At 47.4% G+C, this 240,000-nt stretch overlaps 6 protein-coding genes across 25 annotated transcripts in view; 2 read left to right on the forward strand and 4 right to left on the reverse strand.

Moving 5' to 3' along the window:
- Positions 1 to 10,575: 10,575 nt before the first annotated feature.
- znf16l (zinc finger protein 16 like) lies at positions 10,576 to 13,190 on the reverse strand. Its single transcript, XM_062449735.1, has 3 exons — positions 12,352 to 13,190; positions 12,054 to 12,263; positions 10,576 to 11,831 (listed from the first exon to the last, which is right to left on the reverse strand). The coding sequence occupies exons 1-3, from the start codon at positions 13,097 to 13,099 to the stop codon at positions 11,164 to 11,166; spliced, it is 1,626 nt and encodes a 541-aa protein (XP_062305719.1). The 5' UTR covers positions 13,100 to 13,190; the 3' UTR covers positions 10,576 to 11,163.
- A 71,865-nt stretch (positions 13,191 to 85,055) lies between these two features.
- Positions 85,056 to 147,950, forward strand: ank2b (ankyrin 2b, neuronal). The gene is made up of 50 exons (XM_062449336.1): positions 85,056 to 85,223; positions 91,084 to 91,185; positions 97,258 to 97,356; positions 99,153 to 99,251; positions 99,453 to 99,551; positions 99,704 to 99,889; positions 101,690 to 101,713; positions 103,340 to 103,438; positions 104,460 to 104,558; positions 105,869 to 105,967; positions 106,136 to 106,333; positions 106,467 to 106,565; positions 106,792 to 106,890; positions 107,118 to 107,216; positions 107,903 to 108,100; positions 109,302 to 109,400; positions 109,955 to 110,053; positions 110,293 to 110,490; positions 111,229 to 111,327; positions 111,472 to 111,570; positions 111,800 to 111,898; positions 112,201 to 112,299; positions 112,519 to 112,591; positions 114,707 to 114,848; positions 115,282 to 115,369; positions 115,567 to 115,670; positions 116,119 to 116,154; positions 117,050 to 117,274; positions 118,064 to 118,162; positions 118,673 to 118,827; positions 119,013 to 119,224; positions 119,444 to 119,648; positions 119,771 to 119,867; positions 119,994 to 120,222; positions 120,552 to 120,677; positions 120,974 to 121,096; positions 121,729 to 121,761; positions 122,151 to 122,172; positions 124,248 to 129,029; positions 129,557 to 129,634; positions 129,847 to 129,978; positions 130,092 to 130,241; positions 130,350 to 130,587; positions 130,799 to 130,862; positions 143,348 to 143,437; positions 143,792 to 143,875; positions 144,452 to 144,616; positions 144,763 to 144,954; positions 145,106 to 145,197; positions 145,996 to 147,950. Exons 1-50 carry the CDS (start codon positions 85,071 to 85,073, stop codon positions 146,198 to 146,200), a joined length of 10,785 nt encoding a protein of 3,594 aa, XP_062305320.1. The 5' UTR covers positions 85,056 to 85,070; the 3' UTR covers positions 146,201 to 147,950.
- A 607-nt stretch (positions 147,951 to 148,557) lies between these two features.
- Positions 148,558 to 198,676, reverse strand: camk2d1 (calcium/calmodulin-dependent protein kinase (CaM kinase) II delta 1). Of its 19 annotated transcripts, none has more exons than XM_062449874.1 (21): positions 198,319 to 198,676; positions 197,154 to 197,248; positions 175,443 to 175,502; positions 173,432 to 173,486; positions 171,291 to 171,356; positions 169,531 to 169,603; positions 166,548 to 166,650; positions 165,802 to 165,885; positions 164,664 to 164,758; positions 164,352 to 164,474; positions 164,162 to 164,245; positions 163,819 to 163,861; positions 162,367 to 162,404; positions 161,644 to 161,676; positions 160,790 to 160,843; positions 159,303 to 159,347; positions 158,137 to 158,185; positions 150,986 to 151,061; positions 150,765 to 150,859; positions 150,410 to 150,659; positions 148,558 to 150,180 (listed from the first exon to the last, which is right to left on the reverse strand). In XM_062449874.1, the coding sequence occupies exons 1-20, from the start codon at positions 198,378 to 198,380 to the stop codon at positions 150,424 to 150,426; spliced, it is 1,569 nt and encodes a 522-aa protein (XP_062305858.1). In that variant the 5' UTR covers positions 198,381 to 198,676; the 3' UTR covers positions 148,558 to 150,180; positions 150,410 to 150,423. The 19 variants fall into 19 exon arrangements, with proteins under 19 accessions (XP_062305858.1, XP_062305855.1, XP_062305856.1 ...); XM_062449871.1 differs by having other exon boundaries at positions 162,367 to 162,407; XM_062449872.1 differs by lacking the exon at positions 169,531 to 169,603 and adding an exon at positions 170,495 to 170,567 and having other exon boundaries at positions 198,319 to 198,675.
- A 6,907-nt stretch (positions 198,677 to 205,583) lies between these two features.
- On the reverse strand, positions 205,584 to 219,523 carry arsj (arylsulfatase family, member J). Its single transcript, XM_062449737.1, has 2 exons — positions 218,407 to 219,523; positions 205,584 to 207,589 (listed from the first exon to the last, which is right to left on the reverse strand). Exons 1-2 carry the CDS (start codon positions 218,730 to 218,732, stop codon positions 206,197 to 206,199), a joined length of 1,719 nt encoding a protein of 572 aa, XP_062305721.1. The 5' UTR covers positions 218,733 to 219,523; the 3' UTR covers positions 205,584 to 206,196.
- A 10,792-nt stretch (positions 219,524 to 230,315) lies between these two features.
- On the forward strand, positions 230,316 to 234,249 carry mad2l1 (MAD2 mitotic arrest deficient-like 1 (yeast)). Of its 2 annotated transcripts, XM_062449656.1 has the most exons (6): positions 230,316 to 230,505; positions 230,832 to 230,978; positions 231,216 to 231,336; positions 231,540 to 231,643; positions 233,462 to 233,650; positions 233,681 to 234,249. In XM_062449656.1, the coding sequence occupies exons 1-5, from the start codon at positions 230,442 to 230,444 to the stop codon at positions 233,632 to 233,634; spliced, it is 609 nt and encodes a 202-aa protein (XP_062305640.1). In that variant the 5' UTR covers positions 230,316 to 230,441; the 3' UTR covers positions 233,635 to 233,650; positions 233,681 to 234,249. The 2 variants fall into 2 exon arrangements, with proteins under 2 accessions (XP_062305640.1, XP_062305639.1); XM_062449655.1 differs by having other exon boundaries at positions 230,317 to 230,505; positions 233,462 to 234,249.
- A 2,388-nt stretch (positions 234,250 to 236,637) lies between these two features.
- pde5ab (phosphodiesterase 5A, cGMP-specific, b) overlaps positions 236,638 to 240,000 on the reverse strand; it is a 20,827-nt gene continuing 17,464 nt past the window's right edge. The window contains exons 12-16 of the mRNA XM_062449988.1: positions 239,775 to 239,852; positions 239,198 to 239,261; positions 237,381 to 237,455; positions 237,001 to 237,084; positions 236,638 to 236,819 (exon numbers count right to left, since the gene is read on the reverse strand). Of these exons, the coding sequence (XP_062305972.1) occupies positions 236,706 to 236,819; positions 237,001 to 237,084; positions 237,381 to 237,455; positions 239,198 to 239,261; positions 239,775 to 239,852 (415 nt within the window). The 3' untranslated portion in view covers positions 236,638 to 236,705. The remainder of the gene's footprint in view (positions 236,820 to 237,000; positions 237,085 to 237,380; positions 237,456 to 239,197; positions 239,262 to 239,774; positions 239,853 to 240,000) is intronic.

The raw sequence follows: 240,000 nt of genomic DNA on the forward strand, positions 1-240,000 counted from the left end.
CCAACCAGCATGAAACAAACTCCACACTCCACACCACCCAATTAGAGAGCAGGCAGCGCCGAGTGTGATTGCCCAGGGTGAGTGGTTGCTCAGCAGGCCGAGTGGGTCCGTGTGTTCACAACCCTCGCCGCCCCGCCGCCTCGTGTGATGGTGCTCGTCTCGGCGTGCACCTCATCGTGACATGAGGCTCCGGTCTCCATCCTCCATTCTGCGGGAGCTCATCAAGATTAATCAGCCACGCTCTGGGGTTTCCAATGAAGGGATTTAAGAGCATTTAAGGAGCTTTTTGAGGTTGATGTATATCGAGGTGGAAGGGAACCAAATCAAGCTCTGAGCTCTCTCTGTACGTCTTCTGTCGTTTTTTTCTCTTTCAATGGATTTTCTTTCTCTCTTTCTAGACAGGAAATGTGTTTAGGAGGGAGAGATACTCAGACCCTCTCCTCGTTTTGATTACCTCTTTAGAGCGTACGGATGAGTCACTAAATGAGGCTTCTGAAATAGCAGGCTTGACAGTGGTAGCAGACTGGGGGCCTGTAGGTATGTGTGCGTTTGCAACCGGTCTCCTTGCAACAACACGTTGGAACTGTGAGGGTGTGATGTCAGTGGGATGAAAATGTCTCGTTTAACTTGACATTCCTTTATACGTCTCCAATAGCGAAACGTTTCCCCTGTGCCGTGAAACACTGCGGAACATACAGATTATTCAGATATATTCTAATATATTCATCCGTCTCTAGTCTTTGTGCTGGATATCCCTTCATGTCTGTTGATTACTGTGTCGTAGGAGCTGGGGCACAACATGAGGAGCAACATTGACAACAAAGAAAGCTTGATAGGGGTTTCCTCTTTGAATCTAAACCTCATTTATTTTCAAATTCAGTGGCAGAGCCCTTCTTGCCAGGGATGCTGTCAAGGGCTCCCTTGGGTTAGAAATACTCACACTTGGAGGGGAGTTGTTGGGAGACATACACCATCTCATGGAGAGAGAGAGAAAGAGAGAGAGAGAGAGAGAGAGAGAGAGGTGAAAAGGAGAGGGGAGTAAAGAAATAACCTCCATATCAAATACCCTTCTGCAGACTTTTTCCGTCTAGGCCCTGTTCATGGTTCTGTGTTGTACCCTCATACATCTCCTCTCCAGGCTCCATATCTCACTCTCTCCCCCCTCTATTCTCCCCTCAATCTCTCCCCTATCTCGCCTCGCTCTCTCTCCCGTCTCTCCCCCCTTTCTCTTCTCTTTTCTATGTCTCCGCTCTCTCCTCTATCTCTCCTCCATCTCTCCTCCCTCTCTCCTCCCTCTCTCCTCCATCTCTCCTCCCTCTCTCCTCCCTCTCTCCTCTATTTCTCCCCTGTCTCTCCTCCCTCTCTCCTCCCACTCTCCTGACTTTGTCTGACTCACCAGACCCACCGTATTTCAAGTGAAATTCAAAACATGGTACTACTAGCAATAAGTCTTATTATTAGAATCCATTAAGACACCGTGAAACACTGCACCCCCATTGTTACAACAAGAGGAGACAATTGGGGGAAAGAAGAAAAAGTAGTCCAGAAAGAAAAGCTTTCATCTCTGACACAATTAGCCTTCCGTCATCTTAACGGCAATGTGTAATTTCCTGGGATGTTTAACAAGTCACTCTCATTAATGCAAATGGGTTAGTGTTTTGGCAGCCTACCTAGCTATGCATCAAGGGGGAATGGTAAGGAGACACACACGTGTCATGAAAGGATTCTAGGCTAAGTGGACACCTGCTCATCCCTGTTCAACCATATTCAACCATGTGTGTGCCGCACATGCGCTTGTGTTGCTTACCCATTGGTTGTTGTTGGTGTGTTGCTTTGAATTTGCATGCTGCTTCCATACAGTCTATGCAATCTCAGGGTCTCTTTGTGTGCAAATCATGAATACGGTGCTCAAGCTGTAGGCATTTCTTCAAAACTAATTTAAGTGTTACTACATGACGAATATGTTTCCTCTGACGCCCTGGGTACGAACCTAAGCAGTCATAAAGCTGAGGTGTTTCATTTTCTGTGTACATGTGTGTACGTGTGAATGTGTGTGTGTGTTTGCATATGCATTCATATGTGCAGTATACTCAGGAGCATAATGCTCCTGCCAGTAGGAATGTGCTGTAAAGTTTCGAGTTTGTTCTGAGGGTACAACGTGTTCTGTAACTGGTGCCGTGTGTGACTTTCAGTATGTTAAAAAACACATGCAGACAGTAATAGCTGCCATTGAATTCCCAACTTCATTATGGTAGATAATTTATACTTGACAGGTCTACTGGAACTTTCTAATCATGCCTATTTACCACACATCTCCTCAAAAGGACCCACCGAACCACTGATTTCTAGGAGTACTACTTCACAACTTTGAAGTGTACTTTGCAAGGTAGCATCTGGCATCTTTTTTTGCCCTAAACAAGAAACAGGTGAGATTATTTCATAAAATATTCGGAGGTTAGAAACGTCCAAGTGTTGTGTGCCTTCGCAGTAATGAGTTTGGCACTCAGTGGTGTTCCTCATGTACTCCAGCTGGAGAATGCCAGCCTATCCACCCTCTTGTTCTTGAAGTCATGTCTTGACAGCGTCAGACAGACACTATAGGACACTGACCATCTGTCACTAGATTGTTGAGTCATCGACACAAACACCCCCAGGGGGCCAGGAAGTTAAGGAATCTGCAATACGAAAGAACGTGTGCTGAGCCAGGGTCGTTGCATATAGAAGACATGAAGGACTTAACCTCTCTTGGTCACATTGACGCAGTCCAAATCTTTGCAGCATAGATGGCATAGTGCTCTATAAGCACGTGCTGTATTGAATGATTTAATGACTTGATTGGTTTTGAATTTCAATGAACGTTCAAACACCTGTGGGTGTTATCCATCAGACGGCTGGGTGACCACAGAGCAGACTCAGACTGGAGCCCTGTGTGTGTAGGGAAGAAAAACAATATGGTTATGGACACCTAATTGGGATATTCTTCAAATGAGGCATGTCAACAAAGAACTAGAGAGGGAGAGGGAGAGGGAGAGGGAGAGGGAGAGGGAGAGGGAAAAGTGAGTGTTCAGCCTGTATCGACCGACCTCAGCTCATCTTTCTCCATGTCTGATTCAAACAGAGAGACAAAGAGCTCCTGGTTGTGCAGTACGTCTCCGTTTCCTCCGACTACATTTCATCTACGTAACATTTCAATCCTGCTCTGATCTAGCCAGACTTTTTTCAGTCAATGTTCCCAAACAGAAACCCAATCAAAGTATTTGATCGCCCTCCCTTCTCGGAAATACGAGGCAACAGGCGTGTGCGTGTCAGTATAGCCGGGTCCCATCGCTTCAAACGTTGCTCTAGAGTCCTGAGGTGAATGAGAAGAAAACAAGTTAAACACGATTCACAAAGAATTATACCAAGCCCATACTAGTGATGCTGCTGTTGCCACAGCAACAGTTGCCGTAGAAAAGAGAAATGTGTGGCAGGTGAGTGGAGTATGAGAGCAGTGATTTGTTCCTATTCCCTTCTACCCATTCAGGTGACCTTTCTGCCTTCACATCTGCTTACCATGTTCTTATAGCACATTTTCAGTAGTTCGAGTGCAGGGGTATGGGTAGAGAATACGTAGTTTGACATCCCTCTGGATGTCAGGGTGTTGAGCAGCACAATATGGAACAGAGTGAGATGCAGACAAAAAATACCACCAGGGCAAAGGAAAAACAATAGATTCAATATTCATGACCATTCTATGGGTTCACCTTTCATTCAGCTGTTTGTTAAATGTCACATATTGTTTAAATTGATATGCTACTCTAATCCTGGTCAAACACCAGTATACTTTAGCCTACCTTTCAATAACACACTTGATGCCTTTTTTCGTTCTTTATACTCGGTTGCATTTCTTTAAACGGCTCCCTTTGCAGCATCCATGCTGCTGTGTATATTTGCAGTGGGGACAGTCACCCCAAAGTCAATGAACAAAGCTGATGTGTATCTGCATAGGACATCCTGCAGGCACGCACAGGAGATATTTACATATGTAAGATGAGGAGTGTGTCACATGACCTCAGTGGTATGTTCTCTGACCCGTACGGTGGATTGGACCCTGTGCTCCTCCCTGCTTAGCATATGCTGGCTTCCAGCAATATCGTGCACATATTCAACACTAAAATACGTTATCGGTTCCAGGTATTCCCCTTTAGCCTAGACTCCAATACCCAGAAGCCAAGGACGGATTGGGGGTTCCTGTAAAAATGATCCCTGGTTATAGATTCTAGTCTACAATCACATATCTATTTAAAAGATCAAGATGTGGTGAGATTCAAGAAAAGGCTCAAGACGCACTTGTTCCGGGAGTACAACGGTACTTAGGAATGATTTGCTGGAGCTGATGTTAGTTTCCTCCAGGATCACAATGACTCTTATTGAGAGACTTGTTGCTCTTGTTGGTTAGTTGTAACTGATTTTAAATTCTTGTACTTGCTGTGAAATCTATTATTGTTGCTTGCTTTCTACAGGTACACTCTTACACTTTTGAGGTTCATGTTTTTTAGTTCTTTAATTGTAAATTGTTTAAAACTACATGCTCTTATGGTTCTTGCCTTTGGCACTTATTTGTTTTTTTTTACACAATGTATGCTTCATGATTTGGCTACCCGCAATGTTTGGGGCTATCTCGTTGTTATGATCAGTGACCTATGCACTTTTGTAAAGCTCTCTCTTGGAAGTCGCTTCGGATGAAAGCGTCTGCTAAATGAATAAATGTAAATGTAAAATGGTAAAGAAAAGCTCTAGGCCCTCCTCCAGAGAGAGAGAGAGAGAGGACTGTGTCCAATGTTGCACAGCAACACAATGCAACCACTCTATAGCAACAACCAAGGTATCGTATATATCACTATTAAAAACAAAAACTACATTTGAATGGGGGGGTTATGGTTTGTGAAAATCCTCACAAGAAAAGGAAATTCAAACAACCACCAAAACCTTAAACTCTACTGATGCACTTACCAGCTCACAGATTTTGGCACCTAACTGCAGCTATGACGGTCTACTGTACTTCAATTGGTTCAAACACTGGTGGCAAGCTAGCTAGCCTGGAGCCATATCCCTTTTTAACAAATCATTACAATTCCATTGATTGTTCAAGGGGAAGACTAGCATGGTTAGGAGATTAAGATTATGACAGGCATTTTAGGATTTTACTCAAGTTCAATTAGTACTAGGTACTATCTCGCACCCCTCCATTGAGTCACATCTAAAACTCTGTCACCCAGTGGACATTAGTTAGAACGTCCAGCATCTTCTGCCTCTAACTTCTCAGCCACGGTGCCCAGCAGCCATCTGCCACCGTGCATGTGCCCTGCTGTCAGGTGAGGGGGGCGTTTAATTAGAGAGGTTGGCATTTCCTTGTGAACCCCCGCCGCCAACCTTGGCACTGGCAAACTTTCATCATTGTGCATAATTCAGATGGTAAGATTTTGGCCACACGGAGGGTTTTTCACTCTAAATGTCGCTTTAAGGAGGAACAATGGAAACAGACCCACAAGCCTTTGTGATGGAGGCAGACAGGAGGCCACGTGGGAAATGATAATGGGATGGCAGGAACAGTCAAGGTGTTAAATAGATCCTGAAGATGAATCAGGGAGGGGGGGAGGGCTTTCAAAAGGTCAAGGAGAAGCTGAAATGTCTCCTTATTATGTGACTGCTGTAGTGTGCTGTTCGAAACCGCAGAGGGGAATATAAGGGTGGTCGAAAGAAACAAGTTACTTGGGAATTGAAGCTAAATTGACTTCTCTGTGTGAAAACATAAAAATCATAACACGATATTATTATTATTAGGAGTCCAATGAGTAAAACCTAGCCTGAAGCAGACGCACTTTCTCTTTGCGAGACTAATTAAGTTCTTGATGAGGGTTTGATCATGAATACGGTTAAAGGTTAGCCGTTATAAAAACAGATGCTGGCATTGGAGGTATGTCTTTGTGCCTGAAAATTATCTTTAGAAACTCTTAGACCTTCAATTCAACTTGCTGTTGCCTTGTTCTCATGAAGGGTAGGCTAGGTGAATGCTTTGGCAGGTGGCTTGTCCTATTAAAGTATAGCAATGTACTGTAAGTAGTCCCTCGAAAAAACCTTTATTGTGTTCTTGTTCTTGCTGTAAAAAAAAGTGCTGTAGGTGTGTCCATCTCTGTCTGTGTTTGGAGGAACCAGCACATGCATAATGTGATTGATGATTGTGAGTGGGTCATCAGTGAATGACTGTCTGACACTTCCAGACAGACTTTACTAAAAGACAGATGGAGAGACAGAGAGGGACTGAGATGAGAGAGGGTACCCAAAAGAGGGTAAGACGAGAGAGAGAGAGAGAGAGAGAGAGAGAGAGAGAGAGAGAGAGAGAGAGAGAGAGAGAGAGAGAGAGAGAGAGAGAGAGAGAGAGACAAAGAGAGACAAAGAGAGACAAAGAGAGAGAAAGAGAGAGAAAGAGAGAGACAAAGAGAGAGAGAGACAAAGAGAGAGAGAGAGACAAAGAGAGAGAGAGAGACAAAGAGAGAGAGAGAGACAAAGAGAGAGAGAGAGACAAAGAGAGAGAGAGAGACAAAGAGAGAGAGAGAGACAAAGAGAGAGAGAGAGACAAAGAGAGAGACAGAGAGAGGCAGTGTTCGACAGAAGGTCAGCGCCTCCTACAGGCCGAGTGTGGGAGACTTGCCAGAGAAACCTGGAAGAGAGACCCTAGAAAGCACACACACACTGAACAGCTGAGGCCAAACAAATAAAACAGAAAAGTCAAGCTAGTATTACATTCTTTATTTTCAATTTCACAGTGATTGTGTTTTCTGTTAGTACAAATAATCTGACTATCATTGTGTTCTTAGAAACAGAATAGACTACCAACGATTGTGCCACTGTGCCAAGGACAGCAATATGTTTTGTCCTCGAATATCTGCAATGCTCAAAGTTATATATTGTTGGTATTACTTTGGCTGTAGTGATTATGTATCAAACAGAAACCATTTATCTTCCCAGAAGGGGAGAGGAATAACACTGCAGTAAAATCCAGCCACCAGATAGTGGCTTTACAATAGCAGAGAAAGAACTGTTTTCCTCAATGAGATTGCTGTTAGGGTGGCAGGGTGTGTCACAATACCCTCCTTCCTCAACAGTACTCTAGCATGAAGTAGTGGGCATGCTGTCAACATACCAACCCCCCTGCCACCCCTCCTCTTTGTGTTGTCCCCCACCTATGCATCACTGCTCAGTTTATAGCGGCTATACAGGGACACCCTCAAGCTGGTACAGGATGTGCCTGCATATCATGGATACACAGCTAACCTTGCGAGGCAACTTTGTTAAATCACGACCACACGATCACGACCACACGAGAATCCATCTTGCTCCAGCTTGTTTGAATATACCACTACTGCTCACCTCCTTTTTACATTCCGCCATCATTTACTTCAAACATCTTGAATGGATATTTCAACTTGTAGAAGAGTGCACTTGGACCTGTAGGGTTCACTAATGGTCAAAACAACCTAAAATTGCATGTGTTAGTACTCAGAAAATGCCCCAAATTGGTCCTCTATGTTCTAGCTGGATAATCATCAGACATTTGGAGAGTGTGATGGTGCTATATATGGCTGTGGAGCATAGCACTGGTAGGGACAAGACACACACACACACAGACATGCACACACACACACACACACACACACACAGACAAGACACGACACACACACTCCCTCACTCTCTTTTTCAGAGACAATTTGAGACAACAAGTGATGGTCGGAAATCAATGCTTGAGGCGACAATTACCCTGCAGGGTTTTGGTTCAGCCTTAATACAAGGCAACGCTGGCTGGATAAGGACCATGAGAATAGATCGGTCTGTCCTTCGGACACATTTCTCCAAATGCAGTCTTCATTCTTCTGGCAGGGTTGGCTGAACGTAGGTTGATGTTCTCCCAGGCTCCGCATGCTCCTCTGTTTGTGACACAACCTCACACACGACTGTGACACACCATCAAATCAGTTTTCTTTGAATTTGTCTGTGTCCTTCAGACGTCACGAGTGTATGATAGAATGTCGTGATCAGTAATAAAAGAGAGAATGTTTTTTGTCTGTTTATTTTCTGAGAGAAAAGGTTAGATAGGGATACATTTTATTTATTTATTACATTTATTTGACAGAGACAATGCAGTTAAACATAGCTACAGAGCAAAGTTTGCAGGTGATGTAATGCACATAGAGTTTATAGCAAGTGCTAATTTTCAACTCATGTCCCTGGATGGGCCTTTCTACAAAAACACATAATAAAAACAATATACAATTTAAAAAATACTAAATAAATAAAAATACACAGTGCAATTTTACATATTCAGAACACACTCATTCTAAAAACTAATTCGAAAAGTACACAATGCAATTGTACTGATTGAAAACTCACTCATTCACGCTCAGACATTTACAAATGTGTACAGTTTTGGTTTGTTTTCAGCCATGCCTTAAGCTTAGAGGTGAACATTTTAAACTCAGAAATGTTCTTAATCTCTGTGGGCAGTGAGTTCCACAGTTTACAAGCCCTGTAAGAAAAGGCTGATGTGCCAAAAGATGTTCTGCGCTGTGGGATTTTACAGATTTCACATCTGTTGATGCGCACAAACAGATCGCTAAATAACTCCCTACCGATGACACACACACACACACACACACACACACACACACACACACTGAATTATCTTTGGTTTGATTTGTGCATAATTCCAGGTACTGTAATTAATAATCCTTGTCCAACACATGGTAATCAGAGATGTATTGTTCTATTTGATTTGAACAACAATTTTGAAATCCAGTTTGATGTGCTTTTTTTCCAGAACTTTATTGCAGATATTAGTTCAGTTGAGAAAGCATGTGTTGAGGCAGCTTTTTTGTGTTCTAAGTTTGAAATGTATTTGAAATGTATGTACACAGGATTGAACTTTTTAAAGAATTGCATGATCAGGATTTGAGTTTTAGCAAATATCTGCACTTACTTACATAGCTATATCTGGACAAAATGTCAGCCTTCTGGACACTAGCCATTCATTTGATACTATATCTGGACAAAATGTCAGCCTTCTGGACACTAGCCATTCATTTGATACTATATCTGGACAAAATGTCAGCCTTCTGGACACGGCCATTCATTTGATACTATATCTGGAAAAAATGTCAGCCTTCTGGACACGGCCATTCATTTGATACTATATCTGGACAAAATGTCAGCCTTCTGGACACGGCCATTCATTTGATACTATATCTGGACAAAATGTCGGCATTCTGGACACGGCCATTCATTTGATACTATATCTGGACAAAATGTCGGCATTCTGGACATGGCCATTCATTTGATACTATATCTGGAAACAATGTCAGCTTTCTGGACATTGGCCCTTCTTGTGATATTACAGCTCTGGAAATAATTCAGAGAACACTGTTCCTTTTTCTTTCCTTTCCAAAAACATTGAGAAGGAACATTTTGAGTGAGGAACAGAAGGGTTCAATTTAAGAGGCCACTGCAAGTTGAACCCTCCTGTTCCTCACTCAAAATGTTCTTTCTCAACGTTTTTGAAAAGGAAAGAAAAGGGTACAGTGTTTTCTGGATTACAACACAAAAAGAGCCAGAACCATTGTGTTAGATAAGATCATGCTGCACCTCGCCAGCGCATCGGATTCCTGGCATCATGTGTGTAAAAGTTGTATTTTGATCGATATTGTGAGATTGTTCATGTTCACGTTACTAGTCACTCAGTGGACTCACGCAAACACACTCAGTGTGCTAGTGTCGGATCAGAAACCCTGGTGTTAGTAGTTCATTTCTCGTAGAATTTGGCAGGTGGAAATGTGCTTTTATGGTCTCACCCTCTAACATGTCAATTTTACAATAGGCTGAGGGTTTTTTCAAACCTGTCTTATGTTTGTTCTATATAATTGTCACTTCTCTCACCTCGTTCGAGTCATCATTTTGCTTGTCTATCCACTTGTTTTTGCCCAAGGAATAGAATCCTTGGAAATGTGTGCACACACACACCTAGACAGTAGAGTATATGAATATTTATTAGAATGCAGATTGTCAATTATTAGCATTTCAGTCGTATATTCTTTGTTTACCATACACATTTCCAATATCATGGTGCTTCTTTTAACAGTCATTTACAGTACTGGGGACACTTTTTGGCTACACAATTGATGAAAAAAGATACACAATATTTCATATTCATCATTTTTATCAGAGTGTATTATTTAACTTTCAGTGTTAATCAGACCCTCAACACCGGCCTGGATATGAGATTGGATACATTTATATATCCAGGAACACATAGGATCACAATTTGCTAACATGATGTCACCATCATGCAGCTAGATGTACAAAAAAGTGTAGGGTATAAGATCAGAAATAGTCGCCGGTTGAAGATGACATTAGAATAGTTATAAATGATAAATGCAAGCACATCTGCTCTGCAGCACAGAGGTATGGTATGATGTTTCAAGGAAGTCTGCCGTGCCACTATAGCAGTTTGTACCATGCAGTAACAAAGGACATCCACAGGAGGGCGTTAGTAATAATGTGTTTATTTACGCTTTTATCCAAAGCCACGCACAGAGTCGGGTATGGACCTGCGTCCTCTTTGATCTTGCAGTCAAATGCTCTAACCACTGAGCCAAATATATCCATGCTTACTGTTTTCAATTGCTAGGTCAATTTCCATAAAGAAAGCACCGTGGCTAACTTTGCCCACCCAAATTCCTCCTTCCCTATCTTTAATATAAATCAAAGACCCTAAAGTGACTAGCATTGGGGCAAAATCAGTCATCCAGCTGTTGCTTGCACCTATCCAATCATGTTTAGTTAGTGGCTACTGCAATGTGGGAAGGATGTGTTTGTAGGGGATGAAGGAAGGCCCTGCATACAGCTCAGCTTGCACTTTGACCCCCGTTCCATTTAGTCAACCATTTAGTCCAAAAGAAAGTCTTTTTGCCGCAGTCTTTGTACATCTGGACATCCTCACACCTCTGTGGTGGCCGGAGTAGGCTGAAAACCCCGACGCTTCACTGTGAGGTTTAGTATTTTCGTTTTCAGTTTATAATGCGCGTCCGAGAGACAGGGAGTGTGTACATGTGTGCGTCCGTGTGTGTGTGTGCGTCACTGTGTGGGAGTGCAGCGGTGGCTCTTGTAGGTCCCCAGGTGGCGGAAGCTGCGGCCGCACTGCTGGCAGCAGTAGGGCGTGGCCCCACTGTGGATCCTCTGGTGGGTGTAGAGGTTGCCCAGCTCCTTGAAGCGCCGGCCGCACTGCGGGCAGGCGTACGGGCTTTCCCCCGTGTGCACCCGCTGGTGCCTCTTCAGCCCCGAGAGGACCGGGAAGCCCTTGCCACACTGGGGGCAGGGGAAGGGGCTCTGGGCCCCGCTGTGCCCCAGGCGGTGGCTCTTAAGGCGGGCGGCGTGCCGGAACCTCTCCCCACACTCTGGGCAGATGAAGGGCTTCTCCCCGGTGTGGATGCGCTGGTGCTGTCGAAGGTTCCCCAGGTAGTTGAAATGTCGCCCACAGTCCCCACACTGGTAGCCCCCGTCCACCTTCTTCTCCCTGGGAGCCCCGTCTCGACTCGGGGCCCCGGACTCGTGCCCGCTCCCCCCCCTCCTGGAGTCACTGCTGCCCTCCCCGAGGCTGGGGGCCGGGCCGAGGGCGGACTGCAGGGGCTGGGGGGCGGTGCCGTCGGTGTGGATCAATTTGAGGTGTTCCTCCAGGAACAAGGCATCGGGGCAGAAGGTTCCACACAGAGGACACAGGTACGTGTGAGCGGGGAACTGCTGACCTGAGAACACCGGACCAAGACAGAGTAAGAGGTGGCTATTAAAACACACAGAAAGAGACATTTAGAAATCAGATCCAGTCATAAATCTAAATGAACAATATATGAAACATAGCGAAACATTGCGAAAACCCAGAACTCAGCGACGGGATTGTCCATGGTTAAAGCACCAGTGATCAAATGGCCCGGTGAGAGCGGGTGGTCAAGATCTCCTTGCTCTCCTACCTGGCTCGAGGCGATTCCCCGGGTCCTCCATGGGGCTGTCTCCTCCAGGGGAGCCCTGGGGGTCCAGGGGGAACGCTGGGGTCTGGTCGTGGGACAGGGGGCCCTGGGAATGGTCCTGGTCGGGCATGTCCCCCTCTCCTTTGGAGTCGTCCGTCTCCTCCTCCACCTCGTCTGCCGTTGTAGCACTTTCACACTTTGGTTCCCTCAAACCTGTGGAAAGGGTCGGATAACACAATGATACACTGCGGTGGACACACGCACGTGCACACATACACTAGGTAAAAACGCAGAGTTCTACCTTTCAAGTCTGACGGGTAGTCCACGCCGGCCATCCATTCATAGTCGTAGATCCGTTTGCTACTGGACGGTAACATGCCGAATATGTCATCGGTAGCTGAGTCCGATTCCCCATCTCCAGGCCCGGGCCCCGGAACAGGCAGTCCGCTCTCAGACCACAGGTTGAGTGTGTGCGCCTCTGAGTCATGGCGAGTGTCGCTGCCTGAGGGGGGATTGCTTGGATCGCTATCCACTTCAGCACCACCCCTCGAATTCTTGTCTTTCATCAAATAGTCACAGATGGCGTTGATGTTTTCTTTCTTTACGCCAGGAATGGCAGGTTTGGCTTTCTTGGGGTCGCCGCTATTGTGTTTACTGCCTGAATTATGGTCAGATTTTCGGAATACTGATGAAGGCTCGCCGGTCATGGAACCAGGGAATGGGTCCCTACCGTCCCTTTGTACCGTCTCCAACCTCGCTTTTAGAATTTCTATTTCGTCCGTCTTCTCTCGGAGTTCCATTTTCAGGACTCTTATCCTGACGGTGACCATTTTTCGGATCTCGGACAACGCCGTCTCAAGCACAACGGTGATGTTTCTGCCGAGGTGCTCGGTGATGTCGCTAACCGAGCAAAGCAACTCCTCGTCGGGCTCGAAATCCAAGAAATCATCGTCGGCTCGAACGGCTGGCCCCGGAGTATCCATATAGGCGTTCTGAGGGTTGGGTGAAAGGCTTGTCTCAATGAAACTATGGTTTCTTTTGCGGCTCATATCTTTGAAAGGCTTTTGAGCTACAAAGCTAGCTAGCTAGTTACCTAGCTGCTAGCAGGTAGGCTGCTACTGTTAACAGAGATGCTGAAAGATATCCAGAAATGCACCAAAGAGTTCCGCTCAGTTCCGTAGACAGAAACAAGTGATTCGAGAGGTAGCGCCATCTACCCTGCCCTCCACGAACTGGTACCTGACCATTTAGTGTCTGAAACTGCCCACAGAGGTCAGTATTCACTAACAAACCGACAAAGAAGCGTCAGGTGTTGTTTCCTAAAAATGCCTTTTTATATTTTAGGTGAATCCTGTATGAATGCCAAATATTTAGTTATATCATAACTTCTTACGACATGAAAATTATATATATATGGTTGTATAAGGTAATTCTATATATGTTGTGCAAGGTCATTCGAAACCATGCCCCCTCACTCCAAATACACACAAACACACACACACACACACACACACTCTCAAACTCACACACACACTTCTTCCACTGACTACATGCCAAACTGAAATAGCCACTCCTCAGCCAATGGTGAGACAAGGTGTTCTAATGCAGATAGTTGACTAAATATGTTTCCTAACCTTTTAAGAAAAATTCTAGACCGATAATGTATAGCAGGATACAGCTCAAAATATGTATTGAAATAAAGTGCCTTGTGACAGTGCATATTGACATATGATATCTTCGTCGAAATGCGTTTCATCAACATGGCTGTTTATAATTTCCAACTGCTGTTTCGTGATCAAGTTACACTATTAAAAGCTTTGCGTCTGGTTTATCTATTATGCAAAACGATGTTGGCCTCCTGTGGGGCACATGTAAAGAGAGAGCCCCTGTTAACAGCACATCCTAGTACATGGGATGCTGCATCGAAACATGTTAGTGTTATTTTCTCTGAAACTCCTTCAGTGAAAACTAAGCTCTAGAATGGTCGCAACAGAACAGAGTTCGGGTGAGTGCAACATGGTACCTGAGTGGTCAAAATGAGCCAGGGCAAATCTATCTTCTGTTTGAAACTTTGACTGGGGCTGAAATGAGAGGCTCTGTGTAATTAATAGGTGTACTAGTGAGACATGGCATTGATCCTAGCCTATAAGGGATTGCTCTGCATTTAAACCCAACTACTCCATTGATCACAGAAGGCTCTTGAGGGGACGTATCCCCAAAGGTGTCAAGGGTGCAGCTGTGCTGGTACTGTCGGTGTTGCTGAGAGTGTTGAATACGCTAATTTCATCACTTTTCTTTAGCTAACAAGGTATAGAGCCTTATGAGTCACATCCTGCTTCTAAGTCTGAATATTTTACCGTGACAATCTCAGGATAGAGCTAACCTTGATCACAGGAACCAGCTGAGGGACGATCAAACATCCAACACGTCAAATTGCGTCACGACTTGGATATTAACTTAGCACATCAGACGGAAATTGATTGTTAGATTCTATCATTGTCACTGTCAGCACTTACATCTTTACTTATGAAGGTTTTAGAGAAAGTGGTAGGATGGGTTGTTAGACAGCAGATCCAGGGTTCTCTCGATCCTCTGCAGTTTGCTTATAGAGCTGGTAGGGGTGTTGTGGATGCCTCTTTGATCTTGAGGGCCCACTAACTCATGTCAGACTTCTGTTCATTGATTTTTCTTCTACTTTTAACACTATTCAACCACACTTGCTAGTAGAGAAACTTCTTTCTGACTTCAATCTTGATATGAATATTATTGGATGGATCTTAGACTTTATGACAAAAAGATCACAGTGTGTGAGAGTTAATGGCGTCATTTCAGACAAACTCCATTCATCCACTGGCTCACCACAAGGTTGTGTACTCTCTTCTTTATATTCTCTACACAAATAGTTGCCAGAGTAAGTTTGAGAATAGACACATCATAAAGTTTGCAGATGACACAGTCATAGTCAGCTTGCTGAAGGGAGGGGATATGGATCATGGGCTGGTTGTCAATGACTTTGTGTCATGGTGTAAGGAGTTTCACATTGAACTGAATTTGTCAAAGACCAAGGATATGATTATGGACTTCAGGAGGTCGGTGCCCATTCCTCGATTCACAACTATTGAGGGGATTGAGATTGATTTGGTTGAGAATGATAAATATCTGGGTACTGTGTTTGATAACAGGCTGTGCTTTCAGACCAACACAGATGCCATTTCTAAAAAGGTACAGCAGCGTCTCTATTTGCTGAGAAAAATTAACTCTTTTAAGGCGTGCACCAAAATGATGACGCTGTTTTATAGAACTTTTATTGAGTCAGTGCTGACATTTTGTGTGGTGGTATGGTCTGGGAACAGGGCTGGACTGGCCATCTGGCATAACGGGCATTTGCCCGCTGGGCCGACGCACTTTTGGGCTGAATCGCCAATATTATTATTTTTTTGGTTGGGCCGGCCCATAAAGAACTGACAGCGGCCAATTGGTAAATTTTTTGGGGTCAGGCCGGACCATAGAGAACTGACAGCGGCCCATTGGTTAATTTTCTTTATTGGCACTGGCCTGACCCAATCAAATCCAGGAACCCCATTCCACTGATTCATAATATCGCCTCCCGCAGGCCCCTGAGACACGAGCTGTTGGCTAATGCCTATGCTGGTTTAACATCGTTAAAGTTTAGCATCGCTAAAATGGAGAAACGACCAATCACGGTAGGTGTGGGCCGCCAGGGCCAAAAATGCCAGGGCCGATTTTTTGTCCCAGTCCAGCCCTGTCTGGGAATCTGAATCTGGCTAATAAGAACAGACTTGATCGGCTTGTCAGAGTGGCCAGTAAAGTCATTGGGGTAAACCAAGTCCAGCTCTCTGAGCTTTATGTTAGGCAGGCCGCAAGGAAGACCCACTCCATATTGGCTTGTACTGCCCATCCCCTGTAGGGGGAGTTTGAGCTCTTGCCTTCAGGAAGAAGGTATAGAGCTCCCACCCACAGAACAAAAAAGGTTTGGGGACTCTTTTGTTTGTTTTGCTATTGGGAGGCTAAATATGCATAAATGAATGGCATGAAGTATTCATGGACAGAACTTATTCTGGGTTTTCAACATGAAGTGATCCTTGTACTGTATTGTACTGTATTGTGTGTTGTCTTTGTGTGGTGTCAGGTATGCTGTTTATGTAGTATTTTATGATGGATTGAATGTTCTTTGGTACCTGTCTACAAGCAAATTTCCCTTAGTGGGATCAATACAATTGACTTGACTTGGGAGTATCACATTGATTGGCTGATGTAAATTGTGTAAGAGCTGTGAACAATTAGATATGTTCCATGAATCTTGAGAAAAAAAGAGATACAGAGAAAGAGACAAAAAAAATGAATGGAAAATTAATAAAGAGGGAGGAAGCAGGGATTTGACTTGTGATATGATTTTGATTTGTGGTGTCCAACACAGGAAGTAAAGCCCCCGACGTCCTCTCTCAATGTCGGGGGCCACAACGGTGGAGACAGGAAGGTGACCCTACTCTGTGAGTGACAGGTCTGCCTGTTCCTGTCACAGTCTGACTGGGGGAACATTTTTCCATACGTACTGCCACCCTCTATCACAGGAGGCAATTAGACACACTCACATTCTGACGCCAACGCTGTCCTACCCCCACTGTCCTCACACACAATTGGTGGAACAGGAGGACGTCACATGACTATTATTGGCACGGATACAACAACCTATACTACAGTCATGCCTCAGCCTGTATAGTCGTTGGCATACATTTAGTCATTTAGCATACGCTCTTATCCAGAGCGACTTACAGTAAGTACAGGGACTCACTCGTGCAAAAGCATTTTCAGCTTTCAATAATCTGCGATGCTGTGAAATGTAAACAAAACCTGTGAGGATAGCAGCAGTATGTTCTTTAAACCATGTTGACATTTTAGGCCAATAAATCCACAAGCTGAAGCAATAAACAACCATAAAACAGATGCTTATAAATCTGATTAACAACTGCTGCCCAGGTTCCTGAAGTTACAGGATGATACAGTATCATAGCATGAAATACAACCAAAGATGAACGAACATAGCGGACAATGACATACATTGGGAATGTCCATTACACACATCCCTGTATATCATGTGCTGCAGGAGCATGCTGTGCAGCGATAAACACTGAAAGACAGTGTGCGACACATTGGACGGTTGAACATTTGTGTCGAAAGGTGTTACAATTTAAAGATACATTATAGGAGTCGTGTTACATGCTGCCACACAGTTATGTTGCGTGTTATGTTCTTACCCTGTTTTATACAGGGTAAGAACCTAGCGTTGGCTAGCGTGGGCTAGCGTGGGCTAGCGTTGGCGCTGATTCATCCAAGGGTTGGGGACAGTGGCTTCGACTAAGTGACTGTGTTCTCACGCCCTCAGGGCACTGCAGAGGAGCGAAGAAGAAATCAGATGGTTGTCAGTTCAGCTCAGCTATAGAAACACTTGCTGAAAACTGTCTTTTATCAAACGAGAAGCTCCCATGGTGTGTAGGTTCACTCTGTGACTTGTCGAGAGATTGACTCAGCTCCCATAACCTCAGAGACTTGACAGAGTGGGATAAAGTGTGCAGAATGATGGATAGAAATGGCATCCTGTCAACGTTATTTTTCACAGATTCAATGACAGACGTACAGACCACACCAACCGCAACAAGCCATCTTGCTTTTTGACTGTTGGAGCTAGTTCCATCCTGAAACTGTGAGGAACCTGCTTCCTGTGGGGCCATCGCTTGGTAACCGTGTTGTGCTGGAAAATATGGAAGTGATGCATTGTGGATGGGAGATCTTCCCGCCCTATTGGAGGACGCTTTATCTCCCATTTCCATGTGTGTTTTTGTGCCACTATTTGTGTGTGTGTGTGTGTGTGTGTTCGCGACTATATTTAGAGGTGTGTGTCAGTGTTTCTGTTGATTCAGACTTCCAGGCTTTGCAGGGGCTGTGGGTGGTTACTGTAGGTCCAATCCAAGTCTGGGCTCAACAGATTAGGGATGATACATCCTGTGTGCCATTTGCACAGTATGTCTGGCTAATAGCATCCAAAGCATCTGATTCTATCTCTCTGTGGTGAACTAGTGATGCCTTACCACATGGGAAATTGAGGATTTGTTGTTGAAAGTATTCTCCTTCTTCTTGATAAGACCAAACAACCACTCAGACACCAATGCATTTTTCTTTCTTGGTGCTCATTCACCAGTGAGGCAGAGTTCAAAGGTCACTCAGTTCAAAGGTCACTCTGCGACCTTTATCTGCCTAACTGATCTGTCAGCTGTGACCCATTCCCCTTAATTTACTCCAATTCTCCTCTGATGTGAGGACATTGTCCTTTTACCTGCAGCAGTGCGTGACTGGATCAGACCCAGACATCTAGTTTACTGTCCAAACCAGACAGTGCTGGGGCGTCCTATGTACTACATGGGCTGAGGCCTTACAGCAGGGCCCCGGGTTCAATTCCGGCCGAGTCCATTTCCTGCTTGTCATCCCCTCTCTCTCTCCCTGTATTTCCTGTCTCCAACTGTCACTATCAAACTAAATAAAGCAGGAAATTACAAACAAAAAAAGAACCAGACAGTGCTTGTGGGCTTGCACTCCAGAGGTCACAGGTGAGTTTGCCCTCAAGCACCAGGCTGCAGGAGCACCCAGCGCTTCTGAAGGCATGTGCCCACTCGAGCATGCCTGGATGAGCCTTGGCACCTGACTGGAACTCTGACACACACACACACCTTTTCGTCCGTTTCTATCCAGGGGACTCGCCAACATGCACACATGCAGAGGTGTAGCACGCACACACACACACACTCAGAAGTCTTCTCTTCGCCCTTAGGACCATTAGGTTCTATTGGTGTGTTGGACGTTGAGGGGGCACCTCACAGTGATGCCCACTGACAGGTGAACAGACTCATTCCAACCCAATGTAAAAATAGCATCTCCCTGACCCATCAAGCTAACTCACACACACAGCAGCAAGGTCTGTATAGACCACATCAGCAGATACAGTCTACAGGTCTTTAAAGGACCCACAGCAGATAAGTAGTCTTATAGACCCATTGAAGGACAGGCACTTGAATGAATCTCCCTTCACAGAAACACGTCCCCACCACATCACTCTACAGACTCAGGTGGTTTTTCACCATCTTATAGTTCAGGTCCAGGTTGAATGTTTATCAGTCTGACCCTATGGGGCTAGGGTTCGTTCAACATCTCCCCCTTGGGGAGGAAGCACTGTGATTGGACGAGACAACAACCCTTTCTCTATAATCAAGGGGATTTGATCTTAGCCCAGGCATGACTCAACAAGAAACCAGCTCGAGTTATCTTTGGACATAAGCGCTGTGTTGTCATGACGACCCCCGGCGCTTCCTAACCTGCTATGGTCCCAGCTCGGAGATTCGATCACGTTCAAGAGCTACTAAATTTGATTGTGCTGCAGCGCAGTGATGATCACATCGGTATGGAGGAAACATCAGCCCCACCCCTGTTAGATCAACAGGGAGGACCCCAGCAGCATTAGGATTAGGTGGCAGAATGACAAATCTGTGTCGAGCCTTTGCTCAACATTTTGGTCTCTGGACATTTGGAGCTCTGCTGGTTGGTGAGAGGTGCAGAGTTGCATAAATTAATTCGAAAGACACAGGGACAATGCTGGTGTGTGTGTGTGTGTGTAGAATGCATTGTGCGAATGATACCAGTCTTACACTCTCTCTCTCTCTCTCTCTCTCACTCTCGTGCTCTCTCTCTCTCACTCTCACTCTCGCGCTCTCTCTCTCTCACACACACCCCCCCCCCACACACACACACACACAGTCTTAATTATAGTGTATTGGAGAGGAAGGGGTCATCTCCTCCTGACCATGTTGTGGTGAGGGGACTATCCCACCCCAGGGTACCACCCCTCCCCCTGTGTGAGCAGAAGGCCTGTCAATGTCCCCATCCTTAACCAGTCTCCAGCCAATCAGCATTCAGCAGCTGGGGCCACCAGCCCCACCCCCATCCCCACCACACTCCCTCAGTGTCCCCTGTGACAAATTGTGGGTGGTGGGCTAGTATTATTCTTGGAACCCTACCCCCACCAACCATATAGTCTCAATGATATGTATGGCGTGATAATAATAGCATAGTGTGAACATTGTTGACTTAGATCAGGTATTGCGGAGGGGTCTTGTTCTAGCTCTTTCTAGAGTCCCTATACTGTTGAGAAATAATACAATATTCATTTACAGTTTGATGAGAATAAAGATGTTTTGCACAATTCATATTTGCACTTTTACAATACTGTTAAGAGTGGGCAAGGGAAGTATGTCACCGATGGGTTTTTTCTCTATCTTGAAAGCGGGTACACCACACCATCCCACCTAGAGCGGCAAGCGCGTCAGTCACTGATCAAACAGTGCTTCGCTGAGTCCCATAGCTATTGGGCTGCAAACGCAGTTAAAGAAAAGAGAGAGAGAGAGAGAGAAGGGGTATAGAGAATTTGAGAAAGCGAGAGAAAGAGAAGGAGAGGTTTTCAGGAACAGATCCTCTGAGAAAATATCAGAGACGTGTGAGAGACGACCGTGGCTGCAGCTGCGCGCGCCCCAAACTACATACACGCACCACCACACTCTGAGAGAACGTCATACGATTCGACAGGACACACAGTCCATGCTGCAAACGAGAACCGGACGTATGGAGGACAGAACCTAGATTGTGTGGCCGGACAGAAAGTCAGTGTTCGGAAAACGTGGAAACGTTGACAGCCTTGCAGCAACGGTCTCCGACGTTTCACGGGGACTGAATGTTAAGGAGGACCAGAGAAAGTGAACGCGGGAGTGTTGGTGAATGAGTGAATTGGAACATGGCTTCTCCAATCACTCCAGCATCGATGGAGGGAGGGACACCTTCACCCACGGGGAACGAAGAGACCACCACAACACGTCAGGTTGGTTAGGCAACATACAACACTGTTGACCAGCGGCTCAGTTGCTTTAGCCTAATGCTGCCCTAATTTTGTCCGCGGAATTGATGTTAGAGCTCATAGATACTCTGTCCCGCCGAAAGGTCCGAGAGAGGATAGTGGCGAAGGCGTTTCCCTGGTTACCAAATCCCCAAGGTGCCCCGCTCAAACACGCACAAAAACAAACTTGTCCTGCAGAAAACTGTTAGTAATTTCAATGTCAGTGCCTATCATAGAATGGTGCAGTCATGTATGTTATTATCGCGAACTGTAAACACGTGCACGCTTCGAAGCTGAATCTTTCAAAATAAGTCAAGCATTGTCATTGAGGATTCATTCCAAAGACTTATTTTGGCATTACCCTAATTAAAGCCTGCAGAGAAACAGATTGAAATGGTTTCGTTGCGACATTTGTATAAACTGTTTACGTTTGCATGACATTGATTAATTTGTTTACGGGTCTAAAATCCGTGTCTGCATAACAGGTGCATCATCATATCGATATCACTTTCAAGGATTGCTGGAAGCAGGTTGCCGTGACGTCGTGTGTAGCTATGTTACAACCATGCTGTGATCATAATGCAGTTAGGTCAAATTGCGGGACACATTTTCTCCTTGTGTGTAAATTCAGAGATCCTGTTTTCAGTATTAGGCTCAACGGACATTGTAGGGCACACCTCTATCTGTCTTTGCTGGTTACGATTTTAAAAATTCCACTGGAAATGTCTGTATTTCCGAAGGGGGCTATGGGTTACACACATCTCACATCTCTGTGAGATGTGAGATTATGTATGAACAGACCGCATGCCCATGGCATTCCATTTTATAAAACAACTTCATAGGTTCTGAAGGCTAGATAGCCTATTAACGGATGCAAGTTGTAGACTAAAGCCGTCATGAAATATTTATGTTTGAGGGGGTGGAGAGCTTTGCAGAAGACATCTGTTTTCTTTTGACAATGTTTGCTATTAAGGATACAACATTTTAAAAGTGCAGTGATGGAAAACGATAACTGTCAATTTGGCCTTTTAAGACCTCTCAGTTAGAGTATCAATCATTATTTTCATATTTTATAACAAAGAAAGAAATGTTAGACTTCCCAAAAACTTTACCTGACAACCAGAGTATTGCTTGGAGGTTGTCATTTCTTTTGTAAGGTGTGGATTTTGGAATGTTGATTAAGCTTTTTAGGAGTTTGTATGGAGCACCGGGCCTCAAGTCATACCCCAATAGTAGCCTAATGCATGTGCCTGGTAAGTCTTATCTCCAGAAAGGATGAGTGTTCGTGTACAGGACTAGTAGACTTTGACTCGAGGCCTGCGGAGCAGTATGCAGCAGAACGACTGCACACACATGGGCAGTGTCACCCAGGGGCGGGCACAGTTGTCCGGCACCATGGCAGCAGATTGTCTGGCTGAGCAGTGAGCAGCAAGAATATGGCAGAGCACAGGAGCATGCATGCATGACATACACACACATCCATGACCATGAATGTACTGGCTTACAGGATGTCACATACTGACCAACACATATTCGAACTCCTCAGTTATAGGAATCCCATGGATCTCTTTAGAAGCATCATCTAATGTTCCTAAACGTCCATTCTAGACCAATATCCTTTGATTAAAGGACCCATTAAAGAGCGGTGAATACTGAATCTTGCTTAGTGTTTCTGTGGCAGAGTGATTGTGAAGAGACCGGTCACATGACTGACAGGGATGGTGCAGGGGTGAGGAAAAGGCTGTTTGTCACCAGACCTGTCCCCGTCGAGGACATCTGCCACTCCTTCCGGCTTGGTTAAGGTTGGATTGTGACAAAATGTGTAAGTGTGAGAGAGAGAAATTAGAAAAATGTTTATCTTCGTTTGGTCAATCAGATCGATTACAAAGGAGTTTGCAATGGTGAGGTTGCCATAGTACCGGATGTGTTTACCATTTGTTCTATGATAATAGAAGATGACATACAAAGGGCTAAATGATTGATAGAGAGGACCAAGGAGAAAGGGAGAAAAGGAAGGGAAAAGCAGAGGGGAAGTGATTGATGTGAATGGAAGGGCAAGAGCCGGGAAAGAGAGAATGACCACGATAGAGAGAGGCAGTGTGTGTGTGAAAGAGAGAGGCAGTGTGTCTGTGTGTGTGAGAGTGAAGCAGGGTGTGTGAAAGAGAGAGAGAGAGAGAGGGGCAGCGAATGCGAGAGAGAGCTCTACGGCCAGCCACTGCTCCGTTCAGAGCCCGCTGTATCTTGACAACGTGACTCATCTCAGTGACATCTCAGTGACTGTGTCATGTCACAGTCATGCTTTTACTGGAAACCGTATCCCATGCGCTCTTCCCCAATACAACTTCTGGGGACACTAGAGTACAAACCCCTGCATGTTCTCTACCCTATTCTCGTTTTTCTATCTGGCATCGCCCTTTAATCAGCAACACAAACAGCATAATACCTAAATAATGTGTCCGGTTTCACATCCTCCAGATATTGACTGTGTCATAAACACGACGAGCTCCACCAGTCGGCCTGGACAGGAGACACCTCTGGTGTGTCACGTTTAGATCGTTGTCATTTAGATCCTAAACTTGATGATGAAACGGTGTGAGGGCCAGAGGTGTATGTGTGTGGTGGGGTGACAAGGGACTGTGTGTGTGTGTGCTTGATAAAGGGATCTCATGTACGCTGTTCCTTAACCCTCTGTGGAGCCGTTTTGCCAAGTCATGCCTTCCTCTGTGTATGTCTGTGTGAGAGGAGGGAGAGCGAATAATTGTTTGTCAGCGTGTGTGCGAGAGAGCTGTGTGTTGTCTGTGGAGGGCCACCAACAAGGTTGCGGTGTGTGTATATGTGTTTGGGGTTTGTTTTTGTAATGATTTAACCATGTGCGGCCTTGTTTAGGACTCCTTTGAAGTCTTCATCGGTGTTTTCGTCTCCTTGGCTAATGCAGCGTATCCACCACTACATGAAACAGATCCGGTTGTGATTTGAGCCTTATTTCGGGGGAACAGAAGACAGGAGTTCAGATTTGGGTGAAAGCACTTTGCTTAGGGGTGCAGGCTCCTTGTACTGCAGCAACAAACCTGCAGTCGGTCTGTTTCTTATGTATGAGGAGGACATGACTAAGCACTTTTGAGAGTAGCCATGCTACCGCTTCTGTGCTCCAGACCATGGAAGGTCCCCTCGCTGTGGCCCATCAGGCCTGGTGGAAAAGTACTTCGTCATCCAGCCATCTCGACCAGACACTGCTGTGTGACGAGATGAAGAGATGAGCTTTGTTTGCCAGGTGTCAATAACACTCTCTGTCTTTCAGTTTCTCTCTTGTCTCTCTCTCTCTCTCTCTCTCTCTCTCTCTCTCTCTCTCTCTCTCTCTCTCTCTCTCTCTCTCTCTCTCTCTCTCTCTCTCTCTCTCTCTCTCTCCCTCGCTCTCTGATTGTTGCTCTTTGTCTCCATGTATCGTGAAAACGCCGATCCTCTTTATTTTGGACAAGCAGGCTGTGAGGCAGGGGGAAAAATTGACTGGTAGGCAAGATCAACATTAGTGACAGTTAGAATTAGCCGAGGGAGACGGAGAAGGGGGAAGGGGAAGAAGGAACGAGAGAATGACTCGAGAAGGAGAGAAACTAAAAGGCCTTGACGGACCAGAATAACGAATGCAACGAGCGTTCAGCTCAGGTCAGCCCTCGTAGACCTGTGTGGGATGAAAGGTGATGATGACGAGGACCCTGAGAGGTGAACGTGAGGTCGGGAGTGGGTCCTGCATGCTGTCTGCTGCCTCCCAAGCAGCTCTCCCACATCCAGCCTGACTACAGGACCTGACAGAGGAGGTCTATTACAGGAGCTAACAGCACATTTCTACTGGTGTGGGATCAAATACACCCTTCAGTCCACCCTCGAGGCTTTGTGTTCCAAACATGACTCACATTCGTAGCATGCCTTCATTCTGCCTCCTGTTGGGCTGCCGGTTAGAGTATGTGTGTGTGTGTGTGTGTGTGTGTGTGTGTGGGGGGGGGGGGGGCAGTGTCTGAGAACTAAGGGGCAGATAAAGTGCAGTTCAGTGTAACTGCATGCCAACAAAGATTGATAGCATCAAGTGGGAATCTGAGGCCCCTGTAACCTGCGTGTGTTTACAGTGCGTGTAGCTGTGTGTGTGTGTGTGTGTGCGTGCCACCCTCAAGGGCCCCTAAGGGACAAAGACAGTGATTGTGTTCATCAATGAGAGGTGGGCCACAGGCCTTGTCCCTTCCCCAATAAAACACAATCAGGCTTTTGATTGGACAGCTCCTTTTAGTCTTTTCAGGTTTTTTTTTCTCCGCCTGGCCTCCGGAAGACATTCCTTCTGGGCTTCTTGGACGGGCAGACAGCTTGAGTTGGCCACCAGTGACTAGTCGTGTCCTTCATGGAGAGATTGAGGAGGAAGGCTGAAGAAGATTTTGGAAGGGTTTTGCTGTGTCTCTCAAGCGCAGTCTCCCTAAGCCCCTCTAAACACAACCAAACGTCCTAACCCAGACTATGCCTGAAATGAAAATGTGCAAGTGTAGATCAATATTTTCACTGTTTTGTATCTATCTGGAATCGCTGTCCTCATAGATTTATGTTGTACGTGAAAATACCTTAACATTTTCTACAGGAGTTTTTAGGGTAATCACAATTTTCAGGTTTGAAATCTTCAGGCTTAAAGATGAAAGTCTCTTAAAGGCTCCATGCGGTGCTGTACCCTCTGTAGTACAGACCCAGTCCTTGAACAACATGCATCTATTTAAAGACGGCAGCTAAATTTATCTCCCTCTTATCAAATGGCTTGCAGCAATCTGAGGTGTCAAGAGGATGTGGTCATCCATCTCTGCTTCCTGTACAGATCTCCAGGACAACCAGGGGGGAAGTGCTCATCCATCTCTGCTTCCTGGATCTCCAGGAGAACCAGGCAGTGAGACAGATCTTGTTCAAGGCCTGAGGTCTCGGATGCTGTCTGTATGGGTCATTTATTAGGTCAGGTGACCTCCCCAGGAACTGCGCTCTATGAGTGGACCTCCGTCAGTTTGGCACACTGTTGACATGCTGCTGAATTCAGCCTCCCGTAGAACCTTGTGGTGGAATTCTGGGAATCAATCGCACAACCTCTAGCCCAGTCTGAACATTGAATTTCAGTTGCTGTCGAGGGGCCTATGTCTTTACAACCTAAAGCTCTGCACACTGACTCTTACTGCATTACCTGTCCTGTTGTCTTCGCCGCAAAAGATCCTTTAAGTCGTAAAATGAGCAGAAGAGAGTAGAAAAGCAAGGCCCACATGCAGTATACCCCAAAGCGCTTGGTGACCCTGAGCTTAACGGAATCCCATAGTGCAGTGTATTCAATACATTATTCCAAACCGACAGCCTTTATCTTTCGGGGGAGGAGTGTCAATACTCATTACTCGATACTCTCATAGGCTTAGATCCAATAACTCTCTGCTAATGAGCTATCGAAGACGCTATTGGCTGGAACATGGGAGGGTTTTCAAGGGGGTTGGTTGTGAAACTATGGGTTGATGTTTAAGGTCAGGCCTGGTTGGCAGGTGGACTGTACCACCAGCTTCTAAAACGGTGAGGGTTGTTATCATAACAGACTGTCGTTCGGTAAGTGGGCTTGATTATGACTGTGTGGGGAGCAACAAGGTGTGTGTGTGTATTTGTGTGTCTGTTTGTGTGTGTGTGTTCACTTGGCATCAATCAAAGGTCAGTCACTCAGCTCGCTGTTGTCCCTGGCACGGTGAGAGAGAGTCCTGTAGCGCTGAGTAGGTGCTGTGTTCACCTCACACAAGAGGTTCTGCGTGTACTCAGGCAGCCATCTTCAACTTCCTCATGGCACAGGGACATTAGACTTGTCTCCTCATGTACACACACACACACACACACACACACACACACACACACACACTCTCTCTCTCTCTCTCTCTCTCTCTCTCTCTCTCTCTCTCTCTCTCTCTCTCTCTATCTCTCTCTCTCTCTCTCTCTCTCTCTCTCTCTCTCTCTCTCTCTCTCTCTCTCTATCTACAACCTCTTAACAAAGGGAATATCATTCCAAGGGTACAGATTCCAATGGGTGCACAGGGGATAACTTGGCAGAATTATTGGGCAAGTCAGTGCATTTTCCTATGAATACTTAAAATGTCTCAGAGGATTTTGGGGGAAAAAATTGGTTCTATTGTTTCAGTTGCTATATAATTGAATGGAAGATGGGTGGGGGTGGCTGGGGGGCAATGGGCTGTGGTTAACTTAGGGTGGCCCCAAAATAGACCTTGGTATTTCTAGAAACTTCCAGAAAAGAGAGAGTGCACTGTTTCCCAGTTCTGGCAAGGAGCACTCCCTCTTTTGTGTTTGGTAGTTCATTAATCTGGCTGTTCTGCATCTCAATACCAAGCTAAGTCCTTTGCTTTGGGCGTCAATGTCTTCTGTGGAATAATGCAGGCCTATGGGAAGATTTGTTCGATCTCGAAGACTTTGAAGTTTGGAGTTTTGCATTTCAACCATTGCAATATTAGTGGTCAGTCTGTGGGAGTGTAGCCCAGGGGCCAGCCCTGGGTGACCAGTGGGTGGGTGGATGACCAGCCCTGTGTGACCAGTGGGTGAGTAGATGATGTACAGATCCTGGGCTTGCTCATTGGGTCCAGACACCCGCCTCTTATGACCCACCCACCCCTCACAATGTCTAGAGCCCACAGTGTCTAGAGCCCACAGTGTCCAGAGCCCACAGTGTCCAGAGCCCACAGTGTCTAGAGCCCACAGTGTCCAGAGCCCACAGTGTCCAGAGCCCACAGTGTCCAGAGCCCACAGTGTCCAGAGCCCACAGTGTCCAGAGCCCATAAGCCGATGAAGGGGGAATTCCAATGAAGGGGGGATTCAGAATTGTTCTCGCTAGCGCTAATCCAAAACTAAATTGGAATTTGCTGGCTGAGTTGGTCAAATGTTGTGGGGATGGGAGGGGGTTTTCAGGGGCAGGGGTAGGGAATGGGCTGCATACTGGGAGGAACAGGGATTCTGTAATACTGGATGGCTGACAAAGATGGAGTCAGCTGATGTCCTGCTGTTTTGGTGTGTTCACCACACCACTTGTATTACTCTCATCTGGTGGTGTAATCCTAACCCAGAGGGGTTGAATGGATGTGTGGTGACAGGTTACATGCTTAAGGAGAAATGTCAACCTGTGCATGCACTGAAGATTTAGAGTGCGAGCTGCTAATTGAATGTGTGTGAGGACTAACATGCCTCTCAGACCGTTCTATGCACAATTATGCCACTAATAAAATTGTCTAATGAGCATAGCACTATAAATACACACACTCCCAGACATTCCTCTCTCTCTCACAGTAACCTCTGCTCTCTCTACAATCATCTCTCTCTCTCTCTCTCTCTCTCTCTCTCTCTCTCTCTCTCTCTCTCTCTCTCTCTCTCTCTCTCTCTCTCTCTCTCTCTCTCTCTCTCTCTCTCTCTCACACTGTAACCCCTTCTCTCTCTACTATCATTTCTCACAGTAACCCCTGCTCTTTCTGCAATCATCTCTCTCTCACTGTAACCCCTGCTCTCTCTTCCTTCATCTCACTCTCACTATATCTCTGTGTATGTGTTGCTGTTCCTTCTCAATAAAACAAGCCCCTCTCCTTTCAGCGTGTCCGAACTCCCTCTCTCTTGACATCACAGACGATGCAGCTGGTTTGTTTCAGTGGGACTGATGTCATTCTTTGGATGTCAGTCCGAAGCTCATTAGCTCTGGACGCACTGGACTACAAGGTCCTTGGGCGACGGGCGTGTGTGTGTGTGGATTCTGTTTCTGGTGGCATGTGGATCATAAAAGAATAAGTTACCAGTGCTGTGTCATTGGAAGACAACAAAACATAAATAGTTTTCTCTGCTGGTATTTTAGAAGCGTGTCTGTTTCTTTTCTTCCTCATTACTGTATTGCCTCTATATTTTGCCAGTCTCTCTGCTGCTTTGCCGCCTACAGTTCCCTTGCGTCCTCAAGTCTGATTTGATCTTAGAGAACACTCTGTGTGCTGGCTAACTCAACGCTGTAACGGCAGGGGACTCTGATCCATTCATCTGCCTCTCTGGGCACCGGCGTGTGTGTGTGTGTGTGTGTGGGCACGTCTGCGCAAACTGTTGCCAAATATGTGTGTTCCCGCAGTTCTGTATCGCCTCTACCTCTCTAGAATCAGACGTGTCGTAGGCGCGTTTGGTTCGACACACAGCTCAACCTGCCAGGGTGTCTACTATCTACATGACCAAGCCTAATTGTGTTTGTGCACCCCAGTCTGTCTCTATCTCTGTGCCCTCTGCTGTCCTTCATTCTTCCTTATCTTTCACTGCCCTCTTCTTCTCTGGGTGTTTTGATTCACCTAGAGGCCCTGTCTTCATCTGTTTAAACCTGATGACATCAGAAATAAAAGACCGTTTGGAAGAAAGAAGGGGAAGAATGTTATTCTGCATCACATTCTTTTTTTTTTTTTACTTCTGAGAAATTCGGAAATGAGAACCATGTGTCTGTCGCTTCTTCTCTCTCTCTCTCTCTCTCTCTCTCTCTCTCTCTCTCTCTCTCTCTCTCTCTCTCTCTCTCTCTCTTCTCTTTTTCTCTCGCTCGCTCTCTCTCTAACACTGTGGTCACATTAAATCAGCCTGTCTTGATGGGCAGAATCGCAGTTTGGGTAAAACTCCAAAACACTTCAAACCTTTTGGCCATGGCACAAATCAAACAATAACCCTAACCCTAACTTCAATCTACAATACCAAAGTCTATAAATTAAAGTCAAGATTTGACATGAATATTGTTATGTAATAATTCTTCCTTCGTGCCCAGGTTAGCTTGTTAGCCCTTTTAGTGTTACATCACTGATGTCAGTGACAGCTGACAAGATGTTAGCTGCATTAGCTGACCAGCAGGTGGAGGCTGGAATGCCTCCTGCATGGGGTCTGATGTTGGATTAAGGCAGAGTTAGAGAATCACTGAACAGAAGCTCTGAATACAAATGAGGTGAAATGACCCCGTCTGATAACGGTGCAGGACAAACCTCAGGGTGCCCTCTCTGCCCTTCTTCCTGTCCCTCTCTGCCCTTCCTCCTGTCCCTCTCTGCCCTTCCTCCTGTCCCTCTCTGCCCTTCTTCCTGTCCCTCTCTGCCCTTCTTCCTTTCCCTCTCTGCCCTTCTTCCTGTCCCTCTCTGCCCTTCTTCCTGTCCCTTTCTGCCCTTCTTCCTGTCCCTCTCTGCCCTTCTTCCTGTCCCTCTCGGCCCTTCTTCCTGTCCCTCTCTGCCCTTCTTCCTGTCCCTCTCTGCCCTTCCTCCTGTCCCTCTCTGCCCTTCTTCCTGTCCCTCTCTGCCCTTCCTCCTGTCCCTCTCTGCCCTTCTTCCTGTCCCTCTCTGCCCTTCCTCCTGTCCCTCTCTGCCCTTCTTCCTGTCCCTCTCTGCCCTTCTTCCTGTCCCTCTCTGCCCTTCTTCCTGTCCCTCTCTGCCCTTCTTCCTGTCCCTGTCTCTCTGTCCTATCTCTGTTCCTGTCTCTCTGTCCTATCTCTGTTCCTGTCTCAGTCTGTCTCTCTCTCTCACTTTGTCCCTGTCTCTCTGTTGCTGCCCTGTTGGTCTCTGTCTTACCCCTTTCTCTCCCTCTCGCTGTCTTTATCTCTTTCTCGCTGTCTTTATTTCTTTCTCTCTCTCTTTCTTGCTCTCTCTCTGTCTCTAATTGTCACACAAACACAAGCACGCGCACACACACAGATAAGCTCACATTTGAGCTGGCATCCATGCCAAAACGTAGACTTGCAGGATCCAGGGCAAAGAGGGGGAGGGGTTTTCTGCTTTAACCCCCCCCACCACCACCACCAGATTACACATTCATCTCCATGTAATCCTCTCAGTCAGAATCTGAATCAGCACACAAAACACAGACAAGAGAGGTGGGATCCTCGGCCCCTCCCCCTCAGCTATCCTACATGGCCAGGTGATTGGGTGGAGCTGGGCTAAAGGGGGCGTGGTCTTATGACAGGATTCTGACATAGAGGAAGGAAGAACCTAGTTCTGGATATTGACACTAAAGAACTTTCATTGGAAAATCTATTAGATGTGTCTTTGTGCTTTATTTGTGTTCTATCCATCAACAAGATTAGATTTTTTTCATCTTCTCACTATGAAGGCAGAATCAAATTGAGCAGACCACTCTGATACAATGTTACTCCTCTGAAAGAAGGAATATTGCTTATATATTAACAATCATGAATAATTGAACAGGGTTCTTCTCGAGTGCGATAACAAACTTAAATTCAGTTTCAACCTCAAATGAGTTGCAGAAGTTTATCAATCATTCAGTTGTTGCCATGAGATAGATGGTTAATGTATCAAATAGAAATCTGGGCCAAGACGTGTATGTGTGTATGTGTGTGAGCGTGTATGTATTTATGAGTGTGTGGGTTTGTATATATCTATACGTACGTGTGTGTGTGTGTGTCACATGCTTCCCCAGTAGGTTGACCTTGACATTGTTATGTAATAAATAACAAGAGGACAACAGGAGGAAGGAGGTGCAGAAGGCCTTTCTGAAATACAGATAATACAGCGAGAGGGAGAGGGAGAGGGAGAGGGAGGGGGAGGGGGAGGGGGAGGGGGAGGGTGTTCAGCTTCATCATCTTTCTGTCGTATCCAGGAGAAAGTACAGTGGCATACTATGTGAGGCACATGACACAAGGCTGTTTGTCTAGAGGTCGATAGATTTGTATGTGGCTTCTGCTTGTCAGGTAGTGTACATGTGTACACTGTTTGTGTATGTGTGTGTACATGTGTGACATCCCAGGTTCTCAAAGTGTATGTGTGCACGTGTGTGGAAAAGGAGGGAGCAATGTAGAGAAGGGTGAAGAGGTAATGTAGAGGTTTTGTGAAAATATAATTTCTAAATTCTTACAGCTATCCAGTCATTTGACCAATCAACCAGTCAGTCAGCCAGACAACCAGCCAGCCAGCATCCACTACCTCCAACCCACCAAACTAAATAGGTTGCTATTATCTCTTCACCCAGACCAGGGCATCTGGAGGGGAGCCAAGGTGCTGGATCTGGGACCATTACTTCCCGTCATGGCTGGGCTAGCCATGAAACAACAACACAGACCTGTGGATTCAGGACATGCTCTGTACACCGCTGCACACACACCGCACATACGTAAACACACATATAACACACACCTGTGGACATGCTATGTACACACAAACATTCCCACATGTTCTCAAGCACCCCCCCCCCCCCCCCCTTTGTACGCACGCACACCACACACACACACCACCGCACACGTAAACACACAGATAACCAGAGTTTGTGCTTGTGAATGCAAGCTCAATCCCTGTCAGTATACATATATGCACTATAGACTGGAAGAATGTATATTGTCTGTCAACATTAGCATACACACATTAACATATTGTCACAAACATTAGCATATATCTGGTGTGTGTGTGTGTATGCTAATGTTTGTGACAATATGTTAATTAACATGCTAATGTTTGTGCATGTATGCTTGTGTGTGTGTTGCCCGAAACTACCTCTTCAGACACGCCGATGTTGTGAATCCCCTGTCTGTCCGATCAGTGTGAAAGAGGAGCTCCATGTCAAAAGGCTGCTCGCTTTTAAAGCCCGGCCATTTTAGCTGTCTGTCACCATCTCCTGAACATAAAGGCAGCGGAGCAGGGCAAGGGCAAGGAGGTCAGACTGCTTGTCAAACAACCTGAAGATGGGCAACCTGAAAAACAGAGCGAGACTGGGGGAGAGAGATGGGGAGAAAGAGACAAATAAAGAGAGAGACTTCTGCATGACATTGTTGTTGACAGGACAAACCTACGTAACCAGAGCCCAGACACCAGCACTGTGAGGATAGCAGAGTCCGAGTTCCTGCCGTCCTATTTTCATCCTCAATTCCGGGGTATGAAATCCACATTTTCCATGTCTCGTAAATGGAAATAGTGACATTGCTTTTCGTGCCTGCTGGGTGCTACTGTGTAAAACTTAGAAGCAGACCGAATGCGGAAGCACAAGTCGTTAGGGATCAATCATTTGGAATTGAAGAACTTTGATAGTTGCTGATGTTGTCGGTGACTGCACTTCCAGATGAATGAATGTGATGCACTTCCTGATGAATGTGTCTGAAGGTTCAGCAGTAAGTACTGTGAGCATAGACTCAGCCGGAGGCACACAGAGGGAGAGAATGAGAGGAGGAGAGAAGGAAAAAGAGAGAAATATCGCCAGGAATGTACGGAAACACTACATTCCGTAGTGTTGCTGCCAAAACACTTGAAATTGTGCTCAAATATCTCCATGCCTGCCAAGTATTATGCATGACATATTTTCTTATCAGGAAATAGAAACTGTAACCAAATCAAACTATAAATATGGAACTCATGAGAGAAATATTTGGACTGAGCTAGCAAATATAATTTGCGCCTGCAGTTATAAAAGACAGAGTCTATGTAATAGGGGAACAGGGAGGAAAAGCAAAGCATAAAAGAACCAAAAAACATTTGTAGCAGTTAGTGTGGTTTGAATTATGCTAGCATTACCATGGTGTGTGCCTATGGGAGAGCTAGCAGTGCTAGCGCTGTGTAACTGCCACCTCAGGCCTGTCATTCTGCAGGGATGAAACATGACGTTAGCCATGGAACGGTGAAACCACGTGAAACAATTTTATCCTTCTGAAGGCAGCAATATTTCTTCTCCAGTTTGAAGGAGACATGAAATACGACTGAATATGATTCTGGCTTGACCTCTCTTCCTTCCCTGTCCAACAGAGTCCACTTCATTCTCATTTGGCCACTCTACGTTATTTAACCCCCCCCCCCACCCCCCACCTCTGTTCTCTAACCAGCTTAGTCTCAGAGGGATGGGATCTCTGTCATTGGGACACTGATCTGATGGCTTCTGACCCCGCCTCCCTCTTGACGTTGTTCAGCTCCACTCAGGCCTGTCGTTTTAGGGAGCAGGTTTGGAGGACAACCCATTATCAGTATGAAAGCGTACGCATCCACAAGCGTTCTGCCCAAAGTCTTAACACTAACGTGGATGCATTCACATAAAGATCCAGTACATACTGTATCTGTTTGTCTGTATTCATCTGCCAGACTACAAGAGTTGTCTGAACTACATGACATTCAGCTCATTAGACAATTCAGAAGCTTTTCACCCGGTCAGGCAGACAGGAGCTGTCTTCCCTGTATTTGCCTGATGAAAAAACGGCCTCTAAAAACACATTGTGTTTAAAGTGTAGTTCTCTGTTTGGCTGTCTCCCACACAGCAGTGTTAGTGATGGGGTTTAGCATGCTACACAGACAGAGAGAGAGAACAGACAAGGCAGACATCTCAGATCTCCCTCAAACTCTGTTTCTCTTTCTCTCTCTTAGTCTTTCCTCCTTAACTTAGAGAATTCTCTTGACAGGCCAGTTGGGTTATAGTTAACGATGTTCTTATATATCCATTATGCGGAAATGCTTGTTGACTCTTCCCTAATAGTCAGACACTGACATGCAGACTCTCATAAACACACACATGCAAACACACTCACGCATACACACATCCACAAACAGACACACATGCAAACACACACCACACACAAACTCTTCCCTCTGTCTGTGAGTTGTGCTCTGCCTGAGTTAGTGTTTGGGAGACATGGGCGGTCCTGCGAGGACGCTGTCCTAGTTCTGGGGACACCACACACTCCTCTGTGTGTGTGTGGGTGTGTGACACTGTACGGCGGTGTATTTGTGCGCGCTCCACGGGTGGGCATTCACGGGAACTTCACGCCCCAGGAATTCGGAGGGAGAGGGATCGCGGCCGTCCACTTCTTTTAGTCCTCCTGTCTTTTCCGTCCCGTCGTTTCATTTCCCTTCAGCTCTCCCCCTTCCTGCTCCCTCTCTGTTTTCATGTGAGCTTGTTTACTGTCTCACCCCCGTCTTCCCTTCCCATGTTCACGATCCCTCAGTGTCCCTCCTCTTTCTGCCTTTACTGAAAACAGGCTCTTTCACTCTTTTATCTGTCGGTTTCCCGCCCCTTTCTCCCCTCTCTACCCGCGCCAAGACTGTAACTATTCATGCAGACCAGAGACTGTCTTAACCCCTGAACAGGAGAAAACACATCATTCTGTCCTGCCGCGTGGCTCCATCCATCCACACAAGGAGACAGGACAAGGAGCTGCTTCTCCTGTAGAGTCAGTCGGGGAGTCCGTCAGGTGTGGAGAGAGGAAATGGAGTGTTTCTGTAATTGCAGAGAGTAAATTTAGTTTCTCTAATTCCAGAGAGAGATAGAGAGTGCATTGAGTGTTTCTCTAATTGTCGAGAGTAAATAGATTTTTTCTCTAATTCCAGAGAGAGTACATTGAGTGTTTCTGTAATTGTAGAGAGTAAATTCAGTGTTTCTCTCGTTATAGAAAATGGAGTGTTTCTCTTATTGTAGAGAGTTAATGGGAGTTAGAAAGAGTAAATGGAGGGTTTCTCTTATTGTAGAGAGTTAATGGGAGTTAGAAAGAGTAAATGGAGGGTTTCTCTTAAAGGGGACTCTCTGGGAGTCGCTCATGTGAATCTGTGGTGGGGATGAAAAGACAAACTTGTTAAGTGATTAATGTTGAGGGGGTAGATGTTTTGGAAGGTGTGTGTGTGTACTTGTGAGTCTACAGATTAGACCCACAGACCACAGAGTGTGAGTCACTGTAGTGTATGTGGACAGACCGGCTCATTTAGATGCTGTGTGTGTTTCTATTGGTTCCATAAACGTATGCACCAACGCACGCACGCACACACACAAACACACTTCCCTAGGGCATGCCAGTGATAACTGAATGAGGATCATGTGTTATTGATTAGATTAATGGATGTAAAGAACATTCTTATTGATCTTCACATTGGCTGACATTTCGCTTTCTGTGACTTGATAATTGATAGTCATGATGTCAGTGTTACTATTTGGATATATATGAAGTTTCATATTTTTTTTACTAATTAGCTAGGGGAAAATGTAGACCAAATGTTTACATGTTCAGTGATTTTAAATATTCAGATAAACCAGAAGTAGTTTATTCCAGTTCAGCAGCTATGATATGTCTGTGTTTGTCTACGGACACGTTCAAACAGCTGCCCAGCATTTGAAACAAAAGCATTTGTTGGTGGTCTAGTATTAGTATTTCTCTCAGGGAGGTGAGGGAGAGGACCGTGCATCTCTACTCTCTCTCCCTCTCCCTCTTTCCTCCCTCCCCCCTCTCTCTTCTCTCTCTCTCCTTCTCTCTCTCTCCTTCTCTCTCTCCTTCTCTCTCTCTCTCCTTCTCTCTCTGTCTGTTTCCTTTGACAGCAGGGCTAGCCTCCTTCTTCCCACAATTTATTTCTGATAGCCCACCAGGGAAGAAGAGGAGAGGTGGAGAAGAGGAGAGGTGTGGAGGAGGTGGAGAGGAGGTGGAGGAGGGGAGGAGGAGAGGGGATGTAGTGGAGGAGGGGAGGAGGAGAGGAGGAGAGGGGATGTAGTGGAGGAGGGGAGGAGGAGAGGAGGTGGAGTGTAGGAGGAGGAGAGGTTCTTGGAAGCTTCAAACCCTCCCAGTGACAGTGACAGACTGAGAGTTTGGGTGACTCAAAGGTCTGGCACACACATGGACACACACACTCACACATGTACACACACACGTGCACTCACACATGCACACAAATCTCTGTCTCTTGTAGACCCCCCCCCCCCCCCCCCACTGGGTTTGGCTGTAGACAGGAGCAGGCTGAGCAGTGTGGGGTGAGGCCCTGCAGAGTGCTGGCGTGGGACAGGGTGACAGCCCTGACGCTCCGGCCACAAAGACGCTTCTTGTCTCCGTTTTCCCATCATGCCTTGCGGCGGGAGCCTAGGGGCGAGCGAGGGGCGGTGTCATTCATCTCACCAGACTACTGAGCCCCAAACTGTCCACCGATCACTGCAATCCTCTCTCAAGTCCAGGCACATATTATGGTCACTGCACTAGACACACACACACACACACAGTTATAGCATTGTGTGTGTGTAAAAGACCCTCTCCCTCTATCTCCGTCGCTGCCTCTGTGTCTCTGCTCCTGCTTCCATTGTGTGATGATGGTAGAGATTTACAGTCCTGGGAGGAACCCTGGCAGGGGAGGACATGCTTTACAACCTTGCCTCTGGCTGCACTGCTTTATGTTACACGCACACACATACACAGAGAACACCGTTCTCACACACACATATACACAAACAGACACACACAAACACACACAGGCCAGACGACTTGGGACGTAACCCGCCGATGTGTCGTAATACACCTATGCAAAATCTCACCTTCGATTATATGTCCTGTGTCATGCGAACTTTAAACATGATTATGAACGTACATGTGTGTGTGGAGTGTGTGTGTGTGGAGTGTGTGTGTGTGTGTGGAGTGTGTGTGTGTGTGTGTGTGGAGTGTGTGCGTTACCTCCGGACGTGGCCGCAGCACTGCAGAATCTCAGTGTCGTTGGCTGTGGCTCCGCTCTAGCAGTGACCTGCGCCTGCTACATTGATCACACGGCCCACAAGCACACCGTGTCATCAGTCTATATCAGGCCCTTCTAATGGCTGTTCTTTCTGTCTCTCTCTTCCAGGTAAGATTCAGAGAGGGGGCCGTGGGGACCATCATGCCACAGAAGGTATTGTTGATATGGTGTCTGGTCGAAGAAGCCCATACTGTCGCTGAGAAACTGTAGGTCTAGTCTGTGGTTGTCCATGGGGTGTTCCCACGTCGTCGAATGGGGAATAGAGAGTTGGTTTTCTGTCTTGGGAGAGTGCTTTGTTTTTCTGGTCTCAGTGTTGGTCTGTGGGCAACTGTGAAGCCCTTTGTGACACTGGTTGTAGAGATATATAAAAGTGCTATTAAAATACAAGATTTGATTTGATCAGAGGTTTATACTGTAACTGTGAGGCAGAACATTTACAAATATGTTCTGCATGCCTGTACATAATTATGGAAACACACACACACACACACACACACACACACACACACACACACACACACAGACAGACACCAATGAGGTTACCCCTTGTGGTTTGATTATCAGAGCATGGCAGGCTAGTGTTCTACTGTTTTTGTTGAAAAGAAATATACGACTGAAAAAAATCTGTCTGACAGCGGTGCCAAATTGACGATACAATTTCAGAGTAACCGGATTTCCACCGTTTTTTTTTGCTTTGTTGAGAATACCGCTTTGTCTGAATACTGTAGTCAATTCAATTAGTCTGTCTTGAAGGTTTCCATTAGTGCTGTGGTCTGCTGTATAAGCCCTCAGACCTGACAAGTTCCAGCCCATTGACTTAAGCAGTAAACATAAAAAAATATGTTTCTTTTAGTTTCTTTATAATTAGTCAAACAAATTCGCTAAGTGCACTAACAAAACATATGTATCTTATAACATTCTCTTAATCTAATTTAATAGTCGCTTGTGACAGCAGTGATCATGGATGTCTTCTTACAACACTGGCTGGACACTGCTGGAAGTTTCCGAAGAATGGAAAACAAAGAAAAGTCCTCAATGTAGACCATATGTTCAAATGGCCACCTTATTGTTTTCCGACCCTCTCATGGACTGTACTGTAAAGACATAACCTAACTGACACAACTGCACATCTGCTATTCTTACATTCAATAGGAGCTCTGTGGTAACAAGGCAACAAGTGATATCCTGTTTCATGTCCACAATGTTAAAGATTTCATTTGATATAGAGTGACAAGTAACAGTACATCCTGTAATATCCTGGTCATTTTATTCAATGCTTTCATCATTAAATATGCGTAGAAATGTGCTTTATATAACCTGGTCTTTTACATTGATGACCTTGACACATCATTTATAACCTTATATTTCTACCCTGTATTTAAGTCTTTCCAAACATCCTTAAAGTCGATGTGAATGATTGGCTGTATTTTGTGTAGTTAGAGTAAGCTGAGAATAATTCTCATTATAATTCCAATTATTACACTCACATCACCATTCACACAATAATTTCATTGACTTAAATTAAATATAATATATATTAAACTGGCAGTCCTACTGTCACAAATGACAGTTTATTAAGCAGAAGCATTTTTCTCCTTGACTCCCAGAAGGCCATGTCCTCTCTATGTCCCCAGCTGCTATGAAGGTTCACCTGCAGTGTCATGATCAATACTGTTCACGACTGCAGGGTGACAAGCTAGAGAGAGCTTCCCCATGTCCAGCCTGTCATAGTCCAGGCGGCGCTGAGGCAGGCACATTCTGGCAGTTATGTGGCTGTGGCCGCTGTTTTCATCAAGTCCAGAAAGCCTGCTCCAGGATCTTCTCCTCTCAGGGCCGTTAGGCTGAGTTACGAGGCTGGTGTCCACCTCTGTCACCCCCCCCCCCCCTCCCCTATCAGGACGCTCGATGGGTCCCCGACTCTGATTGAGGATCAGGTGATTCAGCGCTCCTGGGTAAGCGGGGTGAATGTTCTAGAACGATACAGGAGCGGATCTGGAGGAGAGGGAGATGGATGGAGGACAAGACTGCTGACTTTGAGTGTGGATGTTTATCTGTTGGTGTGTGTGTGGTTGGGGGTTTGATGTATAGTTCGGATTGCGTGTGTTGTCTCAGAAACTGTTCTGATTATCATACAGGTTACCGGATGTAGTTTTTAGATGTGATACTGACATCTAGAGGTGATGCCTTAGTATTGCATGACAGCCTTCCTTCCCTTGTGTTATCTTCGGGTCATTCTGACCCATCAGTCATTGTGACCCACCGTCGTATTGCGACAACTTTACCGCATACCAAAACAAAGTGAATCATTTTTTTTTAACCGTTGGGCTGTCTCAGACCCCCCACATTGCGATGGTTAAAAGAAAATTATTTTTATTTGTTTTTGTATTGGTTAAAATTGGGTAAACACAACGATGGTTCGTTATGAACCTTTGGGTCATGTGACCCGAAGGCAGCACAAGGGTTACGTGGACAGTGCAGGGCATTGATTGCCCGAGAGAAATCAGGCTATCCAGTGAAGTCATATGGGAATCAGATGACCTTACAGAGGGTCTGTAAGGTGTAAAGCTGTTACAAGAAAAACTCCTTGCTGTGTATATTCTTACTGTCCATAAATTAGTTTGACAGTTTGTCGGCTAAGGTTCCGTATCAAGTTGTGAATCACTTTCATTCTGAAATTGATGTCTCTAACCAAACTGAAAATGAACTCTGGTTATGTATTTTGTTCGTAAGAAAGAGCATAGAAGTTACCCTTGACTTACTTAATTAATCAGTTACAAAGTTCATTCTCTGAGATAGCTTGAAGTAAACACCAGAGGATGTCATAAATGATTTATGATGTCTGGTCTGCTTAATGTCCATTAATGCATTATGGACAGCAGGGAGCGAGAGAGAGAGGGAGCGAGCGAGAGAGAGAACGGGAAGGAGGAAAAGGGAAAGAGAGGGAGAGAGGAAGAAAGAGAGGGAGAGCGTGCATGCGTGTGTATTTATGCACGGCAATAAACTTTAAAGGGCACTCTAATTCACATTTAGAAACAAATCCAAGTCCAACATCATGATTGGACGATCACTTCTGATTTTGTATTGACTAGTACATTGACCTTTAGCATTCTAAAGCCCGTTAATACGTTGATGATGAACTATAAAAGATGAACATCTGAATGAGACACTTAGTGCTGCAGATCAAGCACCTGCTATTGCCTCACTATTAAAATGGCTTCATCATCGCTTTCCTCTCCCCTCCCTTCCTTACATTTACATTTTATCCGTTCAGCAGAGGCTTTTATCCAAAGTGGTGTGCGTTACTCCCTCCCTCCCTTGTGTGTTCCCTCTCTCTGTTGTGTTTTAATAACACTGCGAGTAAACTGAACTCGCAAGGTCACGACCACACGAGAATCTATCTTTGCCGAGCTCCAAGTTACAAGTTTTCACCTGTCATGTGCCTGCCCTTTTCAAAGGACGACTTCCCAGATGAGTCAGGTTAGTGTTTCAGTGGGGCTTGGGTGAAATACCTTCCAGCCTGGCTTGGACAGCCTGTGGGTCAGAGATCAGTGTGATTCCACCCTGCTGTAAATACCTAACCTACCAGCCTGGCTTGTTCATCCTGTGGGTCAGAGGTGTAAATACGGTGCCCACCCCCATTCTCTACAGGGCACAGTGGAACTTGTGAACCAGCGCTGGGTCCGACACAGCCCGGCATGTGCTATGCCTACCCCTCTACTGTGCCGGCTAATGCCAGCCTGGGCTGTCCTTCCTTACACAGCTCACATTACCAGTCGCTGTGAAGGATGGAACATTTCTCTCTCTCTCTCCTATTTATATACCTTTTATTTACCTTTTTATGAACCTTCACTGGAGGTTGAGAGAAAGAGAACGTGGGCTGTGAGGTTACTGGGGAGACAGAGGGAGAGAGGGAGGGAGAGAGGGACCACCAGACAGCTGATTCAAAGCTCTTCTTTGATAAGATTAGTGTGTCACATTAACTGTGTCATGTGAAGGCTGGCTAAGAATAATACCATCACACTGGTGTTAGGCTCTGTCTCTATGGAAAACATGAATGATTCCAGAGGTATGACTTTGCGATAACATTTCCTCTAAGTAGTGTAATATGATTCAGGTCTCGACAGATTCAAAGCGTTGATCGATTTAGTATATCTGTTGGAATAACATTGGTTTCTCTATTTAATAACTGTAGCTGGTTTTCATTAGAAGAGTAAAGCAGTCTAAATATTTACAGAGTACTGTGTAGCTTCAAGAAATGTGTTCAGTGAACTGACCTCAAGAGGGCGCCATGTACTCACCATTGACCCTGCAAGACAATAAAAAATTGACATAATTCTGCAGTTCATGAATTGTTAAATACATTGATATTTCTGTTAGGTTTTCATCATTCAGTGTAAAGAAGTGAATAATATAATGCTTTAACGTGTTCAATTGTAGTTAATGTATAATATCATTTCCTATCCAAGCAATTACCTCTATAGGTGTCTGATTTTACTTCTATAGGATGTTTCTCCATAGGGAAGCCAAATGGATCTTGTGGACAGGTGTAGGCTGGGCTATAACACATGAGTGTTTGGTTATAGGATCAAATATCCCCATCTGAAAACAACATCCAATTAATTTCTGCCATCGATTTCTGGTGTGCAGCTGGACCTGGACCCCCAACCCCCCTTCCATCCCTCCCTCCCTCCCTCCCTCCCTTCCCTCCCTCCCCTTTCTCTCTCTCTTTCTCTTTTTCACTCCCGGTCCCTCTCTCTGTCTCTCTCTGTCAGTGTCTCTTGCTGTTGACACCTTCGAACGGCATGACCCCCCAGGGTCCAGGTCACCAGGTCAGGTCAGACCCCTCATGGTCCCCTGCAGAGAGATCAGTTTTGTAAAACACAATTGTTCCCTGTGAAATTAGGTGTAAGATGTAAACATTGTATTTGAGCATTTTTGAACCCAAGTTTTGTATGTACCAAAAAGTGCTAGAAGGAGAGAGAGCGAGAGAGAAAGAAAGAGGATCGTCCATATTCTGTTTTGCTGTAGATGGCTGGTTCAGATTTCATAATGTGATAACCCAACTCCACTTAATTCTCAACTCGATCCAGTTTGCTTGGTTGAATAATATGATATGGTGTGATATCTCAAGGGGAGGGGATAAAAAGAGGCGCTTTCCTACTGCTGTCTATCCTTTAGCTTCCTCTCCCGTAGAAACTAGGCCATCTTTACTGTTGCATGTTTCCAAGTATTGACTTTTCATGTTTGTACTGGTGGAGTGGTTGTATGGGGGGAACTCGGGGTATGAACTCAGATCTAGAGAGAGACTGAAATACTGAGTGTTCCTGATACAATATTTTAATCCAGTCAGTTTTATGTGAAAGCCCATGCAATTTGCAGTAATACATGATGTAATCTTTCACAGTATTAGTACAATATAGCCTTCAGCTTGTAACGGTTCATTACGATGTCCTCATTAGACTGTTCATATCCGTTGCTGTCTTGCACAAGGCTCAACCATGTCTGGGAGCTCGGACATCTTGCCCCACCCAAGCCTTTGTCCCCCGTACACTTCAGAACGTTGGTATTTCCCACCCAACCCCTTGCCTTGTTGCCCTGACAACAGACACCTGGGCCAGCGTTTCCTTGGAGACGATTGCATGACTGATGAGGCAATCCCGCCGTTTTGCCGGGCTTGAGGCGTGCGCCTCGCCCAGCTGGACAAGGCACTACCGCCTCGGAATTTCAAATAGGATAATGCTAATAACAACCGAAACAGCTTCGGTAGCAGCGACACACTCCGCGGTGTTTCATTACTCTGCACCGCTGGAGGCTTTCGCTCGTTTTCTTCGGCGTGTGATTCGGTAAAGGGGACTTAACGCACGTAATGGTCTGGCTCTTGTCATCTTGTCAGAGCGGTGACGTCCATAAAATTCCATCGTCCAGCGTGACCATGCCTCGGGAAACTCAAATGAAAGTTTAAAGCTGATTTTGTTAGTGTATAAAATGCGTTAAATGTGCCTTTGCATTAGAGACCCCCAATTCATCCAATTTATCCATACGGCCCATATTAACGAAGGTAATGGGACCAGGCCCGTAACGGAAACACATGAGGCCCCCCCGCAGAATAAGCCTGAGAGGCCCCCGGATAATGTAATACAAATACCGACGGGACGAACAGGACCCCGATGCGATCAACTGAACTTTTTGGAACATTCTGAAGAGCCGTATAATAAATGCAAGATATCAAAACTCAAGCTTGTCTTGTGAGGGAAATGTATTCAATAAGAAAAAAACGCTCAAACAGCATGTTACAACAACATAACAAATAGGCCGCCTACATATAGTTGATACTTTCTACAGGTTTGCAGGTGAGCATACACATGTGCGCGTCTTTTAGCAAATCTGTGTGCAAAGTCTTTTACCACACTCTTTACATCTAAACTGCGCGCACGTTCATTTTCTATGCTAAGGATGGCCAGACCTGACAGCCTCTCTTGTGTCATGGAGCATCTGAGATATGTTTTGATCAGTTTCAGATTGGAAAATGACCTTTCAGCGCTTGCGACAGTCACGGCTATTGTCAGAAATAATTTGATGATGGTGTGAATCTTGTAGAAAGCAATGACTGTACGTTTTACACGATCATAATATGTATATAACTGAAATAGGTACAATGACTTATTGTAACTTTGATTATGTTTTTTGTATGTTTAAATAGTCATACGCAATCGCTGCAACTGCACGATACTACTGTCGCATACGTTATCATGTTTGCTAATAATGTCAGTTATGTAATATATTTTATAATTAAGCACTTTTTCTACTTTCTCTTTTTTTTGTAGTTTCACTCCATTTCAATGTTTTCAGCTTGATAGGAAGTCAATAAAGGAGCAAGGCTAATTTTCCTGGCTCTTGGAAAGGAGGCTCGCTGTTAACGCTAGGAAGCACAACACAGAGCAGTACAGCTGTCAAAGTATAACGATAGCTATACGTTATGATAGCTATAGTAATGTTAGCTATAGCAAACAGTACAATACCTGTCTCTTCTGGCAGATGAGTGCATCCTTCACCGGCTGGTCGAAAAAGACTTGTAATTTTGGGAAGTTTGGCATTTAATTCAGAAATGTTCTGTTTTGAATGCCGCTTTTGGGCACCGCTTTTAAATGTGCGTTTATTTTTCCTACTACGCTACAGTTAGCTACCTATTTGCAGCGGGCTCGCCGGTCTGTGTGACCATCTGACCTACTTCGTCATGTCACTTACCTAGCTAACAAAGAAAGCACAATTAAATATACTTTTCTTTATTTTTATATCAACTCTGGAAACACAGACAAGACAATAAGACATCCCATGTAATTCAAATTGGATAAAAAATTTAAAAAAACGAGGGGCCTGCCACGCGAGCCCCCCCCCCCCCCCCCCCCCCGCGGTGCGGGGGCTGCGGGGGTAATCTTTACGGGCCTGAATGGGACTTTTTCAACCAGGGCTCTTGACAGCTTCATGGAGCTGCACAGAATTACATCTGTCTAACAGAACTACATCTAACAGAACTAGGCCTACATCTGTCTAACAGAACTTCATCTATCTCCTTGCAGTAGTTAAATATTGATCTCCATGCTCCATTGTCTGGTGGACACCACATCCTGTCCCCAGGGCAAACAGAGGAGGTAATTAGCTCTTCAAAAATAGCCACGCTAATTACAGAACTTATCAGTGAAGCAGTGAATAGTGGAAAAAGCCATTTGAAATTGACATCAGTGCTTTATTCTGTCATTGTTAGGGATTCTGGATCTCTCCTTGTCTGTCTTATAGAGCAGAACAAATATAGAAAACCGAACTTGTGCAGTTAAGGGGATAATCACATCCATACACCACACAGCTGAGGTGTGATTGATTTTATTCACCAGAAGGGAAATCACACACATGCGTCTTGCTCTCTCCACCAAATCAGACACTCTTCAGCCTCGCATCTCACATTCCTCTATTGGGTGTGATGTGATAAAGACCGCCACCCGCTCATCCTCCTCTCCTCCTCCTCTTCTCCCTCACCCCTGGCCCACTTTCAGAATATTCTCCCCACTTATTTGATCTCGACTGCCTGAAATTCAAGAGTGGACTGCCACCAAAGCCGATTGGTTGCCATGGTTATCCACTTAGATGGCATTACTATAGCAACGCCATTTCGCTGGGCCCAAAAGTTGCCCAGAGGGAGGCCACATAGTGACACACACATGCACACGCACACACACACTTACAGCTAAGCGCAACAAAAACATTTTCAAAATATGTTATAAACTCAAACTACTCAAAAGTAGGCCTGTTTTGAAGTTGATTCAATTATTTCAAGTTCAAATTAGCGGGGATTGTACTGAATATGTTTCAAAATGTCATCAAATATCAACCAACAACCAGGACATGACAGGATCCGTTACCATGGTGACAGTGTGAATGTCCACTGATAGAAGGTTGATACACGTATCAATATCAGTGCCACCATCGTGTTTCGTGCTAAACCAGACCAATCAATACTGTTCTTCAACCAGCACCACGTCATCTATCAGCTGATATCATACTTCCCAGTCGGCAATGCAACAGCCTGCAGTTCAGGGCAACATCCTATAGATCTGTTTGTAGTTGCAATCAATTCCTCATCAGTTTTTAGCTGGGCTCTCACCAGAACATTCAGGGCTATCGATAGCTTTATTAGTTTGTGTGGGACAGGGCTGGCCGGACAGCTCTGGGATGAAACATAGGGTTAGGCTGTCAACATGACAGGCTTCCAGTTAGAGAGAGACAGATAGAGGAGGGAGAGAGAGAGAGATGGAGCGTGGAGGTCTGAAAGTAACAGGAAAAGTCAAATCGTCTGTCCAGAACTCTGCATACAGAATGGAGAGGGAGACAGCCTCGCTTAAGGCTAGAATGCCTATCTGTCTCTAAGTGGGTTTCAGTTTAAACGTATCCAGAGCTTACCCCCTCTTTCTCTGGCCTCGGTTCTCTTCCTCCCCCTTTCTCTCCCCAATCTCTTTCTCTCTCCCCCACCCCTATCCCTCTATCACTTTTCGTCTTCCTCCTATATACACCACTCTATCTTCTCACCTCCCTCCAGTCTGTCTCTCCACCTCCCCTGCCCCCCCTCCCTGCCCCCCCCTCCCTGCCCCCCCCTCCCTGCTCCCCCCTCCATGCTCCCCCCCCACCACCACCACCAAATATTAAATATTCAGGGCCCTCCGCCGGTTGTCCAGATGCCCCCAGACCTGCCAGGCAGGCGGCAGGGTACGTGGGCCTCCCCAGGCGGGGGCGGGGGGGGGGGCAGCTGTGCCAGGCTGGAGGGAGCGAGGCGGTTTCCATGATGCCAGCTTTGCTGCAGGTCCTCACACTGACAGGCGTGTGGGCCACAGGCGGGCGTGCGGACAGCCTTAAATTAGCCGGCTTTTCTGTCAGGGAGCTAAGAGGGCGGACTCGCTCAAGGAGCTAGCTGGACTATTCCTGGGCCCCGGTTTGATTTAAAGGAAGGACTGATATATATCAGTGTTTTCCCACTAATTTGTCATGTAGAGACCTGACTCTCTCTGCTCTCTCTCTCTCGTTCTCTCCCTCTTGTCACATAGTGGTTATTAAAGTGTGACAGACAAGTCAACAAAGGGACACATTGAGTAAGAATGCACACGCAGTGAGCTTGCCGACTAATCAATGTCACAGCAAATGGGATGAAGGGCGCAGCTTTTTTTCTTGATTGTGTGGACTGAGTCAACAAAGGCTTCCCTCAAAGTAATTTGTGAGGAGTTTGAAATATTTGGCACTTTGATAGGACTGACGGCCATTGTTGCTGGGGGAAAGACGTTTAGTGACTCTGAGGAATGTGGGGGGTTCCTTTTGTCTGAGGTTTTCTCTGTGTGTGTGTGTGTGTGTGTGTGTGTGTCTCTGTGTGTGTGTGCGTGTGTCTCTGTGTGTGTGTGTCTCTGTGTGTGTGTGTGTGTGTGTTGGAGGGGCAAAAAGCCCCCTTTAAGACTCAGAGAGCCAGTGTCCCACAGGAGGTCGTGTCAGGTCAGGTCTGTCTGGGAGGTTAGTGGGGGGTAGTTAATGTGTGTGTGTGTCTCCTCGGCCAGACAGTCAACGTTATCCTTCAGGTCAGAGAGGGAGGCAGCCACACCGAACAAGAGGAGTCTCTGCATAGCAACGCTCTTCACTGTCTCGGTCAGATCCTGCCTGGTTAGTCACGGCTGAACCTGAGCGGAGGAAAAGGTTCTTCTCCTCCCACACACGCAGACAGAGAGCTCCAACAAGACTGAGCGGACCCCATCCACTCCTCCCTCCTCCTCCTTCCGCTGCTCTTTAAGGCTGGTGGGCATTCAGTCATTCAGGGCTCGAGTGCCTCTCTCTCTCTCTCTCTCTCTCTCTCTCTCTCTCTCTCTCTCTCTCTCTCTATCTCTCTCTCTCTCTCTCTCTCTCTCTCTGAGAAGGAAGTGTTCCGGGTGGTAACTGGTTTCTCTCTATCTCACTGTTTTTCTCTTTCTCTCTCCCCTCCCTTCCCTCCACCCTCTCTCTCCACCTGAGCTGGAGTGACCCAAGGCTCCCCAGGGGTTAGGAGGATGTGAGTGAGACACTCATCTTCTGTATGGGTCAGTGACAGTCGTGAGTAAGAGCATGCTGAGGGGCTGTGTCTATGGGGGAGGCTGTCAGATGCTCTAGTACTACTGTGTGTGTGTGTCTACAGTGTGTGTGTGTGTGTGTGTGTGGGCAGTGTGCTTTGTTTCCTGCACCTGTTTGATGTGCATGAATGGAAGGGTGGAGTGTGGTTCCTCATCAAAAGCACCCTGTCCCAGTATGTCACCGGGAAGAACAGTGTCTCCCCTGTCACAGCTCTCCCGCTGGCTCTGACAGGGAGCAGTCAAGGTAAACGATCCAACTCCATCCACCTCTAAACTAGACTGGAGGGAAGGCAGGAGGGGTGGCGTTGACTCCCACCGGAGGGGTGGAGAGAGGGAATGAGGCTGACATGACTTCAGTGTGTGTCTTCATGCCAAGCCATACCAAGACCCTGATCTCCCAGCGGTGTGTGTACACCCTCTGCCCCCCTCTCCGCGTTGTTGTGTTGTGGTCTGTGTGTAAGAGAGAGAGAGAGAGAGAGAGAGAGAGAGAGAGAGAGAGAGAGAGAGAGAGAGAGAGAGACGGAAAGAGTGAGGGAGAGGGAGATTGAGTGAGTGTTGTCTTTCCGGTCTGTTTATGCTGTGAGAAGGCTGGTGAGAACATGTTTGTTAGTGCTTAACAGCTGCCAGACTGGCCAACAAATTTGCTGACAATTGCTCATTAAGGATTTGTTGCGCTGCTTGCACAGAAATATTGCTGCTGTAAAATGTTTGTGATTCATTAAAACTTTTTGGTATAAGAAACCCATCAAGGGTGAGTAGCTAAGAACTCAGCTACTGTACATTTCTGCAAAAACGACAAATTGTCGGCCAGATATTATTCAGATCAGACAGATAAGAGAGGGGGAGAAACAGAGAGAAAGAAAGAAAGAGAGAGAGAGAGAGAGAGAGAGAGAGGGAGAGAGAGAGGGAGAGAAAGAGAGAGAGCATGTCATTGATACCGCCGGGTAGTCTGTGATCCTTCTTTGGCCATTAATCTATAAAGAGCCTTTCGTGTGTACACACACACACACACACACACACACACACACACACACACACACACACACACACACACACACACACACACACACACACACACACACCCACACACACAGAGCACTAAATAGATGCCACTGAAGGGCTTGCTCCATAGCTCTCCCTCTCTTTTGAACGGCCTGCCTCTCATGTCATGTGAATTAGCCTACTTCCACGTTACAGATACAAACCCATGAGACATGACAGCAGGGATTGCACTTCATCAGTAGGCCTGTTAGTTTGGAGTTATAACATTCGTTTTAATCTAAGCTTGACCCCTAATCCTATGAAATTGACAAAAGAACATTTGGTGTCAGATGTTGAATACTGAACAGATGGATCTTGACTAACAAGCTGTGTGATGAACATGGAGTGTGGTGTCTGGCTTCTCTGATGGATCCTGACTGGTCTCTGCTCTCGTCTACTCTGGTCTGCGGGGGGGTTGGAGGGGTACGGCAGCCACACGGCCTGAGCGTGATGTCCTCCTCCTCCCTCCCTCCCTTCATCCTCCCCTCCTCCATCTGGGTCTTCCCTCATCCCTCGCTCCTCACAGCTGGCAGGTGTCAACACACAGGTGTGCCCTCTGGTAAAGAGCCAAAGAGGTGGAAATACAGATAAGGACACACACACACACACATACACATGCCTCTACACACACACACGCGCATTCATATAGACATACATACACACACACACTCAACTTTTGTGAATTCTTATTTGTCCATGAAGAGATGTATTTATTATGAGAAATATAATATACGAGTGCATTATATGTATTGTCTGTAATTGTATAATGACTGAGCAATGTTCCTGTGTTCCCTCTGGCAGTCCCCATAGAACCATAGTCTGGCACACGACCAAACTCCCCTTCATCACCACAGCCTTGAGTAATGACCAGCATCTGTGTGTGTGTGTGTGACCCCTCACATGGCCTCTCCAGGCGCTGTCACCCAGGGCTACACCAGGTGACAGGGGTGGTGTGTGTGTGTGGGGGGGGGTGGGGTGGGGTGTGTGACGGAGCCAGGAACACAGTCACCAGACCAGTCTAGATTTAGGCTGGAATCTGATTGTGGTATGATGAAGTGAGGAAGTGTTGAAGTGGAACAACACGGAGGGGGGAGGGAGGGAGGGAGAGAGAGAGAGAGAGTCAGAGAGAGTCAGAGAGAGTCAGAGAAAGAGGGAGTTGGAGAGGTGAGACACAGTAGAGAGATGAGGTCGAACGATCAAAGGACACAGTGAGAGTTGTGACTGGGAGGAACACCTCTGTTCCTCCCTTAGTCCTGTCAGTCTTCACAACCCGGATCTCCATCCTGTCTCATGAATGAGCGAGGGAGGGAGGGGTGAGCTGGAAGGATGGATGGATGACAGAGAAGAAAGGGGTTTTATATCTATTAATGGGATGCTCTTTCAACACAGCACACTACCAGCCTTATAGCCAGGGGCCATCATTAAAGACTGTCGGATTCTGTCTTTTCAAAGGACCTAGTCTGTTTAATTGGGGCAGGCTGGAGTACATATGAAAGAGCTGTTTGATATTAGAAAACAAATACTTAATTTAGAGAATTTAGCCCTCTGTGACATGCTTGCGTGTAAAAAGGGCTATACAAATACATTTAGATTTGATTTGATGAAAACTGATTTATTTATATAATTAAAATAAAATAAAATAATGCAATGATGTTGTTGTCATTGAGTGGAAGGTAATCAGCTAGCTTCTTTTGATTGGTTCTAACTAATTACACTGTTGTTAAGGAACGGGAACCACACGAACAGTTGTGTTCACACGCACACATACCACACACACACACACACACACACACACACACGGGTGGTAACGAGTGACTAGTAGGAGAAATCGTCTTCTCCAGCGAGCGCTTCCAGATAAACACTGGTAGCAGCTGCTGCCATGGCAACACCATTGTGCTTCCCCCCCCCCCTCCCTCCCTGCCCCCCTCCAACCCTCCCTCAACCTACCACTCCCCCTTCCCTCGTAGCTCTCCCCTCAGTCACTGTGGACTAACTGTGGAGAGAGGCTGGCTGCTGGGGTGGGTTCAAGCTCAAGAGGGCTTCACTGGAGAACAAATAAAGAAGACGAAAAAGAACAAGGCAAAGTGAGTGAGGGTCTGTTGGAGTTTTGAAGGATGAACGAGGACAGCCAGTCCCAGTACAGGATGGAGCCCAGCGACCGTCTCAACGGGCTGGGCCAGAGGAGGAGAAGACCCAAAAAGGTAAATAAACCCACATGCTTCTCCCACTCTGACCTGCTAGCCTGCGAGTGTTCAGCTCTGGAGCTCCACAGAGACTGGGGAGCACAGGGGGCAGGGCTGGGTCCGTTCATCTGGCTTCGGTGCTGTGTTTTTGGGGCAGCAGTTGCCTCGCTCCTCTCCCTCTCCTCCCTGGAGGCTGGGGCAGTTGGCTGGTGGAATTGCAGCTTGCTGTTGTGTTTGTGCGGCGCACTCTCTGAGCCTGCTGGCTGCAGACACAAATTGATGGAAGGTGTGTGTGTGTGTGTGTTTGTTAGGAGGTTGTTTTGGCCTTTGGAAATACAGTCATTAAGTGCTTTGATGGATTGGTGCTGAAGTGTTCGTTGTTGTGTTTTCTTGCTCCTTCCATCTTTATCTCCATCTGTCTCTCTCCATCTTTCCATCTATCTCTCTGTCTCTCTCTTTATCACTCCATCTTTCTCTCTCCATCTCTCTCTCTCTATCTCTCTCCATTTCTCTCTCTCTCTCTCTCTCTCTCTCTCTCTCTCTCTCTCTCTCTCTCTCTCTCTCTCTCTCTCTCTCCATCTCTCTCTCCATCTCTCTCTCCATCTCTCTCTCTCTTCTTCTGGGTAGGAACAGTTTGTGGTCTTCTCATATGAGAGCTCTCTGCCCATTCCACCTCTTTTGGTTTTGATGGATCACTTCTCTAATGCTTTCTTTCTCTCAGTCTCACCCATCCTCTCTTTCTCCATCTCTTTCTCTCTCTCTCTCTCTTTCTCTCTCTGTGTCTCACACACACTCTGTCTCTCTTTCACTTGCCCCTCTTTGTCCCCCCCTCCTTCCAGCGAGTGTCTCTCTCTCTGTCTCTCCCTGTATGTCTCTCCCTCTCTGACTCTCTCCCTCTTGTAGAGCGGCATTGGTTCTGTTGTTGTTGCACACCTCTGTTACAATGGGAGGTGGCTACTGTGGCTCAGGGTGGGTCCCCACTGTGCTCTGCTCTTTGTGTGTGTGCGCCTCTCAGCGTATGCAAGACCACGCAGGAGCGTGGTGGGTAATATTTTTGTCGAGCGAGTGTTTTTTGCAAACCCCAACACGCCCATTGTTTTCAGATGAGACTAAGTCATTATGACGGTAGGAATTGTTACCGCCTCCACCGTGAAAAAAACAACACGTTTTCCGGAGGAAGAAAAGACACACACTTCCTGGAAGAAGAGTAGAAACACTCTTTGTGGAGGAAGATGACTCCAACAGAGATCTCTATTATCCCGTCTTCCCTTTGGCTATGTCACTGGGAGAGCCACTGTATAATACTTAAGTGTTGTGTATTTATCATAGATAACGTATCTCTCTCTCTCTCTCTCTCTCTCTCTCTCTCTCTCTGACATGGCACAGGCTTTACAGCTAGAGGCTGGACGAGGGACATTATTGGACCGTAATCTCTATTTAAAAGCCAGTGCAGGAAATATGCCAAATCAGCAGAAGAATTGGGCGGAGTATTTGGATGTTTCATCCTCAGGATGTCATGGATATGAATCTCTATATCAGAGGGAGTTGTGAGAGAGAGAGAGACAGAGAGAGAGAGAGAGAGAGAGAGAGAGAGAGAGAGAGAGAGAGAGAGAGAGAGAGAGAGAGAGAGAGAGAGAGAGAGAGAGAGAGAGAGAGAGAGAGAGAGAGAGAGAGAGAGAGAGAGAGAGAGAGAGAGCACTCCTGCATGAATGCTGAATGTACAACACTGGATTCTAATGTAACTCAGGCAGTTGGGGATTAAGGATCAATGTTTGAATTATTGATACCAGCCCTCCATCCCCTGCTTTACCTCTTTCCATCCCCTCCCCCTGCCTCTCTCCCTCCCTCCTCCCTCCCTCTCTCTCTCCCTCCCTGTCTGTGGTACCTTTGTGTGCCACTGTTAGAGTGGCTGGTCTATCAGGGTGCTTATCTTTGCTGTCTCAGTCCACTAAGCGCTGGGCAATCGACACAAAACGAAGAGATCTCCGCTAAAACCCAATCCAGCGCTGGCCTGCCGTGCCTGTCGTCAACACACACACACACACACACAAGCGCGTGTGCACACACACAGGCTCACACCTGTGTGTGCACAGACACAACAGCGAGTCCAGGCACTAAAAATCTTCACAGCTGTGTCTGGGCAGCATGACTTGTTCTTGGCTCTCGTAAGGAAATCTCTACAGAACACTCCCGTCTCAACCTTTCATCCTTGCGATTAAAACTTCCACCGACTGATTGATTTGAGCCTTTAAAATGCTCGCTCGCTACTGTAGAGGAAGTGAGCGCCGTACAGTAGCCTGCTGGTATCTCTGCCCTTTCAAGGGCAGGGGTGGCTTTGCTGATGAAGAGCCAGGTTTAGTTTTCTCATGAGGGCAGGGACAGCTCAGTCTGTTGTCGGTCGTGGGCCAAGGACGACTCGAGTGTGGCAGGATAAGGCTATCACAAAGACTCAGGGATTTTTATTTCTGTTACAGACGCACTCACCCGCACGACCCTCTGAGTTTTGCCGTATCATGGTGAGCAGGGCCGGTCCTTCCTCTTGGCGACATAGGCAGTCGCCTAGGGCGGCATGAAGAGGGTCGCGGCATTTTCCGAAGTGCATCCATTAATTAACCGTCCCGCACTGCCAGCAAAGGGCACCAACCGCGCCACGTCATATGTCCGTGTTGTGGTTGGGGGGGGGCATCACCGGGGGGGGGGCACCCCCATTTGCTCTCCAGAGGGGGGGGGTGCTCGTGATAAATCTTGCCTAGGGCGCCAAATGTGCTAGGACCGGTACTGATGGTGAACTCTCATGTGCTTTGGAGAGAAGAGTGGGTTATTTAATGAGTCGTGGGATTGACTCGTGAAGGCAACGGACGATGTACCTTACCTAGAATCCACATCAAAGAGTCATACATGGTTATAATTAGACAATATGACAGACGGTTACTAATTAGCTACCTGATGAAAGCTAATTTCCTCTATGGTCTGTTGGATCTGTCACGCCACCCACGTCTCAGGTGCAAATCTCCGCAAGGCTATCTAGTGTAGCCTTGGGGCCACGCCCTCAATCACAGCAGCTGGAAGGTGTCAGGGACTAGCTAAAGACACCGCATTAGCCTACAAATTGCAAAAGAATATGTTCAAATGTGTGTATTACATTGCTTACGAAGGCAAAACAATGAGTCAACGCGTCTGAGATGGAGTCTCACATCTGACACGTCTCACAAACACAAACAGTCGTCCGTGTTAACGAACAGATACTGTTTATCCAACGTAGGGTATCAGCATCCCGAGAGCACCCCTCAGCTCTGAAGCTAACCCACGTGAGCGGCAGAAAAGGCCTCGGAGCTAATAATAAACGATCCGGGCCCTTGCGCGCTGCGAGGAGTGAGATATCACAGCGCCGGCGGGGGCCCCGTAGCAACGGGGACGGTCGATCCTAATTGGAGGAGGTCCATCGACCGCCTTCGCAGAATTAGTGGGGCGATGGCCCGGGTGTCCGCTTCAATTTGCGCCAGGATAACACTCTTGAGCGATCAGGGAGCGAGAGCAGAACTAAGTGTCCAGGTGTTGCTGCTCGGTGCTGACTCCAGACAAAGGAGCTATCTGGAGGGAGGGGTCTGTTCAGGCTGTTTGAGCGTCGTGGATTGGAGCCCTACCGGCGCCACTGAAAATCGCAAAGGCCCCCTGTGTGATTTAGCTGACATGGCTAGCTTAGCTCACATTTTTGTCAGGTTCTTTGAGAAGTTCCGGTTGGTTTCAGAACGACTCTGATGAGGTGGTGACACACAGGTCACACCAGTGTCACGATGTCTGGGGAGACTGAGGTGTGCTTCTAGTGGTGTGTGTGTGTGTGTGTCTGAGGGTGTGTGTGTGAAGCCTGGGGCTTCTCTTGGACGACAAACAAAAACACAGATGGGTGATGCCGGCGACAGCTAGACGTTTCCATGGCAACAAGAAAGCAACCATAATGCAAAACAAGGGTCAATTCCATCAAGACAGATGACACTGCCACAAATGTAGTGCCATTACTCACCATGCTGTAGATATGGGATTTATTCTCTTACTCAAGATGATTTAAAACACTCCAAACCCATCATGTACCCAGGCAGATTCTATACAGCTTATGCAGGTGTTTAAAAACCAACACTTTGACCACCTTTGTAGAGAACAACATTAAACCACACCAAAACTATTATCTGGTGAAGGCAGCGATGTATGTTACAGTAATACCTAGTCCCAGCTAGCCAGGGCGTGGTCGGGCAGTCCTAATTCCCCCAGCATCCTGATCTTCCCCGGGGGAGACTGGAGAGAGAGAGAGGACGAAGGTGAGAGAGAGGGATTAGAGGGAGACTGATGAATAAAGTGATATTGACTGAACCGAATATTTGTGTTTTCCTTTGTGTGCCTAATGCCTGATATATGCACGGGCGTGGATGTGTGTGTGTGTGTGTGCATGTGTGTGTGTGGAGTACTTTATTTGTCTTCCAAAAATAATCCAGTCCAATAAATGAGAAGCCAGGCGAGGTAAAGGGTTCAGTGGAGGCTGTGTGGTGCCCCGCCCTGCCCCCCCCCTCTTCCTCCCTCCATCCCCCCATGGTCCCAAGAGGGGGAAAGAGAGACTGAACCAGCCCAGAGCAACGAATCAAAGATGAAGAGTAGACGGGGGGGGGGGGGGGGGGGGGGGGGGGGTTCTGTTTACACTCTGTCTGAGTCTCAGTATGTGTGCACACACACACACACACGTGTGTTTGCATGCACATCTGTGTGTATGTGTCTTGCCATGCCTGCATCTATGTGTGTGTGCTTAAGGTAAAAACAACCATCAATCTGTCCAGCTCCTACGAGTACCCCTAATTGACCGAGACCCCCCCCCACATCAGCAGGCCATCGGGGAGAATGAGGAATGACAGCCCTCCCTGTGCAGCAAGCAGGCGGCTCGCTCTTCCACAGTGATGATGCAGCGACACCTTGATAAGGGCTAGGGGGATGTTACTGCACGAGGCGTTAATGAGGCTGTGAGTACAGCATGATGACGAAACACCCGGACCTGGGTTTGACCCTGACTTAAAACCCTTGATCAGCCCCTGCATGATTGAGGGGTTTTATACTGTTGACAGGCAGTGGCGTCATAGCTCAGCGAGCCAAAGGGCAGAGGAGAGCGCTTGGCCCCTGATGCTGACGCCTGTCTTCATCCTGATTACCCCGCTGACGGACGGCGACCAGGGCGTTCGTTATCGATGAGCTGGCGCCTATCTATTAGTAATGCCTGGGGATCGTGGAGTGGTGCGCTGATCGGCCCTCTGCGCTGGCAGGTGTTCTGCTCTGCTAGCATTTGGCAGTAAGGATGGAGATGTACAGCAGGCCCAGGAGATGATGATGACGCTCGTTCGTCTTCTGGTCTGTAAACACAGGCTCAGAAAAAAACACAGGCTCACAACAAGAGTGTGTGTGTGTGGTGGGGGGGGGAATACATTTGTCCGTATTTCAAAGTGTTGTACATCACCCTGAATGTGTGGGCGCATGTGTGAATATGCATGTCCTCGTGTGCGTGCGTGATGTTCCTTGGTGGTCTCCGGGGGTTCCTCAGCGGCGGTGTTCCCTCTGCCCTCTGACCCCCTGGTCCTCGTATGTCCTCCCACTGACAGGTTCACTGGTGACTTCCAGATCTTTCTCTCTCCAGCTCTATTTTCATCGTCTTTCTCAGTTTTTACACCTTCTCCTTCCTTTTCATGCACGCACTCACACTCACAAACGCACACACATTCACGCGCACACACACAAACCTCCCTCTTATTTCCTTCTCCGTTTATTTCCCTCCTTCTCTCTCCCTCCTCTGTTTTGCTCTCAGTCTCCAGTTGTTCCGTCTTGTTACCATGGCTCCTGTGGCCCATAATATCCCCCTCACTCGCATTCCTGATTGTTCTGTGAGTAGTGAATGGCTTTTCGTCTGGGAGGAAATGAAAAAGATCTCTCTCCTCCAGCGTGCAGAGACTGAGGGCTATCGGAGAAAGCAATCAGAGCTACAAAGCAGGCGCGACTCCAATGTAATTGAATATTTCCCTCCTGCTCCCTCTCTCAGTTCTCTGAGCTTGAGTCGAATTAGATTTGCGAAAATCACCAGAAACATTCCTCATCAGAACAACACCGTTCATGAACCTCCTATGAGTCGGCCTGAACCATAGGATCAGTGTCGAACCGAACAGCGTCACACTGTTGAAGGTTCCGCCGAGACGAGGTGCGGGAGGCTTTATGGAGGTGCTCGGTGTCACGTGCTGTCGCCAAGGAGCCGTCCTCGCGATGCGACAGAGGATCTTGGTTCAGTGTGGCCTTGGGGGGGCTGCTCTTCGGCTTCACGGAGTTGGGCTTGGTTTCTTTTCGGTCTCGAACAGTAATCCTAACCCTCAAGTGGTACATCTCTGCCTGCCTCCCCCCCCCCCCCCAAGTCCTGCTTGGTAATTGATGCCTTTGCGGGTCTCGGAAAAAAACGTCATGAACACTGTGGAGAAGACCATGAATCTTCCCAGCCCGTTTCCTCCCAGTGGAACAGATGCGTGTGTATACAGACCCACTGAAAATCTTTGTCGGCTTCCGCCATGAAAATAATGGTTCTTAGATTGTGTGTAGGTGTGCGTTCAATTTTCTTTGCTCCTAACCTTTCTGGACGCACAATCATTGCTCAGCAACCAGCAGACAGTGACAGATTGATTTTCTAGCTGTCTGGGTTTCTGGTAGCCTGGACTCTGCCCCCTCTGCACAGCCTCTGAAGCAGTGGATTGTGGGTAGCACAGTGGGGTAGAGCACAGGGACCTGGTAATGAGAGGGAAAAGGTTACCAAGTTACATCTGTGAGTGTGTCTGTGTGTGTGTGTGTGTGTGTGTATGTATGTGTGTGTTTGCTTGCCTATGGGGAGGGCTTGCATTTCAAAGAGCTGAGTGCCATATTTGGCCTTGTTCCAAATTAATAATGAAGCACCAAACCTCCACCTGAAAGCTTTTCAAAGACACAGATGAGCACAACACTGTGTTGTGTGTGTGCATCATCTTGTCCTTGTGGTCCCATTTACTGAATCCTTCCTGAACAGATCTCATGAAGAACATCCCACAACCACCTCCCTAGACCCTGCTACGTGTCGTCCAATGAAATCCCAAGGCCACTGTTTTGGATCGATAACTCTTCGCTTATTCGGTTGGAGGTCCACAGTTGGACCTGAGCTTTAGATATCTCCTTTGGCAGTAGATCTTCCTGTTCCTCTCCTCACATCCCATATATCCTTCCCTCTGTCCTCTTTTACGACGCCAAGGGAAGAATTACTGGAGCTGTTCCCTAGGGCTGGGAATGATGGAATTCCTTGCTTGGATTCTAGACATGCGTCAGGAATGATGAGGCCATGTAGAGAGGTGACAACAGGTTGACTCGAGGCTTTTCGGATTCGCAATCATTCCGCTTGTGCCGTGAACTGGAACGTTGACGTCCAGTTGAGACTTGTATCAACTGCGAGAACATTCCGACGTCGCCAGTTGTGTTTAGGTTGGAGGCAGAACAAGGGAGGGACTTTAGAGAAAGGGTGGCTGGAGGGCCGGAGGATGGGTGTCTGGGCTCAGGGAGTTGAGGGGGGATCGCTTTTTGTTCAGTGGGGTGTGAAGGAGGGAGGAGGAGAGGATAGGGAGGATGTTGATGTTGTTGACGTTTGTAACAGCCTCCTTCTCAGTTGTCGGGACAGAGGCCGTTTGAGTTTGACAGGATAGAACACCGTTAGGGACTCTGTCAGCCCAAGCCTAAGTAGAGCTTCTCTGAGCAGGACTTCCCTTTTGACACCCTACTTTGTTTGGATTCCTTTTCTTCCGAGCACTTCATTTCAAGTGTTTTTGCTGTTTCGTTTTTTTTTTTGCTCACTCAGTCATTCAGGGCTCGAGTGCCTTTCTCAAGTGCCTTTCTCTCTCTCTCTCTCTCTCTCTCTCTCTCTCTCTCTCTCTCTCTCTCTCTCTCTCTCTCTCTCTCTCTCTCTCTCTCTCTCTCTCTCTCTCTCACTCTCTCATTATAACCCCTGGTGACTGCCAGATAGTGTACAGATGGCCCTTGGTGACATTTCTCTCGTCCCCTTCTCCTCCTGTTCGCTCTATGGACTACCCAGTTGGGCCTGAACACATGGTGTGCATCACAGCCCTCAGCTGAGGCGAGGAGATGTCGGCCTGCCTCCTGCCATGGAGACACGGATGGGTGACTGGAAGCCGTGGAGAACCGCTCTCGTGTGAAACGGGGGACGGATTTCACAACTTTCATGAGGATTTCGCGAGACTCTCTAGCGAACAGGGAGAGGGTTTGACATCCTGATGGTACACCGAACGCACAGCGGCAGATACCCAGAATTCTCTCTGCTCTCCCACATGGTGAACTGCAAACAAACCATCTGCTCACCCTGGGGTAGGGTTGCCTGCCAATGGTCAGCCAATCAGAGAGAACCTAATTTCTCAACATTGGCTGTCAGAGTTTGGGTTCCAGGTTTAGATTGGACTGGCAGTCCGTGTAACCGGGTAAGTCTGACACCATCTGATTGGATCTCCTGTTGAGGAAATGGACGGTGACATTTACAGTGGGCAGCCCAATTACAGTGCTCCCATCCGTTCTTGCACCAATCACGGTGTTGCTCTTTTAGAGATACCGGGGCTCAGGTGTAGATTCTCTCTCTCTGTCTCTCTCTCACACGTCAGGTAACAAACAGCTCTCCCTGAGTCTGCTGCTCTGATCCAGGGCAGGTGCTCCAGCCTGTTAGCACGGCCATGGCAACATGGAGGTCAGAAGGTCTGGAACCAGCCGAGCAGCTTTCATATCTGACCGGGCCTCCAGAGAACAGCTTGACTCAGTGACCTCCTGATTGAAGAGTGACCTTTACCTGCAGGCAGGAGGCTCATGCAGCTTTGAGGGACAGGCCCGCTTCAGTCAGAGAGCACCGCTGTCAACAGAAGTTCTTTCTTTTCTGTAATCTATTGTCATCTAAAGATTACGAGTCGAATCCTTTGGTGCGCGTGGAACGTGTTTTGCTGTTGGATGAACCAAGCACAGTGGTTCTCTGTAGTGCTGGGGCCTGTTTTCCCTCAGCACCTGAGCTCTCTCTGTGTCTGACAGGCTTTGCACAAAGGCTCGCATCTCCGGGATTGTGCACACACACACACACACACACACACACACACACGCGTACCCATACATAGACTCACCCACGCTCACATACACAGGGAAGCGAAGATCTTTATAGGAGAACATCAAGCCCCTCTGGTCCTCTTCTTTGTCTTCATCCCCATGACAGCTCCAGACGCACTCCTCTCTCCAGCCTCACCCTTTCTATCTCTCCCTCCCTCCCCACGTCCATCCATCCATCCATCCCCTCCATCACACCCTGCAACCCTCCTCTGCTAGATCTCCCTCTGTTGCATTCAGTCAGCGCAAGAAAGGAAAACATTTACTTCATCTTTACATCTCCTTCTCCCTCCCTCCCTCCCTCTCTCCCCCCCCCCCCCATCTCTCCGTCTAGATAACAGGCGTGAAGCCTTAATAACACCACGCCCACCCCGGGCTCCCTAATCCTGTTACCTAGCCTACGGACGCCATTCTCCTGCTCCCCAGACACACACACATACAGCCACACGCCCCTCCAGACGCCACCAGAACTACCTTTTGTCGACCTAATCCGATTGGTGTGCTCCCCGCCCCGCCCCGCCTCGCCACGGGCCCCTCCGAGCTCGCCCCTGAACCCTCGCTCTCTCACAAGACGTCTCAGAAGGCGTCCCCGCTAGACTCTCGTGTTTTTTTCTCTCTTCAATGTGTTCTCTTTGGTTTCTGCTCTTTTCTTCTCCGGTCATGCAGGATTAGGGCTCGCTGGCTGGAGCGTCACCGTGGGCGACACGATAAGGCCACGTCGCCACAGATGTTGCCGTCTCTGTTCGGTTCCTTATCGTTTTTTTCTCGCACGCTCTTGTCAGTCTTCAGCTCGGCTTAGCTGGGGGTGTTGTGCTTGGTGTGCCGGCCAAATAAAAGTCCTCGGTGAATCAACTCTGTCTTGGTAATTGTTCACGCTAGCGTGGGCCGAGACAAGGCCTCCACTGTGAGGTGCTGCAGATTTGACGTGTTCCCCCGGGGTAAACAATAATAATCAAGCGGAGCAACATTAGAAAAGGCTTGTTTCGCTATGCCGTGGACTTACATTTGGAAAAAATCCATGATTTATGATACCTCAAGACAGCCGCCGCAGTAATCATACCAGTGCTCTGTTACCCTAAAGCGGTAAATCATGCTGTGATATTTTATTATCATTTGGAATACAGTATAATGACCCTCGCAGGCAATTAGTCATGTTGCCCAATGCTTTCAGAGGATTACAGTAGCGAGTCTCCATAGTCCATCCCTGCTGTAAGCATGGTTCTTCCCAGATAGCTGTGTGATGCGGGGTGGCGGAGATATCCCTGGGGAATAGCAGGAACATCATTCTGCTCGCACAGTTCAGCCAGATCCCAGGAGGAGGGCAGTCATGTGACCAGACACACAGGCAGGCCATTTCCCTGTGGTGTGTCCCCCTGTGTCATGCGGCAGGGCGGTAGGGTGGTGATTGGTGCCTCTCAGTCTGAGTGGATCAGTGAGGTGTGCGTGCGTGTGGGGGTGTGTGTGTGTGTGCATGCCTGTGCGTGTGCAAATGTGTGTGTGTGCGTGTGAATGGTTGACGAGGAACTGACTGGGCCTGGTTGTCATTTCATGGTTAAAGGTCTTGTCAGAACTGTGGCTGAACAGAGCCTCTTATTGAGGGGTAGATTCCGAGGAGTGCAAAGGAAGAACATGTCCATTCACAAAGAGATAAAGATCCCCTTGTCATGTCAGAATCCTACTCTTCCTCTTATAATTTAATTCCCTCTCTCTCTCTCTCTCTCTCTCTCTCTCTCTCTCTCTCTCTCTCTCTCTCTCTCTCTCTCTCTCTCTCTCTCTCTCTCTCTCTCTCTCTCTCTCTCTCTCTCTCTCTCTCTCTCTCTCTCTCTCCATGTGTCTCCCTATTTTTTCTCCTCTCTCTCTCTCTCTTCATCTCTCTCTGGCCCCAAGCTTCAAACTCTCTACTTGGTCAGATTGAGCGACCGTCCACCTATGGGTTTGTTAATGATGCGCTTGGTGGTCCGGTGGTGGTCCGGTGTCCCTCCCCTCCCCTGCCTGCTGAGCGTGTGTTTACGTTAGAGGGGCTGTCAGCGTGGAGGTCACACTGATGGGATCTTCAGGGAGCCCGTCGGCCGCACTAATCAAGGATCTTCTGTGCGTTGGTGCACTGCCCCCGTAAGGCCATAAACAACCTCCTGGCCGTGTTCGAGGATTGGCTCAGGAGCAATCTCCGCCCCTCACCCCCCCCCCCCCCCCCGCACCATTCTCTATCACCCCTGACCCCTGCCTCATCAAGACGCAGGAGACATCGCCCTGGCGACGCCCCCACCCCCCACCTACAGAGTCCTTCACCTGCTGTCCCCCCATTGGTTGACAGCCCCATTGATTTGTTTGTACCCCTATCAGAGCCAAGGGGCAAGGGAAGGGGGGTCCCACGGAGTGTGTTTCGTTTGTACGTGTGTGTGTGTGTGGGGTGCTTAATTTCAACCCCCAAATGAAAATATGGTAATCAAATCTCTGTGTAATGAGCTGTTACACAGCCTTCACTCTCCTTCCCCCACCCTAACCCCAAAAGCCACTGCCTCGGGGCAAGGTGCATAATATAGCCCCCCCCACACACACACACGCACACACATACACACCACCACCTCACACACATACACACCACCACATCTCACACATACACACACCTCCCAACACCCCCCCCCAACCCACACACCACCTTACCAACCCCCATTGACTCTATCCATAATTCATCCTCCCTTCAGAGGAGGATGAGTGCGAGAAGTGTGTGTGTGTGTGTTCGTCACAAGCTCTACTGTTAGTGTGCGACAAGCAGCAGGAGCTGGTGTGTGAGGGGAAGGGGCTGGTAGGCAAATGTCAGTCCCTGCGTAGCTAGCCACCATGGCTTGCGTTCCCCCTGTAAATCTTGATGGCGTTAGCGTCGCCGTGCCTCCCAGCCGGGGGGCTGCTGATAGCGTTCACATGCTTAACCTTTTCACAGAGAGATGGCAGCTTAGAGGCCTCTGATAACGCCCATGTAAACGCTTCGTCTCCGCCCGCGGAGCGTACCACGTATTCCCACTTCTCCCTCTTTCAGTTTTCTAGCTTGTTCATCCTTCTGTTCCTCTGTTTCTACTGGCCTTCTTCTTTCTGTCTCTCTCTCGCTTCTGTCCTCCTCCTTCCTTTCCCTCGTTCGCTGAGCATCCGTGGTGTCTGGGAGATGTCATTTCTGTCTAGGCACATGTGGCAAACCCAAGTTTTCCTCCCTGAAGTGACAACCTGTCACTCAGAGGGGCTTGGTGTTAAGGTGATGCTGGAGGTGGGCGGCCCTGTGACTAAAAACAAGTGCGTCAGGACAAATATTTCTGACAGCTGCTATGATTAAAGGAGCTATGGGCCAGAGAAGTTTGATGTTTTCAAATTAAGGGTATCATTGATTTGACACATGTCCAAAGATGGTGTGAGGCAGGTTCATGAATGACTAAAAAACAGTTTGAGTTTAAAAACTAGGATCTGGATGAGACAGGTCAGTTCGATGACATTGACAAGTTAGATAGTTTACTAAAAGACATTAAGTGGTCACCAAACTGAAAGAAGCCACCTTTTGTCAAGCTGGTAATGAGCTTTTCTGGTTGTCCTCGAAATGACCCTCTGTCACCCTGTCACCCTGTCACCCTGTCACCATGTTACCATGTCACCCTGTCACCCTGTCACCATGTCACCCTGTCACCCTGTCAACCTGTCACCCTGTCACTCTGTCACCCTGTCACCCTGTCACCCTGTCACCATGTCACCCTGTCACCCTGTCACCATGTCACCCTGTCACCATGTCACCATGTCACCCTGTCACCCTGTCACCCTGTCACCATGTCACCCTGTCACCCTGTCACCCTGTCACCCTGTCACCCTGTCACCATGTCACCCTGTCACCATGTCACCCTGTCACCCTGTTACCATGTCACCCTGTCACCCTGTCACTGTCCTTTCGAGTCACTTTGACCTTTCAATTAGAGCGGGGTCACTCTTACGTTTGTCTCACTCAAAGGCCATCGGGCTCCCACAAATAACAGCATCGTCCATCTGTCTGTGTCTGTCTCTGTGTGTCTGTCTGTTCCCCTCTCTCTCTCTTCTTCCCCTCTCCATTCATAAGTCCCCCAAACCAGACCCCCTGTCTCCAGAACCCAGCTCTGACCTCTGAGTCTGGCCTCTCTCTGGCCTCTCCGGGCTCTGAAAGGTCACTGGCAGCAGCAGCCGTCGTGGGGGAAACACCCTGAGATCCTGCAGGTCGTCGGCCCCTGTCAGAGGCCGTCCGGTAATCCACTTAGGGAGAGTTGTTGTGCATGTCTGTGGAAAGACCACGTCTCTGGACAGTTAGACCAGCCATGTGAAGGGAAGAGGGCGTTTTGTGGCATGCACCGTAGGAACGGTTGATAGATAGATGAATAGACAGATAGATAAAGAGAGAGAGGGAGCGGGAGTGGGGGGTGTGGATGGATAGAGTGAGGGGGGGAGGGGTATGGGGTGTGGGGTGTGGATAAAGAGAGAGGGGGGTGTGGATAGAGAGAGGGGGATATGGATAGAGAGAGAGAGAGAGGGAGGGGGTGGAGAGAGAGGGAGTGGGGGATACGGATAGAGAGAGAGCAATAGAGAGAGGGAATGGGTGTGGTATGGATACAGAGATGTAGGGGGTGGATAGAGAGAGAGGGAATGGGGGGATATGGATAGAGAGAGAGAGAGAGAGAGAGAGGGAGATGTAAATTGATATGTGAACCGTTCAGCAGTGCTCAGCTCAATCCTCCCCCGGCGACCAGACCTGCTGACTGGGCTTGCTCCAGTAGGCTCTGCTGCTCTAGAGGCACTTCATAAAGGAGGGTCGAGGTGTGTGTGTGGTTGTGTGTGGTTGTGCATGCATGTTTGTCTGTATGTGTGCACCCGTGTGCGTGCGTGTGTGTTAAAGTGTGTTCACGACAAAACAAGGGCATCCCTCCCCTGTCTGTCGTCCCAGTGAGGAACCATAACATAATCCAGCCTCCAGTGCTGCTAATCCCTCCCAGCCATCCCCTGACCCCCCAGCCCCGCAGGTCAAACATGGGGTCACTGTCCAATCTCCCAGGGGAACAAACCTCGGGACCCAACCCTGACGTACCCTCCCAGTAAGGCTGCGGTCTAGAGGGCAACAGGTAGGACATTGAGAGTGCTCGTGTACTGGTGTGGTGTGAACACACGACCAACACGCCAAGCAGGGAGCGCTGGGGTTGCGTAACAGGCCACCAGGTCCAGAGTTGCTGGTATTGACCCAGAGCCCGGTCCTAGAGCCATACATCCCATAATAGAAGTCCTGTCTCGTGGCGCAGGTCTGGTTTGTGTGGGCTTGTCTGGGACGGATAGCGCCTCCTACAGTAAGCGGTGTGAGTCTGCAGAGATTCACGGATCTTCGCGGATGGATTGTTGAGGCTCTCTCAAACATGGCTTGAGATATAAAACAAAGACCCGAAAGGTCATGACGTTAAGTGATGGAGGACTTAGAGTAGCTTTAGATGACGACAGCGTGGTGCAGATGTGTGTTCCTGTGCGGGTGTGCAGGATGCAGCTGTTATGTCTTTTCTATGTTTCAATCTCAGCATGCGATGATTTTCCTGGACAATGATGATGCAATGCTACATGGAACCCCCCCCCCAATCCATAGGCTTTGTCGTTTTTTGATTACAAGGTTGGCTCAAGAATAATCTGTCCTTCGAAATGAAAAAACACGAATTCAAAAAATACCTCCCTTTCATCTCGCTTGTTATTAATCGGTATAGTAGGTGGCTTGACCCTGCCAGTGAACGAAAAGTGTAATCAGTACAGTTTGTGTGTGTGTGTGTGTGATAGGTGTCTGTTTTGGACACCTCTAATGGTGGAAATGGTGACGAAGCAGCACCTGCTGTGTGTGTGTGTGTGTGTGCGTATGTGTGTGTGTGCGTTTTGTCTTTCGTCACTCCTTGGTACGCGACAGGTCTGATTCTAGGTCAGCAGAGAGGACTCCTCCATTTATGTCCACATAATCCTCCTGAGGACACACAAACACACACCATCCCCAGAGTGTGTGTGTGTCTCTGTAGGTCTAAGCACGGTTGCCCACTAATCCACTCACAGTAGTCAGCCATACCACCCTGCACTAGCGCCTCCCCTCCACACACACACACACACACCCCCACGCTCGGACCCACCCTTCTCACCACTGACACACTCGCTCTCTGGATATTCCCCGGGGTCTGGACCTCCCAGACGGAACACCCATGAGCGCCGGCATGGTGGTGGGAGCTACAGGCCAGGTAAGGCTACGCTACGCTACGCTACGCTAGGAGAACTTTAGCCCTAACTTTATCTCTCCCCAGGACCCTGACCACCTCCCCCCCTGTGTATAGGTTGTCTCCTGTTAATGCTAAGCTAACACCGGTACAGTGTGGAGCTCATCTCAGTGTCTCAGTATGTCATCGCAGTGGCCCCACTCGTTAGCGTAGCAGGCGTCACTCGGACAGGGATGTTTTGGCTAGTTTGTGGCAGGAGTGACTCAAGGGGTGTCTCTCTCTCTTTCTCTTTGGCTCTCTTTATGTTGCTCTCTCTCACTCTCTCTCTCACTCTCTCTCTCTCACTCTCTCTGGTCGTCTCCCTCTCATTTAGTCGACCGACGCCCTTAGTTATTAAACTGCTACCCAGAGTGTGCTTGCGAGTGGCGGCCTTCCTCTCTGTCTCCTCAAGGGGACACTGTTACTTTGTCAGCGGCTTAACTTAATCCCCCTCATAATGAAGACCCCCTGCCTCCTCTTCTCACTGTGGATTATAATCAATGGAGGCATTATCCTGAGAAAAAAAAAGCTAAAATCTGTTAACCTATTCTTTGTCAGGGAACAATACAAGGACGTGCTAAAGCCCTTGCTAGCAGATCAACTGCTAAGCGGTATTCTGTGGCATTTTTGACCTTTTTGTATGAGTTTGTTGTGTTGGTTTTCTACATTTTGGAACAGTGGCGACACATGACCAACACATGAATAACTCAGCTCTGAAGCCGCATGAGTCTGAGTGATTATTCTAAGTGGCTACTGTAAACATTTGGTCAGTTCCTTTAAAGGGGGTGTGACAGAATGTCTGTTGGTGTTGAGAATGCCCCATCTAGAGGTTCAGGTGTTTAACTGCATTCTCATCTGTTTGTCGTGCTTGACAATGAGGGGAAAGGCTTTCATCCATCTAGTACTTGTAGACAATGTAACTGCTGGTGCGAGCAGGATTTATAATGTGTGTGTGTACCAGTAGAAATGTGAAGATGAGTGATTAGTGTCTCTGATAGGAAGGGGGTGGATTGCTGGGGCAGCTCATTGGGGTGAAGGACCGATGTATCAACCCTCTCTCTCCCGTCTCTCTCTCTCTTTCTTCTTCTACATCGCTCTCGATCTCTCTCGATCTCTCAGGTTTGTAATGCTATGCTCACTTAAGTGTACGGTGTGTGTGTGTGCTCATTAGACCTGTGAGAGGCCAGGTTGTTCTAATGAACCCCAGGGGGCGGCACCTATCACACGCAAAGTGGAAAGCACCCCAACCCCTCCACACACACACACACCTCCCCCTCCACACACACACACACCTCCCCCTCCACACACACACACACCTCCCCCTCCACACACACACACCTCCCCCTCCACACACACACACACCTCCCCCTCCACACACACACACCTCCCCCTCCACACACACACTCCCAGACAAGTCTTCTTCCTTTCTCCCACCGCTGTTACCATCGACAACGCCCCAGCCTTGTTGCTAAGCAATGCGTTACCAGGGAAATGGAGACCTTGAAGCAGCACTCCATGCAAGACTGGGGTTAAGCCATCCATGTGTGGAGTGTGTGTGTGTGTGTTTGTGTGTGCATGCGTGTGTGAGTGTGTGTTTGTGTGTGCATGCGTGTGTGCGCGTGTGTGTGCGTGCATGTGTGCATCTTTCTGTGTTTCCTTTTGTGCCTGTGTTGTTAAACGCTGATCTGGTTTTGGAAACAAAGCGGCTGTTCCAGTCAGTGGTTCAGCTGTGTGTTTGAGCATGACAGGCACTCGTCCAGGATTGGGCCTCTTCAATATCAATATCAGATCCACAAGTCGTCCTATCACCTTCAGAATCATACAATTCTTGTTTTGAAACAATTTTCTTAGTAAGTATTCTAAATACTGTACCAAATTGGAGGTACTCTCATGACTTATTGATTATTATTTATTATCTGTCAGCATCTCTCCTTGTCCCATGAGGACATTTACACAGCATGTAAACGTTTCTGGGCCAATTAGATGTATTGTCAAGAACGGCCGTGAAAGCTGTTACACCTCAATCAAGAGCTGTCGTTTGTTTCTTATCGTGTGTCAGGGTGTGGCCATGCATTCAAGACCCTGCACTCTGAGGCACACACACTCACTCTCTCAATCACACACACACACACACTCACTCTCTCAATCACACACACACACACACACACACGCCTTGCCCAACCCCCACCAGAGAGGTGACAGTAATAGATGGTGTCTAGGGACCGGGACCTATGCGAGGTACCCCTCTTCCATTTACATACATTACAATACAGAACATGTTACACATAATACAGAACATGTTACACACAATACAGAACATGTTACACACAATACAGAACATGTTACATACAATACAGAACATGTTACATACAATACAGAACATGTTACATACAATACAGAACATTTGACATAGAATACACAACATACGAATGACATACAATGCACAACATCATATTACATACAATACGTATCACTGTAACTGCACCAAAACATTCCCCCGACAGCAGCCTCTCGTTGCGTCCTGTAGACGGGATCACGAAGGAGGATGCTAACACGTTAGCGTGCCAGCTGTGACGGATGAGTTGTTCACGGTGGGGTTGAAGGGGTGTTGTTGTGGCGGTGATGAGGGCGTGGTCCCTGTACGGCCTGGTGCCTCTCTGTCTGCTCTGCAGAGGGACAGGGGCACCGGGGGATGAGGACGAGGGGGAACACACCTGGGCCTGCCTTTTGTTCTGGCTCCAGCATCTTCCTGGGCTGTGTGTGTGATGTGTATTTATGTTTTGAATTGGTATTTTAGAACAAATTATTTGTTTTTTTACCCCCCCCCTACCGCTACCATGCCCCACTTCCATGACCTCCCCGCACTGCCAACTCCACAAACTGGTCTATTCAGTAGGGGTGTGTGTAGGGGTGTGTGTAGGGGTGTGTGTGAGGTGAAGTCCTTGTGTGTGGGGTTCTGCCAGATGGCACGCATGACTAATCCCCCCTCCCCACCCACACACGCTACCCTCATTACTTCCGAGACCCTGTTGTCATCCACTCCAGAAAATAAACCACTTAATTACAAACCGAAAAGCTCTGGACATGAGCAACAAGGGATGTCTCACAATGTGAGAGGCTATACTGTCATTTACCAAAGATGAAGCAACAACTATTCAAATAACTAACCCCCTAACCCCCACCCCCTCCCCCCAAAAAAGAAATCAGACACATTGACAGGAAAGAGAACATGGTTTTGCTGAGTAGCTAACCCTGGATAACCTTACCCCAGGTTTGGGATGCTTATAGGATAGAGGAGGAGACAGAAGGGAGGGGGAGGGCTCTGAAAAACCTGTCTTCACTGTGTTCTTCAAAGGAGGGTTCTCTCTCTCTGTGTGTGTGTGTGTACACTCTTAATTCGGAGAGGAGATAAACCTTTTAGTGCTGATGAAAGAAACAGGGATCAGGCTGATTTCAACAAAATTAAGATATTGCGATTGTGTGCGTGTGTGTTTCTGTCTGTCTCTGTGTGCATTGTGTGCATGTTTGCGTGTGTGTGTGTGTGGGCGTGTCTCATCTCCATAGCAGGTCAAAAACGTCTTGGATAGTCACCTGTAATGTGTGACCATAGCTTCACCTACAACCCTAACCCCTAATCCTCTTCCTTCATCACACACATGTTGACATAGTTACCCTGGGTCAGGGGTCAGTAAGGGACATCTACACTCACACTTACACACTTACATTTACATTTAGTCATTTAGCAGACGCTCTTATCCAGAGCGACTTACAGTAACCAAAAAGACTGGTTGTGTGGGTGTGTGTGTGTGTTTCTGCATATGACAGTACAGTGTTGACGTATAGATTCAGCAGATCTTTGAAGCCAGCCTGGGGGTCTGCTAATCACTTAGATGCCCCCCCACCCTGATAGATTACTGGCTACTCTCTGTTTCTGTCTCTCTCTCTCTCTCTCTCTCTCTCTCTCTCTCTCTCTCTCTCTCTCTCTCTCTCTCTGTCTCTCTCTCCCTTCTAGACAGGATTTGGGGATTAGAAACCCATGGGAAGATTTACCAAGAGAATCCTCCTTGCTGCTGCTAGGTAAGGCCAGAGGGCCAAGCAGTGACATACAAAACGCACACACACACACACAGCTACACACCTGCTAACACACACAGATGGAGCGGAAGGCGTGGCCTATTGTATACGCACACAGTAAGCACCAGTCTGTACGTACAGGGTACATGGAGTCAGGTGGCTGAGCGGTTAGGGAAGCGGGCTAGTAATCAGAAGGTTGCCAGTTCGATTCCCGGCCGTGCCAAATGACGTTGTGTCCTTGGGCAAGGCACTTCACCCTACTTGTCTCGGGGGAATGTCCCTGTACTTACTGTAAGTCGCTCTGGATAAGAGCGTCTGCTAAATGACTAAATGTAAATGTAAATGTACATGGCGAACACGCACTCAGCAAAAACAGACACAGGAAACACACAAACATATATCGATCTACTGTAGATAATGTGCACGCAAATAGCATCGGAGCCACAGTGCCTCTTCATCTGAAATTGCTCACAGTACAGTACACAATATGAGCTTGTGTGTGTGTGTGTTTTATTGGGTTGAGCCTCATTGACCGAGCAGACCTTCTGTAAATGGCCTTTTTATGGCCCCTGCTTGCTCATACCTCCTCCCTCTGGACCAGAAGATGAACGGCTTGGCTCGTTCAGAGGCTGGTTGGCCTGTTCAATAGGTCAATAGCAGTAGAGCATCCACACCCCTCACACACACACTGGGTCGTGGCTCTCTGAAAGCTGTTGTGTGTGTGTGTGTGTGTCTGTGTGTACGTGTCAGTAACACACACGCTCACACAAACGCACACATTTGCATGGGTGTAGATGCATTTGAATACACAGAGCATTGATGAGTGCACACACAACACTTGAAGGATCGCCTCTGAACGATCATATACGAAACATCTCGGAAGCGGTGTGGGGCAGCTGACCATGATTGAGTCTGCCCTTTTAAATGCTAATCTCCAGCTTCAACATAAAGAACCCCCCCCCCCCCCCCCCCCCCCAAGGGGGAAAACCCTGAGTCGGAACAAGTGATTTTCCAACACACCCCGACCCCCCCCCCCCCCCCGACCCCTTCTTCATCTTGAGTCATGGCTTTCTCAGCATCCAGTTACACCCTCCATACATCATGAGTGTTCATTACACCTGAGGACACGGTAAGGCTTGCAGTGTCTATGCTGCTATCACACTCTCAAAGCTGCCTGACTCTGCTGGTCCACCTGCTGTGAAGGAAATAGGTGCGCTATCAAAGTGACCAGTAGGGGGAGGCATCGGATCACAGTGTGACCAGAAGAAGCTCTGGAGCCCTAAAAGAGAGATCGGTTGTGTGGCTCCACAGTGGTGCTGCTATGGCGTAACCAAGGGAGAGAAGCTACTGTACTTGACAGTGTCAGCATTCAGGAACGCTAAATGTTGTGGAACGTTCAGCTAAAACATGAACAAGTCAATGGAGTGGCGTCTGTTGAATAGATTAGTCAGCTCTTCACAAGGCATTTCAGCCTTTATAGCTACAAAGGTTTCAACTCTGTGAATTTTCCCCAAGGCTGTGTATATCAGCTTCATAAGGAATTACATACATATACTGGTTCTTCTGAAGCATGGACTGGATGAGTGGAGGGAATTTGACTGGCCCCTCTTTTTGTGCTCTGTGTTCTGAGCCTGCACCATCATAAAAAATATATATATATATAAATAATGATGTTTCAGCACCATGGACAGAGCTAGGCATTCCAACCCTTACTGTATTGAACTGCAGACTGTTCAATAGAAGGTGCCTAGCATGGGTCGGAATACATATCGCTGTCCATGGTGCTGAATTTGTTCTCGCACGGTTACGTGAGAAGGGTTTCTCAGTGTCTCCTGTCTGTCCCCCTCCCATCTCTCTCTCTCTCTCTCTCTCTCTGTCTCTCTCTCTCTCTCTCTCTCTCTCTCTCTCTCTCTCTCTCTCTCTCTCTCTGTCTCTCTCTCTGTCTGTCTCTCTCTCTCTCTCTCTCTCTCTCTCTCTCTATCCATCTCTGTCTCTCTCTCAGTCGGTCAGAGGGTGTGTGTGGAGCGTCAGATCTGAAGCCAGGGTGAGGTGTGGCCATCTGGGGCACACTGGCAGACCCACACACATAACATCACAAAGAAACCCACTCCCACTGCCTCTCTCTCAAACGCACACACACACACACACAAGTTCTGCACTGATGCTCCCCCACTGTCAACACACAGAGACACACACACACACACATACATATTGTTGTGGTTGCACATGAATAGAATGGCCCATCGTCTTGATATTCAACGTGCAATACAAATACACACATCTATTCAGCAAATACTGCATTACATTAACCACTATCATCCAGCACCAGGCTAAAATGCTGGTTTCATGTTTGATTATGGAGGGAGCCACTTCTCAGTCCTTTTCATTCTATGCTGTAAATTGCTGCTTCCTTTTATCTTTGTATTAGCCCCAAGCCACAGAAATGTGTGTGTTGGTATGACAGTGGGAGAAGACTGTGCTTTACGACCTGCGTGTGTGCCCAAGCTGTGAATTCTGCAGCTCGTAGTCGCCAAGGCAGTGGACTGAACCATTTTCTGGGAGCACAGGGGAGCACAAAAGGAAACAATACTGTTGATACATGAAGGACCCCTTCTAGTTCAGAATGGTTTCTCCCTTTTTCCACCCAAAGGACAGGAGCGACTGTCCTCGGAGCCCTCTCCTCCTTCCCCTCTCCTCCATAGCGTGTTGAGTGGGGTAGCCTTGTATTTGAGATGACTGACAGGCACATCCCAAATCTGAAGCTTTCCCCTGCACTGCACAGCTACGGAGGAAGGGGGCGGAGCTTTCTCTGGCTCCCACAAACGCTCTCTATCTCTCTCTAATGCTCTCTCAGCTTACCTCTGGTGGCGTGCATCAGACCCGCCCCCCTTGTCTCCCTCTCTTTCTCTCTCACCTCTCTCTCTCTCTCTCTCTCTCTCTCTCTCTCTCTCTCTCTCTCTCTCTCTCTCTCTCTCTCTCTCTCTATCACTCCCTCTGCCCCCACATACACACACGCTCACACACAGGCTCAGCTGCAGTCTTCCAGGGAGTGCAGAGCTACGGCTGAAGCAGACCCTCTTTTGGTGGAGGTGGTGGTAGAGGAATACCGCTTCTCTCTCTCTCTATCGCTCGTTCCGCCCATCCTGCTCCTCCGCCTTCCGCGCAGAGCGAGTCGTGAGAGCGGCCAGCCAGCGTCTAGTCTGCCCTTGGCGGAAAAGTCACCCCGTAGAGGAGGGACACCTAGCTCCCGTTAACCCTTTCGCCGGCTTCGACGTCTTTCCAGGGGGGGTGCCGGGTAGAAGACGCAGGGGGTTTGTGCGGGGGGGGGCGCTAGGTCTTCCGGGAGGTGAGGAGGGACACGACGAACCGGGGCAGCCATGGCGCACGCGGCCTCCCACATCAAGAAGGCCCGCTTGGAGATGGAGCCGGCGCCCGACCTGAAGGCGCTGGAGAAAGCCCGGGAGAGGAGGCGGCGCTCTCGGGAACGGGCCGAGCGCAAACGCAAGGTAACCCCTCCGCCCCCCCGGGGGAGAGGACGAGCGCGCTAGGCATCCTCTTCATCATCATCATCATCGCCAGCATCAGCACCCGTCATGACATTTCACTCCCAGACATCCATGCCACCGAGCCCTCGGGGCTTCGTCGAACGCGGTCGTACGGCTCCTCGGCGACGACGTCTTCCCCCGTGGAGGCGAGGACGTGGCGGTACACGCTCTCATCTGCCTTCCGGGTGCATCTACAGCACCCCTGGCTGCCTGTGCCCGCTTTACCAACTGTTTCTTACCACGCGGTCGCAGCCCATAGTGGGAAGAACCCCATACTCTCCCCCTTCCATCCACTCCTCACTCTCCCACGCTGACCACCCATCATGACCTCCACTTTGGTCTGGGTCTAGGTTCTAGGTCTGGGTCTAGGTCTGGGTATACGATCTAGGTCTTGTGTCTCACTGCCATGACGCCTTCCAAAGTACATGTCATCTTTGCATCTCGTTGCTCTCTCACTTTTCCTGGTCAACTGCTGACCACATGCTGACCACATATGACTGCCCTCATACATCATCTACTTCCTGTTACTTTAGGTTCCAACGCATTACTCAAGTCCATTCAAGGTTCTGAGGGCTGTATGTCCACCACGCTGTCGGTCATCACTCTTATCATCTTGTTCCCTGTCATCCATCACACCCCAGTCACCGTGACCCAGCCTGGTACCTTACCCCAGGGATACTACCCACCTTGCATCCATGCCCATAACGGATGCCTAAGATCAGGCATTGTTCCCTGGCTCCCTTCCATCTCCCATGGTGCATTGCCCGGCTATGCAGTCTCTTCTCAGGCTGAACCATGGTAGTGACGGTGTTGTGGGTTACTATCTGCGTTCCTGTGTTCACAGTCCTGCGTGCAGTGTTGGGTTGTGTATAGGAGGGTTCTGTATCTGTGTCTGAGAGCTGTGCTCATAAAAACATGGTCTTGTGCATTATCTGACATACAGAATCAGAGTGAACTATATATAATATTTTATTATAATAGATTTTATATTAAGGGCTGTATGTGAGCTTTCAATGTTTCACTGTATGTGATCGTTCAAGTGATAGGTAGAGCATAGATAAATTAACGTAAAATGTGTTATGTTTTCAATATATTAATAAGAATCACATATTGACTTGAGCATACCACCCTAGTCCTTTTTAGTAAAGAAATGTCTGTAATGTGTATTCATTCGTATGAGGCATCATGTTTGGCACCGTCATGTACAGTATATAATTGGAGATGAACAAACTGAACCTCTACATTGTTTTGTGTGGGCAGGTTTTCCATCTGTGCTTTTTACCGAGAGAATAACAGTGACATGCATATAATACATTGAAAGACATATTTTGTCTTTGAATTGTTTTTGAATTTGAATTGTTTTGTTAGGAGAGGCTGCAACCATTGTGTTGAAATGTTTACATGTTTTGCAACTGGAGGATGGTGACCATCGATTTGTTGAGATGTGTTGCTGTTGCCCCATCTCCCCCACATGGATATTACCGTATTGACTTCCTAGATGAGATTATCATATGGGATTATTAGTGTGTTTTAGGACCAGCGGCCTAAGCAAACCCGTGTCCTAAAAATGATTCACAAATTCAGTTTGGTTAATGTCCCCTCTAGCATGGTTCATTGCCATCATGTTATAGGCTAGCCTGACAAACCACGACAACAACTAAAAAGCAATTAGCCTCACTTAGCCAGTGTATGTGGAAGTATGGGCCGATATGGAAGTTGATTTGGGAGCACATCTCATCCATTTCGCCGACGTAATAAAGTAGAACCGAGTCCGTTTTAATAGCGGTATTAGCGATGTTTAAGGTACATACAGTAGCATAGACGTCCACTACCGCCTCAGATACAGTGCGCTTCCCGCAGTAGACCTCTCCGACCGCCTGGCCACTCCTTTTTTTTCAGAACGCATTTTAGGTGTTCCATTTCATGTTCTTTGGTAAATTGACCGTTTAACTGCTGCAAAGCGTTTGCGCTCTATTTCGGCTCAGAGAAACTAAACTGCAATAACGTGATGTATTTGTGTCCTACAGTCTTCTACCGCACTTGTCGGCTAAGACCCCAATCACTAGAGTTGATGGAATTATGTTTGCTGCATCACTGTCGAATCACATTGTGTTATGTAGCCCCCTAAATGATGGTGTACCATATTGCACTGTACCTCAGTAACAAGTGTAGGCAAAATAAAAGGTGTCTTCTTTCTGTAATAAAAGTGCAAATTCTCTCTCTTTCTCTTTCACTGTCTTTCTGTCCCTCTCACACACACCTTTCTCACTCCTTCTCTGCACTCTCTTTCTCTCACTGTCCATTGCACTAACCGTTCTCTCTCCCCATAGACGAATGTTCAGTAGGAAAGGTATGCATCACCAGTCTCTAGGCAAACGGGTCCTTCCTCCAGTATGTTAAAGGGACCTCCCAGCCCAGTGTTCAGGGGTACAGACTGGACTGATAATGTCCATGTGTGGGTGACATCACACCGGGTCAGAAATATGTGGACTGTCCCTCCATTACCAAAACCTGACTCACCAAGGACTATGTGTGCATACATCTCAGGGCTTTGACCTGTGTGTGCGTGTGTGTGTGCGTGGAAGAGGGCTGTTGCGTGCGCGCGCGTGCGTTTCATCTGTACTAAGTCAGGTGCCACCGACAGTGACCCGTGTCCCCCGGCCGCCTCTTTGTCCCTTTCTGATGACCTAACAGTGACAGGGTGATTGCCAGTGCAGAGAGGGGTTGACCCAGTGGAGGAAAACATCCTGTATACCATCTGTGTGTTTTGGCCCAGAGGCCATGGACTCAGTCCTATGGTTAGCGTCCCATACAGTGTGACGTGGGAGAGAAAGAGCAGACCTTCACTGATGTTTACGCGTGAAGCCATGAGCAGAAGATCTTCCTGCGCTCGCTTGGCTGATCCGTCTGATCGTTTTTTGGATATCTGATTGGCTGCTCAGCGGTTTTTGTGTCCGGTATGATTTCAAGTAAAGGGTCACCTCGTTAGTTTGTGTGTATGATGCAGTGTATGTCTCTTTGTGCCAAACTCACTCGCTTCAACATCCTTCTCTATGTGTCACCTCTCAGTTTTTGGACTATTAAATGTTATGTGGTGGACTAAATCGAAAAGATTGAGTGATTTTAGTGTGTCATTTATTGTGTTGCTCCTGCGGACATGAGCTCGCAGAAACAGTACTGGATACTCAGTATTTAATCAGTCCAGTACCGGTGACTCAGTATTTCATGTGTTCAGTCCTTATTAGTGAGTGCTGCACAAACGACCTGACGCAGGCAGACTCAGGTGTATCAGTCATACACAGGAAACGTCACCACCATTCTCTCGGTCTCTCTCTAGCTGTCAATATTTCTTGAATCTTTATGTATCTCTCTCCGTACCCCTCTGCCACTTTCTCCCTCTGCATCTGCAGTACAGGATGCCACCCAAGCGTGAAATGTGAGAGCGCACCATCTCCTGTTCCCTGTGTCTCTCTCCTGTTTGGCCCGTCCTCACTCCCTGTCGCGTTCTCCTGTAGAACAGGAGTCCGTGCAGCTGAGGCTGGTGGAGCTGAGGTGCAGGGTGGAACCAGGAGGAGCCGGCACCCTACGGGTGACTTGTTTCCCAGGGACAAGGTCGTGTCCTGGGGAGAAGGGCCAGACAGACTGTGCCCCGGTTGTGGAGAATGGGAGATGTCCTTGGTGAATGCTCGGTGGATGAATAATTGATTGTTTCTTTTTGTCTCGTGCGTGTGCTTGTGTGTCTGTGTGTAACTGCAGAAAATAGATGTTTTCCCAAGGACAAGTATATAGGGACCTCTCTTATACACGCACATATACACCCCATTAGCTGATTAATGTTTACGCACTAGACGGTTACCTTGACTACAATGAGACTTCACTGTTTGAAAGTTGGACATCAGTCTGGACCCAGTTAGCTGTCTGTTTCTTAGAATACTTTAGATACCACTAAGAACCAGGCGGGATATGAAGGTACCAAGAGTCACTGAGTACAATCAATGACATTATTAGTAATGGTTCCCAATTAAGGTTCAGCCAAGTGCCCTTCAGTACCCACACGATCAGCCGGTTTCTGTGTGTGTGTGTGTGTGTGTGTGTGTGTGTGTGTGTGTGTGTGCGTGTCTTTGTATGCTTGTGTGCGTGTGTCTCTGTAGGCGTGTTCAGATGCTCACAGTAGTATATTTAGGGGTGAGGGTGAAATCCTCTATGCTTTTAGGTTTCTTACCTGTAAAAATGTAAATGGATAGAAAGCACAGCTTTTGTGTTGCGTCTCTATAATGTGAAATAACAACATACAGCAGAACTCTGTGTGTAGGTGTGTTGGAGGTTGGAGGTTAGGGACAACGGAGGCGTATGTACGACACATACAGGCCACCTGTTTGAAACTGCAGTAACTCGTCAACTTTCTACTGAATCCTCTGTCCCGTCGGGCCTCACAAACACACACATGAACACAAACACAAAAACACACACACACAAACACACACAGACTCCCTAGATACTGCAGTGTGTTTTCGTTTGACAGAAATATGAAATAGCTTTCCCTCTTTCCATTTTGGTCAGAGTTACTCCAACATGTACATCTGCCATCTCTGTGGCATTACATTATTTAACGGATTTTTTGGCCTACACACACACGCGCGCTCCTATCCATTTTCATATTTAATCTGGAACTGCAGCTGGGCGCTTGTCTAACGTAATTTGTGTTGAAATGTTTATGTAAGGGAATGGGAAAAATAATTCTGCTCTTTGTCTATTCTCTGTCAGGACCCTCCGGATTAGTCACCAGTTTGTTATTATTATAAATGTATATTGTCCCTGCTTTCATTTTAAAGTATTATTCAGTAATAAAAGGACAAACATCTGCATCGTATATACTGCGCTGGACCTGAAATACACCAGATATAGCTTGGCTTTAATGGAAAATGTTATACATCCAAAACCTGTTACTTTTGGAGAAATATGTTGATATTTTTGACTCATCTCCACAACTCGGAATGTTCTTGAGGATGACATAATCCCAGAGGAGGGCAGACACGCTGAGGTTATGCCCCTGTACGTAAAAGTGTAGTAATCTGACAGTCTCCCCTCAGCAGATCTGAGGGAGGTATTAACAGAGCGCAGAACTCTGCTTTTTCCAGAATGTTCTACCCTATCCCCTGTTTGGACGCTAAACTGGGATTGGAAAAATCCAGGATTACAGCTCTAATCTCGTCGCCATGGCACTATGGGAGACTGCGGCTCAAAACCAGACCAGTACGAATCAAATTGCCATGGTTACCCCAGTGGAGTGGCTTAGAATATGTAACATACCACAGTTTTGCCTTTTACTGTATGGCGTCTAGTTCAGAGTAGGATACAGATCTAAGATTGGAATCTGTGTGTGTCTATGTCTCTGTGTGTGTGTAAAGTACCGCTATTAATTATGCATCGTTACACATGATGCAGCTCAATTATTAAGTGTGAAGACGTCGTGGAGACTTCCTCCTCATGTTTTGTTACAATCGTTTTTGCAGTTACAATAAACTCTAAAATAAATAAATGATAAACTATAAAATAAATGCGCCTAAAATAAAAGATGCTCATCATCTTAATTATATGTTGGACAGGCGCTTGAGCAACAATCTAAACAGACAATATCATGGCTTTAGCAAATCTATCTTCAAATATGGTTACCAGGCTAGATTATGTCTATCTTTCTTCTGTTTCCCTCTGTGACATTGCTTGTAAAAAGGGCTATACAAATACATTTTGATCTGATTTGATTTGATTTCTTCCTTCAAAGCAGTTTATTTTTCATGTTGATTGTCGAGTGAGACAGAGAAAGAGAGAGAGAGAGAGCGTGCGTATAGAGAATGCTGTGCACCAAGGGGAGTGAGGGATAGATATGAGGATGGTGAGAGGTTCTAGAAAGATTCATGAGCGGGGGGTTAATTTGGTATCTGTCAGTGGGCTGGGGTACCGAGACAGAACCCTGGGTAGAGGGAACACGCTCACAAAACGTGTGATATTACTGCTACTACCGGCTACTAACTGATGTGTGTGTCATCAGTCTATATTTTCTCATTAAAGTACTTCATTCAGGGAGCAGTGAGGACCTACAGTATTGACATTTCCAGAATTGTACATGCAGGCTATTGACCGGTTCTTTGAAAAAACAACATTCTGGATGCTTCTCCACATTCATGTCGGTGTTTGGCCAGCTGTTTCAAACAGGTTCATTACATCTCCATGTCCATCTCCTCTCTACTCCTCTTCATTTCTCTTCCATCCTCTCCTTTGGTAAGGTATAGATACACCCGAGGTCCATTGCTAGCATTGAAAAGATTATAGTCACACCAATTAAATGGATCCAGAGAAGCCTGTTATATTTAATTTAGCCCTCTGGGTCTGGGCCAGGGCCACTGGGTCTACCTTCAGATGTGACTGGTTTGCAACTTGCGAGGAGTTGCGTTCATTCCGAATTCAGAGTTTAACCCTCGTGCTGCCTTCGGGTCACATGACCCAAAGGTTCATAACGAACCATCGTTGTGTTTACCCAATTTTACCCAATACAAAAACAAATAAAAATAATTTTAGTTTAACCTTCTCAATGTGGGGGGTCTGAGACAGCCCAGCGGTTAAAAGAAAATGCTTCACTTTGTTTTTGTATGCGGTAAAGTTGTCGCAATACGACGGTGGGTCACAATGACTGATGGGTCAGAACGACCCGAAGATAACACAAGGGTTAAACCAGGAAATTGTTCATGTTTAATGTTAGACAATGTGAATCCAACAGGCTGAAGAGGTATACTGTAGGACTATGGCTAAGTTTTACATTTGTGGACAACACTTGAGGAAGCCCTCACACTCTCTGTCTCTCTTTCTGTCTTTTCTATTCTATTTCTTAATCGTACTCTTCCTGGGAGAGGAGACAGGCTTTGTAGACCAGATTATAACTAGACAGCTGTCTGTGTGTGTGTGTGTCAGGCTATTTGTGCCATTTTTAAAACATCAGTGCCAACTAAAAGCAAAATGGCTAAACAGGCCATAGCCCAGCACCAATCTCCATAATCTCCAGGGATCAGTGAGAACACACGGATAGTGTTGTTTAAGGACTTTTTATGGGATGTAGGCGGTATGGCATAGCAGGATCTGCTAGCAACATTAGCATCCCAGCCTGCCCTGGCCCGTTGTTGTGACCATGGTCCAACATCTGGTGGTGTGTGATCAGGATGGGATGCATCCCAGAGGGTTTGCGTTTGACGGCGGTCTGGTGAATGGCGTGAGGTGGTGGTGGGGGGGGGGGGGGGGGGTTAGGGGGTCACTCAACCAAATTGACACTAAATCCTCAACATCTGGCCCTCAGGGCGAGCCCTCCAACCCAGTCGAACTGGAAAGCGATCTGGCTGCCGTGGTAACAGTAGGACGTTCAGCCCCTTGATGGTCTTCTAACGAGAAGGTCAAGATGAGTCGTGTGTGGTGGTAATCCCGGTAGCGGCCCTTCAGCTGTTGTGATTGGACCAAACTAAACATGCGTGCATTGTGCCCCTTTAATCATTACGGGGCTCCGCCCGACGCCACAACCGACGACCCCATCGGCCGTGTTGCCACGGCAACCTCCGACTTCTATTATTCATTCGATTTTCATCGCCTTCGCAATTCCGTCCTACGGAGCTCTTACAGATGGTGGTATGTGAGTCCGGGTGGAGCAGAACATGTCAAGCGGAGTGTCTGAGAGAGGCCATGTGGAAATAACAAACACACACATGTTAAATATTACATCACAACTCTGCCGGCTCTACCCTGCTGTTGGTCTTCCGGTTCATCTGCTTTGAAATCCTCAGAGGTCAGATGCGTCCATTAAGGACTAATTAGGTTTATACTTCCCCCCCCCACCCCACCGCCACCACCACACCCCTACCAGAAGGTTAGAGGCTTCTGGGAACTCTGTTTGGGACAGTCCCACCTCAAGTCACCCAACCCCTCGCTGTTCAAACTCTGCTAAAACAGATGTCATTTGCAGATGGCCTTTGGGAGTCAACACATTACCTGCACCCTTTACATAGTTGACATGTGAAGACTGAAAATTGAGAAAATTCTAGAACAAACCATCCGGTCATTTCACCTTGTACAAAAGCCCAGACATAATGTTCCCCCACAGAATAGGAACCCAGACCCAGAAACACGCTCCACAGCAGGCCTCTTTGTAAGTGCCATCGACCACCCCCTGCATCCACACCATATGGCTCCCCACAGACCCCTCCCCCAGGATTATGGACGGCTAGTGAGAGGGGGGATACTTAGCAACTGGGTCAGGGAGAAGGAGGTGGTTGTGCTTGGGGGGGGTTGTTTCCTGTTTGTGTGTCGTGATGGGCTTAAGGAGGGAGTCCGCTCCCACCCCACCTCCTCTCCCCTACTTTACCCCCCCCCCCCCCACACACACACATCCCGGCCCTTCCTTATCAACAGGTTAACATGGGCTCCCATTGGACGTCCTGATTGGATGTGACTGGGCTGGCAGGCGAGGCAGACATGGGGGAACTCTGATCGGAGCGTCTTGATTGGAGGAGACGTGTGATTGGAGGAGACGTGTGATTGGAGGAGACGGGAGTGAATGACGAGAGTGAATTACCTGTTGGAGAAGGTTAACCAGCGGGCTGTCGTTCGATTACTTGCCATATCCAATGGTAGATCTGCCAGTGTCTGACCTAACAGCAGCTAGTGCAGCTACTGTGTGTGTGCGTGTGGTTGTGTGTGCGCGCAAATGAATGTCCAATGCATGTGTGTGATAGTTGTGTGTTTTAGTCTGTGTGCGTGTGTGTTTAATGGGGCTCTTAAAGGGGTCTAATCCTAAATATGTATTTGTTTAGAAGATCCTAAATGTTTTAGTAGAAGGTAGGGCCACATCCCCTTCAACCAGCAGCAAAGTACACAGCAACGTCTTTTACAACTGCGTCTGACAGTACCATCAAATGAACACTGAGACTGCACACTTGTTTCTGTCACTCTCACGACTTCACAAACTGCATGAGTCTGAAAGTGTGTCAGTCTAGCTAAACTTGTGTGTAGCCCAAAGACAAAGGAGGCTTAAGCAGAAAGTTGTGATTGACCAACAGAGCCAGGTGGTGCTAGAGTGGATCTAGAGAACAGGAAGGAGAGATGATTTATTCTAATATTTTATTGTCCACACATTTTCACAATGTCCCTCCAGACAGTCATTTTACTTCCATAGTAGCTTTGCTCCCTCCTCACACTAGCTCACACATTTGACAGAATATTCTAGAGATGTTTGGGTAGTATCTGGGACAGAGGAAGCATTGTTGTGGTATAGGCTTTCACCATGACTGGTTAATGTCCAGTTGTCTAAATGGCCACGCAGAGAATGGGTACATTTACCTCAGTTGTGGCATAATCAGAGATTACTAATACACATGCACACACACACACACACACTCACAGAATTAATTCATCTAATTTTCCAGACATAAGCATTAAGCATGTGACACACACCCATGACTTCACACAGATGTCTTTGTTCTTCTGTCAGAAAGGGGGTGGGGATGGGGGGGGCGGGTTACTGATTGAATTGCATATCGTTAACCCTGAGACTTTGAAATCAATCCATTAAAAAAAAGGTCGGCCTGGTTTTCATCTGCTGCCCTGGTGCAGCGGATCAATACTGAGGACTGCAGGCTAGGCTGTGACTCAGAGAAGACCACAGTGGAGCTCACAATGAGGCTGTTTCATCCATCACCCGATGCCATCAGGTCTAATAATAGCTTTTTCTTATTTATCTCCAATAATGTGTCCTATTTGGGAAATCTAGCACTCAAAAAACGTATGTATGCTACTCTGTTACACTAGAAAACACATCCTTGTACATGTATTTGTTCAATTGCAACATATTAGCATTTGTTTGGGCTGCGTTGTGGCTTAGCTAACTCGCTAACTGAAGAAGGAATGATATTGTTTTATGATGCTGTTCCTTTACGTCTAATCTAGCCTTGACATCTAGTATTTCTTTTGCTACATTATTCTGAAGCTAGTTCATATGAATGAAACTAGCCATGTAGCACTCCAGGTGGAAGAGTTGGCGTGGGTTAACCTGATGTAACCCCTCCACAGACTCCACCCATCCAGCTGAACCAGGAGACTATAACAAGTCACCCTCAGGCCCTTCAGTCAGGGGCCATGAAGACTGATGACGCCCTAAAGTGGCCAGGGGTAACCCTGCCTTTCTGCTTTCTGATAGCGCATTCCAGAGTACACACAGAGACATACTCCTCTGTTTGGGCATGCCCCCCTCCCTCCATACAGACCCCCCCCCTACCCCCCCGGCTCCCATGCATAGCTGGGCTAGTGGGTGTAAAAATAGCAGGAGGGGTGGACTGGAGCTTGAATTAGCAATGAGAGTTATCAGTTAGTGGCGGTGGCTAGTGGATGGAGGACGGCTGACTGGCGAGGCTGACAGACAGAGAGGGTTTGCTGGACTGACGGTTGGCATTTTAGCCCCCACCCTTGCATGGCTACCACCAGTTGCGGAGGTGTTGAATGAGAAAGCGGAGGGGGGGGGGGGGTGGTTCGGACCAGTTTGGATCTAAGACCTCGGGACTCAAAGTATCTGTCCGCTCACATTTGATGACACCGCGGCCGGCGGATTCGCGAGCGGGCTGTCGCCATGGGCAACGCGGCGATGTGTAAAGTGTGCGGGTCGGAGAAGGGGTTGACAGCTAGCGGGAGCCAGTGGAACCTGGAGCAGGCTCCCACTGACTACTACTGCCAGCAGCACCTTCCTGAGCGCCCCGCGGCCGACAGACCCCCAACTCCTCCGGTAAGAGCCGTAACACAGCGCTCAGAGGGCCGCCCAAACACCTGAGGCTTTCCTGAGCACCGATAGAGAGCTTCCCTAGGGCCCTGAAGGGTCTAGAACAGGCAGGACTTAGACCAGGGAACAGTCAGAGTCTCAAGTTTGTCTTCTGTGTTGAGAGATCTGACTGAATAGACGTTCTTGAAGCCGTTTGTTTGTGACATCTCGGCACTCACCCGGAGGAAAGATTTCCTTCCACGCAGGTGAAAGTCATGAGTGTGCTTTTGTAGATAGGAATATCTTCTCTTGTCGTTCGTGTGCAATAGAGACGACTGATGTTCTCGACGGTGTGAGCGGTTCCCCGAGGTGACGCGTCCTCTCTCGAACACGGGCTGACATTTTCGTTCCTGAACGCCTCGCGCCACGGCAAATTGACCCATCAATGTTCATTTCAAATGTTGCGTGATGTCTTTAGCTGGGCGGCTGCTCTCCGCACTCTCTTTAAGAGACGGACCAGAGATGGTGCGTATCACTGGGAAGGTCAGCCATGATGGCGCTATCATCTGCTTTAATCCCGGATCATTTCTTCAAGATGGGCCGGTGTGACAGCTGTAGCCAAACAGCCAGTACCTCCCTGAGTGAAATTGGCGGCTTTGTTTATCCAGCTAGACCGTGTTGGAAATACAAAGAGTGTAAGCTATTGTAAATGGTAATGGGAGACACAAGCTGAAACTGCCTTGGAGAAAAAGGAAATGGTTGTTCCCAAAACTGTCTTAACCCCTGGTGGAAAGTTGCTAAACTTTTTTGATGAGCTCAAAGACTTCCGGACATCAAAGAAGTTTCCGGCTACAGTGAAGAGAGGGACTGAGGGCGATGCCATCTGAGTTCAGACAGCTGTGTTATGCCTCTCGGGTCTCTAGGGATGGAGAAGAGGGAGGGCTGCTGAGAGGGAGGGAGAGGGGGAGGGCACAGGTGTGACTCGAGATGAGGCCTGTAATTGGCAAGCCAGCCTGTGAGGACTGAGGTGACTCAGGTGACCCTTGCAACCCACCCTAGCGACCCTTCAGCCAAGTCCCTGCCCAGCTGGGGATCATTACCTGGGTGACAGCGAAGGATGGAGGTGGGAGAGAGGGAGAGACAGAAGAAACGGAGAGAGGGACAGGGTGAGAGAGGGGGAGGTGACAGAGGGAGGTGAGAGAAAGCTGAGTATGATGGAATGAAGCTGTGAGTGTGCCAGAGAGAGATATGGGAGAGGGGATATTGACCACCTCTGAAATGCTTCCTGACTCTGATACATACATTCTAGCTGAGGGTGAGAGGCACCATTGTGGCCTGTGTAGAATGAATGATTAAGGGGAAAGCAGTGGGAGAGAGGGGGGAAAAAGGAAGCAAAACTCGACATCAAAGCAATCAAATTTGCAATCAAGAGTCTATTACCCAGCACACTGTGCTCTCGCACGTAAATCCAATCACCATCTTGAGTTATTGTCAGTACTGAACAACATCCATTGACTAAGATTGAATCTCCCATTGATTTGTAGCTCACAGCAATGTCCCTCCTGTGCACAGTCACTGCAGTGTGCTAGCAGGCCGCTCTTGCGCGGTTCTCAGGCCCTGTACCCTATCATGCACGAGTGTCTGCGTAACAACCTGTCTGTGTGTTCCTGTCACTTCACCCTTCTCCTTCTGTTTTGGCTGTCCTCTGCATGCAAGCAAGAGGAACTGGAGTGGTTGAGAAGTGTGTATGTGAGTGTGTGTGTGAGAGAGGGAGGACATGTGTGGGGCGGTACGCGAGTGAAGGTGCAGCACCACAGCAATGGTGTGTCGGTGGTCGTCGTGCCTGTCTCTGTGTGTGTGTGTGGGTGTGCACCTCACACAGGATGGAGCGTGTATAGTCAAAACGCTCCCGTGATAGCCAGCCTTTCCAACAGCTGATGATCCCTGTCTGGATGACCCCCGCCCCAGCGCTCCTGTTTTTAGATGTGGACCAACTCCACAGTTTGACCCCTGACCTCCCCCCCTCCCAACGCACTCACTTCTCACTTCAGCTAAGTGGAGAGAGGAATCTCTTGTAGAGACTGCGATGTGCCAGCACAAAGTGTTCTCTTATCTCTGTCTCTCTCTCTCTGGGGCCTAGCTAGCTAGAGTCTACAGAGAACATACAGATCATGGCTGACGTTCTGAGGGCCGTGTCTCAGTATCCAGAGGTTGAGATGCCTTCCTTTCCATAGTAAGTCTGCAATGGATATGGCATCCATGGTCTGTAATTCTAACCTTGCCTCAATCTCTTCAGCCTTCATTCCTAAGAACCACCAACCTGGCCCCTTCTCCGTCTATGAATGTAGAGCTGGTTCTAAATTTAGCATCGGTGGTGGACCTGGGCCTCTGGCTGGCCAACGGTATGGTAATTGGTCCGCAGGGAGAGCTGTGATTGGCCAGGAGGTCTGTTTCCTGTGTTCTCACTGGCTCCGGTCCATATATGTCTGCCTGAAGAGGAGGACCGTGACGTAGATGAGAAGGATGGAAGGGGACTCCCCTGGATGCAGAAATAATGAATTACAGAGAGGAGAACCTCCTGAATATATAATGAGGAAATCGTTCCAGTTATGTCACCTCAAGCTTCATGTATTTGAAACCATTAGCATCACAATGATTCATCGAGTGCTATCGTTTCCTTGGTGTATATGTACGTCCTGGTTTATTGAGGGTTATCGCACGTCAAGCGGACCTCTGTGCGTTGACCTGCCTTGAAAAACAAGAAAAAATACCTCTGCACATGTCTTAACGTGTGGCATCGACTGATGATTTTCTGCACGGCAATTAATGCTGGACTGAAGGCTCTGTGTGTTGCTAACGAGAAGCGGTTGCATTGATTCCAGATCGGGCAAGTGACAGAGCAATCATCACAGTTGATTTGTGCCTCCATATTCACTGGCAATGCATACCAGTCTAGCTTCTAGGGAGATCCAATGTCGAACATGCATCCCGACAAACACACACACACCTCGCACACACACGGTTGGTGCCAGTGGAGGAAATGTTAAGGTTGACTGTGTCCTCAGAGGCGGGCTGCTACGAGATGGTTGCTGGGTACTGCAGGCTACCTTGTAAACACTACTGATATGACAGGCTTTGCTGGCCAGGGCTAAGAATAGAACGTGTTGTTCCGTGTGAGTAGGACGGCAAATCTGTGTAGAAGGGCACAGTTGCCTTCCTCGTATAGGTGTCAGATGGTGTGTTTGTGTGTGTGTGTATCTGTGTGTGTGTGTTGAGGCGTCTGGCCTTTAGGAGCCTCGGAGCGTGTGATAGGTGGTTGGAAGACTCTCCAGGAGCATGTGACATCTGTGTTTTCCGAGGGCGTTGTCTCCATCAGCCTGGCCGTGGTGACTCCCGGAACACTTAGGGTGCAGTGAGACACATGCACACACATGCACATGCTCAGGTGCAACCGGATGACGTCATTGTTGACCTTGTTCTAAGCCCACAGCTATGGTTGATCCTTGTTTGTACGGCAACACACACTATGTAGCAATGCTATTGGTTAATCTCCAGTGAATTATTGTTGAGTCAGTTTAGCTCCCAGTCGTTTATTTATCCATATGTTTTATGTCCCCCATTTGATCTATATTAAGATCAATTACAGAGAGAGAGAGTTCGGAATAAGGACTTTTCTGTTGATCGTGTTCTGTTGCCAAATGGATTGACTGGCAGACCCTGTTGCCATGACTACCCAGAGAGGTAGGTCAGCGTGTCTCCGTGGTAACTGGGAGGGGCGAGGATGTTTACATCAGTGCATTTGGTGGGCAGTTATGGGTTACTTTACATTATTGATGAACATTCCCTCGTACAAAGTACACCACTGAAGTGAGAGAATCGCTCTGAATATGAATGTTGCATGTCATCTTTGGTCTGTAGCAGAAATTCTGTTGGCAGGTTCGCTTGCAGTGATACACACGTCTACTTGGTTACAAGTAGTTAGTTACGGCTTGATGTCATTATTTATTTATTTTAAATCTTGTTCCCCCACTTACCTGACCAGTGAAAGGTGCAGTTCATTCAGTGTGCCGAGTCGTGATTATTGTGGTGTCACGATTATGCTGATGAATGAGCATGATAAAGGAAATCATACAGATTTCTTTGGTATTGTTCACCCCTGCTTTCATCTCAATCTTACCACATATCCTGCTCAGCTCAACTCCTCACAGCTGTGAGTAGGAGTGGGCTCAGTCAATGTTCTAAAAAAGCCTTTTTCCTCCTAACCCTTTCTCCTGAAGAACTACACCGTGTAAACACCTCCACATTGATAAAACAAGAAAACAAACCATCAATTCAGTGCTTATGAAACAATTTCTGTAGGAAGAACAATCTGCCATTTTCTTTTCGCCTGAATGTAAAATGCTTTGAGTTAAAAGACTTTCTTGTTTGAGGCCTATTGGCCTAAGTATCACTATGGCAACCCACAGACTGCAGAATGATTTAAGAAGGACTTGCATAATGATGATACTGGGCGGCTGTTAGAGGAATCCGGCAATTTTGATCGGACTTTCTTTTATAATGATTCTATTGTGTGCTGTGGCTAGCTGTGTACAATGCTAAGTATGTGGGCTAGCACTGTCATCCATTCTATGCACACGTGCAGTATGACCTCACCCCCAACAACCACAACCACATGATCCCAGAAGTCTCGACACAGGCTTTACTCAGCAAAAAAGGCAGTATGATTTATGGAAACATGAAAGCTAGCAGCATATAGTTATGCTATAATATATGCTACAATAATGTGTGCACATTTACTTGGAGATGGACGTATAAACCGATGTGATGTGACACTGTCTGACAGTGACGTCATTTGGGTTCTGCGAGGTTACTGGACGTTGGATGGTGCTGCAGATGGATGTCTCTGGTCTGAAGGATGCAGCGCAGTGCTCTGCAGTGTCCACACCGAGCACATGCCAAACCAAATACAGAAGCCAATCGGACCACTTTCTGTTCATTTAACATACGAGTTGAATAAGACACATGTTGTCATTATTTCTTGACAGGCTTTAGTTGAAAAAGAGAATACCACATACATATAAATCATGCAATTCTCCATTACAGTTTCCATCTACACATTCCCTTTATCAGTATTCATAGCAAGGCAGCATACCTTGCGTTTTCCTAATGCAGTATACGGTAGGCCAGAGACATCATTCTGAAGTAGAAGGAACTGCTCTATTCTATCCACAGCCTGCGCTGACGGCTGTCACTATCACAGCTAAGAAGCTGCAGTCGACTCCATTGTCTGGGAGCTAGCAAGCAAAGATGCTAATTCAATCAATCAAAAGTACTGCATTCTTCTGGCAGGTAGCGCTAGCTAGGGGGTGAAGAGGTAGAGGAGAGAGGGTGGAGTAGCTGACTCATTCCACCTCCCTACTGCCTTGGTGTACTTCCAGTTCTGACTGTCCCTGCATCTGCACGAAGAGGACATGACCTATGCTGCATTCTCCTAGTTAGGATAATGCTCTGCGCTGATAAACTCATAAAACATTGATGGTTCGCTTGATGACTGAGGCACACAAGGTGGAATTATCTACCTTGCTCGCACCTAGGCTCTCTAGGGAACCATAACAAGCTTGTTTGCCGTCTCTGCGCTTTTAGAGGGTGTTGGTGAGGCAGGCTGGATGTTAGCTGGCCAGGCGTGTGCCAGCAGAGATAACATTGTTAGCTGTATAATTACCGCAGCTATTTTTATGCCTCTGAAAAGTCACGGAAAGTGACTCAACATACATCCAAAATCCTTTTTAATAATCTGCTGGCATGAAATCGATACGAACGAAGTCTTCCAACGTGGTTGCTGCCTGACCTTTATCTAATGTATTTCTTCTTCTCTGTTTTCTTCTAGTCGGACAGCAACACCAGCTTCCTGCGGGCAGCCAGGGCAGGGAACATCGACAAGGTTCTGGAATATCTGAAAGGAGGAGTGGACATCGGCACCTGCAATCAGGTAAGAAACACACACACATACTTATTCGTTCTGTTCGAAGGGACATCACACATCAGTGCCTGGATTTTTTCACTTCCTGTTGGTCCTCTGTGGCTTTCATTGGATTCCCCAAGCTCCAGGCTACAATAACTCAAGGTCACTATCCCTCCACCCACGCAACATGCCAGGTCTCTCGTACCCCCTCACTTCCCTCAAACACCTCAGTTAGCTCCTGGGAACCCCTCGTTGATCCTCAGTCCAGATGTCAGTCAAAGTCACAAGGTGACCTTCAGTCTCTCAGCTTCCGGCCCTATTCGTTAATTCAACCTGCTTTCACCAAAGTGACATGTTTGGGACATGGGACATACGTATGTAGGTGAAGCCACCTGTGGTTGGGGTTCCAAACTAGATTTTTACCGACATATTACAGTATCCATCAGTCCTCTACAAAAAAACCTCCAAACATTTTGAGAAAGATTGAGGTAGTCTCCCCTAGTTGCCTTCCTCCTTCCTCCTACGACTGAATCCTCCTCCTCTCCGAGGAAACTGTCGGTCTGTGAGTTAAGAGTCTCCATCACTCAGTGTTCATTACCCAGAATACATTTAGAGAAGCCGGTGGTTTTACATAACACTGCTGACAATAGCTCTCACAGGGCACCAAAGTGACAGGGTGCTGCCTTCCATAAAGATCATCAGGCACAATCATATTATACAACTTTTGTATTTCCGAGCAAGGCCTAGCCTAAGACGAGCTCTTCTTCTTCCTCTGTGGTCTTACCTGTGAGTTTGCCAGTTCGGATGCTGCAAGGATAAATATTGATGCTGGTCCAACAGATCGATAGCTCGAGAAAATCACCCTTACTGGAGCTGATGGTGAATCCCTTTTCCATCAGGGCCAATAGAAGAAACCCCATATTAAGGTAGTGTAGTCAAGAACGAGTTCAAAGATGCGGAGAAGTGTGTGTGTGTTTTTGAAATGGAGGTTGTGATTTGAGGCCACCATTTTGAAAGCCAGTGCCCTGATATCCCACATATAAAAGCAGGCCAGTGCTGACTCAGGTACTTGGTTCCCTGGGTCACCTGTATGCCTACACATTAATTAGTGGGACCTGTGGCAGGGCCAGGGGAGAAGGAGAGAAGGATCAGTGAACAGTCATTAGTGATTCCCTCTTCTTGGTCTCCTCTCTCTCTCTCTCTCTCTCTCTCTCTCTCTCTCTCTCTCTCTCTCTCTCTCTCTCTCTCTCTCTCTCTCTCTCTCTCTCTCTCTCTCTAGATCTGTGGTCCAACAAGAATCACCCGGTTCTCCTCTCTCCTTGTCTTCTCCATTCCTTCATTCGAGACTTTGTGACTTGTTTACACTGCATGGTGAGAGTCCAAGTCTTTATTTAGTAGCTGGCTATTATCTTGTGCTCAGAAGCCATTAACGTTCCCCACTACATGAAGGGCAAGGGGGAGTGTGTGTGTGTGTGAGGGGGATCAGTGAAAGCAGATATAGTGTGAAATGACCCGTCCAGCAGATGGTGTGTGGTCAACCTGATAAGCAACAACAACAGTCACATGAACTTCAGTGGTGTGTGAGGGCTGTGAGGCATCTTTCCTACACACACACAAATACACAAAACTCTCTCTCACACACACACACACACACTACTCACCAGCCACAAGGTCTGCCACACAATATGCCCTCTGGCAGAGTATCACCTTAGAACCTTTTCCAGAATTATCCAACGTTAAACTTGCAGTTGATGCTCGTTTGTTTATCCATGTCATCTCTCCCTCCCTCTCTATCTCCCCCCCTTCCTCTCTATCTCCCTCTGTCCCTCCATATCCCCCCCTCCCTCTCTATCTCCCCCCCTTCCTCTCTATCTCCCTCTGTCCCTCCCTATCTCCCCCTCCCTCTCTATCTCCCCCCCTTCATCTCCCCCTCCCTCTCTCCCTCGCTCCCTCTCTATCTCCGTCCCTGCCTTCCTCTCTATCTCCCTCCTTCCCTCCCTCTCTCTACCTCCCTCCTTCCCTCTCTACTGCCCTCCCTCTCTCTCCTTCTCATCTATATCTCTATGCTTCTCTCCCATTCAATCTGCATCTCCTCCCTTCATACTGAGTGGAATCCATCTGCTTTGATCTGGTTCACAGGCTCTGCTTCGTGTCTTTGTCATAAATGTTAGGTATTTTAGTGCCTTATTTTGCCTTGCCGATTGTACAGTACTTTGACTAACACTGGTTGTTTTTAAATAGAAATACATTTGGCAGAGTTGTATCTCAGGCTTTTGTCTTTGGCAGTCTGAAGCTGACTACAAGCTACGCCCTTACATTCATTGTCTCCTATCTGTTCTCTCAGAGACCATTCATGATATGATATCTGCAACCATACTCCAGTGCTGTATCACTGCTGTCCTGGTACCTCTCTCCTTTCATGTCCGGTCCCCTCCTCCTTTCATTCCTCCACCCCTCCATCCATATGGTCAGTCCTGCTGCACCTTCCAGAAATTGTCATGGTAAAACCCTGACCTTCACACACTGACAGACACCTAGATGGATGGGAGACTCTGGGTCTAGGTATGCAGGGTGTAGTGCGTGGAGGATTGCAGGTGTGTGTCTGCAGAGGAGATATATTCACTAACAGTTGGAATTAATGAATACTTTTAGTTAATCTGCTAATAGGGTGTAAGCATGCTATTAGCTCTGATATTGATAGACTGCTTGATTTCTGTTATGGATCACAGACAAGATATCTATTTCAGTTGTCTTAGCAACCGACCATTTTAGTGCTGCTATGCACAGAAATAGCTTTGCCGTAAATAACTTCTGTAAAGAAATACTGTTTCTGAGCCTGTGTCTTGTGGGAGCCACGTAAAGCAATGTGTGTCTGTTTTTCAGAATTATTCTTATATTCTTTCAGAGTAATACTATAGATGGGTCTTTATCAAACTGCACCAAAATAGGTGAGTCCTTGTAAAGGAGACACTGTTGCCGAAAGCATGGTCTCCAGCTGCTGAAGGTACTGTGTACATCATGTCTAGTGTTGTCATGTAGGCCTGAGTCCATCTGTTACGGCCTCCGTGTGACCATGAGATGCCTGTGTGACCGACCGACGGAACACACAGCACACACTTAAAGTAGTCAGGACAACCAAGGTTTCTCTCCATCGTGCCGACCTGTGACACGGGTAGTCTGTCACTGTCTGGACTAGGGGAAGGGGGGGGGGGGGGGGGGGGTCTGGGGCTCATACAGTAGATAGTCTCTCCTGTGTCACAAACCCATATAAGCCATTCTTCATAGTCTCCAGCCCAGACGCATGTTGCCTTAACATGTCTCGTGGCGATTGAAGAGGTCACCTCCACGATGCCACCGTGGGGTCCTCACTCTCAACTGGCATCCATCTACCGCTGCGACGTGAACACGGCAGGTCCTTAAACACCGGGACAGATTACACCAAGACCTGAACACCCACAGGTGGGGCACTGTGACCTCGTTGTTCAAGATGGATGGCTCGTCGTCCAGTGCTCTGGCACTACATTGATGGGTTGGGACAGGAGCCATCGTTGTGGGAAAAACTTTCTTACACTCGGAATGTGCAAGTGGGGAGTCCTTCTCTAATTTCATGGCACATGTTCACACATTGACATACAGCACTAATAGCACACCCGTATTCCTTTGTGAACCATAAATGTCAAAATGCCTAAGTATTACTGTGCTTCAGGCAGCATGTACAGTTTTGACCCCAATATGATTCCATAGTCCTTATTTGCACTTTCTTCTCAACGGGGCAGCCCTCCTAAACGAGTCTCTCCAGTGAACTTTCCAGCTAGCTTCCCCAGACAGCAGACGTCTAATATCTCTGAAAGGACTAATCACACTAGCCGTTATTACATTCACACCCTCCATTAGCATTCCTAATATGCATCTTGATGGGTTTCTACTCACTGTAATGGCTGGGCTGCCCCACAGTGATGTCTGCAGGCTAGGAAGTCGATTAATGGCTCCTTACATCTACAGGGTGTGAGAAAGATGAGGGCGGAGAACAACGTGATAAATTGAATGTTCTGTGATTCAAAGTTTTCATAAGCGATGGCGTCTGGGTAGTTGATCTAATAGTTATGATTTAGACCTGTGAAGGGGCGGGGGTGTGTGTGTGTGTCTGACTGTGGGGAGTGGGGGGGTGGCGGGCCATGCCTGTTAAAATACAGATCTTTCCTTGGATCTAACTGCCGAAAATATGGTGAGAACTATGTACTTCTGATCCTTGATTTTGTTCTGTACTTCAGACTGCTATGCAGACTAAATGCATGTCACTTTGTTTAACAGCATCCAGGAAACAAATGTAAAAGTTCAAGGCAGCCTTTAGGCATGGAGACAAGCAGGTGTGCACCTTCTGCATCTAATGCACCATATCCTCTCTCTTCAAAGGAGTGCAGAGTTTGGTGTTTTGCAAAACAGATGCCTCCGTTTGTTCCAGCTTGTTTTAATGCGACAGAACCCTGTAGGGCATTCTTAACCAAATGTAGCGCGCCATTCCTCTCTACAAAAGAAATGCAGGATGTGACAATGTTTCCGTGACATAACGAATGGCAATAACATTCTCTTTGGGGTTCTCTGTATGATAGGCAGGCTGAATGGACCGAACAGGCACAGAGGAAATCATCTATCGACTCACTAGTCCCATTTTTCAAACGTAGACAAGCGCTGCCCTCCAGTGAAAGATATATTAAATCACTGCTGGGTCAATGGAGATCTCCCCCGGGCTACAGAGGGGTGGGGGGGAGTGTAACACTGTTGACTCTAACTCTAAATCACCACTCCATTCCAGTATCTACCTCGTGAGTAGAGAGGTATGAAGAGAACGTGGTTTTCAGTGGGCCTGGTTTTTGGACTTACAGTAGGCCTATGTAGTTGTTGGGTGTATTGGTGTTTACCTAAGGACTTACGTGGGACTCACCTAAAGACTTCTCCTTATGTGAATTCCCTACACTGATTGTAGAATCTTACCGTGTATTGTGGTTTGTTTTTGTCTCTCGCCCTTCGCTTTACATTGGTCCTTCATACCGAACCCCTTCCCCACAGTCCTACACTGTCCCCTTCATTTTCAACAGGCTGTCACGCTTGTCCACTCTGTCAATCAACTCATGAAACCCCTCCCCTATTCTTCCTGCCAGCCCACCAGCATGTGACTTGTTAAGAGCCAGATATAGATATTAACAGAGCCATTAGAGTGATTTAACATCTCCTCAGAGGATCACACATGGAAGAGATTACACTAACAACTTGAACTCATAAACGTAAAATGGTTTAATGACATTTGCACAGAAAACTAAAAGATTATCTCACCACAAAGTTGAAAGTAGTTTTCCATCCTAAACATCGATGTTTGAAGCATGATGTGCAAGTGGGATTGATAATACATTGCAACACCTTGTTTGGTAACCTTCCCCATCCCCCCCTTCCTGTCTTGTTGTGGTATTTTGGAATTAACTGGCAAACGTCTGGATTCCTTAATCCCTGAGGAAATCCCTCTAGAGTGATATTACAATGTAATCTTCATTTCTGTCCTACAGCAAATACCATATATTTATCGCTACAGTACGTAGAGACTAAGCAGAAATCTTCTTATTACAGAAGGTTAGGGTTGGCACTTGAGAGAGGTCATTGAGTTCTGAGGGAAAATTCAAGCAAAATCGAGAATAATTTCCTATTGCTTTCAACAGTGGTTTGAACTAGGGTATTGAAGAAGTAACAAACAATCACACTATTGCACCAAACACGTACGCAAGCACACTCACAGCCACTTTATTAATATCACTTGTCCATGCCTGGCCCAGCTCCATATCAGCATGACATGGCACAATCCTGACTTTCAGACCTGGCTTTCATATTTTGGTTTGTCCCTCCTTCGTGTGTGTGAAAGAGTAACAGCCAAAACAGAAAAACGGAGCACGACAGTATGAGTTATGGACACGGAGGTACCGAGCTACGATCCCTTTTTTTCCAGCCCCGTCCGTTTATTTTCCAAGTCCTCCATTTTGTGGACGAACAGTCGGGAGTTTTGAGTTGTGAAGCTGACCTTTGCCTTTTTGTCCCTCTTCTCTTCCTGTCCAGAATGGGCTCAACGCTTTGCACCTGGCTGCTAAGGAGGGCCATGTGGAGCTGGTTCAGGAGTTGCTGGAGAGAGGCTCCGCCGTAGACTCAGCTACCAAGGTGGGTAACAGTAACGTGAACGTATCTATGTTCCCAGGGTCAGCGGTTCCCCAGTTCCATAGCACACATTAACCCCATATTATCTTTGGGCCAGTTGTTATTTTAAATTACATTTTATGACAAGGCTTCAAAATATATACCCAAACACATAGTAACCTGGGAACCATATGAACCTGGCCTAGCCTAGCATGACATGCTGTAACTTAGCATGTTAACATCCCCTTGGCTCCTAGGCTGACTGGGGGTGAAATGTTGCTCAAGGACTATGCTTAAGAGATCAGTGGTAGACTTTGTTGACCAAACATTTGACAGTAGACACAAACTCAGCCACTAGCCTCAAGCTGCTATTATGCTAACATGACTAACAGTAATGTCTTACTTACATTTACATTTATTCATTTAACCTAGCAGACGCTTTTATCCAAAGCGACTTCCAAGAGAGAGCTTTACAAAAGTGCATAGGTCACTGATCATAACGAGATAGCCCCAAACATTGCGGGTAGCCAAAACATGAAGCATACATTGTGACAAAAAAAAAAAAAGTGCCAAAGGCAAGAACCATAAGAGCATGTAGTTAAACAAGTTACAATTAAACAACATGAACCTCAAAAGTGCAAGAGTGTACCTGTAGAAAGCAAGCAACAATCATATATTTCACAGTGAGAACAATAATTTTAAATCAGTTACAACTAACCAACAAGAGCAACAAGTCTCTCAATACTTATTTAATCATTGGTCTGTAAATACTTCCAATTCATCAGCATAGTCGCTTCTGATATCATGTTTTTATGTTTTTTTTTTATGGACTGGTGTCACATGCAGGGTGAACAGGGTTAGAGGCCTAACATAGCTTCTATCTACAACTCTTGACCTATTGAAGCCTGGCCGTTAACCTTTCCTTAGTGAGTCTGCACTGCTACTATCATATCCTTGGGCAGACTGCCAGGTTACTACCCCACAACCACTGTAACCCTATGCCTGATGCTAGCTACATGTCACTGGGCTGTTCACTTGGACCTCATGGAGCACTTCAGGACATGCTGGAAGGGAAAGTGATTAAGAGTCGTTTCAGAGAGAGGGTCTGTTTCATTTCATAAACAGCATGTTTAGGGTTTGTGTGTCTCTTTGAAGTCTGAGTAAGCACTGGATGGATGGATGATGTTTAGCTAGTGTGTTAATGGCTAAAATGGGGCCTTTGTGTCCATTCATTCCTTTCTAGGAAATGCCCTTTAATTATGGGTATTTTATGAGTATATCAAAGCTGGGATGATAGAGTTGATAGAGATTGTTTGAATTTTTAAATGCAACATGAGACCTTCTGAAACCTATCTGAAAGGCTAGCACCCCATAAAACCAGTACACAAAAGCAAGAGTCACTTAACATAATGGGTTCATCCTCATGCTCTAATTAAAAGTATTCTGGCAGTGGATCCAATCTCCCTGGGGTATTAGCGATAACTTTCCATTATCTGTGAGTCAAGGCGTCATTAGGAGTGCCAGTCTGGAAGGACCCCTCATTTTTAGACAGTGATCTCCTCTTCCAGAGCCATGGCTGTCTGGAGATATGCCTGTTTGGGGTGTAGCTTCTCAAATGGTGAATGCTAAACGGCGTTAATGAGGAGGTCGTAGAGGGAGGATGAATACAGCAGGGGCGTAGAAGGTAATGAATGCCACAGCTCCGACGAGGCGCTGGGTTTTGGTAATGAGAAGTCTCACAGTAAGAACTCCCTTCTTACTGTGTGCGTTTTGTGTAGCATGTGGCCGTAACAGCGTGTGTGTGTTCCCAACCCCTCCAGAAAGGAAACACAGCCCTTCACATCGCCTCTCTGGCGGGGCAGGGTGAGGTGGTGAAGATCCTGGTCAAGCGAGGGGCTGACATCAACTCCCAGTCTCAGGTACGACCCAACACCCTTGCTTCACGTCCTACCTTTTATGTCTGTGCTGCCCTTCAAACCGGACTGGATGAAGTAGCACACTCTGCTGTATTGTTAGCCTCGTGCTCACACGGTGGCTGTCAAACCACACGGGGCTGGACGGCACGTGTGGAGGTGTTAGCGCTAGCTGACCCGGCCGTTGTGGTTCTCTGTTCTCGGCAGAATGGCTTCACGCCGCTGTACATGGCGGCCCAGGAGAACCACATGGACGTGGTCCGCTACCTGCTGGAGAACGGAGCCAACCAGAGCACTGCCACGGAGGTAGGGACCACGTGTGTGTGTGTGTGTGTGTGAACGAGTGTGTGTGTATATAAAAGAGACTGTGTGTGTGAATGACAGTGTACACTTGCACGCTAGTGCTAATGTTCATCCCCTGCTATCATATACCCCCCCCCCCCTCTTCCCCCGTCCAGGACGGCTTCACCCCCCTGGCCATCGCCCTCCAGCAGGGCCACAACCAGGTGGTGTCCATCCTGCTGGAGCATGACACCAAGGGCAAGGTCCGCCTGCCGGCGCTGCACATCGCCGCGCGCAAGGACGACACCAAGTCTGCCGCGCTGCTGCTGCAGAACGACCACAACGCCGACGTGCAGTCCAAGGTACGGGTCCCCCGCCTCCGCCCGGAGGCCAGAGCTCTCCCCGCGTCTGTGGCCCTGGTGGCCTGCATGCCGTATCCGCTGTGGTGGCCTGGTGTGTCGTCAGTCGCTAGAGCCTCGCTGCTATACGACCCCCCCCAGGAAATACAATACCGTGTGCTGTACTTTGGGATGATTGTTTACGAAACGCATATCACTCGGCGTACCGTGTTTTGAGGTGTTGAGAATGTGGGAAGTGAGTCGATTTGAGTGGGAAGCACAGTAAGGATAAATCGATGTGGGTGTATAGCACTGTCTCGTGGAGCCACTGTTGCCTGTGACTTAATGTTACCCTTGTTGTGCTCTGTTGTAGATGTGTGTCTGTGTCTCTCTTTCTCTCTGTCTCTCTGTCTGTCACTCCCTTTCAGTGTCTGTGTGACTGCCACCTGTCTCCTGGCCTGTCCACTAACTGGGTCTCTCGTTCTGTCTCTTTGTGTTATCTGCCCCTCCCGCACGCCCCCCTGTTGCTCTCTGTCTCCCCCTGGTGTTTAAGCGTAGTTCCAGTGTCCAGTGCATGGAGGGTGCTGTTGTCAGGTTGGATGGGGGGTTGATATGGAGGGTCTGCATGTACCCTGGGGGTCCTGGTTCCGCTGTGGCGTCCTGGCGCTCTGGCTCCTTCTCTCCGCGCCCCCCGCCTCCCTGGGGGGCTTTAGACAGGGGGAGGCTGGAGGTGGCCTCCCTGGACGCTCTCCTCCAGGGCTGGGTAGCCGGGCCACGGGGAGGGAGGGAGCCAGGGGTCCGAGGACGGCGCTGGGTGGGGTGGGCTGGGGGGTGGGCTGGGGTTGGCGGGTGGGCAGCGGTGCAGTTGTTGGGGGCGTGGCTAGAGTGAGAGACGTTATAGGAACCCCAGAACACACTCCCAGTGGAGAACCCTCTGTCCAAAACAGGCTCACCTGTATGCAGCCTACTGTCCTGTTCTGTAGGACACCACAGCCAGTCCACCTGCACTGTCGGTGTTGAGATGACGCTTGTTGTGTCCATACAATGTGCCTGTGTTATATAATGGGGTATACTTTATGGTGCCTATGTTATATAATAGGGTATACTGTAAAGTGCCAATGTTATACACTAGGTTCTACTGTATGGTGCCTATGTTGTATAATAGGGGATACTGTAAGCAAGTGTAAGCTGGCATAAAATGCTGTTTCTGGTTAAGATGTTTCAATGCAGCGCTCCTCACCATGACTCATACAGACCCTCCCAGTGGACGGTGGTCAGAGTCTTCAACACACACACACTCTCACACACACACACACACACACACACACACCCACGCACTCTGGCGTCACTTGAGCACCCCGGCACGCGTGTTCTTCCCAGATACCTCGGCTCTGCAGTCCTCTGACGATGACCTGAACTAGTCTGGACATGAAAACCATCCTTTCCGGCTACCAGTGACCCATACAGAGTAGTACACGCTCTACTGTAGTCCACAGGGTATGAAAACAGAGAGAGGCAGCTGTGAAAATGGCCCTGCGTGTCCCTCCTTCCTCCTGCCACACCCGTGTGTCAGTCACAGTAAACCTCCTAGGACATAAGTACTGTGTACAGGTGCACTTTCGACTGTGTAGAGTACCGTATTATCACGCTACACACACAGGATCCAGAGAAGTAGGAAAAAGCCCCTGTGTTAAGGAGAACGGTACCACTCTAGCCACGCCGCCAACAGGGGGTAGATCTGTCGGCACAGACGCCGTGAGCTCTGTGCTGCTGTGTGTTCTGAAGTAACTGAGTTGTTTCCCTTCCGCGTCCCTGCTGCTTCAGATGATGGTCAATAGGACTACCGAGGTATATGCTCCCCCCCAGTCCTCACCACACCTTCACACCCCTCTGCTCTCATCCCTCTCCTCATCCGTCCTCCTCCGCTCAGTCTTCCCTCCACCCGCACTGCATCCTGGGAATCCTCACTTTTCTTTGCCAGTGTCTTTTTTTCCCCTTCTCTTTTTTTCTTCTTCTTTTCTTCATTGTTTTTTTTTTCCGTCTGACGCTGTTCCTCCTTTAAGCATGCGCGGCTGACTGGAATGGCCCAGGCGTCGTTCTTTAGTTCATCTTACACTCTGCCAACTGTCTTTGCCACTCCTGATTTCAGCATTGTTTCGTTTTTTTTTTCCGTTTGGGCTGTGAATGGGCTGTATTCTTCTCCTTCCAGGACTTTGATTGGTATCCTAAGCTCACAAGTGTGTTTCCAATTTTTATTTTTAAATGTTTACTATTATTATTTTTTCACCATTACATTTCTGATCTGACCCATACTGAATTATTTACTGTACATGTAAAATTTACAATAATAACATGATAGGATGTTTGTCTGTGTAGACACAGATTCCAACATGAATGTTTATCTGTCTTTATACATACAGGGATCAAAATGTTTAATGCAAACTGGTGTTGTTCTGTGCTCTGTGCTGCATGCTGTAGGTTAAACATTTTAAGAGCTGGAAATTCTTAGCTTGCACCTTGCAGCAAAGAATGTTTTAGTAACATGCAATACAAGCATGCTTTGGACTGCGGACACCAATTTAATAGAATGAAATGACAGATAAAAATATCTGGCTGCTTTGCTGACAGTTTGCTTTGTTGAAAGGAAAATACTTAGCATGTCGCCTCCAGCCTGCTTTGAGTTGCTCCATTACTCTTGAGCTTTGAATGTGTATTTATCATCGTGTAGCCACTGTACCTCACACTTTTGTAAAATAATGTTTTCGCATTAAATCGGACCATGACTTTCAGAACGGAAAGGTAAGGCAAGAATTTCACGTACTCCCAAACTGATCTGCAAATCTCTCTGATTTCTCATACTTCCTAGCACTATAACTGACGTACAGTCGACAGTGCACTTTGATGTTGATAAACAATGTAGTACAGTGATATATACATTATTTATGATTTTTGATGACTTTTCTTGGGTGTCATGTACATTTATTGTATAGTTAACTAATAGCTTATCTATTTTTCGTAAATATTTTCTACATTAATATTAAATAATCTGTGTGTACTGTACGTCTTCATTTTTATATTTTGGTTTTTATATTTTTGTAAATACAGTATGTTTCTTATTGGGGCAGTGGGTTAATCTTGCATGGGGTGTATCTGTTTGTGTGTGTTTAAGTATCAGTGTCTGTCAAGGTAATGTTTTTTTCTGGAATTGAACTTCAAACTTTATTTTTCCTGTGATCATTCTTGGTTTGAGTTCTTGAGTTTTGGAAATGTTTTCTGTTTTGTCTTTCCTCTTTGTTGACCTGTGTTGGGATGCTTAATGCGACTGCTGCATGCTGGGATTGTGCAGGAAAGGTCAAAGATGAAGGGGCATGGTTGGAGTTGGGGTTTGACCTCTCTGTCTCCTTTTCTCTGTCTCCTTCTCTCTATCTCTCCTTCTCTCTATCTCTCCTGCCTGCTCTCCCTCTCCCCCAACAGAGTGGCTTCACACCGCTGCATATCGCTGCCCACTATGGGAACGTGAACGTGGCCACTCTTCTGCTGAACCGGGGGGCAGCGGTGGACTTCACAGCCAGGGTAGGAATCCCTAACCCCAGCCCACCCCCACAGTCCTGACCAGCACTGCTGCTGTGTGGTTGTCAGCCATGACTCACCGACCAGCCTTAGGTCCCAGCGGAAAGGACCGCACGTTCACTCTAAACGTGAACATTGGCACACGTGAACCTACAGTACACTTGACAGACACACACCTACTCACGACCTTTTAGTCGTCAGCGCTTTAGCTGCTCTCTCAAACAATGTAGCTTCTTGACTCAGTTTCCCCCCCCCCCCCTCCTCAGCTCTTTCTCTCCAGCTCTCCTGTGTAGGTGGGCTCCCCACCCACTCCAGTGGAGAGCCTCACACACTGAGAGAGAGGGGAGGGAGGAGGGGGGGGGGGTGGAGGGAAGGAAGGGAGGGGGCCTCTGCTCGAACTTTGTCTTTCAGCACTTTTCCTTTCACTCGTAGAGACAGGATTTCCAAGGAAGAGGGACAATGGTTTGGCTCCAACTGAAAGACTCGTTGAAGGTCATAAACTCAAGTCGCTCTCCTCAGGCTCTTAAGGCTGTGTACAAGCACGACTCTGGTATCCACCGACTCAGCAGTGCCAGCACAGCTAGAAACCTTTCCCCTGTATTCGCAGAAACGGAAAAGATGGATTTTTTCTTCTTCGATGTTCGACTCTCTTTCTCAGACTCTGTGTTTGTTTATTACACAGTCATCATCTCTCGTGTTTCCCATGGTGCCTCAGGACCAGGCTGAGACACACGGGCTCAGCCGGTTTAGCTTCCAGGATTTCACACGCACCAGGACGTCGGCCGGGTGCCAGGATGACACTGCAGAAACCAACACTTAGAAAGATCTAGAGCGCTGTGTCAGCACGGATGTATTATGATGAGGCAATAATGTGTTCCGCCCCAACACACCCTGACAGAAACGCACACTGTAGGTTAGAATGTTCCGTGTGTACTGTGAGGAGAATGTGCTAAGCTTGTCTTGTGGTTCTGCTCCTTGGGAGGAGAACGTACTGAGCTTGTTCTGTGTGTGGTTCCTCCTCCAGAACGGCATCACACCCCTGCATGTGGCCTCCAAGCGGGGCAACGCCAACATGGTGCGCCTCCTTCTTGACAGGGGCTCCCAGATCGACGCTAAAACCAGAGTGAGTCCCCCGCTCCCTCCCTCCCACACGCGCACACAAACACCTTTCTTCCACACACATGCAAACCCACACACACCCCACACACACACTCTGTGGTGATATGCTAGACATGTGTGTGGAATGACTGTGATTTCACAGTGTTCCTGTCAGTAGAGAGCATCAAACTTAGCCTTGAGCCTGGTTTTTCTTCTGACATTTCATCTGAAGCAAGTATTGATTGTGTGTGTGTGTTTCCATGCCCTTGTTAGTTAAGGGGGCCTTGGTAAGTGTGTAAGTGTCAGAGAGTGTATAACTCATCCTGTTAGTGCGAGGACCCAGCCGTGGGTTTGTGAGTCTGCAGAAAAACCTTGTGTAAAAGCTTTGTTTGGATGCACTGCCTGGTAGCGTCTGTGTCCTTGATGGTTTCTCTTTCAATCAACTTCTGCATTCTTTCACCTCCCCCTCTCTCCTCATCCCCCCTCTCTCCTCATCCCCCCTCTCTCCTCATCCCCTCTCTCTCCTCACCCCCTCTCTCTCCTCATCCTCTCTCTCCTCATCCTCTCTCTCCTCACCCCCTCTCTCTCCTCACCCCCTCTCTCTCCTCATCCCCTCTCTCTCCTCACCCCCTCTCTCTCCTCACCCCCTCTCTCTCCTCACCCCCTCTCTCTCCTCTCTACCTACTCCCCCACCCACTCACCTCTATCTACTCCTCGCCATCTCTACCTAACCCACCCTCTACCTACCCTCCTAACCCACCGACCCTCTCCTCTCCATCTCTCCTCTCATCTCCTACATCTTCTTCAAATCATGATCCATACCACTTAACCGCACTAAATGACACTTCTCATAGTTAGACACACTTCCTGTCTGGTCTTGAGTAAAGTGTCTGAGCTCCACACGAGCCCTCTAGATCCGTGCGGTATCTTATAACAGCAGGTTGGTTTTAGTTTGTGCCAAGGGTGGCATTGGGGACAGTAGTCATCCCTGTCCTAAGGCTGAGGTCCTGGTCAGGACAGCAGAGGCGCATCACCCCAGCTGCTGTTCCCTGGCACATCTGATGAATGATAATCCCCGGCCTGCTGCATGTAAACAACAACGAGGACAGCAAAGATCTGCCCAAACAGCAGGCTGTAGCTGGCTTGTCTGACTTTTTTTTTTTTTGAATGGTGAGGATTTGTTTGAATGCTTGTTTGAATGCTTGTTTGTGCGTGCACATGCATACTATGTGTGCCCAGATGTGAACAGTGTAGGTGAGGTGGATTTTGACACACCAAGCGTATATTTACCCCTCTGATGGTGACTGTGTGTGTGCATGTGCACTTGTTTTGCAGGACGGCCTCACACCCCTGCACTGTGCAGCCCGGAGTGGACATGACCCTGCGGTGGAGCTACTGCTGGAGAGAGGAGCTCCCATGCTGGCCAGGACCAAGGTAGATATACATACCAACACACACACACACACACACTTTTTCACATTCAGTCAGAACTTCTGCACGCACAGCAATTGCATACACATGCACAAAGACTTCCTTTCCAGCTAAACCCCTCTGTCACTCTCTCACTCCTCTCTCTCTCTCTGTCTCTCTCTCTCTCTGTAGAACGGTCTGTCTCCTCTCCACATGGCAGCGCAGGGCGACCACGTGGAGTGCGTCAAACACCTCCTGCAGCACCAGGCGCCTGTTGATGATGTCACGCTGGACTACCTGACGGCACTGCACGTGGCGGCCCACTGTGGACACTACCGGGTCACCAAGCTGCTGCTGGACAAGAGGGCCAACCCCAACGCCAGGGCGCTGGTACAGAACACACACACACACAGATCTATCACCACCATTCATGCACAGCATGTCAACATCAACATGTCCCTGTTGGTGTGTCGGATTCCTGCTGTTTGATTAAATGTCCTGTGTGTGTGTGTGTGTCCTGCAGAACGGCTTCACCCCTCTGCACATAGCGTGTAAGAAGAACAGAGTGAAGGTGATGGAGCTGCTGGTCAAGTATGGGGCTTCTATCCAGGCCATCACAGAGGTAGGCCCCTCCACACTGGAACACGTTTACACACCTTGTGTGATCTGTAGAACACACTGAATGGGACAGTCCTGACGAGTTGTTTGAACAAAAAAGAGCAGACATTTTCAAATGATGCAGACGTTTATTTATTCTCCGATGTCACTAATACCTCTTTTCTCCCTTTTCCTCCCCCCCCCCCTTTCTCTCCTTCCCTTACTTTTTCTCTCTGCCTGCCTCCCTCCAGTCTGGCCTGACTCCCATCCATGTAGCAGCCTTCATGGGTCACCTCAACATCGTCCTGCTGCTGCTGCAGAACGGAGCCTCACCCGACGTCAGCAACATAGTGAGTGGAGACGACCACAGACACCGTCTGTGTGTGTGTGTGTGTGTGTGTGTGTGTGTGTCTGTGTTAATGCTGACTCTTTGTTTTATTTGTGTGCGGGTGTCTGATATCAAGTTTGAAACGATGATATTGAGTGAGTCCGGAGTACACCGCTGATAACGCCAACATGACTGTTTTAGAGTCTGACTCTTGCATCTCTGTGTGTGTGTGTGTGTGTGTGTGTTCAGCGTGGGGAGACAGCACTCCACATGGCGGCCAGGGCTGGGCAGGTGGAGGTGGTCAGATGTCTGCTGAGGAATGGAGCCATGGTAGATGCAAGAGCCAGGGTAAGAAACACCCCACCTACCAGAACAGAAACACCCCACCTACCAGACCAGTTATAGAAACACCTCACCTACCAGAACAGAAACACCCCACCTACCAGAACTGAAACACCCCACCTACCAGGTGAGTCAGGTGGCTGAGCGGTGAGGGAATCGGGCTAGTAATCCGAAGGTTGCCAGTTCGATTCCCGGTCATGCCAACTGATGCTGTGTCCTTGGGCAAGACACTTCACCCTACTTGCCTCGGGGGAATGTCCCTGTACTTACTGTAAGTCGCTCTGGATAAGAGCGTCTGCTAAATGACTAAATGTAAATGTCTAAATGTACCAGAACAGAAACACCCCACCTACCAGAACTGAAACACCCCACCTACCAGAACAGAAACATCCCGCCTACCAGAACTGAAACACCCCACCTACCAGAACTGAAACACCCCACCTACCAGAACAGAAACACCACACCTACCAGAACTGAAACACCACACCTACCAGAACAGAAACACCCCACCTACCAGAACAGAAACACCCCACCTACCAGAACTGAAACACCCCACCTACCAGAATAAAAACAAGTTTTCATGCAAGGCTTCTTATCCCCGCACTCATGGAATGCCTACAAACCCCATTCTAATCCGTAACTTGACATAGTCCAATAGAATGGTGTTGATGTGTTGACCTTCACCCCTCCAGGAGGACCAGACTCCCCTCCACATCGCGTCGCGCCTGGGCAAGACGGAGATCGTCCAGCTGCTGCTCCAGCACATGGCCCACCCTGACGCCTCCACCACCAACGGCTACACCCCCCTGCACATCTCCGCCCGGGAGGGCCAGCTGGAGACGGCCTCGGTGCTGCTGGAGGCCGGGGCCTCACACTCGCTGGCCACCAAGGTCTGTAGGAGGAGGAGACGTGCACACACACACACACTCTAGATACTCACACATGATACAGGACAATACCTACAAACGCATGCCATTACACACACAGGACAATATCTCATTTGATGGATGATTGCTAAACCTGTACAGCACACACCTGGCTTCTGGTACTAAAATGAGCAGCAAGGTGGTACTGAGTCTTGGGATGCATTACCTACCTTGGAAATGAGTTGAGGAGTGTGATGACACTTCAGGATTTACATTTATCATTTATGGATTCTCAGTCAGCACAATAAATCAGTCCTGATGTATTCCTGTGCTCAGGGTACTAACACAAAGCAGAGTTTATGGTGCAGTAAAATTGCAAAGGATAGAGCTCTGCCTCCCTCTCTCTTTGTCCTTCTCTCTCTCCTCTCCTCCTCTTTCTCTCGGGGGGCTGGGTGTGGTATCAGCTGTGTGGGGAAACACATCAGGGAGACAATGGTGCCGAGAGAGACATCATGTTTGACAACCTGCCTGTCAGACAACCCCCCACCCCCCATCCTCGACCGTCTATGTATCGTTAATCAAATAGAGATTTAAATCCATAAGATGAGCATCTATTGTCATTTTATTCTGTTCTGTAGTAGCTCTTATTGTTAGCCGCTCTGTTATAGATATCCTCCAGAACATTCCGTGCCTCTGCTGGGAGGTGTATCAGAAATAATTGTCCCTTTTTTTACAAACAATGGGTTCCCTCCCTTTCTGGGGCTGGGTCAATAACACACTAGTCATGTGACCGGGAACAGACCACTTGTACCAATCAGAGTGGCTTGTTTTTCTACCAATCAGAGCGGCTACTTTCTCTTCAGAAGAGCATGACTCAGGAGCTCCCCCTAGTGGTGCTGGGGACGACGTCAGCTTACATCACCCAATGAGGGAGACATTGTGCAGGTGGACCCAGAATGGGTTTGGGGTGTTACAGCAGGTTGCATCATCTTTGTTGGTGCACAGTGACATTGCCCCAGTGTTGATTGTCTTGCTGGTAGTTTTTTTCATGTTTCTGCAATATCTGCAAGGCTGAAATTGCAATGTTTTTATCTGCGACTAGCAGCTCTATCGCTGTTTATATGTGTTCATCTGGGTGTGTGTGTGTGGGGGCATTTAAGGAGTGTAAAATGCAGCGTTCCTTTGTCTTTCAAGTGATGCAGTGCATCTGTGTCTCTCCACACAGAAAGGGTTCACTCCCCTACATGTGGCGTCCAAGTACGGAAGCCTGGATGTGGCCAAACTTCTGCTCCAGCGTCACGCTCCTCCAGACTCTGCTGGCAAGGTAAGCCTCATCTCCCAAGACCGGTTTCAGGTTTGAATTACAACTACGCATGGAAGTAGGATTACCTCTACTCACTTTGTTTTATTCCAAAAATATGTTGATGAAACTAATTCATAATTCAACTTTTACTGGGGTATTCAGTATATTTAAATAGTCTTGGTATTTTTGTATTGAGGCTATGTTGACTGCAAGAATGCCGGTAAGCATAGTTTAATTCAAGTAAGCTGTCTGCTTGATTTTTATTAACTTAACTTTTTGTTCCTTTATTTTAGGAAAGACAGATAAGCAGAAATATTATTTTCTTCAAATCTGCTCTTTTCCTTTTTAATAAGGACCCTCCCAAAGAACCTCCATGCAACCCTAGCCCTCGCTCTTTAATATAAAATAACATAAACAACATCAAATATCGCTTAATTCAAATTAACAAGCAGTTCTACCCTCCATAACCCTTCTGATCAACCCTGTGTGTGTGTGTGTGTGTTGACCACTCCTAACGGCTGCTTGCTGAGTTAACCGCTGGTTTAATCCACCTGCACTCACCCTCATCCTTCCAGAACGGTCTCACCCCCCTCCACGTGGCCGCGCACTATGACAACCAGACGGTGGCGCTCCTGCTCATGGACAAAGGGGCCTCCCCCCACGCCACGGCCAAGGTGAGACCCTCCACGCGGTCTCCCCTGGAGCTGGGAGGAGAGACGGGGGGGCAGCCCGGCGTGGAAAAGTGGTGGTTCTCTGTCTGCGTGTGTGGACTGTGTGTATACGTTTGTCTGAGTGTGTGTGTGTGTTTCAATCGTGTGTGTGTGTGTGTGTGTTAGTGCACGCTTGATGGCGTGTGCGTGTACAGAATGCGTGTGCCTTACACCTGTGTGTGTCCCCCCCCCCCCTCCCCCAGAACGGCTACACCCCGCTCCACATCGCCGCCAAGAAGAACCAGATGGACATCGCCACGGTGCTGCTGCAGTACGGCGCCGAGACCAACACCCTGACCAAGCAGGGGGTGACGCCCCTCCACCTGGCCTCCCAAGAGGGCCACGCAGGCGTGGCCGCCCTGCTGCTGGAGAAGGGCGCCCACGTCAACACGCCCACCAAGGTGCTTTAGACACGCGGCCATCTTTGGGATTCTGCGTTTTCTCCAGGTTATTCATTTCGCAGGCGAATGAGGCATGTAGAGACGGTACGGCGGAAATTCAAGGATCATAAGTTCACAACCAGTTAGTACTGGCACACCAAGTCAACGTTTTCATGTTAGATGGGAATAGTATTTGACTACACAAACTGTATACTGTACTAAGGTTTTCTAATATTGTATCCCCCATTTGAGGACTCTTGTTTAAGCAGAGGCCTTCTGTAAGAGCTGTGTATGTTTGGAGAGTTTATAAAGTCAGTTCATCAGTCGTGAGCTGAACTACATTAAGGGGGTATGTTGTGGCTTAGGGAGTAGATAACTAGATTTGAGGCAGATGAGGAAACATCCGGGCTATTTTGGGAGCAGTATGGAGGCTCTTCTGGTCTGTAGGTGAACTCATTCCAGTGGGGACCAAAGCTGTCTGGCCTTGTGTGCCACAGTAAAGCCCTGTCACACACACACACACAGAATCTCCTGGCTAATGAGGTCTCTCTCTGGTCCCTGTCTCATACGCACATGAACACACACTTTTAAAGCAGGCTGGCAGTCACCAGTCAAAGAACAGTGCGGCCTTTAGAATGCTGCCAGTCTGCTGCAGGAGGAGTCTGACCAGGGAGACCAGACACACAGCAGGGAGAGACAGGCAGTGTCTGCTGTTGTGTGTGTGTGTGGTTCAGCCCTCCTCTCGTCTCCCTCTCCCAGAGCGGTCTCACCTCCCTCCACCTGGCCGCCCAGGATGACAGGGTGGCCGCGGCCGAGATCCTCGCCAAGAACGGCGCCGACCTGGACCACCAGACCAAGGTGAGGACGACGCCGCGGTGACTGGCTGCTCCACTCGGGACGTGTCGCCCGTCCACGTATCGTTCCGTGGATATTTTCTTCTCGTCCGCAACGCGCGTTCTGTTCATGGCTGACTGTGATGACCTCCCCCCTCCCCTCCTACAGTTGGGCTACAGTCCGCTGATTGTGGCGTGTCACTACGGCAATGCCAAGATGGTGAACTTCCTGCTGCAGAACGGCGCCAGCGTCAACGCCAAAACCAAGGTAGGCCTTCTGTTCTGGAGCAGCACTGTCCACTTCCTGGAGGACCAACAAGTTCCAATAATCTAGTCTGCTCCTTCAGGCACAATACAGAGCACGATTATGAAATGTCTCTAGATGAGCTCAATGTCAGATTTCTATACTTGTGTACGGTATATCGATGTGCTGAATCTCTTGCCTCAGCGTGTGTTCAGGTCGGGTCAGTACGAGTGGTGTGTTTCTGTCTCCCCAGAATGGATACACTCCACTGCACCAGGCTGCCCAGCAAGGGAACACACACATCATCAACGTGCTGCTGCAGCATGGAGCCAAGCCCAACGCCATCACTGTGGTGGGCACCGCCATCTGTCCACACACACACACACACACACATACACACACACACACACACACACACACAGGGAAACAAGACACACGGAAACAAGACACACGCTCACACACACACACGCGGAGATAGGACACACACTCACAGACACACACGCCCTTCCTGCTGACACACACACATATGACAAGAACATACTGTGCCCTAGGTCTTGTGCATACATTAATTCTGTCTCTCTCTCTATCACTCTCTGTCTGTGTCTCTCTGTCTGCTTGTCTCTCTCTCTCGTGTGTGTGTGTTTTGTCCTCCAGAATGGTAACACTGCTCTGGCCATCGCCCGTCGCCTGGGTTACATCTCCGTGGTGGACACCCTGAGGGTCGTCACTGAGGAAATCATTACCACGACGACGGTGAGTTGCACTCGTGGTTCCTGTGACCACGCCGCATAGTCCTGCTCAGTCCAAACCCCAATGACTGTCCTGCCATCAGCTGCAACATGACAGAACTTAGCTTCGCCCTTTGAGGGTATTAATACTAACCGTGTGACACAGTAAGGAGGCTGTGTTTGAGCCTTCTCACGGGTAGACTGGGTGTTTTAAATCCATGGTGTTTTCCTTGATGGCGTCTAGACGGTGACTGAGAAACACAAGCTGAACGTCCCTGAGACCATGACTGAGGTGCTGGACGTCTCAGACGAGGAAGGTGAGTCTGACACACGAGCTTCTCACGCACACACACACACACACACACTCTGGCATGCAAGTTCACATGCACACAAACAGACACACACACACTTGCACTCTAAATGGAACAGACCTTTCACTGGCATCCCAACCATATTAGCCACATGGCCTAAACACGCTAGCCCAGCTATCTCAGTCCAGTTACGCTACATGATTTACTGGCTTGACATACTGTATTAGCACCTAAGTTAGCCTTAGCCCTGGTGCTAAGCTGGTACAGTAGCTGCCCAATAGGGTTTTCCTCTACACTACTCGCTAGTAGTAGAAGTGGCTAGTGACCTGACTGTGCTATGTACCCCTCAGTGTTGAAACAGAATGAGGATGATGTTCTGTCGGATGACTCCATGGATATGGAAGGTACACCATGGTAGTGTGTGTGCTGTGTGTGGAGGTTGCTGTGGATACTATAATATGGTGTGTCACAGGAGGGTTGCTCTGGTAAATCGCATGGTGTTAGGTAGCATAGTTAAATAACATTCTGTCACATTCTAATGTTAACCTGAATTACTGATAAGACCTGGATTCCAGCACAGCATGGTGTTGGATTGTTGGACTATACCTATTTAGTCCCATTTTTATATAAAGGGTAATGTTGGATGTAACACCTATAGCTTACAGTAGAGTACTTTTACTGGCCTATATTCATACAGACAACCACTGTCCTTAGTTATGTTATAAATACACATCAGTATTTCTGTCATGATTTCACCCAGATAACTTCTCCTGGGAACCTTCTATGAAAATTATTTCTTAGTACTTTGGTTTCTCCAACACAAACCCAGCGATAAGTTCTGTGCATGAGCTTCACTCAGCCCCCTGGAGGGTCCAAACTTTTCAAGCTAACAACACAAACAAGACTGACTTCAAAGATAAGTTCTAATCCCCAGAAGGAAGGGACTGTGCGAGCGTACAGATGAGCTGGGCCTGGAGTACTGTTGATATCTGAGGACCCTGTAGTGCAGCTAAGTTAAGCTCCTTGGAAAACTCCTGCTGTTTCAGGGTTCTGTCTTATTTATCTGGTCCCCCCCCCCCCCCCCCGACAGATACTGGATTCAGTGAGTCAAGCCACACTTATCTCCAGTATTTCAGTAGGCCCTGAAATAGTTACAAAAAAAACTTTCTTTAAAAGCTGTTTTTATTTTGTCATCAAGGTTCGGTTTTTGGGAAACTTCCGGGACAATTGTTCCAACCCGAGGCTCTTGTAAACATACTGAGGAAGCTGGGTTTTTGCTTTGACAGTTCACCTTAATCACCGTCCACGATGGCCCATAACTTACCTTGGTTCAGACACCAAACCGAACACAGCAGCTAAAAATAGGCTAATAATAACAAGGTTTAATGTTGTAACAATGTATCCTTGTTTGAACTCTTCCCTCCCCAGGAAGCCAGTATGCTCTTGACACCAGCCCATGCTACAGTATGTCTCACTGTTTTATTCCGCTGGGCCAGCCAGCCTCGCTTGAGTTCACAATGCAGCTTTCCCACCAGTCTTCCACTGATCCGACATGGATTCAACCGGTCGCAACTGGTTCCTCTACACACCTTAAATCAATCCAGCCCTATCAGAAATCAGTTATTTCCCAGAGGAAGACAGAAAGGAAGGTTGCATTTGGAAGCAGGTGTCATGCTCTAGACGGGCTTCTTACGCTGACTCCGCCCCCTGCTGATCGGTAGTGGTAACAGCGGCAGTAGAGCGTTGTCTGAAGGACACGAGCTTGCTGGGAATCGGCTGCCTGCTCACTGTAGAGGGTACCTGTGTCCAAGGCTTCCTATAACATAGTGCTTCATGACAAGAATATGCTTTTATCTGCTGATGTGTTTGTGAGAGGGAGTTGCGTGTGTGAGCAAGAGAGAGAGACACCGATTGTGTGAGATGAGAGAAATCTGCTCTCTCGCCTGTGTATGCGCGTAGTGTGTGTGTGTGTGTGTGTGCGCTCCCTGCGTGTGAGTCGAGGACAGCTGTCAGGTATGCATAGAGTAGCGCCGGCCGCATAACATCTCCACTGAGGCCCGAACATGTTGCCCCTCCAAGCTCTCCAACACCACCCCCTCTCTCCCTGTGTGCGTGGCCCAGGTGACGACACCATGACTGGGGATGGAGGGGAGTACCTGAGGGCGGAGGACCTGAGGGAGCTGGGGGACGACTCCCTGCCCGGGCAGTACCTGGACGGCATGAACTACCTCCGCTACAGCCTGGAGGGGGGGCGCAGCGACAGGTAAACACACACACACACGGACATGCGCACACACACATACACGTGTATACACACTCAAACATACTGTATGTACACACACAGACATGCTGTACAAACAGATACACATAGACACACACACACACACACACTCGCACACAAACGTACTACGTGCATTCACACCCAAAGAGGCTGTATACATATACATGCATACACACATGCATGCATGCATACCCACAGCAGGAACAGGATGATCTCGGCTTGACTAACTCTCTTCTCTCCTTCTCACCATGCTCGCATAGTAGAATACAAAGGTACGTATCAGAAATTGCGTGTACTGTTGCAAACAGTATTTGCAACAGTCGTGGCCGCCCCCAAATCCCCCAAAGCGGGATACTTTGTAGCCAAGCTTTCAGTTACCATGGCCACGGTCTCACCCTTTTCCCCCGCCTCTCAGTTCCGACAGGTCGTTCACGCCCAGTCACCACGGTTACTTCTCCCCCAAACACGGCGGGGGGATGGAGGAACTGCTGAGCAGCCAGCAGGTAAGGCGGAGCTGCCGACTCAGCAGAGACACACTTCACCTCACTACCCCAGCTACACAGGAAGCTGGGAGCCACAGGGGCATGTCCACAATACCAGACGGGGTCCATCTAGAAATGCTGTGGATTTCGACGCTGCAGAAGAAGAATTTGGCGGCGGCGGCCCCTAACGAGTGTTCTGTCTTGTTGTCGTCGGGCAGGTTTCGTCCCTGGCCAGGGACAACGAGAGGGACTCATACCGCCTGAGCTGGGGCACGGAGAACCTGGACAACGTGGCCCTGTCCTCCAGCCCTGTCCACTCTGGGTAGGCTGCAGCAACCAGCACACACACACACACACGGGACACACTCAGGCACGCGCACAATCACGCCCTCTCTCTTAGATCATCTCTTGTAGTTTCTGTTACATATTGAGGGTTGTCTTTAGGGACACGGAATAGAGGCTTTGTCCATAGAACCTTTACGTCTTGGAAGTGGGAGCTTGCCATGTCCAAGGGTGGGAAGGGTTGGGGGTGTCGATTCTTTCTCTGTGTCCCAAGTCGCTGTTTCTGGGCCACAGTTTCTTTTTATGTTGTCTGCTCTAGTGATATAGCTCTGGAAATGTTTGTCCCTTGTTGTACCCGTACCTCTTCGTCTCTCTCTCTGTCTCTCTCTCTATCTCTGTCTTTCTTTCTCTCTCCCTCTCCCGCCCTCTTTCTGTGTGTCTCTCTTCCTCCATCCCTCTCTCTCATGGGGTGTGTGTTCTGCTTTCAGCCGCTCCTCTCCGTGCCATGACCATGGAGACAGCAGGTGACCTTCTGCACCCTGGTTCACTCCTCCTCCTCTGACACTGTGTTCTCCCGTCAGAGGCGTGTGTGTGTGTGTGTGTGTGTGTGTGTGTTACAGTCTCATACCTTCTCTGCCTCTCTGCCATCAGTCAGGGTTGTTGCTTTGCCAAGCTGGGCTTGATTCCATCTCATCTCTGTCCAGGAAGTGAGATGCTTATCTATCTCAAGAACTGACAGAGAATGACTCGTTCAGATCGTGAACTGGAATCCTGATGAGTCTCTGAAAGGAAGTTAACATGATATTCAGAGCTTGTGTAGGCCCATGGCAGGAACACCTAGAGATATCAAGAGACGCAGAAGGTTGAAGATATAGTCACACGTTTGGTCATTTAAAAGGTCTTGTGAGATTGTCACCATTAACATATTTTTGTGTTCTATCATAATTTCCTTTTTCCTTTGGCCAAGTTGACTCAAGTCACAGCCTAAAGGTTTAGAAAAGGCACTCTTCTCGTCCTCATCATCATTGGTGGCTCATGGCGGCCATTTTAAGTGGAGTTTCACAGTTTGCCCCGAAGTAATGTTGTGTTTCTTAACCGTGTTGACATTGTGCTGGTCCCGTCTAGTATGTGTGTCAGAGTCACGTGTTAATGGGTCGTTTGCTAAACCATAACATCCTGGTTTCACCGTGTGGCCACGCCATCGTGCTCATTCAGTAAGTGGTGTTGGAATCCCCCCCGTCTCATTCACCGTCCGTTGAAAAGCGTGTGGCTTTGCATGAGGGTGTGAAACTGTCAACCGTCAGAGGGATTTGTTGAGGCGATACGTTATTGGCTTCTCGACCAACGTTGTTCTATCTGTCCCCATCCCCTCCTCCTCTTCTTCACCTTCCTCTCCCTCCTCCTCTTCCTCCGCCCCAGCTTCCTGGTCAGCTTCATGGTGGACGCCAGGGGCGGAGCCATGCGGGGCTGCCGCCACAACGGCCTGCGCATCATCATCCCTCCCCGGAAGTGCTCGGCGCCCACGCGGGTCACCTGCCGCCTGGTGAAGAGGCACCGCCTGGCCTCCCTGCCCCCCATGGTGGAGGGGGAGGGGCTGGCCAGCCGCGTGGTGGAGGGGGGGCCGTCTGGAGCCCAGTTCCTTGGGTGAGAGAGAGAGGGAGGGAGGGAGGGACTGGGAGAGGGAGGGAGGATTAGGAGTGCGTAAGGATAAATATGTTGTGATGGTGAATAAGAGATGTTGTGTGTTGGATTGAAGTTGAGAGAGAGTGAGACAGAATTCAAAAGAGAGATACAGAGCAGGACTGACTGGAACACACTAGTTCATCTCTACTGTGTGTGTGTGTGTGAGAAGCTGGTATTGTCATTTTGCCGCCCCCAGTTTCTCAGATTAATTTCACCCTGCCTCCAGCCTTACTAAACCTGTCTCTGCTCTCGACCCCTCAGAGCCAGGGCTGTTACCTCTGCACGCTTGGTTTTCTTTTAACAGCCGGGCCGCATTCTAACTCTTACCTAACCCCTGTGCCAACCAGCCCTCACAAACAAGCAGTCTTTTCTAACAGACAAATATCCACAAACATAAACCTCACTCCTCATCTGCTTTGCCACGTACCAAGGCACCCACGCCTCTGTCCTGTTAGTATTCTACCCTCTGGTGGTAACTGCAATGACTGCTAGGCCCCCTCTCATGTATAATGCCTCCACTTAACCACCAAGGACAAAGAGCAGGAGCTTATCACCCAAAAATGTGTGTCAAACCACCGATGTCTCTCCGTGTAAACCAGTCACTCCGGCCTACAGGAAGCCAGCCGCCCCGTAGTGTGTGAACCAGACAGGGGCCTCATTTGACCACTAACCCCCCCAACCCCCCCCCCCCCTCCCTCCCCTCCACAACCCCTGTGTGTGCTCTCTCTCCCTGCTGCCGCGGCCGGACAGTAAGCTCCACCTCCCCACGGCCCCGCCCCCTCTTAACGAGGGCGAGAGCTTGGTTAGCCGCATCCTCCAGCTCGGCCCGCCAGGGACTAGATTCCTCGGGTAGGGGACCAACATCAACAACAACAACAACAACAACCACAGCAGTATACGAAACACTCCATTGGATGCTGGTCCCATGCTCCTCCTTCCATTCCACCTCGTAGAACGTTGTGTTTGTGTCTTGTGTGCTGAGCGTTTTGTTTGCTAGCGTCTCGTGCCCCGCTTAGTAAAGGACCTAATCGTAGTCGACTGTGCTCGTGTTTGTATGATCTTTCGCTTTCGTTTTCCCTTTTTTCTTTGGCTCGCGTGGTTGGCTGTTTAGTGCCATGTGTTTTCCTCGTGATCCTGCTTGTTCATTTCTGATCCTACCCCCGAAAGGATGTCTCTTTTAGTTTAGCATGATTACCACGCGTGGTTGTAACTCTTACTGCACACACACTGTCTGGTGATTGTGTTTGTGAGCCATTAGTACCTCATCTAGCTCGATGTTCAATAAGACGAACACTTGATGGTCACGCACGCACATCCACACACACACACGCTAACGGTGGCCCCTTCTCCGGGTGGCAGGCCTGTGATCGTGGAGATCCCCCACTTTGCGGCGCTGCGCGGGCGAGAGCGGGAGCTGGTGATCCTGAGGAGCGAGACGGGGGAGAGCTGGAAGGAGCACCACTGTGAGCACACCCAGGAGGAGCTCAACCAGATCCTCAACGGCATGGACGAAGGTGAGGGGCTGTGAGATCATCAAGCCGAGACGGGGCACACCTGGCGTCGTCGGATGCCGGGGAAATAAGCTTTTGCAAAGTGGGGTTTGGTGACAAACTGGTAAATCCCTACCAGCCTGAAGCCAGTAACAGGTCAGGCTGTCTGATCCTCCTGCCCTCTGACCCCCCCCCCCCCCCCCCCACAGAACTGGACCCTCCAGAGGAGCTGGAGAGGAAGAGGATCTGCCGCATCATCACCCGCGACTTCCCACAGTACTTTGCGGTGGTGTCTCGCGTCAAGCAGGACAGCATCCTGATTGGTCCAGAGGGAGGCATCCTGAGCAGCACGGTGGTGCCGCAGGTCCAGGCTGTGTTCCCTGAGGGAGCGCTCACCAAGAGGATCAGGGTGGGCCTGCAGGTAAACACACACACACTGCCTCTCTCTCTCTCACACGCGCGCACACACACAATCTCTCTCACCCTCAAACACACATACTGTACAGACAAAAACACATTTAAATGACATTTTAATTCATTAAAGGCACTGATAACACTAAAAAAACGAGTCCAACGTGATTGAAGCATCCATGCCTCACCCCTTCTCCCCCCCCCCCCCCCCCCCCCCTCCGGTTCCCAGGCTCAACCAATGAGCATGGACGTGGTGAGGAAGCACCTGGGCAGCAAGGCCACGTTCAGCCCCATCGTCACCCTGGAGCCTCGCCGGAGGAAGTTCCACAAGCCCATCACCATGACCATCCCCGTCCCCCAGAGCGGCAGCGAGCCCCCCAGCAACGGCTTCCTGGGGGACACGGCCACGCTGAGGCTGCTCTGCAGCATCACAGGTCAGAGGGCGCGAACGCCGACGTGCGCCATGTCTGCGGCCGGGCAAAGGCATCTGGACACACTCTCTCACACATGGACGCCATCATCTGAAGCTGCTGTGTGTGTGTGTGTTTCCTTCAAGGTGGAACAACGCCAGCCCAATGGGAAGATATTACGGGAACCACACCCCTGACCTTCATCAACGACTGCGTCTCCTTCACAACCAATGTGTCAGCCAGGTAACCTAACGACTGTACAGGATTTCTGTATTTTCTTTTACTTTTGGGACTTTAAGTGACTCAGGCTGTGCTAGTGAGGATGTTGGAAGCTCTTCCAGGAAGCCTTACCTGCCGGCTCTTCCCCAGGTTCTGGCTGATCGACTGCAGACAGGTGCAGGAGTCGGTCAGCTTCTCCACGCAGGTGTACCGGGAGATCATCTGCGTGCCCTACATGGCCAAGTTTGTGATCTTCGCCAAGACGCACGACCCCATCGAGGCGCGCCTGCGCTGCTTCTGCATGACGGACGACAAGATGGACAAGACCCTGGAGCAGCAGGAGAACTTCACTGAGGTGGCGCGCAGCAGAGATGTGGAGGTGAGGGGGGGGGGGGGCAGGAGAGGAGGAGGAGAAGGGAGCAGGAGGGAGGAGAAGGGAGAGAAGGTGAACTTGGCCTGAGGTGTGATGGGGGGGCAGTATTTGGTTGTGTAGAGGATATAAGATAAGAGATGGAGGGTTTAGGAGGTTTGGAGAAGGTAGGGTCAACAAGGTACAGTAGGACTACAAATACATGGAACAAATAGTTAAATGTTTTCACTCAGACAGGCTCTCTTGATATATTGATCAATGATGCACTCAATGTATGGTAAATCATTGTCTGGTGTCTGCTTGATTCGTCCTCACACCAAAAGTTTTTGTCTCTTCAGGTGTTGGAAGGAAAACCCATCTATGCAGACTGTTTTGGCAACCTGGTCCCTCTCACCAAAAGTGGCCAGCACCATCTTTTCAGCTTTTTTGCATTCAAAGAGAATCGACTGGCTCTCTTTATCAAAGTGAGCAGCACTACTTATTACTGAATATCTATTAATTCCCTCAACTAGTCCACTTCTGATCCTAAGGGTTGATGCTCCCAAACTAGAAGAGTTATAAGAAGAAGAATGTATTCATTCAAAAGTGTTTGAATGAATAATCGTTCATTGTTAATGGTTGACAGTTGATTTCCTGTCTGATGATTGGTTAATAGTTGAGAGTTGATTCCCTACCTGATGATTGGTTGAGAGTTGATTCCCTACCTGATGATTGGTTGAGAGTTGATTCCTTGCCTGATGATTGGTCAATGCTGCCTCAGATCCGAGACAACACTCAGGAGCCGTGCGGCCGCCTGTCCTTCATGAAGGAGCCGCGCTCCTACAGGAGCCTGGCTCAGAACGCCATCTGTAACCTCAACATCACACTGCCATCCTACTCCAAGGTAGACATGCACACCATCACACATTCACATAACCGCACTTGCACACATTAACACAATCACACACACAAACCCACACGCACACTGCATACTGTACTAAAAATATCACAGCTGATTTATCATTAGAAGCTATTTGAAATTAACCAGGCTTGTGTGTCCATGAGTACAAATTCCTAAGCACTAGCCTGATATTTGCCCGCAAATGAAAATGCAAGTAGACATGCTGAACTTTTATTAACGGTAAGCTACAAATGTATAGATTCGTATCTGATACTAGACACAGATACAACCAGTTGTGTCTAATCTCACATCCACGTTCCATGTTTTTAACTTAAATGATGTGTTGTTGGACGCTGGATGTTGCCTAACACTGTAACACACATCCCCAACCTTTATGAGACCGATAAGGTTGACCATGACATGCGTACCTGCCTAAGTGCACACTTTGCTGCAGACTTAGCAGACCCATTGCTCTGCTAACCTTGCTTTGCCTGCTCTTGTTTTCTCTCCCTCCACTCTCCGTCCATCTCTGTCTCTCTCTCTCTCTCTCTCTCTCTCTCTCTCTCTCTCTCTCTCTCTCTCTCTCTCTCTCTGTGTCTCTGTCTCGGCGTCTTGCTGCTTCTTGCTTCCCAAAGGATTCAGATTCCGACCTGGAGCCAGATGAAGAGGTAACACTGTGCCTCTGCTTCTCCAAACTAACTAGAACCTCTGCCGCCACGAGCTGCTCAATGTTGTCCCGTATACTTCCTGTGTATGTGTATATAGCCTACTTCCTGTGTATATATACTTCCAGTGGTAAGCTAAGAGGCCGAGTTTGGTGTGCAGTGGTTTCTTTATGGAAGGATGTTATATAGTTGCAGATGTGCTTGTCAAGTGTAGTGAAGTTAACATCTCTGGGTGTTTAGAACTGACTACAGAGATGGGGTACACGTAACTTTTTTTTTTTGCGGATTACATTCTGTTCACTGCCCCGTTCACAGGGAGGGAATAGTGTGTGCATGCTTAATCAATAAAAATGTTCTTAGGGTGATTGACTTTCTGTATTCTCCACTTGCAGATCAGCAAGACACTCGAGAAATGTAAGTCATTTATCTTAATACCTTAACTGTTTGAATTGACTAAAACCTTCTATAAAGATTTGCTACGTTAACTTTTTTTTAACCTAAATGTAATTGTCAATATGAACCTAATATACAGTAACATTGCTTTGATACTGAATACTTTATAGACATGCTGTTTATACGGATTATAGTCACATGTTGTTATGATAGTCTAAAACAGCAGTGAATGTGAATACCCAGAATGATACATGCCCAGCTTCACCCTCACTAGCCAAGCTATAGGCCTCACGCTGCTTTTCAAAGTCCTTTAAGTTCCACATGTTTGTCTTTGTCACAAAAACAAAACAAAAAAACTGTCACCCAAGTCACAACGCTTTTCTTTTCAAGACATAACCCATCACTTCTTTTTTTTTTTTGGTTCTTCAGACAGCACCATATCTTCGTGTTAACGATTTCATCTCCGGATGCGTATTTAATTTTTTAAAATCTTTTTTTATGTTTTGGTTAATCGACACTTGGAGAAAGAGCTCAAACAGACATACTCTACATGTATGCACATAATCAAATCCCATTTACACAGTGGTGAGATGTTTATGTGACAAGGTAGAGGTCCTCCCTGTATTGTTGACCTGTAGAGACTTGACGGCAACTGTAGATGACCTACCTACTAAGACCCTCCCGTCCTTCCTTCTGTCCTTCCTTGCTTTTGTCGTTTTTGATAGTTTCCCTTCGTCTCCTGGCATTGGAAGTATATTTGACGTGTACCCCAGGATATGTTAATACATTGTATATCTGGTGCCACTCTGTCACTTACAGAATGTTAGCCTGACGTTAGCCTAAATAAGGTTCGGTGTGCATAACTTCAAAACATCGTTCATACATGAATTCACTCTGTAGATTTGAAAAAGGCTTCATGTGTGTTTTTGTTTTAGAACCTAGCTAATAATGTATACTTAACTTTGGTGGCATACAATTGGCATACATTACATTAGTTTTCTTGCAATGTGAGAGGTCATTTGTTTACGATACAGCTCAGTGCATTCAGTGACCGGAAGTTACAATCTTAAAAGTTAAGATTTTAGTCCATGAGCTTTTTAATAATTCTATTTTCTCCACTCACATTTTACTAAAGGCTGCATGTCAATAATCCCCTTTGCTTTGCATGGAAATAACTTGTCTTACTTGGGTGTGTATGCGGGTGTTTGTGTGTGTGTTTATGTATTTGTATATGTTAGCAATTATTTTGGCTTGATGGTTTGCTTACATTTATCTAGAAGGTATTTTCACTAAACTATGAGTTTGATTTGATATACTGTTGCTACTTATGAATTTGATTTCCTCTTGAGTTTATTTAGTTCATCCAGTGAATTTAGTTCAGTAACAGGATACGTGGAAAAACCAGATACCTTCTTTAATAATTAAACTGAATTGAGAAACTTTATTTTATTAGGTTCTTTCTTTGTATTATTTGGTATTGAGTTTGGTATTGTATTAATTAATAGCAATAAACTAGAACAAAAAATTGTTAAGCTAATTTACATAGAAAACCATTATGTATTTTGTTTGCTATGATTGGTTTCCCTTGAAGACAGAGCAGCTTTCTGACCTGTTTTTTAAAATCCCTTTTTCCTTCTTTCTCTCTGTAGACATGTTACATCTTGACCAATCTTGAGATGTCTTGCCTATGTTCCTGTCTCTATTGTTTGTGTCCCTGTCTACATGTCCTTTGTTTATGTCTGTGGGTGCCCGGTGTGGCTTGTTGTTTGTCTGGTAGTTCTCCAAAGTTATTTTAGATGTTGTTTATGCTTTTGTATTGCGAGCGTGGGAGTGTGCTGTCTGTTTATAAGCAAGTTATTTCCTGCTCATTCCCTTCCCATTGGTATGGTTTAGTTGGCTTTTGGTTTGCTGCAGCATTTGCCCCTGAGACCCCACGATCCTTTGATGAGACCCTTCTGTAGTTCCCCTTCTGTGACCCCTGATTCCTTACACTTGATACTGTTCCTGTCCTGACCACATTCTCCAATGTCTGTCTCCTTTCATTTAATTCTTTTTTATTTTTTTATTCCTTAATTGTCACTTTTCCAAAATGGAAGATGACGAAGACACTGAAACAATGACGGAGTCATTTATCCTGAAAACAAAGTTGATTCGAGACTCCTCGGCTCTTGCCAGCCCAGACCTCCTCTCCGAAGTGTCGGAGATGAAACAAGACCTGATCAAAATGACTGCCATTTTGACAACAGACTCTGCAGACAAATCCAGTTCCATAAACAGGAGCAGTCTAGACAAAGGGGCTGAGGAGGTGCCTGGAGAGCCACTGGAAATCATGGAGAAGGTCAGAGAAGACCTTGCCAAAGTCAGCGAGATTCTTAGAAGCGGAACATATGAGGGTGAGGTGGCAGAGGAGGCAGCGAGAGCGTGTAGAAGGGCTGAAGAATGGGTCCTTCTTTCGGACTGTGAGATAGAGGAGGCTAAAAAGATGTCTGCTTTGGAGAGCCAGGAACCTTTGCTACGTGAAACCAGAGTCAAAAGAGGGGCTCCTCGACCAAAAGCCATCAAGGACATATCTGGCATGGCCTCACACATGACTGGCGAACTCAAAGAGTACCTCCTGGATATACCTGATGGCTCCAGTGCTAAAGCTGAGGTCAAGGTCGTCGAAGATAAATCCACCGAGGTCATCCTGCGCAGAGGTGGTAAAAGAGCCATTCCGACTAAAGTCCAGGACTCCAAACCCCCAGCTTCAAAGCCACAGGAGAGCAAAGGCTCCCCTGCGAAAGCACAGGACAGCAAAATCCCTGCTGCCAAAACAAAGGCACTGGAAACCAAAGTCCCTGCTGGGGATGTCAAAAAGCCAGTTAGGAGGAGGGGAAAGGACCAGGGCCAGGCAGAGGAATCTACAGAGAGTAGCTCGCTCCTAAGTGCCCCCACAGACCCTGCCCCAGTGTCACCAGTATCCCCAGTAATTGAGGAAACTCCCATTGGCTCTATTAAAGACAAAGTCAAAGCTCTTCAGCAGAAAGTAGAGGCAGAGCAAAAGGGTCGCAAGGTCACGAGCAGCAAACCCTCACAGCTGCCTGTGATGAACAAATCCTCTCCAAAGCCCAAAGAAGGTCCCAAAACGAAACAGGGCTCACCCAAGTCCCCCAAAACGGAGGCGGAAAAACTTGAGGAGACTATGTCGGTAAAAGACCTCATGAAAGCATTCCAGACAGGGCAGGATCCCTCCAAGAGAAAGTCTGGGCTTTTTGAAGTCAAATCATCCACCGCTGCAACATCTGAACAGACAACTGATGTACGACCCACCAAATCCAGCATCAAAGTACCAACCAGCAAGTACTCTGAAAAGGAAATTTCGCTGGATGCTACACCTGCACCAACACATGCTACAGAGGAGCCCCAAGTAGAGGAGGGTGAACAAAGTAGCCCAAGACCTTTGTCAGATGTAACAGAAACTATAGACTTTCAGAATGGCGATAGCTCTGATAGTTTAAAGCATGAAGGTGTGGCAGAATCTCCAAGTGCCAGTCCAGGTGACGTGACCCCTCACTTGAGCTCTGAGGACAGCTTAAAACACGAGGGCTTAGCTACACCAGGCACCAGCCCAGAGTGTCTACCTCTGTCTCCCAAAAGTGCTTTGCAGCACATTGCAAAGGCGACAGTTGCTGTCAGGGATGAATCGAAAGGCAAGGACAAATCTGGAGATTCCGGTTTGGGGACCACTGACGACCAGCCAACCACAGAAATGACCCTCCCTGTCTCCTCCAGCGAGGCTGCAGATGACCGCAGTACAAGTGAGTCAATATCTGTTAAGAGGGGCGAGTGTAAGCCAACTAAAGCTCGAAAGCTTACGAAAAGAATCTCAGAGACTTTAGAGAGCTTTTTAAGTGATGAGGAGAGTCCTGATGGTCAGCTAGTCCCATCTTTAGCTGGTGCCCCAGCTTCTAGATCGTCAACGCTGCATCATGGAACCTTAGAGCTGTCTTTAAGACAGCAAGACTCTGATGCCCTCAGTCCCTTGGCAGATGACTCTTTGACAATTAGCCACAGAGACTCTTTAGAGGGCAGTCCCCTCATGGAAGACAACTCCTCCCATAGAACCCCAGATTCCATCGAGCCCAGCCCCACCAACGAATCCCCTTGTCGTGACTCCCTAGAGAACAGCCCGGTAGAGCAGAAAGCTCAGCCTGCCTTTATGCCTCCTCTAGAAAAGCCTGTTGAGCCCTCTAGCCACCCAGAACCCTCCACTGCCTTAGACTTTCCCGCAGATGCTTTGCGTAGTAGGCTACTCAGAGACCAGGAAGCTAGTGCCGACGATGACAGTTGCGAGCAGACGTCCCAGATGGAGAGTTCTGGTAAGAGTCCCCTCTCCCCTGATACCCCTAGTTCTGAAGAGGTAAGTTATGAGGTAAACCCTAAAACACCCGACCACATGTTCCTGTCTGTGCATTCCAAACCATCTGCCATCCCGGAAGATGAAGAGGAGGACGAGTCAGAGGACAGTGAAGCTCAGAGGAAGTTCACACCAGAGGAGGAGATGTTTAAGATGGCAGCCAAAATTAAAACTTTTGATGAAATGGAGCAAGACGCCAGGAGCAAAAAGAACTCTAGGAAAGATAACAGTGCCTCAGAATGTCCCGAAGCAGGGGACAATAGCTTCAAAGCAGTTGAAGTAGAATCCTCAAGTGAGGTGCCCAGTGAAAGCGGGCTCCCTGGGCCCACAGAGATCTCAAGGCTAGCTCCTTTTGTTGAACCCCTTATTAAAGTACAACCTCCCTCTCCTTTTCCAGCAGGTGTGCATGAAGGATCCCACCACACAGAGGCCAAGGATGCAGCAACAACTGCCACAGTTGCAGCAGAGGGAACTCATTCTGTCTCAGAGCCTCATGTGTCAAAACACAAAGACAGCGGAACAGAAATGGCAGTCGCGTCTCCGAGCTCTGAGGGAGCCGCAAACATAACCGATGAGCAGAAGGAGGAGAGCTTGAGAAAATCGAGGGGAAGCAGGGGGGAGGATGTGGGAGGGAAAGAGGCAGACGTAGGCAGTTTACAGACCGTTGCTGTGAAGGCTCCCTGCCAGGCAGAGAGCAACATCACAGATGAAGTGAAAGGAGATCACAGGAAGCATACAGAGACGTCTGAGGCTGAACCAGGTACCCCAGTTGTTGTAGGCCAAGCGAGGGACACGTTCAAACCAGAGGTCTGCATCTACGACGACACCGAGGATGACGACGAGGAAGTGGAACCTCCCAGGACGGAGTCGAAGGGTGTGACTGCCCGAGCGGAGTCGGACCCCTGGGCCGCCATGCTGGACGACGACTCTTCCTCTGCCGCCCGTGTCGGAGAGGAGGAGCAGAAGGAGTTCAGCCTGCCGGTGGACAGGCAGTCTCAGGGGCCGACCCCGGACACTACCCCTGGCAGGAGCCCCACCGAGGAGAGCACCCCCACCAGCGAGCCAAACCCCTTCTTGTTCCAAGAGGGGAAGCTCTTTGAGATGACCAGAAGCGGAGCCATTGACATGACCAAAAGGAGCTACGAGGAGGAGGGTTTCGCTTTCTTCCAGATAGGCGAGCAGCCGTTAGTGGAGGCCCTCTCTGAAGAGGTCCGAGAGGACCCAGGTGATGGAGGAGCCGCTGAAGAAAGCGAAGTGGGTCTCAACCTGACTCTGGAAATAAAGCCGGAGGCAGAGGAGAAATTATCAACTGAGACCACCGATTCTCAGAAACATTGTTCACCAATAGAGGACAATCAAACAGCTAGCACAACAGCAGCAGCCTCAACATCTGATGCTTCCAAATCTAGAATTCCTAGAATGGGGATTTCGGCTTCAGCCAAACCCACGAAGAAAGATCAGACTTCCCCTGAAGCTGTAGAGGTCAAAACAGATAAAAGCATTGTAGACGAGAGTCCTTTAGCGGTGGACTCCAGTTCCTCAGACCCCATGATAACTAATGTTGAGACAGCAGTAACAACTGTCACACGATCTGTTTACTCTGAACAGGACCAAGAGTCCTCTGACTCCTCCCCAGAGGAGCAACAGTCAGTCATAGATCTTACTAAAACCACAGGCAAAAACAAAACACCTGCTTCAAGTAGTGAAAAGGGTGTGAAAAAGGCAGTAGCCAAAGCCCCAACGAAGGCTATCCCTCAAAGTCGGGCTAAAACAGGGACCTCTGCTTCATCAACCACATCCCCTTCCTCGGCCACTCCTAAGAAAGAGCCTGAGATCCCGTCTGTTGAGTCGAAATCTAGAATACCTAGAAAAGCTAGCCCTCTCAAGTCTGACCCATCAGCGAAACGTCCAGAGTCCCAACATGACAGAAAGCTGAAAGTTCCCATCAAAAAGGACTCCAGGAGAAAATCTGAGACAGATGCAGGTCCCTCTGTAGAACACAAAACCAAGACCACGTCTTCCAAAGCCAAAAGCTTCTGTGAGGGAGAGTCCACCAAGCCTCCTGCTAAAAAGGATCAGGGTCGTCCCATGAGCGCTGAATTCTCCCCCAAGACTAAGGGCTTCCAGTCCAGGCTACCTGTTAGAGGGAAACCTGGTCACCCTGTTCACACATCAACACCCACCAAAGAGAAAGCGGAAGCACGGAGACAGTCCATCGAGTTTTTTGAGGAAATCAGTGACGAAGCCGCCAAAGTGGTGGAGCGATTGGCTCAGGCCAAGGAAGACAAACAGCAGGAGGAAGCCTCGGCTGCCATCTCAGACGACGAGAGCAGCATCATGGACCTCTCCATCATAGAGAGAGAGACTTTCCCGGAAATGCAGTTTCCTCCGTCAGGAGACGTCTTTCCTATTAGGCCCCTGTGGGACGACCCTGTTGAGACGCAGATGCAACGTATTCCTGACGATAAAGTCCGAAGTCAAGGTACCCCCCTCCTCACGAGGCCCATTCTGTCTCTTAATGCCTCGCTAGCACGCTAGCCGTAAAGGTGCCGCCTCTTTGTCTTTGTAGCTAAAGACTCTTGTTGTTGCTTCTATGCTGTCTGATCTGTGTCTGTGTGTGTTTGTGATCGTGTCTCTTTTCCTTCTATGTCTACTAAAAATCTCAAGATTGACTTAAAGGCTTATTTAAGGAAAGGAAGCAATGTAGGGATTGCTTTTGAGGAGCCTTGTAGTTGGAAGAGTAAATAGTGTTTCATATTTAGGTTGTGTTGGTGTAAAGCTGTAAGTCTAAATAATGTAGATTGAGTACAGCTTGTGGCTATTTGCCATGCACAAACGTTATAGCAAAATACATTTGACACATTAAGTGTCATACATACATCTAAACAGACAAATGTAGCAAACAGAACACAAAAAGGGGGATTTGATATGTTTGAAGGTGGAATTTATCTTCTGTATTGATGGGCCTGCGTGCTCACAGCTGTCCTGCTGTTGTGGTGGTATTTACAGTAGATCCACAGGATGAAGCAGAGAGGAAAGAGGAACGGTTGGCCATCATAGCCGACCATTTGGGCTTCAGTTGGACTGGTGAGTAACAGCTCAGGACTACAGATTGGCAGAGAGACTTGGAAGAATTTGATCAGTGTTTTGGTATGGACACCTCTATCAAATGTCCTGCACTTTCCAAGCAAACTTGATTAAAACATAATATTTAGTTTGCCCTTATAATGGAAAGAGGATCGTACATAGACATATTTATAGCGTCACAGACCTCCCTTTCACGTATTTATCTCTTCCAGAATTGGCACGAGAGCTGGAGTTCAATGAGGAGAGGATCAATCTGGTGAGGATTGAGAACCCCAACTCTCTACAGGACCAAAGTCACGCCCTCCTGAAGCTCTGGACAGAGAGAGAGGGAATACAAGGCACAGGTGGGTTCTTTGACCACCATGCCAAGCACTCAGATGTCCATGTTTTCATAAGGCGTCATTGTGAGTTATCTTAATCTTTGTGTGATTATCAGTATTTTTCTGTGTATCTACAGAAACCTCTCTGATCCAAAAGCTTACCAAGATCAACCGCATGGACATTGTCCACCTCATCGAAACCAAGATGATCAAGTCCACCCAGGAGGAGACCTCATCGCACACATATGCAGAGATAGAGAAGACCATCACCCTGGATCACAGTGAAGGTAAAACCAAAAATGTTAATCAGCGAGCTTGACTTGCACTGTCTAGTTGCTAAAACACACAATTTCTTCAAGGCTGTCCACCAAATAAACCTGTCTGTGCCTACTCAGGATTCTCTGCCCTCCACGAGGACATCGACAGCCCCCGGCCGAGCCGGCGGTCTGACACCACCCCCAAAAGAGGTCCTGTATCTGGGCAGCAGCCCCCCATGGTGTTGGAGGAGGACCTCTCCTCCAGTCTGTCTTCGCTCCTTGACACTTCAGGACGGGTGGAGACGGATGATTCAGTAACAGGGCTCCTCAGACACACCCAGAAGGAGGCGCTTCAGAAAGGACTGGAGATGACAAAGTAAGACGAGTTGCTGCTGCCGCCATGGTTTTTACCTTTACACAAGACGATTCACAAGTTCCAGGGACCACATCCACACATTGATATATTAAGTAGTTTTCCCATAAGGAATACGATTTCATGGAAGAATTAATGCATTCAGGTATATTAGTCAATCACATTTAGCAACAGGTGGTCAAATGTTTGACCTTGTTATTGTTTTGTTTCTCAGCACATCACAAAGTGGATTAGAAAAGGCTGGAGCAGAGTCGGTCTTCATGGGCCCCCTTAAACATGTAAGTCCTTTCTTCACCTTGTACCACACCTCCCCCTACAAGCTCCAGTCTCACGTGTTAGACCCTGTTTACAAAGGAGAAGCTGTCCCCATGATGTCCACAGAGAGCCCTCCTACACCTTCCTTCTCTGTGGAACAGTCTGTGATGGTGGCAGAGGGTGGGGCTGAGGGGGTGGCAGGGTCAGTGCAGCCGACCCTGGCTGAATATGACAGTACATGGTTGTCACCGGTGAGTCACCAACCGTTCCCTACCAGATCCCATCAGCATGACTGCGGAAGCAGGCCTCTCTCGATGACTGACTTTGGGGACAGTCTGACTGAGGGTGACCTGGCAGAGACGGACTTCAGCGAACTCTCTGTGGAGCTCAAAAAGGAAGAGGATTATACTTTTGTCTCTACTGCCTCTGTCCGTGTGGCTCCTCCTTCTAGCGCTGTGCAGATAACTGCAAATGTGAGCATCACGGCAAACCCAAAGGATGAACAACCTGCCAATCCTATTTCAAAGACAAAAGCAACGGCTAAGTCCCCCCATGTTTCTACCGTGATGGTTCAGTCCAAACAGTTGAAAAAGGAAGTATACTCAGAGCAGCATTTGGAGGAGGTCTCAAACCGGCTTTACAGAGTCCTATATGGGTACAATGTTGTTGAAGTGAAGTCAAGTTGTGAGCACCTTGTCACTGAATCCCAGTCTCCACAGCCTGTGGAGACATCCAGTGTGGAGGACATACAAGCTGAAATGGGGTCTGATGAGGTAAAGGAACCTTTCCAGGGCTTCCGTCTTGAGGCAGATGTTTCTCCTGTTTCTGAGCCTGTCGTTGATGTACACCAAGATGTCTTTGACCAAGCAGATATCTCCTCTGATTTTCAGGTGGAAGCTATCAAGGTTAAACGCCACACCCCTGATTTAACCACCTTCGAAACAGATATAAATAACAAAGCTTTATCTGAAATACCCCTAGTCCCTTTAGACATAAATCGCACTACTCTGCTTTCAGAATCTCCTAGACCAGAATATAGTGTCTCTGATACATTAATCCAGGTATTACATGACTCCGCTGTTGAGATGTCAAGAGAGGAGTCTCCCAGACCAGCCAAGTCTGATATACCTGGTCTGGAATACACATTTGAGATAACCCTACCCATAAATCAACCCAAACCTCCATGTGAGCATGCAACATCTGACCTTTCTGACCCAGCTTTACCAGAGTCAGTTAGTTCATTCACAGACTACAGGCCGTTGACACCAGAATCTATGAGTTCTGATTCTGACGATAAATCCTCGTCACTGGTAACAGCATTAGCATACCCAGCTGCAGTTAAGAGCTCAGTGCAGGCAAGATCGTCTTCGCTTGAGTCACTGAAGTCAGCAGATGAGTTTGACTCTCCCGATTCCCCAGCAGCCGAGTGTCGTCTATACACTCCTGATTTTTCAGCACTGTTGACCGAGAGTAGAGCCTCATCCCCTGAATCAGTGTCATCTTTGAACGAACTGAGTCTTCTCACACCTGATTCACCCATTCCTCAGTTCAGACCCCTTTCTCCTCTACCACCCCCTGTGGTTGAATGGGAGACTGCGGGATACCCAGCTTACACACCTGGGCAAATGTTCTTGAGTGCACCAGGTGCTGCGTCTGGCCTGCTAGCACTAGACATAGAGGACAGGCCTTTGACCCCAATGGTTTCCAACAAGGAAGCTTTCGGTAGGCCAATATCGCCAGGTAGTGAATGTAGCTATGGTAGGTCTATTTCCATTGAGTCAATAACATTTGATTGTGAGGAGAGGGCATCATCACCTGTGGTTCTAGAGACAGAAGAGTGGTTGTATACACCCCACTCTTCACCTGAGTGTAGAGAGATGTCCCCTGACATGTACTTAGATGACATGAGGGCATTGTCACCTGTTTCAGTAGCCTCTGTAAATGAATATAGGCCACTATCGCCTGACTCACCTGTACCCGACTTTGGACAGGGTTTTCCTGAATCTTTTTCTGTTTCAAGTGCCACTGTAGACGATAGATCATCGTCACCTGAATCAATATTATCTAATATGGAATTTGAAACGGTTTTGTTGTTGTCCATGCTTTTTGAGGATAGACCATCATCACCTGAATCGATTGCGTCTGTAGATGAAAACGGGCTACTTTCTCCTGACTCACCCCTACCTGTGTTAGATGATCAGTATGTTGTCGAATACAGGTCAACTTCACCTGAGTCAATATTTTCAGATGTAGAATATGGGGCCTTGTCTCTCGCGGAGCTTTTTGATGAAGAAAGACGTCCGTCACCGGATTCAGTCACATCTGTAGATGAATTCAGGGCCCTATCTCCTGACTCACCAATACCTGATTTTGGATCTTTACTACCTTTATCTGCTGCGTCTGTAACTGGCTATAGGTCGACTTCCCCTGAATCAGAAGAGTCAGAATGCGATTACAAACAAGAATGGGATTTCAATGATGAATATCATAGACCAGAGTCAGTGACATCAGATACTGAAGATAGACCAGCAACACCTCTACCAGTGTCACAACCAGACTCAGATGATGACTGGGTGCTTTTATCATTGTCAGATACTGAGGAAAAACCCCTGTCACCCCTGTCCTTACCTAAATTCATGTCAATTTCACTTGAATCAGCTAATCTCATGGCTGAAGACAGGGCATTGTCACATGATCCCGCAGCAACAGTAAATGAGTTTAGGAATCCGTCTCAGGAATCGTCCTCGTATATAACAGTGGGAGGCATTACAGTAACGGTACACAGTTCATCATCACTTCAGTCAGTATATTCGGACACTGAATATGAAGCCCCTTGTGTAACAGAGCCTAGGTCAGTCACAGCACAATCAGAGAATTCAAGCAAAGATATTATCCCACAGTGGTCAGAAAAAGACAAGTCTGGGAAACGTGAACCCCTTGAGAAGACAAAATCTTCCAAAAAAAGAAAATCCACAAAGACCATTAAATCTGTGCTGAAACAAAGCCCTCAGTCTAAACATGCTCACACACAGTCATCTGAAGAAACTTCATCTGTGAGCCACTCAGAACATGTGACTGAAGCTGAACCATCTGAACAAAAGCCATCTAAATCTATAGCATCAGGGCCCACTGAAAAAGAGCTATCAATAAAGTCAGCTGTAACTTTAAAGGATGGAATTCAACCAGAAATTTGTGAAAATAAACCCGACAAACAACCAATAGCATCAATAGTAACTCAACCTAAAATCAACCAGGATATGATGTCACCTGATGTCGCACCACTTTCAAATGTTCTGCCATTATCATCTGAACTTAAGTCTATAACATCATTGCTTCCAGGAGAAGTGCCAGGTTACAAACTAGTTTATGAAGCAGAACAATGGAAGCTCATCTCTCAAATGCATGATCCCCAATATGTAGGAGAAACCTTTGGTAGTAAGACGGGTATGTTTGAGTACGAAGGGTGTAAAATACAGCATGCACAGCCATCCGAGCCTGGAAGTGATGTTTTCTCAATCAAAGACAAACTTCCATCAGCTGATTGTGAGCCAGATCATAGACCACTGTCACCAGAGTCTTTAGCTGACTACAGACCTATGTCTCCTAACTCACTGATGTTATTGACAAATATCTCAACTGATGTTCAGAATTCATCTGAACCAGACCAGACAAACCCCAACCCACCCACCGACAAGGGTAAACCTTCGAAGAAACGTAAATCGAAGAAATCATTCAAACCCGATCTTGAGTCTCCAGTGGTTCTTACAGAACTTAAACCGACCAGACCCCTAACTAGAGAGGCTGTGCATACCTTGTCTACAGTATCATCACCAACTGTGCCAGAAGGCAAGTCATTGTCACTTGAATCAGCTACAGAGGTCTCTGAACATCTACCTGTTGAGTCTTTACCTTCTTCATGTGACGATAGTCCACCAATACCTCCAGGAGCAAAACGAGTGCCAGTCTACAGGCTTGTCTATGATGCAGAGTTGTGGAAGCTAATATCTCAGATGCATGATCCCCAATATGTGGGGGAAACATTTAGTAGTAAGACGGGTGTTTTTGAGTATGTTGGAAGTAGAATAGAGTATGCACAAACTGAGCCAAGTATAACCAATGAGGAAGGAGATCTTAGTTTTGATCCTGTTTATGTACAAATAGATGAAATCGACAGCATAGTGTCCCCAGTTGTCATTGAGTCCACAATACCTCAGGATAGACCATTGTCTCCTGATTCAGAATCGGAATATATTCCTCTCCCATATGAGTCTGTCAGTGTGATGACTGGTCTGAGATCAGAATCTCCAGAGTCTCTGGATAGTCATAACGCTTTATCCCCAGATTCCCCCACACCCCAGTTTGCACCATCTTTACTTGAAACGACTCAATCATTTCATAGAGGATCTTCACCTGAATCAGTATCCGATGTCGATTCAGTTGATGTATCTGAGGCCTTTGTTGTAGAACAAAGAGCATATTCCCCTGGTTCAGAAGAACCACAGAGTGTAGAGAGACCAGTACCGTCACCTCCATCATTACCTCCAACAACAATAAAAGTGCCAGTTTATAGACTTGTCTATGATGCAGAGCTTTGGAAGTTCATCTCTAAAATACAAGATCCCCAGTATGTAGGTGAAACTTTCTGTAGTAAGACAGGAGTGTTCGAGTATGCAAGCACAAAAATAGAGTATGTGCAGACAGCTCCAGATGTCAAAGAGGTAACTAAAGATGTTGGTGTGGATAGTGCTGTGGTCCGCCAAATACCTACAGTTGACCCTGAAGTCATTGATGGGTCGCAGGCTGTGCCACCATGGACTTGTAGTAAGTCTGTCCCATCTCAACACAGGCCGCTATCACCTGATTCTGAATCAGAATACAGGCCTTTATCACCCCAGTCTATGGGGCTGATCACTAGTCTTAGATCTGATTCTCCAGAATCTGTGAAGTCCTTGGATGAGTATAGGGCTCTTTCCCCAGATTCCCCTATACCCCAGTATTCAGTATCCTTCCCTGGAACAGTTCCTTCATATCATAGATCTTCATCACCTGAATCAGTGTCCGATGCAGAAATTGACATATTTTATGGAGGTTTTGATGCTGATTTTAGGGCATCTTCTCCTGATTCTATAGCATCAGTCAAGGAGAACAGGCCTCTCTCACCCGACTCTCCCATACCTCAGTTTAGACCTGCAGTACAGACATTTGTTACATCTGGTACAAGTGGATACAGATCGTCCTCACCCGAGTCACCGGCATCAGATATTGAGTTTGCATTCTCAGACTATGATACTCTTGTTTTTGAAAAAAGACCAGACTCACCTGAATCGATAGTGTCAGAGACTGACAGACCTCTCTCTCCCGAGTCCTTACCTGACTACAGACCCATGTCGCCTGAGTCCCTGATGCAGTTGTCTAATACTAGAGCATCATCACCTGCATCTGTAACATCTGTCAATGAGTATAGGGCTTTGTCCCCGGACTCGCCCATCCCACAATATTTACAGTATTTCACAGAATCCACGGTATTTGTGGCAGGGAGCCGACCAGCGTCACCTGAGGTTATCATTTCAGACAGTGAGTTGGACCCGTTGGATACCGCTGATTTCTCAGTTAAAGGAAGGCCAGACTCTCCTGATTCAACAGGATCAGTAGATGAGTACAGACGGTTATCTCCTGATTCACCCATACCTCAGTTCAGACAATGGGACACTACTTTATTAACGACATGCTTTAGGTCAACATCACCTGAATCCTCATGGTCAGATGGGGACATGGACAGAGATTTGTGCTTGTCAACTCTCTTTGAAGTTAGACCGTTGTCACCAGATTCAGTAGCATCTGTAGATGAATATAGGGCACTCTCTCCTGACTCACCAATACCTCAGTTCAGACAATGGGACACTACTTTATTAATGACAGGGAATAGGTCAACTTCACCTGAATCAGTTGTATCAGATATCGAATATGCACCTAAGATTTCAGATGTTTTCGACGTAGAGGAAAGACCAGACTCACCTGAATCAATAGTATCAGAGACTGAGGAGAGACCTTTGTCCCCTGATTCCTTACCTGACTACAGACCAATGTCACTTGAGTCTCTGATGCTATTGGCTGACGTTAGAACATCGTCCCCTGAATCCACAGCTTCAGTTAATGAGTGTAGACTTCTCTCCCCAGACTCCCCCATACCTGAATTCAGACATGCATCTCTGTTTTCAACTGTAGGGTACAGGTCATCCTCCCCTGAGTCTTTACTGTCAGATTCAGACTTGGAACCAGAGTTGTTCTTACCAGAGATCTTTAAGGACAGATCATCATCCCCTGAGTCTACAGGATCAGTAAACGACCATATGCCATTATCACCTGATTCACCCTTACCTGACTTTAGACTAGCACTATTAGCCTCATATTCAGCTGCTGGATATAGATCAGCATCACCCGAATCTGTGATTTCAGATGTTGAGTTTGCTCGTCTGACTTCTGACGTTTTGTTATTGGAGGACAGACCAGACTCACCTGATTCAACAGGATCAGTAGATAAGTACAGACAGTTATCCCCTGATTCACCCATACCTCAGTTCAGACAATGGGACACTACTTTATTAACGACAAGGTATAGGTCGACATCACCTGAATCAGTTGTATCAGATATTGAATATGCACCTAAGATTTCAGATGTTTTCGATGTTGATGACAGACCAGACTCACCTGATTCAACAGGATCAGTAGATGAGTACAGACAGTTATCCCCTGATTCACCCATACCTCAGTTCAGACAATGGGACACTACTTTATTAACAACATGCTTTAGGTCAACATCACCTGAATCCTCATGGTCAGATGGGGACATGGACAGAGATTTGTGCTTGTCAACTCTCTTTGAAGTTAGACCGTTGTCACCAGATTCAGTAGCATCTGTAGATGAATATAGGGCACTTTCTCCTGACTCACCAATACCTCAGTTCAGACAATGGGACACTACTTTATTAATGACAGGGAATAGGTCAACTTCACCTGAATCAGTTGTATCAGATATCGAATATGCACCTAAGATTTCAGATGTTTTCGACGTAGAGGAAAGACCAGACTCACCTGAATCAATAGTATCAGAGACTGAGGAGAGACCTTTGTCCCCTGATTCCTTACCTGACTACAGACCAATGTCACCTGAGTCTCTGATGCTATTGGCTGACGTTAGAACATCGTCCCCTGAATCCACAGCTTCAGTTAATGAGTGTAGACTTCTCTCCCCAGACTCCCCCATACCTGAATTCAGACATGCATCTCTGTTTTCAACTGTAGGGTACAGGTCATCCTCCCCTGAGTCTTTACTGTCAGATTCAGACTTGGAACCAGAGTTGTTCTTACCAGAGATCTTTAAGGACAGATCATCATCCCCTGAGTCTACAGGATCAGTAAACGACCATATGCCATTATCACCTGATTCACCCATACCTGACTTTAGACTAGCACTATTAGCCTCATATTCAGCTGCTGGATATAGATCAGCATCACCTGAATCTGTGATTTCAGATGTTGAGTTTGCTCGTCTGACTTCTGACGTTTTGTTATTGGAGGACAGACCAGACTCACCTGATTCAACAGGATCAGTAGATAAGTACAGACAGTTATCCGCTGATTCACCCATACCTCAGTTCAGACAATGGGACACTACTTTATTAACGACAAGGTATAGGTCGACATCACCTGAATCAGTTGTATCAGATATTGAATATGCACCTAAGATTTCAGATGTTTTCGATGTTGATGACAGACCAGACTCACCTGATTCAACAGGATCAGTAGATGAGTACAGACAGTTATCCCCTGATTCACCCATACCTCAGTTCAGACAATGGGACACTACTTTATTAACAACATGCTTTAGGTCAACATCACCTGAATCCTCATGGTCAGATGGGGACATGGACAGAGATTTGTGCTTGTCAACTCTCTTTGAAGTTAGACCGTTGTCACCAGATTCAGTAGCATCTGTAGATGAATATAGGGCACTTTCTCCTGACTCACCAATACCTCAGTTCAGACAATGGGACACTACTTTATTAATGACAGGGAATAGGTCAACTTCACCTGAATCAGTTGTATCAGATATTGAATATGCACCTAAGATTTCAGATGTTTTTGATGTAGAGGAAAGACCAGACTCACCTGAATCAATAGTATCAGAGACTGAGGAGAGACCTTTGTCCCCTGATTCCTTACCTGACTACAGACCAATGTCACCTGAGTCTCTGATGCTATTGGCTGACGTTAGAACATCGTCCCCTGAATCCACAGCTTCAGTTGATGAGCATAGACCGTTGTCTCCAGATTCACCAATTCCTAACTTTACACACAATGTTTTGGAATTTACCACAACGGTAAAGGGATATAGCTGTTCTTCTCCTGAATCAATAACATCAGACATGGAATTTGATTTGGTTTACTCTGAGTCTAATTCTCACAAAAGAGCATTATCACCTGTGTCGGTGACATCAGATGATGAAAATAAGCCATTATCACCCGAGTCACCTATACCTGATTATAGGAAGACTATACCAGTATATTGTGTGTCAGTGAGGGATTTATCTCCCAGTGAACTATCAGATTCTGAAAACCAAGGTTCCTCCGAAAAGTTTTTAATTACTGAGAGACCAACATCACCTGAATCTATCGAATCTGAAAGCAGAGAAGTGCACAAGATGAGCCAAGTATCCCTGCAAGAATCCCAGCCAGTCTCGGTATCAGATTGCCAAGCTGTTGGGGATATGCCAACTCAAAGTAAAGCAATAGCCGATAATGTTGTTTTTTCTACAGACATGGCTGCTTCAGAAACAGTGCATGAATCAGCGATGATGGTCTCAGAGTACAAACTTGTCTATGACGCTGAGCTTTGGAAGCTCATCTCTCAAATCCACGACCCCCAGTATGTAGGAGAGACCTATAGTAGTAAAACAGGGTTTCTGGAGTGTGTTGAGAGTAGAATTGAGTATGTCCAGACTCCACCTGAGGTAGCCGAAGACGCCCGTGGAACCAGTGAGATCAACTTAACAGGCTCTGACATTTTAGATTTTAAACAGACTCCTTCAGCAGCTATAAATGAGACAGATGCAGTTCGTGATGTAGTCTGTTCCGATAGTGTGGAAGAACTATCCAAACTTCTTGCCCCTGAATCCCCTGCATCAGTAAAGGAGTGTGAATCCTCGTCACTTGCTTCCAAACACAGAGAATCTGAGTATACTTCTGAAACAGCGGCTCCAGAGTCAGCCCCAGACTCTGAGGATGAATGGGTGATTGTGTCTGTGTCAGATACAGAGGACAGACCCCTGTCACCTGACTCAGAACCTGAGTACAGGCCCATGTCACCTGACTCAGAACCTGAGTACAGGCCCATGTCACCTGACTCAGAACCTGAGTACAGGCCCATGTCTCTAGAAACAGCCTTGCAAATGGCCGAAGCTAGAGCCTCGTCACCGGAATCAAGGCCAGAGGTCAATCAGAACAGATCCCTATCTCCAGACTCCCCCATACCTCAGTTTAAAACATCATGCGAGTACATAACAACGTATATAAAACACAGGTCTTCATCACCCGAGTCGATGGCTTCGGATTCTGAATATGAGCTGATGGTAACATCAACGACCATTGAGCTTGAGTACAGGCCATCCTCACCTGAATCAATAGCATCAGTCACTGAGTTCCAGCGTCTCTCGCCTGATTCTCCTGTACCTGAGTTTATGAAGCTATTGTCTCAGTATTTCATGGAGCCCATTGGCGATGGATCATATTCACCAGTTTCTGTGTCTTCAGATACAGTATTTGAGCCATTACCTGTAGAGTCCTGGGATGATGTTCACTCAAGACCAACATCTCCTGAATCGGAAGGTTCAGAGGAAGAGCTTAGCCTAGGTGTTGCTGATATGGAAACTCTGAGGCCCCAAATAAAATATTTGAGTCATGTGACATCTGCAGCAAGGCTCGAGTTTCCCCTAGTTCTACCCAAAGAAGAGCCCTGTTGTGAGCTGATGTTGGAGCAAAAACAGGCTACCGATGTTCATCAAAATCTTGGCCGATCAGAAGCCATGGTTATTTCCAAAGACCAGACACAGCAACTCTCAAACACAGTTACCATGGCAACGTTACAAGACATTAGCAAGGTTGGTAGAGACACCACTTCATACCCACGACCAGTGAAGGTCCAGGAAGTAAAGCAGCATAGAGACACCTCCCTGCATCCCAGCGATGGTCAACTGGAGACACAGGAAGCCACACAGAGGGTAAGAATCAGAGCATCGTGGTCTCTGGAAGACTGGCCTGGCTTGTGTCTTGAAGGATTGCAATAACAGCTAACTGTAATGTACGATTTTGTGGGTAAAACGACACGCCTGGTTTTTCTGTGTGGAAATGCACTGGAATGGACTTTGATTCTAATGGATGTACATTAACATAGTATTCGGATTGATGGAGTGAGTTAACTAATTGATTGCAGTAAGAAAATAAGTAGGTTGTGTTTCTTAACTGTATCGGATACCATGGTGAAGTAAGCAAATCACGTGCATGCACCTAAAGGTTTTTTATGGCTTTTCTTTATCGGATGTTTTCAGACTGAGTATCAATCGAAACCCTGCTCGTTGTAAACTCATGCTAGTGTGGTGCCATGGATGTGATTGTTTTGGTGCATCTCGTGCTGTAAAGTCTAAATTGTCATAGTGAGGTGATCTCAATATCTATCTCCAGGCATCCACTCAATCTGCAGAGGAAACACAATTGCAGTCCAGTTTGGGGAAGTTGCCTACAAAACAAAAAGAACATACTTTACTTGAGCAATGGTCTTCCGATATGACACCCGAATGTGTGGTCCGCTCATCTACCACAAAGACCAAGACAACCACTCATCTTAAACCACTGATCTCGACCCCACTACATTTTCCTGATCAGGATACAACCCACAGAGCTGTAACACCTAACCTACATCAATCTCCTTTAGAAACCTGTTCTAAAGCTGACACAGGATTCTTTGAGTTCAGCCCCTCCTCCCCACAATTCGACAGGTTTTCCAACTGGAGTCAGTCAGCATCTGATGAAACTCAAAGCAATGAGTTTTCGCCAATGTCGAGCCAGTTCTTGGCACCACCTGATTACGAAGCACTGTTTTCTGGACAGCAGTCCTTGAGAGTGTCAGAATGCTCTCAGGTCTCCCTGACAGATTTGAGTCCAGTGTCCCCGGTGTTTAGTGACTCTTCCTCAGATAAGGATCGGATCCGAACCGCAAACCAGGGGGCTCAGGGTCCTTTAGAACCTGTGAAAGTCGTACCTGGTGGGGCAGACGACTTTCAATGTTCTCCTGACTTCAACAGAGTCCTTTCTGAATTTGAGAAATCTCTCTCAGCATTTGGACCAGAACATTCAAAACCCCCAACCATAGAAGCTTCTCTGGACAAAGAAACCACTGAAGAGGAAGATGAAGACCTTGAGTTCTTTGACTGCAAACAGGCCTTCTCCGACACCTCAGATCCCAACGACCTTGAGCCAGAAGATCTAAAGATGGCTTATCACGTCTCGGAACCCCCATCTCCACTACCCAGCAGTCCTGATGCTGGCATCCGTAAGGAAAGTCCAGTGTACACTGGGTACCCGTTCCTACGAGTCGATGATCGCAGTCGCTTTTCCTCAGGTAGTGAAAGTCTTGGTGACTTTGCCTACGATTCAGACCACAGATCTTCAGGTGCTTTTCCAATGTGTGAGGAGCTTCCAGCTAGGGGACAAGAAGGGTTTGAAGATGACGATGATGACTCTCTTGGAAGGGTAAGAGGTAGCGCATGAGGTCGAGTGCACCCTCCCCTGGTTTGTTCCCTGGTTTCTCAGGCTGATTGCAGTGTCCTTGCAGGCTAAAAAGATCCACTGATTCAAACACTCGTATTAACACTACACAGAGACTAATGAGAACCTAAGTGGTGTGTTTGCACGTATATATACTTACAACACACTGTTAAGGGCCTAAAAAGCGTATTAATAACTGTACTATGGAATCATCTTAAGCCTGACCAACAACATTTGATTTTGATAATGCTCCCTTTTGCTGTGTTTGAAGTGTGAGTTGTATCATATGTTGTAAAGGGGTTTTGAACATAGTATATTGTGTTATATGTAAATGCTATTCACGTTACCACCCCCTGCTGAAGGGCTTGCGTGTGTTGCTAAGAATGAGTACCCACTTTCCTATCTTGCATGGCTGATGTGATTGAAGGCTGTTCTATGACTGTACCTTCTCTTCATCTACATCAACTCCATAATCCCATATTGTAGATTTATTTCTGCATAATCATAACTAGTATAAAATAATGTCCTGCCTCCCTAGCCACCTAGAAAGAAGTGGTTATAAAACAGAGAACAGAAGGAACAATCATTGCCTTGAGTCTGTCCTCATGTGCTTGCAGTAATGTTATGTCCGTGTACTGTATCTGTAACCATATCTCCCTACCCACAATGCCTTTGTGCTGTCTCCCAGGAGATAGCTGAAGAGTTAGGGCTGCTGTCGGATAGTTCAGAGGAGGAGGTGTTGACCACCAGGGTGGTCCGGCGCAGAGTAATTATCCAGGTACTGCAGGCATGGTGGGGTGGAGGCTGTCTGCTGTGGAGGATTATAGAGTTGTGTGTGTGGGGGGGGGGGCACTGCACTGTTTGCTGTGCTGTACTTTTAGTCAAATCCCAGTTTCCTGCTGCCTGGTGGCTTTTCTTGTTTTTCTTTTTCCTTCATAATAGTCTTACACCACATTCTCATTTTGTACCATATTACACTTTTATCTTGTTGCCACGAGTTTGAAATTTCAAACGACCGGGGTCGTCATCTGTAGTTTTTTTTTCCCTCTGTGTGGCCGGTGGCCATGAATGTTCCGAGTGTGTTCTGTTCTATACCGTCAGAGACCTGACTGGACTTGTGTTTTCCCTCCAGGCGGATGAGCTGCCAGACATCCCACCACAGACCGTGACTGAGGAGCAGTACACAGATGAACATGGCAACATGGTAGTGAAGAAGGTAGAGCCACACGCTATGTTCACACATGTATTCCAGTCAAGAGTGCTGAAGCTCCAATACAACAGTTCTACAAGCGGCATTTATTAGTTAAAGTGACAGAACAGACTATGATTTGTTTGATTAATCATTTATTTGGCTCCGCCAACACAAAAAGTCCACTGGACTGTTGCCAAGCAACACAAACATGATCCTGCACTAAAGTGACTAGTGCTAGCAAGTTGGTATCATTTACATTTATTTGTATGTATTTTATTGTGCAACCAGTGAAATAAGATGGCATGTTTGATTCCGATAAGTTAAGTTTGATAGATCAACCGTTAATGCAAGCGGAGTGATACAGGTATAGTTAAAAGTCCCTGTGCTTTTATCATCTAAAATAAGCACACATGGAATGCCTCATGTCCAATCAAATTACTGGGTCGGAACTAACTGTTGTATAAATGTACATACTGTCAATACACATGTACCAATACTGTATTTCTCAGCATACTTTGGTGTTGACTTGACAGTGATTCTTATTCAACTCAAACAAACCAACTGGCATACAGTATTCACATCCTGCCGTGTCCCCTCCAGATCACGAGGAAGGTGATTCGTCAGTATGTGTCCCCGGACGGCGTGCCGAGGCAGGATGTGACAATGGAGGGATCTCACCAGGAGATGGTCCATGTGGAGGAGGGAGACTCCTTCTCCAAGGTGGTGAAGAGGACTGTGGTGCGGAGCGAGGGAGATCAGACTGAGGTGACTGACTCCTTTTCTTATCAAACTACAATAATGACAGCATGTAGACCAGGACATAGAATTGATCATTTACTGACACATGTAATGAATGCTACTGTGTACTGGTGATATCAGTGACCTTTGAACCCGGCATGTTGCCTGTCTAGGTGACCTTCTCGGAGCCCTATGTGCTGGTGGGCGCTGCCACTGCCTCAGAGTTTGAGGCGGAGCCGGCGCAGGGCCGGAAGGTCAGCAAGGTGGTGAAGACCACAGTGGTCAGGGGCGAGAGGATGGAGAAGCAGACCGGAGACCGCTCGCTGGCTGCAGATCTCCCCTCAGCCAGAGAGGACTTTGAGAAGGTAAGAGCTCTGGAGAGCCAGTAATCCTTTCTCCTGTTAACTTTCCTGGCTGGTGATAAAGGCTGATACATTTAAGATGATCAATTGTACCAAGGTTAATGGTGGACCCTACAGTCTCTGAAACCACCTGCTCTTGTTCTGTCACATATAGGCGTTGAGTTATGCTGGAGGCTTTGGGAAAATCCTCCTGCCTCATTTAGTAGAAAGAGAGGTTATCAAGGATGACGGCTCTGTTGTCAAAAGGTTTGCCACCAGCATGGAACTGCAGTGTGTTGATTAACAACAGAGGCTATGTTGGTGTAGCACTCCATAGATTTGACGTCAAAGCATGTCACTAGCTTAGGGGGGTGTTCGGGGTCCTCTGTCCTATATGTTTTAGATGTTTCCCTGCTCCAACACACCTGATTCAAATGAATGGTTGTTATTAGGCTTCTGCTGAGCTTCATAACAACCCATTCATTAGAATCAGGTGTGCTGGAGCAGGGAAACGTACAGGACCATGGACCAGGATTGAACACCCCAACTGTAGCTTAACCTTATACAACCTTACGGCAGATTCTAACGTAAGCATTCACCTCAGTAACTAATCAGATGGGTGTGGCGAAAAAGGAGCAACCCTGCATGGTGTGTTCATGGGCTAGAGTCAGTATGACCTACCAGAAAGGGTTTATCAAATCCAAGATGAAAATCCTTAGCAGCACGCATCTCCTTAACCCTTGTGTTATCTTCGGGTCATTCTGACCCATCAGTCATTGTGACCCACCGTCGTATTGCGACAAATTTACCGCATACAAAGACAAAGTGAAGCATTTTCTTTTAACAGCTAGGCTGTCTCAGACCCCCCACATTGCGATGGTTAAAAGAAAATTATTTTAATTTGTTTTTGTATTGGGTAAAATTGGGTAAACACAACGATGGTTCGTTATGAACCTTTGGGTCATGTGACCCGAAGGCAGCACGAGGGTTAACAGGATCTCTCCCTCCTCCCTCTCCACCCGTCTGTCTGTGTGTGTGTGTGTGTGTGTGTGTGTGTGTGTCCAGAACCCAGATGCGTAGGTCGCGCACCCAGAAGAGGACAGTGGTGAGGGACGCCCAGGGTAAGCATGTGCACCTGGAGTGTGTGGACGTCCCCCCAAAGGCCATGCAGCCAGACGCACTTCAGCACCACCTGCACACACTGCTCCAGCGCTACTGTGCTGAGGACCAGCAGGAGGAGGAGGGGGAGGAAGAAGAGGAGCAAGAGTGATTTGGGTAACTCTTCTTGGCCTCGCTCACCCTGCTTAGTCCTATACCCTCTGAGGTGAGTTATTATAACAGCCAAGCCCATGACTGAACCCCTGGTTTTAGAAGCCCCGATCTCAACCCCTCTGATGCAGACACTGGATTGTGTTTTGGTTTGGATTTATTTTCTTCCCTTTGTGGCAAATAACGGAACAATATTTATTTTAGTGCTTTAACTTTTCCCCATTTTTTTCCCCTTTTGACTTTGTTTCATTTGCTAATTTTTGTGACCAAAGATAGTTCCCTTTTTATTGTCGGGTGACGAATGAACGTAGATTGATTTTGCTCTCCTTTTTTGGGCTGCTGTGGTACAATACTGAACAAACACAAAGATCAATGGAAAACTTAAAATGGTGGGGGGCTTCACGGACGTTTGCCTCATGCACGGGCCTCTTCTCAAAGGACGATTGTAAACATTTGTATATAGAGGAGAAAAACATACATGCTCTGAAAAAGACAACAGCAATTCAAGCATTTAATTGATACAGTACATTTGCCCTCTGTAACTGCTGTACGTGCACCAATCAGACTAGATCTAATGTCCCCAGGTCGAAAGACATTGGCCTATAAGTTTAATGTTGCTGAGCTTTTGAAATATACTGTAAAGAGATAATGAATGCTGTCTTTCATCAAGGAGTCTTGGATCACACTGTTTTACAGGCGCAGAATCAACCAACAAACCGTTATACCGCTTTTCTGTTTACAAAGTTAGCTCCTGCTGGTGAAGTGTGTGATGTCTAGTTGTCTTGGCATGGGCTTTGTAAGCTTTTAGCCCCAAGAACATGTCTTTTTTTTTTTTATGTCTGTGTGTTGTGTTTTCACAATTCCTTCTTAGCGAGACATCACAAAAGGTCCACGTGTGTAAATGTGTTAGCTCATAGCATCTTCACTGGCGTCAATATAACCTGCCATATGTTCAAAGAAATTTGTGATCAGGAATGTTCTCCATTTTGACTGTCTATTTTGCACTGAACCCTAAGTTCAGTAACTTCTCGCTCTGGTTTTTCCTTCACACAAGTTTGTAATGCCACTTCACCTCCCTTCCCTGTCCATGGTACTCTTTTGATTGTCTTCTATAGCTTTTATGAAGCTTGTTAAGATTGTAAAAAGGTTTAGGAGAAAGAATGTCTTTGACTTGCTGTTAATTTTGTTTGTTGTTGGTGTTGAATGGTAAATCGTGATAATCTAGAAAGATTGGCGTTACTGAGTTTGATTATTATTTCCTGTCCTTTACAGATGGCATCACCTTGGCATATTTCATTTATTGTATTAATGGTCCGTCTGTGCTTATCTGGCCTGTGTGTGAGAGTGTCTGAGTGTGAATGTGTGTGAGAGCAGAAGATGGATGTTTGCAAATCAAACTTGACACGGATGGAATCTTGGCCTGTCAAACTATCTTAGGTATTACTTGCGGTACAGACTATATCTGTCAAAATATGGTCCTCACCTTGCCATGTACTTTCTGTGATCAAAAGCGAGAATACAACAAATGTTTAAAAAAAGAAGAAAAAAGTGGAAAAAGTATAATTTTGATTTGATGAATCAGCATCTTGTCTCCATGGTGATAACAATATTATACATATTTACAGTTTGAATATCTATGCGGGCATGTATTCGTTATCAAATTATTAATACAATAAATTGAAACACTAACCAGACATTGCAGCTGCAGTGTGTACGTTACAGAAAATAAACATTTACATGTGTCAAACGTGTAGGCTATGGTGTGCTTGTCTTTATTCCTACTTGTATAAAATAAAACATTAAATAAAATAGAGAAGGGGTACAATTTATGGGGACATTTTGAAGTGTGCTGAAGTTTAACTATCACCTCCCAACCTATTGTTTAAATTGATCTAAAATGCCCATAATGTTCAAATACTTGGAGAAACAAGAGTTTATGGGGTGTATTTTCACATTACTAAAGGACAAACATAACACTTTTTAAGCTACAGTAATGTAAGTTGTATCAGCCATCTTCCAAAAGTTAACTAGCTACTGAACCGAACCAGACTGCTACTGTTAACACTCGTAGATTTGTGACGTTTCACTGTGGCACAAAACCAAATATTTCCTAAACCGTGCAACACTTAGGGATGAGTTAGTGTCTATAATACTAACGCACGCACACACACACACACGTGAGAACAGTAGTGTGCCTTGCTGATACCAAGGACACTGAATGAATACTTACCTTGTTCCACTCCGGTATTCAGGGAGTATGCAGAAATACCACCATAAATCCAGTATTTTCTCTAGAAGAGGGTGCATAGTTATATTTTATCACAGCTAACGTTAATAAAGAAGGGACCAAAACCAACATTTGGCAGAAGTCACATCTTTATTTGACGTTTCTTAAACATGTATCAGTCCTCTCCCACCATGGCAACAGTATACACTTTGTCCAACAGTGCATTTTTGACAACTTATAAAACAGTGTGGTGTAAAGTAAGAAGGAAATCAAAGAACAATCGTGTTGTCTCACTACCCCCACTATCCCATAACGAAGAACTCAAGGGTGTGGTCATGGCTCTTATCACAATGAAACAAAAAATAAAACACCACTGTGTTACTCTGTCAGATTTATGCTTACCGGTTTTGCAATGCCACCAACTAAATTAAAAAAAAGTTTATGAATGTAATTAACAAAAACTAACAATCCTAACTCGCACCTATCAATACAAATATTTAGCTTACTGAAACAAAGCAACTCCAAATGCCAAATGACTTCCAAATTATTTTGTAAACATCAATTTGTAGTTTAAACTGTGGAGCATAGGTAACTAATTCTGGTTTTGTAGATAATAGGAATGATTTAGAAAAGGTTTCCTCCAAGACACAAACACAGCATATTAAGTTTTGTGGGTACATACATTGAGGAAATCAGATGTTTCAAGACTGGGAGGGGGGGGGGGAGACTAAACAAATAGGGTCATGCACTATACAATATTGTTGCACAGGGTTAAGCTTCAAAATTGTTCAATGATAGGAAATCTGAAAGAACAACCTACATTATCAATATCACAATATAAAACGTAAACAAAAAAAAATATATAACTGATAAAATTCACTTAATATATCCTTGTGAAAATATGATTGACTTTAAAATGTGTCATACAATGGCCATGTGTAGCAATGTATTCAGTATATGTATAGTTAACATTCGACGACTCAAATCTCTCTTTTCATGTGATGTAACGCGCACAGCAAAACATAGATCTTAGGTGTCCTCACTGTAAAAATGTCAATTGAAATTCCTATTAATCATACTTAATAATTACCTAATCAACAGCAACAAAACCAAACTGTCAGACTGTAAACTAAGGTAATCTTTCACCAGTTAATACTCCAAACTTTAAGCAAGGATATAGCAAATCACAAAGCCTATACGTCACCAAAAAGCAAGCTACTGTTCACCTATGTTTTGACATAAGTCCACCTAAAAGGCAACAGATATTACAGAACAGAACTGGTGATATGGTTGATGTGTTGGATTCAGAATATGAGACAGTTGTCAGTTCAGGCTGAAACAGAGCCAGGTACATACACAAAAGATTGAAACTCATCTTCTCTACAAAAAAACATTTCCATATCTCTGGCATGGATGTATACAGTCTCTCTATGGATTTTAAACTTAAGACTGTCTAAAACCAGAAAACCATAGAAGAAAACATGCTTCAATTCCATCTCCCAGATAAGACTGGGAAGAATGAATGTGATAAATTAAAAAAAATAATAGTAAAATTATATGAGATTTCATGGTGTTTTTTCTGTATGTTTACAAGAATCTTCAGTCCAGCAGCGACGATATGTAAACAACACTCTGAGAGGGCAGAGTGGTAGCAATGCTAGATGGGGATTGGGTGAGAGACATGACAGACACCTGGTAGGCGGGATCTCCATGGTCAACGGACCAATGTAGGCTGAGAGTGGAGGGTGGGTCGGGTTCTCAACTGTAACACAAAAAGTTTGGACTCTTTCACACAGCACTAAGACTTATCACACAAATACAGATAAGGACCTTACGGTTTTACCAGCTGAATGTGAAGCGATTTTGTGTCATTAAAGACTTCAACAGGTTCCAACTGACAACAGAAGGCTGAACCACCTAAAGCTGCACAGCTCTGAGGTGGATATGCATCAGGCTCACAGCTACCTAGATGGGGCAGGGCAGAGGGACTCACCTCTCTACTTGGCGGGCACGGTGGGTGACCCGGAGCGGTGGAAGTGGATATTCTGCCACTTGCCGTCGCGGCGGTGCCAGATACGGGTCTCCTCAGACTGCATGGTGCGGGGAGCGCCGCTGCCGTCCAGGTACTGGGTCAGCCGGATGTAGGCGATGCACGCCGCATCGTCGCCGATGATGTGGACGTGGGGGTTCAGCAGGATGGTGTGGATGGGCTGCAGCTTCACCCTGGACAGAGCTGGGGAGATAGGGAGGGAGAGGAGTCAGAATCAAATGACCTCAAGGCACAGTCCTTGAAGTATAAACATGTTTTTCCAGTAAGCTTCAGGTCATGAGGCCTTACAATTCTCGAAGTAGAAGCGGTGGAAGTCAGTTCCCTCCACCAGATTCCCCAGGGCCTCTGGTTCGAAGGACGTAAGTCCAGGGTCGCAGATCTTCCTGTGAGACACGGAAAATGAGGAACACACACACAGTTACCATGGGTGGGTTTTTCCATGGAGATCCACTGTGAATAGTGCCGTGGTGTTGATGTGGACTGAGCTAGGTGGGGGTATGAGGACTGACGTGTATGCTTCAAAATCTCCATTGTTGATGGCTTCAATCAGCTGCTCAGTCACTTTGATGATCTCCTGCTTGCGAGCTGGGAGAGGGAGAGAGAGGAGACAGAGTCCATCACAAACTTGTCCAAATGTCAGCATCCCAACAATCTCAAAGCACACAATACTGGCTTGAGACTTCCTACTGAATATGATGGAAAAGGGTTCAGTAAAGGTGGCTGGAATGAGACGGCACCACAGCAAGACCAGAAGGCTCACACGCAGGGAGAGTCGGTGGATCCTCCACCAGTACCACGGATGTTTATACCGTACAAGCACACAGTCAGTACATCCCATTACCTTTCATGTAAAGTAGGCAAGCTAAGTAGTAATGAGTATAAGAAAAGAGAGAAAAGGGATCTGTTCTTGAGGAACTGTAGGATGTTGAGATTTACAATGGCGTGGTGAGTGAGAATGCAGAATGGCTTACAAAGCACAAAAACACTGGCACACACACACCGTAGATTTATTCTGAGCATTTAAAGAAAGTTGTCTCAAATGTTACCTTGCACAGTTTCAGTCCCTCTGACACTTTCAAACGATATGAAGAACAGAAGACAGAGGCCAGAAATAAGCGCCATTTTTCTTCCAAGTGTCTTTAGCCCTAGGCAACCCCACCTGATCCTGAGAGAGAGGAGACCCTGGGACGGCTGAAGTTCAGTCTGAGTCTGACTCCAGCTGCGTCACAGCTCTCAGCCAATGGCCATTTCAACAAATGTCCTGGCTCAGCAGAAAAGAAACATAAATGTGACAGTGCGGAGGGAACATGGAGTGTTGACACACTGCTGAGGGACTTTGCTCTGCCGCCCCTCTGTTTGTGAAGGCACAACAAGCACACAGTACTGCCAGAAGAGGCCCACTTCATCCATCTCTCCAAAAACAGCTGTTGAGCAGGGAAAGAAGCAAATCTTCTTGACCCGATAGCAATTGTGGAAACAGAGGGTTTTAAATAGTTGCTACTATGCTTGCTCAGATAAAGTTCACACTGCAAAAAATGCCATTCCAAAAATAAGTAAAACAATTTTTAAACAAGATATTTTAAGTCAAAATTAGCTTGATAAGATTCTTGAAATAAGACTATATTTTCAATATAAGAGACCGCTTGAAATTAGATTGGAAAACTCATTCTTAGATATATTTTGCTAGTATTGTGAAGTTGTGTATCATAACAAGTTCATGATGCTCAAAAATAGTATTTAAATTAGCTTGGAAAACTCATTCATAGATATATTTTGCTAGTATTGTGAAGCTGTGTCTCATAATAAGCTCATGATACTCAAAATGTATATTTTTCCCCCAAAAGGGAAGTTCAAGTGCAAGCATTTTGAGTATTCCTGACTATACTGCAAAAAGCCAGCTTAAAAAAAACAAGATTTTTTAAAATGTATTTATTATTTATTTATGTCTTTACAAATTCTTGAAATAAGGCAAAATCCCTGAAATTTACATATCACATTAATGCTTAAAAAATCGTAATCTTGACAGTAATAGAAAATGTGAGAGGCTTGCTTAAAAAATTAAGATATGAGTCAAATTTCATATGACCTCTTTATTATTTTTTTAAGTGCACACATGAAGACCAGGAAGGTCAAGGCTGAAAAGCTGAGGCAAAATTAAACAATAAGCATCTGACAGAGCAACGTGTCATAATTTCTAAGAGTCTGTCAATACATGTGTGTCAAAACACACATGTATTGGGGCCGGGCATCTACATTATTACTAACTTCTTGTGAGCGACAGGTGATGGGAACAGGTCTGGCAAAGCCTGACATGGGATTCTGAAAGCACCATTCACTGCAAAAAAGAGAAATTAACACAATTAAGCATTATGTCTAATGAGATAATCCACAAAAATAAAAATATTTCAAGTTCAACAATGAATATGTTAAAATTGATGACATATCAAAAACCTATTAATAAAAAAGGGGGTCTTGGGGCTGTGAACTGAGATCAGCAATGATATTCAAATTTCTCACTTAAAAATTACATTGATATTATTACATTTTGCATAGAGAATGACACATGATGCACTTAATATCAGAACTGGTCAGTGAGGTAAGCTACTTAATTGGCCACTGCAAAAGAGCTGCAGTTCCTGTACAGAAACAGGAGAACCTAGCAGAACAACCATCTCTCCAGCTCTCCATTGTAGCCATAGCCCACCTGAGAGGTCACGACAGCTAGCCAGACTCGTTAGATCAGAGAGGTATATTAACATCGCATCGTTTGAGTATCGTAAATGTTGAGACTTCAGGACCCCGGGTTCTGGACTGGATGGAGTGCTACAGAGATGGCGTTCTGTCAGAGTCTCCCATGTATGCACAGGAACACTGAAGCTATGTAAGAGTGTCTCTTTTTAATACAGGTTTACTGTGCAACACTTGTTCACTCCAATGTTAAAACTTTGTTATAAAATACAGAATACGCCATCGTAATTACGAACTCATGATTACCAAGATCAGATTGTTTTCTCCACCGACGTAGGTTGTGTTTTTAAATACATGCAAGTGAATGTCTGTGACAAAGAACCTCCATCAACAGCCTTGATGTAAACAGTCCACAAAAGTCCAGTCCCTAACAATAATGGCAATTGCAACTACATGTAATACTCACCACAAAAACTTGAGCCCACCGTTACAGAGCTGACTCCAGGTGACAATGTAGAGAGTGAGAAAATTTAAATCTGCAGCAACAGAAAAACACTTGTATCATGCATGTAATTAATAACTTGGATAAGTTATAGAGCAGGGTTTCACTAAATACACAAACGTCGTTCCACTCAATACATTTAGTCTCCAACCACTAGGAACAAACTTATTTTTTCAATAAAAACGATGAAAGTCAAGCCACCTAGTTACTAAAAATCCCAAATAATTTAAATACCAGGTAGCTATTGTTAGTTATGCATACTTACATAGTTGAGATGGGTGATGGCTGGAAACGCATGGATAAATGACAAACTTCTTCCACTGAGCTGAGACGTAGTCGTGAGTGATGCTGACTGAGCCGTTGACTCAACGCATTGTGCGCAAAATGCACGATTATGCGGTTATCGCAAGACATAATTTGAAAGCTGATAGGCTAAATGTACTCGATTGATTCACTTTATCCCAACATGACTTAAATAATTTCATGTACACCTTCTGCATTCTACACAATACGATGACATTTTGCTAAAGGACATGAAACAAATGTGTAAAATAGACACTAGATGCTTATTTTAATCCAACAGATTGCCAGTCTCCTTTTTTCAGTGTAGTTTCAGATCCCAGAAACATTATTTAAAGTTTCTAATGATGTCATGAAATAACAATCACTGTTTCTATTATTACAGTTTGATGGAATCATACAAAAACCCAGTGACAAATAGGATAAAAACTGTGAAGTCCGATAGGCCCGGTACCAGGCTAAGTGTATTACTTTGGTCTGTTTTTAGTTTTGTTTTTTAAGGTTTCAATACAAACAAAACATCAGTCCACGTCCAAGTTTTACTAATTCACTTTTGATGACAACAATAAAACAACTTCATTTGGAGACTATAATTTAGTAATATTGTAACTGTTTGACAGAAAATAGATAATCTGAAGTTTAACCATAAAGACCAAGATTATATGTATTAGTTTTGCCATAGGGTTTAAGAGGTATGAAATGATTGTAGATAAACTAATTTAAAGGGATGGTATTCTCCCTTGTTAACAGTAAAGGTTGCATTAATACCAAAACACAATCTTAATGTGTTTTTCCCCCTGTTCAGCCTCCGGGGAACTGCATCTTGATTGTGGTGATCTTTCTAAGATCAAAGTTGAAGCAGTGGACTCAGTGTCATCAGTAAATGCTGCTGCTCTCAAGAGTAATAATCCAATGTGTCAGTTGGGCATTGCAGTTTTCAATAAAGTAGATTGCTGTCTTAATTTAAGTCAATTCTTTGTCTTGGGAGAAAATGACGACTAATGTTTTCCAACACACCGTGATTAAAAATAGTATGACGTCAAAAAAAAGCTTGTTTCATCTGAGATATGACTTCAAACAAGACTATTTCACTTAACAAGATATTCAAGATGCATTGCCTAAAAACAAGTTCTTTATAACTCAATGAAATCTTATTCTTTAGGCAATTGTGTCTTATATTAAGTGTGATGAGACATTTTGACTAGAAATGAACAAAATACACCCGGTAAGATTGAGTTTTTGCAGTGCAGTATCAAAGTGAAACTGCTTGAAATGTTGTGACTGAGTTGCACAGCCATGGCAAACTCGATTTTTATCCATTTATATACATAAAGATGCAAGAACTCACACACGATACACAGTTTCAAGAATGAGGTTATTAGAGAGGGATTTCCAGAGTGGAAATAATGTCTACTGAGGGAGACAGACTGTCTTTGTCGACGAGGACAAAGGTGCTTCTCACTGGAGGCTTTCAACGTGATTGAGGGAACGCGCCTGCCATAGCCCCTCACAGCACGATCTGCAGTTTCTCCTCATTCACAATATTACCAGTCACACCATAGAGGACAATGTCATTATTTCTGCATGAGTCTGACACTGCACAATGTGTAGTCACTAATGGAGTTTGTAGAGATTTAAGTGTTTGGACTTTGTGTGTGTGTGTACCTTCCTCTGTCTGTAAGTGTGTGTGTGTGCGCTATTACAGTGTTTAAATCTGAGGACAAACGCATGAACACACACTTTGATCTTTACAGCAAGCGATGTGACATAAAGTTAAAGGTTACAGTTCCCCAGGCGGGGGGGGGGGGGGGGTGTCAAAACAGGCTCAGACCTGCAGGGGGCAGCAGAGCACAGCAGCCTGTGCTTCAGTCCTACACAAGCGCAGATGTACTACACCACAGGCACGGCTTCACTGCTCAGGAAGATCACGGGGGGGGGGCTACTCTACCAGACTCAAAGGGAGGGGGGTCCCGCAGCTCCCTCTCCCCCCTTTGTCTTTGGAGGAACTTACACTGCGTGTCTCCGTGACCCAGGCTGGCCCGGGGGAAGGCTGCGGGGACCGGCGGGACCCCCCTGGGGGGGGGGTGGTGGGGTGCTGGGGGCCACAGTGGTGGGCGACCGGGGGGCGGACAGAGAGACAGACGAGAAAGGAGCAGGCGAGGAGGAGGAGGTAGGCGGCTACGAGCGCCCTCAGTATGTACTGGCAGCACTCCTCCCTGCTGGGCCACACACTGGGGGAGAACCAGCAGGAGGAGGGGGAGGAGGAGGAGGAGGACAGGGTGACTGCTCAGGGAGGTATTTCTGAGAGCGACGGAGTGCTGGTCGAAGTAGAGGGATGGATGGAGGGACGGATGAGTGATTGTGTGAGGGCGAGTGGGGACGGATAAATAAATGGGATGGAAAAACGGAAATGGATGGTGTTGGATTTTAAAAAGGTGTGGGAAAGGAAAAAGCAAACAAAGAAGAGATGCAAAAATGAACATTTAACTGAGTGGAAGACAAGCCGTTGAGGAGATGGCGGCTTGTTTCCAGCTGTGAAGTGACAACAGAGACTGAGCGGGGGGGGGGGGGGGAATCAGAAGGAGGAATCATCTGATGAGAGCGTTGGGAGAGCGGTGGCTGTAAAAGCCTCATCACAGACAGAAAGCCTGGCGGGGGATGATGATGTCGGGTAGACAGGAAGTCTAAAGAGACCCTAACGGAGGCATTAAACTGTGATGGAGGAAGCAAAGGAGGCATCGAGCGAAAGACTTTGCTCTCATCTTCCTTTCTCCTCCTCTGACCACCCACAGACAGAGCTTTTGTATCAGAGCGACAAACATCGAAAAAACACCACATGAAAAAGTTGCTGCCAGAGAAAACTAAGTAAAAGGTGGAAATCTGAGGCCGGTGTGGCAGTCCACATCTGTGTGGAAGCCAGCCAATAAGACGAGGCTAACAGAACACCACTATAAATTCTCGGTCCTTGCGCCCCGACGGCTTGTAGAATCTACAAATGGGTCTCTCAAAATGGAATAGAAAATTGCTGGCCTCGCATGTTCCCGCCATCTACAACTGAGCTGGTGAGATAAATGGAAAATGGTTACGGAGCAGGTATCTCAGATAACCATCCTTTCTACGTTTCTGTCAGCTTTTCAAAAGCCCTTTCAGGGCAGAGTATAAAGACTTCTGATTAATACGGATGATTGGGGTGACTCTCGGCTACTTTCTGTTGAGGAAAAAAAAGGGGGGAATGCTTTCCTTTTTAAATAGATGGAGGAATGAGGTGCTGGTAATGACTATCGTGAGAAGGAGACAATGTACCACAATTCTGTGGCCTCTTCTACTGGGGCACCGAAACGTTTAGTCACCATTGGCCCCATGGCATCATGGGACATCATCAGCCCCCCCACACACACGGTGTGTATGCAGTGGACCATCATATATGGGGAACAACCGTGGGAGGCCAACTCTGATACTGTTTACACACAGTCCTGTAAACACACACCATGATCGCACACTGTCTACACACACAGTTCTGGCCTTCTGTACAGTCCCACTCAGAGCTGTAGATCACTAATGACTTACTAACTAGATCCACAGAGAGACCCTGAGAGAGACCACAGAGGCCAACTCTACATCACGCACACACTGGCATTAGATACACACACACACCAACATTAGACACACACTGTACAGGCAAACCAGATAAAGGCACCAGAAAGCACATGGGCAGCTAAACAGAAACACATGCAGGGTTAGACAGGGGCGTGCTAAACAGGAATCAACACAATGAAACATCATCACAACGAAAAGAGAGGATGGAGCAAAGGATAGGAACATCTGGTGAAAAGGGGGGGGGGAGAGGAGAGAGCGAGAGAGAGAGAGAGAGAGGGGGGGGTGTGTGCGATGGGAAGCCATGGTTGAGCCGACATGCTTCCAAACAGGAGTAGTGAGCGAATACATAAACGAGAACCAAAAGAATCTGATGTTAATGTTCAAATCAAGACGTTTTCATGCCAAATCTGGAGACATTGGTTAGTCATGAGGTCAAAGGAGCATATGAGGAGGAGCCATCAGTGGGCCATTCCACTGATGTTTAAACAAGCGCTGAATCAAGTATGATGAAAAAATGCCTCGATGCAGGTGTATTGTCGCTGATCTCTAGGAGGTATTTGGAAGTTTTCCTACCTTTAACATCCTCATCCTCAATGGTGGTGTTGGCGCTCTCGCTGGATTCCTGACAGACAACAAACAAAAAGAAACAATGACTCCCACATAAAAAGAAACCCAACTGAGACTCGGAGAGAAACCACCACTGATTGAAATTCCACAACCCTCCTGTGACTCATCAGAAGCACTCACTTTACTTTTTTCAACCGCTAACCGGGGGAAATTGCATTTGCTGTGTGCAGAGTGACACAGATGCCCTATTAATCAGCCGCTGAAAATGGAAAGGCATTTTGCGGAGCAAGTGATCAGCTAGATTGACGGAACGAGGGTGGCTTCCCTGTAAGAGACAACCTAGGCTATATTCCTCTCCTGACAGTATCTTTCATTGGCCATGCTTCTGCAACAGGCAAGCTACAAAGCCCATGATTAACATTAAATCAGAGGTATGTGTGCTGACCTTTATCACACTGCTAATAAGGAGTCTTACCTCACTGACTGACTGTTAGGGCCTGCGAAGTGTAGATACAGCTGAGCAACACAAACAAAACTACCCACTAATGCAATAAACCACTCACGAACACAACCCACGACACCATGGACTACAAAACTGTAGAGCGTGCGAGGGCGCCAAGCGTCTAAAGCCCTGGAGACAAGCGTGCAAATGTGGCCCCACATAATCCCCCAACATGCAACACCTGCCTGTGAGAGAGTTCTGTACCCCCAGCGCAGACACGGAAAAGTAAACTTGACGCTACCAGACATGACTAGTTCTGCTCTGAGCAGCTTTTACAACGAATACAGTGCCTGTTCTACAGAATTGTGTCCAGTATTGAACGTGTACAAATGGCGGTAATGCCAAGGTTAGATGCTGGATGGTGTGTGAGATATCAATGTCATTTCAGAGTGGAACATGCACTGCTAAACTGGCATGCACCATCAGCCCTTCCATGTTGTACCCCGGGACTGTCCAAACAGTGGCATGCAAATATTAGCTCAACATTACATTACATAAAAGTTTGTTTTCCTTCATAGGGGACCCCTCTCGTAGTTTTGAGTACAAAGCCAGCGCACACTAGTTTTACGTGGAGGGCGAAACACAATCCAAACATATCACTCCGCCGCCTGGCGACACAACACAAGCAAACACGACAACACACCAAACTAGGACGCCGTCTGCTGGATACCTTGTTGCCGTCGGCGGGGTTGTGGATAACAGTGGTCTGAGGCTCCTGATGGGGAGGTGAGGTGGAGGAGTGCGGGAGGTGGAGGAAGGAGAGAGGGGTTAGATGGACCAGGGACAGGAACACTGTTAGTGAAGACGACAAGGCCTTGAGGTATGGGGGGCAGGAGGCATGTCGCAGGGCCAGAGAGAGGGGAACTCTGACATCCTACTGGGAACTCAATATGTGACCAGCATGCCAGACTGAACTCTGAACAGGTTCAGGATAAATGAACTTCTTGTTGGTAGGTTGGCTGTCGTTTAACGCTTGCGAATGTGTATTTACACAAATATTCTGTGTGGAGCTAATTCGGGATAGAGCAGAAAACACCAAAAACCAGTTTCCCAGATGAAGATGATGTACCCTGGACGACAAATAGATTTGAGAGACCCCCTCCAGCATGGGTGGGCCCATTTTGTGTCTGGGAAACTGGCTTAAGAAGCACCATCAAGGGACACCACTGGACATGACACATGGTACAGTAGCAAATCAAGTAAGATGGGACTTGTAGTCCTGTGCTTTTCTTCTGGATGTAGTCCACAAAAAAGGTTTCAGGCATGCAGACACTGGCTACCCACATAAGTGCACACCGAGTGAGCAATCACAATGCAATGACTGAGCACGTTATTTAATTTGATCTAACATAAATAGAACATTTAATCTAGCATGCATAATCACGTCAGTGTTGAATTTGTCGGCACTCGGAATAAAATAAACCATCTCAACCGTTTGGAAAAAGGACTTCCAGTAAGGAAACTGTTCATTAAAAAGGTGTTGACATGTCTACCAGTCTCCAGCCCCAGCCCCTGTACAGGCTGCCTGGAGGGGCATGGTAGAGAACTGCAGAGGGGGTCTGGGAGGGCAGGACCATGTAGATGATAATCTGGGGGGACTGGGTACACTACAGCCCCCCCCCCACAGGGCTTCCTGTGTGTGTGTACAGTGTGCATGAACAGTAAGTGGAGTGGCGTATGTGTGTTTCTGTGTGTGCGCTTGCCCGTGCACTTTGTATGTGCGGCTTGAAGTCTATTTTTAGCAGCGCGACTGTGGTCTATCGCCAGCGTGTCTCCACGGTTTCCTGGGTAACTGTGTCACAGGACAACCCTTCGGTGACAGCTTAAGTTGGCCACTCGTGGCCACTCGGCGTTCACGCGCACATGCCCATGCCATGCCACGAGACTGACAGCTAACAGTCACCATCAACAACAAAACCAGGAATGCCATCCTCTGGGATGTGCCCAGTGCCCAGGCACCAACGCAATGAAAGATGATGAAGTGTGGGGGGGTACACAAGTACACAAAAACGTTCACTGGAAATAAGAATAAGAAAGGGGGGGGGGGGGAACTCAACAAAGATTTGAGTTTGATGAATAGAAGCCCAAGCAGACTGGGAGAAAGCCACTGAAATACAGACAGACAGGCAGGCAGGCAGGCAGGCAGGCAGAGAGTACCAGAGCAGGAGTGGGCTCTTTGGGGCTGGTGACCACATTGGCCTTGTTGTTGATCTGGAAGGACAGAGTGACACACAGACGGAGACACAGACAGAGACACAGACACAGGTAGATAAGGCTTTAGGCATCAGGTCAGGGGGCTTCAAAAGCACCGCCCAGGGAGTTGAAATGTCAGGAACAACAAAGCTGTAGGAAGGAAAAAAGTTAGTTTGGGTGACAGATCAAAAGAACTGTGTGAAGACCTGAGTTCAGCAAGAGGGGAGTTCACGAGGGGCATGCTTGTACATATGTAATCTGTGAGAAACGATATGGTGACAAGGTGTGAAGTGTCATGAAAAGACATTAGGCTGTTCCATTCCATTTGTTCGCAGTGCAGAGAGCCACTCTAATGCAGACTATTAAAATAGTTCCAGGCTGAAATTACGTGAATGAGCATGGAGCATTAGCCTGCCATTTCCCTCTAAGCAACTGAAGGGGGAAAATAACCAGAGGTGACAATTACCCAATCAAGCACCAATTCAATTCGTTTAGGTCAAAATCATGTTCGCTACTTTTTCCTCTCAGTTCATTCAACACCAGTGTGTCTGGAATAGAACGCAATAGGAAACAGTATACAAAAGGAAACAAATATACGGTTACTTCGAACAATATAACTGAAAATTGCGTCTCAAGTAGACTTGAAACGTCGCAGAGTAGACTACTTTCTGCATGACTACATCCAAGAACAACATTGCTAGGCCCTAGAAGCTCTAGAAAGGCTTCTAGAATGACGTACATCTAGAGGGACCTGTTCTATGGAGAGGTACCGACTTGGCACCCCATGCGGTTGCCAGGTTGGGTAGGAGTGGGCGTACCAGTAACATCGGCAGATCGTCGTATTTCCTTTTCTGCGTCGAGACAGAAGAAAAGAAAACGAGACAAACTGGATCCAATGCGATGAGCAAGCGCACCACGTCAAATCTAGGCCAGGATTGAGTTTTTTCCACTCAAATCTAATGTCCATCTTACAGCAAAAACGACGAAAGAAAAAGCAAGAACATCTCATCGCCAGACTGAACTTCTCTTCACCTGCCTGGTTTCCCAGTAAATGAGATTTGCGTGGAATCAGAGCATCGGAACATTTTGGGGAAATAAATGTCCCGCCTCTAAACCTGAAATTAATCTATCAAACATCACCTGCTGTTCTGTCCCAATGCCAGGATAACGGCAGATCTGGTTTATATATATATAGCAGGACATATTTTTTGATGTTCGTCACAGGTGCAGGTCTCACCCCCTCCCCCCCCCTGTGTAGTGGTGACTACAGAGGTTCCATTGCTAGGGAAATGAGAACTGACGCACAGACTCGCTGCTGATCTGTCAGTGCCAGTTTCCTCATCACCAAGCAGATGCTCTCCTTTCTGGGGGGGGGGGGGGGACGGACAGACAACTAAGTGAGATATCCGTGTCATCGCCAAGCATGCGTGACAAGCCTCACAGTTGGCTGACGAGAAGAGGGTGGTCTCAGACTGTCATGTAGAATACTGACCACACAGTAATGTATAACTGGTGTGTGTGTGTGTGTGGCGCTAGCATACCTTTACACCATCAGTTTTCTTGTTGAGCAGGCTTTTGGCTGCTGTAATAAGGGAGAACAACAGGATGATCAGTGAGGCCATACAGTAGAAACACACACACACACACACACACACATGCTCCAGTGAAGAGAAATATGGTCAGAATCTAAGACAGTCCTACAAGAGCTGGAAGCAAATAGAGAAAAATGCTAATTAGGTGGGAGAAATCAAATTAGTTAAGTGATTAATTTCTAGAACATGCAATCAGTGAAGACATCCAGAATTGAAGTGGTACTCTATGGACGAGCGACCAAAGAATTGATATTGAAATCTCTTGGTGCACATGTACACAGGAAGAGACCTTCAATTGCTTGGTTCAGAATATTATAAAAGCAAACTAAATCCATGTTAATGTGATAATGAAGACTCTTCTACCTCTACCTGAGGTGAGAAAACCAGTCACAATCGTGTCTAATTAACATGCAAATGTTGTTGAGGCGTAGTGCAAGCTGATTGGTTGGGCAGTTGATACCAGGAACTCTTACCTCACGGTTACACATTCCACAACAAGGGAAGAAGGGGGAAAATAAAAGTCAATAAAAGTGAAAGGGTTTTACTCAGAAAACAAAAACTGACGTTTATAGACCTGTGACCCCCATATATGGAATGGTACATGGAATTACATTGATACCATAGGCTTGGGGTATGTGTTTATGTTATGTATTTCTGTTACTAGCTAAAACTTCAAGTCAATTAATCAAACGCATGGAAAACGGAGGCTCTCCAGTGCGGTTATGAATCCACTGCCTCTGCGGGTGAACACACTGGTGACTAACAGAGGGCAGAGGGGAGGCTCCGCCACCACCCTTGTGGTTTAGTAGTCTCAACCAGATCATTCCGTATCGTCCTGCTAGCTCTCCTTCGTCATCGACGTGAACACTGAGAGGAAGGGGCAACGGTGGTTGGGGGGTTCCAGAAAGGGAATAAAAAGAGCGGGCGTGGTGCGAGACGGTCACCCTGTCCTTTCCTTGTGCCTCTCCCCTCTCTCGTGTCCTGACGTGTCACAGTTCATCCTCTCGGTTCTCCCCCTGACTCTTTCTCCCTCTACCTATCCACCCTTCCTGGAGTTTTTCATTAAACATCTCATCCTGCTGCTGTCCGGAAGATTGACAAAGTAATGAATATTCATCAGGTCAGAGTAGACAAGGTTTCAGAAGACTGGCTTCTGTCTACAGGAAAACAAGCAGAATAGAGAGAGGGGGAGAGAAGTAGAGAGAGGGAGAGAATGAGAGAAAGGGAGAGGAGGGGAGAGAGAGAGGGTGAGAAGGAGAGAGAGAGAGAAGGAGAGAGAGAGAGAAATGGATAAGAGCACCAGAAAAGAGAAAGAGAAGAAAGAAACAGACACGGATAGACAAAGAAAGATAAACAGTTGAAGAAAAACAAGTCTAAAGGTTGAAGTCTGACGGGGTTTACCTGAGAAGTTGCGCGTAGCCAGCATGGTGGTCAGAATAGCACCCTGAGGACAGAGAACAGGACCAGAGAGAGAGACAGAAAGAGACGACACCAAATGAGAGCGTGACTTCGGAGGTTTTAGAGTGGGTAAAACAAAGCAATCAACAACTAATCCCAAACCGAGCGTCGCACACCATGGTGATTGGTAAGCTAATCATTAGAACTCGGACAGCCCAGAGTCCACTCCTCGGACACCCATTAACATGGGTTAATGCGTGGGTTAAAGCTGGTGGAAAACATCCTGTGGCCTGATGTGGTCATCGGTAACACGCCCCCTGGTGGCGTGGGCTGTCTTCACGCTCACCTTGAGTTTCCTCCTGGCGTTGAACTTCTTCAGGCATTCGACGGTCTCCTGCCTATGCATCATGGAGGCCACGGTGGAGCGTTGCTGTGGGGAGAGGGAGGGAGGAGGGACAGACAGGGTCATGGTGTGTGTGGGGGGGTGGGGTGCATAATGAGTGTATACATGGTGTGTGTGTGTGTGTGACACATACACAGATCCAGGGGTGTTTGAGGGCGTCGGTGGCGGTCACCCTCTTGACAGGGTTGATGGTCAGCATCTTGTTGATCAGGTCCTTGGCCTCCGGGGTCACCGTGTCCCACTCAGGAGATGGAAACTGTGGAGGGGAGAGGGTCAAGGCCCTGCCTCTCTCCAGGTCTTAATCCTTTCATCCATCCCCTCGACCCTGCCACTCCCAGCCTCCCTGTGTGTGTGTGTGTGTGTGTGTGGCACTCACATCATGAGCACCAGCCTTCATCTGTTAATACAGCCTGTGTGTGTGTGTGTGTGTGTGTGTGGCACTCACGTCGTAGGCCCCAGCCTTGATCTGTTGATACAGCCTGTGCTGGTCCTCGTCCCAGAAGGGAGGGTAGCCCACCAGGAGGATGTAGAGGATCACCCCTGGAGAGAGGACACACACACACACTGTAATCAAGAACTGCACTCATAACTCTTCAACTTGAGGTCAGCTACAATGATAGCCACTGTACATTCTTCTGCGGTCTTGACAAATATTTCCACCGTCGACACAGAATCATAAACAACATGGCCGACTGATGAGCAGCCTCATCCTTTTCCTGTCAGTCAAGAAGGAGCAATTGGGAGAACGTTTGAATCTAAATATGGATGACCCAATTAATTACCCCCAAAATTATAGCTTTGAAATGACCTTGAGCCACACTCTGGTATTAGTTCAACTTTTGTTAACCGTGCAGTAGCTAACATCCGTAGGCCAAAGCCAGCTCCAGCCACAACCAGGCGGTGGTGGGCCGAACTTTTACACGTCCTTCACAACGGCTCCTCCCACTCGTTATCGCCACGGGAACAAACACGAGCCAAGTGCCGAGTCACTCACATAGAAAAAGATGGCTGATTGGCTGGCTGGTTGCCAGGTATCGCTGGAGGACCCTCCAGTTCCAAGAGGAACACAAACTGGCCGTTGTCTCCTTGGACTGGCAGCCATGCTTGCATGTGAACGTGTGTTTGTGTGTTCTGCGCGCACCCGTGTGCCTGCTAGACATCTAAAGCCCAGGTGGCCAGGCACTTAATGAGTGAGTATAATGAGTGTCAGCAGTGATTAATTCAAGAGGTTGGAGCCCTCTGTACTCACTGGGTTGTAGTAGAAGAGAACACAGACCTCTGATTTTTCACCCGATTCACAAGACACAGTATAACAAGGTACAGTTTACGTTTGTGTTTCACAGACAGGTATAGGTCTATGGCACTGGTATACTATGTCATGGTCCAGTACAGCAGACTAAACGCCAGGGCGTTTTCCCCGTCGACCAATAGGAGAGTGCTTGTGCGCTTTCAACCTTCCAAGCCTTTTTGACCTTTGGATCGTCTTTGCTCCCCACTTCAATCACTGAGAATGTGAGTAGGCGTTACTGCAGAGGAGGGCTCGTGTGGGTTCAGGGTGATGTGGGGGTCAGGGGGATTCTTACCACAGGCCCACATGTCCACTGGTTTCCCATACGGGTCCTTCCTCAGCACCTCAGGAGACAGGTAGCCAGGGGTCCCCGCGAAGCCTGCGACCAAGAACAACACACTTCATTACCTACATATCCCACAACGCATCTCCTTCCTCGAGCCACAAAGAAAGATCAAAGCCCCTCGTATAGTGGAGCAGCGGTCGAATAAAAGTTTATTGCCCGTTCAAAAGCTTTGAAAGAAAACTCAAACATCTCCCCAACATCACCTCTGGGAAATGGAGTGTGGCTCGTTGCCAGAGGAATGCAGCCAACTACTTAACAGACTCAAAGTACCAGCATGCCCTTGGGGTGAGTCAAGTGTTCAGAGTGAACTGAATGTGGATTCTCAGGTGACAGCCATCCCAGTGGGGATTAGCATAATTACTCTGATATTCCACAGAGAAACGGTTCTCAAAATGGTGGTTAATGAAAGCTTTGTCAGCTCACAGCTCTAGTACACCTCCTCCCAGACTGCAGGTAGCCTACTGACTGACATCATCTGAGTCTCTTTTGGGGACGAGAAATTAGCACATTATGGAAAGGCTGTTTGCGAGGAGCCTCAGGTATCACTTAAACAAGAGCATTACAAGAACTGTTTCAGTATGATGAAAACATTTGAACTCATTAAAGAATGAGGTTCCACTTTAAACTTCAATAATCATTACAAGGGGCCACTGAAAAACATGACGCTCGCGTACTTCAACGTTATGTTTGCTTACCAAACCATGCTTGTTGTTCTCCTTGCACCTCGATGGCCAATCCGAAATCAGCCAACTTCACTGCCGCACCCTTCAGTTTACTGGCTAGGAGCAAATTCTCAGGCTTGGGTTGAAGAGGGGTAGATGGAGGGCAGAGGTTAGAGGGGAAGAGAGAGTCTTTACCATCAACAAGCTGCAGTCTCACACCCACTACTGAGATACTGTACGGTAGCCAAATAAAGTACTTTTTTGTTTTTTGTTTTGGGACACAGCTACATCTTTTTTTAAACACACTGGGATTCCTGCGTGCCATTCCTGTGTGTTGCAATCAACATATTTTACAGATTGATGGAGCATTATGAATCAATATGTCGATGTTAAGTATTTAATAATCCTTCGTGTGCTACAGGATTGTAAAACAGCTGCTGTTTTGTCCACTGAGGGTATGCATAGTCACTGTTACAGAGCTCTAACCCTTTAGAGCTGGCGATGGGGTCACACGCACGCACGCACGCACGCACACCCACCCACCCACCACCAATCTACAGTCGGGCAACATGACTGTAGATGGATCTTGGGCAGAGCGACAAGCTTGTGTAACGAGACACACGCCTGCAGGCCCGCACCTCATTGGTTAACCTCTCTAGCCGGAGGAACGGGATTGGACAAGAGAGAGATCGCCAGTGACTCATGCTTTCCCCGTTGGAACCCGGACGAGAAGTGGGGCGGGTCTAGGAAAGGTCTCCGGGTTTGGGAAGAGATGAATAATGTATTTGCTGACATTTTCAAAGCAGGTTCTCTGGCCAAATTGGAAATTATTCAAAACAAGCCGGTCATAATGTATTAATTTAACAACAGAGAGCTGACGACTGGTCTTGTGTCTTAAAGAGAGGATGCTTTGATACTGTAGAAACACATCAGTTCCCTTCCAGGAAAATCAGTAAGAACTACGATCACTTCTAAGACCTAGGTATCATTCAATGTTTGTATTGCAAACGGGCTCAATCATTTCAGGACTGCAGAGAATCCCATTGGAGGTCAGGTCAGCCCATGATTGTTGTGCTTGTTAGTAGAGCATTTGTGAGTTGTGATTCGTGCAGATCAGGGGGCGGAGTCTCATGCTACGAGGGGAGGGGTGTGAGGTGGTGGTAGGGGGGGCGGGGTTAAGTGCAGTCATCAATGCCATGCAGTCATTGCAAACACCCCACCAACCAACCTCCCACACCCACCAATGACGACCCGAATACCTGTGACATCACAGGAACAGTGACGGGAGAAGGTCAATATGAGCAGCCCCCCCCCCCCCTACTGTTCTATACTGGGTAGGTGTAGTACTTGTACTGTAGTATACTGTTCTATACTGGGTAGGTGTAGTACTTGTACTGTAGTATACTGTTCTATACTGGGTAGGTGTAGTACTTGTACTGTAGTATACTGTTCTATACTGGGTAGGTGTAGTACTTGTACTGTAGTATACTGTTCTATACTGGGTAGGTGTAGTACTTGTACTGTAGTATACTGTTCTATACTGAGTAACTGGTCTCCTGGTGAGTTCCAGAGCTGGAGTCCCAAGGCAGACAGACCAGCAGGAAGAGGCAGGGGAATGGGCCTCATCTGATTAGGTCTTCATGGCTGCGTGACACAATTACTCCCTGTTCCTCGAGCCTCGGTGGCCCTGGCAGGGAATGCGCACACACACACACACACACAACCCAGTAGTAACTAAATATTGTCTGACTGACATTCCCTTGCACTTTATTCCACTTCAGAGGTGAGCATTTGATTTGATTTGACAGTCTGCAACTGACAAAAGAAGAAACAGATATAAGAGAGAGAGGAGAGAGAGAAGACAGGAGATGAAATTCCGCTCTCATGAAGTCACCCGGCATCCTCACCTCTCTCCAGCACAGATGGAGGGAAAGAGGGAGAGAGAGAGAGAATCAGTGACTAGAGCAGGTGGTAGAAAGGAGAGGAAGATGTAGAGACTGGGTTCAGTGTTCAGAACGGGGTGGAGCCCAGACAAGGAAAGGAGTGAAAGAGGGATGGGGGGGGGGGTTGGGGTGAAAGAAGAAGTGGGGCTGAACAGGAGGCATTCCACTCTGACAGGTCGAAACAGCGGTTGTCCACTGTGCTTACAGAAGCCGTCTCCGTGAGCACCAGCTCAGTTCAGATTAGTGCACGTCAAGCTCTTCAGTGTACTCTTATCACTGTGGCGCACTGTAAATACTGTGTGAGCAGGTGTGTGTGTACTCACATTCGGGTGGCATGCCATCCATACAGGCAGCCTCCCAGTCTCCTTTCATGCTATTGTTTGTTACGTTCATATTTGTTTTGTCCCTGCGTATCTCCATCTGCCCATGGTAACAGGCAAGACGACTGCCAATCAGAGCGCAGGGAGGGGGTAGGGGGGGCAGGGGAGGGGAGGGGCTCCGGCGAATGCAAACGCTGGCTGATGATGTCAGGAGTGGCAGGGAGCTCTGGCGCTGCACCTGGCTCATTTGATTAGCAAATGGGGGACCGCGGAGCTCACCACGGCAACGAGAAGCACCAAGGGCAGGGCTGTGAGGAGGCTGGGGTGGGGCCACATCTCCCCATCAGGAAACTCTTTTTGAAAAAGCTTTTTTCACAAGGTGAAAATGAGAACCCCCCCCCTCCCCTCCCCTCCATGAAGTGGACAAGGCCGCGTGGTTTCATGTGTCGTTTGACCGCGGTTTAATTGGAGGGATGTTATTCCGGGTCCTATCAACACTTCTGCACTTCTGGGGGGGGGGGGGGGGGGGGGGAGCAGCATGTTCTTTAAAGTCACGAGAGAGACGGAGAGACTAAAGTTGGTGAGGAAGAGAATTAAGAGGTGGAGGGGGAGGGGGGGGGGGGTGAAGAGATGAAAAGATGACCTGGCAGAAGAGAGGAGAAAGGAGAGGTAGAAGAAGAGACAGGGGAGGACAGGAGGGAGGCAGGTCAGAAAGAAAGGCTCTGTGATTGGCTGCCCAGCGTCTCTACTCACCTTCAGGTCCCGGTGGACCACGCCCATCTGGTGGCAGTGGAGCACGGCCTCTAGGATCTGCTGAATGCAATGACTGCATGCAAACACCAGGGGGCGCGGGTTAGTGACAGGCGGCCGGGGCGCGCTCACTGAGACTGGGGGGAGCAGGGGAGGAGGCGGTGGGGGCTGTCCGTGGTTCTTTAGTACTCCCCTCCCCCCCTTTAATAACCCAATGAATTAATGTCCCACTCCTGATTCTACTGGAGCCTAATGGAGTCCCTTGGTCTCCTAATATAACTGATGGAGATTGACAGAGAGATGTGGAGGCTGTCGTTGTTAACAAGAGCAGGTGCTCCGGCCGTGATTGGGTCAAATCGGCCAGGGGAGGTCCCTTCAGGGGGACTCCAGGGAGAACCTGGTTATCCCTCCCCCTGCCTCTGCCTGTCCCCCAGTCTCAGAACAGACGTGGTGTTGCCGCCCCCCCCCCCCCCCCCTCTCTCCCTGAGAGCCCCAACCTGGGGAGGGCGAGGGCCCCCCTCCCTACTCCCTGACCCTGGGTGGAGGCCTCACAGGGCCCGGCCCAGAGCGGGACCTCCAGGAGATGCTACATGCGTGTTGCTGTCATGATTCCCGCGGCTCGACCAGCTGAATCACTGCACGCACCCCTTCCCTCCTCTCTCCTCCCCCCCCCCCCCCCAGCCACATGCCCCCTGGTGGACCACCTCAAGCCTGCTGGAGGGAGCCGGGTGATAGGTGATGGGGGGGGGGTGGGGTTGCTGGTGTGAGACCGGTGAAGGGGTGGGTGGGTGGATTTTGGAGGAGGGTGATGTGCGTGGTGTGTCTGTGGTTAATTGGTTATTTTGCGTTCAGGCAAGGGGGGGGGGGGGGAGAGGGGCAAGATGCTACGACAGGAGAGGGGGGGGGGGAGAGTGGCGTCAAGTGCCTCAGGCACCCACCCCCCCTCCCTCTTGGTTGGTGTACTAACCTTCAGGTCCCTGTGAACTATGCCATTTTGGTGGCAGTGACTAACACTTTCTAGAATCTGCTGTATGCAGTGGCTGTGGAGGAGAGACAGAGCGAGAAGCAGGGATGGAGGGGGGGGGACAAACGCAACGTCAGAGAGAGAGAGACAGAGAGAGAGAGAGAGACAGAGAGAGAGATAGAGAGAGGGAGGGGGAGAGAGAGAGAGCGAGAGACAGAAACAGAAATAAAAACAACAGTGGCCAGACAAACAGAAACTCAGACAGCAAAGGAAACCATCTAAAAGAGAACATACATTTTCTTCAAAGTGGGGACATTATTTTTGTCACAAGCTGCCAAGATACCAATTACCTCACACTGCCAAAGATAGCAAAGACTGTGACAATTATTGCAAATAACTCACATTTTACAGATAATAATCTCACTTTGGACTAAGTGCACTGCTCTAGACAAACACAATATAGACCTAACCATCTCCATTGAAGAACAGTAAAGACAGGTAGACGTGCTGCAGGTAAACACACAGATATGGCTAACAGACAGATACATAGCTAAGAGTGAAAATACAAACGGGAATGTTGGAAGATCAATGTAGTGGCTGGGCACCAAAACTACACCACAGCAAGACAGTTGAATGAAAGGGGGGGGGGCGCATAAACCATTTTACACAATAATAATTTTACGTGTGTGTGTGGATACCCGACTTGTGCGTTGTAGTGTGTAGATATAGTATGTTTCAGTTTAAGAACCGTCCTGCATGTGTTCAAGTGGTCTGAGGTGATCGGCAGCATCTAACTGACCTGGCATCAGCCTCGCTGTAGTACTCTCTGGCCACAATGTCCTCAAACAGCTCTCCTCCAGTCACCCTGGGAGAAGAAGAGAGGAAGGGGGGAGGAGGAGGGAGAGGCGTTAATTCAAGCCTGCACATCGACAACAAAAAGAAATAAAACGCTGTAGACCCGAACAGCACCCTGTGATTAGTTATGTAAATGTAGACAGAGAGACAGAGAGACAGAGAGAGAGACAAAAATGGACACAAATATCCATCTATGACAGCCTGGTTGAGATAGTGTGTTGTGTTCTGACAGGTGTATCCCAGTATTATACTGAGGAGTTGAAGGATAGGGCACAAGTAGACGGAATTTGGGTCCTAGAACACATTGGTGTGTACACACACACACACACCTCAATCTACTTCCGTTTGTCATGTCTAACTCCAGGTAACACATGCTACATTTCAGGTCAGATCATCCTGCTTAGCTCTTCACAATAGCTGTCCTGGTGGCTTGCCATGGCTACAATTGACAGTTTATGAGGCATTTCTATGGCCACTCCTAAAACTGTCACATATTTTATCTTACCAAACGTCTTTCCAATAGGCTGCCGTTCCCAAATGTCCTGATAGTCATTTGCTGGATGTTACAGCACCAGTACCTGTAACAACAGGTAATAGCCTGGAGGACTGCACTGGGTGGTAAAGCCTGAAGATGTTATGGTACTTTTCCACTCGACTCGCTAGGTTCGTTATCCCTTGCAGATGGTACTGTACCCCGTCAATGTAGCTGGTCATCACAGGGCGATGCAGCAGGAGGCAGTGGTGTCGTATTCAAGGTCAAGGTCTGGGATCCACCACAGGCAACGGAACCTTCCAGTCCAAATGTCTACACTGGATTACTGTTGTACCCGACACTGGAAAGGCGCTTTTCCACCACACAGCTCCCCGGTCTTCGTTTTTCCCTTTTCTTCGTTGTCATAGCAACGACGCGGGGAAATTGCAGTAGTTAGTCTGCAGTGTCACCTTGTAACCTCGACGGAGGTGCTACCAAAAACCCTAAACAGGGTGGCGGGTACGTACCAGATTTGCCAGAGGGAAAACCAGAACAGGCATGTCGACCTGGTACAGCTGAGTGGAAAATGGCCATGGATGATCTCAACCTCTCCTTTCTGAGTCCATAAGAAGAGACTGACAGTGAATGAGAAAGAGAGACACAGTGAGAGAGAGAGAGACACAGCGAGAGAGAGAGAGACACAGAGAGAGAGCGAGAGCGAGAGCGAGCGAGAGAGAGCGAGAGACACAGATATAGAGCCAGAGGGAAAGAGACGGAGGGAAAGAGAGAGAGCGAGAGACACAGATATAGAGCCAGAGGGAAAGAGACGGAGGGAAAGAGAGAGAGAGAGAGCGAGAGCGAGAGAGAGCGAGAGAGAGCGAGAGACACAGATATAGAGCCAGAGGGAAAGAGACGGAGGGAAAGAGAGAGAGAGCGAGAGCGAGAGCGAGAGCGAGAGAGCGTAAGGACAGTGAAAGGTCCCGTGGCGAGCAGGAGGACTCGGGGCCACACAGTGAAGGCCCATCTCCTGAGGGGGGAGCCGGAGGTGGGGCCTGCAGCCCCTCTTACAGAAGAACACTTCCTGCTTGACCTCAGAACCACACACTGCCTGCAGGGCTGGCCCCGGGCCAGCTGGAGAAGCTACTCTTCTGTGTTTGTGTTTGTGTGTGCAGTTGAGTGAAGTGAGAAGACAACTGCACACAGGACGATGTGATGACATGGTACAGTTGAGCGGCTCCTCAACAGGAAGTTCTCAACATTGAACATCTGTGTCAGCTAACACTATTTCCTGCCCGGAGAGCTCCTGGACACACACACACGGCGAGGGTAAGGTCAATAAATCCGGCGAGCCTTTCCACCAGAGCCAGCCATGGAACCAGTCGCTCTCCGTGGGGCATCATGGGAGATTAGCAGCGGGCCTGTTCCCCCAGAGTGCTCCATCTGTTTCACGTCTTCTGCCCTTCTGCTCTCCACGTAATTGTCTCCTCCCCCCCTCCCTCTCCCCCTCCGTGCCTCCACCTCCTCCACAACACTGTTAGATGGCTGCATCCTTTACCATGTCTTCTACTGTGCTGCTCAATGGCTGACAAATGACCGATCAGAGATGTACTTACAGATCAAAAACCAGGTAGTGGAATCCTTCCTCCGATATGCTTTCATGGAGCCTCACTGTAGATAGGCAGAGAGAGGGAGAGAGAGGCAGAGAGAGAAAGTTGGGAGGAGAGGAAAAAGAATAGAACGTTTGATTAGAAAGTCTGCTCATCACAGACATCTCGTAGGTGTATATGAGTATGTGTATGACATGAGGATGCCTGCGCTACATTGCATAGACCAGGGACATCCCAGCTAAATCACTGACGGTATCGCCACTGAAAACTCTTCTGTCTAATGCTAATGTCTTCAAAGCGAGATGTTTTGTAGAGATATAAACACTTCTCTTACACCTTTTCGCCAATCTTATTGGTGATTTGGAGCTTTGAACACTGGTTAAGAAAATGGGGTCCATTCATGCATGGGTTCTGTGGCGTTGTAACGAAAAAAAAATGAAGATAAATCATTAATGTCGCAGCATAAATATTTTCTCTCATTCGAAGTAACCCGCTTTTGTAACCAGTCAAATGAATCATACATGCCTACTGTTGAAATATTAACCTAAGGGTTAACGTTATCTGTCCATCTCAAATTATGTAATATCCTACAGCGCCATATATATGACGCTCCAGTGAGTGACCGACTAGGCAACTAATGCTAACGTGCGCTCCAGGCAACGCCATCCTTGCTCTCTTTCTACACGCTTGTTCATGCTAATGCTAATGCTAACACTAAAAGACGTGCACTGTGGCCGGTGAGAGTCCCCTGGTCATGTTTCAGGAGCTCGGGTCTTCCGTTCTACAAAGCTATCCTTTTCTTTGGTCTATTTTGAACCTCTTGGGGGGGGCTTTGAACGTGCGTTTCTGTGTGTGTGTTTCTGTGTGTGTATGCACGTGTGTGTGTTGGGGTGAGGTTTGCACGTGTGCGAGTGTCATCCTCGCAATTAAAGAGAAACAATAAATCTAATTTAAGAGGACTTTTTTTATGCACTCATATCACTTAGGATCTATTATGCATGGCCGTGCCATAGCATGAGGATTATACAGACAGACAATGATAACTTGTGTAGAAAGACTGATTTATAAGGTGACTAAATGTTTAATGCCTTAATCCAATAACCAATCTGCAAAACTAAGGCAAGAATCAAAAGCCTGGGAGATCTACTTGGAAGCTTCTATGGAGACATATTCACACACTCTAAAGTCTATCTGGATTCAAGGACACCCCGAGGCCTGATGCCCAACCCTAAATTAGCTTCCAATGCTAACCATCTTCCATCCACTTGCCCCCCTGTACAATGCTAAGCCTGTTGGCGCACTTCCCGCACCGCCTACGGACAAACTCCAACCCCCCCCCCCTCCCTCCTTTCATTCCTCATGTTCTCTGCCTCCTCATCCGTCTTTTCCGAGCGATGAACAAACAGTAGGGGAGGGGGGGGGGGTGGAAGGGTTGTGAGGGGAGGGGGAAAAAAAGGAGGGAAAAAAGTCGACCACATGCCCTGCGGACAGTTACTGAAGTCTTAATTAGAGAGCCGTGGCCTCTGTGGGGGCCCCGCAGGGGGGGGACGCAGCATAGATGGGCTCTAGCGAGAGCCAGCGCCAGAGTCAGAGCCGGCGCTGACATGCTCCTCGTGGGAGGGGTTACCCGGCAGTCCGAGGGAAATGGCTCGGGGCGCATTGGGGTTTTGGTTTGGCTTTGGAACGCGCGCGGTCTCCAGAGAAAGGAGAGAGAGAGAGGCATGGGAGGAAGGGAGTGTAAACGTGTGTGGGTGTGTTGGTGTAAATGTGTGTGCGCTGTTATCTAAATGAAGGGCTGCTCTTTTTCTTTTTCCAGTCTTGGCAGTAGATGGGGAAATCTTCCCTGGCGAGCTGGGAGACAGGCGGACTGTGTGTGTGTGTGTGTGTGTGTGTGTGTGTACACAGCATGTATGTTGGAGAGAGACAGAGAGAGCAGACCCACAGGATTATGACATAAGACAATCTGAGGGAGACTGGTCTTCAGTCAGATACCTTATTGCAACACACACACACTTACCAATATTGGGGTGCTTGAGCAGACGACAAATCCTGGCCTCTCTCTCCAACTTCTGGTGATCTGCAAAAGAAACACACAAACATTTTTTCTTGGGGTTAGGTGACACTTTCCATCAGATAAACAGGAGTGAGCTTGCTCCAACTCCTGCCTCTGCATTCCTGTGCTTTTGCTCATAAAAGACCTGCTCGGTGACTTCGTCATTCCATTCCTGTAATGCCTTTCAACCAGGGACGCCACAGAGGCCATTCAACAAGCCCAGACAACCCAGGTAGTTCCTAGAAAGTGTCCGTGCTGGAGCGCTCAGAAAGTGTCATCTGTCTGTGGGGTGATCTTCCACCACGGTAAGACAGTTCAACAGCCTAAGCCCCCCCCCCCCGATACCTTGCTTAGTTGACATTATAAGCAAGGTTGTTAAGATACATATATGTGTAAATGTGTGCATGTATTCATGTATTGTTTGCATGTGAGTGAGTGATGCCAAAAATCTGCATCTCTCTGCCCTTTCAACGAAGCCTGACCAATGCATTACACACTTTGTCCTTTTCTTGAGCCAATATAATTTGCTCTGTAAACGGTTAATCAAATTTGAACTTCTCAAGACCTCAACGTTTTCTCTGCAACCAATCTTATTCCAAGACCACATAATACTACACAGAGCAACAAAATCTATTTTTTAAACGGTTTTCAATTCTGTATCTCAAAGCAGGCATGATTTGACTATCTTGAAAATCCAGGGCTACACCAATCTGATTGTTGTGACTGTTGTAATCCCGACTGCTTGAGACAGATGTGATCACAGAGCCCTGCCTCTGAGCTCTCCAATCACAGATCACTTTACCCAAAAAAAAACAAACAATCTAATCCCAATCACACCAATCAGATGCGCTTTTACGAGGCGGTAATCTCGGTCGCCGGGCGGACTTTGGCTCACTCCAATTTCCTCCAGTCACCTTTCTCCACCCCCCACGCTGCCTGTCCTTATCTGTGACGTAACAGGATTCAGAGTGCTCAATGCTCACTCAACCTTTCTACCACAGCATGAGACACTCAGAAACACACCGTCTTCTCCGGTCTCTCTATAGCTTGTCGAGGTCAGAACTCAAACCAGGCATCAGTAAAACTATAAATGCCAGCACCGACATCCAACTGATAAGGCACACGCACCTGTGCAATATGGGAGGGAATTATAATCTAAATGATAGGAACACCATCTCTTTCCCTTTCCCACACACATGGAAAAAGAAAAAGGGTTGTGCGATTCGCCCCGGAGCTGACCCATTTCTCTCCAACCCCCAGACGAGAGTAAGAGATGCCGTCAGGCCAGGGAAACGGGGGCAGTGGCAGCTATTTTCAATGCCATAAAACCCCCCACCACCACCACCTCCATCACTGTCAGCATGATGGAAGTAGCACATCTGGATCTCCCGCCCCCATCCAGGTCCATCTCCTCCCTGTTCAACAGCTCAGGGCTTTAAGGAGGTTCATTTATGGCCCTCTCCATCTCATTTTCGCTCTTTCTGCATCCCTCGCTCTCCTCGTTCATCTGACTAAAGTCTCATTCAGGCAGAGGACCTTGAGGAGCTGGAGTTGTCATTAAGAGGGCATTTTTATCGTCATGGTGATTGTTAAGGTGGCCGAAACATTAACTAGTTTTTTGGATAGGGCCCAGAAAAGGGGAGAATAGTTCCTCTTACTCTCTCTCGCTCTAACACGGTAGACTGATTTAAATAGAAAGCCAATTATTTTTCCCAGACGGTGCAGTAAAGGCGCAATCAGAAATAAATAAAGAAACAGGAAAAAAAAACAACATGTGACCAGCAGCCAAATGGCTAGCGATGGAGTGAGAGAGAAACAAACGTACAGGAATAAAAGGAAAACGGTAGCTACAGTACCTGCGGTCACCTTGAGACAGGGTAGACGGGCTACCTGCGGTCACCTTGAAACAGGGTAGACGGGCTACCTGCGGTCACCTTGAAACAGGGTAGACGGGCTACCTGCGGTCACCTTGAAACAGGGTAGACGGGCTACCTGCGGTCACCTTGAAACAGGGTAGACGGGCTACCCGCGGTTACCCTGGAAGGGGAGACCATCATGGGTACACCCTCATTCAAAAAACTTTCACAAGCAGACACGCACAACGTTTTGTTGGGGGGAAAACTTCCCTATGAAATCAGGAGCGAGAGAGACAGAGGGAAACAGCTGTAGGCCGGCCCCGGAAACTCTCAACAGGCCGTTTATGAGAACTGGCACATCCCCCCATGCCCCTCCCCCACCCCAGCACCCACACTTGGCCCAAAGTGGAGGGTACAGGGAGGGCCACACACCTGGACACAGACTTCATGAATACGGTAATGACTCAATGACTCAGGGTTTCTATGGCGATGTGCCGTTTATCTCTGTGAGAGATGTGGCGGAGGTGGAGATGTTCTCTGCAGCTCTCGCTTCACACACACACACACAATTGCTCACAATGCTGCACACTGATGCAGACATCCAGCGCTCAGGAAACGAGAAGAGGCCAGCGTCACGACGGGAGGACAGGAGTCAGACATGTCACAACATGAAGGAGATGCATGGAGCACATCTCAACATGAGCAGGAGTGAGCCAAGTCTGAAAAGGCTGTGCGTGTGTGTCCAGGCCGTAGCCATGGAGTCAACATTGGGGGGGACGAATTACATTTGTTATGATAACAAATGTAATTGGGGGGGGGGGCGGGGGATGTGTCCCCACCAATATGGTGGGGGGGGGACACACGCCTTGGTGTGTGTGGATTCTCTAGCTATAATCCAGACCTTGAAATTGTGAGGGAGGGCAGGGGTGCAGGGCAATAAAGCCTGCATAACCTGCTCACACAAGCGTGAGAACACCCAAGTGTTTCACCAAACACTGGAGCTGTGTGTAAATGGGGGGGTCATTCTAAACTAGGCTCTCCATAGCATACTACGCCACATGCTCCAGTGTCTGGTTCTGAGTTTGGAAAACTATGTCCTAAATAAAAAGTAGAGATAGATAGATAGAGATATAGAGAGAGATATAGAGAGAGATATATAGAGAGTGAGTGAATGTGACATGAGAAGCATTGCATATACAGGCCCGACATTGCTACTTTACAATGCTGAATATTTAACATGCAATATAGCCTTGGGGGAGTTAATATCAATTCATGTCCTCACGGTAGAGCCAGGCGCTGAGCTAGTACTGTGGTGGCAGTATTATTCACTGGTGGCCAGAAGGGAGAATAGAGAGACTAAATATGCAAAACAATACGTCAAGCTGTTTACGCCAAGATGAGTTACGATAAGACTTTACATAACAAACAAATATATTTGTGGTAAGTTCAGAGCGAGGGATGGAGGGAGAGAGGCATGGAGGGGGAGAGAGAGAGGGAAGGAGAGAGAGAGAGGGAGGGAGAAAGAGGGAGAAAAGTGAAGAGGAGCAGAAGAGGACAGTCAAACAGTCCATCCTTCCTCCCACTCACCATCAGACCACACCTGTCCATCCTTCACTCTGAGGCATTCTGGCTCTGAACACTAAGCTGTCATCTGCTCTTTATACACACGCACCTGGTCTACTAAACCGAGAGAGAAGGAAAGAGGGAAAAAGAAAGGGAGATAAATAGATACAGAGAGAGAGAGGGACACACACACACAGAGAGGTGAGTGGGTGAGAATGAGATAAGAGACCAAAATCCCCTCGGTCTAAAAATAAACAAAAACAAAGGGCCTGGACACACACCAACACGAGACAACCAGCCATTAGAGTGCAGATTTGTCAATCCCTGTAGCGAGAGCCTCTTCTCAGGGAACCACACAACAACAACAAGATCAGAAGACTAGACCAAAAGTAAGACAAAATCACCATGGGGAACAAGAACAAAAGTAAACTTTACCATTCCATGAATTATTTTTGCCATTAAAATAATGTTCTCTCAATAGGCCAACTCCTCAGTTTTAATTGAACACCAAATAGAAAAATCCATGATAATTTGCATCCAACCCTTAAAGTACATAATGTCTTTGTTTGTTTTTTAATTGGTATACAGTTCAGCAGTTATGGTGTAAACCCAAACTGCCAGTTGGAAGGTGTGTGAAAACAGTTTGACACCTTTACACTTAGAGTCAGCACGGGGTGGTTACCGACGGTTACCCACAAACCTGCAGGTTTCCTCTGCACCCCGGGCTGGTGTGAAGGCAGAGCACCGCCACCAACACTGGCTCTCTGCACCTAGGTAACCAGCCCCAGCCTTGTAGAGCCATGTCAATGTGGCCTGCCTGCTTGCAATAGGCTTCATGTGTACCGGACAAGCCATCCCCAGCACAGAGGCTCCCACAGAGAGGGTAGGTGAGACGGAGTGGCGTGAGTGTCCTGTCTGCCAGACTGATGCTGCTGTGGATGAGATCTCTAGTCTAGTGTGACTCCAGGGTGCAGTGGTGCGGGGCTAGCCCAGCTGGTCCTGTCTCACATTCACACACACACGCACACTTCCTGTTCACAACGTGGTCTACTGAACCTCCTCCTGCTGCGCAGTGGGACCATACGGTCTCCACCCTGCTTAACCCCATTTAGCACCATTACAGCAGAAACTCCAGTACCCACAAGTCCCTTGACACCACATAACGAACCACCTCAGTTCCCTCATCGTCCAATTGCACATCATGAACCGCGGAACCCACAATTCACCTATGCACACTTGCAAATGAACTCAAAACTGACAATGAAAAAATGGGAGCAATCAATCACAACTGGACAGCCCCATAGCACCCTCTTTCTGCCTAGCTAGGTCAGTCCTTCAGGCCCACGCTACATGATGGCAGACAGGTCTGTGAGGAGATAGGGCTGAGATGTCACTGGTGCCAGCAGTGGAGTTTTGAAGGAGGCACATGGGTCTGCGTTGACAGGGTGTGTGGGTGTGTAGACGTGTGTGGAAGCAGCACCAGGCAGCGTGTGCACTCCCCTGATCGTGCCCGTGTTCTGTCTTATCCCTCACTGCCAGGCTGGGACAGTGAGGGAGCACTTTGTACAGAAGGGCTAGTAGAAAACAACAACACCCACAATTCCTCGGGGGGGCTCGCGACAGAACCTCGCAAAGAGAAAGCTTCCTTTTTTCATGAGCACTTTCATTCTTCTTGTCCGCAAAGACTTGGCCGTCAAATATCGTAGAAGGAAACGCACAGACATTCCCACACAGACTTGACACGTTTAGAGTCCTGGAAATCCGGTGTTCTACATCTCCAGACTCCTGTCTGAGGAGCAGAGAGACTGTCAACACCCTGCGAAACGCAGATAAACTCACATCCTCCATGACAGCTACTATCATCATCATCATCTTGGTGAAATATGGTACCCAAAGCAGACCGTTTACAACTCCCCAATCCCCCAGCTCTCCAACACAGACAAGACGTGGCTTTCATGCCAGCTCTCACATCATCGCCAACTGGCCTTTGAAAGGGCACTTAGCGACTCCAAGCGACGCAACCAGTGATTGTTGTTAAAGAGCATACACAGCTCTGCTACTCTCTCTGGCTCAGTAGGTCATCATTGGCAGAGCGAGAGTCAATACCTCTCACTTACTCAAACTTTGTTCATCCAGTCTCCCCCCTGTGATCTCCCCTTCCAGCATTTCTCTAGAGGCTGTCAATAACATATCCTCCAGAGATATGGAGGGAGAGGGGAGAGAGAGAGAACCAGGGAGTGTTTCAGGGAGGACAGAGTGGATCGATTGCTCCGACAGTGATCAGCATGAGTATTGATCTGAATTAGTCTTTGAAGAATGCACAGTCGTGAACCGAGTTATGAGATGATCAATGTCTTTCGGAAAAGACACAGGAAGAGGGTGGCTTGTTTACCCTGTGTTTCTCACTGGCACCAAACGCATACATACACACACACTCACAAACGCCTACACGCGCACAATGACATTTCTCTCAATTGAACAAGGGTGACATAGCTGTGTGACACCTGGCCCTTTCGATGCGGACAGTGGTGAAGTGATGTAGCAGGAGGGAGGGATGGGGGGGGGATGAGCAAAAGAGGACAGAGGCAGGGGAAATGGTAAACGATAGACTTGCAGGGGCTACAAACATCGATTCATATTTTCAGGGGGTTGGTGCCAGAGATGCAGGAATGAAAAAGGTGGATGGAGGGATAAACAGGGATTTAGTTGAGGTGAGAGCAATGTGTGTGTGTGTGTGTGTCGTCTGGCGTGCCTGGACAAGCTACCAGAGCTAATCCTGCTTTCTGGCTCAAGGATCTGTCTGCATCTTATCTGCAACGGAAGAGAGAGCGCGAGAGCGAGAGAGAGAGAGGTGTGTGTTCGTAAGTCTATTTTAGATGCTCACATTGTACTCTTTATCTCAATTTTCCTTCCACGTGCACCTTGCTCCACCTCTCGTTAAAACGCTCCCCCCTTCATGTTTCATGTCTTTCCCTGAAGTCTTTAATGTCTGTACAGTTCTCCAGCAGGCCTGTGGAGGCTGGCTGGACTCAGCTCTCCTCTCAAGGATACTGAAGCATGGAATCCCTGTCTCTCTGCCTGCCAGTCTGCCTGCCAGTCTGCCTGCCAGTCTGCCTGCCAGTCTGCCTGCCAGTCTGCCTGCCAGTCTGCCTGCCAGTCTGCCTCTCTCTCTCTCTCTCTCCCTAACTGTCTCTCTGCGTCTGTCAATTAGTCTCCATTCTGTCCGTCATCTGTCTGTCTCCACGTCTGTTTGCCAGCTCTGCCAAAGTCTTGCTGTCCAGCCCGTGTCCCTGCCAAACTCCTGCTCCGTCTGCCAGCTTTCAATTCTCACTACCTGTCTGTCTGTGTGTCTGTCTGTCTGTCTGTCCACCTGGCTGTCACACATCTCAGTTGAGATGATCAAGCTGTTGTTGTTTTTTTTTACCCGGCTATTCTTGTATCCCTCCCTGCCTCCCCGTCACACCATGCAAATATCCTCTGGGCCATTCAAATAGGTGCAGGCTTCAAGCCCTGCATTGTTTAAGGCGTCAAAGCTCCAAGGGGGTATTTAAATGGCTGGATGGAGTTCAGGCAGTTTAATACAAAAGAACAGAGAGAGCAAAATAGAGAAGGATGAGAGAGAGAGAGAGAGAGAGAGGGTATTGTTGGAAGGCACGGGTCAGGAGGGACAAGGAGAGGGGGATGCAGGGAGAGAAAGAATGTGAAAGAGCCAGAGAGAGAAAGACATGGGAGAGAAGGAGAAAAGGGGCGAACATTCGACGTGCAGAGACCTCAACCTGCCCAGTAATTACACTGAAAGCATTTCCGCCCTCACGAGTGCAGGCAGCAAGAGGCCCTGGCTCCAGCCACGGCTGTTAGCTGCAGTCCGGGGGAAACGAACTGTGTGGGACACAAGAACGCCAGACGCTGCTGCCACAAGACGTGGAAATACGCCGTCAAGGAACCGACACAATATATCCGGGTGGAAAAATCATAGCTTGTGCTAGCGCGTGTATCGCCACGGCTTTTTAAGCAAATGCTTATCAACGTCTTGGCTGCTCACTGGAGAGCAGAGTGGGCGCGCGCAGTGTTTGTCCGAGTTCCCTTGGGGAGCCTAGGTCACCTCCTAACACCCATTAGAGTTCATGTCTGAGTGATGAGAGCTGCCTTTCGGTGAGGTCATGTGTTGATGTAGGCAGGCCTGCTGGTCTACACTCCACTGTTGCATGGTGTTGACGGAGGCCGAGTCTCTCCTCTCTCTGGGGAAAACTAATGGAACCTCAGGGAAAAAAGGGGTGGAAGGAAGGAGGAGAAGGAGGGATGGAAGGGTTGCGACCGGGGGTGACATCATCCTGATGGCTTACACATAGCCGTCTCCTTGGCAACAGAAAAGAAAAGTTAGCTCGGACGCATCAGCCTCTCTCTTCACATTCTCCTCCCCCCCTTCTCCTCCTCCTCCTTCCTCTCCCCCCTTTTCAACCTCTCTAAAACCCGTCTTGCTCCCTAACACTCCGCTTACTCCAGGGCCCGTGGCTTTTAGCTGAACTGTAAAAACGGAGAAGCCAGACAGGTTAAGTGCTTGCTTTCTCTGACACCCCAAAATCACTTGGAGCAACGTTAAACCCCCCAGCCCCCCCCCACACACACACACACCAAAGAACATGCTCATGGAAATGTGAAAGACAGGGTCACATCCAGAGCAGCTCTTCTGGACTATCACATATTCCACCGCATCATGTTTTCTGCAGTTACAGCATAGAGCTGTGCCGAATATTACAGTAGGCCAAACCATGTCGTTTTCTCTCTCTTTCCCCTTCATCCCTCTCTCTTTTCCCCCCTTCCAGTCTCTCTCTCTCATCCGTCTCTGAGCATGTCCAGACCTGATTTAGCTTACAGATGTAATGGAACACTAAACACTGTGGGGCGTGGCATCCCATCCTCCTCACACACACGACTATCTTCCAGACTTAGGAGGATTAAGGTTGACATTAAAAGCCTAGAGAGGACGAGTGTGACATAGCTCAGCCAACCAGCACCACCACCCTCGTCACACTCCCATAGGCTAGCTAACACGCACACATTTTAAACAAAACAACCATTTCATCCTGTAACTTGTAATAGTGACTTAATTATAGCCTTGGGAGACCAGCGTATAAACTTTATACAGACCGTAGCAAGTTCTCTTTGCTGTTCTCATTCCAGTGTTCCTGGCCTGACTTGATGAAAAATCATGTTATTGTGCGAGACGGCAGCAGCATATTTCAGTGCTGAGAGGTTGAGCCAAAACATACCCAGAACTACAACAGCCCAGGCATCAATCCCTCTCTGGCTGCGCTCATCACACCTGTGTGTGTGCGCACGCATGCATTACTGCTACAACTAGTTGAGGCAATGGAACAACCTATATAACAACATCAACCAGCCCAGCCAACTCAACAGCAGTTACTAGCTGACCCTAACCCTTTCCACTGAGAAACCCTTCCCTCATTTCTAAAAGGAGTCTCGCGTCTGGGTGAAGGAGTTCAGCATGTCTGCAGGGCTGACACAATTAGCACAGATGCCCACAGAGGCCACCAGGTAAATATCCCATGTCAGCAGGTAGTGTTCTGTGTGGTCTGGTCCGGTTCTTCCTGGTAATCCAGCACATCGTGTTTCTGGAGACGACCCCCACTGACAGCCTCTGCCTCTCTCTCCCCCCCCCCCATTGCCTTCTTTCCCTCCCTCTCTCTCTCCATCTCAAGACGGGTTTTTGGACAGTGTTTGGAGTTGCTCAGGATTGGATTACATCTTCCTCTCCTCGCGCCCTCTCTGCTAAATAAGACACGTAGAAGATGTGCGGCCTGGGTGATCCGGAACAAGAACGACTCAGCGTGATACAGCTTTCCCCAGTCTAACCAGGAATCCTTTGTCTCATAACTACCTGTCAATCTCTCAGGCGGTCTTCTTCATTAGCGAGGCTGAATCACTAAGCCCGGTGGAGGAAGCTCATCATGAATATGTTAACCATGATGAGAACTGATTTCCACAGAAGGAGAACGTTGATGCGGAATATGCCTCCATATCTCCATAATAATTCAGATCCCCAACAGCCTGTTTCAGTTTCAAACTAATCTAAATTCTGTAATGGAAAGGTCTATGGTTTGATACACTATATATGTTAAGTAAGACAAGGTCTCTTATAGTATGCTACCATATATGCTAGCACGTATAGGTAACCGGTAATCCTCCAACTGTACACAAAAGCGTTATATGGAGAGATTCCAAGGGAATTCAGTTCTTCACAATCTGTGGGTCGCAGGGTCTGTGCCATTTGTGATTTCACTTCCTCCAGCCCCCCTCTCCAAGTGGTACACTACCACATGTCACTGTGACCTTTGACCTGGATGGGATCTCTAGGATACAGTCGGCACAGTAGGTGACATGACACGTCTCTTTTTAACACCCGACCCCTGGTCCAGCATCTCAGCTCCCCCCCTGTACCCTGCCTGACTAGGGGACATGAATTCCTGGAGTTCCAGAGAGAGCTTCATGAAGTTCCCTGTGATGCAGTAGCCCTACACTATCCCAGAGCATGATCTACCCCCCTACACAGCATGGTTCAGACAAACATTATTAAGTACAAATTGTGCCTTTTTTTGTTATTCTTATCAGCGTTTTAAATGTAAATTTAAAATCTACTTTGTATGCCAGTACGTAGCTGTTACTTGCCATGTCACCAGAATTTCATAGTCCAGAATAGCCCTGTTATACTGTGCACACAACAATAAATCACTGACTTTGAGCACACACAGATTACACTACCCCCATTGGTAACAAGTCCCAGACTGAACACCTGTTAGATACACACAAATAGGAGGAGTGGGCAGGCCTACGCTAGGTTACGATTGGAGGAGCCACCCTCAGTCTCTGCTAGTCTTTGCGCTTCTCTCCCAACTGGCCAGATTGAGGAGCGGTCAAGGCTTTGGCTTTGTACACAGAACAGAGAGATTAGGGCTGCTGAGAGTGCTGATTAGCCGTCTGTTTGCGGAGCCTGACCTGAGAAGTCCCTTTCATTTGCAATGGGTGACCACCAGAGACGGGGGGGGGGGGGGCTCAGACAGACGGAGAAGGGGGAGAGAGGTGGGGAGAGGAGTAAGACAAGGGAAAAGGGGAGAGAGGAATGAAGAAAAAGGAGGGAGGGAGAGAGAAAAGGGAGAGAGACATACACACTTCCCCAGGGAGAGTGTATGTTCCCAACACTAGCCCAGATGTCACTATCATGATAACACATGGAGGGTTGAGCACACTCCTCCACCGGAACCACACAACTTGGGTTAGTCTGGCTCCAAGTCCTCTCTGCAGGGTCACTTCCCGTCCCCCGTCCCCCTTTCCTCCCTGTGTCTCACTTCATCCTCTGCCCTCTGGAGGCATGTTTGAAAAGGTGAGTCACTAATACCAGGGAACGGGTTTGCTTTATGAGTCAATCTGCCGGGAGCCGGGCTGATGCAGAGAGCGTCTGTGCAGAACGCGTTCCTTTAGTTTAGGCACTTTGAAGTGGTTGTGCTTTAGTCAGAGATTGGAGAGAGGGAGTGCATTATAGGGTTTTATAAATATTTAAAACTGTTGACATTGTAGAAAGGATGACGGTACCCAACGCAAAAGACTTCCGTAGAAGTAGGTTGGACTCCTCTGACAACTGGTATTCATTCAGGCTTTGTAATGTTTGTGGTACTTCTCATCTCTGTATAAGAGGTTTCAGCGAAGTGGAGCTTTTCAAAAAAGCCCCAGAGACAAGTCATATTTGCTTAAATTCCTGTCAGTGTGTGCGTGTGTTTCAAAGAGAGCGAAACAGGCAGTCCTAACCAGCAGGGGATATTATCGGTTGCCAAACCAAGAAGCGACCATTCCACTAATCAGATTCACTGTGGGATTAGAGAGGAGAAAGTGATCGCCATAGGGAGGGAGGAAGAGAGTGGGGGAGGAGAGAGAGAGAGCAAGCGAGAGAGAGATGAAACAGAAAGCAGACACACAGCACATGTTCACCTTTGACTCTGACTCAACAAGCTGTAAGGCTTAGGGAAGATATGCCAGAAAGAGAACATTTGACATTGCTCCTGTGCGGCCTGAAAGTGTTGAGTGTCTTAAACTCAGTGTCGGACAGAGAGACTTGTGTGATACTGGGTGTTATGACACAGCACAATAGCAACCCTGTGTGCTCGCGCATGTGTGTATGCGCATGTTTGTGTGTAAAACCCAACCCAGTCGTGCAGCCGAATTATGAATGTAATCTAATCTGCTGGAGGCGGGAATTACAACACTGTAATCCCCTGCTCTCTGCCATCTGGGACAGAGAACAAACAGAGAGGGAGCACGTAGGGGTCAGACTCTGACACTGTGTGTGTGTGTGTGTGTGTGTGTGTGTGTGTGTGTGTGTGTGTGTGTGTGTGTGTGTGTGTGTGTGTGTGTGTGCGCGAGTCAGCACGAGACTAGGATTACAGAGTGGGATTACATATGATAAAAATCTGAACACTTCTGGCACCTCTGGCCAAGCGGAGTGGCCTCCAATCAAGGCTGTCCTTAAGTCTAACACACCTTTATCTGTTCTTCTAATGTAGTCTGTCCACCATTGTGAGAGGAATATTCATACCAATACAATACAACTTCAAAACTCCCAAAAGGCTAGTTAAAAAACCGAACTGGTAAGATAGAAGGCTGAATGTTGATTCGTGCATTCATAGGACACACAAGCTGAATAATTAGCTTGCATTTGCCATGGCTTCCCGGTTCCTGTTTTGGTGACATGTGTCACCAAAGAACCCAACTCTCCATAAAAGAAATGACAAAGGCCTAATCAAAAGTGACATGAGGTCTCATTCACACACTCGTGCGCACACACACACACACTCCTGGCTCTCAGCAGATGTCAGTCACCTTCAAGTGAAGGCAGTTCATCACAACAGCCGGCTACAAAACCTCATTAGCTCTAATTACTCAGACCATGATCCATCGAGTTGCCTTAAAACACAATGGGAAAAAATATTTCCCCCCCTCTGTGATCTGAGAACTTAATTGTACCTTATGGTTCAATGAGTCATTCTGCTCCCACTTCACATGGGTCTTTTGTCCAAACCAGCCGTGTTAGTACTCTCCCTTTGTTTGGTGGCTGTTTGGAAAAAGGATATTCAAAGTGAAAATTTCCATTGACGTACGGAGACAGTGGAGCATTCAGGCCCGTCTCCGACCACACTGTGAAGGGACATTTGCATACTGAGAATACCCACAGCACTGGACAAGGTGCTCACACTCAGGAGATGGGAAGAGGATTATAGCTGTTACTGCTAACATGCTTTTTTCTCTTGGTTTTCGTGTATCTTTCCTGAGGCCAAAGTAGTCTTTTTTTATTGTATCTTTTCTTCTTTTGGCTGGTTGTTGTGAACTCTGCTGGCTAGCCAGTGGCCAAATGATGACGGGTGACAAAGAGTTTAACCCAATAACCCACTGAGGCTTTCAGACGTTTCAAAGATGAGGGCTGCGGGCAGCAGTTTGACATTTCTAAATGTACCAAATGCCATCTTGGGTTAGATGGTTATAAGTGGTCAGAAGCAGATAAGTTCAGGAAAATTGTGTGTGGTGTGTATGTGAGTGTGTGCATGCGGGGCGGTGATATATCATACAGTGCAGTATGATATAACCATTGGCAAAGGATTTCCTTTTTCACTGCAGCTTTTCAATACATCTTGGCATTTGAGCCTTGAACTGTGACGGCTGAGTCTGAGGTTTCTCTGGCCTGAGCATGGAGCTAACCAGCTACTGTCTGGAGGGGGGCCTTCCCCAGGCTCCACCTCGTCACGCTAACTTTAATAAGATACGGACAAGGACAGAGCAGGGGAAGAACCTTCCGGAGAAGCAGCAGGAGATGAGAAAAATGAAAAAGGGTGTAAAAAAAACAGGAATGAAAGGAGGTGTAATCCACTTTTCACTGATAAAATGTTGGAGATAAGTTTCTGAGGAGCGGATAGGTTTCTGAGCAATAGAAAAGACAAAGTCATATGGTTTATCATCACAAACCAATTGTAAAACCGATGACTCAACATTGGAAACATCACTGATTAATTTGGTGGTGTTATCCACAGGTTCAATACATAAGACCCTACATCCAAGCACCTTCTTAGGTTCTAGAGACCTAGTGTCTCCAGCATTTGGGGGAAAAATTCTGACTGCCTGTTTTGCTAAATGGATAAGGCAGGACTTCGGCTGCAAGATAAACAAAGCAAGATACGCTCCCCAGCCACACAGCAGCTGTGCCGTGTGTTTCTGCTGTCCAAGATTCGGATCTAGGAATGTCACAATGACACCAATGCAACTCTTGGAACAGGGTGCTTAGAAGAACTATGTTCCATGTTAATGGTTTCAACATGCGTTGTCATGTTCAAGCTGTGGTCAGTGATGAGGACACCGGACTGCGGTGGCTAGCGTGGCATTAATAAGGAGAGGTTGTAGCTAAGCTAATTTGGAACTAAAAGGGATTAGCTTAGCCCGTCTTATCTACTGTACCACGAGTACCTGGTACCTAGAAGACAGTCTATTAAAGTTAATGAGTGATAGGTCTTGCTTGCATACACAAACAGACCCAGGATTAAGAACGATGAAATGGATAGAACAGGTGAGCATTGTGATATGAGTACTGTGAACTGTCTGGTATCTACAAGGACAAGCAAACATGAAAAGGTAAACACACACTATCTAGTGCGATAAAACCAAAACATTGGTTTTGTGGACCTCCAATAATTCTGTTTTGCCCGAGAGTTGACAGAGCTAGCGATTGAAGGCGGGGTTACAATCACAAGGCCATTTCCTTTTCCTGTTCAGGGTAATACAGGAGCGGAGACGTCCATGACACTGACAGCTCATTTAGCTGACCGACACACACCCACACAGATGACCATTTACCATTTGTAACAAGCACATTTGAATTCTTTGGTCCTTCTCAAATTTTCTAGTGGTGTATTTAAACTTATAATACACTCCCTCCCTCCAGTCAGCATCTCTCTCACTCTCTCTCTGGCTAACTCTTTGTCTTTGTCACAATTGGGCGCCTTTGCTATCATTAGGCCCAACTAATCTCTCCACAATTGATATGGCTCTCTTTCTCAGACCTTTCTCATCCAAACATCAATACTCTGCAGTTGAAGCACCACAATCAGAGCCTTGCTGTGCCCTGAGTGCTGTATTGACCTCCTCCCCCTCCGTGGCTATACACTGGTTTCATAGGGCCTGGGCTAATTTGAGATCCCGTCAACAGGAGAGCGAGCACTCAGGCTTCCTCTCGCGCACTTCCTTTCATGTCATCCCAGTCTCGAGCTCCTTTCATCCCTCTGTCAATCCCTCCCATCTCCCTTTGGGCTCACTTTCAGATGGACGTCTGTGCCCGTTCGCTGGTCCTTACCTCTCCCTATTTGTTAGAGCGCTTTTTTTTTGTTGCCCTTTTTCTTTGATCAGTGATCATGTCTGCCGTCGGCTTACTGGCGCACAAGGACGTCAGTTCCTCTCTCCCCCCACTTCTCTCAGTCTGTCTCTCTCCCCCCCTCTCCGTCCTCCTCCCTCCCGCCATCTCCATCTCTCTTTCATATAATCAGCACAGTCTAGGGGCATGCATCCCATTCCTCCAGATCCCCATGGAGACACCGACAGACGCTATACAGGGTATTGTAATCATTGTAATCACTGGGCCAATTCAACAGAAAAGAACGGAATGTGATCTAAACCAGGTAGGTGGCATGTCTCCTGGCAGACGGTTAAGTGTGAGAAAGACTCGTCACCGACACGCTCTCTGGGGAAGTCACCGGTACGACTGAACCCCTCTCGCACGCCCACGCCACATGCCGCAATCAGGTGGCGAGAGAGACGAAGGGAGAAAAGAGAGAAAATGAAAGAACGGCGGTGCCGTGCCGTTAAGAGAACGGCACCGCCAGCCGCGAGTTTCTCCCGGGACCTTGACAAGGCCGAGCGTTGGCATGCGGCGTACCGTTGGCGTGGCGCGAGCCCCACAGCGTGTGGCTTTAATGGCAGGTTAGTACGACCTCCCTGTCGCCCCCCCCGCGCCCCCCTCGTCCCCCCCTCCGATTGATCTGCAGTTAGAAGCCTTAATTAGACGCGTGTGGGTGGATAACTACCGAGGGGCAGCGTTACTGGGGAGGGGTCTAACACCTTGGGGCGGGGGGTCCGTCATTGCAAAGGGGGAGTTGTCGTCAACGTTGCCAAGACGTTCTGTGAAAGTCGTGCTAATGATCCTGAGGGAACCCAAGAGAGGCTGACGAGGAGGGGGGGAGGGGGGGGGGGGTGAGACACCCAGAGAACTGTCATTTAGCTAATGTGGCAGGGGGTAGCTAATGGTCTCCTCTGATCTGCCGTCTATACATGGCCTCTCAGGTCTCGCATGCCAGCTACTGTGCCCAAATGTGACCCCAATGGGATTGCATGTTTGGCAGCATATGTAGCGCGTGTAGCTCATGCATTTAAAATGTTAACATGAGTAGGATTGTGAATTCACAATGCCCGGATGAGCCCCTGATAAGGTTTGTTGGAAGGTTATTAAGCTTCAGAGCTGTTGGTTTCCTATAGGTCACCGGCACACACACACACCCCTTCTCCTCCCTCCTAGCTTCCTAGGGAAGGAGAGGAACGCTATTTAGGGGTCAGGGGTCACAGCCACAACAAAAAAAGATTTCCATATCCAAGTCTTGGTGGCTTGAGAGCAAGAGAAACAGGAAGCCAGAGAGGCCTGCCAGACAATATGGTCCTAATTAAGAGCCTCTATTTATCCTAAGTGGCTGGCCTACTTGGCTACTTGCAGAATTAGACCCAAACCCAAGGGACAGTTCCCATTTATCCCTCCATCGTGGGATAAAGACAGAGGCAAAGGAGAGGAGAGAGAGAGATCGATAAAGGAAAAGCTTAGAAATACCTACGGCTTAGCGACTTAGGTTGAAATCCGCTTTGATGTGAAGGTTTTGTATGTCTTTTTGGACATATGCAAATGCAAATGTAAAATATGTCGATATGTTGTACAGGTCTGTTCATGTGTTAACTGTTCATGCCTACCTACCAGACCATGCACTTAAGGCATCCTAAGACAAATTCCAGTTCGAAAGATGTGTAATCCACATATATCCATCACTGTTCTTTCTAAAGCCAGCAACGATTTATCATCGATGAATACTCCTTGCCAGAGCTTATGTCATAAGACAAGTACAAGTTTGGCTTAGTAGCGTCAAAGTGATGAGGCTCAAACTATGAAACAGAATCAATACATTTACATTTATTCATTTAGCAGACGCTTTTATCCAAAGCGACTTCCAAGAGAGAGCTTTACAAAGTGCATAGGTCACTGATCAACAAGATAGCCACAAAACATCGCGAGTAGCCAAAACGAATGAAGCACACATTGTGAACAACCAAAGTAAGTGCCAAAGGGAAGACCCATAAGAGCATGTAGTTAAAACAAGTTACAATTAAACAACATGAACCGCTGTAAGTGCAAGTGTACCTGTGGAAAAAGCAAGCAATAACACCACAAGTCTGATGCAAGAAACAATTACAGGACATAGGTATGTTACGTTCCTGAAAACACAGGATACACACACACACACACACCATCTCCCAATTATACACGCAACATAGGGAGGCTCAGATTTCGTCAAGAGTGATTCTCCCTGCTTTGTTAGATTGGTTTCCTTCAACATGGCAGCTAATAACACTTCCCACACGGTTCACCCATGGTGTGCTGTCTCTCATCATGCATCTTTCATGCAGTTCTTCTCTCTCTCCCTCTCTCCCTCTCTCCTCTCTCTCCCCTCTCTCCCGATCCAGCTCATCCACGTTTTTGTCATGGATGGATTGAACTGGAGTGGAAATAACGAGTATCCGGAATATTCAGCCATTAGTTCTGGCGTGTGAACGAGGAGTGCAGTGGAACATGAAGGAGCTGGGCTAGGGTCTCTCTCTCTCTCTCTATCAGCCATGCTCAGTTCATTCTGGCAGTTTATCATTGACTGACACCCTCTGTCTCTCCCTCCCTCTCCCTCCCCCCCTCCCTCTCCCTCCCCCTCCTTTCACTAATTAGATATTTTTAGCTTGTGCAGGCGTGCAGCAGTGTTGTAGAGATGGGGGGGGGGGGGGGGGCCTGGGAGGACGCAAGCCTAATCAACATACACAAGTGCGCCCACACGTACACACGTTCTTCTGACGTCACACGCCCACATTTCACAGATGTTTAGAGCATGTTATGCGCCATGCAAGATGGCGTCTAGGAGGGGAATTCCATATTTCTGCACACTGATACGACTTCTGTGATGTGTTGGTTAGTAGGGGGGGCGGTTCTTCACCTGGTCACACACGCACACAGTGTTTCTGACCGCAAACAGGCCAAGGAAGAGACAGAGGGAGCGAGAAAATAGAGAGAGGATTATAAAATGCATCGGTTAATGTAAACAGCACCAAGACAGTATACAAAATGAATCTCACCATGGGGAGATCCACCCTACACAGGAAGAGCCTAATTTCAACTTAAATTGCCACTGATAAGGTTTCTGAAGTGGCGTAGGTATGATCAGAGTCATCTGAGACTGGTTGGAACAGGCCACAAGGTCAGGTATTTTAAACAGAGGAGATCAGAGGATACAAGTTAAGACCAGCAGTTAAGATTGACAGGAGAGGACAGAAGAGGACCCGCCTCTTCTCGTCACCCTTCATCCCCGTCCTTCAACTGTGACATGTGCTGTAATTATCTGCAAATCACCGAGTGAGCCCACGACATCCGATGACAAATCCACCGTTGGCCTCTGAGGCAACTTGAACCAAGTAATGGAGCAGCCTTATGTGGGGGGAGTAGGACATCTGTCTGGTCTGAAACGAACCCGAGTCTCGAAGCGCTGGATCATCATCACCCTTCGTTAGTGGAGAAAGAGCCAGGCTGGGATCTTTACACCAGACGAGGGCTTATCACTCGAACAGGCTCTGGTGACCTTGTCGTGGAGCCTGCGGTCTGGCCGCCTCTGCCAAGCGTGCGGCCCCGTAGGGACGAGGACGTCACCGCAAATAGCATGTTTGGATAAAGGATGACGACCGAGCATAATCTTGTGCTCCTGGGTCCAAGCCGTTGGTGACTGTCACAAGTGGAAGTTTCAAGGAGAGCGACCGACAGCCACAGAGGAAAGAGAGAACTTTCTTAGCGCATTTCCTGCACTTTAAACCCCCCCAAGGCTATGTTTAACTAGCGACAAGTCTTTGTTTCCATGGGAATAGGCTTTTCCAAGAGTAGAGACATTGGACTGAGCCTCTTGTCTTTCTTTATTTAAATCAGGCACCTGGCCCATATGAACAGATACAGACACACACAAAAGGAGAATACATAACAGCTAAAATAATGTACCTAACATACGTGTCACCTAAACTAAACTTGACCCCCCCCCCCCCCAAAAAAGAAAAAAGCTACCTCTTGAAGGCCATTTTTACATAGCTCCTTCTGGAGGCACTAAGATAGTAAGAATCTGAGTGGACAAGTGTCCTGCTTGGCTTTCTCCCTGCTCTTCTCTTCCCCCCCCCCCCTCCATCTCTTCTTCTGTTATTCTGCAGGAGCTTAAGTAGTGACAATATCCTGTCAAAACCACCACAGCTTTTCCCACGCAGCCAGTTGTTGTTTTGCAGCTAAAGTTACCAAACTACGGTTCCACACCACACTGAACTCTACCTGGACCTTGTGGCTCCACCAGCGCTGGGTTTGTGTACCGTCAAACAAGACAAGCTTCGGGTTACTAACGGTTTGCATTTCTGCTCCTTTTCCCATTCCCATTATCAAAACAACATGGGGGAGAGGGGAGGGATTTCAGGCAACTTTGCAAAGCACAGGCGGCGTTTCAGAGATCAGTTTGTGGAGCTTACCAAAAAGGCATGTAAATATTGAGATTATAGAAATAACTAGAACATGTGGTCATTAGCAATAGGCGGGACAAAGATCAGTTCCAGCATATGAACACATGGAAGACTCCAACCACAGCACTATTCAACGAGCAATCATTAGGTATAGAATGAAATTACTGCACAATACCTTAAGGAGGGATATTATATCATGCACTTTGTAAAGCTCTCTCTTGGAAGTCGCTTTGGATAAAAGTGTCTGCTAAATGAATAAATGTAAATCAGCCTTCTTAGTTCTTCCAAAATACCTGCAAGGTGTGAAAAAGAAAACAGGCAGTGGGCACTGTTCCTTTAAGGAGTTAAAAGGAGTGTGGGTTAGCGCCGAGGGCCCTAAGGAGTTCCACAGACCGACAAGCCTCTGGAATCCGAGCCAACGTCTATCACAAGTGGGCGACCCACTTGAGGAATCCCCTGGGCTGATCCGTGACCTTGGGAGTGTGTCCATGCATTAACGGATTCTCTTACACACACACACACACACACACACGGGTTACTATTAATCAGAAGTCCACGTACTGTTATTACTACTTGAATTGGTGCCTAAAACTGTAATGCATTTCTAAAAGGCTCGTCTGTCATCACTGCCTGAGGTGCATTGCCAGGGTTTATTGCCCTAGGAAACTCACTGATGTTGAGGTATACATCCTGTTTAGCATTTCCCCCCAGCTTGGTCCCTGGTACAGGCAGCAGGCTGGGGGGGGGGTTCCCCCAGCAGAAGTGACCTTCAGCTGGGGAGGAGAGGCCTCCGACAGCCCCCTCCTCTCTGCCATCTCAGAGCACATCTCTCCCATAACACACACACACACCTCCCCCATCCCTTTCATTCCTCTTTATCCATCTCTCCTTCATTTTCTCTTAGGCCACTACCCGTACTGTGGTGCATCACGCAAACCAATCCAAAAACACGCTCTGTCATGGGAACCCCCCTACAGAGATGACGTCACCTCATCCGTGCGTCGGGCTAGTTTATCTCCCCTCCGCCATCTCTCCTCCCCTCCAGCTGTGGCCCCTCCGGGCTCCTGTGATAGCTTTCTGGTAGATGAGGGCACGCCTTTCAATACCTCCATCATCCATCCCTGCACTCTTCTGGCCATTCTCTCCATCCCCCTCTGCGCTGCAACCCAATCTCTTTCGGTCTGCTCAGCGAGGAAAGCCCCCCTCTGTTCCCTGTGTGAAATCACCTCTCAGTCAGTGTTTGAGAGCATGTATGTGACTGCACGTATTCTTATCTACCATGTGTGTGTGTGTGAGCAATCTTTTTCCTATTTACCGTGTGTGCAACACGTGTGTCTGCTTACGTGTATTTGTTTTCTTTCTACTGTGTGTGTGTGTGTTTGTCTCTTTCTCCACACCATTAAGATTCAGCAGGGATCAATCAGCGCTGCCATGCAGACAGCAGGGGCCACTGCCCACGAGCCCGCTCTGCACAGCTGTCTGCCAAGGAGAACGAGCCACTGAACGATGAAAAGAAATTAAGGGGAAGCAAAGACGGGGAGACAGAGCAGTCCATTCCTGGACAGAGCAGTCCATTAACCAGCAGGAGAGAGAGACTGGAGGGAGACCCCAGGCTGGAGGGAGACCCCAGGCTGGAGGGAGACCCCAGGCTGGAGGGAGACCCCAGGCTGGAGGGAGACCCCAGGCTGGAGGGAGACCCCAGGCTGGAGGGAGACCAAAGGCCAGGCCGTCATGGAAAAGGTCAGGCTGCGAGTCGTCTGCTCCTGGAAGGTTTTTAGGCAAATTCTCCCCTTCTCTGCCCTTTGAGGGTCAGGGAGCATCGTGCGACATTTGTGACTCAGGTTACAAATCACAACAGAGTAAGCGGGTTATGCGACACTGTACGAGGTGTGCGAGTCAAACTTTGGGGTTTCACGGAGAACCACACTCGGAGGTACAGGGATGAGAAGAGGAAGTGAAGGGGAAAGAGCAGTTACTTCTCAGATGACTCAAGAGGGGAGTCTGGGGAGAGTGGCAGAGAAATGTCGATGTTTCTGCGGTAACTTGCTCCTTGTGAGAGAGTGGTTGCCACCTTCACTTTGACAAACTCTAAAATAGGCCTCTACTCAAATGAATCATGTTCAGGAGTCATTTCACTCTTAAATGTAGAACAATCCAAAAAAGATAGACGGACTCAGATGGGGACCCCATACGCTTGCTTGGAAAAACATAAACCCTTTACAATTTTCTTACTGAAGTCCAAACAAATTCTGTCCTGGACATATATACAGATGCCAGTAGTGTACTGGCATCTGTATGATCCTTCAAAAAACAAAAAACAAAGAGCTTCTACAGTACTTTAAGGTATAACAATGGCAAAGAGTCCTACCCCTGGCAGACAGCTTCTTAGTATTGATGATCTTGGCCGCGTATTCCTGTCCAGTGGAGATCTTCATGCATCTTCTCACCACAGAAAAGGCCCCTCTGTGGGGCAGAAGGAGACAAACATGGCGGTAGCAATGAGAGGCGTGTCAATCACTGAGGCTAGGTGGCTGGTGACACCTGCTCCAATTATGAAAGGATTAGCATTGCTGTTAGACGGCTTCAATTTCGATTTATGAGACTGAAAAGGGGCCATGTTTCATGCGCATTAGAAGGTGTTTGTATTTTTTTTATCTCGAACATTTTTGCCTGCTGTATGGGCGGTACATATGTATACATATATACATACATATTGTATGTAAAAATGAATTGATCACACTAACTAAAGCTGGAAGAGGCTGTATATGTAAACACCTTAGTTGCATTACATTAATGAGGAATTATTAGAAAACCGCGCGTAGGCCTACTGAAGCGCGCAGAGGTCGTTTGAGGGGAGGAGTTCGCTTCTTGACACGTCGCTGTAAACAGAAAGTAAAAAGTGCAAGTCCCGTCCTCTCCACCCACGCCATACAGTACCATGCACGCCCTTAAAACTACTGTAACAAATAAAGGGGTGACCCTCTGAGTTATGGGATGGACTAAGTGAAGTAGCACTAACAACATTTTGCCCTGTGATAAAGCTAGTATTCACGTTCAACATTTGGATTCTAGTGAGCATTTAAGCGTTTCTAAGCAGCATTTAGGGTGAACAGCGCACAACTACTACAACTCAGCGCGTAGTTCAAAATAGTAGTTTCTGAAAAACGCCCCATATCATAGGCTACATGCAAAAAACTGCTCCCAAATAATTGTAAAGGCTGTGTTGATGGTGTAGCACAAAGTACGGAACGCCAAACCAGGGCGGAGACTTCTAACGTTATGTAGCCAAAACACTAAAGACATAATAGAGTATGCTGAGTGCTGTACCTAAATATTTTGCTCAAAACATACAGCTGGATAAACGTTCATTGATGTTGAATGAGGATAAACAAAACTCAAAGATTCACGTTTTGCCTCGCAGACAGGTGACAGGTAAGCATTCGTTAACGATATGACCGACAGATACTTGTGAGCTTCTGAAAATCATTCTAGAAACCTGTGGGCAGCCAAGCTATATCCAAAATCATACTTACTTTCCCAGCTCCTCGTAAAGCTGGTATTCGTCGGTAAATCTAGTACAGGTTGTCGTTGCCATTGCAAACAAAGCGAGCAGACAGGAGAGTGAAGACCGATTTGGGACTGTTAAGCGTTGCTGCTACTCCAGACCCTCGCCTGCTTTCCAAGTGGCACTTGTCGCTCCAAAAATGATCAAAACTAAACGGAATAGATATTCAAACCTTCAAGTCTCAACTTTGCAATTTCAACTATGTGTTCCTACGCCCAAAGTGATCCTTGGCACTACTGGAGTTGATGGGTTCACGGGCACGTCGGGACCTGCTGTTCGGTGTCTATGCTGACACTTCGGCTTGCGTGAGATACTTTTCTAAGGAGCGCTTCCTGGTTGTAAATACTGTGCAATATCTCCCCCTAGCTGTGTCGAAATCATGGACGCGCCTTGGTCTCCAAGGACTCGGTCACAGCTGATGCTGATTGCAAAGGCTTCTCTGAATTAAAGTTGAATCACAGCCAAAATCTAATTTAGCCTAAAAAAAAATATTATCATGAAAAAACGCAGCAATTGATCTGTAATCACGCCATTTAGCCATAAGTGTACTTTTAATTTGTGCATTGATGTATTTTCACGAGATCGTTTATAGCCTATTATAATTGAGCAATCAGGTTGAGTTTGCACACCTGTCGCTAATTGGATGCTACACATGATCTGTATTTATCCGAAAATGAAGTTAATCTTTGGGGAATTTACCATTTATACGGCAATATAAATCATGACGTAGGAGCCCTACTTTGTTGATGTTCTGTAAAAATAATAGCCTAGCTTGAATCATGCGTGAGTCACGGAGAGCGCGCCTGTCCATCAAACGTCATCTTTGACTAGGGCCTCTGCCCTAAGATGCCAAGAGTTGAGAAAGCCCACAGTATGCAGGCATGGGAAAAGATCATGTATTATTCAGTATTGCGTGCAGGCATAATTGAAACGACCGTGACAGAGTTGTCAAATTGAAAGTATTTGTTTCACTATCCCAATGTCAATACATAGTAACCCCATAGTAAATTAATTACCTCACTTGAAAAAAATATTGTATCTGTGGCATACCTATTGCATATTATAAAAGTGACTATTTATACCTGGATCATTTCTGTCACCATGACAATGTATTCTATAATTAGAATGGTTGGGGTGTGCCCACATTAATTGCACTATAATGCCTTCTAGTGGACTTGTCTGGTACAGGTTCTGCTGCACACCCAATGACTGTGTTCTGAGCAGTGGAAACAGTCTGCCCCTACTGAGCACATCACTTTTCATGCTAAGTGAACTATCACCCACAGAGCAGAATTTCCAGCTTGGAAGAAGCCTTGGGCATACTAGGAAGGGATCTGAATCATTCAATAGTGGATAAACAGTGCAAGTCAGTCAAACATCCTATTTATTTTTACTCCATGGATGACTGGCGAACTGTTCTACCTATAGTAGTTCTTGCCACACACATTCCTGGTGACCAGTGAGCATTCTTACAGCTGGGAGCTATGAACCCTGGAAGAGCAGTTTTCCAGGGTTGACAAGGGAGACCTTTTGAAAATATCTTGATTTATACAATTCAAATAAAAAAAACGACATTAAAACAATAAACGTCTTTTCATACAAGATTTAATATGAATGTATTTCCATATATTTGCGGGCCCTCCTATTTTGACAGCAAAAATACATATTTGTGACGCACAATACCAAAAGCAACAGTTTCAGAGTTTCAGCGTGATTGACAGTTTGGCATCAGAAGGTAAACTTCTCACTTTTATCACATTGAACCCTGATGTAGCCTTGTCTGATACTGAGTTAATAGACAAGCTAGAAACCTCCCAAGCACATGGTTTGTTCCTATTAAAATGAACACTGAAACCAGTCAGACAAATTTCACAAAATAACTTTTAATGGCGGCACATTTTTCCTCATTCTCCCCTGGCGTATTCGGAACATGTGGACTTCACATAAAGAGCGAGAGTGTTTAATCTCTCGCTCCATCTGGTTCTGTGTGAAGGTCAATGAGAACCCACTGAAGCCCAGGAGAGAATGGGCCTCTAAAGTCCACAGAAAGGTCTCCTCACACACACACACACACCCTGGGAGTGGAAAGAATGGGAAGATCGGATCATAAAGGGTTAAGTCATGGAATTCCAGCCCACTATTGTCCACCTCAACAGTCGGAATCGCCAGTATTCATTCTCTCCAATTTCCCTCACAGACACAGCTCTGTGGCAGGTGGATAGGTTAGAGCGCTCTGGTGTAAACCTATCCAGTTGGTTGTCCCATTAGTGGTGTAGTAGGAGAGGAGATGAGGGGAAGGAGGTTATTAGGGTGTTGGGGCCTGAGCCAGGAGGCTGAACAGCTGAATGGTTGAAGTGACTCCATGTGGGAGGAATGGTGAGGAAGGGATTGTTCTCTCCATCCTGCCTGCCTGCCCCACCGCCCGTACTGTTAATATCTTTGGAGGACTGCCACTATACATTCCCTTTTCCTCCTTCTAATTCTTTTAACCTCTCTCTCTCTCTCTCTCTCTCTCTCTCTCTCTCTCTCTCTCTCTCTCTCTCTCTCTCTCTCTCTCTCTCTCTCTCTCTCTCTCTCTCTCTCTCTCTCTCTCTCTCTCTCTCTCTCTCTCTCTCTCTCTCTCTCTCTCTCTCTCTCTCTCTCTCTCCTCTCTCTCTCTCTCTCCTCTCTCTCTCTCTCTCTCTCCTCTCTCTCTCTCTCTCTCCCTCTCTCAACCTCGCTCTGCCTCTCTCTACACCTCCCGTACTCTTGTTTCCCTCCCCACCTATTTCTCCATGCTCTCCCTTCACATCTCTTCTTAGCATGCCTCTTCCTCCTCCCCCTTCTCCTCCTCATATCCCTCCTCCTCCTCCCCTCAGAGCTCCAGCTGTAGGAAACCTTGACTGCCAGATGACCAGGGCTGGCTGGATCTCTGAGGAGGTTGTCCGGGGGAGCTGCCCCACTGCAGGGCTTCATGTCTGGGGACTGAAGGGTCGGCTCAGGGTAGGAGAGGGGGGACCTGGTGTCAGTTCTGGTTGAAGCTGAAGGACCACAGGTATTCACCTCCACCACGGAGAGCTGGAGGGCACTGCGTTGACCTGGAGCGCACACACACACACGTTCACTTACTTAAAAACACACATTCTTACCCATACACATAGAATATCAGAGCAACACACACATGAATTAGCATTGTTTACGTTAATGCATACATAGATTATCATAAATTCACGGTGTGGTACAAACAGGAATTACCTCCTAGTTGAGGATAACTGAGGGAATTGCTGCAGGTTACATCACTGGAAGAGGAAAACATCTTCTGTTTATCCATTTCGACCTGGGACACCGGCTTGTTCCACCGATGGAGGACCTGCTCTTAGTTGTAATATATAGGTAGTGATCACAGCCAATGGACGGCTCGGGTCAACAATAAGGTCACCACTGACATCATTTAGTCTAGAATGTTCTAGTACAGTGTGTTCTGTGGTTGGAGTCTGGGTCGGAACTTGGCTCAAATCAGCCGTTCTGGTCATAAAAAACACTAAACCACAAAAATATCACAACCTTGTCAAAACATCGTTAAATCTGCAAATTTGTTGCATGTTGAAAACCAACAATTTATACATGATTTCTCTCTTGAGGACATTTTGCTGTAATCATTCACTGTTGCTGCCCTGGTCCCAGGTCTTTCCATCAGAAGTTTATCTGAGAAACAATATTTACTTTCAATGCATCTGACAACACATGGTAAATCTTTTTGTATAGATACACTTCTGATAGGCAGCTCCAAGCTGGGAATACTAAATACACACTAAATGGGTTTGGTTTCAGAACGAGAGAGAGAGAGAGAGAGAGAGAGAGAGAGAGAGAGAGAGAGAGAGAGAGAGAGAGAGAGAGAGAGAGAGAGAGAGAGAGAGAGAGAGAGAGAGATAGACTCAGCCAGAGACAATGGAGGATCCTGTAATGCTGGCTTGGGTTCAATCCTAGGAGGGTTGGAGGGGGTGTGTGGTCAGGGAGGGTGGAGGCTGAAGGCTGCTGATGGATGGCTCCTTAGGGCCTCGAGGGCTGGGAGAGTGGGGGCTGGAGGACTGGGAGAGTGGGGGCTGGAGGACTGGGAGAGTGGGGACTGAAGGACTGGGAGAGTGGGGGCTGGAGGGGTGGGAGGGCTGCGAGGGTAGAGAATTGGAGGGTCGGTGCTATAGGCCTAACCCTCACCCTAACCCTTGAGGGTTGGAGGGGTTGAGTGCTGGGTGAGTGCACGATTAGAGGGTTAGGGGCCTACAGGGCTGGAGTGTGGAGAGGTTGTCAGGTTCGACCGACAGAAACAGCTGGAATACAGACACACACACACACACACACATGCCTGAACATGAACACAAGAGGACAGGGAGGAGGATGGTGAGAAGAAGAAGGTGGTCGAGAAAGGAACGATACGACAGCCATATGAAGATCCCCCAGTCAGGAAGAGACAGAAACATGGGGGAGGCAGAGGGGGAAGAGAAAAGGAAGGTGGGGGGGGAATGTGAAAAAAGAGAGGCAAACTCTCTTCTAACTGCCAAGAAGAGTTCCAGTTGTGCACGGGTGAAATTGCTCATTGCAGGAAATCCCCATGTCTGTTCCTCTGGTGGTGTGGAAGAACTCCTACCCAAAATAATCTGTCCATCCGAACACACGCAGAAACACAAACACATGTGATGGAAAACACACACGCACACACAACACACACTGAGAATCAGCTCATGGGGACACAAATGTCACATCTTAAAATGTCGTCGAACTGATGGTTGTGTACAGGAAGCAGAAATTACAATAGGACAGTGTCTTTCCATCAGATATGACATATACTAGTGTGTGTGTGTGTGTGTGTGTGTGTGTGTGTGTGTGTAGCAAAGTGTCCTGCTCCCACAAATAATGTAGCATCCTGACACGTCAATCTGTGACCCTGAGGTCACTTCCTGGGTATGGCTTCCTCCTCCACCACTATAAAGCATGAGTAGGTCAGCTCCTTGTGGTGTCCAAGCCCTTCAGATCCACCTTACCTCTTCTCACTGGAATGTTCTCTGCCCAGTTATGAATGCAGGCTTGTGCGATGTTCCGGGGCATTAGGTTGCATTCACACAACGCTGTAAAATAATGGATCACGGGTCTCTGTGTGAGTCATTCCTTTCGACAACATCTCTCCTCTCCTCAGGAGAGGTGGTTTAAAACAAGAGCTTTCGCTGACTCATCGTGTTCAGATGTCGTTCTTGGCGGCGGAGGTGGCCTGGTTCCCTGAGGCTAAACATCATTCGGATCGTTTGCACCTTGATCATGCGGAAACCGTAACCACGCGGTTACGGCCGTTCACACGCCTGTTGAATGAAAAGGAACGCACTTTTCCAGCCTGTTACAGCACTTGGTGCCGATCAAGGTTGTCTCGCCGCGCCCTGCAACACTTCTAATCTCCCGTATTACTCCGTGCGAACGATGATGTTTCCCAGCAGGGAGAAGGCTTCACATATTGTCTTATTTCACTCGGTTGTGGGAAAGATCCCTCCCTCGCTGGTGTTTCTCTTCCCAAACGAGGGATTTGGTTGCCCACAGTTCAAAGAAGTCCTGAGTTTCCAGACAGTTGTGGCTTAAAAGCTTTCACTGAGTAAATGGCTTCCAAGGGGCAAATGATTCAGTTGGATGCAGCTAAATAAGACTGGTATCTCCCATAATGCACCACAGCACATGGTGCCTATACCTCACTGTTCTCCTGGTCCAGACAGTCTTTTAAGAGGAGCTTTTTGTTGGAGCAGCAAGGCTTAACCTTTGAAATGCACGAGAAAGAGAGATCACACTCTATCCGTCTAGCAGTCTTAAAGGCCCCTGGGATTCATACAAGCACATATCTGGCTAACAGCACTGCTTGTAAAATCTGGTTCCCATGAGTTCTCAATCCCACTGGTCCCAGAGATGGAAGAGTCTTCAGCATGAATAACATGATTAGCTTCTTCACCTGCTGGGGGTGGTGGAGGTGGGGTGGGTGGTGGTGGTGGGGGGGGGGGTTACAGTAGGCAGGGGAACCATCTCCATGTCAGTCTGTCTGGAAGACCAGGGTAAACCCACCGTGGGAGGGGGTTAACATGGAGAAGGTCTGAGGTCATGGCTTGGCACCCGGCACATTTCTGGAGAAGGGGTGGTCTGGGTGGGAAAGAAGTACTTCACTCCCCAGGCCAGCGCGGTTTCCCCTCTGCCTCGCTGGCCAGCTGCCTGGCTGTACAGACAGCTTGTATGACTAGGACTAGATAGATCGATAGGATATGACAGTTATTGTCGTGTATGTGGCAGTAAAAGTATCATAATATATACTTTTAAGCCGTACAATGCCGGGGAGAGACAAGTTTTTGACGTCTTTCCAACGAGAACTGGCAACAGTTTTCCTTGTACTAACAACCAACACTTCGGCTTCCATCACTTATGCTTCGCCCTGTTTGTAGGCACATAAAACGTAACATTCATCAACAAAAACACATAAGTGCAAGGGTATTTTGTTTAGAATCTATAACTTAGTCCTGTATAAGGCTTTTTAGGGACATTTAACAGTCATTTGATGCCATTAAAAAGACTGATTGAGTTGTTAAGTGCAACTACAACCCAGTAACAACAACTCTCTTGTTTAGTGGTTTGAACCTCTGTCATCCAATGTGGTGTTTTCTTGTTCATGCGCATGTTTGTGGAGAACTCCAGGCAACAAGAGTCAAATTAAGAATACAGCCTTCTAGTCTGCTAAGGCCTGTTCTCCAGCCCCATCCCCTGCGGACCGTGCTGCTCACAACCTTCTCAGTCTCTCCCTTGAACTCTCTCCAGCCCTCACCGCTTAAGCGCTGAAACGGACCAACCTAAAACGTTTAACATCGTCATCAAAGGAGTTAACTCTCTCCCACTGGTGAAACTCGGCTTTATAGTATTTTCCACTAAAGTAAAGAGGTACTAAGTAGCCACGCGCCAGCACAAAGAAAGTGTGCAGCAGACCCTGTCCCTTTCCCAAAGCATGAACTGCAGCCAAAAATATGAGAAAATTGGGTCTGATAAAACTTTCAATAAATGTCTAGGGGGAGGGAGAGAGAAAGTGAGTGAGAGTAAGAGAGAGAGAGAGAGAGAGAGAGAGAGAGAGAGAGAGAGAGAGAGAGAGAGAGAGAGAGAGAGAGAGAGAGAGAGAGAGAGAGAGAGAGAGGAAAGACCATGAGAGGGAGAGAGGAGAGAAAGAAAGAGTTGGAGAAAGAGAGATCTTTGTCATGGGGCTTTTATTTAGTTAGTTTGTTTTACATTCAAGTTGGACTGGTGCCAGACCTAAGGAGGGGTTATGGAGGAGAAGATATTTAAGTACAGACAGACTTTGCTCGTAAAACAAAAGTAAATATAATCTCACTAGTTCAGATATAAATCTGGTTATATTATCTTGCAACACTGCAATCAACAGCTAATTTAATAAGACTATTTTTTCCAGTCTTTGATTTTTCACTTTCGACAAAATAATGCCGCTGTCAGCAAATGTTAATTATATTTCTTCTTCATACCTAAATGTAATAAATCTATGAACAATCATAAGGTCACGTAAGTTTAAGCATGCAAAACTTAAAAAAATAAACATTCTTTCAATGCTCTAACACTTCTGAGGTCTTCGTTGTTGAGGCTAACAGTAGTGCTCAATCAAAGTGGGTCTCGTCCTTAATGAGGCAAATGTACGCCCGATTTCTGTGAGTCTCGGTACAGCAAAATCTGAGTTCGAAAGCCTGTCAAATGAGCGAGAGTCCAATAACCAGAACTGTCCTGTCAGACAGAGTGTGTGTATCAATCCCTGAGAAAAAAGCACCGTCACAAAACGAAAGTAAGGCCGTCGCTAAAAAGGCGAGTCCTCCACCTTCCTCCTCTGCTTCCTTGCCTTCTTCCGTCGCGTCTTCGCCAGGTGGTTTGTGAGGAGGTTGACCTCCCTCTCGTCTTCCTCGTCTTTGCGCTCCTCCTTGTACCAGGGTCCCCACACCCCTCCGTTGTACAGCGGGTTGGAGCGCGAGTCTTTCGCCGGGTAGCGTACGGGCACTGCCGTCCTGTTGTACTGAGCTAGCCGCATTAGCATCTTCTTCACGATGTGCGGGTGGCGCAGTGAGAGGTCCACACGCTCGTAGGGATCGGCCGTGATGTTGAACAGCCAGACGGACTTTCCCCGGTCCCAGCGCACGCGCTCGTTGTGCCAGCGGTTGGTCAGCAACAGATTGGAGAACGTCTGCGGGGGAACCCAGTCGCTGTAGCCAGGAACCCCCGTCAGGAGCTTCCAGTGGCCCACCCGGAGGGCGGCGCGGATGGCCGTGTTCCAGAGGCCGTAGCCGGCCTTCCAGGAGCCGTTCTTGGCCTTGGTGTAGATGGGGTCGATGTTGTGGAGGATGTCCTGGCGCGGGGAGGGCCGGCCCTCGCTGATGGCTTCCCACACGTCGAAGCCGTCCAGGTTCAGGTCCTCGTCCAGGGTCCCCTCCCCGAGACCGATCAGGGTGGGGAACCAGTCGGTGATGTGGACCAGCCCACGGCACCGCGTGCCCTTGTTCAGGAGCAGGGGGCTGTGGACGAAGCCCACCGCCCGGATGCCCCCCTCCCAGTAGGTGGCCTTGCTTCCCCTCAGAGGCCAGTTGCTTCCCCCGGCCAGTGGCTGGCCACCATTGTCCGAAGAGTACACCATGACCATGTTGTTGTAGAAACCGTGGCGTTTCAGGGCCAGCGTGAGGTTGTGGATGGCCTCGTCCAAACAGGAAACCATGGCTGCGTATTTCCTGCGGTGGGGGTTGGGGATAGACTTGTAGCGTTCAAGGTAGCGGGCGGGAACCTGCAGAGGGGAATGGACCGCCTGATAGGCAAGATACAGGAAGAGAGGTTTCCTAGGGTTGTGATTGGCCAAGATATTCACAGCCTTTTGGGTGTACATCAGGGTTGAGTACAGGCCCCTATCTTGTTCCCAGGCCGCCTCCTCCCCTTCGTAGAGGTCATACCCACACATACCTGGGCCGTCGCATTTATAATGACTATAATAGTCCCCGCTGCCAAGCAAGGAACCGAAGAAGGTGTCAAAGCCACGCTGGGTGGGCATGCAGCCGCGCTTGTAAAAGCCCAGGTGCCACTTGCCCACCATGTGGGTGGCATAGCCCGCCTGCTTCAGCTTCTGGGGCAGGGTCACATTTTCCAGGGGCAGGCAGTTTGGCTGGCTGGCTCGGATGATGGAGTGCTGGAGGCCTGTGTGGATCTGGTACCTGGAAGACAGAAGGGACAGCATTGTTTTAATGTCAGATGACGGGTGAAGAAAGCGGAGCAAAGAACACGGTTTGAGCCTTCTTTTTTCCGCCCACGACCGTCATTAAGACCCATACTGACATTACCAGAACTGCATAGGTTCAACACAAAGCCATACATATTCCTTAGATGGAAAAAGAGTAAGAAGGCAGACACACAGGAAGTCATCAAGCATTAAAAACACTTTGTTTCCCCATGTAGTTTCGTCCCATCTGACCGTTGTATAGTTTAGTGCAATGTGTGGTAATGAGTGTTCAAGTTTCAAGTTCAACAAGCGTGTGACACACACACACACACTGTAAAGGTGTTTTGATGTTCCTCTCTTAACAGTCATCAGTTGGCTGAGTTTAAACTGTAATTTCCTGCAAATTCTATGCTTGAATGGCAGTGGATTGAGTTCCACAGGGTCACTACTAATTAGACAAGCATACAGAGCGGGAGAATCTTTGAAAAACTTTAATGTGCTACTGTATGACTTTCAATCAAATGCACCAAACGCAGTCCCAAGACCATGGTAATCCCCTTTAAAATGTATCCTTTTATAAGTTAGCAAAATGTCTGATTCCATTTTTTCACTTGCACAACGAACCCTTTCACAGACGAGTAGTCTGCACAGAAAATGCTTTGTATAAAAGTTTTACACTGTGAATTACCCATTCTAATGACAATGGATGCGGTCCAAGTCAAGCCGGTTTGGAACGGACAGATACTTTAAGTGTGCAACCTGACAACCTAAACCTGGCAACACAAGTCCACAGTGTTTGACAGGACATGTCCAAGACCAACATGGCAGAGGATGTTGTGGTGGAAGCTCTTCCCAGAGCTCCTATGCAGGAACTGGAAACCTGTTACTAAGAAGGAGGCATGAGACGAAGCGTTGACCTTCAGCTGACGAAGCTGCTTTCATGTGGACGCCATCTTGGCAGTGATAGATAAGTTGGCTTTGAAATGCTGTTGAAAAAACACAGTTTGGGAAACAGAAAAGGACAGTGTTTTATACAAACTTCAGACCCAACTAAAAGTATGAATGGTTGGGTCCACAAGAAAACAAGAAGCTTGATGTCTATATCCAAAAAGATATAACCACAGGCAATGTCTGTACTCTTACCGTACTATATGTGGTAATAGTACTCTTACCGTACTATTACCACATATTTAGCTGCCATCAATCATAAGGAGCCACTGTAGAGTTTCAGTAGTAATCCAATGTATAGAGCCAAGTTACGTTTACATACAATGACATAGTGAGTGCCTTCTGGCTTTGCTGCCTATGGCTGACAAGGCAGTCTTTTAAAGAGTCTGCCAGTGTCTATAGGAGCCTGCCTGTCTTGGCTCAAAAGTGAGTCAACCTGAGATTTTGGAAGGCGTCTACATAGGGGGAAGAAAACTACAACAAAAAAAACTACCACTGACTTCAGCTCTGCCTGGATCCTCGACTTTGCTTTTAGAGAAAGCGAAGACAAACACCAGTCTCCTTCTTACCCTATTTCCCTCTCTCATCTCTCTCCTACTGCTAAAGGAGGACACGACACACACCCATTGCTCTGGGAAAGGCAGAGAAGGTGGTTGTTTGCTACTGTGAAAAGAGCAGGGTGAGCGAGTACCCTGTATGTACCCTGCGGTTGAGATGTGGAGGCTGGGCAGGCGGCGTGGCCCTGTGTGAGTCCTGGCTGGGAGGAGGGGGGGGGGGTCCTCATGCTGTTCCGCCTCCCACAAACACGTGCACAAGAACACACACGGCCCTCCACGCACCACAGCTGGGTTGGTCATTGCGCTGTACTTGAGGTAATTTATAGGTTCGGTTTGGTCTAAGTTTCCTTAACCTTCAAAGTGATATGTGGGAGAGCACAGCGTGCTAATGGAATTAGTTTAATTCTGGGAGCGTCAACCATCCGCCACATGATAGCTTCTTCACACACTGACATCCATGTGTTCCCTAGCATATTTTGAAGGCATAACTGTTCAGGCACCTATTGTCCTTGATATTACAGTGGTTTCTATAGCAAACAGCTACAGATATTTGAGGGAGCCGGCTAATCCTTAATTGGAGGAACTGAAAAGTACTAAAACACGGTTTAGTTCGATGAAACGTCGGAACATTCTTGAAGGCTTCCAACTTAAACGTGACTGACTTAAAAAGTTGGACACAACATCAACCCGTCACACTGACACATGCCAGGGTTTGCAAACTTACATCTGGATAATAGTGAATGTCTGTCTACATGCTTGCCTGTATCCATATATGAATATATCCGTATGCGTGTCATTTTCCTGGTGTCTGTCTCGTTGGTGTGCATGTTTATGTGTGTTCTAGTGTTTGCATGTAAAATGACAGCATAGGGATTAGCTAATGGGCACCGGGGGAGAAGGCCAGCTAAGAAGGTAATGGTTCCCCCCTCTCCAGAACAGCATGCCTGGGGGGAGGGGGCGAGGCTCCTCCTCCACCACTGCACGGCAGATGTGTCTCAGCGCCTGTCGCCATGGTAGCAATACTCACAACACACCTGGCGAGGAGTGTTGCTGCTTTGTTAGGGTGGACTTTACGGAGCTCGAATCAGCAGGGGGATGTGTACATGGCACCAAAAGGGATACATATCCCTGATGTCCCTATCGCATGTGTTCTCAGGAGGGCACATCTGTGTGTGTGTGTGTGTGTGTGTGGGGGGCGGGAGAGAGAGTTTTTCCGAGGAAGCGTCAAAAGAGGACCACATGGTTTCAAATGAATCACCGGACGCATAAGTGTCGACATTTAAGCGGTGAGACCTGAAATCCAATTTCAGCCTTTTCCACTTGACGGGGGGATCACAGAGGGCAGGAACACGAGCCGGCGACATGACGCCGACCCAAATGAACGAAATGTGAAATGAGGGAACGCTAACCATTGTGTGCGTTTCATGTGGAGATGGAGAGCCTCTTCCACTACCCCACAACAAACACACTAGGAGATAGAGGCCTCATTGTTGTGCTGACTGCATGTCATTAGACTGTGCAATATGAATCCAGTGGTATGATGATCTAATACCAGGCTGGGCAGGAAGAGAGAAGCCACATCTGTCCGTGGATAAACACCCACACACACACACACACACACACACACACAACGAAGACACACACAATCAAGCTCTGGGAAAGTCCATGGGATCTTGGCACACAACGCATGGGGGGCTTTGACAATGACAGAGCCGAACCTGTTCACCCTGCTGTATAACCCAACTGTCTATATTCTCAACGCAACTGACTTGTTGAAGACTGGGTCCTGGGTCCCGATGCAAACTGCAGAGTAAACACCCCTACCACGGTTCGTTTTCCATCACAAGGCATCCGTCCAACCCTCTTCACAAGCAGTTAAGTTTGTGTTTTGCCTTCCTCATATGGTCATAAAACGTTCAAGTTTTCTGCCCCTTTATCTCCCCTCTTTGTCAGAAACGGATCACTGGTATACATTCCGTTAGAGTCCAAGTGAAACGTTTTACCCTTTACTTGATTCGCTTTTATTTGTCATAAAAAAATAAGCTGGTCTAGGTGCCAGACCTCACGTAGTGTAGTGTGATGACGAGATCAAGGCGTGCCTGCTTTCGTCTTTCACCAGATCAACCATCCAACTGTAGGATGCTGATGGTGACTTGTACAGGCTGGAACTCCATGCATTCCTGAGGAACCTGTAGTTCCTCTCTGAGATAAGGGGGGTTCCGAGGGGAACCATCGACGTTGATGGTGTGTCTGGTGTTGCTGAAGGACGGTTCCGAGCCTTTATGGGCCCCTTTGAAAGCGATGACTGGAATAACTGCCGTGTTTGAGATGGGCCCGTCCACCACCGCTCCTCCCCGCGTCCTGCTAGAGCTGATTTACAGACTCTCATTAAAACCCTGCGAGGCGTCTAAGGGGCTCTAGGGTTTGAAGGTCGAGGTTCAAAGGTGGGCCGTCGCTGCTTCCGACGTCCAACAAAAGCTTGGTCTGACGCCATGAACGGAAGCAAAAGAAAAGACTTTCAGCTGTTGGCACCCCCACCCATTCGCCCCTATCATACTTTAAAACGGTATAGGGTCTCAACCTGGGCCAAATCAGATTCAAGTTACTGTACAATCTCAAACACCCCTTTAATCACAATATCGCTCCAGTTTGTTTACACAACTGCTCAGCCACAAAGCCAATTAAATCACACACTCCATTACACAAATCAGCAAGCCCCAGCAATCACACACAGTCCCCACAAGGCAAGTGCCATTTGCCACTACTACTACTACTACACCGCCACAGAGACTGACTTCTAGTTCCAAACCCTCACTGGGCCAAGCGCAGGGGCCAAGCCATGTTAAAGTGCTCCACGTCCTCCCCACATATGGTTCGAATAAGCAGGCTCTCTGCAGCTAATCACATTCAGCCTTGAAGCGATGTGGCTCACTTTCTCATTCTGTTCCTTTCCCCTCCTCGCTCAGCCACAGCTATCTCTGCACCGCCTCGCAGCCTCACAGCCTCGCTCCTCTTCTCCCTTGGCGCTCGTCCGACCTTTCCCCTCACGCTCTACCAACCAGGAGCACCGCAGATTCCTTCACTCGTGTTCGGGATACACACCCTCACCTCCGGCTTCTGCACCCCCCCCCCCTGAATTCCTCCATCAAAACACTCACACCCTCAACCACCCACTTGAACAATTCATCATCATCATCATCCCAAGCCGGTGCCTCTGGATAGCGTGTGGCGGTGTGGGTGGAGGTGCTGAAGAGAGAGACAGATCCTCGGAGAAGCTGGAGGGGGGCGAGAGAGATGAGACGACAGCCCACAGGCGGAGAGGAGGAAAACGAGACGTGATAGGCTGAGAGGTGATAGGGCGAGACGTGATAGGGCGAGACGTGATAGGGCGAGAGGTGATAGGGCGAGAGGTGATAGGGCGAGAGGTGATAGGGCGAGAGGTGATAGGGCGAGAGGTGATAGGCTGAGAGGTGATAGGGCGAGACGTGATAGGGCGAGACGTGATAGGGCGAGAGGTGATAGGGCGACACGTGATAGGGCGAGACGTGATAGGGCGAGAAGTGATAGGGCGAGAGGCGATAGGGCGAGAAGTGATAGGGCGAGACGTGATAGGGCGAGAGCAGAGCCATAGAAAAAGAGAGTTGCGACACGCTTTGATCTCGCCGACACGTGATCACGTGGTTCATGTAGCTCGCTGTAGTTCCAAAAAACCCCACTGCTGTCAACCGGTTTGAATGGTTTTCAATGAAGCTGGCCAACGGAAGTCGCTTTCTCAGGCAAATGATGAATGAAACAGGCTCGGTTAAAGAAATCCGATATTCTGGCTATCTTCAGCAGACTCGTATTTACAAAAGGCAGTCCTCCCTGACGTGTTTGGTGTAGAATGGAGTGAAATACAACATTGTGAACACTCACTGCCAGTGAAACACAGGAAAAAAGTTAGAGCTTTTTTGTCACGTGGTTCCGGTAGCTCCCTGTAGTTAAACAAAACCCCCACTACTGTCAACCTGTTTGAATGGTTTTCGGCGGGACAGACGGCAGCACCATCTCGATTCACGGACATTTTCGGTATATTAACACATAATGTCAATTGGTTACTGGTGTGTTGTATCATGTATGTCTGATACTTTATTAACATGTATGTATTACATGAACTTATACATAACGCAATATTGTGAAGCAGAGCTAGAAATGGCTATGCTAGCTACCATACTGTACAAACGGTACTGTACCATACTGTACATACCAAACAGTAGCCTAATGAGGACTATATTGTTCCACTTAACGTTTAACCTTAGACGGTTGAAGTAAATGGGTCTTGTTAAACGTTTTTTTTATTCATCAGCCCACTTACAATTTAGCCTACCACATTAACAACACTTATATTTGTAGTACTTGATGCAAGTTGAATCTAACCATCACCAGCAACTGCTCAATTTAAGACAAGAAAGGAGTTTGGTAAATAGAACAGAATAAACAAGGCAACCAACTGCATTCAATAAAACATTTTATTGTACAATATGTCCTGTGTTCTTCCACTCCTTTTGTTTGTAGTGATCCGGTGATCTTCTGGCTATGATACATGTACAGCTAGCTAGAGTAAAAGTGTTGCTTACGTAGACCTACAGTCTAGCTCCAACTGCATTTAGAATCTAACAAGCTTACGATAAACTTTAACTTAAGCTGGCTATATAAAATACTACTAATAACAATTGATATGTGGTGGTCAAAATATGAAAAAAATCAGGATTTTCGTGAATTTACCAGCTAACTTGCTTCTGACCACTTAATTTGCAATTCATTGTTGCTAGCTCTACTAACTACGCTAATAAGAGCTATATATAGAAGACTTACTTTGTATGCCAACGAACGCCAATAATTAGAACTAATTCGACAGACTATAAGCCAACTGACTTCTGGTTATGATACACATGCTCTCTAGCTAGCTTCAGTAAAAGTGTTGCTTATGTTAGATACTAGCTAGACCTACAGTCTAGCTCTAACTGCGTTTCGAATCAAACAAGCTATAATCTTACGATAAACTTTATCTAAAGCTAGCTATATGAAATACTACTAATAACAATTGATATGTGGTGGTAAAAATATGAAAAAATGAAGGATTTTCATCAATTTACCAGCTAACTTGCTTCGGAGACACTGAAAATGAATGGGGTTGAACGGTGGAAAATGCAATGTTTGGAACTACAGGTCGCATGTGACACGCTTTACTTCCGCATTCCTCGATAACAATGGGAGTCTATGGAAGTGTCGCAACTCTCTTTTTCTATGGCTCTGGGCGAGAGGTGATGGCGCGAGACGTGATAGGGCGAGAGTCGGAGGCGAGAGGAGCAGCGGCGGGCAAATAAACGACAAGCTGCGGTTCGATAGAGTTACAAGCCACAGCGGTCAGTACCACAGCAGCACAATGTTCCGCCTCACAGAGGTGCTCTTGGACGTCCTGTTCTTATCCTCGCTGGCCATCTTCTCCGCTCCGCCCAGAACACCCCGGGGACCCTGGGGCCGCATTCCTAATCATTTGTTTGCTGACAGACGGCAGTTCATCAGAGATGTAGGCCTCTGATAGCAACATTTTGATTTAGCCTCACAGCGGTTTTCCCTGCTTGGCAGGTTGTCAAGAGCGACCACTGGGGCCGTCCTTGTGAGAAGCGAGGATCTACAGAGACACAGATGAAGTGTGTCCCTGGAACTGGTCAAAGTACATACTTTTATTCACCCAGGTTTATTAACGTTAGTCACATAGGGGTGTAACACACTGAAGAATGCTATCAAGCGTTAAAGTGGGACAGTACAGTAGACATATTTAAAGAATTTTCCCAGCTATCTGACAAACAGCTGTGGTGTTGTAACCCATCCAGAAAGGCTGCATACAGCCAGTAGAGAATCACGTGTCGGTTGCAGATGCCTCATCCCCCCCCCCGTCCAGGAAGAGAACCTTCAGCACAGGCCGCACGTCTGCTCTGTCTGGGCACGTTTGTCGTGTCGCCCCAGCGCCGAGACGCTCATATCTGGACATGCCAGAAGTGTGTTTACGAAACTTCTCCGGCAAATTCCATCATCGCAACCACCTTTGTGTCTGAAGCGGGGCCAATTCCGAAAAGACCTGGTCTGGAGCATTGTCTCGCTCCGTCAAACAAGCATTCCCCAGACATAGGCCGCATTCTTCCACTTTCAAAAAGGGCTGCAAGGCCGCTGCCAGTGAAAGCAACCTCTGACCTCTCGCTGGCATGACTCCACGACGCAGGTCTGCCAGTACAGTAAGGGTTCGTGGAGTTGCAGTCACTCACAGCACCTCAGACAGGAAGGTTTAGCTGCAGCCTCATCTTATCTGTGCACCCTCGAGGAGAACCAGAGAGGTCGAGCTGAGATGATGCAGCACTTCGGGAGGCCAGGTATAGCATAGCAGTCCCTCCCCCTGCTCCCATCAGGGATCAAGGGTTTACTTTTTTATATATATATATATATATATATATATATATATATATATTGGGGGGCATTTTTGGGGGTGTTTTATCTATTTTGAGAGTGATAGTTAAGAGAGAGAGACAGGAAAGGCAAGGAGAGAGAAAAAGGAAGCCATGCGGAAAAGGGCTCGGGCTGGAACCCAACCAGGGCCCCTGCAGTAAGGCCTTAAGCCTACGTGGTTCGCTCTCTCTACCCGGTGAGCCACCTGGGTGCCCCAGGATCAAGTGTTCTCACTGCTGTGAGAACAAGAGCCGGACAGAGGCTCCCTCTGCTCTGTCCATGTCTCCTCAGTTCCAGACCCCCTCCTCTCCTGACCCTGCCCAGGGAGCACAATGAGGGGATAAGAGGCGAGGACTGATATACTCATTTCAGAGAAGCCCTGTGATCGCTCCAATGCTGGGGTCAGTCTCGCGTGCTGCCATCGGGTCGCGGGTCACCGGGAACGGACCCCCCGAGGCCGGGAAACAGTTGGTCTGTGTGTGTGAGGCAGCGAGGCAGCGAGGCAGCCAGGCCGGGAAACAGGGGGTCTGTGTGTGTGAGGCAGCGAGGAGAGGAAACAGGGGGTCTCTGTGTTTGAGGCAGTGAGGCCAGGAGGCAGGGGGTCTGTGTGTGCGAGGCCAGGAGGCAGGGGGTCTGTGTGTGCGAGGCCAGGAGGCAGGGGGTCTGTGTGTGCGAGGCCAGGAGGCAGGGGGTCTGTGTGTGCGAGGCCAGGAGGCCAGGGGTCTGTGTGTGCGAGGCCAGGAGGCAGGGGGTCTGTGTGTGCGAGGCCAGGAGGCCATGGGTCTGTGTGTGCGAGGCCAGGAGGCCAGGGGTCTGTGTGTGCGAGGCCAGGAGGCCAGGGGTCTGTGTGTGCGAGGCAGCAAGGCCTTTCCACAGTGGCGAGGTGTTGTGTTACAGGGAAGGAGGGTGTAGAGGGAGACTGGGACGACACTGGCTGTACAGCGTCTTAGTACTATGGGTCAATTCAAAGCAATCCTCAACCATTAATATCTCCCATATGCTTCCAAACGTTCCAATATTCACTTAAAGAGAATGATGGTGGCCAGAACTGCCAGGGGAGCCTTTGTACATGGAGAGGCAACACCTTGAAAATGTGTGTTTTTTCCCTTTGAAGCAGTTGCACTGAACAACAGAAAGTCTCCTTTAAGGATTCTCCTGCAAGATGAATTCTCACATTTGGGCTTTTTTGGTTTGCTGTTCCAACTCCAAGTGCTTGTTATCATATGTTACTTCTTATTTTTCTTCATCTTATCTTCCCGGCATTGTGAAGGCATCTGGCTCAAACAGCGAAAACACATTAGATGAGGTCGAATTCAGTTATTCCTCACCACTGTAAAAGCCACCAGACAACATACATCACGTCACTCCAGACAAAAAAAGCAGAGCTGACCTCACCCTGACCTTACATGTGCTTGTGCTCTGGGCCATCAGGATGTTTATTTTCACCTGTCAAGAGTGCTTCAGCCCCCTGGATAAATCAGAATATTAATGAGGCAAAGAAACCAGTCCACGTGTTGACATTTGAGAGAACCTGATACACACAGTGGGCCAGAGACACGACTTACAATGAGGGTTCAATAAACAAAATGTTGATTTTGAGAGCTGAGGGGATGTGTTCGGGTGGTTGCCGTGCCAAACATCTCGGGGGTGAAGGCGCGGCACGCAAAGGAGGAGAAACATCAACGTTGACGTTTTAATGCTCCGAGGGGATGGATCACTGACTAGACAGTGGTGGCCATCTGCTGCAGTCATGAAATGGAAATCAATCCAGGATGGTTCATTCACTACACATGACAATACAGCTCTTTAGCTTCTCATCTGCCTTTGAGATTTATACATACAACCCTCAGATAGCCACACACACACAATAATCCACACACACCATGAAGACACACACTTGTGCACTCCCGCCCAACAAACACAGAACAAACCCCGCACACCCTCTCCTTGAATTCTAATCTCGACCTGGGAGGTGAACCGTCTAGTTTTAATCGCAGCTGGGCCGATGCAGCCTCGCATCGACCCCCTCCACTCCCATCGCCCGTTCAGCAGTAGTCTGGGAACATAACTGACTCTCCACCTCCCTTTCCCTGTGGACGCCACCATTACCCCTCTCCTGCTGCTGTGAAAGCAAACCAGGGGTGGAGTAGAGAGAGCCGCAGGGGCACTTTTCTCCTTATTTTTCCCGGACGGCTGCCAGGAGAGGTGCCCAGCGACGTCCCTGTCTCCTGAGGAGTGGAACAGATGTGGGCAGCCCCCCCCCCCCCCCCAGACCATCTCCTGGAGCCCCAGAGGACGGAGAGAACAGAAAAGCGCTGATGCGAAACCCGAGCACACTACAAAGCCAAGCCGCAATCAAGCTCCCCTGCTCTCTGATACGTTGGTTTCTTTCCCTGCTGCTGGACCCAAACAAGGTGGTTGCTAAGGGGGGGGGGGGGGGGGGGGGCAGAGACTGCAACTTGCAAACAGTTAAGTAGTTAGTGGTGGGGTGCTTCTTTGCAGCTTATGGCATCAAAAGCAGACTAAATGCTCTTGTCTCTGTAGTAGTCGCTGTGCTCGCTCAGCAGAATTAATGGATTTTGTGCGTCATTACCCCATAAGACCATGAAAAAAGTGTAAACTCTGCACGCTTGGTTGGAGTTAATCACACGATCTGCTATAAACAAATTGGTATTGAACACCTCCTTTCCTGTTGCTGTGATGGTATACTGGGCTACTAGATGTCCCACCAGCTTGTAATGCCGTTGACATGGAGTTCTCGATATGTAGATGGACAATTACCCTTATCCAAATGTATATCAGAAATTGGACGAGAGAAACTCACCTGCCGGTCATGAGTTGACTCCTAGAAGGGCTGCAGAGCGGTTGGACGTAGTAGTTCTCCAGTTTCACCCCCTGCGCGGCCAGCCTGTCCAGCGTCGGAGTCTTGATCTCGGATCCGTGGTACCCCACATCCCGGAAGCCTTGGTCATCCACCAGAATGAAAATGATGTGAGGCTGTGTAGATGTCTTGTCCAGTTCATTCACCCGGTTGCGCAAATTCTGATTCCAATTTTCCCAAGACATCTGATAGCCTCTCGTTGAAGATGAGAACATCAGTAAACTCGCCAGAACACTAATAAGAAACATCTTTATCTTCAACGCGTGCATTTTTGCGTCTCGTCAAAATTGAACAATTTGATACATCGTTGCTAACACCCTTAAAATGAAGAAACTATGTTTTTCTGATACATCGAAAAGTGCTACATAGTTGCTGGTTGTCATAATGGGTAAAGCTTGTGTGCGGTGGCACGTTGTACATGTTCGGGGGTAACAGCAACACTTGGAAATTGGGTTCGCATTATAGTCAGTGTCCTATTCTTCCACAGCAAGTTTGTCTGCAGGCAACCGTACAAAAAAGCCTGACAAAAAAATTGGAAATACAACCAATCGATGACCTTTCAGTTCCAACTATGTGTGCAGAAAAAGAAAACATGCATTTAATTTCGGTCGCGGTCTGTAGGAGGTTTTGGTACTGTTGCAAATCACAAGAATCCCAAAACACTGGATGCCAAAGTTCTAAAACGGTTCACACTTATCGTTGAAGTTACTTGATTGTGAGTCTTTGTTCCAAACAGACCAATATCCGATAAATGCTTGCTTTTAATTCTCAGCTAACGGCTCAAAAATATTCCAAGAGAAATGACATAAAACGTGAAACAGGTTCGCCTGGCTGTGCAGAATGAATCGGTCCTATCCCTTCCAAGCTGTGAGTGCCGCCTTCTCAAGCTGCTCTGAATGAACGTATACAGCGGAGAGCCTATCCCTTGTGTGCGCTCTCTCTTCTCAACTGAAGTGCTGCACCACTGCACTTTACCGCGAAAGTAAAGACAAGTGTGTTCAATCATGCATGACTGACACTGGCCCAGTGTGCCTATGTGTCACCCAAACGCGCGGTCTCTTCTCAGTGTATTTATTTAACTCGAGAAGTGCACCCCTATTGGTTCTGTCAGTGATTAAATAATTGGAGACGAATAATTCAAATGAGTTACAACTGTCCTGACGTGAGAGTGACTGATGACATGTTTAGCCTACTCGGGACTCCTGGGCAAGAAGCTCAATGTGTTTTCTGAATTTTCAGTCCTGGAAGTCTGACATTTGATGTATAGGTCGACCCTGGAGACAGACATTAAACTTGAGAAAACATTGGTGAGGAGATAAACCTGTAATCTCTCATCTGTCGTAAAAAGTGGTTGCCTATATTTTTACGTCTTGCCTTCACATGTTGCAGTCCTGAGACAATAGATCTATATCTCCCTCCACCATAGAATGTGTAGACTTTCCATGGACTAATGATATATAGAAACCAATAGACTCTATGGCCCAGTTTCCCAGACATGGATTGAGCCTAGTCGTAGAGTAAGAGAACATTTCAATGAAGATCTCCATTGAAAACGTTTTTAGTCTAGGACTAGGTTAAATCCATGTCTGGGAAACTGGGCCTATGGCTTTAAAATGATAACATTTCATACTGGTATGATCCATGTTATGGCTCAAGAGAAGACTAGCCTACTTGGTGTGCTGAGAAAGGATTACTTCAGCCGGGTTTATCTCATCGAGCATGTTGACTTTCTTGAAGGGAATGCAGAAGTGGACACTGCCATGCAGTCCACCAAACTTTGACAGATATTGTTATGATTGGGGGCTCGTGCATAAAGAGCTTGGTGTGACTTACTGAATTGGGCAAGAGGTGTCGGGGGGGTGTACAGTGTGCGTCTTTGAGCAATGCTAAACCGATGGAGACTTAGGTTCCATGTGTCCAGAACTCACTCACTCACACAGACACACACACACACACGCACACTCCTAATGACCCAAAGCGTGGGTGTCTGAGAAATGAATACATTTTCTGCTCAATAAACAAACGTTGACAGACAGAAACTGGGTCTGCTGGTACAAGATGTGGACACAGGCCTCGCAGGACAAACAGCGGCTGTACTCGCTAAGGCCCCTCGACTTTCCCGAGGTTTATCGCAAGTCGAGCTCACCTGAGCAGCACGTGCGTTCAGCCGTTCGGTCACTCAGAGTCCAGATGGGTCTCGCTCGACACTAACAAAGGTCAGCCCATTACCTATTACCATTTTGCCTTCGTAAAGTGGCCAGCGATCCATTGGGCTTTTGTGCCTTGACTCCGGGGCATCCTATCCAGCAGAATGAGTCATTCACTTTGTGAGAGAACTCCCAGTACCTCATCAACTCTGCTGTGAAAGGAAGATGCCCTCCAGTACTCTGCTCACTCATCCAGTCCAGAGCACCAGTCACACTTCCTCGCTGTGTGGCTAGCCGGATGGCCTCACATGACTCACTTCAGAAATGATGCAATGGCCCAGGACGTGAGGAGCCAGACTGATTCCTGTGAGCCCGTGCCACCTTGGAGAAAAATCTCCCCCCCCGATCCCTCTCCCTCTGGCGTTTGAAAGAAAACGGATGGCAAGCTTCATCTCTTTGTTTCCAGGATTTTTTTTCCCGGGTTATGACAGTAAATATGCAGGCTTCTACCCCACACTAACACACACAGGCAGACTGACGGCCTCTGCCAACCCTCTTCTGTTCTCAGAACCCGAGCTCACAGCACATTCAAACAGAGCCGTCTTCCTGCATAATCGCCTCATTGTTAAGGTGACTCACTTTACAAGATTGGGAACTGAAATAATAAGGGTTTACATCCAAAACAAAAGCGAAAATCTCATCTGGGTAGTTTCTTTGAATAGGAACATGTCTCTTGGTTTGGCTTCGTTTGTTCTACATTATGTCCCCGTTGTTGGGGGAGATGTAACTCTTACTGCCAAGTCATAACAACAACATTTCCACACATACAAATCTGTTAATCGTCTGGCTACATTCAGTCAGTATGTCAGTGTTTCCATACACTCCCAAGTGCTTAGGCTAACAGGGTTGGCATCACAACAACCCATCTGTGTTCACACAGATAAAGCAGAGGATTCTCAGCACTGGGGTGTTGACACAGAGATTACCGGTGAGCCAGTGAGAAGGACCCTCATGATGAGAGCCACTCACCCGCAAACTGTCATTGTGTCAGACATTCCAGAGTAGCTTAGAGGGAATACCGACAGAGCAGGTGGAGCAGTTTAGGCCTACTGTACTTCATAATGCACCGTAGCTAACCCTGACGGAAAGATAGGGAAAGAATGTCAAGTATGTTCAAGCCGTCATTGTCAAATCTTGATTAAATATTGCTTGCTTTGAGCAGTATTACCCGTTTAAACAACTGTTGGTTGACAGTTTTGTGCTTTTCCACCAAAAGGAGAAGGTTAAAATACTAAGTAAAGTAAAAAATGAATGAAAATGAAACTAACCCATTCAAATATAATATTCCTGTCACACAATCACGATACAATCTTCTTGATGTGGGTTTGATGAACTAGGGATGAACTAGGGAGTCAGGTGGCTGAGCGGTTAGGGAATCGGGCTAGTAATCTGAAGGTTGCCAGTTCGATTCCCTGCCGTGTCAAATTACGTTGTCCTTGGGCAAGGCACTTCACCCTACTTGCCTTGGGGGGAATGTCCCTGTACTTACTGTAAGTCGCTCTGGATAAGAGCGTCTGCTAAATGACTAAATGGAAATGGAAAATGTAAATGTAACTAAGCAATCTGGAATTGACTCCCGTACCTTTTAGACAATTCTATTGGACAAAATGAGTCAGCTAATCCATTAACTCTCAGTTACCATTCTGGTGTTCTGTCCTGTCCATCCTAATGCAGGCTAATTCAAGAGTGTTAAAGTTGTAATGAGCAACAGACTCTGCAAGCTCTTAATAAGGCCTGATTAAAAGTAAAATAACAGGCAGTCAACCTTAAGCTCTTAGTTTTATTAGACCTGACTGGGCAAAAACAAGCTGTTTTTACAAGGGTTCATGTCCGCCAGCTCTCTCAATTTAAAAATGAAGACAGTTTGTGACCAACAAACATGGTTCTCACCAACAACATTTTTTTCCCCTTCATCATGTTTTTTGTCTAAAGATTTTACTTTGATGCAGGCTGCTAGTCATGCAAGGCGCCCAAAAGAATCTATCATCTAACATTACTTATTAGAAGGTAAAAGACAGAAATATGTTGGTCCGACATGCCCCAGCACAGCTCTCATTGCTGACAGATAGTAGGCTTTGTTTGTTCCTGTGTGGGCAAATTCAGGGACGCTATCCCTATGATGACATCTTCGTGTTTGGATGTGATTGGGTGACAGAGGTACCTAAATGAAAACAGGCACACCAGCCTTTCACCGTAAGGTCTAGTAAAAGAGAAAATATGGTGTAAAATGGAAAAATATGGTGTAAAGAGATAAGACACATTCATGGGATTTAGATTGACAGGTTTATCGACAACGAAAATAGCAATAGTTACTTAAGGGTTCATTAAAACAGAAGTTTAAGGGTGCACGTAGGCACTACCTTGAAAGATAGACGTGGAGATGACAAAGGCTGACTTCAGATCCAGAGGTCCTGCTAAGCAGCAGAAACTTGTGAAAAAACAATATTTCCAGACAATTTGGTTTCCCCTCTGAGGTAGCAGGTGTTAACTGACAGGCATGCAACCCCCCCCCCCCCCCTCACCCCACAGGCATGACTCAACCCTCATGCTCCTGGTATCTGATATAAGGTTGAGTAGTTTCATCTTTGCCTTATTTTCCCAACAAATAACACAGCTGTCTAGAACAGGCACGCAATGACAGCCATTGGAACAAAAGAGGACATCCAGACAAAACAAAATCTGAAGTGGGAAGTTTACAACACTGCATGGCTGACGTGTGTCCAACCAGAAGGTGTTGCTAGATCATGGGATGTCGGCCCTGCGGTTCCACAAAGAGAGAAGTTCCGAGAGGAGACAGAGGAGAGGAGAACCGTCCAGAAGGATTTGTAGGAGTCGGAAAACCCCATGGAGGAGAAAGAGAGAGAGATGACAGAGAATGACTGGAGGATGAGGAGGAGAGGATGGAGAGAGAGAAGGGTAGGGTACTATTAGAGCAGTGAGGTTGAGGGAGAAGTCAACAGTGGGCTGATTCGAGGACCATATGAGCCTGAATATGACCTCTGAACTTTCGACATGTCCGGCCAGACGTAGCCAGAGAATGGGACTCTTGTGCTGAAGAAAAACACAGGTGGGCTAACATCGACCCAAACTGCTTTCCTCACTGTATTATGTCAGACGCTACGCCTGCAATTCAACCCGCGCCTCCACCAATGACCTCGCAAGCTAACACCGACACACTAAACAAAGTTGACTTGCTAATAAAGAAGTTAGCGCTCTCCTCAGGTAAAAACGACTTCCCCACGACAAGGCAATATCTATTAGGAGGTCGCTGGCTGTGTTATTCCAGTGTGGTTTCGTTGGCCACGTGCACAGCTGGACAGGAGCACAGCCCCCTGTTAGCATGGCGAGTGCCTAATGTGTTATCCAGTTGGCTCAAATGACTGTATCAACAGGGCCTGTTTTCTCTCGGTGCACCATGAGTTAGTGCCCCCCCCCCCTCCCCCCCTCCTCTTCTCCACACCAACAGTCCCCATCGGAGGACTCGGAGCTTCCAATGCAAGCCTCTTAAAGCTGTGCCCTGGAACAGTGCAGACTGTCCAGCTGTTTGGAATGATAAAAGCTGTCAGTCATCTTTTACGTCGGCCGCCAGAATAAAAGTGAGGGAGATGGATTGATGGGGAGAAATGTTCAGGGTCGCTCTTGAAGCTCGCACAACGGTATCTGGCCCTGGTCCCAGTCCCGTGTCCCTTTGGTTCGACGCGAGCTCCTGTTCTCCTCTTCAGAACTTCTGAAAGCTCAGCAGCTCTGCCTCTCTCTCTCTTCCTCTGGAGGTATAGTAAAAGAAAATAAACAAAACACTGGCCCCGCGAGAGAGGCAGAAAAGCAAGGAGAAGAGAGAGGACTTGGAAGACTAGAATGAGAGAAACCTAGAGGGAGGGAGAGAGAGCCAGAGGGAGGGAAAGAGAGGAAAAAGGAGAAAAGGGAGAGAGGCGAGGAGTGAGGACGGAGGAAAGAGAGAGAGAGGAGAGGAAAGAAAGAGAGGAGTGAGGAGAGAGGAAAGAGAGAGAGGAGAGGAAAGAAAGAGAGGAGTGAGGAGAGAGGAAAGAGAGAGAGAGGAGAGGAAAGAAAGAGAGGAGTGAGGACGGAGGAAAGAGAGAGAGAGGAGAGGAAAGAAAGAGAGGAGTGAGGAGAGAGGAAAGAGAGAGAGAGGAGAGGAAAGAAAGAGAGGAGTGAGGACGGAGGAAAGAGAGAGAGAGGAGAGGAAAGAAAGAGAGGAGTGAGGAGAGAGGAAAGAGAGAGAGGAGAGGGGCAAGTGACTGGGAGAGGAGAAAGACAGAGAGAGAAAGTGTAAGGAGTCATTCCTGGCTGGGCTAGGATGTCTGGTGCGGCACCAGGTGGATCCTTGGGTCCTGACTCGACTCCAGCAGAGAAGCAGAATGAATGGAAACAAAGGGAAATGCCTCAAGGAGAGGAGACAGAGAGAGAGGGAGAAGGAGAGAAGGGAGAGAACGCGATAAAGGAAAGTACAGCCACACAGAGTACAGATGTGGGGTTAGAGAGGTCACCTCAGAACTGAAAAGGCCAGAAGACAGAAACAGGCGATGACCGGAAGAGCCGGGACAGAGAACGATGAAGAGAAGTGAGCGTGAGGAAGAAGGGATGAGTCCTCAGGGGCATTTACATCCATCACCTTTTAAGACGTCCGCATCGCCTCAACCCAGTAACCCCACACTCACTGCAGCCTGTAGCTGAAACAGAGCTTAGGCGTGGCTGGAGAGCATCTATGCCAAACTCTGCACCAGGCTGAGGGTAATAAAAGGAGCGTTTGGCTTTTCAATGGAAGCCAAGAACCGGATTACTGCACTGGGGAAGTATGTGAGTCGTTTTTCGTCAGGCGTCAGGGTAGACAGCTATATGCAGCCGCGGGTTTTTACATGGAAGTATCCTGCGGTAAGGCCGAGAGGCCCCCCAGCCCCCAGCCTCGGCTGGATAAAGGAGCTGTAGTGGTGGTGTGTGTACACGCTGTTACCACGTCGTAAATCTGAAGCGCTCCTGCAGAGCCGGGGTCTCTGCGACGCCGCTGTCAACCGCAGCTCAGCTGTGACACGCGCGGCGCCGTAAAAGGTTGTCATCGGATGTCCCGTTTACGGGCGCGGTGCGGAGCCCTGGGTCAGCGAGCTGAGTCTGAGGTTTTTTTATTGCGTTTGATAGTTCCTTGTTCCTCTCCTCTCTCCTTTTTGTCAGCTTCTTTCTCTCTCTTCCTGTCTGGGACTTTGAGGACCTTAACACATTCTCGGGTGTGTTTTCAAATGTCACTCAGCACTGCTGACCCGGGCGCACTTCCTGCTTCGCCTCACATAGGTCGAAGGTCAAACATACCGCAGGACAGATGTCTGTCAACTTACAGTAATTTGACTGCAGTTACAGCGATTCCATCACGCTCTCCATCTCTCTCTCTCTCTCTCTCTCTCTCTCTCTCTCTCTCTCTCTCTCTCTCTCTCTCTCTCTCTCTCTCTCTCTCTCTCTCTCTCTCTCTCTCTCTCTCTCTCTCTCTCATTCTCTCTCTCATTCTCTCCCTCCCGGCTGATCAGTTGGGTGCTATGAATGCTAGTCTATACATCGTATCATATGATATTGGCAGAGTAGTGAGCATTTCAGTCCAAATATAATTTCTCTCTCTCTCTCTCTCTCTCTCTCTCTCTCTCTCTCTGTTCATTCGCAGGTCATGTCATTCTGACAGCCCTCGGTGAAGCCAGAGTAAACATCATGCTTTCCTCTCTGCGGGTGATGGGAAGGGTGCCGTTAAAATGGAAAAAACGGCATGTCACTCCCATTCTGGGGATATGGCTTCTGTGGATGTTAGCGGTGGGTACCAGGAGCCATGGTGCCCTTGGACCTGCCTGCTCTCCAGAGAGACATCAGCCCTCCACCTGCCCTCCCTCTCCCCTTCTCTCCTTCCCCGGACAGAGACCCTGTTGTGTGTGACACCATAACAAGGTCTGCCGCCCCCAGCTCATAGAGGACACGCTGAGTGGGGAGAGAGGAGGGAGAGGAGAGAGAGAGAGAGGAGGACGTGTTTAAAAGGGGTGATTGATGGAAATGGAGAAAACGGTGAACGATATTGTGAAGGATCTGGAATCAAAGTGTGTGCGGGTGGGGATACTAATTCCGAGACACACCAAGACAATCCTAATTGATTGATGAGTGAAAACAGAGGACCAGAGACAGAAAGAGAGAGGGAGCGACATGGAGAGAGACAGCCCAAAAGCAGAGAAAAACAAATAAACCAGTCCCCCTCACCCTATACACACCCCCCCCCACCTGCCTCTCTCTGCAGAGTCGCGTGGCTGGGAGAGGGTCAGAGAAGGGGCCTGCGGGGTAATTATGTCCCTCTGCATTTTAACAAGATCCCAACCTCACACAAAGAGAGCCCACTGTGGGCCTCTGGCTCTATTTTTAGTTGGCCCCAGTGCATGCTGGTCCAGGTGGAGGTGTATGGAGTTAGGTGGACTCGGGGCTGTAATCAGCCGGTCGCTGCCTCGGCTGGTCTGACACTAGATGAATGAGCTCTGTTTCCCAGCGACACACTGACTCTCTTTCACCATACATAAGCCCCTGTTGAAAAGAGGCTTTTTTAGAGGCAGCGGAGTCCTCGTCGGACACACAACACTGCCATGGTGAGCCACGGTGACACTAACACGGCTGTGGGCATGAGTGTGTGAGTGAGTGTGTGTGTGTGAGTGTGTGTGAGTGTGTGTGAGTGTGTGTGTGTGTGAGTGTGTGTGTGGGGTTTCTGGGCCTCTGGGTGGGATGGATCTGCGGACGTGGGTTTCAGACAGGAATCAGACATGACCCAGAAAGCCACTGTATAATGCATGTAAACACACACTGTATAATGCATGTAAACATACAGTACTCTATCAGACCACATGCAGGTTTGAGGGGCCTTGGTTAGGTCAACAGCAGACCTCAATTCAGCTCATTAATCTGAATCTTCATCAGAGTAAGTCCTGCGAGTAAGTGAGTATCCATAAAACTTGAATACATGAGAATAAAAAAATAAAAAAGCCAGCATGTAATTTGGCAAGTATGCTTGCGGGGAGTGTGGTTCACCCACCCATATCTGCAGTGTCTCCAAACAGCATGACTTCATTCTTAACCAGTATCGCCCACAGCGGGTGTTTGAGGCTTGTCATTAACTGAACACCTCATCATTTTGCACCAAAGTTTCTGTTTTGCAAAGCCAAAACAAGGGGCACAGCTAGGACGCATCTCTGAGTACAGCTAAACACAACCAGCTGTGTGTTTGGTGTATGTTTATGCGTGCGTGTTGGTGGTTGCGTCAGTGTGGAGGGGGATGGAAGGGTGGGACAGATAGATCAACAGGAGAGAGCTCCATTGCTGAATCACCGCTTCCTCCCCCCCTCCCCCAAAGCCCCCCCCCTCCTCCATCCGTGCCGTTTACGAGGGTTGAAAACCCTCATTGACCTAACCTTAAAACAATTGGAGTGGTTTCCTCCTCTCTGGAAGCTGTGGGATAGTACAATCATGACGACGACATGGGAAATGCTCTTAGACTTGGGTGGAAGGTTCCGGTGATGAGGACTATCCCAAATGGATGATGAGAGATGAAAGGGAGGATGGGCATGAAAATAGAGAAATGAAGAAATACAAAAAGCTTATTTTAGTTCAAGTAGCCTTGCTAGATGTTTGAGGCACCAAATCCCATTTTAGGTGCTTAAACATTATGGTTCCACAGGTTCTACTAGCTGTCGCCTCATCTATTCTAGAATCCCTGAGCGTTGCAGACAAAGCCACAGTCCTTGCAACTCAGTGGGAGTCAGAAGATTACTCTTACTGACCTACAACCAGCTGCCTGCAGAGTCCCTGGGTCCCAAAGACAGCCACACTCGAGCGGGACAGGAAAGGCAGGGTCGAGACACAACGTGGCCACGGAGGAGTCTGGAACCAAGATGAGAGATCAGGTTTCTGGGGGGAGGGGGGGGGGGACACAGTGGGGGACGGACGGTGGACAGGGGAGACGAGAGGGGAGATTAGGTTCCCTCTTAAGGAGACAAAGGATTGTGGTTGTGTGTATGTGTGTAGGCATGCATGCGCTTAGACAATGCCGTGTTCATTAAATACGTTTTGGGGCCGATAGACTTTATAGCATACTTTACTTAACAATCTTTTACCAATAAAGGTTTGTTTTTCTACGCTGTAAAGATTATCAGTCTTTACGAGGGCAACGTTGTAAGTTCTTCTCCTTTACGCAAAAAGAAACGATCCAAATCTCGTGCTTGGAGAGCTTCTTTGATGAAAACCAGGATATACTGAGCGTCACGTTGACTTAATGACCCTTGGTCGTGTGCTATTACCATAATAAACCTGACGCACACACTGTGAAACACATGCAGCCACAGGGCGAATATAAACATCCTGTAAAAAGGCTGTGAGTGTGTGTATACATGTGTGCATTTGAGTACGCTATCAACTATCTGAATGCGTCTGTGTGTATGCGTCTTTACAGTTGTGCGCGTGAGAGTGTGTAGGTGTGTGTGTGTGTGTGTGGGCCATGCATCATTTCATGTCCATGCACTGACCCTCCAGCTGTTGCTTATGAGCCGCCGAAGGAACTCAAGCCAGGGTCCAGCAGATCCAGTACACACATCTATCACCACGGCTACGACCTCCCCTCCAGGTCTGGCTGCCCAGCCTGACTTCCCCAGCCTGATGGGAATGTGCTAGAAACACTTCATCACAGCGCTCGCTGACGGAACACGGTCGGCTTGCTCGTCTCTCGCTTCCCCTGGCAGGTAACAGTTGTTAGTGTTGTTTCACACATTTTGGTGCGAGCACACAGTCAATGTTTTAACAAGTTGGTCTTCCTTACTCAGACGGAGTAGCGTAGTGTAAACGTACGTGTGCGATGGTGTGAGAATGTGTCGTGTGGAAGGTTTCGGGTCTTAGAGTTTAAGTTTTTTGAAAGAAGTGTGGGGTCTGTACGTTACCAAAAGAGAACAATCTAAAAAGAGTTCCTGAATGTTTCGGTTGAAAGGATGTCTTATTGCTCTCTTTCACTCTATCTTCCAGGCTTCCCGCCAGGATTTTTGGTCCAGCAACCACAGTCTCCCTCGTGAAATGTAATACTGTCATCCTCACATGAAAACTGTGGAGCCACTAGATTTCAATCTGAGACTTGTTAAAATGACACCGGTTGGTTCCTCGTGGGATTTGGACTTGTCTCAAACACAGTATTGTGTAAATAGCTGGTGGGACACCAACCATTTCTTTGATATCCTTGACATTTGTGGAGCATCACAATCCAAACTTTACAAATCTGAAACAACAAATATCTAAAGTGCCATAATGTTAAACATCACTATTGCCAATGCATGATACAACACCATGGGAAGTCCAAGAACAAGATTATACTTAAGCATTCCATTCATGAGCTAACTGGTGGGAAAGTGTTGATGAATTACAAGAGGTCCTGTCATACCAAACACGTGTTCTAACGTTCATCTTGACCTTGAAATTCTTCACAGCGTTCCTTGGCACTCTGGTTGCTTGGCAGTACTTGTCCAGACAATTATTAGTACCAAAGAGTATCGAAGAACTTTCACTTCTTGTCAAGTTCTATGTTAATACTCCCCCTAGTGTCGAATATCCATCACTTAAAATATGACGTAATCAAAAAGCGCCACACGACGTCACAGGAAGTTGATCTAAAAGCTAGCAGATTTCAAACTGAGCGGCGGGTAGAAAAGACGACGCTTAAAAACAACCCAGACCCACATTAAGGACTAAACAAACAAAAAAACTAGAAAAATGACGAGTACACTAAAGGGAATTACACTAAAGGGGAGCGCTGAGCTTGTGGCCGAGTTTTTTTGTAAGCATTTGACCTTAATTTGTATCTTTTACAGGTTACTTTAGACTAATCTTACTCCGGAGTGAAAATGTGTTGAGCGACTAGCCAGCGGAGCTAGCTAGGCTAACTTAGCGAAAACTGGTGCCAACATTATAATCGTGGGCCTGGTATGGCTAGCTTGCTCACTTCTACCTAGCTTTCAGGCCACGTCCACTTCTACCTAGCTTACAGGCCACGTCGCTGACGTTACAAAGTTGTGTTCGTATAACGTGCACGATTCGATTGCGAACACCATACGACTCCATTACCTTGCATTGTGTTTTAACGATCTGGTTTGTTTCTGACAGCATTCGGAATCAACAGTATTTTGTACCAGCGTGGCATCTATCCCCCGGAGACGTTCAGTCGAGTCACCCAGTATGACATGAGCCTGCAACTCACCACGGACACCAACCTAAATAACTACCTGACTAAAGTAGTAGCTCAGCTCAAAGGTATTAACACATGCAAGCAGGAAATGATCGTGTAAATAAAGCCATTGTCAAGAGTTTGCATTTGTGAAAACAGACATGGATATTATTTACACGTAATGTGTGAGATTTCACACCGAAGACGTGACTTTTCACTAGCTAGTAAAATTAGGTGTCGCTTTTTACTGTTCACGATGGTACATTTCACAACTCAGGTCAATGGCGACAGTATAGAAGGCCTTGTTTTTTTGTGCATTTCAGAGTGGCTCTTTGACTGCACCGTACAGAAGCTGGTGTTGGTGATCACCTGTCTGGAGACCAACGAAGTGCTGGAGAGATGGCAGTTTGACATTGAGTGTGACAAGACGGTCAAACAAAGCAGGTAGGACACTGTTCCCTAGTGGTAGGGTAGACGCCTACGGAACACACGCACCAATACCACAGAGATAGCCTTCATTTTTTGTTCATGCACATTCCTGGAGACCTTGGGGGGGGGGGGGGGGTGACAACAATGATATGATTATTTACAAAAAGAACCTTCTTTCGTGTCGTATGGAAAAATAAATGAACCAAATGTCCTCTTAGCGCCCCCAGGGAGAAGTCTATTAAGGTGATCCAGGATGAGATCCGCTCGGTCATCCGACAGGTCACCGCCACGGTCACCTTCCTGCCTCTGCTGGAGACGGCATGTAAGTCTGTCACACACACATCCCCTTCTCAGACTTTTAACCCAAAGCATTGAAACAGTATGTTTCCAGGAGCTGCATGGTTTCATCAGTAGATATCATGTAGTTGGGTGTGCTCAAGACTTCGGCGAGAGCACAACCTTTGTTGTATATTATTTATTTTTGCCCCCCTAAATCTTTGTCAATATTTGGCCTACATAGACAACCTAGGTGTCAAAAGTTTCGTCTTGGTAGCGATTGAGTTGCTTCTATTGGAATTTACGTTCCGTTGCATGGTTTAGGCTCAAGTTAAGTTTTTGTGGCGAAAAGTGAAGCTAACGGTGGCTAATTTGCTAGCCACAGTCACTGACGTTACTTACGTCACTAACGTCACGAAAACACGCGTGACTACCTTTGGCAGAACATTCGTTTCGCATCTGTTAACTTGGGGGATAGCTAGGCTAACTATAGCTTTACTGCAAGGCAGCTGCAGAAACGCCACAAGCAAAGAGGCCAGGGTGATAACTATTTACTCATTTTACTTTGTGATATGACACACAATTGTGATGTGTAATGTACAGTATAAGCTGATATTATTAAGGAAGTACATCTACTTTCGGAAACAGTAGTCTACTATTTCACTGAAGTATTAGCATCATGACATTAGCCTGTGTTGCCCGGGCAACACATACTACAGTGGTCTATGATGTAGCGTTATCTGTTTTCAATCGTTAAAATAAACATTCCTCACATATACATTTACGTTGTAGGATTTATTCTGACATTAGTAAACGATTTGTTGGTGAAATTACCATTACCTGTGGTTTCAAACCAGTGTAGCTCACTGCAACGCTGTAGTTTACGCGAGACACTACAAAAACATCTACACTACACAGCTGTTTAGGAAGTCAAACGGCGACAGAACATGTTCGGCACTCCCCTTACTTAAATCAAAAGTCTATCTAACTACTAACCTCAACTTCATTGCCACAGCCTAAACGTTGTCAATCTGTTCATGAAAATAATAAATTTCAGCTTAAACCGTACAACGGAATGTTAAATCCAATTCAACCAACGCAATCGCTACCAAGACGAACACAGCAGTAGTCTAGTACTGTACTGTAGTAGTACAATTTACCGGGGCAGCTTCTCCACACAGGGCTATATCGCATTTTGCGTTGTTACTGACAATGATCGCTACCAGTGAGCTTCTTATGAATGAGCGATTTTCCACTAAATAAATGTCAATCTTATTTACGTTTTGGGAGGGCATATTTTCAGTTAGCAGATGGTACTGTTTGAATCGCGATTCCATCTTCTACTGCCGGGTAACGTCGTAGAATAATCTTCAAAGGGGGTTCTTTATTAATGAATGAATGCAATGAGTAGGCTAAATGCCTGAAAATATCATGAGAAGGGAAAAACTTAAAATGACTTTTAAGTCATAGAGATTAGGTCAATTTTTACACCGGTCTGCCAAATTTATTCGTTTTGATTCAACGATGAGGCTGCCTCTTGTAGGGGAAATGAGAAGACATCTATTTCATTCTACACTTCACTCGTATTTTCAGTTGTAAATGAGCAGCAAAAAAAATGCTTTTAAATCTATGTAATCTTTATAAATAATAAGTATGCATTTTTATATAAAATATACAGAAATATCAGTTGTAAAAATGTCATTCAAAAACGGACCCCTGTGCAACCGACGCAAGCAAGCACACCCTACAATTTCCCCAGAAATTGTACCCTCTCTAGTTTCTATTGTAGTTCGACCACGTACCCCTCTACGTGACCCCTTATGCCTGGCAAACTAACCCCTGGCGAACCTTCGCCCATGTCCAGGTGCTTTCGACCTGCTTGTGTACACCGACAAGGACCTGGAGGTGCCCGAGAAGTGGGAGGAGTCGGGTCCGCAAATCATCGACCAATCGGAGGAGGTGCGCTTGCGCTCCTTCACCACCTCCATCCACAAAGTCAGCAGCATGGTGGCCTACAAGAGGACCGACTCAGCCTAGCCCACACCCACAAGACCTCTGGATATCCAACCCACACCCACAAGACCTCTGGATATCCAACCCACACCCACAAGACCTCTGGATATCCAACCCACACCCACAGGACTTCTGGATATAGTTCCTTGTCTGTCACCGTTGCATGCTGTGGGTAGAGAAACGATGGTAGCTTTTACCCTTCAGTCTGGCCTGTTTCCTGAAGAGTCACATGGTACAATGGTGGATATATATGCAACAACGCCCTTCTTGGGGGTCTGTTGTATTCAGTATGCAGCCCCTGGTATTAGGATGCTAGCAGTTTGTGGAGCAAAAGATGTAGTGCAGCACTGCTAAATCAAATGCAACCTGAATGATTTTTTACACTGTCCTGTTTTTCTACCTGTGCAGTTTCATGTGTGTCTGCTGTTGTTTTTCCTGATGCTACTGGGGCTGTTTAGGCACCCCGGTTCTCTGCATTGATGTAAATGTCGCCTGTTAAAATGGGGACTGATCCATTTGAAATTATTTTCTTTTTCTCTTTCAATGTGTTTTCTTTTTGTCTGTCTTGCGTCATGTGAGTTGACAAGTATGTGTTGTTTTAGATTCCTGCTAAAACGACAAATAAATGGGCTCTTTTGATCACAATTTCAGATGTTGGTTCTTTTGACCACAGGTTAAAAAAAGACACTTTTCCATGTAAAATTAAGTGGTATTTGACCCACTTTTACGTGCAGTGAGTTTGTACCACAATGTGACATGTTTATAGAACACAAATGAAAAAGGGCTAAAGTTGGCACAGGAAACAGCACATAGAAAAGAAGCAGCCTTTAATGGGAGATACCATTCACTTGTCTCACAGTGTTCTCAGAGTCCACAGAACCACTCTGTTTCCTCACACTCAAACCTTTACCATATCACATGACCCCAGCGTCCAATACTAACCAAGGCTGCTGCCCCTTGCTGTTACACAACTAGCACACGGGTGAGCTCCCGGTGGAAGCCCTACACCCTACACCCTAAGCACATGCGGACAAGCCACTCCAATCAGAGGGCGTCACAAGGACTAATACCAATTTGCGGAAACCAATCCAATCTTTTAGGTTCTCCACATATGTGTAGGGTATTGTTCAGGATCTAAGGCTTGTTTTGGGATTGGTTGGTGCAATGCCCTCTTTCTACACATGCAACACACAATGTCTGCCATTGGTGGGGGGGGGGGAACAACACGTTCCCTGTTCTACCCAATCAGAGACCAAAGAGGTTAAGAGGTTTAAGCGCAAATTCAGACACAGGAACACGTATACAGTTTAGGAGACTGTTAAGAGTACAACATTTCAACCACAGTAACAATTGGGGCATCTGAAAACGTACCTCTACAAATAAAAAAAGTGCTGAAGTTAGGATGAGTCTAAACAAGCCTGTATGTATTGTGAATAGTGGTCTATGCACACAGAGACACTTGATAGATGTTGAAATAATGTTGGCTAATTGATTAAGACGGTTTTGGTTTGTCAACTGGAATTCCGAGAGGGTTTTGTAAATTCCATTGTCAAATCAAGTTGTCATTTTCCAGTGTTTTATATTATGTGTGTATATTTAGGTCAGAGCTAATTGAATTTGGGTTTTTGTTGCGAGGGCACTTCACCTAATTCTATTTCAAGACATCAAACAGCCAGTTCCTCACACATTCAGCATGCTTGTAGAAAAAAAGGGGAGTTTGGAAATATGGCCATCTGTTGGACTAGTCCATTATCAGAAGGGGGGGGGGGGGTTACTGTACCAACTGGTTGTTTCTGGTCTGGGTTAGTTGGTCCTATTGTGATATTGCAGGAAGGCAGTGGAATCTTCTAGACCCTATCTGTTTTTTAAAAACACAGGCCTAGTCTTTGGCTCCTTTACATTTTGCAAAAATTATACAAGTCGATACAGTACATTTATGAACGTCTAAAAGGGTGATATCTAGTAAAGATGTTTAAAAGCTTAGATATGATCATTTGGTAATAAAACTACTTTCCCCATAAAGACTTGTGTGCTCTTGACACGAAACTGACCTTACAGTATAGAAATTCTAATAAATATATAAAACACAAATAAATATGCAATAGTTAAGACAACAAGTGAAAAATGTTACAAAAGATTAATGTTCTTTCTCAAAACCTGTGTATAATGAGCATGTACTGTGAGCAATTCTTTCAAAGTTTTTTTTTTTTTTTCAACCCAACTTACAACTAAGCTTCCTGTTATGCTAAGTGGAGTGTGGTTAATATGTTAGAATCCATATTGTTGGATGTAAAGTTATTCCCTAGGGCGCTACCTCACTCCAGAGGGCGCCACACACACTCTAACATCCACACCATTCAGTGTGCTTCCCTTCCCCAGAGTCGGCTGCGAGGGCCTACCTAGTGGGAAGTCAACTTTGTGCAAGAAAAAAACAACATACGTTTTATAAAGGAAACAAAAGGCTATGGTCATAAATATAGCTGAGTGTTTCTGTTTATATTGTCTCTGGGGGGGGGGGGGGGGGTTGTGGTGGGTGGGGGGTATGGAGGGGCGTGTAGAGGGGGCCGTGTAGAGGGGGCTGTGTAGAGGGGGCTGTGTAGAGGGGCCGTGTAGAGGGGGCCGTGTAGAGGGGGCGTGTAGAGGGGGCTGTGTAGAGGGGGCTGTGTAGAGGGGCCGTGTAGAGGGGGCGTGTAGAGGGGGCTGTGTAGAGGGGGCTGTGTAGAGGGGGCTGTGTAGAGGGGGCTGTGTAGAGGGGGCTGTGTAGAGGGGGCGTGTAGAGGGGGACTGTGTAGAGGGGGCGTGTAGAGGGGGCTGTGTAGAGGGGGCTGTGTAGAGGGGGCTGTGTAGAGGGGGACTGTGTAGAGGGGGCGTGTAGAGGGGGCGTGTAGAGGGGGCGTGTAGAGGGGGCTGTGTAGAGGGGGCTGTGTAGAGGGGGACTGTGTAGAGGGGGCTGTGTAGAGGGGGCGTGTAGAGGGGGCGTGTAGAGGGGCCGTGTAAAGGGGGCCGTGTAGAGGGGCCGTGTAAAGGGGACCGTGTAGAGGGAACAGTGTAGGGGGGGCTGTGTAGGGGGGGCTGTGTAGAGGGGGGCGCCAGGTTCACTCTCCTCCGTTGTCTTTCTCCCCCTGTTCAGCCAAACACTTCCAATGCTGCCTGTTTTTCTGACAGCCCTCAAGCAGTGGAGAACATGGCTCTGACATACCTGCCAGGGTCTGAGAGAGAGAGAGATACAGACAGAGAGAGGATGGATGGATGGAAAGCAGAGAGAAAAGCGGATGAGTCAAACCTCACGTTAATGACAGAGCTACTACCCAGGATGTCAGGATGGGGAACATGGAGAAAGAGGAGGCCGTCGTGCGGGTCTCTTCAGCCGCGGCCCGCGTGCCTCCTCACCTCATACAGCTGAGTGCAGATGGCGTCGATGAACGACACCTGCATGCTGGGAATCTTGTCTCTCTTCTCTCTGTTCATCAGATCCTGAGAGCAGAAGCCAAGAGAAGTTAGGGAACCGCTGACTTCACACAAAGAAATACATCGACTTCAATCCACCGCTTCCTCTCGTTTATGTCAGCACACAGTCTGAGAAACATCTCTGTCCGCCAAGCAGAGGGGAAGTGGGGACGGGATCTGACAATCAGCATCTTGAAGCCCCAGGGGCAGAATAACCCGCAGCCTGATTGGACGTGTGGCTGAATAACCCCTATCCTCATTGGGCGTGTGTGTGTGGAGCCTTTGTGTGAAGAGAAGGGGTTTGGAAACAGCAAATGACTCACTATGGGCTCAATGTTGAGCTCCTGTCTCTCCTTGTCCCCCTGCTCAAAGAACTCTGTAGCCACCAGCTCTGCGATCTAGAGGGGGATGAGAGAGAACAAGATCAAGCCAATTCAAATCCTTAAAAACTGCTTTGTCATATTCAAAGGAATACCAGTAGTACTCTTGATAGCCAATCATAGATCCATGTATGAAAGAATGAATTCAACTAGAAGAACTCAAATGAAAAGTGACATTCACACTGAGAATGTGTATGTAGAAATATTTGTGTTGTTGTTGTTAGGAATGATTGGCTGGACATGATGTTTGTTTCCTCCAGGATCACAATGTCAGTTATTGAGAGACTTGTTGCTTTTGTTGGTTTGTTGTTACTGTCTTAAAATGATTGTACTCGCTGTGAAATATATTATTGTTGCTTGCTTTTTTCCACAGGTACACTCTTGCACTTTTGAGGTTCTTGCTGTTTAATTGTAACTTGTCTAACTACATGCTCTTATTGTTCTTCCCTTTGGGACTTGTTTGGGATTTGGTTTTCACAATGTATGCTTCATGTTTTGGCTACCCGCAATGTTTGGGGCTATCTCGTTGTTATGATCAGTGACCTATGCACTTTTGTAAAACTCTCTCTTGGAAGTCGCTTTGGATAAAAGCATCTGCTAAATGCATAAATGTAAATGTAATGTTGTTGTGTGTATTACATTTCTAGTATGTGATTGCAGCTCTGAATATTTCAAATGATCTCCAACTCCTCGTGCAAGATTCTTGAGTTATTGATGGATTTTTAGGTCATGTGAATGTTCTACGAATGTGATATGAGCAGGGAGAGATAGAGAGAGAGAAAGAAAGAGAGATGCTAAATAAAAGACGAATAGAAGACTTCGACTCCACTCTGAAATGCTCTGAAATGCTGACTGAAATGCTCACTCCTCTACTAATATCATGTGATACCCTGCAAACCCACTCAGCTTGCCATTGTGAGAGAGAAAGAGAGAGAGAGAGAGAGATGGAGAGAAAGAAAAGCATAGGCCAAAACGAACATCAACGAACCGAGTTGATGGACCCAGTCTGTTTACAGAGAGTAAAACGAGATCTGACTAGACCTGGGGCGCCCAATCAGTGTGCGTGTCTGTGTGTGTGGATGTGTGTCTGTCTGTGACTGAGTGAGTGTGTTTGGGTAAGGCAGCCATCTGCAGACTGATTGGAGCTGTGTAATCAAGACCACTGCGGGGGGGGGGGGGGGGGGGATCTGGAGGATGGAGGGAAGGAGGGATGCAGAGATGGAGGAGCGGAGCGGCAGGCAGGTTTCTGTACACAGCTCGACTCAGGCACCATCCTCTCCATAAGGAAATGTCAGGACTCCAATGCTGCAGCCTGACTGTATGTTTTGGAGAGGAGATGTGTGTAGTCAGGGAACTTGAGACACAGAGACAATACAATACACGGTGATATAGGGGTTGGTGTGCGTGTTCCTCCTTGGTCGTTTCAAGACAGGGAACTTGAGATCACCTAGACAGGGCCACAGCTGTGTATATCGAGTCTCTCCTTAATGAGCGCCTCTCCGACACACACACACACACACACACCTCCGTTGCGTCCCCAATGAGGTTCAGGCTAAGAAAGGAGGCCTTCAGAGATGGTGGGAGGTGCCGGAGGTAAGGCCCGGAAGAAAGAGACATTAGAGAAGAAGAGTACATTAAAGGGCCGGGAGCGAGGGAGGGGGAAAAGACACTTCAAAGTGGATGAACTGAGAGAGAACGAAAGAAGACGGAGAGAGCGACAGGTCGAGAAAGAAAGAAAGCGAGAAGGGCGGGGATCGTACCCTCTTCTGCACCGGCCACGGCTTGGTGATGGCCGAGATGTCACACGCAGTCATCAGCATCGACCTGCAGGGGGCGGTAGGTCAACACGAGCTGTGACCACGCATGACTAAACACCTGGCTCGGTTCCTGTCCAATGCAGCAGGATCACTGATGGTGAATTTGTGATCGTTTTCCATATCGACATCTATTTCTGAGTCTACTTTTCGAAACGAATTACAACCTTGTGGACTGATATTCAAGTTCTGTACAGGTATTAACCCTCGTGCTGCCTTCGGGTCACATGACCCAAAGGTTCATAACGAACCATCGTTGTGTTTACCCAATTTTACCCAATACAAAAACAAATAAAAATAATTTTCTTTTAACCTTCGCAATGTGGGGGGTCTGAGACAGCCCAACGGTTAAAAGAAAATGCTTCACTTTGTTTTTGTATGCGGTAAAGTTGTCGCAATACGACGGTGGGTCACAATGACTGATGGGTCAGAATGACCCGAAGATAACACAAGGGTTAAAGTGCAGTGAGTACAGCGACTGGTACAGAGTTGAAGTTGCCGCTCTGGAGTCTCAAGTGGTCACCTCAGGAGGTCTCTGTGGTAGTCGTCCTCCCACACAAACTGGCTGTTCTTGGTCAAGTCAAAGAACTCTCCTCTCCTCCTGAAACGAGAGAGACAGACAAGCAGTTAACCTCCTGCATGTCACCCTCTCCCCCCCCCCCCCCCCATCTCCCTCTCTCCCTTGTCCCCTCTCACTGTCTTCCTCTCTCACCCCACTACAGTCTAGACAAACACCTACTACCTAGACA

This window comes from Osmerus eperlanus, chromosome 23, assembly GCF_963692335.1.
Source record: "Osmerus eperlanus chromosome 23, fOsmEpe2.1, whole genome shotgun sequence".
NCBI classification, from domain to species: Eukaryota; Metazoa; Chordata; class Actinopteri; order Osmeriformes; family Osmeridae; genus Osmerus; species Osmerus eperlanus.

Coding starts and splice junctions, on each gene's coding strand:
- camk2d1 (XM_062449871.1), bottom strand. CDS start 198,380: ATGGCAACGACAACCTGTACTAGATTTACCGACGAATACCAGCTTTAC. Junction 171,357..173,431: donor CACTACCTGGTTTTTGATCT/GTAAGTACATCT, acceptor TTCTTCTCCCAG/GGTGACTGGAGGAGAGCTGT. Junction 164,759..165,801: donor AGTGGACATGTGGGCCTGTG/GTAAGAATCCCC, acceptor TCCTCTCTCCAG/GGGTGATCCTCTACATCCTC.
- znf16l (XM_062449735.1), bottom strand. CDS start 13,099: ATGAGCCGCAAAAGAAACCATAGTTTCATTGAGACAAGCCTTTCACCC. Junction 12,264..12,351: donor CTACCCGTCAGACTTGAAAG/GTAGAACTCTGC, acceptor CCCTTTCCACAG/GTTTGAGGGAACCAAAGTGT. Junction 11,832..12,053: donor GGGGAATCGCCTCGAGCCAG/GTAGGAGAGCAA, acceptor CGGTGTTCTCAG/GTCAGCAGTTCCCCGCTCAC.
- arsj (XM_062449737.1), bottom strand. CDS start 218,732: ATGCACGCGTTGAAGATAAAGATGTTTCTTATTAGTGTTCTGGCGAGT. Junction 207,590..218,406: donor AGTCAACTCATGACCGGCAG/GTGAGTTTCTCT, acceptor TCTGTCTTCCAG/GTACCAGATCCACACAGGCC.
- mad2l1 (XM_062449656.1), top strand. CDS start 230,442: ATGACGAGTACACTAAAGGGAATTACACTAAAGGGGAGCGCTGAGCTT. Junction 230,506..230,831: donor GCTTGTGGCCGAGTTTTTTT/GTAAGCATTTGA, acceptor TGTTTCTGACAG/CATTCGGAATCAACAGTATT. Junction 231,337..231,539: donor AAGACGGTCAAACAAAGCAG/GTAGGACACTGT, acceptor ATGTCCTCTTAG/CGCCCCCAGGGAGAAGTCTA.
- ank2b (XM_062449336.1), top strand. CDS start 85,071: ATGGGCAACGCGGCGATGTGTAAAGTGTGCGGGTCGGAGAAGGGGTTG. Junction 129,635..129,846: donor TTTGGGCTTCAGTTGGACTG/GTGAGTAACAGC, acceptor TATCTCTTCCAG/AATTGGCACGAGAGCTGGAG. Junction 129,979..130,091: donor AGAGGGAATACAAGGCACAG/GTGGGTTCTTTG, acceptor GTGTATCTACAG/AAACCTCTCTGATCCAAAAG.